The sequence below is a fragment of the Balaenoptera musculus genome, chromosome 20 (assembly GCF_009873245.2).
Source record: "Balaenoptera musculus isolate JJ_BM4_2016_0621 chromosome 20, mBalMus1.pri.v3, whole genome shotgun sequence".
Taxonomy (NCBI): Eukaryota; Metazoa; Chordata; class Mammalia; order Artiodactyla; family Balaenopteridae; genus Balaenoptera; species Balaenoptera musculus.
In genome coordinates this window covers 23,468,262-23,703,992 of record NC_045804.1, presented here as the reverse complement: position 1 = coordinate 23,703,992, position 235,731 = coordinate 23,468,262, and the positions used below count along the sequence as shown (strand labels likewise).

Here is a 235,731-nt window from a genome sequence, read left to right as displayed (position 1 = left end):
TTTTGCCTATGGATGTCCCATTGCTCCCGCACATTTGTTGAAAAGGCTCCTGATTCTGCTTTGTATCTTACCCTATCCATTCCTCCTACAGCAGTCAGAATGATTTTTTAAAAAAATGTGTATCAGATGATATGATGCCCTACTCAAAATCTTCCAATCGCTTCCCACCAAAACATAATCTTGCTGTTCTCCAACCGCAGTTTCTAGCGCTCAATGCCCACTATAATACTGGCCCTTGGGTAATCACCAGAGTTGCTGCCTCACTTCATGCAGGTCTATTCTACTGCCACCTCCTTTAACCTTTAGTTTACTGCTTCAATCTTCCTTCCGCCCTTGCCCTGCTTTTTCTTAACAGCATTGGCATACTATGATATATTTCATATTAATTTGCTCATTTATTTATTGTTTGTCCCCATTCCCAACCCCATAACCAGCTCCAACAAAGTTTACTGCTATACCCCAGACCCTGAAACAATGCCTGCCACACAGAAGGTACTCGATAAAAAATCTGCTTGACAGACTGCAAAGAATGAGTAAATGTAAAACGAGGGCGACTGTCTACTTTCAGGTCAGGCGCTCGTTCAGACTCAATGAAAAGTGTGAGCGCCACCTCTCGGGAAGCAAATTTGCTCGAGAAAAAAGACAGTCACAGAATCTTAAGGAAAAAAAAAAAAAGATGGCGGTAGCCAACCAGAAGAGCCGGAAAAAACAGTACCGGAAGTTGAACTTTGGAAATTGCTCCCTAGAATGACACCCAACTGTCAGGAGGAAGCGTAGGCGAGTGGTGTTCTGCAAAATGCGCCCTCCCGCAGCCGATCTGGGCAGAAGCGTTCCGCGCGGGCGGGTGCCGGGAACCACGAGGGGCGGGGTCGCGTTTCCGGTGCCGGTGGCAGCAGAAGGAGTTGAAGCCCAAGTAGCTGGATTGGTGAGAAGGGTTCGGGGTACTGAGAGGAAAGGGTGAGGAAGGGGATCCGGGGAGGGGGAGGTGAAGAGATCGGATGAGTTCCGCTCTGAGACGTGGCCAGGGTGATCGGGTGGGAGGGAAGCGCCAGTCGACAGTTGCAAACGTGTCAGCTCACGTCCCACGCCACGTGGACTCACCTTTGTCCGTGGCTGCTTTTCCCATTAGTCCGCGACCGTAGGGGTTGTGCCTTATTTGTTTCTGTCTAGTGCAGTGCTGGGCTCTGAATGAATGACAGGTGTGTGTCAGGTGGATGTGGAGGATACTTACAGGGACTGTTTGTCGCTCTTTAGCTCCATTTTCTCCTGGGGAATCTATGCTTGTCTCCAGCTTCCACTGGGAGTTCTCCGCCAGTTCTTGGGCTTTGTCTCTTTTTCTTGGAGGTGTAGGGTGATTATCATTTAAGACATTTTCTTTGCTCTTATTCAGTGCTAGGCCCTGTGGCTAGGTACCAGGGACAGACACAGAAGTAATCCATCCGTGTATACAGGCGGCAGGCCAGTGGAGAGACAGATAAACAGAAAATTCAAACATATTGTTAAGGTGCTGAAATAAGAGGTAAGCTAAAGTACAGGAAGATGGAGCCAGGAGGTGGTGCTGTTATCCACAGAGGGATTGACTTTCAAGGTGAAGGGACTCCTTTCTCATCTTATGGAGACAGAGCAGGTCCTGAGCCCGATCTTTTTCTCTGTAAAAGGATCTCTGGAATAGATACTTTCTAGGCTTCCTTCCAGCATGATGTCGCATATCAGATATTACTCATGGCAATAGTTCTCCCGCAGTCCACCATTTACTGGTTAGTCAGAATATTCATTACATCTCATGATATAGCATAAGTTGCATAGCGTTGGGAAATCTGGATTTTGGTCCTCATTCGGGTGCTCTAGATCTGTTTCCTCATTTGTAAAAGAAGGGGATTGTAATGAAATAATCTGTAAAACCCCTTCTAGTTCTAATACCATGACTGTGGCAGTAGGTCAAACCATATTTTAGACTGCCCGGTACCAGACATCACTTTCACATTATCACTGTAGTGTCCCTCATCTGGATAATTGAGAGATAGTGTCTTTTTTTTTTTTTTTTTTTTTTTTTCATCCCCTGCCTTAGTTCTGCCACAGTATTGGGTACACAGTAGATGCTTATGTTAGTTCAAAAACTGGCTCCTGTACACAGAAGGAAAGGAGAGACTGAAGAAAGGCAGACCACTCCAGATTGGTAGGTGACAGGTGTAATGAGCAACGGAGCTTGAGGCCTGTCTTGGGTGGTTGCAAGACAAATAGATCTCTGCTCTCGCCCACCAGAATTTTAAAAGTATACGTAGAGGCCTTAACTAGGTACAGTCACATGTTCAGTTCAGATGGTCTCAACAACACCTTACTCTCTCAAGGCTGTGTCCTTCGAACAGCCCCTACTGTGGGGATAGTAGGCAGAGTGTACATTCCAAGGACAGGGGTGGGGGTGAGGAGCCTCCAGTTTCTGGGTTCAGCTGGAGGGTCAGCTGATAGTTATGACCTCCTCCAGTCCTCCACCGCTTGTGACTGGCTCTTACAGTCTCACCCCCTCTCCTTCTGCAGGGTCAGAAGTGTGCTTGACAGGTCAGCAAGGGGTTCTGCCGGCATGGGGGTGGCTCATTTGGCAGCTGTCTGACTGCAGTGGAGGCAGATGCCACAGCAACAGTATAGAGGCACATCCAAGAGAAAACATGGATTAAGATGATTCCCAAAATAAGTAACAGTTTTCTCTATGAAGAGCCCCATAATCTGAACCACTGATTTCCTGCGTCCCCTTATGAGGCAGTAATAATGTCAAGGCTCTTCTGTTTTGGAGGACAGCTTTTCTCATGAAAGATATTTCAGTGATTGGTAAAGAAAGGCTTTGCAGGCTGTCATTTAAGGCTTGCTGGGTGAAGTTAGTAAGGGCTTCTCTGTATGCTATAATGTCCTCCAGGCCAATGGAGGGGACAAAGATGGTGGCTAAATGATTGTACCAGTAGAAAACGGAATGTGCCCATCTGGCCTGGAGGAGAGGGAGGTTGGTGGCTTTAGGAACTTGACCCGGTTGTACATACCATACATATTGGCCGGGGCAGGCAGCACTGTTAAGCGTGAGGAGGTGGACTGGGGGCAGGATATGCCAGACCAGAAACCCCACCTTCTCCCCTCTTTCAAAGGTGCGTGTTTCATTCCAGCTGTAGCACATTTCAACAGTCTGGCTTGCAGTAGGACAGCAGGATCCCAGTGGAGATTGAGTAAGTCTCCCTTACCCAGAGGTGTGAATTCACCCCTCCCGGTGAGACATCCCATTGCAAATTCCAGTAGATAACTCCTTTCCCAGGTATGATGGGGCTTGGTGTTCTCAGCAGCACAGCACATTGATCCACAGAGAAAGTTGGGGTAGTGGCTGTTTCCCAAGACTTCCTTACTTGTATGGCATTGGGTGTCTTGTCAGGGGTCCCCAGTCTGGTATTTGGGGCCGTAGGTTCTACTGGTTGATCATTCAAATGTATCAAAATCTGGGACAGTACTTTAGTCCACCTGGCCAAGGTGGTTTTACGTTTTAGTAATTTAATCTGCTGCTTTACTATTCCATTTTTCCTTTCTGCCAGTCCTCCTGCCTGTGGGTTATAGGGGAGATGGAACTTCCATTTGATGTCATATTCTTTTGCCCAGTCATGACCTTTGAAATATAACCCCCGATCACTGTCTATTCAACAAAGGTATCCATACATGGTCTTAGCTTCTCTAATCCCCTGATAGTGGCAGCCTGGTTTGTGAGGCAACAGGGGACAGCTTAGGTTGGGCCAGATGCAGTGTCCACACAAACCAGAGCATATTTAGAACCCTCACTAGGAGGGAGGGGGCCAGTATAATCAATTGGCCAATTTCACATCAGTTGGGAGCTCTGGTGGGTGGCCCCAGACTCCTTTGGCAGTTGCCTTGGGTGTTGTTTAGAACACACAGGACATGCTATTACTGCATTAACTGAGTCACTGTATTTCAAAGGCAGTCCAGCATCCTTGGCAATATGTCATCCCCCTGGGCACTTCAGTGTTCCCTCTGCCTATGCACCCAAGGGTCAGTTGCCAGGACTCATTTCTGGCCTAGGGCATCAGCTTCCTGATTGCCAGAGGATGTCAGTGCCTCATGAGCCAGGGTGTGGAAGACAGTGAGGAGTGCCTCAGACTCTTGCAGGTGAACCCAAATGTCTTTTTACATATCCAGACCCCACAAGGCTTATTTATGATCATTCACCCCTTGTCTTTGCATTGTCTAAGCCATAGGGTCAATCCCTTTAGAACAGCCCACCTGTCAGTGGAAAGCATTAATGGCCAGGGCTCACCAACCCACTGGAGGCTGCAGTTTGTTCCTCTTTCCAGGCATGTGTATACCAGGCATCAGTGGGAATTTCCCACACTCCCTCTCTACAGGCCGACACAGGAACAGGGCCAGGACATTTGGAGGATCTACATTCTCTACAGGGCCTAGGAGCACCCACATTTCTAGACAGCGGGCCGGTGGTAGGGTACTCCTCTGCTGCAAATAGACGTGTCGTTTAGTCAGTGTGGGGGGTTTGAGCCATGGCAGAGGTGGGTAGATGGAACATATTCTGAACAACCCCTTCAAAGGAAGGGAAGTTCTTACCATGATGTGCTGTTCCTTTGTGAGAGGCTGTACCCGGAGGAATGCTGTGTACACTGCTAGAAGCTGTTACTCTGCGGGGGTGTATTGGGTTTCTGCCCCCTTCCAGGGACCAAAAATCCTAGGGGTACTCTCTTTCTGTTGTCTCTCCCACAGTGCCCAACCCAGATCTTCTGGAGTCAGAGACACATCTAACTCAAATGGTAGTCTGGCTTGGGAGATGCCCAGAACTTTAATTTGCTTCACTAATATTTTTGCCATCTGAAAGGCGGCTTGCTGCTCTAATCCCCAGTCCCACGTATGCCCTCTCATTACCAGGTGGTATAAGGGATGGAGGCACTGTGCCAGATGGGGAATAAAAGTCCTCCAAAACCCCCAAATTCCTACCAAGGCTTGCACCTCTTTCACATTCTTAGGGGTTGGGTAGACTTGTACATTATCAATGACAACTTCTGGGACAACTTGAATCTTACCCAAACGAAGGACGGCCAGAAACTTTACTGTGGTGCCTGGGCCTTGAATTTTCTGTGGATTCACTGCCCATCCTCTCCCTCACAGATGTTCCAGCAAAGCCTGCAGAGTGTCCTGCAGCAGGGGCAAGTCTTCACATGTGAACATTATATCATCAATGTAATGGGCCCGTTTTACTGAAGTGGGGAAGGGGAACAGGCGCAGGTCTTGGGCTATCATCCCATGACATGTGGTGAGGCTGTGCAGATAGCCGTGAGGAAGTCCTTGAAACGTCCATTACTGCCCCTCTCACATGAAGGCAAATTGATCTTAGGTATCAGAAACCTAGGCTTGTTGAAGTTTTTCCATAAAAGTCCTTGAATATGAAGCACTTTTGCAGGAACAGTTTTGCAAAACCATCAGAGTACGACAATGACTGTAAATGAAAAAAGACTTTAAAATGGCCATGGTTAAAGATCTGATGAGAGTTCGTTATAATACAGTTGACAAGGGAATTTGATTGTTTTTGTGACATACATTTTAAAATTATAACTAATAACATCATACCAGGACACATCAGATTTTAGGAATTTCATACAAATATAGCCCAAAGAAAGTTTAACATCACTTCTTTTTTTTTTTACATTAATTAATTAATTTATTTATATTTCTTTTTGGCTGCGTTGGGTCTTCGTTGCTGCACGCGGGCTCTCCCTAGTTGTGGCGAGCGGGGGCCACCCTACCCTGCGGTGAGCGAGTCTCTCACTGTGGTGGCCCCTCCCGTTGCAGAGCACAGGCTCCAGGTGCGCAGGCCTCAGCAGTCGTGGCACGCGGGCTCAGCAGTTGTGGCTCACGGGCTCTAGATCGCAGGCTCCGTAGTTGTGGTGCACAGGCCCAGCCGCTCCGCAGCATGTGGGATCCTCCTGGACTAGGGCTCGAACCCGTGTGCCTTGCATTGGCAGGCGGACTCCCAACCACTGCGCCACCAGGGAAGTCCCTAACATCACTTCTTATTTGACAGTGTTTGCCATATAATTTAATATATCAAATAGGCTAATTAGTTTAACCTATTTTATAAGTAAAGAGAATACGTCTTTTGAGATGTTCCAGGGGCCCTCTGGAAAATCCCAAAGTTAGTTCTAGGTCAGCATAACTTTATTTAGAATTAGATTTTGGGGGAGCTTGTCAAAAATACCAAAAGGTTTTAAAACACTAGATTAAATAGGATCTTAGCTCACTGTGAAACAATACTTAGTTATCTATTTAACTTAAGTGACAAAGACTCCAAAGGCAAATACAGAAAGTTACATAATTATAAAAAAAACTTAGCTCTTTTAATAGAGAAGATTCAGTTTTCTTAAGTAATTGAAGATGTGATAAAGACAACATGAAGCACAAGAAATTATTTGGGTAAAACCACAGAATCTTTTTTTCTGGGCAGGTTACTCAAAAGGTAAAGAAAAACCTCTTACAGTCCCATAAGGAACAGACCAATAGTCCAACAAAACTTTGTCCTTTGAGCAGATGAAAGAAAATTGTTTCAGCTTTATATAAGTACACTATTGATATCAAAGCTTATTTTTCTTTAGGCCAACTAAATAGAGCTCTTTTACAAATTAATTTTGACAATACTCTCTGGAGATAGAAAAACATCACCTATATATAACAAATCCATAGACATACGAACATACTGACAGACACAAACAGAGAATCCATAACTTTCTCTCTAGAACTTTAGCCATGAATCAAGTATCCACTCACATGGCTGAAGCCTTTTACTAATATTTGTGGAGAAGATTTTTAAAATTTGGGAATTCCCTGGTGGTCCAGTAGTTAGGACTCCACACTTCCACTGCAGGGGGAATGGGTTTGATCCCTGGTTGGGGAACTAAGATCCCTCAAGCCGCGCAGCATGGCCAAAAAAAAAAAAATTTACTTGCCCTTGATGAATAATCTTAGGGAAACTGTGGACTAGATTTTGTGTGGGGGTGCTCCTATAGCAGTCAGTGTTTTCACCACTGCCCCCCCCCTTTTTTTCCCCCCCCCCCTTTTTCTTTGGTCTGTGGGCAGTGTTTTAGTTATTTCCTGTGGTGTTTACATTTCAAAGACATGGTAAGATTTATAACTTCAAGGAACAGAGAAAGAATGCAAGTTTTCTCTTAAGAGTTTTGGGGTGTATTTCTCTATTATCAGAAGTCTAGGGTAATTACTATTTAAAGTTTTTCTTGGGGGCTTCCCTGGTGGCGCAGTGGTTAAGAATCCGCCTGCCAATGCAGGGGACACAGGTTCAAGCCCTGGTCCAGGAAGATCCCACATGCCGCGGAGCAACTAAGCCTGTGCGCCACAACTATTGAGCCTGCGCTCTAGAGCCCGTGAGCCACAACTACTGAGCCCGTGTGCCACAACTACTGAAGCCCGCGTGCCTAGGGCCTGTGCTCTGCAACAAGAGAAGCCACCGCAATGAGAAACCCCTGCACCACAACAAAGAGTAGCCCCCACTCGCTGTAACTAGAGAAAGCCCGCACGCAGCAACTAAGACCCAATGCAACCAAAAATAAATAAATAAAAATAAAATTTAAAAAAAATTGTTAAGTTTTTCTTTGTATTAGGCGTTGTACAGCATGGGGCACTTCATCTGTTTCATTGTCAGTCACCACAACAGCCTCCCCTTTGTGCTCCTCACTTTCCCAGGGATTCTGTCTCTTAGCGTCCTAATCAAGCTTTGTCACAGCACTTGGACATTAATCTGCAGCAGCTTGTGCTCTCCTAGCTTTGCCATATGACAAGCTAAGATCTCCAACTTACAATCCTGCTCTCTCATCTTGTCTGCCAGCCCCAAGGCTGGCAGAGCAGTGGACACCTGCACGTTCTTCTCTAACTTCAGCTCTTCTTCCAACTGTCTAACTCGAGCTTCAGCCTCTAGTTGTGCATCTGTGGCCAGTGGCCTGCCCTCAGTAGAGGCCAGCCCACTGTGGCAGCCATTCATTTCCCTTCTTTGCCGCTCTGTGTAGTTTCTCTAACAAATGCACTAAAGCAGCCGGTGTTCTTGGGGCATCCTTGTTTTCATGTGGTGGTCCACAAGTATCAAACATACAGGCCACCCTCCCCACATAGAGGTCGATGTTCAGCTTGGGATTTCCCCCAGGGATGCCTCTTTCCCAAGGCACATCTCTTCAGTCTCCTGGCTGGCTCACAAATTGTTAGTCCACACACTGGCCCCTGTACAGAGAGGACCAGGAGAGACCAAAGAGGTAGACCACTCCAGGTGGGAAGGTAGCAGTTTTAAAAAGTAAGGGAACATACATATGAGGCTTGTCTTGGCTGGCTGCATTGTACCCACCCACCAGAATCTTAAAGTTTATATAGTTTATATAGTTTATATAAACTTATATAGTTTAACTGGGTTCAGTCACATGTTCAGTCCAGATGGTCTCAACAACACCTTACTCTCTCAAGGCTGTGTCCTTGTAACGGCTCCTACTGTGGGAACAGTGTACAGAGTGTATATTCCAGGGACAGGAAAGGGGTGAGGAGCCTCCGATTGCCTGAGTCCAGATCGAGGGTGAACTGGCGGTCATGCCCTCTTGACATGACTTAATAGAAGCTTATTAAATCAAATGAAATAGAAATTATAGGCCCTGCTTTTGGACCCTTCCCCACTCTGGGATATTAGTTCATAGATGAGGGGACTGAGGAGGAATTAGGTTTTACTAGAGAGTCCTGGAGTTGCAGATTTAAACCAGCTTTATGGAGGTAATCCTCTTGAGAACAATAATGATGTAGGCAGGATATTCAGTGTTGTTTCATCCCTCCACCTGTCTATCCCCAGGACCATGGCCAATAGCGAGCGCACCTTCATTGCCATCAAGCCTGATGGAGTCCAGCGTGGCCTTGTGGGAGAGATCATCAAGCGTTTTGAGCAGAAGGGATTCCGCCTTGTTGCCATGAAATTCATGCAGGTAAGTGGACTTCATTCTTGCTATTTCTATTATTTCATAGAAATAGGAGAACGTCGTATGTCAGCCTCTCTGTTTCTCCCTTCAGCTTGTTTTAGACGTCTCCATTTAGGGTGAACACAAATGTCCTAAAACCCAGAAACGCCTCAGTGGCAGCTCCGCTGAGTCTTGGAGCAAAAAAGTTATTTGCGACTTTCAGAAGTAGCCTCCCTTTTCTCTTGGCAATGCAGGGTTCCACGTATTACTGCAGCACTGTGATTTCTGACTCAAAGCCTTGGGCATGTTTGAGCTCCTGTTCATGAGCTTCCTGAGCAGATAATTTTAGAGACCACCCCCCCTCCCCTCCCCACTGTCCCACCGTTTGAGGCAGGTTGTTTTTCAGCAAGGAAGTCTTTCTATCATTGTTTAACACCTGCCTACTGTCTAGCATATATTAGGTGCCATCAGGGCATGTAGGGGAAAGTTGTGATTTTGCCCTTGGGGCGGCCCACCTGAAACAGCAGAGGGCAGACACACTTGCAAGATACCTACAAAACAATATTTCAAAAAATGCAAAGGATTGATTGACCAAGAACCCGTCTTCAAACAGACCTGGGAAATAAGAATTTAAATTCTCAAAGCAAATACATTAGGGGATCATCTTTTTTTCCTATTAAGAGTCAACTTTAATGAATGAATCAGAAAAAAAAGAGGGGGGGTCATGCAGCTTGTGGGATCTTAGTTCCCTGACCAGGGATCGAACCTGGGCCCTGGCAGTAAAAGCGCCAAGTTCTAACCACTGGGTCGCCAGGGAATTTTAAATTTAGTTTGATTTGCATTTTAGTTCCTGTGTGATGTTTTAGAAAAACTGTGTTAATATAAAATGGAGAAGACTGATGTTAATGCTGAGGGGAGAGTGTGATACAATGATTAGAGCCAGGTATTGGACAAGCAGTGCTTTCCAGAGAGTGTATATTAAATTAGGTTTTTTTTTTTATTTTTTTATTTTTTTATTTTATTTTATTTTTTTTTAAAATTTTATTTATTTATTTATGGCTGTGTTGGGTCCTCGTTTCCGCGCGAGGGCTTCCTCTAGTTGTGGCAAGCGGGGGCCACTCTTCATCGCAGTGCGCGGGCCTCTCACTATTGCGGCCTCTCTTGTTGCGGAGCACAGGCTCCAGACGCGCAGGCTCAGTAATTGTGGCTCACGGGCCCAGTTGCTCCGCGGCATGTGGGATCTTCCCAGACCAGGGCTCGAACCCGTGTGCCCTGCATTGGCAGGCAGATTCGCAACCACTGCACCACCAGGGAAGCCCCAGGTTTTTTTTTTTAAATACAACTTTATTGGAGTATAATTGCTTCACAATACCGTGTTAGTTTCTGTTGCACAACAAAGCGAATCAGCCATATGCATACACATGTCCCCATATCCCCTCCCTCTTGAGCCTCCCTCCCATCCTCCCTATGCCACCCCTCTAGGTCATCGCAAAGCACTAAGCCTATCTCCCTGTGCTATGCTGCTGCTTCCCACCAGCCAACTATTTTACATTCGGTACTGTATACATGTCAATGCTATTCTCACTTCGCCCCAGCTTCGACCTCCCACCCCTTGTCATCAAGTCCATTCTCTATGTCTACCTCTTTATTCCTGCCTTGCAACTAGGTTCATCAGTTTTGAAGATAAAGTGAAATCAAAGTATTGTTGATCGGATATTTACCACGTGCTGGGCACATGTGTTTTTTCATCTAGTTCTCGTGACAACCCAGAGAGGTACTTATTCCTTTTCCCGTGGTTGTTAGTGATAGGAAGCTGAGGCTTGGGGAAGTTAAGTAACGTGTGGTTATCTAGTCAGTGATGCAGCTGGGATTTTAACCCAGGTCTCTCTGACCCCTAAGTGCATACATTTTGTCCTTTACACTGAGTTTCCTATCACGGGCATGGACTTGGTGAAGAATGGGAGGAGGGGTAGCTGCCATGAGCCTACACGGTTATTTATTTATTTATTTAAAATTTTTTTCTTTTTTTTAAAAAATAGATTTAATTAATTAATTAATTAATTATTTTGGCGGCATTGGGTCTTCATTGCTGTGCGCGGGCTTTCTCTAGTTGCCGCGAGCGGGGGCTACTCTTCGTTGCGGTGTGAGGGCTTCTCATTGCGGTGGCTTCTCTTGTTGCGGAGCACAGGCTCTAGGCGCACAGGCTTCAGTAGTTGTGGTGCACGGGCTTAGTTGCTCCGTGGCATGTGGGATCTTCCTGGACCGGGGCTCGAACCCGTGTCCCCTGAATTGGCAGGCGGGCTCGTAACCACTACTCCACCAGGGAAGCCCCTATAGGGTTATTTAAATGTGGAGGAAGATGAGGGAAGACTTGAGCCCCCTCCCCATTTGCCCCCCCCCCAAAAAAAAAACCCTGTGACCTGTTTTGCAGAGTAAAGATAATCAGAACCAATTAATACAATTAAAAGAGTGTTCTGGTAAGGGAAGGTAATCAGTGTGTTAAGGAGACTACCACTACAAGTCTTCCATTTGGATTGAAAGGGATAGGTCAGGGTGAACACTAACATGGAGTGAGACGTGGTTGTGTAATTTTACTTTGGCAAGTGACAATCAACTGGGGGCTGAATGATAGGATGTTCAGGATGTGCTTTTCAGCAGCAAATCCCCACATTTGTGTGTATCACTGAAGTGTGCAGTATGCTGTATGATGCGGTACCACAGAACTGGGAAAGCTAAGGGTCCTCATTAGACCCTTAAAAGCTTGTATATGGTGGGGAAGAGGGAACACAGCTGAGTCGAGTTGGCATTGCTAAGCAGATCGTTTGCGCTCTACCTAACTTGATTTGTCCCCAGATACCAGCCTTGCAATGTGAAAGATTCTAATTCATTCTTCAGTAAAATTACTTATTGCTAGATGTCATGTACTTTTGGGTGGTTTGCAAATACCTGTGGTAATTGCATGGTCACCACACTGGGCCTTTATTCTCTGAATAAATATGAAGAGAAATGGCCTGGTTCAGTTTGCTTCTCATCCAATGCTGAGACCACCGCCCTGTAACATTTTAGTTGAGGCTTGCTTGGAAGTGGAAATTTATTGTATTGTCAGTTTTCCTGTGTAAAATACCATGGCTGGATTCAATTCTAATGTTCCGTAATTTTATGCTGATCAGTCAAGGACAGTAGGGGGAAAATTGGTACAAAGCTGAAGCACTTTTAGTCCCTGTCACTTCTTCCCTTTGGTAAAGTCAAGAGGGAACTGGGTTATAATAGAACAAGTGAGCTGAGAGCTCACGTTTTAAACAGCAGGATGGGTAAGTGGGAAATAACTAAATTGCTGGTTCTTAGATAGTTTGGGGATCAATTCTCTTCTCTATCTTGTGGGATAGGCTTCTGAAGACCTTCTCAAGGAGCACTATATTGACCTGAAGGACCGTCCATTCTTTGCTGGCCTGGTGAAATACATGCACTCAGGGCCAGTGGTTGCCATGGTGAGTGTAACATGTGTGGGATGTTGATGTGAATGACTCAGTTGGGAGTGAAGAGTGAATATTGTGATTCTTGCTTCTAATGCCAGGTCCTCATTGATGCAGAGGATTCTGAGGCTAGGGCATTGGACACTTAGGGTATGAGTCAGCTCTCTGGCTCACCAAAGACAAAATACATTTGCTTGCTGAACTGAAGACTCACATCTGGGAGAAATCAGGAGAGATATGCCTGATTGTAAGCTCCTGGAGGTGAGGGAGACTGTGTCTTGTTTATTGCAGTGATTCTTCTCTTAGTATGTATTGATTGTCATCTTTGTGCCAGGCTCTTTTAGACACTGGGGATACAATCATGAATGAGACAAAATAGGTAACTGTTTTCATAGCTTTCCTTGCCTACGTATCCTGAAAAGGGAGGATGGGCAGATAGTAAAGAAACCAAAAAACATATATATATCAACTAATGATTAGTGATATGCACAGAAATGAAATAGGATTATGTGATAACAAGTGAGTGCTTTAGACTGGGTGGTCAAGAAACGTGATTTTCAAGCTGAGATCTGGATGAGAAGGAGCCGACCATGTACAAATTCACAGTGAAGAGCATTCTCAACCATGAAAATAGCATGTGCAAAGGACCTGGGGTGGGGGACTTTTTGAGGTACAGAAAGACGCTTGGAGTAACTGAAGCCTGGTGGGTGAAAGGGAAGGTTTTGGATGAGATTAATTCATAGGCACAGGCAGAGGCCAGGTTATGTAGGGCTGTCTCGGCCCTGTACTTCCTGAGTGCTGGGAAGCTGTGGGAGGTTTCTACACTTGGTTTTTAGAAAGGCCACTCTGTGTCAAGAATGGATTGTAGAAAGGCAAGAGGAGGGCAGGGAGACCAATATTCCCAGTGCTGGAACACTTAGATGCCCCATAAATATTTGTTCAATGAATGAATGTCATTTTAAGGGGGGGGGGCTTTTTCTTTTTCTTTTTTTTTTGGAATAAATAGTTTTCAGATTTTCTGCTGAGACTGGTTTTCTTCCTTGACCATATCTTCTTTTGTCCTTGGAGGTCTGGGAGGGGCTGAATATTGTGAAGACAGGTCGAGTGATGCTTGGGGAGACCAACCCTGCAGACTCCAAGCCTGGGACCATCCGTGGGGACTTCTGCATCCAAGTTGGCAGGTGAGAGTCGGTGCATTTTACTCTTTTCTAAAATCCAAGTTAGGTGCCACAAGAATTTGGGTTTCTGAAGCTGAGGGTAGACATGATACCATATACAGAGCAATTTGTAATCAGCGTTTATTGTTTTCCTCCTTCTTAATTGGTATTTGGCTTTGCAGGCCCTCTGCCTTTGATCATCAACATCACTATGGTTGTGCCTTTGTTGTGAGAGTAGAACCTGGTACAATGCGCTTTGCTGGCCAGAGTCCTCCCTGAGGCTCCCACTGCTTGCATCAGTGTTGCTCGGAGGGCTGGATGTGGAGAGGGCATTCTTTATCCTTACATTAATGGCAGTCATGGGTTTTTTCTTTTGACATGGAATAATGTACATGGAGCTTTGGATTTTTCTGCTCTGGTGGCTGTAGGCTTTCTGGCAATGGAAATGAGGGGAGCTTCTGGGCAGTTTAATCCTTCTGACCTTGGTAATGTGGCCATCTCTTTTCCCATCCAGGAACATTATCCATGGCAGTGATTCTGTGGAGAGTGCAGAGAAGGAGATTGCCTTGTGGTTTCACCCTGAGGAACTGGTGAATTACAAGAGCTGTGCTCAGAACTGGATCTACGAGTGACATGGAAGCAGACCACAGTGCTTGTCCCACCCCCGTTCCCCTCCCTCTCATGGGCAGGGGCCAGGTCATAGCAAATCTAGTTATTTCTGAGAACTTGCTTTTCATCTGGAGGGAAGCTCTTGGAGCTGTGGGTGCTCCCTGTACAGTGTTACGTGCTGTCTATCATCAGATTGAAATGTTTCATCTCAAGGAAGGAGTCACTGAGTAAGGCACTTTGTATTGTTGTATTGCTTTGTATTCTTTTTTCTTTTTCATGTATTCTGGCTAACCTAAGCTAATAGAGAGTGTAAATACTATATAAATTATATTGGCCTGAGAGATCACACATACACACACATTCTTTGCCTGTCCCTCTCTTCCCCCTGCATTCCACCCACTCTTGGCATTGAGCCAGTCAACAGCTATCTGTCAGGGATCTGCTAGGTTGCCAAGACTGTCCTATGCATCGAAGATTCCCTGGAAATAAAAGATACCCTTCCTGCTCTTGAGAAGCTCTCAGGGATTCAGTGGTTGGGGGAGTGTGAGAAGTTGTAACTACTCCAAAGCAAAAAAGCTATGTGGATAGTGGGCCTGGATTTCTGGGATGACCTCAAAAGAAGCAGAAGATATCTTGTAAGTAGTTTTGACTTGTTAGGATATTGATTTGGTTGCTTTAATAGAGACAAGATGGAAATTTACTTATCATTTACTTAAAAGTTCAAACTGGAGATCTGATGTAGATCACTGTGACTATAGTTAACAATACTGTACTATATATTTGAAATTTGCTAAGAGGGTAGATCTGTGTTCTCATCACAAGAAAGAGAGAGAGAGAGGGAGGGGAAGGGAGGGAGGGAAGGAAGGAAGGAAGAGAGAGAAAGAAAGGTAGATAGAAAGAAGGAAAGGAAATAGTAACTGTAGGAAGCCATTGTTATGTTAATTAGCTTGATTGTATTAGCTTGCAGCTAGATACAGCCACAGGACTAAGTTCTGGCCAAAGAGGCACAAAAAAGTGAAGGTGGTAAATTCAAGGTTGTACCCTGAAAAGGAAGGGATAATCATACTTCCCTTCCCAACTTGCTGGAAGGCGGATGTTGGGGTGGTAACCATCTTGGATTGGTTGGAGGGAACTGAATCTCTGGACCATCTCAAGGATCAGAGCCTTACCACCATCACCACTTCTATGTACCGTACGTACCTGCTTAGATGTTTTTCACCCAGTTTTAATGAGATGTAATTGACAAATAAAATTGTAAGATATTTAAAATGTACAACATGATGATTTGCTATAAGTATACATTGTGAAAGGATTTCTCCCATGGGGGGCCACCTTTTGTTCGGGCAGCTGAGGAATAGATGCATTTCTGTTTCATACAAAGAATGGGGAGTGAAATAGAGTACCAGGACTTTGGGGGAATGAATATGTGTGTAGCAAGGCAGGAGGGTCATGAAACTGCACAGCTCATCTCAGGACTTAATGAAGCTCAGGTTCTTTATGTCTTGGCACAGAAGGAATTCAGCAAGAGACAGAGTGATAGGTAAGAAGTATATTTATTAATATAGGACACTTGGGAAGGATACAAGTGGGCAGGCAAGGGGGCTCTTCCCTGAGAACTAAGTGGGCTATGTTTTTATAATCAAAGGAAAAGTGGGAAGGGGAGAAGACCACCTTCTTCCTCTTCCTTTGTAAAGATGTTGCAGGAAAATGGGGTGCGAGAGAATGGTCATGTCCCAGGTCTTGGGCGAGTTCCTGGGACAGGCTGCTAGGTGAGGGTACTTGGCTTTGCGCAGGAAAGAATTCAAGAGCAAGCCATAGTGAAGTGAAAGAGGTTGACTGAGAGAGATACACATTCTGTTACTGAACTTGTGTTCGTGTGCCTGATGCACAGTGAGGCCGGACAATACCTAAATGCTGGAGTTTGGAGCAGAGAAAGGCTTATTGCGGGGCCATGCAAGGAGACGGGTGGCTCATGCCCCTGAAACCCCCAACTCCCCAGAGGGTTTCAGCAAAGCATTTTTAAAGGCCAGGTTGGTGGGGGGGGGGGGGGGGGGGGGGGGGGGGTGGGGGGGGGGGGGGGGGGGGGGGGGGGTGTGTGTGTCACAGGGTATGTGATCAGCTTGTGCACAGTTCTCTAGTTGGTTGATGGTGAAGTAACAGGGTGGTGTCCCAGGGGTTAACATAATCAGTCCTTAGGCTCCAGGAGGCCTGGGGGCTATGTGTTCATGGTCATCAAATAGTTAATATCTTCCATTTGGTGGGGGTTTTCACATCTGTAAAACAACTCAGGAAATGTGCATCAGGTACTATTATCTGGGTACTTCAGAGAGGAGCTAGAGCAGAGGATATGGGGGAAGGGTCTGCCCCAGAAGGCCCCACAGGGTCCTGCTCGGTTACAATTCCATAGACAGAATGCAGTCTGTGTCAGAAGGCAGAGCAGGCCCGAGGTGCAGGGGTGGTTAGTTTTCATGGGCTGGGTAATTCCATAGGCTAACGAGTGGGAGGAATATTCTAACTACCTTGGAGAAGGCTCAGGGGTTTCCAGGATTTGGGCCACCGCCCACTCTTTGGCCTTTATGGTTGCCCTTGGAACTGTCATGGTGCCAGTGGCTGTGTCATTTAGCAGGCTGATGTAGTACAGTGAGCGTATAATGAGGCGCAAGTTCTACTGGAAGTTGAATCTTCCACCATCTTGGGCCTAGTCGGTTCTAACCAGTTCTTGTTGTACCCAGTTTTTCTCAAGGGCTGTGTCATTCTTTAAGGATTGTGTCCTGCCCCCTTCCCTCTTCATTTATACCTTCCCCAGTTAAGGACAGTCTTCCCAGGAAGGAAGGGAGAGGTGAAAGACAGAGGGCTGCTGTTGGCTGTACCGCAAGGTAGTGACCAGACCAAGGGGCCACCAGCTCTGTGGAGAAATATCCAGTGAAATTCCCACTCTTTCCCACAATTGACGTTTGCTAACCCTGAAGAGGAAGCCCAAATAAAAGTGTACTGCAGATTGAGGCCCAAGGGAACACTGGGTGTCCTCGCTCCAGAATGAAGACTGCTAGTGTACTGTGGTTTAATGCTCTGCAACTAGAAGTTTGGAAAGCCAGCAAGGTGTAATAGAGGCCTGGACTGTCACAGCATCTAACACAGGTTATCAGTGCAATGCCAGGACCACTAGGGTGATGACACATGATTCCCGTAGTCAGCTCACCGCCCAGAGGAGAGAGACACTGGGTCTCTGCCCATCTCAGGCTGTAAGCACTGCTGGAGGGGTGGGGGTGGGGGAGAGTGTACACTTACTGAGAGGAGGGGCTTGCTGGCTCCTCCAGGGAAGCTGGGCACCACCAAAGGGTGGCTAGTGGTTTGTCAGGCAGAGAAGAGATAGGGATTGTCTGCAAATGTATGACAGGCCTGATTTCTATGAGAGAATCTAGAATTTTGTCAAGGGTGTGTCTCAGGCTGAACTGGCCACACAATGATGCTGGGGGCAGAGATCATCATCTCAGGGTGGGAACAGGGCAGCTTAATTGGGCTGGGAAGGTGGGTGGGGAGACAGGCAGGAGGGAGCAGGGCATGGGGTATTTTGCTAAATTAGCCTTGGATGCCATCCTCCAGGCAGGGGGAGTCATCAAAGCAGGGCCGAGGGTCAGATGGTGTTTGAGGAGGGTGCTGAGGGAGGCTCCTTGCGGGGAGAAGTGAGGTTGACGCGCATTGGGAGGCCGCCAGTTCGGCCTGGGAGGGAGGTGGAGGGCTTGAAGCAGGGCTCAAGCAGAGCGAAGGGAAGGGGAAACTGGATTTCACAGGTAGGATAAGGACTTGTGCTAGACGGGGAGGAGAGAAAGCAGCTCTGGGTGCTCGGTGAATGGGGAAAAGCAGATGGTACTGGCCGGGGTACTGACTCACGACCAGGAGAGGTTTGCGTGCGCGCGTGCGCGCGTGTGAGGAGGTACTGAAGACAGGAGTTAGATTGAACCCGCGCAGTTCTACTTCTGGCACATCCAGGTGGGGTAGAAATCACTTCCTGCCCCTGGAGCCCTCGCTGCCTCATTCTGCAAACCCGGGGCGTGGACAGAGTCGTCCGGAAGCGTCCGGCCTCGCGGGTTGGGCGGTGGGCCGTCGGGGGTGTGGCCGCCGCCGGCCCCGCCTCCGCGGGCTCCCTGCGGCGGTGGTCGCTCAGCTCTCGGCTCGGATCTCGGCTCAAGCCCGCATCGCCGCCCGCGACCGCCTGCTTACCGGTAAGCCGGCGGCCCAGATCCCTTCCCGCCCTCGGGCCCCCTCGGTCCCGCAGGCCGGGCGCTCCCCCGGGACCCCTGCCGAGTGTCCTCCGCGGGCACCCGGGGACGGCTGAGGGGCGGTGGCCCGGCGCGGGCAGGGCTGAGGCGTCCCGCAGGCCGCGTGTCCCCGCGGTAGCGGCGGGCGGGCGCGGGAGCCACGTGGCCTCCGGGCCGGGGTCCGGGCCCCCTCGCGGCCTGTGTGAACGCGGCCGCGACGCCCTGACCGCACCTGCCGCCCGCAGGACCATGGCCCACGCGGAGCGCACCTTCATCGCCATCAAGCCCGACGGCGTGCAGCGCGGCCTGATGGGCGAGATCATCAAGCGCTTCGAGCAGAAGGGATTCCGCCTTGTGGCCATGAAGTTCCTTCAGGTGACGCGCCCTGCTCCCCTACCCCCGCGGCGGCGAGGTCGCGGGTGGTTTTCCTTCCCCGCAGCGCCGATCCGCGTGTCTTTTCCTAGTCGGAGTCCCCCTTGGCTGATTTCGGACCCGCGAATACCCCATTGCTTTGGGCCTCCAACCCGCACCCCCCCCCCAACCCAGGGCGCCACGGGCCCGCTTGACCCTTCCCCGAGGCCCGGGGGGACAGACGCCCTTGGAAGGTTAAGCGGAGGTGACGTGACTCAGGCTCCGGGGCTGCTTCCTTCCCGCGGCTGCGACGGGCAGTGGGCCTCAGGGGGGCAGCAGGGAGTGGAGGAGGTCTGCGCCCCGGGCCCACGCAGGTCCACCCAGGCACAGGATGGAGGCTGGAATCCTTTTGTGCTTCAGCTTGCAACTCTGAGATGATTGAGGTCTTAGGTGGGGTGTGCCTTACTCTGCCCTTTCTCTGCAGGCTCCCTTTGGCATAGGGCAGTAACTTTATCTTCCACATTAAATTTGGGGTACAGATCTGGACCTTAGGGGATAAGTACCTAAGAACTGAAATTTAAACCAAGCTTTCTCAGTTAACGTCTGAAATGTTTAAAAGGGCATTGGGAATGGGCCAGAGGGTTTGATATGACCTCAGTCTGGCATATTTCCTTTGATTGCAGCCAACACTTAACTCCCTAACCACCTCTTTCTAAGGATTATAACATCCGTCAGGTCATTGACATGAGGGTGTCTTCATGATCAGAACAATCTTTCCGCTAAGATAGCATCAGTTTCATGGTTTGGATGGTTTTTTTTTTTTTTTTTTTTAAATACACACGTTATGAATGTGAGCTAAAATACACACCCAGACTTTTAGAGAACCTACCATGTACTGGGCGGGGGGGGGGGGGGGGTTTCTGAGGATGGGATAGAGCCGTATTTGAGCCTTTCTAGTTTACTTCCTAATTGGTACCTCCTCTTCAATGCAGGCCTCTGAGGAACTCCTGACGAGCAGCACTACATTGACGCTGAAAGACCGCCCATTCTTCCCAGGCTGGTGAAGTACATGAACTCAGGGCCGATTGTGGCCATGGTACGTGCTTGTGGTGGAGGAGAGGGGAACCAAGGAAAGTAACGGCTTATAGGTAACTGGGTTTGCTCAAGTGTCTTCATGTTCCTTTTTAGACATCTTCCGCAGATACTTCCAAATTCCTTGTTTTACAAGGCAGCCTGCTGGAGTGAGTTAGTTTACAGAGCAACTGGGAACTTGGGAGGAAAAAGGAAGCGAGAATCAGAACTTCAAGAGTTCTCTGTGATCCTGTGCTAGAAATGAACTGGTCTATTTCTTCCTGTGGCATTAATGTCCAATTGGAAATGAAGTGAATAGAGGTAGAGGGTGTAATAGGGAGTTAATAAAATTGTTGGGAAAGAAGCCCTACTTCCTGTTCCCTGAGGGTGACCTTTTCTTCTTTCTGCTTTTCGCTGGAATACATTTTCCCCTTTCATGTCAGTCTTTGCCATGTCTTGCTCTAACAGTCTTCTGCGATGCCCTTCCCACTGATCCTGTTCCAGTCTGGTCACTTTTCTTTACCCTTTCACCACTATTTTTTTAGAGTTTGTGGCTGCATAAGGATTCTTCAGTCTTGTTTTTTTTTTTTTTTTTAATTAATTAATTTATTTATTTTTGGCTGTGTTGGGTCTTCGTTTCTGTGTGCGGGCTTTCTCCAGTTGCGGCGAGCGGGGGCCACTCTTCATCGCGGTGCGCTGGCCTCTCACTGTCGCGGCCTCTCCCGTTGCGGAGCACAGGCTCCAGACGTGCAGGCTCAGTAGTTGTGGCTCCCGGGCTTAGTTGCTCCACGGCATGTGGGATCTTCCCAGACCAGGGCTCGAACCCGTGTCCCCTGCATTGGCAGGCAGATTCTTAACCACTGCGCCACCAGGGAAGCCCTTCAGTCTTGTTAATCTGTGTCTCAGCCAGAGTGGGAAGCCCCCAAGTTGGGCAGACTTTTTCTCTGTATCCTAGCAATACACTTGGGATGGAGTATTTTATATCGAACCCTACTACTACTGGGGTTGGCTGATAATCATGTCACTGATTGGTCTTACTGATATGTGCTGTTAGGTAGGGGTAAATGTTTGTTTTTAATGGTCCTGAATGGCAGAGCTGATGAAATTCCTTTTCCCTACTGTCAAGGTCTGGGAGGGCCTGAATGTAGTGAAGACAGGGAGAGTGATGCTTGGGGAGACCAACCCAGCGGATTCTAAGCCGGGCACCATTCGTGGCGACTTCTGCATTCAAGTTGGCAGGTAAGCTCCAAGGGACACTAACGACTTTTCCTCAAAGCCACTTAACTTGGGTTTAAAACAAACATTTTTGGCATATTCCAATTTTAGAAAAATTTGAACGTTTAAATTAGGTGGTAATTATCACTGGATGAACGCTTTCTTTTTTTTTTTAACATCTTTATTGAAGTATAATTGCTTTGAACGCTTTCTTAAATGGTTACTTCTCTAGGCTACTTAAAATTTTAGCCAAGGCATTGCACAAGGGAGCTGCCTGTGGTAGGTCCTTTGTGATAGCAGAAAGTATGGAGAGTGGGGCAAGGAAGGGGTCTAGCCTTGGCTCTGCCCTTTGTATCCAAGGGTGTGTCACTTTTAGCCTTTTTGGTTCGCTCACTCATCAGAATCTCTACAAAAAGTTTTATAGTTATGAGACTCAAATGGAATTAAGGGATTTTCAATAAGCGTGAATGTTTTGATTGGACTTTGCAAATTAGTGTTGTAAGAAAATACAGCAGAAATGGCCGTGATAATGAATACGTCACATCTAGTTTGGGTTTTGGTCTGGGTATTCCTGTATTTTTCAAAATTTGAGAAGTAATGTTTTGTGGCAATCTTGGGTACAAGCACTGTTTTGAAAATTTAGAAGCATAATAAAGTTGAAACCAAGTGATTGCTTTTGGATTAAGTACATTCTATAGTTTTATAGTTGCTTTTAAGAGGAGATACTTGGGGGTGGTCAGCTGCTTCAAGGAGCAACTGGCTGAAAAGGTCTTCAGTGACTGTCCTTTGCTTTATCCATTAAACAGACTTTTGTACTTTAAAATGTGGTAACTAGAAATTGTTCTCCTTCTTAGGAACATCATTCATGGCAGTGATTCAGTAAAAGTGCTGGAGAAAAGAAATCAGCCTGTGGTTTAAGCCTGAAGAACTGGTTGAGTAACAAGTCTTGTGCTTTTGACTGGATATATGAATAAGAGGTGGACGGAGCATCAGTCCCCTCTGGCACCACCTGATGTGTCCCTGGGCACAGCTCTTCATTCCACTAACTTGGAAGCGTAGGATGGATTGTTTCTTTCCTAAAGTATATCTACCAATAAAGCCTTTGAAAAACGGTGGTGCAGCCTCTGGTGATTGATTACTGGTTACTAGCTGGAAGACGTGACTTGGTTCCCTGGCTATCGTAGTGTTATCCAGAACAAATTAATCCTGCTTGTTATGGAAAAATGATTTAATCCTTCTCAGCACCTGGTATACTTCCAGACTCTAGGAGGGAAAGCAGTGAGGCTGAAGAGGACAAGTGTGGGCACTGGTTGCGTATCTGAGGACAACTAATAAGGAAATAATGAACATAATAAGATCCCAAACCACTTTAGCTGATGTAGAAATGCACATTTCTGTAAAAGAATTTGTTGAAACTTGGTAGATGAAACATAGACTAGTCAAGTTGTCAGATTTACATTCTTGTTGATTGCAAATTGGGCAAGTTACGTACGAGGAAATGGAAGCCTAAGGACACCTGTAAGGTGATGATGATACCATGGCATGCAGATTAAATGAACAATGCATGTAAAGCAGGTTAACCTAGTGCCAGTGCCCATAGCTGGTACACAAATATTCCCTGCAACCCTACCCTCCCTTCTTATTCTCTACCCTGGGATGCGATATTTATCATGCCTATTTCCTGGGCTAGTAGTAAGTGGTTACAAAATCCATATTGCCTGTTAATTTTGCTGGATTGGTACAGTTGTAAAATGATGCCAAAGAGCACCTATCAATATAAATTATAACTGTCACCTGGAGTCTGCCTTAAAAACGAGATTATAGAAATATGTGCATTTATGAATACCTGTTTTCTTAGGAAACTGGTGAAAGCTTTTTATGCCACTTCCATATAAACGACTCAACATTACGTTTTTTTTTTTTTTTTTTTTTGGCCACATGGCTTTGCAGGATCTCAGTTCCCCCACCAGGGATTGAACCCGGGCCACAGCAGTGAAAGCCCAGAATCCTAACCACTAGGCCACCAGGGAACGCCCTCAACATTACGTTTTTTTATGCACATTGCTATACTATAAGACAATGACAAACACATCAACAGCTTGGTACAAAGTGTCAGGATTCTAATTTCAAGTCAACGATTGACAAGAAATTTAACATTTTCTAAATTATTTTTTCGTTTCAAATGAATCTCATGTTTATATATGCTACATGCTTTCACTACATTAAGTGGCAGTTTATTGAAATTAGATCCTGGGGCAGGCCTGGGGTCTGCATTTTAGTGTGGAGGTGCCCACCCCGGATCCACATGCACAGTGGCTAAGGTACCTGTAATCAGCAGCAGCAGTTATTATGTATAGGCTTACTCTGTGCCAGGGATGTTCTAAGAACTTCACATACATGAATTCATTTAATGTTCACAACTCTTCGGAAGTTGGTACTAGTATCCTATTTTATAATAGGAAACTGAGTCAAGTTACAGAGCTTAACAAGTGAAGGAGTCAAGTTCCAATGCAAGCAGCTGGCTTTAGACTCTGCTCTTGGCCACTGTGCTTTACTGCCTTTATATAGTTTTCCAAGTGACATGATAAAGTCATGAGTTTGGAGGGTGATGAAGTCAAATTTGGAGTGGTGAGAGCTGAGAGGAAGAATATGAATGTTAGGACTTAATTTGGTAGAACTGAATGAGGAAGGGTAGGCTATGGTGAGGACAAAAGCACTGCCTCTGGAGTAAGGTTGGGTTTTGGACCTAATCCTATATACCAGTTGGGTGTGTGAAAGTGGACAACTAATTCAGAACCTTTTATGCTTTCGTAAAACTGTATTTTAAACATATAATAAATGCATTTTTAAAAATGCATTACTTTTTATATAATTATTTGTTGTTAATAGGCAAGCCCTGCTTTGGCCTGCTTGTGAGGCTTGGAATTTTTTTTTTTTTTTAAAGAGAGCGGTTGCTTGAGGATAAACAGCTAGTTTTTTTTTTTAATTAATTAATTAATTTATGGCTGTGTTGGGTCTTCGTTTCTGTGCGAGGGCTTTCTCTAGTTGTGGCAAGCGGGGGCCACTCTTCATCGCGGTGCGTGGGCCTCTCACTATCGCGGCCTCTCGTTGCGGAGCACAGGCTCCAGACGCGCAGGCTCAGTAATTGTGGCTCACGGGCCTAGTTGCTCCGCGGCATGTGGGATCTTCCCAGACCAGGGCTCGAACCCGTGTCCCCTGCATTGGCAGGCAGATTCTCAACCACTGCGCCACCAGGGAAGCTCAAGGCTTGGAATTCTTAACAGGCCAAAAAGGGATGTTAACCTAGCCTCAGTAAGAGTGCAGAAAGGAAATAGTTGCTGTTTTCCCCGTCTCACAAGGCTGGATAAACAACACGGTGCTAAAGTTACTTGTTTTGGGGAAACATTTGTTCCTCTTAAAACATGGGCATAAAGCACTTTAGGAAACTAGTTTCCCAAGAGGCACATAACGGTTTAAAGAAGAATGTATATGTCAAAGCTCGGGATAGTAATTGAGGCCAACCTGGGAATTCCAATTTACTAGGGCAACTGTTTTCAAGCCATTTAAGGTAGGAAGCAGGGCAGAAATTAGGTTCTGTTTTTCTTGGAATGTGTTATATTTTTCTAAAGTGATGAAATTAACTCCTAAAAATACCCAATCCATCTCATTGCTATCTAACATCCATAAAATTCTCTACAAACTGCTTATGCAGTAAAAGTTGAATAATTTCCCACAGAGTCAACTGTTGATAAAGGAGGGTGTCTGCGTTCCCTCTTAATGTAAACAGCAAGAGCAAGCTGGGATAATTGATTTACATCCTATGAACCTTGTTGCTGAGGTTAATGGAGCTGGAAAAAAAAAAAAAGTCTCCTAGCAATCATGCCAACCCTGAAACACCATGTTCTGACTAAAGTGATTTAATTTCCCCACAAGGGGTCCGCACTCACCCCTCCTGTGGTTTTTGCCTATTCCCGCCAAGTGAGATCCTGGCTCAAATGCAACTATGGCATATATAGTCCCATATATATATATCTCCACCCATATTCTCTTCCTCTCGTCAGCCAGCAGTAAATTCTTCCTCACTTGTGCTGGCTTACCTTATGAGAGTACAGGTTCTGTGAGGGAGGAACTGATCTGACTTTCCCAGGGGCCTTCGACTGCTTATAGAAGGCACTCAAGGGACTTCCCTGGCCGTCCAATGGTTAAGACTCCATGCTTCCACTGAAGGGGGTGCAGGTTCAATCCCTGGTTGGGGAACTAGGATCCTGCATGCTGCGTGGCGCGGCCAAAAAAATAAATAAATAAGAAAAAGGCGGCACTCAATATTTTGAATAAAAAAGGAAATCCCTCAAATACCAAAGCATATTAAAGAATTGCTCATATACAACTTAACTTTATCGTTTTATTTTGTGTAAAAAAGGGCAAATTTAGTGAATTATTTTCATCTTGTACACAAAGTTATAATTTTAATGCTTTTCACATCCATGCTGAAAATTTGCAATTTGGTAAAAATGAAAGGAACATAAATTTCTCCAAAGGAATTTTTCACGCCATTATATACACTTTACGAGAAAGTTTCAAACACTTTCTCAATGATCACAAGTTACCAAGAAAATAAAAGATTAAATTTGTACAGATATTGATCTATTTATCAAATACATACAGAAATGATGTAAAAACCTTATGCAGTTTACTTTGACCTCTGTCCTCAAAAGATTTGCCCAGGGACAGATACTTTTCTTTTGTATAAATGACTGTGGCTTTATTTAAAATATGAAAATCAAAGGAAGAAACCCAGTTTAATCACAGTATTTTTAAAATCCCTTCCCAATAGTAAAGGATCATTACCAAATATATAGCACCATAATACAAATATTGATGGGAGAGGGTATTCACATCACACAAAATTAATAATAATAAAAACAAACAAACACTGAAAACCCGTGTTAGTATCCGTAGAATAAGAAGTTGATAACAGCTTTAGCTTTCCTCATACACAGCAAGGAAAAGGTTAAAGAGTTTAAACTACCAAAAATCCCCAAATAATCCTAACAGGAAAAAAACAAAAGAAACCCAAGGTCAGCAGTACATTTGAACCGTAGAAGAGAATGGGGCTACTGAGTTGTACACTTGGAGTTGTGGCTAAGACATAAATCTCCTCTGCATCAACTCATTTTCTGTTCATCGGCAGCAGGGAGTTAGAGTCTGAACAATGAAGAGGGCTTCAGATTATGTTTATTCGGTAGGAAGTCCTTACCAACATTTAACGTTGGTCATGGGATTAAGACACGAAACACTTCATAAATAGGTGGGAAATCTGAAAACACTCAGAGCCTGGCTTTGCTGTAGAACTGGAAGCTTATAAAACCTGGCTACAAATGAGCATTTCACAGAACTAATTACCAGGCTCCAAATCAAATCCCTCCTGGTTTATTCAGTTCCCTATAGAGCCCCTAAGCCCAGGGTACTGTTAGAGCACACGATACAACTGGCTTCTTGTGTCCATATCATGGAATCGGAGTCCTGGGTTTAATTCACTAAGCCTGAGAATAAAGATTGTTGTAACCCTTGCTTTTTGTAAGTCTTCCAGGCTTTAAGTTTATAGGAAGATTCTTAAAAGTTAAAGATTTGGGAAGTGTGAGGATGTCACATTTACAGTAGGTCCCTCTCAGTAATGCTGTTTAAGATAAATATCCAGTAATTTAACAGCTGAATTCACATATATCTGACACATGAGAATCAACTTGGCGTTGATATGATCTGCATTTATGCCCCTAAAGAGTCAGTATTAAGAAATGTTGACATGCGATTCCATACATTCTTACACTATAAAGTAACAAATTTTACTTCCAGTAGCAACTACAAAACCTTATGATATTAACCCCTCTTGCATAGAATGAGGTAAACCTGTGCATATTACCAATGCTATTATTCCCAAAAGTAGAGCAATATTTTAGAAAATAAATTGCTGGTTTTTAATGTTCTATGCATTTTAAAATTCAAACAAAAAAATCTTACCTAAAATGGTCTCCTGGGGCTTTCCATTAACATTTTTTAAAGCATTCCATAGGCTGAAGGACTGTAGAGGTTAATCATTTTGATTAATTTCTAATTAGCCCTACCTATATTCCAGAGGAGATGGTCAATATTACCACTCTGAAGAGGCCAGGCTAAGACCCAGAAGCACTTCTAGAACAGATGCAAGTAATTCCTGAGAGTTTAGTTTATGAACCTCACTGGTAAATGCTAAAGCTCTCTCATTCAGTCACAACTCAGAAAGTCAAAAAATGCAGAGAGCAAACCTTTCACCAATTTACCCTTATATCCTTTTTTCAAAGGAAGCCATGTGAATTTTAAAATAGGGAATGTTCAAAATGGTCCAAATCCGTTATTATTGTTAAAATTAATTCTGAATAGAGTTAAGAAATTCATACTAATTTTATATTTATATATATATATATATATATATATAATATATTATTATATATGGAATTTTAAGAAAATTAAATTCTCTTTCAAATTAGTTTTCTAACAAATCCAGGATAGTAAAAAGCAGAGCTGGAATGATTTTGAAATCTAAACTTATCTTGGCTTTAAACAACTGTTAATTTGATTCTCCTGGTAATACAGAACATGTGTTTTGGGGTGTGGTTATACCAAGTATTATCTCACAGACGGAGAGAAATGGCAGAGAACTGATGAGAATCCCTTTTGTGGGGTATTTTTTAGTAAGGAAAATAAAATAAACTTAGGACAATATTGCATTTTCCCCAACCCCTCACAATGTAGACTGAGATCTTGTATATCTTGTCAACATTCCAGTTTAAACACTTTAGTGTTAGAATAATTTTACTCATTTTTTAATTAAAAGAGAACATATAAAGTATCCAGAGTTCTTCCAGTTTCATACAGAACTCCAAAGAAATTTTCACAGAATGAAAAACATTTCTGTACAAATATTTAAAATGGCTGCAATAAATGCCAACAAGCAGAATTAATTACCCTTCTGTGATCTATGTGGTGATGCGCTCTCCATGGGGCGGGGATGGGGGGGATGTTCAGTTTGCATATTCTGCAGCAGAGGAAGCTGGAGATGTGACTGGCCTAACTTCCAAAATCCCAAAATCTCCCAACAGGTACCAAAAAGGTTCATTTGTAATGGACAGTTCATTTGCATTTACACTATATCCTTCTTAAATCATTTCCTTCAATCCTGCTACCTAAACTTTAATCTTACCAAAAAAGTTAGAATTTCAGTTCTTGTTAACATGCACATAAATCCAAACTTGGAAAATATTACAAATTCTTTCAAAAGCTTCAAATACAACACAAAAATTGTCCATCTTTATAAATTGAAAAATTTCCCCCCACAGCTAAAATAGTTTCCCTACCCACTTGAAAAATCTGGAACTGAATTTTCTATGTTTAGGCAAAATGTCCCAGTAGAATAGCCCCGCTGTACAGCTGGATTGATTATAAATCAGTCCTGTGTAAAATTCTTTCCCTCCACCCTCAGTTTCTGAGCAAACCTCAGGGCTCTTGTTTGATGTAGAAGTTGGCAGAGCCATTGCTTTCCTGATCAGATGCTCCTTGGAGGAAATTATAATCCTCTCCATCCATCAACTCCTCCTTCAGCTGCAATGTAGTCACTGCAAGAAATAAATGTACAAGATGTTATTAAGTCCTTTCTAGAATATTCAGATTGCTTCATGTTCCACCAGCTTCACAGTTAATAAGACTTCTTCATGTCTTCAATAACTCTTAAAACTAACCCCCCGAAGGAAGAGCATTTAATTAATTTTAATTTTCAAAGTATATTCGTAGTTAAGAAGAGTTCCAAAAACGGAACAATACTGCAAACTGGACACTGCACAAATGGACACTGTCAATGAAATGTTGAAGGTAATACTGATCACTAATTTGACTAGAATGATTAGAATTTTTCTCATGATTAAGTACTCACTTTATGTCAATGTCTACAAGAAACAGCATATTTCTTGGATAGTGCTGAATAATAAGTAACACAACAAATGACTTTAATATGTTATTATCTCCAAGGAGTAATCTAAAGACTCCCTTCATAAAAAGATATAAATCTGATAATATTAAATACCTGTATTAAACTAAAATCAAGAAAAACTTAAGTAATCATTTTAAGGTAAAATAAAAATTGATTGACATCAGCAACGTGAAAATCCTTGGTATAAAAAACAGCTAACTTTGGGGAATTCTCCTGGTGGTCCAGTGGTTAGGACTCTGCACTTTCAATGCCGAGGGCACGGGTTCAATCCCAGATCGGGGAACTAAGATCCTGCAAGCTGTGCAGTGCGGGCAAAAAAGAAAACAAAAACAAAAACAGCTAACATTACCAATGGGATCACTTAACAGTAGTACTACCTGTCTGAGTTCTTATCTGAAGACTTCTTTTTTAATGAAAACAAACAACAGTATAGGCAGTCCTCAATTTATGAACAGGTCATGTTCCAATAGGTCTTTATTTTTATGGACAACTGTTTTTCAGTTTCCAGTATTTTCAGTGGGGTTTAGGTTTCTTGGTAGCCACTGGAGTCATGCTAGTCATAATTTTTAGTGACAGGAGGGCTCCTCTTAATGCATGGACAAGCAAGAAGAAAAAGAGGAATGTTTTCTTTGCTGGTCCCAGCACTGGTCTTAGGCAAAAGTTCAGGCTGTTTAATTCTGAGATTTTCCTATCTCTTTTTAAAAACATCTCTTAAGTTACCTCAATGCAGTTAGCCAGTAATTTCAGGCTGCCCTAAATCCTTTCCCTGAAGCCCACCCTCTACTTCCTATAGAACACCTCCCTTCAAAAAAATTACTTTCCTACTTTTTAAATGAAAATGATCTCAGCTAGGTGTTAAACAAACACTAGTCTTAGTAACTGCCAACCTCTCAGAGATGTATTCGAGTTTCTTAAAAAGTTACTGTTTAACCAAAATTGAGTTGGTAAAGTTTCAAATAATTTCAAGAACAGGTGACCTTTTATGCTTATATTCTCACTGGAATCTAATCCCATGGTGAGTAATGCTAACTTTCTTCTTCAATTTCTTCAGCACAGAGATCTGTTAAGTCAGAGGTCACAAACTGGGCTTTTCCCTCCCTCACCTCTGCCCTGTGGTTCTTTTAAATTGACTGAATATTCTGAAACAGGAGATTCCATATAAAACCATGAAAAGTAGGGAGACTTGGTAACATAAGACTAGCATTCCTGAAGGGCTATTAACAGTGGGAACCGATGTAGCCTAAGGCCTCCCTCTGCACAACTTGTGACTCTCAGGCTGGCTGCTCAGCCACTGAGTAACCACCTGTCTGCTTCCTGCAGGGACTGTCTCCAAAGGGAAGGTGAAATTTTTTTGTTTCTTTTTTTAATGGCTCTTTTCATAACAATTGGAGTGGGTGAAGATATATATGGAATGTAAATTGGGAACTGCTTATACAGGGGGAAAAAGGTCAATTTATGAGAAGAATTAGGACTCAAAGAGTATTTAGATGAGTAGTAAGCCAACTAAGTTTCATGAAACAGTAACACCATGTGGAACAATATTAAAATGGCTACTTTTAAAGTCAAATAGTGATAGAAAAATACTTCGTGTCTTGATTTTAGTTACAAAAGATTAGTTTCAAAAATAATGGTCTTTGACATCTTATTTAATAATTTAATGAATAATCTTTTGGGGCTTCCCTGGTGGCGCAGTGGTTAAGAATCCGCCTGCCAATGCCTGGGACACGAGTTCGAGCCCAGGTCCGGGAAGATCCCACATGCCACGGAGCAACTAAGCCCATGCGCCACAACTACTGAGCCTGTGCTCTAGAGCCTGTGAGCCAGCAACTACTGAGCCCGCGTGACTAGAGCCTATGCTCCGCTACAAGAGAAGCCACCGCAATGAGAAGCCCGCGTGGCAGCAACGAAGACCCAACACAGCCAAAATAAATAAAAATTAAAAAAAAAAAAAAAAGAATAATCTTTTGAAATAACGCTAATTCATTTTACTTTGGTACTTGTTTTGGTAATGGTGTTAAAAAATTTAATAGCCCAAGACTGAAAAGTGAATACACTATGCCTACAATAATAGCAAAACACATACCAATACAGACTGCTGAAAGGTAAAGCAAACAGGACTGTGCTTGCTTTCTTTAAAAATCCTTTAAAAAAATTAGTTAATATGATAAACATGCTTTTATGGAGGATATCAAACATATACCAGTTATCCTTCAAATCAAACCAACATGCATTGTTAAGGACATTTGAACAATACCATGAAAATAAACACATGGAAAAGGAAAAAAACCCCAAATTTCATTAAAGGTGCAGTACCCACAATAAAAGGTTGATTAAAACAATATCTTGTTATATGATGATCAGATGGCTAAATGAATGAGAAAAGAATTACTGTGCTTCAAGACCAAACATGTTCCATTCAAACAGATGCTTTTTGTTTTAAATGTAAGAAAAGTAAATTGAAATTCTAAAGCACATCCTGAAACCATTTGCACTTATTATTAACAACAAAGTTCTGGATTATGCTTCTACTCATGTTAAAATATGGAAACAATGTTCTTAAAAAAAAGTAACTCAAGATAAAGGTGAAACAGTCACTCAGATGTGTAATGTTCTAATGCAAAGTTTCAGTGTTTTCAAGGAACCTAAAATAAAGCCTGTCTGGTATCTTCACACTAATCATTTCTCCTTTACAGGCCTTATTCTCAGTGAATGATGGATGAAATAAAATAGATCCTGTGGCTGATGTCACTTTCTACACAAATGCATTTTCTTGGCTCTGTTTTTAAAAAGAAGTACTTTGCTGACTTTAATCACTAACATTTCAGAAGACAATCTAACAGAAATCACATTCTCCTAGTTAGAAGTCCATAAATAATAAATTCCCCTCAATAGCTAAACAAACCGTAGCTTTCAGAGAGTTAAGACAGCAACATAGTCCCTACATAGTTTCACCATAGTAAAATCACACTAAATCCCACAAGATGTGCCCCTAGCTCAGAAGACACACACAATAGACACTAGTGGAAAGGGAAGTCACTTAGGAGGCCTTGTAGGTTCCATCCTGTATGCCTACTCCAAGTTCCTGGGTTTTGCCAATCCTAAAAGTCAAGTTCTCTCACAAAACATGACACACGCCTTCAAAATCAGTCTAATGTTTAAAGAAAATACATCTAAAATGCAATAAAAATTCAAACATATTCAGAGCTCACAATATCTATAGTTAATTACTTAGGTTACAGAAAATTTTCATAATAACAAGTACAAAAAGAAAAAAGTTACAAAGACAAGAAAAGAAGTTGAAAGGCTCTTTAGACATTTGAAGGTATTTCCATAAAAGAGCAGATAAACTTGTATTTTCAGTCCTAATCCATTTCTTATACAAAAGAGGTATAGTAATTTTCTCTAGATATAAAGATATGAGTGATCTTCAGAGAAACAGACTAGGAAGGATCAAGATCACCTAATACACTGTTTAAGAAGGCAAAAGCTAAAGAACACATTTTAAAATGGGAAAAAAAAGGCTGATGACAACTTCAGGTGCAAAAATATTAGCAAACAGAGGAATGAGAAGAAAATAGAGCTAGGTGCTAGGAACCATCATGGTTTTCAACATATAAAAGGCATTTTAAAGACTGCAGATTAGGTAAACAATTGTTTAAAAGCAATAGTTAGGATATGGCATAACATATGCCAAGGTAGATACAAACTTCAGCTTTGGGCTATTTGATCTGTACTCATGTCTAAGATTCACCATATGCAAGTGAAGCCTCTGACATTCTACGGTAACATGTTTGTTCTTAGCAATTACAAAGGGCAGTCTTCCTTATACTCTACCAGCTTAGCCTAACCAATTCAATTCAAATTAAATGTCATTTACTTACTTAATCACTGTACATATATAAACATGAAATTAGAGAAATAAATTTCACTCTAATTCAATACCAAAATTATACAGGTATTATATTTCCAAATCCATGTTATTCAACTAAGATTGTGGTAAATGTTCCTACCAGAACCAAAATCACACAGGAATACAAAACACATCCTGTCTACTGAATGAGGCGCTATGGAATGCTATGAACAAAGCCTCATTTTTGGATCTGATTAATCAGATTGCTCCCTTATGGCATATTTCTCCCTCAGGTCAAGTCACGTAGAATTCTGCAATGCAACGTGTTCAACCATTTTAACGAAACCATGAAACAGTACAAGTTGTCTCACAATTCCATAAACTGAAATCACAGCTTTACCCGAATTTGAAGCTCAAAAGTGGCTTGTAACAAAATAAAAATCCTTCCCTGATTACTCATTTTAGTGAAGTGACTACCAAAGACTAATGAAAATGAATTTTTTAGTTGAAAGAAAAAGAAAAATTTAATGTCAGCATCTGTCATGTCAGACCATGCTTCTGTCTCCCACCACCCTAACCCAGACTTTGACCCTCTGCAGTACCTGAGGTGCTGATGTGACCAATTACCTGTTTTGAGGCTGGGATTGAACTCTCGGCTAGTGCGGGGAGGTGGGAAGGCCTCCGGGGCAGTCTGTGCTGGAAGGGTTCGATATGGAGGAGGAGTCAACTCTTCGCCACCAGAGAAGCTCCTCCGTACCCCACCTGTCATGGGCAGGCTCGACAAACTGACAGGCTTCTTCCCAAATGGCATCTTCCTCTCTAAATATCAAGTTAAACTAAAGTAAGCTTTTACTTACATGTGTGGTAAGAAAACTGCATCATAACTAGGAAAGGTTGTGCTGCATAGGATACTCTGAAAAGAGAACCAACTATGCAAGGTTTGTATTTCTGAAAACAAGGTGTGTGTGTGTGTGTGTGTGTGTGTGCACACGCGTGTTGGGGAGTGGATGATGGGGGAGATTATTTCTAGTCTCTCAGAGTCTGGTAATCCTGGTTCCTGACTCTCTAATCAATTTAAAACAAAGCCAAATGAACTACAGAGAGCATCGAGTGTGGAGAATAGCTGACTAATTACCTTCCAAAAAATTTTAGTTTGAGGGGGACTGACAATCCAATGGCAGAGAGGTTTTTTTTTTTTTTTTAAATGATGTTACCTGAAGAGAGCTTTATACTTTTTTTTTGAAGGTACTTTTCAGTCCATTATCTCTCTTAAGTCTTTTTTTTTTTTTAAACTTGGGGTTTGTTTGTTTGTTTGTTTGTTTATTTATTTATGGCTGTATTGGGTCTTCGTTTCTGTGCGAGGGCTTTCTCTAGTTGCGGCAAGTGGGGGCCACTCTTCATCGCGGTGTGCGGGCCTCTCATTATCGCGGCTTCTCTTGTTGTGGAGCACAGGCTCCAGACATGCAGGCTCAGTGATTGTGGCTCACGGGCCTAGTTGCTCCGCGGCATGTGGGATCTTCCCAGACCAGGGCTCGAACCCATGTCCCCTGCATTAGCAGGCAGGTTCTCAACCACTGCACCACCAGGGAAGCCCAGCAGAGAGGGTTTTAAAACCCTACTTGTAGGCATTTCACTGCCCATGTAAGCCCAAACAAACACTGTCCTTCAGGGAGAAATCAAACAGTTTAATTAATGAATTATACGAGTGGCAGGATTTTACTGATATGAAATGTGCTCCCCTAACTTTTGGTTTATAATTCACTCTTTTAGAAAACAATTATAATTCTTATTCTGAAAAGCAGTTCTAAAATTTAAATGTTTGTTGCCTGCAAGTTCTTCAGCAATCTAATTTCTTTTGAAACACCCTTTGGTTACGGTTTCATAAGCACACATAAGCTTTCAAAGACTTACACAATGCTTTTACCAACAACAAAAAAATAAGCTTTGCAAATACTGAACAACCAAGCATACTGCATTAATTTGATTGAAAGCTGAAGGATACTTACATATCTTTGTGACTATAAATTATATCTGTTTTCTTCCAGAGTTTACAAATGACTCAGGCAAGAGCAATCAGAAATTATCCTTTGCAAAATCAGAACTAAAAGACAAATCTAAGTTAGACAGTATTCTTATGTAAAATGATCTGGAAACCAAGCTCCTATGAGTACACATTCAACTCTCAACTGCCAAACCAAAATCACTTGCAGCATTCATTTAGACGAAAAAGTCTAATGTACTACACACTTGGAGGTAAAAATGCAAGGAGAATCTCCAACTCTCTACTACTTACAATAGCCCCTGAAGATGGTACAGAAATTAGTGCTGGTTCTCCTGCTCTAGAATTACTAAGCCTTGAGGAAAAGAAGGCTTTTCAGATTGGACAGATCATGCGCACACAACAGTCTATATGATTCCCTCGACAGAACATCACCCTTATTTTTCAGAAGCACTAGTTAATAGTTATCCCTTTGCAGCATGAACACAGCTAATTAAAAAATAGGCTAGAACCCGCGCACCACAACGAAGAGTAGTCCCCTGCTCGCCGCAACTAGAGAAAGCCAATCAACTGTCTAGTTCTGTAAAAAATAAGCCCTACCAATGAACACACTGATGGATGATTTTAGGTACAAAAAGACCAAAGAGCCATAAGATGAAACAACAGAGCCAGAATATAATAATCTGTAGACAAACTTAAAAACAAATAAAAGGTTTTGTGGCCTATCTGACTGATATAAATCTGCATGCAATGGATGACTTAGGTTCCTGGACCCCAACTTCTTTCTTATTTTGGTAAGTAAAGTTTTGTGGAAAAATTTCTAATAAATTATTTGCTGAGTAATGTGAAAAAATAAAAGGAACAGTGTCCTTACAATGAAGACTGCTTCTTCATTCACAAAGCACTACAATTCCTTATCCTCAATTCCAAAATTCAAAGTTTTTTTTGGCAAAACTTTGGCAACAAAATCAGACCTCACTTGGTGATACTATTTATAATCTTTATTTGGCCCATTAAATGTAACTATTTATACATATTTTGCTTCAAAAAATGCTGCAGAGTCTGCAAGGGGAGTTACATAATATATGCTACACACTCTGTACTTCTTTTCTAAAATCCAAAAAATTCTAAATTCCAAAACACATTTGGTCTCTAGGATTTCTAATAAGGGACTGTGAGTCCCTAGTTCTTTTCTTTTCTATGTCCAAAGGACAACTTAAAGGCATTAGAGGGACTTGCCTGGTGGCGCAGTGGTTAAGAATCCACCTGCCAATGCAGGGGCCATGGGTTCGATCCACGGTCCGGGAAGATCCCGCATGCCGCGTAGCAAGTAAGCCCGTGCGCCACAACTACTGAGCCTGCGCTCTAGAGCCCACAAGCCACAACTACTGAGCCCGCGTGCCACAACTACTGAAGCCTGCGTGCCTAGAGCCTGTGATCCACAACAAGAGAAGCCGCCGCAGTGAGAAGCCCGCGCACCGCAACGAAGAGTAGTCCCCTGCTCATCGCAACTAGAGAAAGCCCGCGCATAGCAATGAAGACCCGATGCAGCCAAAAATAAATAAAATAAATAAATAAATAAAAATAAAGGCATTAGAGATGATGTCATAATATTGAGTTATCAAAATGTTAAAGAACAAATTACATTTTTAGCTAAATTCATTTCTTCAGCTAATCCAGAAATCTGATAATGTTAAATGTCACTAAAAACTGGGATAGTGATATCATCACTTCATTAATTTCACATTTCTTCCCATGTCCCTAGCCCATTAATTCAAAATAATTAAGCCCCATAAACCATAAACAAATCATGTAAGTGTCACACTGAGGAGGTATGTGAACTGTGTATATGATGCTCAGAAATTCGTCCTAAAAGATATATGTATAAAGTCACTGAGTAATAAAAAGCATACTTAAATTCGACACATTGCAAAGAAAATTCTGAAACCTCATAATAATAATAAATAAAAAGTGAAAAGACAAGCCAAAGCAGCCTGTCTTAGAGAAAGCTCAGTGATCACGTCTGCTATGGTTAGTCCACTGACATGAAGTTACTACGTGACTTCTTGCTAATCAGTTCCAGATAAGTGGGAAATCACTTTGATCTACCTGGTCTGGCAATGTTCTCTAGAGTTCTTTTAGGTGACTATCAAACATGGTAAGCAGCCAGTCAGCAAAAAAATTCTTGGTCTGTGGGAGGCTTATGTCCCATAATATAAAAGAGAGGGTAAGAGACAGGCCTGATGGTTATCTCTATTGTGAAGCTGACTTGGGTTTCATGTGGGGAGGAAACTAAAGCACCACTGCAGTGGCTGCTAGAAGTCCCCACTGAAAAAACAATAAACATCAACTATAATCAAACGTGTGAAGGTATATTTGATTCTTCATGCTGTTTCAGTCTCTTGGTTGTTAATGAGACAGATTAGCACTTACTTGAACATATGGCAAGTCAGTTGGAAAAATCTGTTTTAGTTTTAATCCTCTAATGTACTTTTTACTTTTAAAAAAATCTTTAAGTAAAAATAATCTTATCTCAGAATGAAATAGTCCATGACAGGTTTCATGAAGAGAAAAATCTGTAGTTTTCTATGGGGTGGGGGAGGGAGATTTTAAAAGAATCAGAGCTATCAATATATTTTTATATTATTTTGGCAATTAATGTCAGTAATCATTCATTGTAAGGTAAAATATAATATAGACAGCATATTGAAAAAGATTTTCTTAAGCCTGATTGTGTTAGCTATCAACTTGAATTTTTTTTTTTTTAACTTGAATTTCTTACAAGTATCATTCTAGAAAGAGAGTTTTGGTTTATAAGAAGGATGGGTTTATTAGTCTCCAAGTCTATTGTAAGCATCAAGCATCTGCTTTTACAGTTTTTTTAATAAAAAATTTTAAAAAAAAGGATTAATTTTCAGAAGGTTTACATATTACTTCAAGAATCATTCACAGACTATTCTTTACCATATATCAAATATTATGGTAATAATTTTTCCTGTCAATCAAAGATAAGTGCTTCTCATTATTGAAAAGGTTTGCCTTTTATGGCATACTGCACCTTTAAGCATAATACAGAATGCACAGTTATCAGCTCTCACAAGGGATACCATTTCTGTGCAACAATACCAAGACCCCAGTTGGCTGACAAGTTAGGAAATGTATATAAACACCACGTGGTGACCCACTTTTCTTATGTCCTTTGTATTGCTGGGACTTAGCCTTTTTCTTCTGTTTTGATGAACCTGATTGGCTTTCTCTTGATGCTGGAAAATAAAAGAGAAAATTGATACCAAATAATTGCTTACAACTCTAGATACAACTTAGATGAACTATCTTCACCAAAACCATGACGTTTATACAAGTACATGATGCTTTGAAAATAAGGGTACTTGTTCCTGCAAAACCATGAAGCTCAATACCAGACAGATTCCATTATTTATTCAATAAGCACTTATTATATAGCAATACATTTTAGCCTGTAACTTTAAACTCATTAAAGGAAGTCTAGCTTAATTTGGTGAGTGCTCTTAATGTTGTGTTTCTATAGTCATTAAGCAACTGACTATTGAGTTCACACTGCCATGGTACACATGGTCTGATTCTGTGATATTGTTGTTGAGTCTTAAGATCTTACCTGGCAACCAATCAGACATAGGTATATTCTTGTCCTGTGAGCTCACAAGATGATTTATGTGAGATAGTCCTCGGAGAATTGCTGATTTTTACAAAAGGACACCTTTTCTGTATACCAACTTACACTGTGATGCTGGAGGCTGTAGTTGATATCCAGTTAATTGACACCACCCTACAGGATAGAGGTCAGGGGACTCACAGTCTACCCACTGATCATATTCTTCTTCCCATCCATCAAAATGTATCCTCAAGAGACGATGAATAATTCGAGTTACTGTGGCTACACATATTAATCGTGGCTCCATGAGATCTACTGCTTCTAATTTCATTCCTACACGAAATCCGTGATTTGGAACATCCTAACATGGAGAAGCAAAATATTAACACTGGTAAAAAGAAGAATGTATAACTCTACTAACACTAAGAAAGACAAAAGAGAAGTAACATAACCAATTAACAATTTAGACCAAAAAAATCCCAAATAATTAATTACTGAAACATATGAAGGTGAAGCATATAAGAACTAGTTAGGAAATGTATTCATTCCTATTTTACTCAGATTAAAAATGAAACAAAGTTTGGAAACAAGCTTCAATGCCTATGTAAAGGAAATACATACATTGTTTTACTAATATATATATGTTTATATTAATCTCCACTAAGAAATTCTAACATAAGGCAAAGACATTTAGATCAACAATGATTTGCATTTGGAAGCATCAAAAAAAATCCACATAAGTATTATGCTATCTTTTAAATTTACCTTATTAAATAGTTTTACTGGTGCTGCAATGGAGCCAGTTTCCCTGAGGTAGTCAAACCATTTAAAAGGAAGTTTTGTGTAACCTGAAAAACACAACTGGTTTAACTAGGAGTTCACCTAAAATTAGTGTAATATTAAAATGTAGACATAAAGTAATTCAGAGCACACTACAATCTCAAGTGCTAATGCTGTACAGTACAATAGTTCCTCCCTGTTATACGGATTTTCTTCTTTTTCTAGGCAGAAACAGGTGCACCCATTTATTCTAATGCCAAAGTAACTCTCCTCTCCTCAGTGTATAAGAACTACAGACTTTTGCTTTTCAATCCTAGGCTTAGAACAGTCTAATATTTAATATTTTTTCAGTAATATTTTTCTTTCTTTGTAAGAAAGAATACTGGCTGGGCAAATACTATTTTTATAGTCTTCTGTTTTGGCTTTTCTCCTTAAGAGAAAAATCCAAGGCTCAGATATGGAAATTAGGAAAGTCCCTGGTTAAGCCATATGAGCTATTTAAGGGTATGTAATCTTTTAAAAAGTCACATGGTAATCATTTTTATCTTTTAATTTTTTTTGGCCACACCACTTGGCTTGTGGGATCTTACTTCCCCCACCAGGGATCGAACCAGGGCCTCGGCAGTGAAAGCCCCGAGTCCTAACCACTGGACCGCCAGGGAATCCCCTCATATGGTAATCTAAAGATGAAAACTTGCTTTCTCTCAAAGGCTGAAGTATCTATTTTTTTAAAAAGTTCATGTATGCAGTAGCTCTTTGAGCCTACATCAACATCTCAACAGGGCTTGAGAATACCAATTCTTATTATAAAATGTACAGATGCTTAGGGAAAATTCTACACCAATGTAATTTATTAAAGCTACCTAGGATACAGTTACTTATATTTTCAGAGCACCCCCCAGCTCTTGTTATGTACGCAGGTTTATATATACATATACACACATACTATATTTTCATACAGCAAGAAATCTAGGGCTGTGGTAAATGTTGTAAACAGGTACCATGTAAAAGGAAAGCAAGGATGAAAATCCAGTGTATATATTAGGAAGAAGTACCTCTGGGTGGAGTAAGTTCAATCATGTTAATTTCACAGAAACCAACAGGGAAAATAGAAGGGGAGGTTGCATGATAACAGAACCAGTCAGATCCGTCTGCTGCTTCTGAGCCATCGATCCCAATCATCAGGAATCCATCAGCCAGCACCTTTTAAATTAACAGAATTCCAAGTATTTAAAATTAGGTAACAACAATGTTCACTGCAGCCCTATTTACAATAGCCAGGACATGGAAGCAACCTAAATGTCCACTGACAGATGAATGGATAAAGAAGTTGTGGCACATATATACAATGGAATATTACTCAGCCATAAAAAGGAACAAAACTGAGTTATTTGTAGTGAGGTGGATGGACCTAGAGTCTGTCATACATAATGAAGTAAGTCAGAGAAAGGAAAACAAATACCGGATGCTAACGCACATATATGGAAAAAAATGGTACTGATGAACCTAGTGGCAGGGCAGGAATAAAGATGCAGGCGTAGAGAACGGACTTCAGGACACGGAGGTGGGGGGAAGGGGAAGCTGGGACGAAGTGAGAGAGTAGCAGTGACATATATACACTACCAAATGTAAAATGGATGGCTAGTGGGAAGCACAGGGAGATCAGCTCGATGCTTTGTGACCACCTAGAGGGGTGGGATAGGGAGGGTAGGAGGGAGGCTCAAGAGGGAGGGGATATGGGGATATATGTATACATATAGCTGATTCACTTTGTTGTACAGCAGAAACACAACATTGTAAAGCAATTATACTCCAATAAAGATGTAAAAAAAAAAATTAGGTACCACTATTTTAAAAATGATCCTTTAAGTGACATTCTAAAAGAAAGGAAAATCTATTACATAAAGATCTCTTAAAAGTGAAAAATGTTTATTTATCTTAAATAACTGAAATTATAATGAAAAAAATCTGTGTAAGTTCTAGTGTGTTCCAGAAATAACAGCATGGTTACACAGAAGTGATTTCAGAGGTCTAGGGAAAACAGTACCTCTGCCAATGGCCAAGGCTGTCTGCTGCTGTGGCGTGATGAAAGTGGGCTGAGTGCTCTTTTACGATTTAACTATCTAGTCTCAGCTAAGCTTTAAATCTTACTCAGTAATAACTTTATTTCCTTCTGATTTATCACATAGAGAAGTTCTTCTAAACCTTTTCCACCTTCCTCAAGCTCCAGCTTTACCTCTCATGCTCTGGATGATCGTGCTCCTCTATCACAGAAACTACGTGAGGGGCCTCACAGTCCATCCTTTGCACCTCAAATTGTTGTAAGTAGTAGTCCTTTCTTTGCCCCTCAAGACAAACTTCTCCATCTTGACCCATTGTCACTGGTACCTTGCTCCTAAAACACCATCTCTTATACTCTAATGTCTCCCAATTCCCATTACATTAAAAATATTTTATTTTGAAACAGTTCACACTTACAGAAAAGATACAAGAATAGCACAATGAATTCCTATATACTCTTCACCCAGAGACTCAATTCAAGTTATATACTATGTAACTCCTTGAAGTCTGACTTCTGTCCTGACCCTACTAAACTGCTAAACTCACCGATGACCTCCTAGTTTGTCAAATCCAGTGCCTTTTTTCCAACACTTCAGCCTCCCTTGCAGTATCCCATACCAGTTGACTACTCAATTTTTTGAAACATTTATTCCCATACTCTCATTACATACAGTCTACTGATCCATCTTCTCACCTGTGTTCATTCGTTCACATTATTTTGGTGGCCACCCTTTCACTTCCAACTCTTGTTTCTGATTTTAGCCCTTTTGTTTTCATGATGGCACCCACTCTTCAATGGTTGACTTTTATGCCAACAATTTCTCAAGTTTTATCATGAGTTTGTCACCCTCCCAGTGTCTCAGTCCTGCATTTTACCTGCATGCTGAACATATTCTCTGAGAGTTAGTACCGGGCATCAAACCAACAACTTCCTTCTCCTGCTCCTTTCAAAGGCAATCAATCACTGGGTCCCCACAGCTCTCCCTAAACATTCAGTCCCTTTATCCTTGCCATTAACTAACTCTCTCTCCATTATGTTGTTTGATATCATTGCTTTCAGCCTTCCTCTATGGACATCTCCCCTCTTACACAGTTAAACTTTCCTTTGGTATGACCTCTGTTCATTCCAGAAACCTTTACCAACTTAACCTGTTCATAAAGAAAACTCAAACAGCCTGACCAAGCATTAAAGACTGCATAATCTAATTCCACATCATCTTTTTGTCTTTGCCTGCAGGTTCCTTTCTCCTAGTTATTTCTACTATATTGGATATGTACACTAACTTTCTCTTCAACCTTATCAGCTCTAAGACCTCTGGAAAGGACTACCTCCACTCACATGGGATTTCTCCCTTTCTAAATACAGCTGACTGGATCAGGGGTTAGTATGCAACCTTCAGAGGACCAGGCCAAAGGCTGGGCTCAGTTGTTTAGATTCTCTCTCAGTAATTAGAATTAACAGACACAGAGATAGTAGTCAAGCCATCGGTCGGAGCTGGCACTGAAAGGTTGTGATACAGACAGGGACAGGGGCTACCATGTGCAGACTGAGTGAGCAGGACACCAACAGAGAAAGAGTGAAAGAAGAGTGGTGCAGACAGAGCACAGGTGGACTAAAGAGGCCCCCGAGAGGTGGAGGATGACACTAAGCTTATGCCTTCCCAGGTCACATCCCTGTGTCCCTGCATGTCTGTGAGCGTGCCCACTGCAACCTTAGAGTAACTTTCCTAGAGCCCACTTGAGCGGGCTGTTCCTTATAAACAAAAAGCCTGGTCCAGAATATTCAAAGCAACTTGTTTGATGTGTACTGTGTGTGAACCACTCTCCATTTCCTAAATGTGGCCTGTACTTTCCACTCTTGATGCTTTTGTGCATATTCACTTTCCATGGCACAATTTCCTCCTGCATCTCTGCTTGGCAGAGTTTTTCCCATCTTTCGAGACAAAGTTTTCAAATGTCCTCTCTTCCATAAAGCTTTCCCTGATTCCTCTGAGAAGAAGTGACCTCTTCTTTATTTGAATTCCAACAGTACTTGTACCTTTCTTAGATCATAGTTGATCTTGTATGTTAAACTTATTTTCATACATCTTATCTTGTTCTACAAGACTGTAAGCTTCTTAAAGTCCAAACCAAACCTAGCATGGCCAAGAATTCATAAAGTATTTTCTGAGTGAAGCTGGGTATTCTACTCGCTGGACACTTATCTTCCTTTCACATAGAGTATGGCACAATGGTGCTGGTTCCCAAACCTGGCTGATTTTCAGAATTACCGAGAGAACTTTTTATTTTCTTTCTTTTTTAAACAAATACAGATATCTGGGCAATAATTCTTGTGATTCTGATTGAGTAGGTCTGGAGTAGGTCATGGAAATCTATGCTTTAAATAGTACCAGGTGGTTTGGATCACTAGTCAGGTGAAGAAGAAGAACAAGGGTTTGGAGCCTGTCTGGTCTAGCTGTGTGACCTGAACACAAGTGTTTGGGACATGGCAGCCATCACAACTGTTTTTTTTTTTTTTTATCACAACTGTTTTTAATTCTTCTGGCTTAAGGCTTAAAACTGTGTTGAAATGCAAATCACAATTTAGTTACACCTTTATGTAAGCAGATTCTGGATCAATGGTTCTTAACCTTGGTTGTACCTGAGAATCACCTGGGGACTTAAAAAAAAAAAAAACAACCAATGCTAGGGCCCCAAACCAGACTGATTAAATCAGAATGGGGGAGCGGGGTCGGGGAAGAGGCCTAGTCAATGGTATTTTTTTTTGTTCCCCATGAGATTCTGATGCCTGAGAACTGAGAATCACTCTTCTACATCTTTTTATAAAAACAGTTACAGAAAAAAAACAAAAACAAAAACAAACAGTTTCAGAAGAGAAGAAAAAAGAGAAAAGAAGAAGTAAAGTACTACTAAAACGGAAAAAAAAAAAGCACACAAAGGAAACGTAGGAAACTGAAGATAAACTTGGCCTTGTTACAAATTCTGTGCTGGACAAGCTTTGACCAGGAAGTAAGTTAAATAAATATTCCTCCTCTAACTTAAGGATATACTTCCATAAAATAAAGGTAGCAGACTCAAGATAACAATCTCGACAAGAAGATATATGAAAAGAAAAGCTCCTAAGAGAATTCAAATTTATTTTGAAATTACTAGTAACGTTCTCCCCAGTGAAGATGCAGATGCACACATTTTATGTCAAAATGAATGTTAGGGGCCTCCTTCTCCTATTACCTTAAACCTAGTTCCTATAACTGCATTTCTATATTTTAAAACCTATTTTCTTACCTTTCTAATGGTCGCAACACATATTGTGGAAAGATTTAATGGGTCTATAGCTTCCAATTTCATTCCTTCTTTGAACCATTCCCCACTCTGGTCTACTTCTTTTACCTGAAGAATTACATGAAAGTACATCTACTGTCACAAGTGTTATCAGTTAATAATTAAAATAATACCAAGTTGAAATAGTTTACCAGATGAAAATACCAAGTGTCTTCTCCTACCTACCTAATATTATAACTCAAACTTCCATTAGGGAATAGAGAGAATTCAGGCAAATAGAACTGCAGAATGATTATAATCAACAGTTGTGACATATATGGATTACAAGGTCTTAATCCTTTTAGGTGAACATATGTAATTATGATTTCCATAATATTAGGAAAAAACCCACAACCCTCTTTCAAACCTAATTTACAAATGAGGGTTCTTATAAAAACTTCTTACCTTAGCAAATAAATGTGGTGGTGTATCAAAATGTCCATCCTGTTTCTTTGTAATATCTACAAGGAAAAGTTACATACTAATCTGTCAGCATTTGTGAGAAGACCAAAAACCACGTTTCTTTGAAGGTTTCAAACTCACAAGGTATGTATACTCTAAAACATGGCAAAAATACATGCCTTCTACATTTATGGCGAATAATATTCTTTAAAAGTCTTTCTCTCTTTAGAGTACATGTGCTGTTAAATACATTCAGCCAATCAGAATGCTGGAAATTCCCTAGTTAGGGAATTACAACTTTAGAAAGTACGTTTTAATGTGTTTAGTATTAAGTCTAACCACATTTAATTTCACTATTTCAACTAAAATTGAATGGAAAGGGAAAGGTTATCTTTAGTTCTTTCAAACAGGCTGGATAAAAAAGTGTAAGAAAACAAATGTAGTTGTGACCAAAAGTGCATTATTTTTTACTTGAGCACAAGTGGAAGGAATATAAAGGAATTGTTAGGACATTAATATCCTGGTGTGAAACCTTCCTAATTAAGGTAGAATAAGCAGCCCTGGCAACTAGTTTTGATCTCTGCTATTCTGCAGAGAAAAATAACCAAGTAGTACAATTTAGCCTCAATGATATTTTCAACAGGAGTTCTTGTGACAGGTGCTTACCAGATCTTTTGAATCGATGGCCTATGCTTCGAGACCAACCGATATGATGGATTAATGGGCTGTGCATATGGCACCAGAAGTCATCTGTTCTATCTTCACTCTCTTCATACACTAGTCTTAATCTTCCTCCAATTACACTTTCCACCACTGCCACTCGTGTTCGACACAAATGCCTCTTGTCAACCACTTCTACTCTCATGCAAGGTTTGAAAGGATACTGCATGCTCTCTGAAACCTTGAAACAAAATCAGAACTCTTGGGAATTCATGACAAAGGTCTACAAATAATTTTAGTATTGTACTATAAAAATACCGAGTGCACTCGATAGTTAACATTAGGTCATCTGACTCACTAATTGAAACAATTCCTTAAAAAACTTCGAAGTTACTCCATTTTTTAGAGTTCTCATTTGCCACTTCAGTCCTTTCTAAGATCCTGCCTTTACCTTTTGTGAGAAATCGGGAGGAAGTGTTTTGGCACCAGTAAGTCGTTTCACTAGAAAAGCTTTCCAGTTTGTATACTTATGCTGAATAGCTAAAACAAAAGAAATAACCAGTTACACTTTAGCAAAGAATAGAATTGCTTCATAAGCTGTTTGTTAAAAAAAAAATAGTAACAAATTTCCCTGCAATTAAAGTTCTCAAGAAGAGTAACAAAAATAGGGAAAATAAGCATGCCTTGCTAGCAAATAAGTTACTTGAAACCAAAAAATATTATTTTAATTTCTATGTCACTTTAATGTTACTAAGTATAAAACTGCATTAAAGTGCAAATACTTACGCTACAGTAAGGGTAAAGAAGCTACTCACTTCTAGGAGGGACAAGAGGTTTTCCACTGGCTGCACACCAACCAACTGGATGGATATCAGAACCACATATATTGCACCAGAAGTCCAGACCAGAGTCATTTTCAAATCCTTCATATCTTAAAAGGGCATTGTAGCCTGAAACCAACAAAGCAATTGCCGCATAATAAGAAAACCAAATGAAATAAAACAGGATATAGCTGCTGGTAGTGGCTGTCAAATGTCAGTGAGCATCTGAAACAGATTCATGTGCAGGGCTTGTGAACAGACAGATAGCTGGGCCCCACACCCCAGAGATCCAGATTTAGTAGATCTTGGGTGAGCCTGAGAATCTGCATTTATAACAAGTTCCCAGAGGCTGCTGTCACTAATGGTATAGATGAAACTTTGAGAACTATCTGAACAATGTAATTAGTTTAACTGTTTTCAGAGCATGGCCTACTCCTCTGAATATATTTCAACTTGACCCATAGTTTCTTAAATTCTAGAAAAGAAATTCTCAGTGAAAAGAAGGGTGGGAAAGTTCTATTAGAATGTGTAATTTTGGAAATAAAGAAGACTGTGGTAAGTTAGTATAACCTTGTTAAGTCACAGAAATCCAGTTAAAGTATATTTCAAAGAAACTGCTTTATCCAAGTGATCAGGTGACCAAATTATTTTTGGATAATTTGGATGTGGCTCCTTTAAGAGCCTAAACTTTTCTGTCTTGTTTATTTGGAAATAAGATTTGAAAATGCGAGGTAAAAAAGTTCAATAAACACAAATAAAAGTATGTGAAATCACTTAAAATCTATATGTACTAAACAAATCGGAAGAATTATTTCCTGAAAAGAACAAATAGTATATGATATATATTGTTTATAATTTAATAAACCTTGTATTGATAATAGATTAAGGTTTAATTTAAGGCCTTGAGTGGAATAAAAAAGGCCCAATAAACTTGTATTTCAGGCTGGGAGCTAAGTTCAGTCAGCATTTTCATGTGTTAATATTTATGATGAAAACTTATAGCAGTAAACTTTTAGTTTTAAAATTCAATAATTCACAGAACAACTCATGACTCTGCTAACTGTTGCTGATTCTGGGTTCATGATCAATATCAGGCTCATTTCTAAAATGTCATTAAAGGGGCTTAAAATGAGACATAAGTTGCAATTAGATAAAACAGAAATGTAAAACCAGATGGAAGATAGAAATAATTCTTGGATATTAAATACATTGATCTTTAGAGCCATTTAAATGCAACGGATTTAAACATCAAGCAAAAAAAATATATACTGCTGTTTTCAATTAAGGTGTAGAGAATAATACAAGCATTTAGAGAATGCTTATATAGCTGGGGAAATGTTTCAAGGAAAAGGTGGGAACTGAACTGGGTTAAATACGGTAAGTGAGAGAGTGAGAGTGAGTAAAGGCATGGAGGTGACACAGAACATGCTGTATGAGAGAGGAGGAAAACTAATCTCACCAGAACAGATCATTTATGTTGGGGAACAAGAAAAAATCTGGCCAGTGGTGTATGGTGAAACTCATCAATAGCTGTAAATGCTGACCATCCTGATCCTTTAAGGACAAAGAAGCCATTAAAGACAGAAAAATGGAATTGAGATCATTTTTAGGTAAATTAAGTCTATCAGCAGTACATAGGGAGCAATACGCAGGGTGTCTGGGGGAGAATGGCTGGACATAAGCCAAGAAAGAGTAGGAGGAGTAAGATACCTCGTCCAGTAATCTCAGGACAACTTTTATCATCTGAGTGGTTGCTCCCCCTCTGAAGTACTACAGTGTCCTACTACACTACATCACTCACTAAGCACCTTGTGTTAAAATGTATTCAATATTTAGCAGATGTGAGCTCGCTGAAAAAACCAAATCTTATACATCTGCATGTCACCTGCCCACGGTGTCTAACACAGCAGACACCTAATGCATTTACTTCATGAGCAACAATGTAATAAGGGCTGGGGTACTTGGAAGAGGTGGGAATGAAGAAAAAGGTAGTACGCAAAACAGATGAAATTTCATCACTAGTTTACTTCTCATATTATGGACCATATCACTTTTTTTTAGTACTTTGACTTTTTTGTTACTTTCCAAAGCATCTCCCTCTATCAGGGGTTGGTAAACTATATATGGCCCACAGATCTGGCCTACTGCCTGATGTTTTTTAGTTTGCCATCTAAGAATGGTTTTTACATTTTTAAATAGCTGAAAAAAAAAATCAGAGATAAAATAATATTTTATGGGGCTTCCCTGGTGGCGCAGTGGTTGAGAGTCTGCCTGCCAATGCAGGGGACACGGGTTCGAACCCGGATCTGGGAAGATCCCACATGCCGCGGAGCGGCTGGGCCCGTGAGCCACAATTACTGAGCCTGCGCGTCTGGAGCCTGTGCTCCGCAACGAGAGGCCGCGATAGTGAGAGGCCCGCGCACTGCAATGAAGAGTGGCCCCCTGCTTGCCACAACTGGAGAAAACCCTCGCACAGAAACGAAGACCCAACACAGCCATAAAAATAAATAAATTTAAAATAATAATAATAATAATATTTTATGACAAGTAACAATAAATAAAGTTTTACTGGAACACAGTCATGCCTATTCATTTATGTACTGCTTCGGCTGCCTCTATGCTATGATGGTAGAGTTAAATGGTTATGACAGAGACTGCATTGCTCACAAAGCTGAAAATATTTACTGTCTGGTCTTTTACAGAAAAAAATTTGCTAACCTCTGCCCTACATCATACTTATTTGACAATACTTGAAAATTTACAAATATGCTTTCTTATAAGTTAAAAATATAACTGACATTTTTAAAGTAAATTATTACACATGCTTTTCACCTGCTAATTTTACAATCCCAGCAATCCAGAAGACTTTGGTAGGTAGGCTGCAGTCTGTATTGGGAACTTCTACTCTCACATTTTCTGAGATATCACCCCAGCAGGTCCCCATAGGTGCCTGTCATATAAAAATTATTAAATTATCATCTTATTAAATAAAGCCTAAAACACATCATTCAAAATTAAGCACTACTATCAATCATGGAAACATTAAACTAAAAATACCGTTTAATTCATTCATTTTTCTCTAAAAATATAACGGTTATTCCCTGTGTCACAGAATTCTACTTGGAAAAAGCCGATGTCAGGGACAAGCTCAAGATGAAGAGAATTCACATATATTAGAATAGATCCATGTCGAGTTCAAAATTCAATACTGCCCTAAAACAAGACTTGAGCAGCAATTTTTGTAAAATCCAAATTACAAACTTGATAGTAGGTTTCAAAGGAAAAAGCTGATTTAAGAAATTCATTATTTTTAATATGAACTGAATGAATGTACTTTACCTTAACCTCTAATTTTAAAAGATCTGGTCAAAGAGCAGAAAGAAGGATACTTCCAATCAGCAATGTGGTTTCAGTAACATAAACAAAACTTAGTTATCTATATTTTCAACTTCAGTTAAATTCATAGAATAGAAATATAGTCTGCTACAACTGACCTGTGGCAAAAGCACCAGATAAAGTTATTAAAAAGGTGGAGTTGAAGAGTTTTTGGAGAATCGTACCATGGTAAATTGTTAAATAATTTATTATTTCAAAATTTCTCACGCAGGAATTAACATAAACAAAGAGAAAACTTCCAGTGTTAGATCTGGTAATAAATAGCCTCCACACAAATGGTTAAGATGGGGACTCAGAAAACCTATTAAATGAATACCATGAAGGGATTTTCCAAAATTTAATGTTTCCAAATTACAATTTCCATTATATTTTAATCCTTAAATTTGAGGCAGTTTACAATTATTTGGAATTTAGCAATGGTTAACTAAACCAAATAAATGAATATAGGAATTTAAATGCTGATAATACCAAACAGTTTCTGCGGTCCTTGATAATCAGTTCCTCGTTAAATACAATTTAGAACCTTGATCACAGAAAAAAGGATTAGGTAAGGTTATAAAAGACCTGATAATATGAACAAATCAGGAAAAGACAAAATAGCTTCAAAGCTAAAAGATGACTAAACAAAGATATCCAAGAGTCACACAAACTAGTCCATCTGAACACTGGGCAAATGTCTTCCATGCAAGGCTGCTCATACTTGGGTGGATGCTAACCCAACAGGATTAGCTTGAAACAGTACTCAACCCTTATGCTCTCAATAGTTTAAGGAATTTCTGAAGGAGAGGAAGAAAATGTCAAACAACACTGAACTAGGGTAAGTCTAGAAACCAAACACAGAATCAACTTATGGCTATTTTTTAAAGTAGCAAGCAATGAATATACTTCTATCACTTGGAGACAGTGGCCTATCTCAACTATTTGTAATTCTGGAAGGATACACATAACTATCTTCCTGAGCTGTGCAAAAAAATAATACATCGATTATGACTACCTCTTTTTGCTTTTTTTAAATTGAAAGAATGGACTCTTCAGGTTCTGCTATCTCCCCCTATATCATTCTAGACTGTAGGGCCATCCCTATTGCCAGCAGATATGATTAGAAAAGGAGAGGCTGGAAAGAAGATAGGTAACAGATTAAGCTACCATATATTAACACAAAGACCATGTGTTAATTTCTGTGAGGATGAACCAGTTAGAGCAGACAGATGATGCAGTGAAATGTATGCATTACATTAAGGTCGGATATCCATTCCTCTTTGTTTGGCTGCCAAATCTTGTGGAATGGGCTTTATTTTTCACTGAGAAGGAAGACGCGTGGTTATGCTGACAAGTTGTGTGTTAGGTGGGCACACTGCTAAATGAATTTGGCATACAGGACTGACTCCCCTTTGAGCTAGATGTGACTATGTCATACCGACTTTTTTTTTTAAGTCTTAACAATTGTTTGGAGAAAATAACTTCTGGTCACATTTTACTAAAGAGAATGTGTCAATATGCTCACTTAGAAAATAAAGTTAATGCTCACTTTAGTGGGGGATGTTATGTTTTGCTCCCTACAGTCTGGATTGGTATAGGAGAAAGTAGCAGAAAGTGACATTTGTTCTTGCCTGTAAGGTTGTGGTTCTGCTAGGCCCTCTTAAACCAATCCATATGGCTCACTCTAAGAAAAAAAATGAAGAAACAAAAACAAAAACAAAAAAGAGCACCATAGTCATCGCATAGCATGTGCTCAATGTGTTGAAATAATAAAGTCATTTCATAGATATATCTGCCCTTTTGTTTAAAATGAATATTCTTAAGTGTGGAAGACTAAATGACCCAGGGCTTGAGAGCCATCTTCATCCAAGTCATCTGTCTTCTCTTGCTGGCAGGAGGGATACCTCTGAAAGTCTGGATTGGCATAGCATGAACTAGCAGAACCATAATTTACAGGTAACAACAAATTTACCTTCCAGACTCAGGACGAGAGGTCCACCTCAGGCTCCTCCCAAACCAGGAAGATCTGCTTCACCACTTCCTGCTCCAGGGCCACTCGTGAGGGCTATCTGGGAGCGACTCTCCTTCCCTGCAAGGTACGCTGTCATCAGGTCCTGCAGGACATGGCCAAATCCAAATGTTGAGGGCTCCCCAACACAAATGTATGATAACCTCCACCTGACTGTCTATCTGTAAGAAAGTAATTGGGTGGGATTCTTACTTTTCTGTGCTTTAAGAATATTCCCAGATAGTCCAACAGCTCAGATGGCTAGTATTTAGACTCTCGGAGGGCTGACACACTGTACAGGTGATGTTTTATGGGAGAAATACAGATTTCCCTCCATAGAGCTGACAACCTACAACTTTTGATAATCACAATCTTCAGCAGTGACAAAGAATTTAAGTGGGCAGAAGTTAGGCTTCAAGTTGCACGTAGGTAACTATTATTGATCCTAATAATGATATGGCAAATATACAAAAAGCCACCATTAAAATACTTTGACTAATAGGCATTATGATGACTAAAATGAACCTAGTAGAGAAAGACAGACTATTCTTTGGCCAAAAAGGGGAGAAAACATTATAGGAAATTAACTAGAAAGAAATTACAACTCCTAAGTATTATTTGCTAGAACTGATAGGAAGTAGAAACAGAAAAAAAAATTGTTCCCTCTTTCCCCAGAAAGTCCACTCACCTTTTGATTTGATAACAGAATCTATTGGGTTGGCCAAAAAGTTCATTCAGTTTTTCCATAAGATGGCTCTAGTAGCCCTTAGCTGTCTTTAACTTCATTTGAAACAATTTTGTTAGACTGTATTGTGACAGCTGTTGTATCAGTGTGCACTTAAAAAAAAAAAACTTATCAAAACTGGTGAATTTTTGTGTAGCCATTTTAATACTGAAGATGGAAGAAAAAAAGCAAAATTTTCAGCGTATCATGTTTTATTATTTCAAGAAAGGTAAAAACGCAACTAAAACGCAAAAAAAGATTTGTGCAGTGTATGGAGAAGGTGCTGTGACTGATGGAACGTGTCAGTGGTTTGCGAAGTTTTGTGCTGGAGATTTCTTGCTGGATGATGCTCCACGGTCAGGTAGACCAGTTGAAGTTGACAGCGATCAAACTGAGACATTAATTGAGAATAATCAACGCTATACCACGCGGGAGATAGTCAACATACTCAAAATATCCAAATCAAGCGTTGAAAATCATTTGTACCAGCTTGGTTATGTTAATCGCTTTGGTGTTTGGGTTCCACATAAGTTAAGTGGAAAAAACCTTCTTAACCGTATTTCCGCATGGGATTCTCTACTGAAATGTAATGAAAACGTTACATTTTTAAAACAAATTGTGATGGGTGATGAAAAGTGGATACTGTACAATAATGTGGAATGGAAGAGATTGTGGGGCAAGCGAAATGAACCACCACCAACCACACCAAAGGCCGGTCTTCATCCAGAGAAGGTGATGCCGTGTACATGGTGGGATTGGAAGGGAGTCCTCTATTACGAGCTCCTTCCGGAAAGCCAAAAGGTTAATTCCAACAAGTACTGCTCCCAATTAGACCAACTGGAAGCAGCACTTTGCATCGGCAAAGCGTCTGGAATTAGTCAACAGAAAATGCATAATCTTCCATCAGGATAATGCAAGACCACGTGTTTCTTTGATGACCAGGCAAAAACTGTTACAGCTTGGCTGGGAAGTTCTGATTCATCCGCTGTATTCACCAGACATTGCACCTTTGGATTTCTACTTACTTCGGTCTTTACAAAATTCTCTTAATGGAAAAAATTTCAATTCCCTGGAAGACTAAAAGGTACCTGGAACAGTTCTTTGCTCAAAAAGATAAAGCTTTGGGAAGATGGAATTATGAAGTTGCCTGAAAAAATGGCAGAAGGTAGTGGAACAAAACAGTGAATACGTTGTTCAATAAAGTTCTTGGTGAAAATGAAAAATGTGTCTTCTTATTTTTACTTAAAAACCGAAGGAACTTTTTGGCCATCCCAATACTTTTTGGAGTGGTGCTAGCAGGGGGATAGGGAGTACAAGGAAAGTTCAAAAGTAAAATGGGATGCTTGGGGTGAAAGTAAGATTAAGAATGAGGGAATGCTAGTGTATGTAAAAAGAGACAGGAAGCAGTGGTTACTAATTTGAAAGGCATAAAACAGCCCATAATTTAAAAAAAACGTATCAAATGAAAATAATCTAGATTATTTAGGTCTTCCTTAAAACAGGTGATTTTTATTATATCAGAGTCCACTGCTTTCCTGAAGAGAATCTATTTTGTGGCAACACTCATAATAGCTAAACTGGATGGAGTACTAACAAGTACCAGAAACTAATTTAAGTTTTATTTCCATTAGAAAGAAGTTTTGCAATCTAGGATGACATACTGAAGATTCCAACTTTAGTTAAAATGGATGTGAAATCACATTTATTTTCAATTTTCAATGGGGTTACGTATGCATGGTTAATTTAAGGCTAGGGAAAAAAACAAAGAATAATTTTATTTGAAAGAGATTATTTTAGTAATAAATACAGACCTGAAAAATAAATCATGAGTTTTACTATAAGCTACTGTTACCGCACATACGCAAACAAAAAGGCTTTTGTTTTTGTCCTTAAAATCCAAAAATATAATTGTAATACGTGTTGCAAAGAAATATGGATAACCTTATCCCCTTCAAAACAGCTGGCATACAAGTCTGGTACCAAAGAGAGGATTAGAAAACATCATGTAAGCAATACAAGGTGGTATCTGTGGAGGAAGGATGAAACAGTAAACTCAGCTTTAAAGTTATGGCACGCATGTGTGCAAAGGACCTTTTTAAAAAATACCTAACTACAACTATTTTCAAGGGAGAAAAAAGTAGAATGATTACATTTCTGGTTTTGGCAATGACAGCATCAACAAGACACCAGAGTATATAGCCAGGTACCAAACAAAAGAAATCTGAAGTCTGTAAATATATAACTAAAGGAATATGATTTTAGCTTTTTATGATTCATGTACATTTGATATCAGCACATTTTGGCCTGTGCTGTAATGCTTAGGAAAGACATATTCTACTTGATTTTTTTTTTGGCCACGCCATGTGGCTTGTGGGATCTCAGTTCTCTGACCAGGGATTGAACCCGGGCCAAGGCAGTGAAAGCCCGGAATTCTAATCACTAGGCCACCATGGAACTCTCTGTACTTGATTTTATAAGGCAAATAATGGGGAACAGGAGTGCTTCTATTTAAAAGACTATAATATTAAAAAAATTAAGAATGCTTTAAAGCTAAATGTTCTGCATACACAGAACAACTCTCTTGGGTTCAAACATAAATTGTCAATAGGAGAAAACAGTCTGTGAATTTCATTAACATAGAGAACCTAACTGGCATGTGATACTGCAGTAGTATTTTGGAGATTGTTCCACAGTTAGTAAAGATAAGGCTAAAAGCTGCTTTTAGAAGCTGTGAAATAAAAAAATGTAGGTATTAGTCTCTGGCCCTGCTCCTGGCACAGAGGTCTTAACAGCCTTTGTAATTTTCTAAGTGATAAGAGTACTAGAGGTATCTTTTGTTTTAATATTTGATCTTTGACCCTAATTCCAAGACACAGACCTCCTAAATCCTTTGGAATTTCTTGGGTGATAAGAGTGTCTTTTGTTCTAATGAGGCAACTCTTTGTGGGCCCCTAGATAGCTTCAGGATGGGAGCTGGTCACCACATAGATCAAACTATGATTAGAGGGCTTCCTTGGTGGCACAGTGGTTAAGAATCCGCCTGCCAATGCAAGGGACACGGGTTCAAGCCCTGGTCTGGGAAGATCCCACATGCCTCGGAGCAACTAAGCCCGTGCGCCACAACTACTGAGCCTGCGCTCTAGAGCCCGCGAGCCACAACTACTGAAGCCCGCGCTCCACAACAAGAGAAGCCACTGCAGTGAGAAGCCCGCGCACCGCAACCAAGAGTAGCCCCCACTCGCCACAACTAGAGAAAGCCTGCGCACAGCAACAAAGACACAATGCAGCCAAAAATAAAAGTAAATAAAATAAATAAATTTATTAAAAAAAACCAAAACTATGATTAGAAGCTTGGAACTTTCAGCCCCATCACCCATCCTCCAGGAAAGGGAGAGGGGTTAGAGACTGAGTTAATGACCCATTATGCCTATGTGATGAAGCCTCCATCAAAATCCCAACACACAGGATTTGCAGAGCTTCTGGGTTGGTGGATAAGTAAAGGTGCTAGGAGAGTGGTGCACCGCGGAGGGCATGGAAACTCTGTGCCCCTTCTCATATACCTTGCCCTACACATCTCTTCATCTGACTATTATCTCTTTTATTATATCCTTAATAATGAAACAGTAAACCTAAGTGTTTCCCTGAATTCTGTGAGCCATTCTAGCAAATTATCAAACCCAAGGAAGGGGCATGGGAACTCTGATTTACAGCTATCTGTCAGAAGTAGAGGTGACAATGTGGGATTTGCAACTGGTGTCTGAAGTGGGGGCAGTCTTGTGTGACTGAGTCCGTAAGTGTGGGATCTGATGCTAACTCCAGACAGACAGTGTCAGAATTGAACTAAACTGTAGGACACCCAAGCTGGTGTCAGAGAAATGTTTGATGTGCGGAAACCCACACATCTGGTATCAGCAGCACTGTGTGGTAGAGTTGTGTAGGTAAAGGGGGAGCACAGGAGGGTTTTCCTATAGGGGCTTAATTCAAAACTATGTTAAAAACCGAACAAATAAGAAAAACTGCATGAGAAAAAGCAGGTTAAAGCCCAAAGTTGAAAATTTCAATCCAGCTACTGAAAAATGTAGCAAGAGTTTCTTCACTTATAATAAGAGATGGAGTAGATGAGCTAGATGATTTTTAAGATAACTTACAGCTTTGTGACCATATGATTTAGGATTAATTAAAAATGATATTACCTAACACCTGAAACCAACACAAGATTGTAAATAAACTATACTCCAATAAAAAATTTTTAAAAAATGGTATTAACCTAATTCAGTGGTTTCCAACCTCAGAGACTGTCAAAGAAGGGAAAGCCAAGGGTCAGGGGCCAAGGCTCTAGCCATACCACCCTACTCTTGCCAGACCAATCAGTATAACTTCCCCTTATGCTAGCTATGTTTAATAGGGAAAGGCGGAATTGTAATGCTTTAAAAAAAAGGTCTGAAAACTACCACCTAGATGAAATGAAAGTTGCATCAGATATATAGCAATCATAATATACAGGTTTCTAAGTAGATATATTTAATGACAACTGGGCTCCATTTACACTGATAATTATAAAAAATGTCAAACACTGTTGTAATTGAGTGATTCAGTATAAACCATTATGCACAATTACAGCAATATTCAAAGAGAATATTGTCCTATGATATACTTTGCAGAAACTTCCCAGAAATTTAAAGACAGACCATGGAAAAGAGGAATTCTACTGAAATTCTATGGTTTAAGAACTAATCACTATCATTTTTAAGTGCTGGAAAATATATTTACCTGGGGCCCCTACCGCAGAAGAGGTTGAGTTACCTTAAAGAAGCAAGGCAGTCAAAGCTGTGACACCACCCCCACCCCCAAATCCTGGTTCAACCAGAACAGCTCTGTTTACATGTACACATTGAATTTTTTTTTTTTTTTGGCGGTGCCGGTGCCACGCAATCTAAGTTCCCCAATCAGGGATGGAACCTGGGTCCCAGCAGTGAAAGCGTTGAGTCCTAACCACTGGACTGCTAGGGAATTCCCACAGATTGAATGTGTTAAAAAATTATGTTTGAAAAAAGAATCCCCTAGGAGCAGGGAAAGGCTCCCAACCTGCGCTCAAGTTGGAGACAATGCAGGTGTAGAGTGCGGAGGAAGAGGCCCCACAGATGCACCAGTGTTAAAGCAGGCATCAAGTGTTAGAAGATTAGAAGACTGATGATTCAAGGCAGGACCTTGTGCTTGCAGCTGCTCCTGGCAATAGGTTTTCTAAAGCTAAAGCCAGTAATTCTCCTTGGAGACCCCAAAAACCATCTAAGGGGGAAAACCATGAAGAGTCAACTCTAAAGGACAAAAATCAAGTACAGCACAAAGTCTGACCTCCTAAACCAAATGACTTCAAATAAAAATGCTGGTTAAGGCAACAAAGCAAACTCATTTTGTACTAAAATATACTAAGACATTACCAGTATAAAATGTTTCCTATTTGGTAAGGAGAAGGCAGTAAAGGAAGATGAGTGGAGCAGGAAGGCACTGGGTGACAGATACCTTGCTTCTGAATGAGAAACAGGAGGTCCCACAGTATCATTACTAATCATACAGCTAAGGCTAGCTGCTCTATTCTATATGATAGAACACTTTAATCTTAAAAAAGCAAAGTCGAAAAAAATCAATTTCATTATAATAGAGATTTTCTTGCAAAGAACTTTAACATAGTATTACTATTCAAAGATACGGACATGAAATAAAATATTATACTTTTGGGACTTTGAAATGTTACTTTTAAAAATATCCTGACTACTTATATAAAATAGGTGAACGTGGTTTATGATACTAAAACCTAAAAAAACAAAATATTAAAATAAAGATAGGAAAAGAGATAAAGGATACTCAGAAGGAGACAACAGACAAATGTTCCAGGAATCTGGGATGAAAGAGTTATTATAACTGAGAACTTAATCTAATTCTTATCTTCCTAGTACCAAAAAGAACTATCTCAAGAGAGGAGAGTTAAAGACTTGCTTTGTAGTTCTCATGAAAGCTGCTGTTGCCATGTATTTAATATATCTCATAAATGTGACACTACTATCAACACTACAATAAAATATATCAGCTACTGTATACTAAGGTAAAGTATCTAAGATTCCACTTAGGCTGATTCAGATGGTCAGCATGCCACCGACTAAGGGCTTAACACCTGTACTTTTAAGAAAGAAAACTTAGCAAATGAATGAATTTGGCTTTAATTCATATTTCTACCACTGAATTAATATGTTTGGCCTTGATCAACATCCTTTATTGGACATGAATGAATTAAAATTCATTTGGATTTCCACAGCAAGAACTCAAGCTCAGTTTTGTTCACATGCTATTATTTAACAGTAAAGCTCTAAGTTAACAATATGTTAAGTGTACGCAAAATTTCATTCATTAACTTTCTAAATTCTCTTTCCTTCTTATACATGATCAGTAGCAGATAGAATCTTTAAATATAAATTAAACTTACAGTGAGGTTAAAAAAAGTATTGAAGAGAATTAATCACAGATAACTGAATCAAAAGGAATGAAATCAAAAGGAAAGAATTTATCATTAGATACATTTTAAACATAACTCTCAATTACTTCAGATGTTCTGTGACACTACTTGTTAAAAAGAACATCTCGCAAAAGATCATTTCAGCCCACGATACTGTATTACTAATAGTTCCTTCTTTGTTTTTGTGGTTTTACATTTGAGACAAAACAAAACTAGAAGATCTTTCCTTTTCTCAATTATTAGGTCAAATCACAAAAATTTAGGTAACATATACGATGGATGGTTTCTATGAGGTTGAACCATATGACTACCAATATACAACTATCTTTGATACACAAAACCAGCAATTTTATATGGTTCAACTTAATATGAAAATTGGACGAGACTAGTGCCTTTCCCCATTTAAAACAATTTCAACTTGCAATGTCTTTATAGGAACCTTTTACTTATAAAACTTAGAGAAGTTATGTAATTATTCATAGTACTATAATTAATAAAAAAAGAAACATTTCCATTACAACGTATAAAATAAAGACCTTCTAAGGATAAGACGCTTAAATGCTACTGTGCCTTCAGATTTAAACAATGACTAAGCATTTCAATATAAACTGAGAAATTCCATACTCACATGTTTAAAGCAGGTAACTGGAGCTGCTATAAAGCTATTGCTATTGATGTAGTTACCCCAGCTGAAACCTTCCATGGAGACTGCTACTGAAATAAAATAAATTTAGATATATTACAGTTCTAAAATTTGTAAGAAGGCTATTGTGAAATGACACAAATTTATCACCTCTAAAGAAAGTTTTTTTCTATAAAGACAGAACTTCTCTAAATAAACATGAACTTTAGCATATATCATATTTGCAAACAAATAGCAGTTTAACTCTTCTATACACAATATATGCTTCTTGGGAAGTGAGGCAAGAGCTCTCCAGTTATAAGAAACAAAGCACAGCGGAGAGCAGATACCTTCAGGATAACAAATGCTGTTCTGGCTGCTCTTGTGCTTTATTCCCACGCAGCTGTTACCCGTGCACTTCAATGAGATTTCTATCCAGTATCCACCACCTAATAGCACCATAACTTGTGAACACTATTCTATTCTAGAATAATTTACTGAAACCAAAACCTCTATCAGGAAGCCCAGTGTCACAATGTGCAAATACAGTAGAGAAATACCTTAGTTAACAGAATCCAAAATTAAAATGTTATTAATTAAAACTAGATGAATCAGTACCAAATATTTCACCTCCACTACATTCACCCATATTACCTGATTTAGTCTTTGCTTGATTTTGCAAGGTAGCTTGATACTGAGCATATGCAGCTAGTTTAGCAACTAAAGGTTGTTTCTGAAGAACTTTTGCTTTCTTTGTTGGAGGCTTACCCTAAAACAAGAAGAGTTAAGTAAATAGGATTCTTTCTCATCCCCCCACCCTCAAATCTGAAAACTAACTTGATTGCATACTACTCATTCTGCTTAAGTAAACATCGAGGGTTTAGAAAATTATTAAAGCAGAGGAAACATACAAGGAATTTTAACATGAGAAATGTTTTCTGGAGTTCTGCTACAATGTAGATACCTAATATGGGTAGCAGAGCTGGCACAGACTAAAATAGCAATATGCAAATTAATATGTTAATAAAAAATCATATCCCATAAGATGTTAAAATATAGGCTGTGGTGGATAATTCATTCCTTCTTGTACTAGATAAAACCAGTGGTTATTCACTCATGCAGGTTGCCAAGCATTGCTATTCATATAAGAAAAGATAATTTAATGTTTAAAGAGCAAGTGACTGAGGTTTATACCTTTAGTGCTAACGCAAAAGATCAATGACAAAATGATCATGGGCCAAATTCAGTGTGACAAACTGCCATCCATTTGGGTACAGACCATTGCTCAGGATCTTTAGGTACTGTCTATCTGAAATATAGAAATACATCTAAGTGATGTATTTCCTTAATCTGGGGAATTTAAATAATCCTTTCAGCGCTATGCAATGATCACAATAAGGTAAAGAAGAATATGAAAAATGTGATCATTCAAATAAAATATATTACAAAAATCAGTTATGTGATGCCTTTAAAAAGTTGTTTATATGCTACAATAGTAATAACTTAGTCAAATGCTCAAATCTCCAGTCATTTTGTAGGCACTGACGTACATTTACAGAAAGATGATTTTCTTTTTGTATTATGAATTTTTCCAAAAAGTTAGTTGGATTAACCAAATACACTTGGTCAAGGTATCAAATGGGTTGCAATCAAAAATACAAACCAAAGATGATGGAAAAATAAAACCAAAGGGTAAATCATTCCCCCTCCCAGCACTGAAAGTTTCTACTTTGATGTTAACTCCAAAGAAAACCAGGGGGAAAAATGGCTTCAATTCATGTATATAAAAAGAGGTTTATTACATTTATACTTATTTAGAAAAAAGACACAAACAATTCATAGTTTATTTTGGATAGTATGCCTTCTCTATTTATAACAGTTACTCAATTTTATAGAATGAACATATTTCTTAAAAATGTGGGGTATAAAATGATAACTGGCCAATTGGGCAAAGGTGGAGTGCAGCGAATCACAATCAAATGACAGATAAACAGTGAAAGCCATAGAAATAACAGATATAAAGAATAAGAAGGTTTCTGTACCGTTACCTGAAGTCTGGCCAAAATGCTTGCCTTCTTGGAGTTTGACGAGTAACTTCTTGAACATGAAACACTGCAGAAACGCTTTGTTTTAGAGTAAAAAGCATCTCGCACACCAACCATCCCACACATTTCACAGGTAGCTAATTAACAAGAACAATGGTGTTATGATCATATAATAAAACCAACTTTCATCTAACAGTTTAATAATTTCTTCAATTATCTAAAGGTTTTAATTTTAAAAATTTCTTTAAAGCAGATAGAAAATTTCTTCTATCTGTTACATAAATGATATAAAAACCTAATAAAAGCTAGGGGAAAGACTGGAATGATACCACAGCTACAGGCTCCAGAAGGTCTGACAATAGCTTAAGGTCTGAAAAGGCTTTAGAAAGGGTCAAAAGACACACAAACAAATATAAGTTAGATTCAACTAACATTTCCTTAGTGCTCACCTTGTGCCAGACATTATAAGCTCTGATGTTTGAAAGGATTATAAACAAAAGATAAAAAAAAGTGCAACACAACTGAAGATTAATACAAAGTGCACCACAGGTCTTTAAAATACTGTAAAGACTGAAACATAAAAATGGCCAACTCAGAAAAATGCTAAAGGCAATATGAGGATTCTCTCAAGTTATATTCAGGAGACGAGAGAAACAGGATAGGTTCAAAGCTTGAGGTACATGCACTATTATTAACTGATAATAGAGGGCAACAAAACTCTAACCACTATTGGGTCTCTTTTGTAAATTAGCATAATGGACAATAATTTGAAAGGCAGATTAGAAGAACAGGGTAATAAGAAGTGAAGCTCAAAAAAGATACATAGGTTGTGGGATTGCTGAATTACACAATAGTTCTATTTTTAAATTTTTGAGGAATCACCATACTGTTTTCAATAATGGCTTTACCAACTTACATTACCACCAAGAGTTTATAAGACTTCCCTCTCTCCACATCCTCCTCAACATTTGTTATCTCTTGTCTTTTTGATACTAGCCATCCTAACAGGTATGAGGTGATATCTCATTGTGGTTTTGATCTTCATTTCCCTGATGATTAGTGATGTTGAGCACATTTTCATGTATCTATTGGCCATTTGCATGTTTTCTTTGGAAAAATGTCTATTCAGGTCCTTCGTCCATTTTTAAATTGGATTATTTGCTTTTTTGGCTATTGAGTTGTATGAGTCCTTTATATATTTTGGATATTAACCCCTTATCAAATATATGGTTTACAAATATTTTCTCCCACTCTGTAGGTTACCTTTTCAATTTACTGTTTCCTTTGCTGAGCAGAACCTCTTTAGTTTAATGTAACCTCACTGCTTATTTTAGCTTTTGTTGCCTGTGCTTTTGGTGTCTTATCCAAGAAACCACTGCTAGGACCAACGTCAAGGAGCTTCTTTCTTATGTTTTCTTCTAGGAGTTTTACAGTTTCAGGTCTTACATTTAAATCTTTAATCCATTTTCAAGTTAATTTTTGTGAGTGGTATAAGATAGGGGTCCAGTTTTTCTTTTGCATGTGGATATCAAATTTCTCAACACCATTTACTGAAAAGACTGTCCTTTCCCCATTGTGTGTTCTTGTTGCCCTTATCAAAAATTAGTTGACTGCAACTCAGTATCTCAAAGAGATATCTGCCCCCCCCCATGTTCATTGTAGCATTATTCACAATAGCCAAGTTATGGAAACACACTAAATGTCTTTTGATGGATGAGTGGATAAAAAAAAAAAATGTGGTATATATATAGATAGATAGATAGATAGATAGATACACAGATAGATATGGTATCCATATATATGGAATATTATTCATTAAATTGGAATATTATTCATTATAATTGAGTATTATTCAGCCATAAAAAGAAGGAAATATTGTCATTTCTGACAACATGGACGAAACTGGAGGGGATTATGCTAAGTGAAATAAGCCAGAAAGAGAAAGACAAATAGTGTACGGTATCACTTATATGTGGAATCTTAAAAAAAAAAAGCCCATTTCATAGAACGGTGGTTGCCAGGGGTACAAATTTTCAGTTATAAAAAGAGTAAGTTGTGAGGATCTAATGTGCAGCATGGTGACTATAGTTAATAACACTACTGTACTGTATACTTGGAAGTTGCTGAGAGTGGATCTTGTGCTCACACCGCACGCGCACACACACACACACACACACACACACACACTCAGTTAACTTTGTGAGGTGACAGATGTGTTAATTATCTTGATCTTGGTAATCATTCCACCGTATCCATGTATATCAAATCACCACATTTATAGACATTTATACATTTAAACATATACAATTATATTTGTCAATTATTCCTCAGTAAAGTTGGGGGAAAAAAGATAACATAGCAAACAACTGCTTGAGTGGGTTCAAATCTCCATCTAACCAGTTATAACTGGAGGAACTTACAGTTTAACCAGTAAGTTCTCATAACAAATTATGAGAAATCATGGAAAAAATGTAAGAAGCCGAGGATAAGAGATAAACAAAGGGTGTCTAAGGGAAAAAAAGCCTGAATGATTTTCTGTTGTAAAAATTCTAGAACAGATTATTTAAAAGGTTTGTGGATCATCTAGGTAAAAAAAAAAGCGATCCCAAGGGGACAGTATATCTTTGCCAAGAACTGAACATGTCAAACTAGAATTCCCATGACCAGGATGTAAGCTCCACCAGGGAGTTTATTCTATATTGTTCCTATTTGTATCTGTAAAACAGAGTCTGGCACATATAAAGCTCCCTTTTGTGATAAGATTACCAGACTGGTATATCATAACTAAACCACGACAAGATGTATATTAACAGGAGTTAACACATTTGATAAAATCTCTCATGTAGCTTTGTCAGTAAGGATTGAGAAATTCAAGCTGAAGTAGAAAACACCTAGGTAGGTTTTAACTGGTTGGATGACCACACCTAGTGAGTCATGATAAGTGAAGTTAAGTTCTTTGATATGATCTGCAGGACTCTGTACCAGGCCCTTAGATGCTCAACGTTTTAATCAAAAGACTAGAATATAGGGCTTCCCTGGTGGTGCAGTGGTTAAGAATCCACCTGTCAATGCAGGGGACACGGGTTCAAGCCCTGGTCTGGGAAGATCCCACTTGCCGCGGAGCAACTAAACCCGTGCGCCACAACTACTGAGCCTGTGCTCTAGAGCCCGCGAACCACAACTACTGAGCCCGAGTGCCACAACTACTGAAGCCCCCGTGCCTAGAGCCCGTGCTCCACAACAAGAGAAGCCACCCAATGAGAAGCCCACGCACCACAATGAAGAGTAGCCCCTGCTCGCCGCAACTAGAGAAAAGCCCACGCGCAGCAGCAAAGACCCAACACAGGCAAAAAAAAAAAAAAGAAAAAAAGCACCAATGTCATTAAAGGCCAAAGGAAACTAATTAAAAAAAAAAAAAAAGACTAGAATATGACTTACAGGGCATTATTATCAAATCTGCAAATGACGATCAGATGACACTGCATTCAACATTAGATGAAAGAATTAGGAATAAAATATTTCTAAGACCAAAATTTAGTAAGAAAAAGGTTACATGGAGAGTTTTAAAGTCTTAACACCTTGGGTTTAAAAAATCAACAGCAAAAGCGCAAGATTGATTTAAATTGGTCTAGTTCATGTGGTTTCAGTTATTTGCAAATTCAGTATTAGTTTTAAAAAAGTTAAAGCAATTTTGGTGGCCTGAATGGAAACACAGTGTCCTAAAAAAAGGAGATAAAAGCTGAACTACCTTCTGTCCTAATCACACAGGGTGACCAACTATTTGCCTGAGGTCCTTTTCCAGGATGTGGGACATTTAATCCTAAAACCAGGACAGTCTCAGGCAAATCAGGACAAGTTGTCACCCTACTACCACATAATCTGAAGTATTCCCAGAAGAAAGTGAGCAGGATACTGATGAATTAAATTACTGCTGCTATGAGAAATGACTGAAACAATTAGGTTTACTTAGTGTGTCCTAGAGACACACTAGAAATAAGGGTTGTAGTGTGATGGGAAGAGATGTCTTTGTAACAGGGATTAGAATCATTCTGTGTACCTTTAAAAATCAAAATTAAGACCAAAAGACAAAAGTTAGAGCAAGGATAATTTTGGTTCAATATAAAGGATATTCTGGTAATTAGAGATACCCTATCGCCAAAGTGTTAAAACAGAAAACTTATAAGGAATTGTTAAAGAGAAGGGAGACTTAACCTTGAAAGTCTCTTTCAACTCTGTAAGTCTATTATCTTACACACTTCCAATTACATAGGGATTTATTATTTAATTATGGAATTTAAGTCCCATTAAGTTTCTCAGCTGCCTTTTGTTTTCATTTTTTTCTACTTGTTTTCTACCAGCAGGTGGTAGGTATGCAAAATAAAGAGATCTAACACAAACCCAGTGATCTTATCTAGAACTATAAGTTTCAGACTGTGTTTCTTCAAACTGTTCTTTAAAAATTCTAAGGGAAATGATAGGAGAAATGGAATCAAAACATACCCTCAAATATAAAGGTGTGTAACAGGTGAAGGCTGTTCACCTGAGCTGAAGTATATACTCCATACTCACCCATGCCAGATTTACCATCTGGGTATGTGTACACTTGGCCATTGTTTTTGATAATTGGCAGATTAGAAGGTAAAGGAGCAACTTCCTCTTCACTCTCCTCAGAGCTGGAGCTGCTACTCGTGTCCTCACTGCAGCTATCATAACCGTCAAACATCCCGAAAGAGTCTCTTCTTTTCCTTTCGGATCGTGAAGAATGTTCAGTCTTAAAAGTAGAAGAAATCAGTAACACATGACACAGCACTCATGTACACTACCTAAAAGACCTTAGTTCAAATTGTGATAAATGAGATTTGAAAAATGAAAATCTAGCCCTGAGAATTGATAATTTTATTTTATAATGAAAAGCTAAATGTTTGTGTCAAGTGGAGCCCTCCACTTCCATGAGGCATAAATCTATTAGCTACCATGTTAGCTAAAAGGAGTAACAATGATGGAAAAAACACTAAATGGGAATCGGAAGATCATCAGGTAATTCAAGTTTTGCCATAAACTAGATATATCACTTCTCTATAAAATGCGATTAGATCAGATGATTTCTTTTTTTAAAACAACTGTGGTGAAATACACATAACAAATACCTATTTCAAAAATTATACAAGACAGCATTTCTACATGTAACACTATTTCATTTTTTTAACATACATAATTAGAAAAAAACCCAACCATCTCCAGCTAAACACTATTTCCTTTTCAAAAGAAAAAGCACAAAGATACTATATATCAGGTTCAGCAAATGCTACTCATATGTTCCTCCAAAAATGTTCCCTCACTCAAGCCACCAAAAAACCCCCAAACTAATACCTACCACCACTCCAACTTTTCCTGAAATCAATTCCAAAACTTCAAGTTCAGTGAGAAGAAAGTTAAAAGAAAGCAGGAAAAAACAAAGAGAAAAAAAGAAATGGAATATTTGAAATGAAAAAAAATCAAACCATCACTAAACATACAGTGAATTACAAGTAGAGTGAAAACTATCAACCAAAAAATCTTTAGAGTTTGGTACCTATCTTATTCTTTTGCTTCAGTTATAATTTTTTTGGTATCATCTTCCACCTTATGCACAATTTCTTCTCTGGCTAGTTTAACATCTTAACATGACCAATAACAAAGCTGAAATCTGTTGTCCAAAGTTTGACAAGATAAAACCATCCAAATGCATATCTTAGTTTTATTGAATAAACTATCATTTTCAGATATGCTTGTATTAAAAGTTTGCTTTGAGATGGGGAACTGATTTTCACTTGTATCCGGTGTAACTATGAAAGCAATAAAACTAGTTTCTTAATCCACACATGGAAATATTATATACTCAAATGAATACTGTCTTCTAAGAAGTCCCCTTGGGAGGCTCTACAAATGTTCTACTAATATTGCCACAACTTCTAACTTTTTTTTTTACTATTCTTCTTTCAGAACTCTCTTTTAGACCCAATTTAAAAAAGAAAAGCCAACTGAGGTCACTTTAGAATATTCATCCCTCCCCTACTATTGGTTTCCCCAGCCTGATTATTTAGCAGATTTGGTTCTGAATAGCTTTTAGTTATTTCTATAAATTACATGTATCTTCAAAGAATCAAAATCTGCTACCACCAGGAGATTTCAAAAGAATAAAGACTCTGAAGGCAATTCAAAAGGAAAAGTCTAACAATATTTTGAACTGGTAAGGTGGCAGGGAATAGGATAATCCTTGTTTAGATAAAGTATGGTACTAGCAACACAGAATTCTGACAGACCCAGGTTTGAGACTCAGCTTTGTCATTTATTAGCCGTGAACTTGGGCAAGTGATGAGTTTCTTTCTCTTATTCATTCAACATTCAACAACAATTTATTGAGCATTTGTGTGTCTCACAGTAAGACAGGTTAAGAGCGATCAATGGTTCTCATAAGGTTATAGTCTACTGGTGGGAGAAATCCAAGCAAGATCATGTGATAATAGAGTAACAAGGCAAGTGCAGTCAACTGAGATTCAGTGGTGAGGAAAGACCCTGAGGACAAAAAAGGCAGCCACTTGAATATCTGGTGCTGGAAGGAAAGGGCAAGACAAAGGCTTTTGGGCTGGAACATACTTGGTGCATTGAAAGCCAATGTGGCTGGTGTCCAGTGTGAGAGGTGTGGGAGGTGAGGCTGGAGGAGGACGCAGCGGCCAGATGACCAGGGCCCTTGAAGTCTAGGTTAAAGTTTGATCTGTTTTTTTCCTGAGGGCAACATAAAGACACTATGAAATACGTATCACAATGCCTGGAATATACATTTAGTAAACACTGGCTAGAATTCTAAATTCTAATAAATTCATACACCTTAACTCCATACAGAGATGATCTTTAACATCCAGAGCTTTCATATAAGTTTGTCGTCCACTTTATAGTCAGCTTGGTTAGCAGCTAACATATTTACTGACCCTGAAGTGTCAACACAGAATATCTTATTCTGACTCAACTTGTTAGAGAATATAAACTTAAAATTTCAGGGACCCAATGATTACAAACATTTTGGTTTCAATAAGTATAGGCTGTTAACATTTTTAAAAAAGTATTATGGTCAAATACATTTGGGAAATTTTCCTTACTTCAAAGCCCTCTTCGAGCCCTTAAGATGCTTGTGAACATTACAATAATTTAAGAGGTATATATAGTATGCAGTGTTTTCCAAAGCATCTTTAAGGACTAATGTTCTAGAGAAATGCTCTCTATATCAGACCAAAACCCCTGAGGGGGCTGCAACTTCAATATAAGTTGTAAAATGGGTGGGAAAAAAACTGAGTACATGTAGGGAGTTCCCTGGTGGCCTAAGTGTTAGGATTCCAGGCTTTCACTGTGGTGGCCCGGGTTCAATCCCTGGTTGGGCAATTGAGATCCCACAAGCTGCACAGCTCAGGAACCTACAAAGGAGCCTTTTTGTCCATGCTCTGGGTGGAGAGGCTTCTCTGGGATTTTGCAACCAAAGACCTGAGGTTATAACTTATCCTACCCTAGATGGTCAGAAAATTCCCATGTCAAGAAATTAAAGTGGTTCTAGGATACCAGTGCCCCCTGACACCGAGCAAAAGCAATCCTAAATCATTTCAGAAATAATCACCTACAATTCGGGCCTTTCAGCATTTCCACAGATTTTTATCAAATATCAGTACACAATCAAATATCAAACACACAATAAGTGGTCCACCGCAAGTGTCAGCAGAAATAGATTAGATATCCCAAATAGTTAGGCACTGGAATTGCCAGAGACAGAATATAAAATAACCATACAAAAACTAAGAAGAGATAAAAAATGTTATTGAAAAATGAACAGAGAATACAAAGCAATCAGAAAGAACCAAATGTAATTTCTGTAAATGAAAAATACAACTGCTGTAATTTAAAAAAAAAAACACAAAAAAACCCTAAATGTATTAGACATGCCTAAAAAATAATTGGGGAAATGGAAGATAAACATTAAGAAAGAACCCAAAACAGCAAAGAAGAACAGAAACATGGAAACTAAGAGGTTAAAAGAGCACTGAATGTAAAGATCTAATAATAAATGTCAATAAGAATTCTCAAAGGAGATGGACTTCCCTGGTGGTACAGTGGTTAAGAATCCGCCTGCCAATGCAGGGGACACGGGTTCGAGCCCTGATCTGGGAAGATCCCACATGCCGGGGAGAAACTAAGCCTGTGCGCCACAACTACTGAGCCTGTGCTCTAGAGCCCGCGAGCCACAACTACTGAGCCTGCATGCCACAACTACTGAAGCCCTCATGCCTAGAGCCCGTGCTCCGCAACAAGAGAAGCCACCGCAATGAGAAGCCCACACACGGCAACGAAGAGTAGCCCTTGCTCGCTGCAACTGGAGAAGCCCGCATGCAGCAACAAAGCCCCAACACAGCCAAAAATAAATAATAAATAAATAAATTTATATATATAAAAAAAAATTCTCAAAGGAGAGACTATGGAGAATGGAAAAAGGTAAAGCTGAATGAGATACTGGCTGAAAATTTTGAAGAAATAACAAAAACATGAATTCACAGATAGAACTACAATGTATGTTAAGCACTACAATATATGTTAAGCACAACAGAAAGATATCCACATCTAAACAGATCACAGTAAAAGTGCAGGAGACCAGAGAGAAGATTTCAAAAGTCACCAATCACAACAGTGAATCTCACTAGTCAACAAGCCCAATATAGGCACATTTAGTCCCATCAGCTGCTTAGTAACTAACCATTAAATATGAATAAACAGGCAAGGATTACCAGTCATTTGTGAAAGGCCTCTTAAAAATGTGAAAGACCAGGAACTTCCCTGGTGGTCCAGTGGTTAAGACTCCTCGCTCCCAAGGCAGGGTGCCTGGGTTCAAGCCCTGGTCAATCCCTGGTCGGGGAACTAAGATCCCACATACTGCAACTAAGCACTTGTGCTGCAACTATTGAGCCTGCGCATCTCAATGAAGAGCCCATGTGCCGCAATGAAGACCCAGCACAGCCAAATTAATTAGTTAATTATTTTGAAAATTAAAAAAATTAATTAATTAAAAAAATGTGAAAGACCAAAACAAATCTTCAGAAAAAAAGAATCTACAGGAAATAGAAGTAATGCAGGGAGCAAAAGAAAACTTCAAAAAAAAAATAATTCTTCAGAGAAATATAATAATAGGATGCTATCAGTGAACAAGACAGATCTTGGAATTTAAAAACCAGAAGAGGCAAAACAATAAATTAATACATGGATAGTAAAATCAAGGAAATCTTTCAAAAAGCATGTGTGTATGTGTATACATGAGACAAATAGGTAGATAATAAAAGAGACAAGATAAAAGTTAAATATAGAAGATACAAAATCCAAAGAATAGAGATACTGAAGAAAGAAAACAGATAGGAACAAAGAAGAAAATACAACAACAAGAATTCCAGGATCAAAAGACAGAGTTCCTATACTGAAGGAACCACGTAAGCCCAGCTTAATGACTTAAAAAACCCCCAAACTATACCAAGGTACATCCTTATAAAAATTACAGAACTTTGCCATACTAAAAGCTTCAAGAAAAACACTATATCACACAAAAAGAGAAGGGAATTAGGATATCAGTGGGTTTCTCAATGACAAGATTAACAAAAGTAATGCCTTCAAACTTCTAAAGGAAAAAAATTCTTATCAGAAAAGCTATACTCGAAGCTCCAAGTGAAAATCAACTAACTAAAAAACAAACAAACAAACAAACAAAAGAAGAAAAAAAAGAAAGCAACAGCCAGTTCTTTGAGAAGATCAATAAGACTGATTAGAGACAAGCCAAAAAGAGAAAAGACAAAATTTCCAGTATCATGGATGAGAGGCAGCATCACTACAGATTCTGCAGATATTAAGAGGAGAGTAAGAATATTACCAACAACTTTATGTTAATAAATTTGACAACTTAGAGGAAATGAACAAATTCTTTGAAAGACATAAAACCAAATCTCACATATAAACATATTACCTGAACAGGTAAATAACTATAATAACCTGAATAGGTAAAGAAACTAAATGTGTAGTTACAAACCTTCACACAAAGAAAACTCCAGCCCAAATGGCCTCACTGGAGAATTCTACGTAAGAAATACTACTGATTCTACACCAACTCTTCCAGGAAACTGAAGAGGATGAAATAGTTTCCAACTCATTCTATTAGGCCAGCATTACTCTGATCCCAAAACCAGACAAAGCTATTACAAGAAAACTACAGAGCAATATTACTCATGAATATAGGATGCAAATATTTTAAACTAAATTTTAGCAGACTGAATCAAACACTATATAAAAAGAATAATATAGGATGGCCAAGTGGGTTTATCCCAGGAAGGCAAAGCTAATTCAACATTTGAAAATCAATAAATTCACCATATTAATAGACTAAAAAACAGAAGTCATATGATTATCTCAAGAGATACAGAAAAAGCATTTGACAGACTCTGAGACCTATTCCTGATTTAAAAAACCCCTCAGCAAACTAGGAATAGAAGAGAACTTCCTCATCTGATAAAGAACATTCAGGAAAATCCTAAACTTAGCATGAAATTTAATGGGGACTTCCCTGGCGGTCCAGTGGTTAAGACTCCATGCTTCCACTGCAGGGGGCACGGGTTCGATCCCTGGTCGGGGAACTAGGATCCTGTATGCTGTGTGGCGCAGCCAAAAAAAAAAAAAGAAATTTAATGATGAAAATCTGGATGTTTTCCCATTAAGACTGGGAGTATATATATTTGCTTTTACCATTTTAATTCAATATTGTACTAGAAATTCTAGCCAGTGCAATAAGAAAAAAGAAGCACAGAAATAAAGAAATAAAAGAATCCAGATTGTAAAGAAGTAAATTTAACTAATCTTTATTCCCAGACATCACGATTGTAGAAAATCTGATGGAATATACAGTAAGTGTTGGGCTAATAAGTGTTTAGCAAGGATGCAGGACAAAATATCAGTACAGAAAAATCAGCTGTATTTCTATATACTAGCAACAAAACTCCAGAAATTGAAATTTTTGGAGTTCACTTTCTGGAAATAAAAAAAACATCACTTACAATAGCATCAAAAAATATGAAATAATTGGGGATAAATCTGGCAAAAGATGTGCAAGACCAATACCATGAAAACTACTAAATGTTCCTGAAAGAGTTAAAGAAAGATCTAAATAAATGGAAAGATGTACTGTGTTCACGGATTAGAAGAATAAATATTGTTAAAATGCCAATTCTTCCCAAGCTGATTTATAGATCCAACACAATTCTAATCAAGGGACTTCCCTGGTGGTCCAGTGGTTAAGAATCTGTGCTTCCACTTCAGGGGGCAGGGGTTCGATCCCCGGCTGGGGAACTAAGATTCTACATGTTACATGGAGTGGCCAAACAAACCAACCCCAAAAAACACAACGTAATCAAAACACAGAAGATTTTGGGGTAGAAACTGACAAGCTGAATCAAAAATTCATATGGAACTGCAAGGGCCTAGAATAGCCAAAACAAATTTGAGAAGAACAAAGTTGAAAGACTTAAGCTTCCTGAATCCAAGACGTATGCTGAAGCTACTCTAATCAAGGCAGTGGAATTTTGACATAAAAGACCGACAAACAGATCAAAAGAAATAGAGCCATACATATATGGTCAATTGATTTTTTTCACAACTGTGAAAAGGCAATTCAGTGGAGAAAACATAGTCTTCTCAACAAAAGGTGCTGGAACAAGCAGATAACCATATGCAAAAAAAAAAAAAAAAGACAGTGATCTATACATTATATCATAAACAAAAAGTAACTCAAAATGGATCACAGGGAATTCCCTGGTGGTCCAGTGGTTAACACTTGGCGATTTCACTGCTGTGGCCTGGGTTCAATCCCTGGTCAGGGAACTAAGATCCCACAAGCCACACGGCGTGGCCAAAAACAAAAACAAAATGGATCACAGACCTAAAAGTAAGAGGTAAAACTAAAAACTTCCGGAAAAAAAATTGGAAAAAAAATTCAAGATGTTAGGTTAGGTATAAAAAGTTTTTGGATATGACATCAAAAGTATGACCGATTAAAGGAAAAATTGATAACTAAACTTAATCAAAATTTAGAACTTCTGGTCTTTGAAAGACACTATTAAGAGAATAAAACAAGCCACAGACTGGAAAACGATATTTGCAAATCATATACTTGATAAAGGATTTGTATCCAGGACATATAAAGAACCGTCAAAACTCAGTAACTTAAACAACATAATTAAAAAAAAAAAAAAACAGGCAAAGATCTAAAGAGAATTCACAGAGAAGCTACATGGACGGCAAATAAGGACATGAATACATGTTCAACATCATTGGTCATTAGGAAAATACAAATTAAAATCACAAGATGTTCTTATGCATCTATTAGAATGGCCAAACAACCCACAACCCTCTATGGTCTGTGCAGCAAATGGAACTCTCATATACCGAAGATGGGAGTGTAAAATGGTACAAGCACTTTGGAGAACACGCAGTTTTAAATACAGTGTTAAATAAGACGTGTTAAATATACACTACCTACGACCCATTCCACTCCTGGGTATTTATCTAAGAAAAATGAAAGCTTAAGTCCATACAAAGACATATATATGAATGATCATAATAGCTCAAAACTGGAAATACCCAAATGTCCATCAAAAAGTAAATGAATAAACAAATTGTGGTACATCCATACAATGATTCCATTTTGCTACTTGGCAATAAAAAGGAATTAATTTTTGACACACACAACAGCGATAATCTCACAATAATTATGCTGAGCGAAAACCATACCAAAAAAAAAAAAAAAACACAACCTGTATGATTTCATTTATATAAAACTTTAGAAAATGCAAACTAATGTATAGTGACAGAAAACACATCAGTAAGTTACCTGGGGAAGGGATGGGCCAGGGGTGGGAAAGAGATTATAAAGGATCATGAAGAAACTTCTGGGGATTATGGACACCTTCTGTATCTTGACTGTGGTGATGGTTTCATGAGTGTTATTATTTGTCAAAACTTATTAAATTGTACACTTTGAAGATGGCTAGTTTTAATCTCGTGTCAATTTTACTTCAAGGAAGTTGTTAAAAAAAATCTATATCCTGTCAATCTATCAGCCAAGTATAATGGCTGGATAAAGATATTTTCAGATATGACAAGTCTCAAAAAACTTAGATCCCATGTTCACTTTTACTCAGGAGATGTGCTTCATTATAATATCAAAGTAACGAAGAAAGAGAAAGATCCAACAGAGGACAGAGGTAAAGGGAATTCCCAAGACAATGATAAAAGAGATGTCCTCAGATGACAGCTGTACAGGAGGCCTACAAAATAACCAGACTATACTGGAGGACGATGGATGATGGCAGCTCCAGGATAAAAATAAAACTTTGTGTTTGACAGTTTGTTGGAGGATTTAGGAAAAAGGCAATAGACACTTTTAATAGTGTTAAATGATTAAACGAAAAAAAATGAGACAACTGTTAACTCCAGGAAAAGAAGTTATATCAAAAAGGAACAAAGGAAGTTCCCTGGTGGCCTAGTGGTTAGGATTCCGGGCTTTCACTACCGTGGCCCGGGTTCAATCCAGTGACTGGGCTGAGCAGCAGTAAACATAATCATATAAACACTAATGATTTAACTTATGAAGTGGATAGGTATAAAGATATGGTGATTCCTCATTTCCCCATGAGATTAAAAATAACAAGAAGTGAGTTTTTTGATCAACTTGAATAAAAAGTTTGGAGGATGGAGATAAAAAGGGCAAATGTCAACTTATATTTATTGCCTGAGTTATAAATTTTTTCCATAAAGCTTAATTTATTAAACTTAAATGACTAAATGACTACACTTTATTATAAGATTATGTCCTCCCTTCTTTAAGAATGGTACCAATAGATGGCTATTTTTGCAAAATTTTCATCTTTACTTACAAATGATTTATAATGTATAGTTCCAATAGATTTACAGAAAACTTGAAAATACAGCACAGATTTCCCATATTATACCCCAGTTTCCCCTATTAACATCTTACATTAGTATTGTACATTTGTTAATTAATGAACTAAAATTGATATAACTGTCATTTAACTAAGTCTATATATACTTTATTCAAATTTCCTTCATTTTTACCCTATGTTCTTCTTCTGTTCCAAGATCCCACACTACATTTAGTTGTTAGGTTTACTTAAGCTCCTCTGGGCTGTGAAAATTTCTCAGATTTTCCTGGTTTCTGGTGACCTTGACTATTGAGGAGTACTAGTCAGGTATTTTGTTGAATGTCGCTTCTATTGAATTTGTCTCATATCCTCATGATTAGATCTGGGGACACATCCTGTCAACATAACTTATCCCTGTTGATGTTGACCTTGATTACTTGCCAGAAGAATTCTTTTTTAATAAATTTATTTATTTATTTATGGCTGTGTTGGGTCTTCATCGCTGCACGTGGGCCTTCTCTAGTTGCGGCGAGCGGGGTCTACTCTTCGTTGCAGTGCACGGGCTTCTCATTGCAGTGGCTTCTCTTGTTGTGGAGCATGGGCTCTAGGTGCTCAGGCTTTAGTAGTTGCAGCACTCGGGCTCAGTAGTTGTGGCGCATGGGCTTAGTTTCTCCGCGGCATGTTGGATCTTCCCGGACCAGGGATTGAACCTGCGCCTCCTGCATCGGCAGACTGATTCTTAACCACTGCACCACCAGGGAAGTCCCACTTGCCTGAAGAATTATTTGGCAGTTCTTTCTACTACAAAATTACTCTTCACCCCTCTCCATACCGTACTCTTTGGAAGAAAGTAACTATTTGAAGCCCACGCTCAAGGAGTGGGGAATTAAGCACCCCCTCTTTTCTTAAAAAAATAAATTTATTAAAAAAAATAAAGTGGCACTCAAACAAATTAATTAAATAAAGTAGCACTCTTCACCCCATTATTTCTCATTTCAGTATCCTGTTTGTTTCTTTCAGAGAATTTATTATGAATTTGAATTATTTTAAGATTTTTGTGTGCACTTAATTTTTTGCCTATCTTCTCTGAACTGTAAGTATTTCTGTCTTGTTCACAATATTCTCAGAGATCAGCATTGCAGGACTCAAATATTTGTTGTCTCTCAACTGGGGGCAGTGGATATTAGCCCCCTGGTAGATATTTGGCAATATCCCTGAAGAGGACTGGAGGAAAAGAGTCACATTCCTTTGCATTAACATGACAGGAGAGTCCAAAACGTTGTTTAGTGCCACTGTTGAGAAACCCTGATTTAAACTGAGGCTTCATGTTTTTGGTTATAAGTGACAGAAACCTAATTAAACTGTGGTTCCTAATTTGATGAACAAACTGAATTTGGTAGAGGGTAAGCAGAAACCATTTTATTCTCTCATTATTATCCCTGAATATTTGAGGATCCCTCTCTATTCCTCAGACAAAATCTTAGTCAAAGCCTTTAGCTTTTTTCCCTGGTATTATGATCTCTTTATCATTCATTTCTTAAATTTGCCATCTTACAGTTCTAAGAGCAGAGTTCCTAGTTTAAAAAATCCCAAATAATGGGTATGCTGTCTTCACCTGGGTTAAGTGCATGCCTAGGGGTATTCAACCAGAGGGTCAGGGGCATAAAAGAACAGAGCAGCTCCAAAGACAATTATGTGGATGAATGGAATGAAAATTTCCAAGAGAGAAAAATAGGGGGTCAGGTCAACTCAGTATCACACACACACAAACACACACACACACACAAATGATATTGGTTTAAAGGCTGAGAAAGAAGATTTCTGATGGGCAAGAGGAGGAAGGATTTTTTTAAGCAGAGAAAACAGCATAGGTGAAAGCACATCAGCAAGAGGCCATTAAGCACCCCCTCTTTGAGGGTGGACTATCTACACAAATTATTTGGAGTTCTTTCACATAGATTTCCTCTCCTCTAAAAATGTCCCCTTTTTGGGTTTGCAGTTTTCTCATCATTAGATTCACACTGTATATTCCCAGTTGAAATACTACATAACTCATGCTACTCAGGGTAGTAAACCCAGATTATATGATGTTCATCTGCCCCTTATTGGTGATGATAAGACTTGGTCTAGCTGTGGGATCTGGTTCTCCACTGGAGTTTTACTGTTTTCCCTCTTTTAATAAGCAACCTATGGAAGACATTTCAAGACCATGGAAATATACTGCTCATCGAAATTTCACTCCAGATTTAGCATCCAATGATTCTTGCCCAATCTTTTACTATGATTTTCCAATCCCAGAATTCCTTCCATATTCATCAGTTGCATTCTTCTGTCAGGAAGATCCATCTTTTTTCTCTTATGGGTATTAACTCTTGGATTCCAACTTTTCAATGGTTTGTAATTCTTTATTGTCCTTTGTTATTTGGGGGCTCAAATCATGACAGATTCAGCCAGTGGGAACCCATTCAAGCTGACTCCTGTGTCATTCTGACATGCCCCTATCATTTTTGAATGATTTTTTGCTTTCTGGCATAACAAGACATTCTAGGCTTATCTCACTTTCCTGTCTCAGCTCTGGAATCAACCATTTCTCCAAAGAGCCTTGGTTTCTTTTACGAGGAATGTTAGAAATAAAGATCTAGGTGGTCCATGTGTTCATTGCTACTGGGCTATCTCCTTGCTTCTGGAGCCCTTCAGTGCATGTGAGTTGGAATATATATGTACACATGTATGTGACATATGTCTTACGTATATACAATGTATTTTCAAAATCATGAGTTCACACTTACACCTCCAATTAGAATCCATCACCACAGGGCTTTTCCTTACCTTCCCACATCCATATTTGTCTCTCCCTTCTTCTATTGAAAACCCTGGCTTCCAACAAAATTAACATTTATTCATTTGCTCCATCCTTTTATATATTTAAATAGTTTCAGAGCATAACATCCATACTGCTACAAAAATGAACTTTTGGGCTTCCCTGGTGGCGCAGTGGTTGAGAATCTGCCTGCCAATGCAGAGGACACGGGTTCGAGCCCTGGTCTGGGAAGATCCCACATGCCGCGGAGCGACTAGGCCCGTGAGCCACAATTGCTGAGCCTGCGCGTCTGGAGCCTGTGCTCCGCAGCCAGAGAGGCTGCGATAGTGAGAGGCCCGCGCACTGCCATGAAGAGTGGCCCCCACTTGCCACAACTAGAGAAAGCCCTCGCACAGAAACGAGGACCCAACACAGCCATAAATAAATAAATAAAATTAAAAAAATAAAATAAAATAAAAATGAACTTTTGAGTTCAGAATTTCTTTGTAGTCCCTTCTCCTCAAACTGAGGAACAGAGTACTGAGTTTTAGAGTTACTTGGATTAGCTATTTCTCCCTCCTTCAATTGTCAGTTTGAAATAAGTCCGTTTTGGTTTGCTTTTGGTTTTAGTCTCCCTTGACATCCTTATTGAGTTAATTTCATTTTTGGGGACTATCAAAAAAATCACCCTGCTTTCAAATATAAAGAGCTATACAAAAAGGTAGAACTTGGAGAAATATTTCCTTCCCTTTCCTCGCCACTGTCTCCTGTAGGTGGGTAACCAACTTTATTGCTTTCTGGTTCATCTTTCTTATGTGCGTATATTTTAAAAAGGTAAACAGGTATATTTACGCTTCCTTATTTCCTCTTCTTTCTTACACAAAAGGCCACACACGAAATTCCTCTGTCCTTTAACTTAGAAATACATCCTGGAAAACACTTCGTTTCAGGGCACAGACATCTTCCTCATTCCTTTTTAAGCTGCACAGTTCTCCACTGTGCGCATGTTTATTCAATCAATTTCATTTGGACACAATAGTTTTCAATGTTTTGCAATAACAAATATTGCTGCAATGAACATATATACATGTATATATACATATACACATATATGTATATAAATTGCTTGAGGTATAACTTCAGGGTATATTCTCAGAAGTGTGACTGCTGGGTAGAATGGTGAATGTATATGTAATTTTGTTAGATATTGCCAAATTCCCCTCCACGGAAATTTTACCATTTTGTATTTGCTCCAGCAATACTGGGAGGTTTTTATTTTTTATTTTTTGCCATATAATATGCTGGATGAAAACGGTATGTCACTGTAGTCTTTTTTCCCTTTTTTTTTAAAAAAAACTTTTTACTTGGAAATAACTCCAAATTTACAGAAAAGTTGGAAAAACAGTACAAAGAAATCCTGTGTATTCTACTCAGATTCACCAATTACTAAAAAATCACTCCATTTGTTTTATTCTTCTCTCAAAATATATAGATGTTTTTCTGAACCATTTGAGAGTGAGTTGCGTACAATTTTTTTTGTTTGTTTTGGCAGCAGCATGCAGGATCCTAATTCCCTAACCAGGGATCAAACCCATGCCCCCTGCAGTGGAAGTGTGGAGTCTTAACCACTGGACCACCAGGGAAGTCCCATACATGTCTTTTTATTCCAAACTACTTCAGTGTGCATTTCCTGAGAATATAAACATTCTCTCATCACTATAGCACAGTTATTAGTTTCAGGGAATTTAACATTAATACTTTGCCCTAATTTACCATCCATATTTCAATGGACCCAATGTCCTTTATAGAATTTCTTCCCTCCAGTCCAGCATCACATGTTGTATTTGTTTCCTTTAATCTAGAAGATTGTTTTTGGAGAATGTAGGCCTCCTCTCCTCTTTTTAATGGGATGCTTTTCATTTGGGGTTCATCTGAAGTTTCCTCATTTTCAGGTTATATATCCCCATAATACTACGTAAGTGATATATCCTTCTCAAGAGTATTACATCCAGAGGCACAAGATACATATCTGCCCCTCAGTGGTGATGTTCATTTTGATCACCCTGCCAAGGTGTTGTCCAGTTTTTCCAGTATACTTACCATATTTCTCCTTGCAACTAATAAGCAATCTTGGGGACACATTTAAAACAAACAAATACAGTTGCTCATTGAAATTCCACCCCCCTCATCCCTAAATTAGGCATCCAATAACTCCTGCAGAACCAAACATTATTATGATGTCTGCAAAATGATTTTCTAGTGCTACTACTCTCTTACCAGTCAGCAGGAAACTCTCATCATCCCCTTTATATATCTACCTACCTACTCATTATCGGTATGAGTTCACTAATTCCTATTTCCCCGCCCCGCCCCCGTAGTTCATAATTCATTACTGTCTTTAATTATTTGGGGGTTCAAATTATCCCAGATTTGGCTACTAGGATCCCCTTGAACTGATTCCCATGTCATTTTGACCTGCCCACATCAATTTTTGAGCAATACCTTACTTTCTGGAATATCAAGACATTCTAGGATCATTTTAAACCTACACTGCTCCAGCTCCAAAATCAACCTTTTCTCCAAGGAGCTCTCATCCTTTTTAGTGGGGATTGGTATTAAAAACCAGTATAGTTCTACACTAAGCCATTTTTGTACCTTTCTGTATATGTGTGTGGACTTGTCTGTTCTTATCTCTTGCCCTTTTCTCTTTAGTGTTTTTAATCTTTTAAATGTTTTTTCAAAACTCTTTGTATTTAGGAATTTACCCTAAATTTACCTCTGTTATATATGGCAAATTTTGATTTTATGGAGTTTTTTGATATACAATAAAAGAAAAATTTTTTAATGTAGTAAAATTTACCAGTATTTTCTTTCATTGTACCTTGAGTCACAGAAAAATTTCCCTTATATCATGGTATAGAAAAATTCACCCACATTTTGTTATTTGTATAGTTTTTTGATATTTACATTTCTGATCCATTTAGTTTATTCTTATGTATGGTATAAACAATGGCCCTAATATTATATTTTCCCAACTATCTAGTTGTACCAACGCTTTTTACCAAAATGTCCCTTTTGTCACAGTGCTTTGAAATACCACTTTATGTTTTAGATTTCCATATGTAGTTGTGTCCATATCTAAACGTTACACTATTTTATTGGTCTGTCTATTCATGTGCCAATAGCTTCCTTTTTAAATTATAGAGCCTTCCTAGTATATTTTGAAATCTGGTAGGCCTAGACACCCTCCCCCAATATTTTCCCTTTAATGTTTTGATATTCTTGCATATTTTATTTTTCCAAATGAACTTCAGTATTAACTAGCTTAGCTCTATACCAAAAAATTGTTGGGTATTTTTATTAAGGTCTCATTAGATTTACTAAGTTTGGAATCTTCATCATGTTGAGATGTCTTAACTGAGAACAAGAAACGTTTTATAGTTTGCATCATATAGGCTTTTGAACGATTCTTGTTAAAAGGAAATCCTTATGAATTTAAGTATTTTATTTATTTTTCGTGGCTAATGTAAATGCAATTTTCCCTTTTGTTATATTGTTGAATTGACTGAGTAAACTAAGATTTATTATTTTATATCCTGCAATCTTGCTAAATTATTTTGAAAGTTTTATCATTGATTTTCTAGGGCTTTCCAGATACACTATCATGTCACTTGCCAAGAAACTTTTCTTTCCCACTAAGCTTATAATTTTCTTTTTCCTAACTGTATTGGTTCATACTTCCAGTACAATGTTAAATAGTGGAGACAATGGGCACCCTTTCTTTCTGATCTCAGTGTTTCCCTATTAAGATGCTAGTTTTAGGATTAAGATGTTTTGATGTATGTATGTATGTGAGTGTGCATGTGTATTTACGAAAATCATGTTAAGGAAGGATCTATCCATTCCTGTTTTCTTAAAAGTTTTTATTAGGAATAGGTGTTGAATTTGTCACAGACTTTCCCAACATCTAAAAAGAGAATATGACTGTTCTCCTTAGAGCTATTAATATGGTAAATTATATCAACAGAGTTCCAAATACCGAATCATTCTTGTACTCCTACTATAAAGCTCACTTCATCACAATGTATTTGAATATAGTGTTAAGAGATTGCACAATATTTAGGATTTTGCACTGATATTCATAAATGTCTAATTTTCATTTTTTTGCACCATCTTTATCAGGTTCAGAAGTCGGTATTAGTCTTGCTTCTTAAAAATAATTAGAAAGTTTTCCTTCATTTTCTATGGTCTGAAATGATTTGTGTAGCATTGGGATTACATGCTATCTAAAGGTTTTGCAGAATCCCTTGTGAAATCACTCAGGCCTGGTGTTTTGCGGGATAGCTCCTTGATAATTTCCATAAAAGAAATAGAGAAATTTATCTAAGTTTTTAAGAAACTCTCTAGTGAGGTCAATTTTCTCAAACTGTATTTTCCTAATAATCCATTTCATCTAGGTTTACAAATTTATTTGCATAGTGTGCGCAAAATAGTTGTGTACGATTTTCTCAATTTCTTCTGTATCAAGTTATTTCCTTCTTGTTATTTCTTATTTTGTATGTTTGTGCATTCTCCTTTCCCCCTTGATTAAACTAGCTAGTGGTTTACGTACTTTGTGAATTTCCCCACAAAGGTCCAGGATTGACTCATCAATTTTATGTATAGTTTTTCTGTTCTTTAATTCATTAATTTCTACTTTTATCTATTATTCCCTTTTTTGTGTTTTGCTTTGCTCTTTTTTGTTTCTGAGTTGGGAATTATATATTTTCAGTCTTCTATTTTTACTATGCTAAAGTAAGCAGATTAGGCCCAAGGTGGAGTTGCTCACGCTAAGACCCAAGTCAGAAAGCCAAAATTTAGTGGTTAGGTTTCTACACCCAGCTCTTCCAGAAAAGATAAGCCTAAGTCAACCTATCAGCACAAGTTACTTGACCCAGCTCCAAGACTTCCTTTTGCTCCATTAAGGCCAGTAACCCCATTTTAACCAATCAGCAAATGCCCAGTATAACTTCTTTGTTCCTCCTGCTCACTTTGGTCTATCAAAATCTCTTGGCCTTCTGCAGCTCTTCAGAGTTCCTTTCTATCTGCTAGACTGGATGTTGCCCAATGTATCAATTGCTGATAAAGCCAATAAAATCTTTTAGAATTTACTTTTGAATTTTCCTTTAACAGCTGATAATTTAAGAGTACGAATTTTCCTCTGCTCACTGCTTTAAATGTATTCCACAGATTCTGGTATGTATGTAGCATTTTCATTATTATTATTTATAAATTTATTTATTTATTTACTTTTGGCTGCTTTGGTTCTTTGTTGCCGTGTGCGGCTTTCTCTAGTTGCAGCGAGCAGGGGCTACTCTTCGTTGCAATGAGCGGGGCGTTCATGCCGTGGCTTCTCTTGTTGTGGAGCATGGGCTCTAGGCACGTGGCCTTCAGTAGTTGTGGCTCACGGGCTCTAGAGCGCATGCTCAGTAGTTGTGGCACACGGGCTTAGTTGCTCCTCGGCATGTGGGATCTTCCTGAAGTAGGGCTCAAACCCATGTCCCCTGCATTGACAGGCGGATTCTTAACCACTGCGCCACCAGGGAAGCCCCATTATTATTACTTTTTAGAAACTCTGTAATTTGTTTGCATTCCCCATCTATCCACGAGTTAATTTTTTTTAATTGAGGCATAATTTTGAATGCGTATCAAAGATGCTAAACTTTTCAAGTTCAATCAAGATGCTGAACTTTTCTATCACTCTACAAAGCTCCCTCATGTCCTTTCACAGTCAGTTCTTCTCCTCCTCCCAGTTTTAGCACAATTGCTTAATTTTGCATATATTTAAGATTTCACATAAATGGAATAAAACTATATGGACATTTTGAGATTTATGCATGTTATTGCATGTATGATGGTTCAACGCTTCTTACTGCTGAGTGATACTGAACTTTATCAATGTATTAGTCTATCCATTCTCCACCCAGACTTGAATACTATGAATAAAACTGCTATGAACTTTTTTGCACAAGGCTTTCTAACAAATAATAGAAGGTTTGTAAATTTCAAGATGGAAGCGCCCTTTTGCTTTTTGGTTTTGCTTTTGTTTTCTTGAATGGAACCTACTGATGTTTTCCTAATTTAGCAACAATTTTTAATGAATATTCTGTGTTTGAAATATAGTCTCTACTAGGATGTAGTAATGGATATACCTGATGATCTGCCTTATTATGTGGTTTAGATCTTTTATAACCTTATTTTTTGTCTACAACACCTATCTTGTGCTAAGAGTATTAAAGTCTCCAATTTTTAGTGCTTTTCACTACTTGCATTTTTTATAGCTTCTGATTTACACAGATGGTTGCTGTTATTTGGTTCATACATATAACTATTGTATCTTTGTTGTGAATTGTGGTTGTAGCATTATGAACTGTCCTCTTTTGTCTTTTTCAATGCTTTTTGGTTTGACTTCTACTTTGTTATCAGCATTGCCAATCCTGTTTTCTTATTATTTGTTTGCCAGGTATATCTTTGTTCATTCTTTTCCTATTACTGTTTTAAGGGCCTTTTGTACGTTATAAAGTGGATTTTGCTTTTCTAAGCCAATTTGAAAATATTTTTAATTGGCGATGCGCCACTATTTCTTGCTGTGTATGTTGCTTTTGAGAAACCCAATACCATTCTAATTCTCTGGCCCTTGTAAGTCACTTCATCTTTTTACCCTGGAGGCCCTGAGAATTTTTCTGAATCTTTAAAGTTGTATAGCTTTACTGGAATATATCTTGGAGTTTATCTTCTGGTATGAACTTTTCATATATTCAAAATTTAAGATTCAGATCTTTTATTTCCAGAAAGTTTTCTTGATTATGCGTTTAAATGTTATGCTTTTATTCCTCTGCCTTCTTGAGAGACATCAATTACACGTGAGACTTTTTGGACCCACCTTTCACTAAAACGGTCATTTTCATTCTCTTGGTTTTCTTGTTATTCTTCTCTGTCTTTTATCACATTTGCATTTGACTCTATTGTTTGTTGGGAAACTTGTAACTTAGTCTTCATTTCTGATATGATTTTTTTCCCTCTACTTTCTCGGTTTAATCTAATCTGACTTTATTTCATCCTGTTTTTTGTCCCTTTCTGTTCTGTGTTATATTTCTGAGTGAAGGTTTTTACCCTTATCACCAAATATGGTTTGAAGATGTTTTATTTCATTTTGAGTATTATTGTGTCAATTTTCTTCTGCCTCACTTTTTTCTTTTTTTGGGGAGAAGGAGAGATATTCATCAGCTGATATGCTTTGATTCACACTGTTTCTTCTCAGAGAAGTTCTGTATGGATGTGACCCATTCTTTTCTATTTCTATTCATTTCATGGTCAGAGTTTCTAGTTAAAGAACATCCTCTTTCTTTTTCTGAAAGATTATTTTTTCCTCTTCCTTCTTTCTCTTTATCCATGACTTCAAGTCTCCATGTCTTCACTCCTTCCCTATGAAGCACTGGTAATTTCAGCTTACCAATTCTGGTATTGCTTGCTTTCAAGCTCTTCTCTGTGGCTGGAACTGTGAACTATCAGATTTCAAACCTGTGTTCAGTATTTTGGAACTTAAGTGATGAATTTCTCTCTTTTGGAAGTGGTATTTTTGTGCTTCATCTAAGCCTTCCATGTCCCTAAACTCTTTCAACAAACCTGTTAAGACTTCCCTTTCCCACTCTTCACATGGGCAGGAGGAGCTCTTGGAATCTGATTTCTCTGCTTATAGGTAATTTGAAGGTTGTGGTAATCTGTTTCTTAATGCTGAAGGCAGGGGTGGTGTGTGATTTATACATGCTTTTTTATTGGTTTATAGGTAGGTGGGCGGGAAAATTGCATCAGGCTTCTGCCACTGTTCTCCAGACTTAGAAGCCTATACATACACGTTTAAGTAGTATATTAGAATATATTATCTTAGAAATACTGCTTTTGCCATTTTCTGAAACACTTCACCTGTCACACATTAGATTCACTTTTTGTATCACTTGACAGTTTTCCAGAGTAAGTCTTGTTCATTTTCATCTAATTCAGTTTAGAAACACATTTTCTCTACAGGAGTTTATTTGTAAATTCCGCAGTGATCGTATGAAATACTTTTGCTACTTATTTGTAAAAAGCCTGTTAAGATTAGTAATACAACTAATATAAGTCATACAACTTATAGGATGCTTAATATGTGCTAGGGACATTCTAAGCACTTAATATGTAGCAATGCATTGAATCCTTACAAATATTACTCCCTTTTTACAGATGAGGAAGTAGAGGTTCAAACGGATTAAGTAGTTTGCCCAAGGTCATACATATAAAATGAACACTAGCAATATGAATCAAGGGAATAATCTTAAATCTATGTTCAATTTTAACCTCCTTTCTCTTTCTTTCTTAATTATGGTTCTATCAGCTAACTTCTGTAAGCACAGAAAACGAATATCAAATAAAACTGTTTCAGGTAATGTGCCATTCTGAACACACTGCTCTTTAAAATAAAACTGAAAAATCATGTTAGGTGACTACTCAAGGCTTTGAATATAAGGTGATGGGATGACTGCAGGTGGTGAAACCTTGCCTAATATTAGGGCATATATGGTGACTCCTCAACTAGCACAGAGGAAGTCAAAATATAATACCTAAAATTCATACATCAGGTAATGGAAGTCTAATATTTAGATTTATGGAGATGGATATTAGATCAAAAAGATAAAAGAATTAAAAGTAGTTGTCTTGGGCTTCCCTGGTGGCGCAGTGGTTGGGAATCTGCCTGCCAATGCAGGAGACACGGGTTCGAGCCCTGGTCTGGGAGGATCCCACGTGCCGCAGAGCAACTGGGCCCGTGAGCCGCAATTACTGAGCCTGCGCGTCTGGAGCCTGTGCTCCGCAACAAGAGGGGCCGCGGTAGTGAGAGGCCCGCGCACCGCGATGAAGAGTGGCCCCCGCTTGCCACAACTAGAGAAAGCCCTCGCACAGAAACGAAGACCCAACACAGCCATAAATAAATAAAAAAAAAAAAAATTAAAAAAAAAAAAAAAAAAAAAAAAGTAGTTGTCTTAGGACTTCCCTAGCAGTCTAGTGGTTAAGACTCCATGCTTCCGCTGCAGGGGGCATGGATTTGATCCCTGGTCGGGGAACTAAGATCCCACATGCCGTGAGGCATGGCCAAAGAAAAAAAAAAAAGCTGAACTGGGAAGAGAAAAAAAAGATTGTCTCATGAAAGCTGAACTGGGAAGAGAAAAAAAAGATTGCTGCAAGGGATCCTTTTTGGGGGTACACTTTTATTATTGTTTACATGATACTATCAAGTGCATGCATTAGTTTTATAAAAATAAAAGTTAATTTTTATAAAGTATAAACTACCTCTAAAAAATTCAATAATTGGTAAAAATTGAGAGACTGATGATATCTGGCATTGGCAAATTTATGTATGGGAGAAAAAGCACTCATATACACTTGGTAGGAAGGCAAATGTATGCCATCTTTTTGGAAGGCAATTTGTATTACTTATGAAAACTTAAAAAAAAATGAGCATGCCTTTGACCAGGGAATTCCACTTTTAGGAATCTGTCCTTCAGAAATACTCACAGGCCACAAGAATCCATGTGGAAGGATATTTCTTGCAGCAATAATGTAATAGTGAAAAACTGAAGGCAATCTAACCATCAGTAGGGGGTGATTTACTACAGGTACAATACTGAGTGAAAAAAAGTAAATTGCCAAATACGAATAATATGACTCATTTTTTATTAAAAGAAACAATATATGCTGGTATATGCACAGATTGATATATCTGTTTGTTTATGTATGCATTTAGAAAGATCCTGGAAGGAATAGCTAAACTGTTAACACTGTGAGAATGGGACGGGAGGATAATTTTAACTTTTCTGTATTTTTCATTTTCTTTTTCTTTAAACAGCAAATATGTAACACTTCTATAATGAAAAATAAAACAAAAAAGAGGTTTTTAGAGTGACAAAATGTAGGAAGAAGTCATAAATTGCAGTAGAACTTCATTTTCCTACCGTGACTGTAACCCTGATGAACCTTCCTCCTCATAAAATCTACAAAGGAATTAAAAAGTATAACCATTAACTTATTTGTATAATCACCCACAGGTTGCAATAAAAGTGTAAACCTCTCCAGGAGAAATTTTACAGAAAATATTTGAGATTCTAAATGCAAGCACATATAAATATGCAACCAAGTACTAATAGCATAATTTCAACATGAATAAACTAATCAAAAGTTAACCAATTCTCCATTATCCGCACTAACAGGGTACAGTGACCCATATAATTATCAAAGTTTTATATTTAGTCATGGAATGTAAGTTTTCTAGAACCTTAAGTTTGAAAGTTGTATGTGTGAACTGACAAAGTTCAAAATAAGAATTAACAGATACCCTATGATGACTGGACTCAGTAAGAGCTACTTAGCTCTCGCTGGTTTCCTCCTCATATCACTATCAGTATACAATTCACTGGGCTAAACAGAAGGGCCTTCGTGCTTTCTAAGCTTACTATTAGGAGAAAAATAAATGGTAAGGATTTGGGATTGTTGGATATTTGTTTCCCACAAGTTCAACGTGAAAGAGTTAAGTCCATGTCAATGATACAGTCATCTAAACTGAAAGCAATAATACCCTGAGTATCCCACCTAGAGAAAGTGAAAATTACCCAGAGAAGGACAGGAGAGGACAATGTTCTACATAACAATACTCTAAGATTTAAAGCAACAGTGAGCAAAGGGAAGCTATCTTTGATATATAAAAAATACAAATTTCTATCTCTTTGGGTTCAAGTTCTGGTTCTATTACTTAGGACTTTGGATGTAACAATTATTTGGGTCTCAGTTTCCCTTTCTTCTAAATAAGGAAAACACCACTTACCACACAGGAAGGATGTTTGAAAAATAAAATAATTCACATGAATGTGCTTTCAGTTCTTCAGAAGAAAGTTATGAATCCTTAAGTATGAATCTGAAAAGCTAATTAAAAATAAGATGACCTTGTCAAAATTAAGTCTGAAATGCAGTAACCTAGAGGGTCTTTAAGATCGTTCATTATCAGCTATCAATTCTACTCCAAATAACTGAATTCATACTAAGGCTGGGCTGAAGTGTAAATGTAATTTAAGTAATCAAACAAGAGCATTTATAATGTTAATGTAGCAAAAATAAGTTAAATAGGTTATTCAGCATCATCTTGATTTGATATACCTAAAAATACTGATGTAAAATGATGACATTCTCTTGGTGTTTATCTTTTAAAAATATATTTGGAGCTGGTTGCTCAAAAGATACACAATCAGTAACAATAAACACTATAGGGTATTAATAATGGAACAATTGAAATAGAGTTAGACACACATGTGCACACAAGGGGGTTATTTCTCTGGTGTATAAAATAATCTGAAACTAGCTAATTAAAGTTTTGAAGACTAATAGTAAAGTAATAGATGGTATTATCCAACATCTACTGAGCAATATATACAAATCATTATGCTAAGCACCAGAAATACAAAAAAGTGTTAAACTTAATATGCGTGTCCTAAAACTAGACTATAAACTACGGCCAAGTAGTTGAGACAACAAGAAATTACAAAATTGGGGGCTTCTCTGGTGGCGCAGTGGTTGAGAGTCTGCCTGCCAGTGCAGGGGACACGGGTTCGAGCCCTGGTCTGGGAAGAGCCCACGTGCCGCGGAGCAGCTGGGCCCGTGAGCCACAATTACTGAGCCTGCGCGTCTGGAGCCTGTGCTCCGCAACAAGAGAGGCCGCGATAGTGAGAGGCCTGCGCACCGCGATGAGGAGTGGTCCCCACTTGCCGCACTAGAGAAAGCCCTCGCACAGAAACGAAGACCCAACACAGCCATAAATAAATAGATAAATAAATAAATAAATAAATAAATAATTTAAAAAACCAGCAGGTACAAAAAAAAATAAGGATGAAGAAATTACTAAATTAATTAATGCGTATTGTATACAACTAGTTCTACAATATAAGTAAGAATTAGATAATACAGTGAAAAGGGAAATAAGAAAAAGGGATTCTGGATAGATATCTTAACATTTTATCATTTATAGCAGCTCACATTTTCTTATACAGTGGTCATCACGTCTGACTGGAGGTTTACGGAAACCTTGGGAGTAAGGCACGGCTGATCCCTGGCCCTTATTTGAGATGAGGAAAATGAAGCCTGAAGAGATTAGGCAACTTGCGTTAAGATCACAGGTCAGGAGGTGGCAGAGGCAGAGCCTGGCCAGTTTGCCAACTTTGTCCGTAGCTCATTTCTACTACATTACATTTTAAGTTATCAATACTAAAGTGAGAACTAGAAGGGAGCTCAGAAATCTTCTCATGCAGTATTGCTCTAACCAATCTGATAAAAACCTTTCTGAAGAAGGCTCCACCACAGACCTACTGAATGATAACCCACAAGAGAGAGGTTTTGTATTTTTATAAGATCCCCAAGAGGTGATTGTGGTGATCAGCTAAGCTTGGAAAACACTGTTCTACTATCTGTATGTCCAGTGTGGCAGACATGTGGCTATTTATATTTACACCTGATTAAATCAGATTGAAAATTGGGTTCCTCGGCCACACCAGTTACCTTTTAAGTGCTCAACAGCCACATGTGGCTAGTGGCCACCATACAGATGGCACAGATATAGGACAGTTCCATCACTGCAGAAAGTTCTATTGGATAATGTTAATTCTAGACCAACCTTTCCACTCTAAGGATGAGAAAACTGAGGCACAGAATCTTGTCCAACAGGGCATATGAAGTTACTCAGTGGCAGAATTGAAATGCTAACCTAATCTGCCAGTGTCCCTCATACTGTATCACTTCATCCCCATAAATTTAGGGTTTATTCAAGTGGGAATTATTTTCTTTCCACCCTTCCTTGTGGGTTGCAGTAAAGTAAGAAGAGAAATTTTAAATTTGTGGGAAAAAAATCCTAAAAAAACAAAGGTTTATTTAAAATAAATGACTAAATCAAACAATCTGCAATTTTTGTACAAAATTAAAAGTAGCCCTGGACAGTTAAGAATACTAGTATTAGGAGGCATATCTTAGTTTAACTATTGTTAACTCCTTCCTCTTTTACCATCCTGATGTTTTTATCTTTCTTTTGGATCTGAAACTCTGAAACTAATGATAATTGGCTTACCTTAACATTATAAATGTGAAAAAGTTAAATCTTACTTAGCAAACATTTTAAAGATGAAAAATTGAGAAACAAGGAGCAACCAAAAGAATAGTGACTTGTCTAATTTTAGGATGTGGTCACTCAAATCACTGAGAACTCATGGCTTTCAGTAATCCAGTGGTTTAGTATTTATAACATTAATAGGTTGTTTTCACTTCTAAGCTATAGTTTAACCTTCCTTTGACTACTATGTTAAACACAATTTAAATAGTTTTAATTTCTGATGAAACTGAGGGTTTGAAGCCTCTGAACATCTAAGAAAAGGTTTAGACACTAATTAAATCAACATATAACCAGCCATAAAAATATACAGTAGTGTCTTCTTTAAAAATAAAACCAGTCATTCCTGTCTAGTATGTTTAGAATGCAAACGTCTCCAAAGTTAGTCAGCTTAAGTCATGACAGTTCATGTTTAAAGTGAACAGGAACTTGGGAATTTCACGTTAATAAAAACTTTCAAGACAGAATTATGCAGCTCCATTAACTTTTATCAGTTATCTAGTATTCATTCCCATGTTAACTTTCAGTGACTAGATTTAGAGAAAATATCATATGTCAAAGTGTGTACAAAATTAAAAACTGGACAGTTAAAAAACATGGTTCAACATAAGATACTTATCAACAGATACTTATTCAAGACAGTTTTTGCCATAATTTGCAAGGCACCCAGAAGCGTGGAGTATGGGGTTCTACATAAGTAGAAGCTACTTGTTATTCAGAGAAGGAGGTGGTGCAAAAAAAGACAGCTATTTTCCTTCTAAACACTCATCGGTGTAGAGGTAAAGAAATGAAAAAAAATACAGTGTAAGCACATTAGAGCAGAGCAACAGTCTCCAAATCACAAAAGGGGGAGAGAAAACAATTTCTGTGCTCTAACATTTTAAACAGGCAACTGGGAGTTTAAAGTAAAATTCACTCTCTGGCTTTTATACCAGATTCGTTACTTCTACATTTTATCTGTTATGTCTTGACTCCCACTTCACCATATTAGGAAGAGGAAAACATGTGCCCCCAAGATTCCTATGCCAATAAAACTTCTCTTGGAAGCAGCATAGCTCACCAAATGAAGGAGAATATTAGAAAAATGCTAAGTGACAATAGTAGAACTGAACTATCTAAACCATCAAGTTATAACTACTGATGCATACTAATATAAGAAGCATGAAAAATATTGCAAACTCTAGGAAAATATTAAAGTGTTGCAAAAATTTCATATCTCATTAAAAATTGGAAAAGAAAAAGAGAAAGTATTGTGAAGGAGGGGCCCCAAGCAGGAAGCCCAGCTTGAAAGAAAAACATAGGTCAAAAGGAGGAGGTGGTGGGGAGTGCAGTTCTTCTGATCATCCCTCTACCAGGAGATGCTTCTAACAGCTTTGGTACTATGTCCAAGAGGCAATTTAGGCATCCCTTAGGGAAAGTGATTTAGGCAACAAGAAATGTGCTTTGAGATAGGATGCTGAAATTTCTAACTTTAAAAAGATTCACTAGTGAGAGAAAACAGCCATGAAATCCCCAGATCCCATTTCCCAAACTTCTGTAGAAAAATATCAACCATTCTCAGACACAGAAGCCAGCACATTTGAACTGACCCAGCAAAGTTTTCAGCCGGCCCTCACTATCTCTCAAGCCCTCCTTCCCCCACTTCCCTGTTCTTTCCTGGCACACAAAATATAGGCCAATGAGCAGTGGGTGGGTGAGGAGAATGTGAGAGAAAATTTGAGAAGTAGAAAGGGAATCCACTTAGTAAGAACATGAATGAGTCTAAAGAGTCTAATAAGGGTAGGCAAACAACAAACAGAACTGAACGGCGAGGGCTTTCCATGGCAGCAGCGAGCGCTCAGTGTTTGCAGGGGTTTAGGCAGAGGCCAGGCTACCTACCACTTGTCAGAGAGGCTGCACAGGGGACGGCTGCTTTGGGTGACCTCTAATGTCTCTTCCGACTCTGAAATGTTAGGATTCTTATTTCACAAAAGAGAACGCAACGGTCATAAAAGCCCACCGACTTAGAACCCTTTTAAATAGGCGGCCTAGGCGCCTGCTTCCCAAACACCACTCCCACCTCTCCCATCCCACACGTGCCCACCCCGCCCCCTTTCAATTTTTCCACCTCCACGTGCGAAACGCCTCGTGGCACCTGCCCCACAGCGGAGAGGCGCCTTCCCCTGCAAAGCACCAAAACTCTGCCCCCTTGGGAGAAGTGAGGACTCCACTCCCCGATTCTTGGGCGGTCAAAAAAGGAAGTCTCAAATCCAGCCTTTCTCTCTCCCCCAGCCAGAGCTGAAGGGGGACGGGGGGCCGGAACGAAGAGAACTTTCTTCTAAAATTTTTCTTCCAAAAAGTAAAGAGAATAGAGAGAACCCTGATAAGTCCGGGGGTGGGGGGAGGGGAATCCCCGAATCGTTTAACGGCCGGTAGTGGGAGGGGGGCTCCGGAGGTGGAGGGGGCGTGGGATGGAGAAGCAGGCCTGGGAGCGGGGTCAGGGGGCTGCAGGGGTTCCTGGGGTCGGGGGCTGCCGGCGTCCCCCCCACCTGGCACACAAAGCAGCTGCCGCGCTCGGCTCTCACCAGATCCTTTGTGTTTTCCATCAGGGCCTCATGGGTAGGGGTTGTCCGTGCTCCCCGGGCCCGCGGCGCCCCCTCCCGAGCTGGGGGCAGGCGCCTCTCCCCGGGACTACGGCGACTACAGGGGGGGCCCCGACTGGGCCCAGACCGGTGGCGGCGGCGGCAGCCCCCGGATTTCCCCCCTTTAACTCGGGTGGCCCCAGGATATCAACAACATTAGCATAGCCCTCCCTCCCCAGCGCGCCTGCGCCGTGACCCGCGCCCCGATTGGCCCACTTCCCTACATACCCTCCGCTCTGTCTTCCAGCGTGGGACCCTCTGCAGGCTCCGTACTCCAAGGGCCGTACCAAGACAAAGGGGTGGAAAAGGCGATTGGGCTCGTGTAAGTCGAGTGGTTAAAAAGTTAGGAAGAAGAGTAGCAGTTTTAGCCTGTCATCTCAGTTTATACCCTGGCTTTCTTGCGCTCCTTTCAATCAATTGCAGCTGCGAAGTTGTGTTGGAAAAAAATTTCCACTCCAGTCACGCCGCTTCCCCCTCCACCCGGAAGATTGGTTCTCTCGGAGGAACTCCCATACGGGGAGGGGCTCGTGAGGGGATGGGCGTTACACGGGGGGGGGGGGGGGGGGGGGGGAGAGAAAACAGTGCTGGTCACGTGCTCACAGGGCGGTGCAGCCTCCTTCCGGCCCCCTGCGGCCTCAGCCACTGCGGAAAGCGAGGGGCCTCGGCGCACGCGCAGTGAGAATCCACGTGAGCGCCTGCGTTCCTTCTCAAACCGAGCGATGCCGCCGGAACGGAGGAGCCGAGTGAGACCGGACCGGAGAGCCGGAGCGAGACCAGACCGGAAAACCCGAATGAGGCCGGACGATAGAGCCGGAGCGGGGCCGGGTGGGCCGTTCCGAAAGGCTGCTCCTTCATCTCAGCGGAAATCGCCGGCCCGGCCGCGCGCGGCGGCCGCCGTAGTCGCGGCGGAGGAGGAGAGACGGCTCCGGCAGCGGAACCGCCAGACGTTGGAGGAGGACAAGCCGGCCGTGGAGCGGTGCCTGGAGGAGCTGATCTTCGGCGACGTCGAGGACGACGAGGACGCGCTGCTGCGGCGTCTGCGGGGCCCGCGGGTGAGGGAGGCCGCGGCGTGCGGGCTGGGTGCTCGATGGGCGGTGTGCCTCCGGGGGCGGAGCCTGGGCGACCTGTGGCGCAGGGGAGCGTTCAGGTGGGAGGGAACCGGGAATGCAGGCGCCGAGGGGTGCCAGACGGAAAGTCCCGGGAGGGCGGAGACCGCGCCTTTCTCCGCCCCCGAGGGAGCTGCTGCGCCTGGTATGCAGCAGGCGCTCAACACATATTCGTTTAGCTAACTAATCGTGAGCATCTTTCGATTAGTTGCAGTGGCTCAGTTCCACTGTCTTCTCCCCAGACTCCGTTTTTTCTCTCTTGGTCATTCAGTCGCCTGCCTCAATACTTTGCTGTGATTCAGGGGTTCCACTTCGTTTGTGAAATCAGAATTCGTGGGCACAGGCCTGGTAGTCTGTTTTAACAACCACATCGAGTGGTTGATAAGCCAGCTTTTGAGAGTGACAGTGTATTCGTCTATTAAAGTAGTATTTGTGAGCCAGTTTGGCGCCAGATACTTTTCCTGGCAGTGAAAACCCTGCATGATTGATTGATTATAATTTTTTGCATGCTTTTTGCTTTTTTTTTTTTTTTTAATTCTATACCTGTCTTTTCTTCCAATATAGGGAGTCCCAGGCAGTTTCTAGGCACTGGAGGAGAAACAGCAGTGGACGAAAACTAACAAAAATCCCTGCCTCCTTGGAGCTTGGATACTTAGTGGCAGAGGCAGAAGATAAAATTCAAGTTATGTCAGTGAAGTGCTGAAGGAAAAAAAAAAATAAAGGCGTTCAAGAAAGGGAGATAAGCGTGTGTCGAGCGGGCCTGTGAAATTTTACATAGGGTAGTCAAGCAAAGCCTTACTGAGAATTACTCAGTTTGATAAACGAATGCAGACCTAGCAAGTATCAGTTGATTGCCAGAATCTCCTTTGGGTGCTTATGGGAGAGGTTGCAGAATCTAGTTGGGGGATAGAGAAATACTACTGGAAAAATGCTGAACTGTGTGACAGTTTCCCATTCGGGAAAAGAAACAGTTTAAGTGAGGTGGGGTTTGTTGGGCTTTGAAGGATCATAGGCCAATAATAGAGCAAGTAGAAATCATTTGGACATTTCTATCATGTGGTTTTGGGAAAGCTCAAGCTCACTTCAGGTGAAATTCTGTGGTCTAGATTTAGATTTGTTTGGATAGTATAAAGTTTCTTGAGATAGGGGGTCAAGAACAGTTAAGAAAAGTGGAGAAGTATGTTTATGAATATGAAATATGACTTAATTATGACATTCAGTCATGTTATTTTATCTTTGGTGTCTGCCTTTGGTCCTGTGATTTCTGTAGTTCTGTGATTTTCCCTGCTCCTTTATTCATCTGTCAACTTACCTTTTTTACTTGTCTTACTTGGTCTTTTCCTTTCAGCAAGTTGACTCTTTGACTATTCCATCTTACCTCACGTGTCCAGCGGGTGGTGCCATTCTCTATTCTCCTCATTTTCTGTTCGATCTCCAGCATTTGCTGTGGTAGCATTCTGTCCCATAATTTGATCAGAGGGCCATAAAAACAAAGCATTCTACAAGCCACCATTCTGCAAAGTCTGCCACCATGGGGCATGAAAGACTCAGTGCTTGTGGGCATTTTGTCTTTTCTAGGTTCAAGTACAAGAAGACTCAGGTGACTCTGAAGTGGAGAATGAAGCAAAAGATAACTTTCCACTTCAAAAGAAGCCAGTTTGGTTGGATGAAGAAGATGAAGATGAGGAGATGTAGGTTGCCTAATTTTTATTCTGGAGTCCCTCTGGATTCTTCAAAAGTTACTTTGCAGGTTTTAAGAAAGTTCTCTTTCTGAATATGTGATTACGTGAAGACTTGAAAAATACTGGAAAGTATAGCAAAGATCATTCATAATCCCATCAGCGAGGGAGAACCACTGTTAACATGTTGGCATACCTCTCTCCCTCTTTCTTCTGTGCTGTATAGAAAAGCTAAAAGAGCACAGTGTTTGGGGTCAGACCTGAGTTTACCTCCTAGTTTGGCCAGTTCCTAACTGACCATTGGCAAGTTTGGAACCTACCTTTTCTCATGTGTAAAATGGAGATAATAGTAACTATATCAGAAGGCTCTTGAGATTAAATAGTGTATGTAGAGCTCTTAACACAATGCCTGAAATTGAGAAAAGACCAAAAAAAGTTAACCATCATGTGCAATATGTACTTTAAGATGAGAATATATTGTATTGCAAATATTTCTCCCCAATTAAAAAAAAAACCTTTATAAACATTTTAAAATGGATGTATTATAGTCCATTATATGATTTAACCATAATTTACATAGCTATCATTGGATAGTTTTCCTTTTAATAGATTGATGTTGAGATGAGCATCTTTACGCATAAATCTTTTTCTACTTAAAATTATTTAAGAAAGATTCTTTGAGGTAGACTAATTTAATCAAAGAGCAGACATTTTTAAGTTTCTTGATAAATACTGCCAGGCTGACCCTGAGGTTCTGCCAATTTACCTTTTCATTGAAAGGTGTCCGTTTCACTCCATTTTAAAAGCAATGATTTCTCTGGACTTCCCTGGCGGTCCAGTGGTTAAGACTTTGCCTTCCAGTGCAGGGGGTGCGGGTTCAATCCCTGGTGGGGGAGCTAAGATCCCACATGCCTCGCGGCCAAAAACCCACAACATAAAACAGAAGCAATATTGTAACAAATTCAATAAAGACTTTAAAAATGGTCCACATCAAAAAAATATTAAAAAAAAATAAAAGCAATGATTTCTCTTTTTTCAGACATTGTCAGTTTAGGGTGACAATTTAGGGTAGGAAATATCTAACTTGTGTTGAGAAAACTTTTTTTTATTAGTCATTGGTTTTTCTTAAAAGTAGTCTCTATTATGTCTTTGCGTATTTGTCTACTGGAGACTCTTTCATTTTTTTTTTAATTTTTATTTATTTTATTTTTTTTGGCTGTGTTGGGTCTTCGTTTCTGTGCGAGGGCTTTCTCTAGTTGCGGCAAGCGGGGGCCACTCTTCATCGCGGTGCGCGGGCCTCTCACTATCGCGGCCTCTCTTGTTGCGGAGCACAGGCTCCAGACGCGCAGGCTCAGCAGTTGTGGCGCACGGGCTTAGTTGCTCCACGGCATGTGGGATCTTCCCAGACCAGGGCTCGAACCCGTGTCCCCTGCGTTGGCAGGCAGATTCTCAACCACTGCGCCACCAGGGAAGCCCGACTCTTTCATTTTGTTTTTTTATTTTTAAAATAAAAATTGTATATAAGGTGTACAACATGATAATTTGCTATATATATATACATGGTGAAGTTATTACTACAGTCAAGTGAACTAATTAGCATTTCCATTTCTTCAGATGGTTACCATTTTTATTTGTGGCGAGAGCACCTGAAATCTACTCCCTTAGCTAATTTCCAGTGTACAATACTGTCATTAACTGCAGTCATGCTGCGTAATTGCAGCTTTGTACCCTTTGACCAACATCTCCTTTTTTCCTCTACCTTCTCACCCCTGGTAACCATCATTCTGCTCTTCGCTTCTACGTATTCTACTTTTTTCAGATTCCACATATAAGTGAGATTATGCAGTATTTTTCTTTGATGTCTGTTTTATTTCACTTAGCTTGACGTCCTTCAGGGTCATCCATGTTGTTGCAAATGGCAGATGAGACTGTTTATTAATGATTTTAGTACATCAGCTCCTTACATATTGAGAATTTCAAACCTTTATATGTCAAATTTATTGCACATTATTTTCTAGCTTTTTGTTTGCCTTTAAGTTTGTTTTAATGTTGTCTGATGCACAGAATATTTTAATGTTTATGGAGTGAAGTCTTTGACTCTTTTCCTTTTTTTTTTTGCTGTTGTTTTTAGTAAAAAGTTCTTCAGAGAGAGAAATATTTGCCTATATTTTTCCTTCATAGTATTTTAAGGTTTGGGTTTTTGTTTTTGTTTTTTTTTTTTTGTATTTAACTCTGATTTACCTGGAATTTATTTTGGTGAATGGCATAAGCTGTGTCTAGTAAGTAATTATGAATTTGAAATAGCTCTTCAAAGGGTAAACTAGATGATCCGAAATATTGGAGATTCCTTTTTGTTTCGGGAAGAATGGAGAATGTACATTGGAGATGTTCCACATCTTATAAATCTTGACCTATATTGTTTGCTCAAAATACTAAAGGCAGCAACTATTTATGTTGATTCTTTAAGTTGTTGAAAGCATGCTGTTTTCTGTTTTTTTTATAGGGTTGACATGATGAACAATCGTTTTCGGAAAGATATGATGAAAAATGCCAGTGAAAATAAACTTTCAAAAGATCAGCTTCAAAAGAGACTTAAGGAAGAGTAAGTGTCCTTTTTCATGGGTTTGCCAAGATGTATTTATAACCAGTATTTTATTTTGATTTGCTCAGTTTTTGGCTTCTTTGGTAGTCAGATTTCCATTTTGAATTGGAAGAGCATTGTTCTTGGAAGACATGATTAAGTTTTAGTATGGGGGCCTGAGAAGGAATACAAGTACAAAAAATTTTGGAAAAAACTTGTAATCCCGCCATTTAAATATAATCAATGATGTTATTGGTTTTTTTTTTTAACAACTTTATTGCAGTATAAATGCTTTATAATGGTGTGTTAGTTTCTGCTGTATAACAAAGTGAATCAGTTACACATATACATACATCCCCATATCTCCTCCCTCTTGCGTCTCCCTCCCACCCTCCCTATCCCACCCCTCTAGGTGGACATAAAGCACCGAGCTGATCTCCCTGTGCTATGCGGCTGCTTCCCACTAGCTATCTATTTTACATTTGGTAGTGTGTATATGTCCATGCCACTCTCTCACTTCGTGCCAGCTTACCCTTCCCCCTCCCCGTGTCCTCAAGTCCATTCTCTATGTCTGTGTCTTTATTCCTGTCTTGCCCCTACGTTCTTCAGAACCTTTTTTCTTTTTTTAGATTCCATATATATGTGTTAGCATACGGTATTTGTTTTTCTTTTTCTGACTTAACTTCACTCTGTATGACAGTCTCTAGGTCTATCCACATCTCTGCAAATGGCACAATTTTGTTCCTTTTTATGTGTATTAGCTATTTTAAAGTCCTTGTGTGCTAATTCTGTCAGGTCTGTCATTTCTGTTTCTGTTGACTGCTTTTTCTTCTGGTTATGGTTCACGTTTTTCTGCTTCTCTGTATATCTAGTAATTTTGATTGGATTCTGGGCAGTGTGAATGTTGTTCAGTGTCTGGATTTTGTTTTTTGCTTTTAATGTGTGTTGAACTTTGTCTTGGCAGGCAGTTAATTGACTTGGAAATCACTTTGATCCTTTCAGGATTTGTTTTTAGCTTTCTTCTACAGTAGCATTTATTATAGGCTGGTTTAGCCCCATTATTAAGGTATGACCTTCCTGGGATCTCTCCTGAATGCCCTGAGTGTTCAGTAAGGACCCTTCCTCTGACTGGTTGAACTCAAATGTCTGAGCTTTGGTTCTGTGCAACTTACAGCCCCCTAGTAGTTCTTTGCTTGACCTCATGGAGTTTCATCCTACGAGCATGCAGTTTAGTATTCAGAAGAAGTGTCTGTGGACCCCTGTGCAGATTTCTGGAGCTCTTTCTCTTCCTCTTCTACAGTTGACTGCCCCTCAAATTCCTGTTGTTTCAGCCTCTTTCAAGTCTGATCTTTTTCTCCTTGTCTCTGTGTCAGGGTCTTATAAAAATGCCTTGAGGGGAAAATCCCAGTAATGGCATTGCTCACCTTGTTACTTTCCTTCTCTTAGAGATCATAGTCCTATGTTGCCTGTTGTCCAATTTCTGAAAATAGCTTCACATATTTTGTCCAGTTTTCTAGTTACTTATGGCTAGTGGGCTTAGTTTGGTGGACTTGTCTATGATTCTGCATTAAACAGAATGATTCTTTTCAGGCTTCCAAATACCAGCCCTTCAGAATATAACTGTCATGCTTCTCCTGAAGCTTAATTTTTCCAGGATGAAATGCTCCCATTTTATTCAAAGGATATATGATGAAGTTTTGTTTATTTTACCAATCTGGTCGTTTTCTTACAGACATGTTCTAGTATTCTTTTGTGTACTCTGTGTACTATAGCATTGATTTATAACCACAAAGAGATTTCTATTTCTTTACTTAGTCACCAAATCTGGTGTGTTGATATGTGCAACTAAGACAACTATGTAACTAGATGTAAATAAGTAACAACAAATATGTATCCAGGTGATTAGAAGTTCATGAAAGTTACCAATTTAGGGCTATCCTGTGTGAGTAGCCCTTCTGTTCTGAAAGATGATAACTTCTTTGGAAGAGATTCTATTCATGCTCTGACCTATATTCTTTAAATGTATTAAGCTCTATATAAATACAGTGGTCACTACAAAATTTTATTTTTTACATTTTTGCTTAGATTCCAGCATGCCATGGGGGGAGTACCTGCCTGGGCAGAGACCAGTAAGCGGAAAACATCTTCAGATGGTGAGTGTTGACACCTCTGTTTAAGTTGGTAAATAGATTCCTATTTCTGTTCTGTTATTATTTGAGGTTTCTCACGAGGCTTGTTAAAACCTGGTGTTTGAAATATGTCTTTTTTTGTTTTTTTTTAATGTCTGGTTTTGAAGTCTACCATTTCTCTGAAGGAAGCTCTTTTACAATAGTGTAGACATATTTAGTAGCATATTCTTTACTTGTAGAGACAATAATGGATGAATTTTATGATGTTTTTCCTCAACAGAACTATGTTACATTATGGCATAGATTAAGTAAAAAAATAAGTAGTAGTGTTATTTCTTCATTCAGAGCCCCTTCCAAAGACATGAGCAGCTGATCTAGCTATCCACTAGGAAATGGAATGTCTTTCTAAGGAGCACATGTCAGGTTAGGCCCAGATGATTTTTCACTTTCTAAAAACCTATTTTTCAACTCCAGATTTTAAGTTTGACTTGTACCAAAACTGTTTTCTGCTGTTTAGATCTTTGAGTTTAGATATTATATGGATGGTTTGGCCAAGATCTGATTTGAGTTCTTGGAGTTATAAATTTTAGACTTGGAATTGACTTTTGAAATCCTTGAGGAACTTTAGAGTATATCCTCCCATTGTAATACAGGAGCTCCTTTCTTAGCATCTTTGGTATCTGATGAACCTCTGTTCGATTTTCATCATCACCTCTCCCTCCCTTCTCCCCACCCATGTCAGTCTTCATGGTATCCACGTATAGGGAGCCCTTACAAGGAGCCAGTTTTATATAATTCTGTTAGAAAACTCAATCTGTTATTAAGTAGAAACTTACCTTCTGGTTTCCAACCAGATACTTTTAGAGGTTGAAGGACTCTTAGTGATGTAGCCCGACTTTATCTGCTGCAAGAAACTTCTCTACAACATCGGTTAGATGATAATTTAGCCTCTGCTTAAATATTTCAAATAATGTTGTGCTCCTTATTAGACTATTTCTTCCTTTTTTCTTTAAGAACTAATTGTAATTTTTTTTAACTATTGAAATTTAGCCTCCCTATACTCTGTAGTCCTACCTTTTGAAGAGATATAATCTTATCTCTCATTCATATAAAACTCTTCTGTTATTTGAGAAATGTATTTCTGGGTTTTTTTTTTTAATATGTTAATCATCTTGTCCTGTCACTTTTTTTTTTTTTTTTTTTTTGGCCACCCCACGCAGCATGTGGGATCCTAGTTCCCAGGCCAGGGATCGAACCCATGCCCACTGCATTGGGAGTGTGGAGTCTTAACCACTGGACCACCAGGGAAGTCCCATCCTGTCACTTTTTTTTACATGGCATAATTATAAACCTCAGTCATCAGTTTACCTTCCTGGATGAAATATAATTTTATTATCCATTTTAGAATATTGCATTCGTAGAACTACAGCAGTTTAGATCCATGTAATTATAGATTAGGTTTATGCTGACACTGAAGCAGAAAATCTCCCAGATCCCAGTGGCTTAATCCAGTAGAATTTTTTTTTTTTCCCATGAGTACAATTGAGGTGGTGAGAAGGTGATGCTCTACTTAAGGGACCCAAGTTTATAGAGGTTCTGCCATCTTCAGGCTGGGTCTTCCAGTGTTGCCTAAGATATTGGCCACCAGTTGACTTATAGGAGAAGAGAGAGAAGGCTCACCAAGGGAAGTTTTTAATTGGCCTGTCCTGGAAGTGGTACGTGATACTTTCACCTACATTTTATTGGCCGCTCAGTCATGAGGCCACACTAACTGCATGCAATACCAGGAAATATAGTTTGTCTTTGTGCCCAGGAGAAAAAGGAAATGAATTAGGTCAACAGTCAGCCAATCTGTTACTATCTGGGATATCCAAGTCTAATACCTTAATTGTACAGATGATGGGAGTAAAGTTCAAAAAGATAGAAGTGACTTGTCCAAGGTATACTTATTGGCAGAGTGGTGACTACAACCCAGCTTCACAGTTATCTCCAACAGATTATTTGTTTTTATCTGTAAATACTAGATTATCTTTTTTTTTTTTCCTGAATTACCTTTTTTTTTTTTTCCCCCCCCTGGCCCACTGGCATGCAGGTTCCCTGACCAGGGATTGAACCTGTGCCCCCTACAGTGGAAGCACGGAGTCTTAACCACTGGACCACCAGGGAAGTCCCTAGATTGAGTATCTTTAAAAGAGAAGTACTCCCTCCTTTAAACATAGCTATAATGCTATTATCATACACCTTCAGAAATCAATAGTAATTCCTTAATATTACGGAGTTTTACTGTTGCTGTTTTGTCAATTTATTCACCACCACCCCCGCCCCTCCGCCCCCTGCCACAGTTTTCCAGTTTTTTTAGCTTGCTTTGTATTCTGCTTGGTCTTCATAGGTGCTGTTGAACCTGGCTACCTGTCTTTTCTAAGTTTTGGAAATTCTTGCCTGTTTTCTCTTCACATATTGTTTTTGTTCCATTCTTTCTTTCCTTCTGGGATACCAATTACATGTATGTTAAAAAATTTTTTTAAAACATTCTGTGTTCTTTTCTGATGAGATTAGGTGCATTCAGGGTGGTATGGCTGTAGACTGTGTTCTTTTCTGTATTTTCTGTCTTTTTGCTTTCTGTACTTTAGTCTGGATATTTTTTTCTGATCCTTTTTCCAGACCACTAATTCTCTCTTCACGTAATTTTGATATCCTGTGAAAACCATCCACTGGGGTGTTAGTTTTAATTACTGTTTTTCAGTTCTAGAATTTCCATTTGGTTCTTTTTTTTTAATAGTCTAGTTCTCTGGCTTAATTCTGAGTCTTGCCTTTCATTATCTCTAATACGTTAAACATAAATTAAAATTTTTTTTTATTATTATTATTTTTCCTTCCAGTTTTACTGAGATATAATTGACATACAGCACTGTATAAGTTTAAGGTGCACAGTATAATGATTTGACTTACATATGCCATGAAATGATGACCACAGTAAGTTCAGTGAATGTCCATCATCTCATATAGATAAAAAATTAAAGAAGTAGAAAATAAGTATTTTTCCTTGTGGTGAGAAGTCTTAGGATTTACTGTCAACACCTTTCATATATAACATACAGCAGAGTTATATTTATCACGTTGTACATTATATCCCTAGTACTTATTTATCTTATAACTGGAAGTTTGTGCCTTTTGACTGTCTTCATCCAATTCCCCTCACGTTACCCTCCATCTCTGGTGACCACAGACCTGATCTCTTTTTCTATGAGTTTTAAATGTAATATTTAAAAATTTTATGTCTGATAACTTCATTATCTAGATCTCCTGTGAGGATTGTTTGTTTTTCTTTAGGTTTTCAGTTAAGTTATCTTACCTTGTCATTATTTACCTGGTTATATGTCGTTGAGTGGTGGGCATTGTATATGAGAAATAGTATTGATTAACTAGAGGTCTAGGACAATGGTATCTCTTTCCAGAGAATTTATGTATTTGTTTTTGGGTAGGTGGTTGGGCAATGGGCACTAGCAATCCTAGAACATCTTATTCTAGTCAGAGAGTGTGAGGATTCAAAGCCGGGTTTCAGTTCCTGGGAGATTTTCTCATAATTCTTTGATTTTACCTTTAATTTTATGTATAGCCTTTTGTGGCAACAATCCAGAGCCTGGTGGCTTACCAGACCCCTTAGGAACCTTAGAGGGCTTTTGGTGCTAGTTTTTGCTCTCTTAACCCTACAAGTGTTTTATTAAACACTCTGCTTAGCTTCTCAGCTTTCTTTACTAGAATCGTCAGTCATCTCCAGGGGAAAAGCAGCCCTATTACCTCTCTTGGAAATTCTGATACACAGTTTGCTGGCATTGTTCTTTCAGTCAGCTACAAGTTCTAGTTCTTTTTCCTGTGAGTTGTTAAGCTAGATCTGCTGTTCATCCTGTTGCCCATCTTGCCACTGTTACAAGTTTCTCTTTTTAAATTAAATGCTGACCCCGTTTCATCTTTATTTCATTTCATGTTGTTTTAGTCACTGTAGTGAATGTGTCTTTCGTTCCAGAGTCAGGCTTTGATTTTAACCATATACATTGAGGTCTTGTCATCTTCTTTCTCTCCTTCAAATTTATTTTGCTGTTTTACTTTTACCATTTGCAGCTTAAATAAAATGATTGAGGTTGGGAGACTGGGAGGGGAGTTGAAGTTTGAAATATAGATGTTTGGGATAGGTAATGGCCATCTCACTGATTCTAAAGATCAGCCTATGGATTTGTTTGACTTAGATGAAAGTGAAGAGGATGAAGATGATTTGTTGCAAAGGACTGGGAATTTCATATCCACATCAACCTCTCTTCCTAAAGGAATCTTAAAGGTGAGAATCAGTAAAATTGGGTCAATGCAACTAATTACCTCTGAAATCCAATATACTTCCCAGTTACAAATGTATGGATTCCTGTTATCTGTGGGATTAAATGTGCTTGCTGTCATTTTGCCTTGGTAAATATTTGTGTTAGGTTTTTTACGTTTTGCAAAAACAAGATTAAATTATGTTCCCAGGAATTTTTTAGGAATGTTATTTGATTCCTCCTTTTGCATTTCTTGTTCCTTCTGTTGGCACCAGCCTTGTTCATGCTGCTCTCATCTCTCGCCCAGTGCAAAGCAACAGCTTTGTGGCTAGACTCTCCACTACCACTTTCCTTCTTCCTAAGCCGTTCTTCCTATAGTAGCCTGAGGGATCTTTTAAAAATAAAATATCATGTCCTGTCACTTTTCATTGCTCTTTGAAAATATCTGAATTCCTTACCGTAGTCTACCCTGCCCTTCACAGGATCTGGCTTTTGCCTATGTCTTCAACTTCATCTGATGCCTTTTCCTCTTATTCCTTACTCAGGCCACACAGGCCTCCTTTCTGTTTCTTGCACATGCCAAGTTCTTTCTTGCCCCTGAACCTTTGCTCTTGCTCATCCCTCCATGTGTTCTTTAAGCACTGCCAGTGGCCAACTCATTCTTTTCTGCTCACATGACGCCCTAGAAATGTCTTTCCTCGCCATCTTACCTAAAGTGGCACCTTTCTGCTCACATGATGCCCTAGAAATGTCTTTCCTTGCCATCCTATCTGAAGTGGCTTACTCTAGTTACTGTCTAACTCATCACTGTGTCTCACTTGTTCATTGTGGTAACCAAGTGCCTACCCAGCACTTGCTTCAGTTAAATATATGTCAAATGAACAGTTCTCTCTTTGACATAATTTTCCCCATTATAAAATGGTAGCATGTGAATTTAGATGGGGAGAGGGGACCTTATTATGGTAAATTATTAGACAGAGTGATTCTGTCTCTCCCAACCCGGTGCAGATAATTCATTTAGCTCCTCATAGGGTGAATTCACCTCCATTGAAAATGCAGTCACCACAAAAATTTATCTTCAGGGGTTACAAAGAAGACATCATATGATACTGTGTTTTTTATGTAATTGCATTTTTAATGTAGAGGAGGCCCCCGAAAAATGGATTCTTGTATGGTAAAGCACTGTACTAGAATACTAGTTGGTAGCAGAGCTGTCTGTGGTCTTCTGGTTACTCTTCCAATGCGCTTTCTTCTGCATTGTAAACTACTTTATAATGTCTTCATGCTTTAAAGAAAATAATGTTAACCCATTCGAATTGATAAAATTCCAGCTTTATTTTTCTGTAGATGAAGCACTGCCAGCATGCTAATGCTGAACGTCCTACTACTGCTCGGATCTCGTCTGTGCAGTTCCATCCTCGTGCACAGGTTGTGATGGTCGCTGGACTAGATAATGCTGTATCGCTATTTCAGGTATGCATTTTTAAATGAAGACTTGTAGGGACTTCCCTGGTGGCACAGCGGTTAAGAATCCGCCTGCCGATGCAGGGGACACAGGTTTGATCCCTGGTCCCGGAAGATCCTACATGCTGCAGAGCAGCTAAGCCCATGCACCACAACTACTGAGCCTGCACTCTAGAGCCTGTGAGCCACAACTACTGAGCCCACGTGCCACAACTACTGAAACCCATGTGCCTAGAGCCCGTGCTCCACAACAAGAGAAGCCACCACAATGAGAAGCCTGTGCACTGCAATGAAAAGTAGCCTCCGCTCGCTGCAACTAGAGAAAACCTGTGTGCAGCAACGAAGACCCACCGCAGCCAAAAATAAATAAAATTAATAAATTTTTAAAAAAAAGACTTGCAGTGAAAAATGTTTACAATCAGCATACATGGTCTGTGGAAATAATCAAAAGGAATATTTTGTACTTCCTTATAGGTTGATGGAAAAACAAATCCTAAAATTCAGAGCATCTATTTGGAAAAGTTTCCAATCTTTAAAGCTTGTTTTAGTGCTAATGGAGAAAAGGTTTTAGCCACGAGTACTCACAGCAAGGTTCTTTATGTCTATGATATGCTGGCTGGAAAGCTAATTCCTGTGCATCAAGTAAGAGGTAAGGTTTCTAATGAACATATAGCTGACATGCACCCCCCTCCCCCCCAGCCATAGTTGAGTTTGTTTAACAGTATTTACAACCACTTTTTTCCCTCCCCATAGTATTATTAAAAATAAGGGTTTCTTTGGTTTTAGTATTTGGAAAATGTCATGTTGTTGAGATAACATGTTTGAATGAAAAAAGTGGACTGACTTTTTACTGAGTACCTATGGGAAGAAGATCATAATTTGCAAATATATATTCCCCTAGACCAGAAAAGCAGTTGCAAACACTTGGCTGTAAATTAGCAGTTGCTGCAGCAGAAAGAACATGAGCCTGGGAGCTAAAAGACCTGGGTTCTATTTCCTTGGACAAATTATTTCACTTCTCTGATCTGAAATTTGGATGCCCTCCAGTTCTTCTGCTGTTTGTTATAATACAATTTTGGTTTACATTTAAAGGAAATAAAGCACTGCTTTTGGAATTCATAATGTATTTTGAAGAATGAACTACTTGAAAAATACATCTTTTTTATTAGATGAAAATTTATCTTTCCTCTGCCTTATCTATTCTTCTGCATTCTCCTACTCCCATTACCTCAAAAATATAGTGACACCTTCATGAATACTTTGGGAACTAAAGTCCTTGTAATGAAGTTGGTTGGGTTAACATTATAAATCTTGAGAGGTGTTGTTGTCATATGCTACAGCTTGCTGGCAGTTTCCCTGTTAAATTGCACATCTGTGGGGCTGTAAAGGTTACAGGTTGCTCTGTACAGCCTTTTTTCTGCTAGTAGTTAAAAGTGAGTAAGGCCAACTTTAGAAACATTTATGATGTTTATTTTCAGTGTTTCCAGTCTTGTCTTTCCTGTGTTCCTGACACTTTCAGTGATCCTTTCCAAGGGGGTTTTTAATTTATCTATTTATGCTTTAAATCAGTGCTTCTCAAACATTAATGTGCATATGAATCACCTGGGGATCTTGTTAAAATGCAGACTCTGATTCTGTTGTTCTGAGGCGGGCCTGATTCTGCATTTCTAACAAGTTCTCAGATGCTGCTGATGCTGCTGGTCCATGGGCTTCCCTTTGAGTTGGAAAACGTTGAAGTGTCTCCCCATATTGAAACAGAAAGCAACATGTAGTAGTTTTTATTCTTAAATGTCATTCCACTAATCAAAAGGAATGTGCTCTGGTCCTTCCTTGCCGTGCATCCTCTTGGGAAAAGCAAACCAGGGGTGGCTGAGATCCAGTAGTTAGTGATGTGTACTGTGGATCTGCTGGTGTGGAGGGCTGTGTATCTGATCACCGGATTCTTCTAAGACATGGTATTTATCTTTGCCTTTTAATAGTTTTCCTTCTCTTTCCTCAATAAGCGTAACTTGGTAGTAATGATAATTATAATAGTAATGGTAAATCAAATGTATTTCTTCTTGTGTTATGTTATTGAATATAATTCTTAGTCTCGTGATTATAAAACAGTATTAATAACTCGAAATTAATTAAGGACAGTAGAACAAGGGGGAAAATTGCTGACAAGTTAGGATGTGCAAGCCTTACGTGTATGTGAGCTCTTGGTTCTTGCAAATGCAAGTCTGAAAAATGAAGAATTCAGAATTGATGCATTCTGAAGAATTCCGCTTTGAGGGTTCCTTCCACTAACCTGTCAGGGCTTGTAAAGTGGGGTCTGTGGATTCTCAAAATTCAGGGGTCTGTGAAGCTGGATAGGAAAAACATTCCATCTTTATTTTCACTAATCTCTAACTGAAATTTAGCATTTCCTTCAGTTACAAAAGTTTCAAACAACTGTTGTTTTGAGAAGGGTATCATACACTTCAGACTGGCACACAGAAAAGTTAAGAACCACAGATTACTATTTCAAAGTCCAGAAGCAGTTTCAGTTGCATCATTTAGAAGGACAGTTCTTATATCTATATCTGTCCATCTGTGCCGGGTCTTAGTTGTGGCATGCGGGATCTTTGTTGCCGCCTGCGAGATCTTCATTGCGGCATGCGGGAATCTTTTAGTCGTGGCACGCGGACTCTTATTTGTGGCACGCGGACTCTTATTTGTGGCATGCGGAATCTAGTTCCCTGACCAGGGATTGAACCCGGGCTGCCTGCATTGGGAGCACCGAGTCTTAACCACTGGACCACCAGGGAAGTCCCTAGAAGGACGGTTCTTTTTTTTTTTTTTTTTTAAGATTTATTTATTTAATTTTATTTTTGGCTGCATCGGGTCTTAGTTGCGGCACACGGGATCTTCGTTGAGGCATGTGGGATCTTCTCTTGCGGCGTGCAGGCTTCTCTCTAGTTGTGGTGTGTGGGGTTTCTCTCTCTAGTTGTGGTGCGTGGTGCATGGGCTCCAGAGCGCGTGGGCTCTGTAGTTTGCAGATTCAGGCTCTCTAGTTGAGGCGCGTGAGCTCAGTAGTTGCGGCGCGTGGGCTTAGTTGCCCCGAGGCATGTGGGATCTTAGTTCCCTGACCAGGAATCTAACCCCTGTCCCCTGCATTGCAAGGTGGATTCTTTACCACAGGACCACCAGGGAAGTCCCAGAAGGGCAGTTCTTAAGGGAGCTGTCTTGTTCTACGAAAACACAAAGAATTTGACCATTTGGGAATCAAATTAGTTTGTCAGGCAGCCATTTTGATTTATAGGCATATGGTCATTGCTGAGCCTTAGTTTTCTCTTTCTGTAAACTCAAGGGTTCTAAAATATTAAAAGAACTTTTTAGAAGATTGTAACTAAGCACCACCTGCCACTTGGTAAATGCTCAGTCATTGGTAACTGCTGTCATTGTTAAGAACAGCATATAATCTGTCTGATCACAGTCAGTTCACTTCCCATCCTATGGAATTTGGCTCTATTCTAATTAAATTGGCCATTCTTTTTCTTACCTATAAGTTGCTCAGCAGTTGACCTAAAAATCTCATTCCTGGGACTTCCTGGCGGTCCAGTGGTTAAGACTCCGTGCTTCCAATGCAGGGGGCGTGGGTTCAATCCATGGTCTGGGAACTAAGATCCCACATGCTGTGTGGGGTGGCCAAAAAAAAAAAAAAAAAAAAAATCTCATTCCCTAATCTATAGAAACATTTATACCTGACATCTTTAAAGCTCTATATCTTTTATCTCAAGGCCATGTTATAAATTTTGTCTGGCTTCTGTTTTGAAAGGTCTAGCTTTTATAAAAAGCAATTATAATATTGATATTAGCACTTATTATCACTATTCTTTTGTGAAGTCAAAAGTAAAATGCTATATACATATAACTGGTGTACAGTACACTGTAAGGTTTGGATAAAAATATGGTGATCTTTCTTATTTTTCCAATTAATTGATAAAGTAACTGTTTGTCCTTATTTGTTGGAAGTCTAGTATTTCCTTCTTGAAGACAGCCCCCTTTCCTGAATTACCGCCAAACAACAGGCTTACTCAGGCCAAAAACATAAGGTCTTTCACTGCAGGCAGAGAGCAGTGGACTGTGTAAAGAGTCCTCTGGCATTTTGCCTCTGTTGCTGCCATCCTGGGTCTGTGTTCACACTGGTGCCACACAGTATGAGGGAAGTTTGTTTACTGTTGCCCTTGTGACACCTGTGCAGTCTGCAGTCCTCCAGGACTGTGGTGGTGCCCAGCTGTAGGCTCCAAGGTGAGCACTTTGAGTTCTGTCTTGCATTCCCACTGTGCTCTTAGGATTGGGTCTGGAGGGGTTTCCAGAACTAACCTCCCTTCTCTGCTTCATCATGTAATGATATTTTCCCTATGTTTGGAGCTGTTTCTTTCCGTATGCTGTAGTCAGTATATAATGTTTGCCCAAAATTTGGGATGAATATTATCCTTAGTAGGACTAGAGTCATTGTGAAGAAGATGGTCATCCCTAGCAGAAGTAACCCTAGTGACTGGAAATATGTGTCTGGATTGATTCCAGTCAAGGAAGCTAGGATGTAGTCTCTTGGGTGGGGCTAGAGTGGGAGGCCCAGTTTTGTAGTATTGTGAACCATCTAGACAAAGACTGTTACTAGCACAGAGATGGTCTGTGGGACCTTCAACTATCATTTTCCTGGTGGGGGGAACAAGAACTCTTCACTGGATTTTTCTAAATTCTTTTTTCTGATTAATATTCTAACTTAGCGATATGTTCACATGGTACAAAAGTCCAATACGTACAAATGAGTGGATAGTGAAAATTCTCTTCTGCTCTGTCACCCTGGAAGCGTAGCTAGTTATTCTTATGTATCCTTTCTATTAGGCAACTTGTTAATGGGTAAGTTGGCTCTATAAGCAATTTAATATCAGAAGGGTCTCCTGCATAGTCAGTATGAGCCTTTTAAGCATGGGAAAGGAACATGTCCCATTGTAAATAAGTAAATGGACATCTGGTCTATATACTTAGCTCATGTGATTTGGTTACATGAGTCTTGGGAAGCTAATCAACTCTTGGATACACTACTGACACATGGTTTTGGTTTGTTTTTTCTTTTTGATCCACAAAGTTAAGAATTAGACTCCCATTCATCATGGGCTGTTTAGTAGGTGGCTGGCAACTAGCTTCTGCACGTTACTGCGTTTTAGCCGTCTCTGTGGCAATGTATTTTCCTTCTGGTGATGAACGTTTTGACAGAGAAGTATAATTTATCCTTTTAGTTACTTACAGGTATTACTGTTTACATTTGGAAAATTAGTCGATAACTTTACTGGTTGGAGAGCTGGCTCTCAGGCCTGTAATTAGAATGGTGAATGTTAACCCAGACAAAGAACAGAAGTTTGCTGAGCATTTTGTAGTGACCTTATATTTCAGTCATACTCAATGATGCATGGGGTCAGACTTATTCAGAGTCTGAGCCCACGTTTTATTTAAGGCACTTAAAAAGTAAGAAACTCTCAATTGTCAGTGAAAGCTTTACTGCAAACCATTAATCCTTATTGATTCATCTCCTTTCTTAGGTTTGAAGGAGAAGATAGTGAGGAGCTTCGAAGTCTCCCCAGATGGGTCCTTTTTGCTTATAAATGGTGTTGCTGGATATTTTCACTTGCTCTCAATGAAGGTGAACCATTATTAGCTGTTGCTTGTTCTTCTAGGATAAGACATTAGTGTAGGGATGGTCTTGAACCATAACTCATGGTGTCCTTAAATCTGCATCTCAAGTAGAGGAACATATTGAGACTTGGGAAGAAGTTGTGGGCAGTGGAAAGAATTTTTTTTTGAGGGTAGGGAAAAACAAAGTTGAGTAGGTGCTACAAAATAGAGAACTAGGTTGCTTTTATTCTGCACATTGTGATTCTTCTTTGCAGCGCCTAACAATTTGATAAATAATATTTATTGTTCTTCCAGACTAAAGAGCTAATTGGTAGTATGAAAATTAATGGAAGGATTGCAGCATCCACATTCTCTTCAGATAGTAAGAAAGTATATGCATCTTCAGGTAAGTTAAGTTAATGACAAGATGATCCGAAGCTTCTTTGAAGCTTTGGATGTGTTTAAATATCAACTTTAAGCAAAACTGAGTTTGATTTTAGACTTTTTTGTATTAGTAAGAAAATCATTTTTATTTTTACAATTCATTTTTCATTGCTGTTTGCCTTCTCATTTACTAACTAGTAATGGTGAAGGGTTAACCACTTAACATGCACTGTTTGGGGAAAAGATGGGAAGAAAATGCATTTTATTTAATTAATTAATTAATTAATTAATTTTTGACTATGTTGGGTCTTCGTTGCCGTGTGGGCTTTCTCTAGTTGCGGCGAGCGGGGTCTGCTCTTCATTGCGGTGCGTGGGCTTCTCATTGCAGTGGCTTCTCTTGTTGCAGAGCACGGGCTCTAGGTGCGTGGGCTTCAGTAGTTGTGGCATGCGAGCTCAGTAGTTGTGGCTCGCGGGCTCTAGAGCACAGGCTCAGTAGTTTTTGGTGCACAGGCTTAGTTGCTCTGCGGCATGTGGGATCCTCCCGGACCAGGGATCGAACCCATGTCTCCTGCGTTGTCAGGCGGATTCTTAACCACTGCGCCACCAGGGAAGTCCCCAGAAAATGCATTTTAAAAGATGATTTATTCTGAGACTTTCTTACTTTCTTTTTGAAAGTTACTTAGAATTATCACTTCTTTTCTTTTAGCCTCTTTTGACTTGGATAATGTTTGGAATTTTATTCATTATTGACTGAAAACAATTCTGATCTCATCTGACATTTCTGTAGTACTACCGACCAACCCTTTATCATTCCTGACAGTCTCTAATCTTGTGCTTTTCTGCTGGCCTTTCTGACTGTCCTGTGACTCTTACTCCTTTTCCTAAAGGATCTTAGGGACCATCACAAGCTCAGCGTAGCTCATGCTGTTTGGTAGTGGGAGGCATTAGAGTGGTTCTGCCAGTGAGTAGTATTCTTCAATCTATTCAAAAACTTTTTTTAAAAACAGGATTAAGTTTAGCATTAACTTTAATTTTTGTTTTGGTTTTGGCCCAGAATCAAACTTTCACAAGGTTGAGTTACTTACATTTGTATGTTTTTAATCCAATAATATAAGAATGTCAGCAGCATATATAGTCCCTATTAATTAATATGCTAGGTTTTATGAGGGGTAAGGAATAAATATTGGTTCAGAGAAATAATGTTCCTAATGAAATGGCCTTTGGATCCTGGGAGAGTCAGAGTTGGGGAGAAGAGTTGAAGGGTCAGCACGGGTACTGAGATTTGGTTATATGAATTGGATATAGATGTTAAATATTTACAAATTAGGTTAGTACCATGGAGGTCTAATTTACCATAAGAAGAAAGGTCCTAAAATCAGAGAAGGAGTAATCAAAAGTTGAGCCTTGGTAAGTTAGGGGTTACCTATATTTTGATTGGTGTTCTCCCCCCTCCCCTTCCTCCTTTCCTTCTTCTGTAAGGAGTGATTTGTGTGATTGGCATCATATTGTTCTTATTTATTGTTTTATATATATAAAGAATATTTTGATAGAAGGAGTGTTGAAGAAAGAATTTACCTTTTATCTTTTCAGCTGAGCCAGTTTTTTCTTTTTGTTTTTCTTGGATTAATTTTTGCTTCTTAAGTCAACATCAACTTATGACCATGTAATACACTTGCTTTCTAGATGGTCTTCCTGCCCTTGATCCCTTCCATTCCCACTTTAGTCTGTTGCTAGCTAGGCTGATCTTTAAAGCCCTTCCTTTATTGTACCATTACCCTACAGACAGACATAAAGTTTTAAAAATTTGAGCCTATTAAATTTTTTCTGAATACATATTTTACTTCTACCTAACCTAAACCCTTATGCCAGCCTGGGAAGTTTTGTTTCTTAATGAAATAGTTGAAACAGTGAGATACTGAATTCTCATTGGAAGGATAATAGTATAGAAGGGTGACCGTTAGAGCAATATCCACAGAAAAGAAAGAGATGAAATACATGAGTGAGGAGCCACCTTTGAGATGGGTATAGGGTCATTATACACGTCTATAACGGGTGTGAGGAAGAGGGTGATCATCAATATTGCGTGTATAGGAGAGAGAAAAAAGAAGGAGGACTGATTTTGGCAATTAGATGGCCATTTCTATCATGAAAATATTTGTGTTCTCATCAGATTTAATATCCTTTATCTTTCACACATTCTCCCTTCTCTAAACTATTTGTGCTTATTACTCACAATAAATTATCCATACTTCCTTAGTTAAATTATAAATTCCTTTTGGTCTGGATCAGTTCATTCTTAATTTCCTCCTCTGTTGTCAACTTCATCATCAGTTTGATATCTAAATCACCTAGCCTTACATGTTAGGTCCTCTGATACCTCTTGATAGATGTTGGAAAACCTTTGCTGGTGGGTTTTTTGTTTTTTCAAATTTTGCGCCAATAATTTATCTGAGTGAAATGCAGAAACTTTTTCTAAAGTTCAACTCAAGCCAGGAGTTTGTGATTTTCACTCTAAACCTAAAGATATTGTTTATTAATGACTAATGAGGATGTAGTTTTCTATATATGGAAATGTATAGAAGAAACATTTTTAGGCCAGTTTTCTAGACTTAGGGCAATTATAGTATATAGTAGGTCTTTATTTGTAGTATCTTGTACTATTAAAGAGGGACTAAGAATGGTCAGTTCACTTGCCTTTCAAGTTTAAAACAAAATTAACCAAACCCATTTTTTGGCTGTTTCATTCAGGGGATGGAGACGTTTATGTTTGGGATGTGAACTCTAGGAAGTGCCTTAACAGATTTGTTGATGAAGGCAGTTTATATGGATTAAGCATTGCCACATCTAGGAATGGACAGTATGTGGCTTGTGGGTAAGTAAACTGAGGTTCTGATAACCTTTAATCACCTTTTGCTAATGAGAAAATATTAAAGAATTGAGGGGCTTCCCTGGTGGCGCAGTGGTTAAGAATCCGCCTGCCAATGCAGGGGACACGGGTTCGAGCCCTGGTCTGGGAAGATCCACATGCCGTGGAACAACTAAGCCCGTGCACCACAACTACTGAGCCTGTGCTCTAGAGCCCACGAGCCACAACTACTGAGCCTGCGCTCTAGAGCCCACGAGCCACAACTACTGAAGCCCGTGTGCCTAGAGCCCCTGCTCCTCAACAAGAGAAGCCACCGCAAGGAGAAGCCCGCGCACTGCAACGAAGAGTAGCTCCCGCTTGCCGCAACCAGAGAAAGCCCATGCGCAGCAATGAAGACCCAACATAGCCAAAAATAAAATAAATAAATTTATAAAAAGAAAAAAAAAAAAGAATTGAATATACTAGATGGTGCCTAGTAGTTCTGTTTATAAACTAGTAATATGAAATTGATAAACCCAGGTCTTACATTTTATTGTCTTAATAATATTTGTTAATATTTGTGTTTAATAATATTAATGGCAGTTTTTTCAGCTCTTTAGCAAGAAAATACTGGACTACCTTATTATGTTATGGTATGTTTTCTTACGTTTGAAATATTTGTTTGATTTAAGTCTTAAAGATACTTAAAGCATTTTTGCCTTTAGCTAGCTAGGTGGTATAAACCAAAAACATGTTTTTTGGGAACACTGTTGTTAGTATTATAGAGACTTTGAAAATATTATCTAGAACATGTTATTGTGTCATTGCTGAAAAAAATGGTTATTACACTGGGGAAAAGATGGCATTATTGTCCTACTTGATTTTAAAGATGCAGGGTGGGAGGAGGGGGTATTGGATACTTACCTGTAATTCTAAACGATTTTACGTACCAAATCACTAATCAGCACCTGTAATTTTAGAACTTCCAGAAGTCAATTTTTATGACTTTCTTAGACTAAACACAATTGATCCATAAAGAGATTTCAAATTCTCCCTTGGTGGGAGGTCCAGTGGGTCTTGCTGTCATAGCATACTCACCACTTTTTCTTCACTTCACTACCTCCTTCAAAGGTTAAAATTGGGGAAACTGCTTATAAATATCCCTACCACCATTTGGAAATTGGTCAGCAGCTACCTTGGGTCCTGGGAAGAAAGGAAAGTGGAACCAGGCTGTGGAGCTTGGAGGCCAGGCTGACATCACGTGGGTCTGCCATAGGCAGTAGGGTAGCCTGAGCCCAGCATTGCTAGAGCACTGTGCACTATGGCAGCAGTTCATGATTAGCAGGTCTTCTGAGACTAAAGCTCCTTTAGAATGAAGACTGGTATTTAAATTAATTATAAATAATTTTAAGCAGACCTGCTTTTGCCGTCATGTGGGACAAGAATAACTGCACAAACATAACCTTCACTCGAATCTGTGAAGTTAATCTTTTTCTAGTCCTTGCCTCTCTTTTTTGTATCACTTTTTATTAATCCCCTTTGAAGGGCCCAAAGAGGAAGGAATCTAATATTAGTCGTTTAAACTCATTTGATTTTAATTGCCTTTCAGTGTAATTGAATTCTGATGTGCTTGGTCAAAGACCATTATTAGGTTTTTATTGTTAAACCTGGAAAGAAAGGCCTTAACCCTTGTTAGAGGAATTTCCCATGTTATCAGACAGTCGGGGAAGAGTTGGTGGTGGAATCAGGGCAGAGGTAGGAGAAACTGAACTCACTTGACTGGTTGGCTGACTGCTCCTTCCCTTCCTCCCACCTCCCTCTCTTTCCCCTCTCCATGTACTGGTGTGAAATTTCTCTATCCTGGCCTTTGCTGCTGGGAATTAACTCCTCCCTTGATCTCAAAATTCATCTGATAGTGTCTATTAACTCTTCTCAGTGTCCTGGCATAAAGTGGATGCTTTTGATTTACAGCTTTGCTCTGATAGGGAAATAGGGAAACTAAGAATGTTGTAAATAGAGAGGTCTTTTAGTTTACAGTTTCTTTTTTAATGGCTTTGGTTAATATAAGGATTGCTGCATATTTTTAGAAAGTTTTCACATTAATTTGTACAACATCAGTGTTAGGACATACTTGGGAAATCATTAGGGACTAACCCTTCCTGATAGGTGGGGGGGGCTGATGCTCTGAAGCGTTCTGTAAGACACAACTGAAATCATTGATAAGGAGGGATCTTGAAGCCTGCAGTCTTACTTTTCCAGGTGCAGTGCCCTTCTCGCTCTACTGGGTAGAATCTTAGTTAAGTTGTACCTTTGCTGCATCTTCTGTGTATGCAGTAGTGTGTTTTGTGACTTCCTATCTAGTCTAGAAGTCAGTCAGTAAAAAAAAAAAGAAATATTTGAATGCTGGCTGTGTATTACAAAGCACTGTATATTAAAGAATGGGAAGGAGTTGAGACCTGGCATATTCTCTCCTTTGCATGTGACAGCTCTTTGAATACAGACTTCAGAAGATAGCTCACTAAATTCAGGTGGCCCCATAAGGTGACTTGGAGAATCCCCTTTATCTTGTTGCTGTTGCTTTATTTTCTCTGCTTTACAGTGAAGAAGTTAGGAGCGTCTTGTGCTGCAGTCATGGAACATCACTGGCTTGGGCTCCTGCCTTGACTGGGGGTGTGCAACCTATAAACCACTTTGGGCTCTTTGTATTTTGAGAACTGTTGGTCAAAGCCATAAAAATACCTGTTTTTATATTTTCTAATCAAAGTTCTATCAGGTGGTTAGATACTTGTTGACTTTAGTCTTCATTACCTTCTTAAAAATACACAAATTAAGATTGTCTTTTTACTAGTTTCCATCTAAATAGTTTCAAACTGTGCTCTGAATAATAATTACAATAAAAAGATTTATAATATTAATAGCAAATTTTTTCAGCACTTAGTATCTGCCAAGCACTGTTTTTATATATAGCTGTATATGTGTATTGTGTGTGTATATATATATATATATATATATATATAAGCTACGTATGTATGTATGTGTGTATGTAAATATATGTATAGATATTTTTTCATATATAATCTAACTTAATTCTCATTTCCTACTCCATGATATTGGTACTATGATCCCTGCTTTACAGGTGGGGAAGCTGAGGCACTGTGAGTTAAGTAACTTGGTTAGTGTCAGACAGTAAGTGGCAGACCCAAGATTACAAATAGTCTGGCTCCAAAGCCTGAGCTTTTAACCTTTAAAAATTTTTTTTGTTTGTTTTCTTTTTAAAAATTTTATTGAAATACAGTTGATCTACAGTGGTGTGTTTATTTCTGCTGTACAGTAAACTGACTCAGTTATACATATATATTCTTTTTCATATTCTTTCCCATTATGGTTTATCCAAGGATATTGACTGTAGCTCCCTTTGCTATGCAGTAGGACCTTGTTGTTTATCCATCCTGTATCTAATAGTTTGCCTCTGCTAGTCCCACACTCCCACCCCTCCCCACCCCCCCAGCCACAGGTCTGTTCTCTATGTCTGTGAGTCTGTTTCTGTTTTGTAGATATGTTCATTTGTGTCATATTTTAGATTCCACATATATAAGTGATATAATATGGTATTTGTCTTTCTCTTTCTGACATACTTTACTTAATATAATCTCTGGGCCCATCCATGTTGCTGCAAATGGCATTATTTTATTCTTTTTTATGGCTGTAATATTTCATTGAATATAAATATATACCACATCCGTATCCATTCATCTGTCGACGGACATTTAGGTTGCTTCTGTGTCTTGCTTATTGTACATAGAGCTGCTCATAGCATAGGGGTGCATGTATCTTTTTGAATTACAGTTTTGTCTGGATTGTTTTATTTTATTGAAGTATAGTTGATGTACAATATTATGTAAGTTACAGATGTACAGTATAGTGATTCACAGTTTTAAAGTTTATACTCCATTTATAGTTATTAGAATATCGGCTATATTTCCTGTGTTGTACAATATATCCTTGTAGCTTATTTTATACATAATAGTTTGTACCTCTTAAACCCCTACCCCTATATTGCCCCTAGCCGCTTCCCTCACCCCACTGGTAACCACTAGTTTGTTCTCTATATCTGTGTCTGTTTCTTTTTTGTTACATTTACGAGTTTGTTGTATTTTTTAGATTCCACATATAAGTGTCATACAGTATTTGTCTCTCTCTGACTTACTTCACTTAGCTTAATGTCCTCCAAGTCCATCCATGTTGTTGCAAATGGCAACATTGTTTTTTATGGTTGAGTTCTACTGCCTTTTTTTTTTTTTTTTAAATATTATTTATAGTCATTTTTATAGTTATATTTTATATCTTTATTTCCATCTCCAGCTACCATCTTTTTTTTTTTTTAATTAATTAATTAATTAATTTATTTTTGGCTGTGTTGGGTCTTCGTTTCTGTGCGAGGGCTTTCTCTAGTTGCGGTGAGCGGGGGCCACTCTTCATCGCGGTGCGCGGACCTCTCACTGTCGCGGCCTCTCTTGTTGAGGAGCACAGGCTCCAGACGCACAGGCTCAGTAATTGTGGCTCACGGGCCTAGTCGCTCCGCGGCATGTGGGATCTTCCCAGACCAGGGCTCGAACCTGTGTCCCCTGCATTGGCAGGCAGATTCTCAACCACTGCGCCACCAGGGAAGCCCTCTACTGCCTTTTTAAAGGTACATCTCTGTGTGTTGATGTGTTTAAATATAAAATGGTACAGTCACTAGGAGTTTTGCAAATTAAGGAGTCTTACAAGAAATAAAGAACATTTAGTCCAGTTTGTCTTGAGAATGAATCCTTTTGTGCCATCTATATAATCCCTTTGGAAAATCAGCTTCAAACATTCTGTGCTTCAGCTTTTATATAGCTTTATCTTTTATCTTTTAAAATGTCTAAATATACCTTGGATTGCTATTTTTCCTACTTAAATCTGAGTTTTAAAGCCTTAGCTTAAAACTTTGCTGCAGGATTTTTGTGATTTCAGTAATCTACCTGGATTGGGAGAATGTGGAAACTAGTCTTCTGTAACTTAAAGCTAACAAAAGTTTCTCTTTCATCTTTGTATCTAAGATATTTTCAGTATTAGTTTATTCTGATGATGATTGTCCCTTTTCTGTTATCTTTCCATTTGTTTGTATATCTGTTTTTAATTTCTTGCTGGTGTCTTTGTCTAATTCTGCACGTCCATCACAGTAACTTCTAGCCACATGCGCTATTTAATTTTAAATTAATTAAAATTTAAAAAAATCTAGTTCCTTGATGACACTGGCCACATTTTATGTATTCAGTAGCCACATGTGTCTAGTGGCTATCATATTGAGCAGCACAGCTATAGAGTATTTCCGTAATCACAGAAAGGTATACTGAGTAGTGCCAGTCTAATCCAGTCATTTTATTGATAAGGAAACTGAGGTCTAAGAGTTAGGTAATTTAAGTGTTGTTACTCATCAGACTAGTTACTGGCAGAGCTGGATCTGGAACTCATGTTGTCTAGTTTCCAGTTCTGTGTTCTTTCCACACTGTCACCCCCAAGTATTTTTTATTTTATTTTAAAAGAATACTAAATAATTTAGGGCTATAGAAAAGTATGAAATTTGTTATGATTTAGGGCCTGGAATTAATAGTTCTTTAATTTTAGTGCTCTCATGTAACATATAAAATGGGTTTCATTTTGCTTCATCTAGAGATTGTTCAGGACATGTATGCTTTATAATGCAAGGAAAACCTGTTTTATTCAAGGATACGTTTTTGCTTCAGTTTCCTCATTCATAAAAACGTTTATTGAGCATTGAGCTGGGGATTGTGAGATAGAACTATGCATCATCACCTTCTCATAGTTTATGATCTTATGTGAAGACATGCATACATGTATCTCTATTTACAAGGCGAGACGTCTTAAGGGCTGCAGTTGAGATACAGTGTTTTAATTTTAAGAATGTTAGAAATGGTGAAGGCTGTTATTGTTGAACGTCTGTCTGGAAAAAGTTTTGGGGGATATTGGCACTTGAGCTGGCCATTTTGAGGGCCAGGTGGGGTTCAGAGAAAGGCATTGCAGATAGTGGAAAGGATGAGAAAATTCAGGTTTGTGTTCTGAGAGAAGTCTGGATGGGATGACTCTTAAGGGGGGTTAGGCTACAAAGGTAAGCAGTCAGGGGATAACTTGTAGAAAGGTCTTTTATGCTGTGTCGAAGAATATGGACATTATATTAAGTGGAAAGAGAAACCATTAAGGGTTTTTAAGCAGAGGAGAATCATGATGATATTTGAATTTTAGAGTTTGAAGTAGATAATTTGCATGACAGCCTTTAGAAGGGGAATAGAGGTGCAGGTAGATGAGCCTTGAGGTCATTGCAATAATCCAGGCATTAAGTAGTAAGGGTGGGAATGGGAATAGGGAGATAGGTAAACAATGCTTGTAACATACGTCATAACTGCTTAGAAAATTGGGATGGGAGAGAAGCAGTGACATTATCAGGCTCCAGGCCAAGACAGCCAGAAGAGTGGAGTTGTCCATAGAATGAGGGTGGAGGAGGGAGGCGTGCCAGAGATAGGCATGTCACGGGGCTGTTCCACAAGCAGTTAGAAGTGAGTGGAATTAAAGACACTGATGGTCCATGGGGGTAAATGAGATGAGAGAGACACTAGAGGTAGGTTGATGTGGTTAATTGCCATCATTCCTGTTGGGGAAGATTTTTGTGTACCAGGACACTTCGTGGTTGCTGATCTGCTAATGGATTGGCTTCTTGATTCAAGAACCTGCTTCTAGTCCAATCAGCTGTGGTTGAGGGTGGAAAGATAACAGTCATGTCTGTTTCTTTAGTTTGGAGTTCAGGGTGAGCTCCTTTCTCCCTTTGGTCCTGTTCTTCCACTTATGATACCCGGTTTTAGTTGTTGTTCTTTGTTTTTTTAACCTAATATCTCCCTTTTCCATCTCACGTCTTACCTACCTCTTCCACAAAGCTCACTGGAGCAACTTCACCTCATATTGATTTTTCCCTTCTTTGAGGGTCTAGATCACGTAAAGAGCTCAGCTTATGTTCTCTTGTATTTCTGGGTATTTCTTGCAGGCGTATTTTTTCTGGGGTTAAATTCCTTCTGATATTCTGTGTTCCCGTGACAGTTTGCATATTGCTGGTTATATAGATATCATTCAATAAATAACCACTCTCAGTAGCATATTAGAATCATTTATCAATATATTTTAGCACAAATACCACTGTAAGTTTCCATATATCAAAATGATTAACTTGTACCATTTTTGTTCCACACATCTAAGCAACATAGGCTATATTTAAGGGTACTCTGATGTTCATGATGATAAGATTTGATCTAAAATTGATATTTAGAAGAGAGCTGTATGGATTATAACTTTTCGTCTTTAATTAAGATGGATTTAGGCATAAATTAGTTTTCAGCAAGAAAAGAGATTTAGTATAAAATAAGTACAGTAAATAGATATTTTGATCCAAGTCAAAAATATAAATAAGGAAAATATAAATTTTGTCTTAGGTTGTTGTAACAAAGTACCGTAGACTGGTGGCTTATAATCAACAGAAACTTATTTCTTATATTTCTGGAGACTGGAAGTCTGAAATCAGGTTGCCAGCATGCTTGGGTCTTTGGTGAGGGCCTTCTTCCCAGGTTGCAATAGGCTGGATTCTTGCTGTGACCTCACAGGGTGAAAAGAGAGTGAGAGAGCCTCTGGGGTCACTTTTATAAAGTCCCTAATCCCATTCATGACCTAATTACCTCCCAAAGGCTCACCTCCTAATACCATTACATTTCGGATTAAGATTTCAACATAAGAATTTTAGTGGGACACAGATGTTCAGTCCATAACAAAATTATATAAACCCAGGATATATATTGTTTCTCCTGAGTGGTTAATATGGACTATATAGAGTTAGCTGTCCTTAAATTAAGGTGTTCTTAGTGTATATGAAACCGTATATGTAAGCAGTTTGAAGACTTTAAAGCACTAAATCTAACATACTATTTGTGTGTTGGCTATAATTTCAAGCTATGGAATCTTGTATGTGAACTGAATTTGTCTTGTTTATGCTCTGTGCCTGGTTCACTGTAGGCAGTAAGTTTAAGTGAGAATGTTTGACTATAAGAATGAGAGAACACTTAGTGGAATACATGTGTGTCGCCCTTGTTTGAGGCTTAATTTCTTGCATCTTTCAGGTTGATGTTGCATTTGCTAATTAAGTTTGAATTAAGTATCTATGAATTACAAGTACCTTATTCTTATTCCTTATAAATGATGCCCATAACATTAGGTTGTCTGAACACTGAGGGCAAAGAAGTTTACTGAAAGTTCTTGTCTGTGGACGATTCTGTTAAAGCCATTAAGATTTACTTTTTATGAATATTGGGTATAATTCATTGCTGGTAAATGTTTCAGTAAACTTGGAGTGGATGATCATTTCCATAACTCTGGACTGTAGATATTCCTGGTAGAGCAAAAGATTAATATGCTTGCTGTTACAGCTGTTGTTCAGCACTGTTTTGGAAGTTCTCATAAATAGAATAGAATAAAAAAGGAAAGGAGGAGACCTATTTAAATAGGGGAAGGACAGCTCTCATTCGCATATTAGGATGTTAGGTTGGCCATAAATACCATGAGAGTGGCAGTCTTAGTCTCTTTTGTTCACCTTTGCATCCCAGGCACTTAAATAGTGCCTGGCATAGAGTTGAAATTCAGTAAATACTTATTGAAGGAATGAATAATGAAGATTTCACGCTTTGTAGGATTTTCTAGCTAGGCTAGTAATTAAAAAGCTGCCGGAGTTAAGGAGAGTTCAGTAAGACTACAGTAGAACTGATAGACTGTGTCTAGCTTTTGCCTTGGGATGAACTCTCCAGCCCATGGTCCCTGTGTAACACAATACGATTCCTGTAAATATCAGTTTGGGGGGTTAAATCTTTATTCATTTAGGTTGTGAAAACTCTTTTGCTTGTTTTTAATCTGTTGTATTCCTTCTTCTCTTTGCAGTTCTAATTGTGGAGTGGTAAACATATACAATCAAGATTCTTGTCTCCAAGAAGCAAACCCAAAGCCAATAAAAGCTATAATGAACTTGGTTACAGGTGTTACTTCTCTGACCTTCAATCCTACTACAGAAATCTTGGCAATTGCTTCAGAAAAAATGAAAGAAGCAGTCAGATTGGTAATATTTCTTTACCCTTTCCTTTTAGCATTGATAATTTTAAAATTTAAAGTTGAAAACATGGAAAGATAATAGGAAAGTGTTGGATTATTTTAAAAAGAGTAGCCTCTTTTGATGTAGAAATTCCTTATATTGTAGCTTTTGGGTGTGATTATAGAAATGACTAACAATAGCCACCAAATTTGTATTATGTCAGTCCTTTTGGGAAAGCCATGCTGTCCATTCCTAGCGTTTCTTGAGTGGTAGTCTTCATTTTCAGAAGTTTCTTTCAGCATATACATGAAGGAATATGTTTAAAGCAAACACTTCATTCCTCTATAGTTTTCTTTTTTTAATTAATTAATTAATTTATTTATTCATTCATTTATTTCTGGCTGTGTTGGGTCCTTGTTGCTGTGCATGGTCTTTCTCTAGTTGCGGTGTGCAGGCTTTTCATTGAGGTGGCGTCTCTTGTTGTGGAGCACAGACTCTAGGTGTGCGGGCTTCAGTAGTTATGGCACACAGGCTCAGTAGTTGTGGCTCGTGAGCTCTAGAGCGCAGCCTCAGACGTTGTGGCGCACGGGCTTAGTTGCTCCACGGCATGTGGGACCTTCCCGGACCAGGGTTCGAACCCGTGTCCCCTGCATTGGCTGGCGGATTCTTTTTTTAAAAAAAACTTTGGGTTTGTTTGTTTGTTTGTTTATTTATTTATGGCTGTGTTGGCTCTTCGTTTCTGTGCTAGGGCTTTCTCTAGTTGTGGCAAGTGGGGGCCACTCTTCATCGCGGTGCGCGGGCCTCTCATTATCGCGGCCTCTCTTGTTGCGGAGCACAGGCTCCAGACGCGCAGGCTCAGTAATTGTGGCTCACGGGCCTAGTTGCTCCGCGGCATGTGGGATCTTCCCAGACCAGGACTCGAACCCATGTCCCCTGAATTGGCAGGCAGACTCTCAACCACTGCGCCACCAGGGAAGCCCGGCAGGCGGATTCTTAACCACTTCACCACCGGGGAAATCCCTAGTTTTCTTTCTTCATCTACATTTTTAAGGCCTGGTGTCATAAGGGAGTGGAGGCAGTTCTTAAGTTTTGAAAATAAATTGTGTAAAATGATTGCAATTTAAATAGCTGGATAGTTACTTGTGAAGATATCTCTGTGCCAGGGGTCCCCAGGACTTCCGCCAGGTTTGGTGAATAGAATAGTAAATAAAAGGACTCACAGGACTCAGAATATGGTAATACTCATGGCTAAGAATAATTACAGGGAAAGGGTGCAAAGCAAAATCAGCAAAAGGAAAAGGTGCAAAGCAAAATCAGCAAAAGGAAAAGGTGCATAGGGTGAAGCCTGGAAGAAACAGGCACAGGCTTCCAAGAGTCCTCTCCTAGTGCAAGTTACATAGGACACATTTAATACAAGTCCTCTCCCAGTGCAGGTCACATAGGACATGTTTAATACAAGTCCTCTCCCAGTGCAAGACACATAGGGCACGTTTAATACAAGTCCTCTCCCAGTGCAAGTCACATAGGACACATTTAATTCCTCCAACAGCAAGTTGTGACAACATGTGTTAAGTGTTTTCTGCCAGAGAAGCTCATTAGAGACTCAGTGCCCAAGGTTTTTATTGGGGGTTGATGATGTAGGTACCCTCTGCCTAGGAGGTACCCAAAGTCAAGGCTCCCAGAAGTAAAGGCAAGTGTTCAGCATAAACCACATTAGACAAATCATTTAGGCACAGTGAGCTGTCCTTATCATTTAGGGAAAGTTTCCCATGTGTGTAGGGACCTGTATGCCAGTCAAGTTTCCAGACACCATCTAAGAGCCACTTGCAAGCGGGCCTTTCTAAGGATAGCAGCCTCAGGCCAGTGTTGACTCTTTTCTGCCCAACCTCAGAGTTCAGCTTAAATGTCACTCCATCTGTATGAAGTTTCCTACCCTTCAGGCAGAACCAATTTCTTCATTCATTCAACAGTTACTTGCTGTGGGCCAGGTATACAGATGGCATAGAACTTTGAATGGCAGCATTACACTCTGCTATTTTATGTGTATACCATAAGCACTTTACAGAGATTCTTATTTTTATCTTGCTTACTCAGCAAATAAACCTTGCACACTTCATCAGCTTTGTTTAATAGTGTATAGTTTACAAAGATTTATAAAGAATTCTACAAAAATATTTTGAGCCAAATAACAGTCCTCAGAGGATTGGCTCACCCAAAGTCAACAGCTAGTAAAGGGCAGTGAACTGTGATGCTAGATTCCATATTCTTTCTAACATTTTAATGGTTTTCTAACTAAATTCCTCAGAGCCCTAGAATGTGTATAGGACTTCAGATGGTAAGTAGGGCAAGTAGGAGGCTAAGCTCCTCCCTGTATTATATAGAGCAGCTTCAGTATTACTTGTGGTATGTATTGGCATTCTGCATAAGATTTTCTTTGAGGGAAGAAAGAGTTCTGCTGGAAAAAGTGTTTGGAAAATATAGCATTGCGTTTTATTGCCTCTTGAATGAATCATTTGATAAATGAGAGGATCCTAATTCAAGTCAGCTTTAAAATCTCCGCTCCTGTGATGGTAGTGGTGGACTAGTACATATTAACCTTTTATCATTTTAATGGTAGTAAGTTATTTTAGAAAACCATGGGATCTATCTCTGTTGACATAATGTATTCTGCAAGATGCCTAGTAGTTGGTTCTGCCTAGTTTGCTTCAGTGATCATGGCAGCATTTATGGTGTTTTACTGTGGCAAAATCACACAAGGAATTCATTAGTAACAGCCAACTCCCGTTTTTTAAATGGTAGTCAACCATAATATCTAATGGAAAGAAGCCAGGCATAGCTTCAGAATGCCTCAGTGGAACATTGGTAGTGTCATTAAATGCAATCTCTTATAATGATCCAAACAGTTCTGTTATTCCAGCACAAAGCAGTGAATATAAATCTAAGCCATTGCACCAGTAAGAGACTCAGAAGTTAAATTGTTATTACATCTACAATCTTGGATGTTGTAGAAGTTGTGGAACTCCTTATCCATTAAATTAAGGATGAGAGACCTTTTATTTGTTGAATTTTGGTATCTGCACCCTTAAATGTAATACAGAAATTATGTTGGAGATAAAGGGAACTTTCTGAATTAAAGAAGTTGGGTTTTTATGGGACTTTTTCTTATTAGTTCAATTACAGCTTTTAATACAGGGGTCATAAAGAGAGGTTAGCGCACAGCTTAGTTCTAACCAGGTGGGGATCATTGGTCTGAGGGAAGATGTACTAAAAACGCTGGGGAATAGTTACAGTTGAGTCTTTTAGGAGGGCATAAACATGTTTTTTGCCCCTGATATCCAAGTCAGTAGGGGAGATAAAATTTAAAATTAAATTGTCCATAAGTTGGTATTTATCCTCCATCAGGAAGAACACATCAGCTTGTCATGTGAAGCCATGGCCGCTGTGTACGGTGGTGTAAGTTATTTGTTGCACAAGGCACCACATCTAAAGAGACTCCATTTACATCATAAACTTCGTGTTTGTATTTACTGCAGTATTTCTGATAATTTTGGTAACAGAATTGTTCTGTTTATTTAGCTAGAAAAATACACAGCTACCTTCTGGTAAAAATGAACTTTAAAAAATTGCTTTGTGTCTTGTGCCCCAGTGTTTGTGAACTTCTTAGCTTTAATGGGTCAAGACCACTTCTAATGCCTTTGCATTGATGCCAGGCTGTGCAGGCAGAGCCTGCTTCCCAGAGAAGTTGAAAATAATTGAAAATGGCTTGGCGATTCACTGTAAACTTTACTTTCTTGACAAAAAATGGTCAGTAGGCATTTATCGGGGGAGTAGGGCCTAGTGACTGACTGAAATCAGTGTAATAGACAGGTGTATCTAACAGTGGGTTTTACCTGGTACTTGTCTATGAAAATCACCTTGATTGGGTGGTTTAAAGTCTCATCTAAAAGTGTGAAGGATGATAGACTACCATGATTAATAGCTGAATGATAATTCTGTATGTGAGTATGAAGGTGGTGTATTTCTTGGAAGAGCTACAGAATGTGTGAAAATGAGAGTTTGTTAAAATCCTAGTCTGCTTAAGGTAACGGCTTCTGTGCTTAGGTTTTATTTATCCACAAATTGGACGAGGACTTGTCTTGCCTAGCTTGGATTTGGGCCTGTTTTCCCCCAAGTAGACTTTCCTGGAGAAAGAGACCTGGCCTTGAGGTGAGCTTTTGGCTCTTTCTCAATCAGAACACAGTTTCACTTGATGAACTAGGTTTTCATGGTTTAGCCCTCCTCAAGGAGAGATTGCAAAAGACAAAGAATATACCACAAAATTGAGAAATAAAAGTGAAAAAAAGGGAGTTATATGATATTGGAAGATTTGATATGACTTTGTCTTGTATTCAAACTCTTCATAATGTTTGAAGTATCTGTTCCTTGTGATTAAATTTTAGTATCCTTTACTGTGGTTATTAAGTTAGAGCATTAATGGGCTCTACTGTTGACTTTTCACTTTATTCATTCACTTATTCGTTTGACCCTCTCAGGCACCATGCTAGATGCTGCATTTTAATGCAGCATCAAGAAAGCACTTTCTTCTCTTCCTTCCCTTCCTTCTCAGTTAATAGCTCATTGAGAATCAAATTTTAATTTTGGAACACTTTGCCGTATTAAGAGAACTGTACTTGATGTGTGCTACAATCAAAATGAACTTTTTGTTCCAGCAAAATGACAGAATGAAGACCAAAATTTAAGAAAGATGAGCTCCCAGTTGTTGTAGTTTAATAAAGCTTTTTATTATTTCCTGCAGGTCCACCTTCCTTCCTGTACAGTATTTTCAAACTTCCCAGTTGTTAAAAAGAAGAATATTTCTCTTGTTCATACTATGGATTTTTCTCCCAGAAGTGGTTATTTTGCCTTGGGGAATGAAAAGGGCAAGGCCCTGCTGTATAGGTAGGTATTATTTATGTTTAGAAGTCAGAAAGAAGTCTCAGCTTCTTTTCAAAATGTGAAGATAAATTTGTTACATTCTCAAGTCTATAATTATGTATAATTTATTAGATCTGTAATTTATTAATTATAATTATGAATTATTAACTGATAAATTATAGAGTGTTTATAGTCAACTCCCATCGTCATATCTAAAAATAGTGTGCATTTTTCTACCATAAGATTTTTCTAGCAGAAAATTTACTTGGGGAATTTTTGGAGGAGAGGGGGAAGCTATATTTTGAAAATGTCAAATTGAGGAAGAGTTGCCACTTTAATAATACTGCCACTTTCTTGGTGCCTTATGTTTAGATTAGCCTTTGTTGACTTGACAATGCTCTATTTATTCCACTAGATTTAAGTGATTTTTTTTTTTTTAAGACGTATTTCTTTTCCTGCAGCTGTAAGCTGTAAATAAGGATGTTAACTACAAAGATACCAAAAGTCTGTGCTCTGTCCAGGTTGTTTTCTGTGCTCAACCTACTTGGCTATAAAGCAAGAACAAATAAAATCTAATTACATTGTTGCTAGAAGATACAGGTGACAAGGTAGCTCTGGGGGAGAACCTGTGACTTAAAAATAATAGCCGCCTTTCCTTGCTCCCATGTGTTGGCAGTGAATGTTGCATAGAACCCTGTGTTTATGTTTGTATGCTTCAGGGAAGGCCTGCTTTCAAAGAAACTGAAATCTGGGGTGAAGAAGAGGAGGACTACAAATTGGTTTTGAAAAGAGAACATAGCAAACAATAATATGGCTTATAGTTTTACTTACTTTGAAAGGAAAATGGTTGGGTGGTACTGGGAAAATTGATAATTCCATCATTCTCATTTCAGGTCATTTTTGGAGTGGTTCTTTCAGTTTGGATTTTATAAAAGGGTGCAGATTCTTACTGCACTTAGGAATTCTCTTCCAAAGCTTTGGTTTATTATAACTGATTTTTTTCTTTTCTTAAGCCCCAAAGCCCATTAGAGTTTTCACCAGAGCATTGGTCTCTAGTGAGACTGTTTCTAGCATGTGGGTTGGACTGACAGCATTTCTGTTGGATGTGGCTGATCAGGTATTTCATAGACCCTGATGTAATGCTTTGGAGCAAGCTGATGGCTTTTATCTAAAATCTGAGGTATTAGCATTAGGATACTTCAGAATGTCAGCTTGAGGAGTAACCTAGCTGCCTATTGAGAGTGATTATGATTACATTTCCGCACCTGAAGTCTTCCTAAGTGCCATTCTGTGATCTGATTGACAGTATCCTGGGTAATCACAAAATTGTTTTGATGATTTGTCTTTTACTTTTTCAGGTTGCATCATTACTCAGACTTTTAAAGAGATTATTTGAAGTAAGAAAATCTTTCATTTTTTTTTCATGCTACAAAGTTTTAAGGTTACACCCATTGCTGTCAATTGGCAGAGGGACCATATTAACTGATTTTTGTTTCTTTGCCTCTGGGTTGCTCTATCTTCAGTTAAGGGAGTGGGATGGATATAGATCAGGAAGAGCCTAGTTGGACTTGAACCTTCCTTGGGAATTTTTTATCGCAAATCACAACAGTCTGGCTCTGTTCTTCTGAGGGCAGATCTTTAATATTGTGTCCATAATGGTCATCAAAATTATAATTACTGAATATTTAATCTACAAAGGAGAAGAGACTTAACTGAGAGAGATAAGTATCTCCACATATAATTATAGCTTCCGTAAGCTCAAACCCTTTTATTTTGTATGTTTCTTGAGAGATTATAAGTGGCTTGCCTTGTAGCTAGTTAATGGTTGGTCATTAGTTTTGCTGCCATATATAGTATATATATTTGGCATATGCATATATGTACCCATATACGCCATATATGTATTTCTTTTTCTTCCAGTTTCATTGAGATATAATTGGCATACAGCGCTGTATAAGTTTCAGGTGTACAGCATAATGATTTGACTCACATACGTCATGAAATGATGACCACAATAAGTTTAGTGAACATCTGTCATCTCGTCTAGATAAAAATTAAAGAAATAGAGAAAAACTTTTTTCTGTGTGGTGAGAAGTCCTCGAGTTTACTCTCTTAACCACTTTCCTGTATAACACACTGCAGTGTTCGTTATATTTATCATGTTGTACATCCCATCCGTAGTACTTATTTATCTTATAACTGGACGTTTGTACCTTTTGACTTCCAGATACAAGATTTGTGCCTTCCTCTAATTGCTGCTTGGTATTTAAAACAGTAGGACATGCTTCTCTTCCCATGGCTTGATTTTTCACCTGAGATATGGTGGTGGTTCTGAGGTGGAGCTGCAACCGGCCTGTTCATCACAATTGACTAATTTGGTCTTCTCTGAGATTCATAAATGTTGAGGAGAGACTCTGGGAGTGCATATAGACTTAATTAGGGGAAAGAATTTTTGAAGGTGGCGGAATTTTGAGCAAAACGTTAGCCAGGAGGAGAAAGCAGTCCAGCCGCCTTGCCTGCCAAAACAGCACTGCCAGTGCATGTTGTTTGTTGGTGACCAGTGACTGTAAATCAAGTATATAATTTCTTCTGTTCTTTCCTCAGATCCAGTTGAGCCACAAGAGAAACCCATCCTGATAAATCTTCTCAGAAACTTTCCAGAATGAGTGATAATATAAGGATAATGATATATTGAGCCAGCTGTGCTTATTTAAGTTACCAGAAATGTTTTAATAAACCCATAGTAACTTCTGTTTGAAACTAAGTGTATGTGGTTCTTCCCTCTCCACCTACACACACGCTAATTTGGGTGCATTTCTTTTAAGACCCAACATGAGAGATTGGAAACACCTGTCCGTAGCCAAAAATAATACAGGTAGTTAGTCTCCTGTTTCACAGTTAACCCTGATTAGTATTTCCCCCTTTCCCAGCATAGATCTCTCTGTGCTTCTGGGTATCAGCTAACAGAGGTTCTGATGAGCCATGGAGGTCAGTCCACATTTATGAGAACCATGGGATCTAATGGTATAAATTTTGAACCTTCAGGTTTTCCTAGAAAGGTAGCTGTGGAAGCGAAAAGACTTTTCTGGGCTTAGTACTTCAAATGATTGTCACTGTTACTTTGTGGGGAGGGGGGCATATGAAAACCTGGTATGCTTGTCCTACTAATTACTAGCCACTCCCCTTCCTGGAAATGTTCATGATACCAACTTAAAAGTTTAGTTGAGGTTCCAAGTTTGTCAGTTGATTGCGTAATTCTTTAATCATAATATAACCTTGCTTAAGTCCCTATGTTTCTTAGGAAAAACTGACATTGTATTATGTATTTCACCCCACCTCCTTTCTAAAATGTGGAAAAGAAATGGCAGGTTAGAAAAGGAAGTTACTCCAATGACAAAAAATGGTTCTGGCTCTGCCCAGAGAAGTAATAGATCCCACTTAACTGTACAAACAAACAGGCCAGTGCAGGGTATCTTCAGTGTCTTCAAGGGCCTTCCAGGTCTATGGGTGATGACCTCGAGCAGCCCGCTGGATTGTGTTAACATATCCCAGCATCTTTCTAAAAGAACATTTTCTATTAAGATGGGCTATTGCTGTACAATTGTGGAGACCCTTCCTACGTGGCCTCCTTTTTCAGCATCTTCTGTTGTAAATAATACTAAGGCTAAAAATTTCAGAGTCCTAGATCCAGTAGGCTTATTAATATTATTTCTCTTTTGAGTTGCTAGAGGGCAGCATTAAATTATGTGAGTAATTGAAGGCAAGGCTTTTGTAGCTTTTTGTCATCACCTTATCTTTAGCTTCAGCTCAATCATTGTTTCAGAAATGGACGCTAAGTGTTATATGTGCTTATTTTGCATATGGTTTTCAGAGTGTGAAAGACTTATAGGAATTTATCGTTCTAGAAAAAAATAATGGAAGCAGAGTTTACATTTATTTTATTTTATTTTATTTATTTATTTTTGGCTGCATTGGGTCTTCGTTGCTGTGCACAGCCTTTCTCTAGTTGTGGCGAGTGGGGGCTACTCTTCCTTGCGGTGGCTTGTCTTGTTGCGGAGCACGGGCTTCAGTAGTTGTGGCACGTGGGCTCAGTAGTTGTGGTTTGCAGGCTCTAGAGCGCAGACTCAGTAGTTGTGGCACACAGGCTTAGTTGCTCCACAGCATGTGGGATCTTCCCAGACCAGGGCTTGAACCCGTGTCTCCTGCTTTGGCAGGCGGATTCTCAACCACTGCGCCATCAGGGAAGCCCCCAGAGTTTAAGTTTTAATTCTACTTTGTTAACATATCTAGGTCATATTTATACTCTACTAGGGGCAGAATAAAGAATTCCCAGTTTTAATTTTTTTACTCTCTTGATGGGGATTAGAGGATTTGAGTCAAGCTCAAATCCTTCTTGTAACCAGTGCCAAGCTAACTCTTCACGGAGATAAGAGCCACAGTCATGAACTTATTTACCCACTTCTCTATTGGCAGTTGCTAAGATAGCATGAATGTGGCTTATATCTGTTTTAGGGGGGACTCTCAAGCTGTGAGGTGATACTTTGTCATCTAGAGCCACATGGGATTTATTTGGAGTAATGAATTGACCTTTAGTGTATTCAACTCATCTCTCGCCCAATCCCTGCTAATATTCAATGAACTGAATAATTATTAGCCTCTTGAAAAATGTCTTCAGTTGTGAGAAGTCTCTTGCTTTACTAGATGTTAAGTGTGGTGTGTTTCTGGTGAGGGTATATAACCCTTTCTAAGCCTGTGCAGAGTGAAGTGACCAGCTACAGGGTTTGTGACCAGCATTTCTGCACTTCACCTTGGGGATGGGATGGAAGCAAGCAAATGCCTATGAAATGAAGTGCTTGCTCACACCTGTAATCAGCTCTCAAGCTACTCGGGAGTCCACTTAAATGCATCTCCAGATTCCTCACACAAGAAGCAAAAAGCATTGGCTATTCTGTTCTAATCTGGAGGAAATGGAGACTGGGGCAAGAGGTGTGGGGAGAAGGAAGAATGGAGTGTAAACAGCATTTTGCAGCCCCTGGCACCTTACTTGTGCTCACATCAGTATATATGTATACCTCATGACATTTTCATTGTTCCTCTGTAAGGAAAGTAGTATTTTCTATAAACATGGAAGTAAATTGAGGTTCAGAGAGGTTGAACATTGCAGTCCTAAAACCATCAGCGGTCCTCAAAGGGTAGTGTGTCCATACTCTTAACAGTATGAAATACAGCCCATTAGGTTGTGGGTAGGAAATGCTAGAACTTCCATGTCATGCAAAAAGTATCTTTGTTACATAACATATACTATAGATCATTTAGGTAATTTATAAATAAATAGGTTTGATTGAATTGAAGGTATATACTCAAGGATTTTCTATGAAAGGGCCACTGATTTAGATGCCCAACACACTGCCATACCAAACTTGACATATCCAAAGCTGAACACATTTCCACACCCTTCCTGTCACTGTTTCCCAGACCTGTTTTTGTATTCCCTATTATGTTAACAGCTGCTGCATTAACTGCGTCACTTAAGCTAGGTACCTAAGACTGACTTTAAACCTGAGGTTTTTCGCTACTCCTTCCGCCACCACAAAGACTAGTTTCTCTCAAAATGTCTTTTATTTTTTTTATCCTACTGCCACTTCACCGACTCTCATCAGCTCTCACCTGTTAATACCCTAACTTCACACTTTCAGTTGGATCTCCACATTGCAGCCAGAGATTTTTTTAAAACGTTTATTATGGAAAACTTCAAATGTATACAAAAGAAGAGAGATTAGTATAATACACCCTCTTCTATGCATCACCCAGCTTCAACAATGATCAGCTCCTGGGAATTTTATCTATATCCCCACCCACAAACTCTGGTTATTTTGAAGCAAACCCAAGATGTATCGTTTCATCTTTAAATATGTAAGTATGTATAAAGATGTGTTGTAAAAATATAAATCTCAACATGCTACTCTTGCTTAAAATCCTTCAACAGCTCTTCTCTCCCAAACTGTTTAGTTTCCCCGTCTATGGAAAGGGCATAAAAGTTGACTTGCTTTGTAGGACTAGTTATTAGATTCAGAACAGCACCTGGTCCAGAACGTGGTCTCAGTGAATGTTAGCTGCCATCATTAGAATCATCATGACCACAGTGAGGTTCAAGCTGACATTCAAGCTCCTATGCTCGTAGAAAGACCCCTTATTTCAGCCTGTTTCCCTCTCTCCAGCTCTCACCACTCCAGAAATCTTGAGCTACTGGAGATTTCCCTGAATAAACTTAGCTGTTTTTCTCCTACGTGCCTTTGTTCTTGCTGATGCTTCCTCATTGCCTTTACTTTTTCTGCCTTTCAAACTCTGCACATCTAACAAGACTGAGATGGACTTCTATTATAGTACCTATACCCTTTGTTGCATTTTTTTTTTAAATACAGTCTTTCAACAGAAGGTTTGAAGTGACTTTCCAAGACACACAGTAAAGAGGGAAAATATAAGTGAATCAGAGCCTGGGAAAATGAATAAGATGGGGGAAATTAGAACCCAAATATGTAGGCCATATATGGTTACTAAAGTTGAACTGTATTTTTTTATCCAATTTTTGACCTAAGCAATACTCATATATTTTTTGGGAAAAATATATTTCAAGAAAAAGTGAAAGTCCTCTTTCCCTTCCTATCCAACGGAACCTCTATTAACAGTTTGATGTATATTTTGCTAGTAGTTTTTTTGGGGGGGGGGATATTGAGTCAATTATATGTTCAGATGCAAGAAAACCTGACAAATAGTGGCTTAAATCATAAGGACATTTAATGTTTATGAAGTCTAGAGGTGGCAGGCTGGCTTCAGAATCCATTTGGTGGCTCAGCAATGCCCTATCTTTGGTCAGTGTGTCTGTGGTTCTCTTTGCCTGTTTCTCATGGCTGCAAAATGGCTGCTGTACCTGAAGTCTCACATCCTCACACAACCCAAGAGCATTCCAAGCTGGAAGGAAGGGAACAAGGAGAAAATAGTTGCTTCCCTGGCAGGGCTTTTCTTTTTCTTTTTTCCAGTTTTATTGAAAAGTAATTGACATACGTCACTCTATATTTAAGGCATACAGCCATGATGGTTTAACTTACATATATTGTGAAATGATCACCATGATAGGTTCAGCTAACATTCATCTCATGTAGTACAATAAAAAGAAAAGAAAGAAGAAAAGGATAAAGGAAAAAAAATTTTGTGATGAGAACTCTTGGGATTTACTCTTTTTTATAAAACACAACATGATTATATTTTAATATACAACCAAAATACAAATCACCATAGTAAGTTGATGGCAATAAAATATGGTATTTCATTTGCATTGCATGACAGATGGTTACCATCCTCAGTCATAACTGAGTTCTTAGAAACCAGTAACAAAGACATTGATGTACCAAGGGAAATGAAAAAACAAAAAACAGAAGAAAATGAAATAACACAAGTGACTAGTAAGGATTAAGTATATATGAAGATGACTGAGCTGAACAATAAGAAGAAAAGCAATTTCTTTGTAATATCATATTACCAAAGATTAAAAATCTAACATTTGTACAGCTTTAGGAAACAGACCCACATAAACATGGGGCAAGATTGATGAGGTCCCATCTATATAGTAGGGGGGAATCTAGTTTGGACTCAAACTATAAATTTTGGATATCCTTAGTCCTAGCAGTTCCAATTCATTGGAATTATTTCAACAAATTAGTTGGATAAATTTACAATTTATATAAAAACCATGTTTACTGCATAGAAAATTTGTAGCTAGTATATAGATTCCCCCCCAAATGACTTGCATATTAATTTGTTTATCAATACACCCAAAGGGATTTGCACAAAATCCCATTAATAGTAGATAACATAGATGGAGGTGGCAGAGGGATTTACTCTCTTATCGTCTTTCCTATATGCCACACACAACAGTGTTCGCTATAGTCATCGTGTTGTACATTATGTACAGTACACCCTAGTACTTATGTATCTTACAACTGGAAGTTTGTATCTTTTGCCCACCTTCCTCCAATTCCCTCTCTCCTCCCACCCCCACTTCTGGTAACCACAGTCTGATCTCTTTTACTGTGAGTTTGGTTATTATTATTTTTAGATTCCCTATATAAGTGAGATCATATAATATTTGTCTTCGTCTGACTTATTTGACTTAGCATAATGCCTTCAAGGTCCATTTTATTGCAAGTGGTAGGATTTCCTCATTTTTTTATGGTGGAATAACATTCTCTTGTATGTGTATATGTGTGTGTGTGTGTGTGTGTGTGTGTGTATTTGTGTGTATATATATATATATATATGTGTATACCACAACTTCTTTATCCATTCACCCATTAGTGGACACGTAGGTTGTTTCCATGTCTTGGCTATTGTAAATAATGCTGCCATAAACACACAGATATCTTTTTGAGTCAGTGTTTTTGTTACCTTTGGATATGTTCCCAGAAGTGATATTGCTGGGTCATACATGATAGTTCTATTTTTCATTTTTTGAGGCTCCTCCATACTGTTTTCCATAGAGGCAACACCAATTTACATTCCCGCCAACGGTGTACAAGGGTGCCCTTTTCTCCACATCCTCGCCAAGGGCTTTTCTTTTTGATCAAAGGAGAAAGTCTTTGATAGAAGTCTCCCTGCAGACTTTCCCTCATGTTTCCTTGGCAGAATAGGGTCACAAGCCCACCTCTAGACCAATCACTGTCTAAGAGGACCGATTTTTCTATAAAACCAATCATGCTTCATCCCAGGGGCTGGCAGTGAGACCTGTTGCCCCAGATAGCACATTGCTATCTGCCTGTTGCTTGAAAAAATTCTGGGCATTCTGTTTGCAAGGAGGGAGGGGGAAGAGGGAATGACTGTTGGGAGAAAACCAACAGTGCTTGCCGCAGATACATGCATGCATGTTTTTAAATTTTTTGTTTTATATTTTTAACAGCAATGGGCCCAAGTTGCAGTATTCTCCAACTCACTATTTGCACTTAATTTTCACTTACCCAGCTGATATGGCAGTGCATATGGATTTACCTCCTTTGTAACTACTGCATAGTATCTCTGACTGAGGAACATATGGGTAGTTTTCTGTCTTTTACTGTTGTAAACTAAACAATGCTGCAATTAACTGTCTTATAAAGGCTCTTTGTACACATATGTATTTCTCCAGGGGAGATACCTGGAAATAGAATTGCTAGATAAAGACATTAAAATTTTTGATTTAAAAGTTTGATAAAAACTGCTCTCCAAAAAGTCTATGCCAATGACATTTCCACTGACGGGGATGAGCATTTCCCTTTCCTTCTTTCTCTTTGACAGCTAAACGGTGATAAAATTTCACCACTGGATATTATTGTTCATAACCTAATGAGGGAAAACGATACCTATTATTATCTTACTTTGCCTATGCTATCATTCTGATTCCATTAAGAGAAAAACCAACAAAGTTCTATGATCCACATTGTCCATAACAGAAGTTAATACTAGTCCCTCAGGGAAAGCAGTCTTCCTCCTCCCCTCAACCCGTCCTTGACATGCATTTGTTAATATATTTCTGTCCTGCTAGTATTTTATTAATCTCTGTATCTCCAGCATCTAGTTCAGTGCTTGCTTCATATATTAGATATGTAATTTTATGAGTTCAAGAAAATCTGACTTGATTACAGAGAGAACAAGAGGTAAATATGGACCGATAATGACTAAAAGCACATTTTCTGCATCTCAAATCAAGATGCAAGGGTTTACCAAGGATTTTTGTGCCACTTTCTGATGTGAGAAGCCATCTTGGAGGTATAACATGAATATAGAAATGAAACTTCTGAGGTATTTTGATGGTTTATACAGACAGCAGGTCAGTATACTTGGAATTGGGACTATTTTGGAGGTTAAGTTGTAAAAAAGAGCTTAAGAGAGAACGCTGAGGCATAAGGAGAGATGAACTGCCGATAGCCAGAGGCAAAGCTCAAGTCAATAGTTTTAAAAATAGGTAATGAGTTGAAAATGAACTGTGAAACTTTGAGTCAGCCAGCAGTGGGCAAATGCATTATCTCACAGACAGCTGAGCGTGACAGAATTCCCTCTTTGTAGGTCCTGCCTCCCTTCAGAAAGCATGTATGGACTTGTGAAAGGAAATCAAATTCTCAGAAGATGAAATACTGTTATATTTATATGCCTCTGTTCTACCTCAGACTCTTGCTCCCTCTTCCTGTTGCCTTCACCTGAATTTTCAGATCATCCATTCATCCATCCACGCACTGAACATCAGGTGAGCTCCTGTGTACGTCAGGTACTATGTCGTTCATGCTGGATTCCCAGCAGTCATAGACAGATACAGGCCTTCCTCTCACGAAGGGAAAATCACACATTAGACAGGTAATTGCAAGTTCAACAAGTGTAACTGGAAGGGAAGGGCAGAGTGCTTTGGGATCATGGAGCAGGGAAGCTCGACCTGGTCCGAAGGGTCCTGGAAGGCTCTCTGAGGAAGCCAGGTTTAAATTGAGTTTGAAAGAGTGAGTAGGAGTTAGCCCAGTCCCTCCATGTCACTGCACCCCGTTTCTGTCTAAGGCCTTAGCCTCTACCATGCTGTATGGAATCTCTCATCCTATTGGGAAGACTCCCTGTGCATTCTCTGACTGCTTCTCTTTATTTGGAACCCTGGGTTCTCCCTGAAGCTCCTGGGTCTCCAGTGGACCTTTCTCTCCTCTTTGATGGATCTGCCCATCCGCCTCGTTCCCCCTCTCAGTTTGGGGAGAGAGAATGCTACAGCTTCTCTTTTTTCTTAGACAATGCCCTAATAAAGGGATGGTGAAATCATTTTGTCTTATTTCCAAGTTTTGGATAACTTTTCTTATCATGAGGCAGTTTAGCACTGGGTCAAGCACAGAGTAAATTCTTGATATATGTCATATTAATGCTATTACTATTTTAAAAAGACTCTGACAGTACATTGCCCATAAAAAGGACATCATAAGTAATGAGTCCCTTCCTCCATCCAAGGGCCCCATGGCCCAGGCAGAGCAGAGAAGATAGGACTGTAGGAATCAAGTTTGGTAGGGACTTTAGAGGTCATCTGGTCTTGACAGTGGAGTGATTTATCCAAGGGCACACAACTTGTCAGTGTTGGAGCTAGACTTAGGATCCAAGTTTTGATACTCCAACCCAAGTGTCCTGACTTGTACTTTTCTACTACAGTACCCCATGCTCTTCACTCTCCTTGGGGATGCTCATCGGGGCTCGCTGTCTCTTTTCACCGAAAGACCTTGAGTCTGTGCTCTCAGAAGGCTCCTCTTGTCTCCTCTGCAAAAAGCAGACTGTCCTGTGCAACCTTGGAAACTCCCAGGACCTCTCTTCTGTGCAGGGAGCACCTCTGGCTGTCGTGCAGGGAGCACCTCTGGCTGTCTCACAGGGAAGGGGGTGGGGTAGGAGAGGATACAACGCCCCCTCCTGCTATTTCCAAGTCTGTCTTGTCTTGAGGGTTTGAAGGACATATTCCTGAATCTCCCTACATTCCTCAGTCTTCACTTGGAGGTGTCCTTGAAGCATCCCTTCTGCTTTGCCTGGGGAGACATTGCATTATAGATGGCATTTGGTACCTACTGTGTGTCTTCCTGTTGTACAGTTGTAAGGACACAGGGTCCTTTTAGTTATGCTGTATGTACTCCAGGGGGCAGTACAGCATCACAGTTAAGAGCATAGAACCCAGAGTCAATCTACTTGCTTTAGACTGTCAGCCCTAACTTGGGCAAATTATTTACACTCTCCAAGTCTCAGTTTCTTCACCTGTAAAAGAGGGTCAATAATAGAGGCCACTCCAGAGGCTTGATGGAGAATTAAGAAGTACTGCAGCATATAAAACGTGTGGCCTGTTGCCTGGCATATGGCAAGCATTCAGTAAATGCCAGCTGTTATTATTGTCTCATCAGCCTGGGGAGGTAGGCAGGGCAGTTTTTATTAACCCTTTTATGCCCCTGGGAAGGCTGAGTTTCAGAAATGTTAAATGACTTGGTCTGAGGTCACAAATCCAGTAAATGACAGTCAGGACCCCAGGTGTCCTGACTCTGAGTCCAGTGCTCCTTCTGTTCTCAGAGTGGCCTCTGGAATGAGTGGTATTTCCCTTGGGGACCTGCCTGACTTTCATGTCTGTGAATTCTCTCTCCTTCCTGCTGCTCCTCCTCTTACCAAAATTCTGCCTGGTGCTTTCTCCGGAAACCCAAGGGCCAAACTTCTGCCTGTCGCTCAGAGGCTCTGGGATGCAGGTCTCTCTCAGGAGGACCAGGAAAGGCACTCAGAGGCTGTGAGGCTGGTGGGTTCATCCATGCGGTGTGAGCTCTGAACCTTCAGCTGGGTGTTCACCTAGATGTCTACTGAGTGGAATTACTTCGAGTCCCTCCAACTTGAAATAAGACCTATCATATGTTTATGCATTTGAAAACTGCAGAATCACTTAATTCTTTCTTTTTAAAAACACTTGTTTTTTAAAATAAATTTATTTTATTTTATTTATTTTTATTTTTGGCTGCGTTGGGTCTTCGTTGCTGCGTGCGGGCTTTCTCTAGTTGCAGCAAGCGGGAGCTACTCTTCCTTGCGGCGTGCGGGCTTCTCATTGCGGTGGCTTCTCTGTTGGGAGCACGGGCTCTAGGTGCGCGTGCTTCAGTAGTTGTGGCACACGGGCTCAGTAGTTGTGGCTCGCGGCCTCTAGAGCACAGGCTCAGTAGTTGTGGCCCACGGGCTTAGTTGCTCCGCGGCATGTGGGATCTTCCTGGATCAGGGCTCGAACCCATGTCCCCTGCATTGGCAGGCGGACTCCCAATCACTGCGCCACCAGGGAAGCCCAGAATCATTTAATTCTTATAACAAGTATTGTAATATGATATTGCTGAAAAGATACTAATGTGTTTTTACACTGTTACTCTTTCTACAAAAGATTATTTCTCATCCAAGGCCTCTGGGCTTCTTGCTTTTATATATCAGCAAGAATATTCTAGTTTGTTCAATTAAAGCACTGGGTTTCATTCTTCTTTGATGTCCAACGAATTGTCAGGGTAGATGCTAGTGCTTCCCTATTCTCTTACCTCTGGAGTAGTAATTTCTGAAGTGAAAGCTCTTTTACTTGTTGGCTAGGTAACTCTGGGTAGCTTACTAAACCTCTCTGAGCCTTCGTTGCCACATCTGAAATGATAATTATCTGACAGAGATTATAAAGGGTTCAGTGAGATGATAAGTATAAAGGACTTAATATAGCACTCTCCCTGACATTTGTGAGGTGCTTGATCAGCCTGAGTTTGTCTTTACCTTGTGTTTCTATAGTCTTTCAGTCTTATCCATCTGTAGTCACGTTTGTTATTTCGTTTTCTTCTGACCCTGTAAAGCACATGGGACCAGCATTTGAAATATGGATAGATATGGCTAAATTGCTTTACAAAACCCTTATCAGTTTATACTCCCATCACCCCTGTGTGAAAATCCCCAATTTACTATCTTTACCTAAGCATATCACACATTTTTAATTGAAAAATAAAGCACAGATACCAAAACTCACACATGACAAATCTATGGCTTACCAAATTATTTATTATAAGGCAAACACCACCCAGGTCAAGAAATAGAACTTTGCCATCCACCCCGGGAACCCCTCCACATGCCTTGTCCCTATCCAGTGCCCTCTCTTCCTATAAATAACCACTCTCCTGACTTTTATAATAATCACGTCTTTGCTTTTTTAGTTTTATTATGCAAATGTATGTCCTGAAAGAGTATTGTTTAGTCTTGCCCATTAAAAAAATGTGATATTTCTTTTAAGTCTCTTTTAATTGGTAAATTCTTCCTCCATCCTTTTTTTTTTTTTTCCTTTACAATTTCTCTGTTGAAGAATTCAAACCATCTGACTTGTAGAGTTCCCCACAGTCTGGGCTTTGCTGGATTGCATTCTCATGGTGCAGTTAGGCATACTCCTCAGTCCTCTATTTCTTATAAATTGGCAGGTAGATCAGAGGCTGGATCAGAGCTCAGGGTCAATCTCTTTGGCAAAACTACAGGTGGTCTTAGGCATGACTATAGAAGGTGAATAATGTCTGGTGGTCTTTTTTATGCTTAATTCCGTTAGGGGTTGTAGAATAGCGATATTCTATCATTTCCTTTTATTTATTAGTTGGAATACTTTAATAAAGAGATATCCTCACTTGTTATTTGGTTCCCCAGTGGTGCGGTCATATAGGAAAGGCAGGATAAGTGCTGGGTTATTTCCTTTTAACTCACTAGTGGTTTTGGTTTTTTTTTTGAAGTATAGTTTATTTACAATATTGTGTTAGTTTCTGGTAGAGTTGTACAATATTGTGTTAGTTTCTGGTGTACAGCAAAGTAAATCAGTATTTTTGCAGATTATATTCCATTATAGGTTGTTACAAGATAATGGATATAATTCCCTGTGCTATACAGTGTATCCTTGTTGCTTATTTATTTTATATTTAGTAGTTTGTATCTGTTAACCCCATTACTCACCGGTTTTCAAGATGATGAATTAGTTTTCTATCATCCTCTGAGGGTGACCAACCTTTTTATTTTTAATATTAATATCATTACAAATCTATGGATTTAAATATGTTTGATGGGTTTTAATCTGCTGCAGTTATTGTCACTGAAGCTCAAGTTGTCCCATCTTTGGCCAGTGGAAGCTTCTTCAGGTTTGTCCCTGAGTCCTTTGCCATGACTCTAGTGGTTTTCATACAGCTTCCTCACTATTTAGTATGACAAAATGTTCCATGCTCATCTTGCATATTTCCTGCCCCAGGCCTGGAACAAGCCATTTCTTTGAGGTCACTGGTTTCTTTGAATGAGAAATTATGTTTCGAGACTACACACTCTGGTTGCTAGTGATAATCAGTCACTACTGAAGTTGGTTATTATTTCCAGACCTGTTCAGTAGACAGAACTGGAGGTGAGGTGGGTAATTTATTGCATGTTGGTAGCACTTGTCTGTGTCTTTGTTGGATGAGGTCATCCAGAGGACATGACTGCTGGTTGACCCGTGAGCTGGACCTGAGCAGTTGGAGGCTCCTCACTGCTGCCCCCTCGCCCCCTCTCCCCGTGCTTGGAACGTGCGTTCCGCCTGCCTTCTCCGCACTAGAAGCTGCCTCAAGGAAGCAGCCTTGACAGTAAGGTGTTGCTGAGACCAACTGGACTGAATACCGTGACTGAACCCAGCTAAGTCCTCTAAATAAACTTTAAGATTCTGGTGAGCAGTGCAGAGATCTCTTTTTGTGGCACCCAAGACAAGCCTTGTAGGTAAGTTCCCTGCTCATTAAACCTGCCACCTCGCAATCTGGAGGGTCTGCCTCTTTCTTCTATCTCTGCTTGCACTCTGTGGGGGGCAGGGGGTGGGGGGAGTTTCAAATTTCACCCAGGGGAACTCCTGAGGTTGCGAAACAACAGTCTTTTACACTTGAAGGTCAGTTTTACTAGATGTAAAGTCTCTGGCTCATACTTTCTTTCTTTGAGTATCTTGAATATGTTACTCTATTTCCTTTTGGCATATAGTGTTGCTGTTGAAAAGTCTGATAATAATTTGAATTTCTTTCATTTATTAAATCATATGCTCATATTTTCTAGATTGATAAAGGAATTTTTCTTTTTCTTTAAAAGCCCAGTAATTTTTCTAGAATGTTTTGGTGCTGGTCATTCCGGGTTTGTATTCTCAGGTTAAGGGTCTACTCTTTCAATATGAAGTTTCAAATCTTTTTTTATTTCAGGAAAGTTCTCTTGAATCATAGTTTTTTGTGCCTGTTCTAGTCCCTTGTTCTGGTTTTTTTCTTTAGGGACTTTATTATCATGATCTTCTTTGGCTATCTTCAATATTTGTCAGTTTCTCCTGAATCCTTTTTATCTCTTCTTCATTTCTTTTTATTTTAATTTTTTCCCTGTTTTTCACCTTCTGTTTCTCTTAAGAAACATGTTGTGCTTATATGACCTTGTGTTTCTTCTAGACCAGTCTTTATTTCAGAAATGATTTTTATCTTTTCTTTTCAGGTCTCTCCTGAATTCTGTCCTCTCACTTCTGACTTTTTCTGATTTATAATGTTCTTTTATGTCTTGTAGTTTAAAAAATGTGTTTGAGCTTGATTTGAACAGTCACAGTTTTATTTTGTTTTATGGACCTGTCTTTCCGGTGTGCAGTTTCTCCTACATGTGGGACCCAGTCCTAGCAGTAAGCCCTGTCTTTACCACAGACCCTTACACTCACGCAGTATTGGAGACGGCTAAACCCTTCCCGTTTTTGGCTGCTGCTTTCCAACTGGCCCTCCATGTTTCCTAGTGAATACCTGTGGGCTGCTTCAGGGTTCTGCTGTTCTCAGATGCTGCCCTGTGGCTTCTCTTTACTTCTTCCTACATGGATGCTGATGGTGCTCAGGTCTTGTGGTTGTTGGTGGTTTGTCCTCACTCATTTGTATTTTGGGGTTTATGAGTATACCTTGTCACATTGTGACCATTTTAGTCCTTTATTGGTTTTGTTATCTAGTTGCTCTTTTTTTTTTTTTAATTTGGAGATATGAGAAATTATGATCCCACTGCTGTCATCTTCCCAGAATTTTTTTATAATAAATTAAAAATTTTTGTGTTATATGCTGAAATTAGGCCTAATATATAAGTATACATAAATAGATATAAAATATATAATATTTAAAATAATTATATACTATATAATAATAACATATAATATATAATTGTATAATATATGTATATTTGTTCATTCTACCACTACGACTAAATGTAATAGAGAGAAAACAATTACCCCAAACCCTCAATACATTAGCTGCTTTGTGTTCTTCCTCTTGTCTGTCGGATTTATTGTTTCATATCATATTTCACTCAGATTTAAAAATATTTGTCAAAGCAATACTGTGCGTGGTTGAGAAATCAAGTGGTAGGAAAATGTTTACAATGAAAAAACAGTCCCTTCCTCATCCCTCCTACCCCTCAGTCCTACTTCTTAGAGGCTGCAATTTTGAATCCCTTTAGCCCTTTCTTCTGGTTGCTTCTGGTTGCTTCTGTATCTCTAAGTAATATCATGCTACTATTTCATGGTCTGTCATCTTTAGACATTTTCTGTTTACTCCCTGCTGTAACAAATAAGGATTTTTGTCTATTGCACCAGTCTCCCCTCCCCTATTCAACCCTCCCAATATGGTAATTTAGTTATTTTCAGTTACATGGTGTTTCCATTAGTATGACTAAGTAAATATTACTAACAAGAAAAAGAAGTAATGTACTTTGATTACATTTAATTTATTGTATTGCCTTCCTTTATATCCATCTCCTTCACCCCCACCTCAAGCTGTGCCATTAGATCAGGTGTTTGTTTTCTGGAACCCTTTGTTCTGCCCCATCTGGACTCTGAGATTCTCCTTGACTGCTCTCTTGGCTGTTATCCTTCGTTTTCTGGTCCTTCATCTTCCATTTTCTTGGTTTAGTTCTTTGTTTTGCTGTGGCACATTCTCAAATAACCTCCTAAAATAAGGTGTATTGGAGACAAATTTCTTAAGAACTTGTGTGTATGAAAATATCAGCTTGAGTCTGAAAATTAACGCCCTTAGAATTCTGAGGCGGGACTTCCCTGGTGGCGCAGCATCTGCCTGCCAATGCAGGGGACACAGGTTCGAGCCCTGGTCCAGGAAGACCCCACATGCCGCAGAGCAACTAAGCCCGTGTGCCACAACTACTGAGCCTGTGCTCTAGAGCCCGCGAGCCACTATGCTGAGCCCGCGTGCCACAGCTACTGAAGCCCGTGCACCTAGAGCCCGTGCTTCGCAACAAGAGAAGCCACTGCAATGAGAAGCCTGCACACCGCAATGAAGAGTAGCCCATGCTCACCGCAACTAGAGAAAGCCCGTGCACAGCAACGAAGACCCAATGCAGCCAAATATAAATAAAACAAACAAACAAACAAAGAATTCTGAGGCATTGTTCTTCTGACATACATTGTTACTGTTGAGAAATCTGGTAATATTCTAATTCAATTTACTTTCAAGGTAACTTAAAAAAAACTTTTCCTTTGGAAGCTTTTAGAATCTATTTTTTTTTAAACTGAAGTATAGTTGATTTCCAATGTTATGTCAGTTTCTGGTGTACAGCAAAGTATTCATATATATATGTGTGTATATATATACATATATATATACATATATTCTTTGTCAGATATAATCTATTTTTTATTCTTGGTAAAGCAGGACTTTATAGTGATGTGCCTAGGTATGTGGCTTTTTGCATCCCTTGTTCTGGGTGCTTGGAACTTTCTGTCTGGAAACATTAACTCTGGGAGTTATCTTGAACTACTGCATTGATAATTTCATCCCCTCTAGTTTCTGTTGCCTCTTTCCAAAACTCCTAAGTCAATGGTTAGATTTTGGACTTCTTGAGCACTTGCTAGGTTCAGAAATCCTGCTGGTTGCTTGGGATAGTGAGAAATATGAGGTGCTTCCTGCCCTTAAGGGTCTCACTGAAGGCATAAACCTTTGGCGAGGAATTTATGATCAGAAGGACCTTCCTGGAAGAAATATTAATAGGAAGACCCAAACAGCTCAACAGATGCTCTCATCGGTTATTTCATTTGATCTTCATAAAAACATTAGGAGTTATTATCTGCATCTTCCTTTTGCTTAGTATCCTTCAGGTACTAAGGATCAGAGAGGTAAGTTCAAGGTCACAAGCCAGTAAGTGGCAGAGATTTGGATATTGACTCCTAATTCTACAGCTGCATCACCCCTGGTACATTTCAGCTCTTTCTGATGACACCTTTTCAACTTTGGAGTCTTGACCAGTGGAAATAGATGTCCTTGGCTGTTCTTAAGATCTGATCAATCATTTGATATGGGAAGATTTCTGATCCCATTCCTCAAGAAGCAGTAGGTCAGAGCATGTCTCTTTTTTTTTTTTTTTATTTTTTTATTTATTATTTTATGGCTGTGTTGGGTCTTCGTTTCTGTGCGAGGGCTTTCTTTAGTTGCGGCAAGTGGGGGCCACTCTTCATCGCGGTGCGCGGGCCTCTCACTATCGCGGCCTCTCCTGCTGCGGAGCACAGGCTCCAGACGCACAGGCTCAGTAGTTGTGGCTCACGGGCCCAGTTGCTCCGCGGCATGTGGGATCTTCCCAGACCAGGGCTCGAACCCGCGTCCCCTGCATTAGCAGGCAGATTCTCAACCACTGCACCACCAGGGAAGCCCCCAGAGCATGTCTCTTTAAAATAACTTCCAGATATTTTCACAGTGGGAAAGGATCAATTTTTAGTGATTCTGAAGTTCCCACTTGGATTCTATTCTCAAGCTCTCAGAAAGCTCACTTCTTCCTGGGCCTTATCGTTAATTTTTCCATCCTTGTTGAGGAGGGATACCTTACCACCGCCATCCAGCCTGTGGGACACACTGAACTTGAGGGAGGATCCTCTGACCTGTGATTTTTGTGATTGGTGACCAATTATTGCAAACCCTGGGGAGCCTGAGGGAGGTGGGGAGCGGGTGACAGCTCTGCTAAGAAAGATGAGACTAATTTGCTAATTTCTTTGTCCCTTGATTATTGCATGTGTATATGATAATTGCAAAAAATATTTACTTTCCCCAAAGTTGCTCAGCTCAGGGTTTGGGGCTGTCTAATTTATCAGTGTTGGTGGTATATGTCACGTTTGTCCATTTCAGGTAACAGGGGAAGAAAAGGAAGAAAAAAAAAGAAGACAACCAACCTATTGTGGGCTCTTACCAGGTCACTAGTTTTATAGCAACATGCTTTTAAAAGAACTCACATGAGCGAGTTGTGTCACTCTCTAATCCAGGAATGTTTAATTCCTGTGTGATGAAAAAGTCTCTGGCCTGACAGGAAAATATCCAGAGAGGAGCAGAAGGAGAGGGGGAAGTTCTTTTTCTCTATTTTCCAGCATGGCTCCTTTTGATTTAAGAAAGCCCTCCTGTCCTCAACAGCTCTTTCCTGCTCATAGCCCCATGTAGATCGCAGGTAGACTGCATTTGCCCCATGCCCTCTTTAAACTTCACCTCTTCTGTGAACCTCCTGGACTCCTGGTTAAATTCTTCTTCACTGTTGCCATTCTATCTTAAACACCCACCTGCCTTATCTTAAGGTATATGTCCTATCATAGGATACTTGTCTGTTTACCTAGCTATTTCTCCCCTGACCATGGGCTTCTTGAGAGATGCTATCTTTTTTTTTTAAACTTCTGTACCCCTCAGCACCCAAACAGTGGTCCTGTGATAAAGAACATGAGTGCGTCAGTTTTTTGTTTTGTTTTCTTTTGTTTTGGGGGAGAACAGTAATGTGAGAATGTGACAATTATCTACATGATTCAAGATTACCAGAAAGCAGGAATGGAAAGTGTTTAGATTTTTCTCTGAAGTCACCACTATAAAGATATGTAGACTTTCTTGAGAAGGAATATCTTCCAGGTTTTAGAGAGAAGACTAAGTTTGAGGCCCCACTTAGCTGTTTTAAGTAAGTGGTATCTGAGAGGTTAGGTAATATTTCTGAGTTTGGGGTTTTTTTCCCTGTAAAACACCCAACAGGGTCATTATGAGGTCCAAATGGGCTTGTGGTGACCATAAGGCACTCGATCTTGTTACTTCCAGCAAGTCTGCGGGCTCATTTTAAAGCTTCTATCCTCACATTCACCTTCCTTAGATCTGTTTCCTCTGCCCTCTGTTCAAAGGGTCACTGTGGTCAGCAGAAGATGTCTTCAGAGACTGATAAATACTGTCCCTTCTCTCTCATCCAGAGGAGAAAGAAATGATGCTTTCCAGTCTCAGAATTTCAGCCCAGTGGGCACTCTCCCTGGCAAGCACCCACCTCAATCCATTCACTCATCCAGTAAATATTTTCTGTTCTCCCCCCCAAAACAAAACCCAAAACTGATGCACTCATGCTCTTTGTCACAAGGCTTTTAATTGTAAATTTAGTTTTATATGTAATTTTAATTGTAAGTTGTAAATTTAACAATTTACAATTGTTTTCATTATAGAAGCCTGCCCTGCAGGGATGATGGAAAGAACCAGAGGGAGAACAGATGTGTGACCTCATGGGGCACAAAGATTCACACCAGGAGAGCCAAATTCAGTCATCAGGTGCAGGTGCTAGATGAGGGGCTGAGATGGGGGCTCTGGGCAATGCATGAGAAGCCGATGGAAGCGGGGACGGAATGGACACTGAGAGCAAGGTCACAAGCCAGCCAAACCCTCCCATGCCGACCTGCCGGACTGCGAGTGGGGCTGTGGGTCAGTGCCGGAGGGAAGGTCACCTCCACGCCAGCTCAAGAGCCTTTGCCCATTTCATTTACACTGAATCTAGAGCTGGGCCTGGCATTTTCTAGGACAGAGAGGACGTGGTCAGGGTTCAGAGCACAGTCAGGGGTGCAGTTATAGTATTCGTATTGGGCCTAATGACTCAGGTGGGGTTTGTGTGAGAGGTTATGGAACCTGGCCTTTGTCTGGCAGGGGACACGGGGGAAGTCCGAGGCCAGTGCTCTCTTTGTATCTCTCAAGGCCTTGGGTACAGTGCTGGGCACACAGTGAGTGCTACGTTTACCGGCCATTCAGTTCCCCAGACCCCAGAATCAATCTTGGCACCTCCTTCCTTCACCCTCTGGTTGATGATATCGCTGTAATAGCTCATAACTCTGCCCGTTGTTCTCCCCCTGTAGTTACCACCCTAGTTCAAGGTAACGTCACCTTCTTCCTGGAGTTTGGTGATAGCCTCCCATCTGCTCTCCTCTTATTCCCTGGAGCGTGCATGTTCTCCTGCTGCCACTACTCCCAGCCTGTTCTCTACACTGTAGCCAGGGATCCTCTCAAAATGCACATCTGATCTTGTCCCAGAGGTCCCCCCACCCCCTGCCCCCTGCCACCCCATTCTTTTGATCTCATCTCTAATATCACTTTCTTCAACTAGGTCAGGTCTTTCTGTTATTTGCTCTTAAAGCATCATGTACTGTTCCTTCCAAGCCCTTATCATGGTTTTCATTATACATGTTTTAAATGCATGTGATTAATTTCTTTCTCCTCCACTAGAATTTAAATTCTGCAAGGAGGACAGTGTCTATTTTTTGCTCATCTATGATCGTGTTTCCCAAGCAACCAACACAGTCTATGACTAGGTGATTGTTAAATAAATAAATAAAAGTATAAATATATTTTAGTGAATGAGGGGATTAACAAATAAATGGGTGGATGATGTGACAGGGAGTCATGACTCAAGGCAGGCTGCTGTGCAGGGATCAAATGGAAAACAGAACAAGACTGAACAGTAGGCTGAGACCTCTTGCCTACTGCAAGAAGATGGAGACTCATTTTTGAAATACTTACTTAAAAACATGTTTCATCATTTTCACTACATCCATTTATGCTTCCCTAAATGGATGTAGTGAACTAAAAGTGGGAATCATATAATGTAATCTGACACACAGAAATGAAGCAAATTGGTTTCTATCAAAGCAAAGATAAACAGACTAGAAATTATAACATTCATGGATCTTTTAGAACTGAGAGGAGGGGAGAGTGGAGTAGGAAGGGCAAATATGTCAAGTGAGCTTGTACAGTCTGACGTGAACTTCCTTCAGCCACTTGGTGCTTGAATGATTTTGGCTTTGGGCTAAAGGCACTTGCCTCACTGTGCTGCTCTCTTCAGAAACCACCTCTTCCTCTACTCGTGCATCTGCAGAGTTAATTGCCTTCAGGGACAGTTGAGTTGACCACACTTGACAGATGGGACCACTGAAGCTAAGTGAGCTCAATCACTAGACCAGAGGCGACAAATACACGCTTTCTCCGTAGCCCAAACCCCTCCTTCATCTGGCGCATGTGCATCACTCCATGGTGAAAACCACTCTTAGCTCTGGCCTGGATTCCATCATTTCTCACCATAGCTGGTGGAGACAAACATTTATCCCCCAACCCCCCTCTGTGTGTCGGTGCCCAAATGACCAGTCTAGCCCCCAGTCCCTGTTTCTCATCTCCTTTGAGCCAGTGCTTTAGGAGCAGGGTGGAGAGGGGTGGGAGAGTGGAGGTGAAGGGCTGCAGGGAGAGGGTCAGAATGTGTCAACGAGTACTGATGGTGTGGTGGAAAGATTCCAGGATTTGGAGTCAGATGGACCTAGGTCCAGATCACAGCTGATGTTGTAGCAATTTACTAAACCTTTCTGAGCTTTCGCTTTCTCATCTGTGAAACGAGTTTAATAAGATCTGCCTTTTACGATTGCTGTAAGCATTGAATATGTAAGTGGCCAGCACAGACACTGTGCAAACAGTTGGGACCCATCAGGGTTTGCCATTTTCCTTTTTTCCTTTAGGCAGTAGCATGGTGCAGAGGATGAGTGCGAGTTTTGTAGCTAGACAGACCTGGGTGAGATCCTGGCTTGGCCATGGACTAGCTGAGTGGTCCTGCACAGGTAACTTAACCTCTCAGAGCCTCCCTTTCCTCTACTATAAACTGGGGATAGCAGGTGTGGGAGGACCCTCCTCTTAGGTTGATGTTTCCCTAAGATAATGTATGCACAGTGCCTGATGCAGAGTTGGGGGGAATTCATCACATGCAAATTTCCTCTTCCAGTTTCCCTTGTGCATTAATGGAGTGATTCATGGTTATTTGCCCATCTAGGGGTGATTGAGTCTTACAAGACTCTCTCTCTGAAGGAAATGTGAGCCTAGGAATAACCTCGCAGAATATTAACTGGTCCGTCTGCTTTCACAGCCTGTCTGCACAAAGGGCTGTTTGTGGGTCCGCTGGCATTGGTATGCCAATCATGTACCAAAATCACACATCTGTACAGGGCAGAACTTCTGCCCTGGACGGACTCACCTCTGTCTGAGCCCCGCAACTTCCAGGACATCCTGATGACGAAACTCCCCTTCTGTTCTTTCAGGAAGTATAGCTCCTTTCATTTCATTTATAAATGGCCATTAAAAGGAAACCAAACCTTCACATCCCAAGCTAATTCCGAGGGTGTTTTTCTACATTTGTTCACAGAAGAAGTAAAATGTTCCCTTTCTAGAGGTGTTCTTAGCACCAAAATTTCTGGAAACATGGGAAGGGCACTGCTAGTTCTCCAGAAGCTCCCAAAGCATCCATTTTCATTACCTTTATGTGAAAGGCAGAGAGAGGGGAAAGGGTTTCTACCAAATTTCTGCCTGCCCCAAACTGCATTTAAATGAATCCTGGGCTTTGGAGTCAGGCCCACCTGCATTTGGATTCTGGCTCTGCCATTTACTTACCTTGAACAGGCGTCTTAATCTTTGTGAACCTCATTTTTCTCATCTGTGGAATGGGGGAGGGAGGAGAGTTACTCCCTCATAAAGTTGTTAGGAGGATTAAATGCTATAATGTAAGTTCAGCATCAAGCATGAAACAGTGTAGCCACTTGGCAATGTTCCCCTCTCCTTCCCCTCATTTTCCTTAAAGTCTGTTCTAAAGGTGAGCTAATTAGGTACCATAATACTAAGCTCCCTCAAATAGGGAATGACTCTAGGTGGCCACCTAGCCTAGATGGCTATCTGAGTCTAGTTATAGCAGGTCACCAGGTCACTTCTGGGTAGGATTCTCAGGGCCTTGGGACCTGTTTGACCAAGCAAAGCAAGGGACGTAGGAAAGTTGTGATTGCATATTCCCGGACACAGGTCCCAAGGCACCCTCTCACCTGCTCACTAGGCCACACCTTATACCCATCCTTTCTCACCACAGTCATTTTGCTGTTGTGGCCACTCGGGGTGAGCCTGAACAGGTAACATGGTCTGGGCACCGAGGGCTTCTGGGTGTGGGGCTGGCTGATTTCTGACTGGCTGAGGTGCATAATGATCAGTCAAATGATGCTTTCTTCAGGCTATTTCATCTCCACCGCCCCCTCCACCCAGGCCATTTTGTCTGCCCTTCCCTTTTCAAGGTGGATTAGTGGGAAAAACGAGAGTCTTAGCGTCAGACCACACATTCAGGCTCAGCACCTTCATGTGTGATTTCTGAATTATTTAACCTTTCTGAGTCTCAGTTTCCTCATCTGCAAAATATGGAGATTATGCTTGTCTCAGCATTTTCTGTGGAATCGTGGTTTGGGAGGGTGCTACCAGTGTCACATGCACAAAAATTTATGTGATCAGATAAGTGTGGGCAACATTAGGTCAAACACAGATAAAGACTCTTTTTTACTATGACATTTTTTACATTTTTTTACTATGACATCTCTTCATTAATGTGAATCTTCAAGGGGGTGGGTATGATATTCATATTTCCAAATTTATTGTACCGCCTTTTTCTTACAAACAGAATATCCCCTTAGACATGAAAGGTGATGTAGTATAGTGGGAAAGGACACAGACTTGGGAGCCAGATTACCTGAGTACAAGCCCCCGCTTTGCCACTTACTAGTTGTATTAGTTGTTTACTGCTGTGTAACAAAGCACCACAAATCCAGTGGCTGAAAACAATGCACATTTATTTTCTCACAGTTCCTGTGGATCAGGGATCCAGGAGAACTTAGCTGGGTCATTGGTTTAGTGTACCTCACAAGGCTGCAATCAAGGTGTTGGACCAGGGTTGGGGTCTCAGCTGAAGTCTCTGCTGGAGAAGGATGTGCTTCCAAGCCCCCCTGGTTGTTGGCAGGACTGAGTTCCCTGTGGGCTGATGGCTGGAGGCTGCTGTCAGTTTCTTGCTGTGTGGGCCTCTCCAACATGGCAGCCTGCTTCCTCCAATCCAGCAAGGGAGCAAGTCTGCGGACAAGACAGAAGTCACAATCTTATACAGCCTAATCGTGGAAGTGACAGCCTGTGACTTTTGCCATATTCTCTTGGTTAGAAGCAGTCACTTGCCCAGCCACATTCAAGGGAAGAGACCATGCAAAGGCATGAATACCTGGAGGCAGGGATCATCGGGGGCTATCTGAGAGTCTGCTGGTCACACTAGTTTTGTGCCTTTGGGCAAGAACTTAACCCTGTGCCTTGGTCTTATCATCTGTACAATTGGGATGACAATGATTATGTCTTCTTTATAAAGTTGTGATTAAATGAGTTAACATATAGAAAAAAATATCTGGCAAATAGCTGGTACTGCCGCTATATATTTGCTTTTATCATTACCAAGACCAGTGTCTGGCACATAGAGAAAACACAGTAAACATTGGTTGAATGAATGAATCAAGGATGGACTTATATTACATGGAACACACTTTGGGAAAGGCTGTGTCTTTCGGAATGCTGCAAGGGTTAGAGGAAACGAGCTATGTGAAGCACCTGGCACAGTTCCTGGAATATGCTAGGTCCCCAAGTGATGTTAGTTCTCCTTTCCACTTCCAGGTTTGTATGTCCAGTCTGAGATTTAAAACTCCAGAGAGGTCCAGTTTCTCTCGCTGCTCACCTCCTCCCTCTCCCGCTCCTATACAAATAATAATTTTCTTGGAACAGCAACTGGTGTGGTGCCATGAACAGTTAAATGCTTCACAGGGGCTCTGGATGAGGCTGGCAATGACGATTAAGTATGCTTGAGGGGCCCAAGCAACAATGGAAATGAGGTGAATAGGGGAAAAAGATCTAAAGGTCTAAAGAAGTGGAAAAAAGGGGACAGAAAGGACTACTTTGAAGAGCAATTCTATTTTATCTAAATGTACCTAAGAGTTTGAGGTGTTTTAATACTCACTCTTAAAATATTTTTTTATTGATGTATAGTTGATTTACAATATTATATTAGCCTCAGATATAAAATATAGTGATTCAATATTTTTACAGACTATACTCCATTTATAGTTATAAAATATTGACTATATTCCCTGTGCTGTGCAATATGTCCTTGTAGCTTATTTATTTATTTATTTATTTATTTTATTATTATTATTTTTTAAATTTATTTATTTATTTTTGGGTGTGTTGGGTCTTCGTTTCTGTGCGAGGGCTTTCTCCAGTTGTGGCAAGCGGGGGCCACTCTTCATCGCGGTGCGCGGGCCTCTCACTATCGTGGCCTCTCTTGTTGCGGAGCACAGGCTCCAGACGCGCAGGCTCAGCAGCTGTGGCTCACGGGCCTAGTTGCTCCGCGGCATGTGGGATCTTCCCAGACCAGGGCTCGAACCCGTGTCCCCTGCATTGGCAGGCAGACTCTCAACCACTGCGCCACCAGGGAAGCCCTATTTATTTATTTTTTAAAATTATTTATTTATTTTTGGCTGTGTTGGTTCTTCGTTTCTGTGTGAGGGCTTTCTCTAGTTGTGGCAAGCGGGGGCCACTCCTCATCACGGTGCGCGGGCCTCTCACTATCGCGGCCTCTCTTGTTGCGGAGAACAGGCTCCAGACACGCAGGCTCAGTAGCTGTGGCTCATGGGCTGAGTTCCTCTGCGGCATGTGGGATCTTCCCAGACCAGGGCTCGAACCCATGTCCCCTGCATTGGCAGGCAGATTCTCAACCACTGTGCCACCAGGGAAGCCCCTATTTTTAGTTTTTTAAGGAACCTCCATACTGTTCTCCATAATGGCTGCATCAATTTACATTCCCACCAACAGTGCAAGATGGTTCCCTTTTCTCCACACCCTCTCCAGCATTTGTTGTTTGTAGATTTTCTGATGATGCCCGTTCTAACTGGTGTGAGGTGGTACCTCATTGTAGTTTTGATTTGCATTTCTCTAATGATTAGTGATGTTGAGCAGCTTTTCATGTGCTTCTTGGCAATATGTATGTCTTCTTTGGAGAAATGTCTATTTAGGTCTTCTGCCCAGTTTTGGATTGGGTTGTTTGTTTCTTTAATATTGAGCTGCCTGGGCTGTTTATATATTCTGGAGATTAATGCTTTGTCCATTGATTAGTTTGCAAATATTTTCTCCCATTCTGAGGGTTGTCTTTTCATCTTTTTATGGTTTCCTTTGCTGTGCAAAAGCTTTTAAGTTTCATTAGGTCCAATCTGTTTATTTTTGTTTTTATTTCCATTACTCTAGGAGGTGGATCAAAAAAAATCTTGCTGTGATTGATGTCAAAGAGTGTTCTTCCTATGTTTTCCTCTAAGAGTTTTATACTGTCCAGTCTTACATTTAGGTCTCAAATCCATTTTGAGTTTATTTTTCTGTATGGTGTTAGGGAGTGTTCTAATTTCATTCTTTTACATGTAGTTGTCCAGTTTTCCCAGCACCACTTATTGAAGAGACTGTCTTTTCTCCATTGTATATCCTTACCTCCTTTGTCATAGATTAGTTGACCATAGGTGCGTGGGTTTATCTCTGGGTTTTCTATCCTGTTCCATTGATCTATATTTCTGTTTTTGTGACAGTACCATATTGTCTTGATTACTGTAGCTTTGTAGTATAGTCTGAAGTAAGGGAGCCTGATTCCTCCAGGCCCGTTTTTTTCCCTCAAGACTGCTTTGCCTATTCAGGGTCTCTTGTGTCTGCATACAAATTTTAACATTTTTTTGTTCTAGTTCTGTAAAAAATGCCATTGGTAATTTGATAGGGATTGCACTGAATCTGTAGATTGCTTCGGGTAGTATAGTCATTTTCACAATGTTGATTCTTCCAATCCAAGAACATGGTATATCTCTCCATCTGTTGGTATCATCTTTAATTTCTTTCATCAGTGTCTTATAGTTTTCTGCACACAGGTCTTTTGTCTCCCTAGGTAAGTTTATTCCTAGGTATTTTATTCCTTTTGTTGCAATGGTAAATGGGAGTGTTTCCTTAATTTCACTTTCAGATTTTTCATCATTAGTATATAGGAATGCAAGAGATTTCTGTGCATTAATTTTGTATCCTGCAACTTTACCAAATTCATTGATTAGCTCTAGTAGTGTTCTGGTGGCATTTTAAGGATTCTCTATATATAGTATCATGTCATCTGCAAACAGTGACAGTTTTACTTCTTCTTTTCCAACTTGTATTCCTTTTATTTCTTTTTCTTCTCTGATTGCCATGGCTAGGACTTCCAAAACTATGTTGAATAATAGTGGTGAGAGTGGACATCCTTGTCTTGTTCCTGATCTTAGAGGAAATGCTTTCAGTTTTTCACCATTGACAATGATGTTTGCTCTGGGTTTGTCATATATGGCCTTTATTATATTGAGGTAGGTTCCCTCTATGCCCACTTTCTGGAGAGTTTTTATCATAAATGGGTGTTGAATTTTGTCAAAAGCTTTCTCTGCGTCTATTGAGATGATCATATGGTTTTTATTCTTCAGTTTGTTAATATGGTGTATCACATTGATTGATTTGCGTATATTGAAGAATCCTTGCATCCCTGGGATAAATCCCACTTGATCGTGGTGTATGATCCTTTTCATGTGTTGTTGGATTCTGTTTGCTAGTATTTTGTTGAGGATTTTTGCATCTATATTCATCAGTGATATTGGTCTGTAATTTTCTTTTTTTGTAGTATCTTTGTCTGGTTTTGGTATCAGGGTGATGGTGGCCTCATAGAATGAGTTTGGGAGTGTTCCTTCGTCTGCAATTGTTTGGAAGAGTTTGAGAAGGATGGGTGTTAGCTCTTCTCTAAATGTTTGATAGAATTCACCTGTGAAGCCATCTGGTCCTGGACTTTTGTTTGTTGGAAGAGTTTTAATCACAGTTTCAATTTCATTACTTGTGATTGGTCTGTTCATATTTTCTATTTCTTCCTGGTTCAGTCTTGGAAGGTTATACCTTTCTAAGAATTTGTCCATTTCTTCCAGGTTGTCCATTTTGTTGGCATAGAATTGCTTGTAGTAGTCTCTTAGGATGCTTTGTATTTCTGTGGTGTCTGTTGTAACTTCTCCTTTTTCATTTCTAATTTTATTGATTTGAGTCCTCTCCCTTTTTTTCTTGATGAGTCTGATTAATGGTTTATCAATTTTGTTTATCTTCTCAAAGAACCAGCTTTTAGTTTTATTGATCTTTGCTATTGTTTTCTTTGTTTCTATTTCATTTATTTCTGCTCTGATCTTTATGATTTCTTTCCTTCTGCTAACTTTGGGTTTTGTTTGTTCTTCTTTCTCTAGCTCCTTTAGGTGTAAGGTTAGATTGTTTATTTGAGATTTTTCTTGTTTCTTGAGGTAGGCTTGTATAGCTATAAACTTCCCTCTTAGAACTGCTTTTGCTGCATCCCATAGGTTTTGGATCGTGGTGTTTTCATTGTCATTTGTCTCTTGGTATTTTCTAATTTCCTCTTTGATTTCTTCAGTGTTCTCTTGGTTATTTAGTAACGTATTGTTTAGCCTCCATGTGTTTTTTTTTTTACCTTTTTTTCCCTGTAATTCATTTCTAATCTCATAGCATTGTGGCCAGAAAAGATGCTTGATATGATTTCAATTTTCTTAAATTTACTGAGGCTTGATTTGTGACCCAAGATGTGATCTATCCTGGAGAATGTTCCGTGTGCACTTGAGAAGAAAGTGTAATCTGCTGTTTTTGGATGGAATGTCCTATAAATATCAATTAAATCTATCTGGTCTATTGTGTCATTTAAAGCTTCTGTTTCCTTATTTATTTTCACTTTGGATGATCTGTCCATTGGTTTAAGTGAGGTGTTAAAGTCCCCCGCTATTATTGTGTTACTGTCGATTTCCTCTTCTTTAGCTGTTAGCAGTTGCCTTATGTATTGAGGTGCTCCTATGCTGGGTGCATATATATTTATAATTGTTATATCTTCTTCATGGATTGATCCCTTGATCATTATGTAGTGTCCTTCCTTGTCTCTTGTAACATTCTTTATTTTAAAGTCTATTTTATCTGATATGAGTATTGCTACCCCAGCTTTCTTTTGATTTCCATTTGCATGGAATATATTTTTCCATCCCCTCACTTTCAGTCTGTATGTGTCCCTAGGTCTGAATTGGGTCTCTTGTACACAGCATATATATGGGCCTTGTTTAAGCATCCATTCAGCAAACCTGTGTCTTTTGGTGGGAGCATTTAATCCATTCACGTTTAAGGTAATTATCGATATGTATGTTCCTATGACCATTTTCTTAATTGTTTTGAGTTTGTTTTTGTAGGTCCTTTTCTTCTCTTGTGTTTCCCACTTAGAGAAGTTCCTTTAGCATTTGTTGTAGAGCTGGTTTGGTGGTGCTGAATTCTCTTAGCTTTTGCTTGTCTGTAAAGCTTTTGATTTCTCCATCGAATCTGAATGAGATCCTTGCTGGCTAGAGTAATTTTGATTGTAGGTTCTTCCCTTTCATCACTTTAAGTATATCATGCCACTCCCTTCTGGCTTGTGAGTTTTTGCTGAGAAATCAGCTGTTAATCTTATGGGAGTTCCCTTGTATGTTATTTGTCGTTTTTCCCTTGCTGCTTTCAATAATTTTTCTTTGTCTTTAATTTTTGCCAATTTGATTACTATGTGTCTCGGTGTGTTTCTCCTTGGGTTTATCCTGTATGGGACTCTCTGCGCTTCCTGGACTTGGGTGGCTATTTCCTTTCCCATGTTAGGGAATTTTTCGACTATAATCTCTTCACATATTTTCTCGGGTCCTTTCTCTCTCTCTTCTCCTTCTGGGACCCCTATAATGCGAATGTTGTTGCATTTAATGTTGTCCCAGAGGTCTCTTAGGCTGTCTTCATTTCTTTTCATTCTTTTTTCTTTATTCTGTTCTGCAGCAGTGAACTCCACCATTCTGTCTTCCAGGTTACTTATCCCTTCTGCCTCAGTTATTCTGCTATTGATTCCTTCTAGTGTAGTTTTCATTTCAGTTATTGTATTATTCATCTCTGTTTGTTTGCTCTTTAATTCGTCTAGGTCTTTGTTAAACATTTCTTGCATCTTCTCGATCTTTGCCTCCATTCTTTTTCCGAGGTCCTGGATCATCTTCACTATCATTATTCTGAATTCTTTTTCTGTAAGGTTGCCTGTCTCCAGTTCATTTAGTTGTTTTTCTGGGGTTTTCTCTTGTTCCTTCATTTGGTACATAGCCCTCTGTCTTTTCATCTTGTCTATTTTTCTGTAAATGTGGTTTCTGTTCCACAGGCTGCAGGATTGTAGTTCTTCTTGCTTCTGCTGTCTGCCCTCTGGTGGATGAGTCTATCTAAGAGGCTTGTGTAAGTTTCCTGATGGGAGGGACTGGTGGTGGGTAGAGCTGACTGTTGCTCTGGTGGGCAGAGTTCAGTAAAACTTTAATCCGCTTGACTGTTGATGGGTGGGGCTGGGTTCCCCCCCTGTTTTTTGTTTGGCCTGAGGCAACCCAACACTGGAGCCTACCTGGGCTCTTTGGTGGGGCTAATGACAGACTGTGGGAGGACTCATGCCAAGGAGTACTTCCCAGAACTTCTGCTGCCAGTGTCCTTGTCCCCACGGTGAGCCACAGCCACCCCCTGCCTCTGCAGGAGACCCTCCAACACTAGCAGGTAGGCCTGGTTCAGTCTCCCCTGGGTTCACTGCTCCTTACCCCGGGTCCCGATGCGCACACTACTTTGTGTGTGTCCTCCAAGAGTGGAGTCTCTGTTTCCCCCAGTCCTGTCAAAGTCCTGCAATCAATTCCCACTAGGCTTCGAAGTCTGTTTCTCTAGGAATTCCTCCTCCCATTGCCAGACCCCCAGGTTGGGAAGCCTGACGTGGGGCTCAGAACCTTTACTCCAGTGGGTGGACTTATGTGGTCTAATTGTTCTCCAGTCTGTGCGTCACCCACCCAGCAGTTATGGGATTTGATTTTACTGTGATTACGCCCCTCCTACCATCTCATTGTGGCTTCTCCTTTGTCTTTGGATGTGGGGTATCTTTTTGGTGTGTTCCAGTGTCTTCCTGTCAATGATTGTCCAGCAGCTAGTTGTGATTCTGGTGTTCTCATGAGAGGGAGTGAGAGCACATCCTTCTACTCCGCTATCTTGGTTCCACTCTGCAGCTTTCTTTTGATTTCCATTTGCATGGAATATGTTTTTCCATCCCCTCATTTTCAGTCCGTATGTGTCCCTGGGTCTGAAGTGGGTCTCTTGTAGACAGCATATATATGGGTCTTATTTTTGTATCCATTTAGCCAGTCTATGTCTTTTGGTTGGAGCATTTAATCCATTTACATTTAAGGTAATTATTGATATGCATGTTCCTATTACCATTTTCTTAACTGTTTTGGGTTTGTTATTGTAGGTCTTTTCCTTCTCTTGTGTTTCCTGCCTAGAGAAGTTCCTTTAGCATTTGTGGTAAAGGTGGTTTGGTGGTGCTGAATTCTCTTAGCTTTTGCTTGTCTGTAAAGGTTTTAATTTCTCTGTCGAATCTGAATGAGATCCTTGCTGGGTAGAGTAATCTTAGTTGTAGGTTTTTCCCTTTCATCACTTTAAATATGTCCTGCCACTCCCTCTGGCTTGCAGAGTTTCTGCTGAAAGATCAGCTGTTAACCTTATGGGGATTCCCTTGTATGTTATTTGTTGTTTTTCCTTTGCTGCTTTTAATATTTTTTCATTGTATTTAATTTTTGATAGTGTGATTAATATGTGTCTTGGCATATTTCTCCTTGGATTTATCCTCTATGGGACTCTCTGTGCTTTCTGGACTTGATTGACTACTTCCTTTCCCATATTAGGGACGTTTTCACCTATAATCTCTTCAAATATTTTCTCAGTGTCTTTCTTTTCCTCTTCTTCTTCTGGCATCCCTATAATTCAAATGTGGGTGCTTTAGTGTTGTCCCAGAGGTCTCTGAGACTGTCCTCAATTATTTTCATTCCTTTTTCTTTATTCTGCTCTGTGATAGTTATTTCCACTATTTTATCTTTCAGGTCTCTTATCCGTTCTTCTGCCTCAGTTATTGTGCTCTTGATTCCTTCCAGAGAATTTTTAATTTCATTTATTGTGTTGTTCATCATTGTTTGTTTGCTCTTTAGTTCTTCTAGGTCCTTGTTAAACGTTTCTTGTATTTTCTCCATTCTGTTTCCATGGTTTTGGATCATCTTTACTATCATCACTGTGAATTCTTTTTCAGGTAGACTGCCTATTACCTCTTCATTTGTTTCATCTAGTGGGTTTTTACCTTGCTCCTTCATCTGCTGTTTGTTTCTCTGTCTTCTCATTTTTCTTACCTTACTGTGTTTGGGGTCTCCTTTTCGCAGGCTACAGGTTCATATTACCAGTTGTTTTTTGGTGTCTGCCCCTAGTGGCTAAGGGTGGTTCAGTGCCTTGTGTAGGCTTTTCTGGTGGAGGGGACTGGTGCCTGTGTTCTGGTGGACAAGTCTGGATTTTGTCTTTCTGGTTGGCTGGACCACATCCAGTGGTGTTTTGTGGTGTCTGTGGCCTTACTATGATTTTAGGCATCCTCTCTGCTAATGGGTGAGGTTGTGTTCCTGTCTTGCTAGTTGTTTGGCATAGGGTGTCTGGCACTGTAGCTTGCTGGTCATTGAGTGGAGCTGGGTCTTAGTGCTGAGATGGAAATCTCTGGGAGAGGTTTCACCATTTGATATTGCGTGGAGCTGGGAGGTCTCTGGTGGACCAATGTCCTGAACTCGGCTCTCCCACCTCAGAGGCACAGGCCTGACACCAGTCTGGAGCATGAAGACCCTGTCAGCCACACGACTCAGAAGAGAAGGGAGGGAGAAAGAAAGAAAGAGAGAAAGAGAGAAAGAAAGAAAGAAAGAAAGAAAGAAAGAAAGAAAGAAAGAAAGAAAGAAAGAAAGAAAGAAAGAAAGAAAGAAAGAAAGAAAGAAAGAAAGAAAGAAAGAAAGAAAGAAAGAAAGAAAGAGAAAAGAAAATAATTAAAAATAAAAATAAAAAATAATTATTAAAAATAAAAAATTAAAAAAGTAATAAAAGAAAGAAGAGAGCATCCAAACCAAAAAACAAACCACCAATGATAACAAGTGTTACAAACTATACTAAAAAAAGATTAAAATTGGGCAGACAGAACCCTAGGACAAATGGTAAAAGCAAAGCTATACAGACAAAATCACACAAAGAAGCATACACATACACAGTCACAAAAAGAGAAATAGGAAAAGAAAAATCAATATCAAGAAAAAAATGAAGAGAACAACCAAATCAATAAGCAAATTTACCACTGATAATAACTCTAATTACTAACTAAGATAAACCATAAAATCAGAAACAAATTAGTTGCAGAAAGGAAACCCTAAGTCTACAGTTGCTCCCAAAGTCCACTGCCTCAATTTTGGGATGATTCATTGTCTATTCAGGTATTCCAGAGATGCAGGGTACATCAAGTTGATTGTGGAGATTTAATCCACAGCTCCTGAGGCTGCTGGGAGAAATTTCTCTTTCTCTTATTTGTTCGCACAGCTCCTGTGTTTCACCTTGGATTTGGCCCTGCCTCTGCGTGTAGGTTGACTGAGGGCGTCTGTCCTTTGCTCAGACAGGACAGGGTTAAAGTAGTAGCTGATTGGGGGCGCTGGCTCACTCAGGCCGGGGGGAGGGAGGGGTACGGAATGAGGGGAGAGCCTGCAGCAGCAGAGGCCAGTGTGATGTTGCAATAGCCTGTGGTGTGCTGTGTGTTCTCCCGGGAAAGTTGTCCCTGGATCGCAGGACGCTGGCTGTGGCCGGCTGCACAGGCTCCCGGGAGGGGAGGAGTGGATAGTGACCTGTGCTTGCACACAGGCTTCTTGGCGGCTGCAGCAGCAGCCTTAGCGTTTTATGCCTGTCTCTGGTGTCCGTGCTGATAGCCACAGCTCGCGCCTGTCTCTGGAGCTCGTTTAGGCGGTGCTCTGAATCCCCTCTCCTCGCGCACCGCAAAACAATGGTCTCTTGCCTCTTAGGCAGGTCCAGACTTTTTCCCGGACTCCCTCCCGGCTAGCTGTGGTGCACTAGCCCCCTTCACGCAGCCAACCCCAGTCCTCTCCCTGGGATCTGACCTCCGAAGCCTGAGCCTCAACTCCCAGCCCCCACCTGCCCCGTTGGGTAAGCAGACAAGCCTCTCAGGCTGGTGAGTGCTGGTCGGCACTGATCCTCTGTGCAGGAATCTCTCCACTTTGCCCTCTGCACCACTGTTGCTGTGCTCTCCTCTGCGGCTCCGCAGCTTCCCCCCTGCCACACCCCGTCTCTGCCAGTGAAGGGTCTTCCTAGTGTGTGGAAACTTTTCCTCCTTCACAGCTCCCTCCCAGAGGGGTAGGTCCTGTCCCTATTCTTTTGTCTCTGTTTTTTCTTTCTTCTTTTGCCCTACCCAGGTACATGGGGAGTTTCCTGCCTTTTGGGAAGTCTGAGGTCTTCTGCCAGCGTTCAGTAGCTGTTCTGTAGGAGTTGTTCCACATGTAGATGTATTTCTGATGTATTTGTGGGGAAGAAGGTGATTTCCACATCTTACTCGTCTGCCATCTTGAAGGTCTCTCCCAGCTCTTCTTTCTCAAGATATTTGGCTATTCTGGATCTTTCGTGTTTGTGTACAAATTTTAAAATTTCTTGTTCTAGTTCAGTGTAAAACGCCACTGGTATTTTGATAGTGATTTCCTTGAATCTGTAGATTACGTTGGGTAGTATGGTCATTTTAACAATATTAAGTCTTCCAATCTATGAACACAGTATATCTTTCCATCTGTTTGTGTTGTTTTCAATTTCTTTCATCACTGTCCTATAGGTTTCCTTACCGGTCTTTTACCTCCTTAGATAGGTTTATTCCTAGATATTTTATTCTTTTTGATAGAAATACCACAGATTTCTGTATATTAGTTTTGTATCAGAACTTCCCTGGTGGTGCAATGGTTAAGAATCCGCCTGCCAATACAGGGGACACAGGTTCGACCCCTCGTCTGGGAAGATTCCACATGCCACAGATCAACAAAGCCTGTGTGCCACAACTACTGAGCCTGCACTCTAGAGCCCGTGAGCCACAACTGCTGAGCCTGTGTGCCACAACTACTGAAGCCCGTGTCCCTATAGCCTGTGCTCTGCAACAAAAGAAGCTACCACAATGAGGAACCCGCACACCACAATGAAGAGTAGCCCCTGCTTGCCGCAGTTAGAGAAAGCCCCTGCACAGCAATGAAGACCCAACTCAGCCAAAAATAAATAAATAAATAAATAAATTTCTAAAAAAAAATTTTGTATCCTGCAACTTTACCAAATTCATTGATGAGCTCTAGTAGCTTTCTGGTGGCATCTTTAAGATTTTTAATATAGTATCAAGTCATCTGCAAACAGTGACAGTTTTACTTCTTTATTTCCCAATTTAGGTTCTTTTAATTTATTTTTCTTGTCTGATTGCTGTGGCTACAACTGTCAATACTATGTTGAATAAAAGTTGTGAGAGTAGACATCCTTGTCTTGTTCCTGATCTTAAAGGAAATGCTTTCAGCTTTTCACTGTTGAATATGATGTTAGCTGTGGGTTTGTCATATATGGCCTTTATTATGTTGAGGTATGTTCCCTCTATACCCACTTTCTGGAGAGTTTTTATTATAAATGGATGTTGAATTTTGTCAGAAACTTTTTCTGCATCAATTGAGATGATCATGTGGTTTTTATTCTTCAATTTGTAAATGTGGTGTACCACATTGATTGATCTGTACATATTGAAAAATCCTTGCATCCCTGGGATAAATCCTATGTGATCATGGTGTATGATCATTTTAATGTATTGTTGGATTCTATCTGCTAGTATTTGTTAAGGATTTTTGCATCTGTGTTCATCAGTGATATTGACCTGTAAGTTTCTTTTTTGTGTGTGTGATTTCTTTGTCTGGTTTTGGTATCAGGGTGATGCCAGCCTCATAGAATGAGTTCAGAAGCATTCCTTCCTCTGAAATTTTTGGAATAGTTTGAGAAGGACAGGTGTTAACTCTTCTCTAAATGTTTGGTAGAATTTAACTGTGAAGCCATCTTGTCCTGGACTTTGTTGGGAGATTTTTTTTTATTACTAATTCAGCTTCATTACTGGTAATTGGTCTGTTCATGTTTTCTATTTCTTCCTGGTTCAGTCTTGGGAGATTGTACATATTTAAGAATTTGTCCATTTCTTGTAGGTTGTTCATTTTATTGGCATATAGTTGTTCATAGTAATCTCTTATTATCTTTGTATTTCAGTGGTTTCAGTTGTAACTTTTCCTGTTTCATTCTTGATTTTATTGATTTGGGCCCTCTCTCTTTTTTCTTGACTAGTCTGGCTAAAGGTTTATAAATTTTGTTTATCTTTTCAAAGAACCAGCTTTTAGTTTCATTGATCTATTATTTTTTTAGTCTCTATTTCATTTATTTATGCTCTGATCTTTATTATTTCTTTTCTCCTACTAACGTTGAGTTTTTTTGTTTGTTTGTTTATTTTCCTGTTCTTCTTCTTCTTTTCCTAGTTGCTTTAGGCGTAAGGTTAGGTTGTTTAGTTGAGATTGTTCTGGTTTCCTAAGGTAGGCTTGTATCACTATAAACTTCCTTCTTAGAACTTCTTTTGCTGCATCCCATAGATTTTGGATTGTTGTTTTCATTTTCATTTTCATTTGTCATCAGGTTCTTTTTTAAGAAAATTTCTTCTTTGATTTCTTCAATGATCAATTGGTTGTTTATTTTCTTAATTAATTAGTTAATTTAATTTTGAACAGAGAAAGGTTTATTGCAGGATCATGCAAGGAGATGGGTGGCTCAGGCCCCAAAAAATCTCTGAGCTCCCCTAAAGGGTTTCAGCAAAGCGTTCTTAAAAGCCAGGTGAGGGAGGGGGGTTGCAGGGTATGTGATCAGCTCATGCACAATTCTCTGACTCACTGATGGTGAGGCAACAGGGTGGTGTCACAGGGGTTAACATTATCAGTCCTTAGGCTCCAGGAGGCCTGGGACTATGTGCTCATGGTCATCAAGTAGTTAACATCTTCCATTTGGTTGAGGGTATTCACATCTGTAAAACAATTCAGGTAATGTGCATCAAATACTGTTATCTAGGTACTTCAGAGAGGAGCTAAAGCAGACATTAGTTGTTTAGTAGCGTGTTGTTTAACTTCCACGGGTTTGTGTTTTTTTGCAGGTTTTTGTCTTGTAGTTGATTTCTAGTCTCATAATGTTGTTGTTGGAAAAAATGCTTGATATGATTTCAATTTTCTTAAATTTACTGAGGCTTAAGTTGTGACCTAACATGTGATCTATCCTGGATAATGTTCCATGGCAGTTGAAAAGAATGTGTATTCTGCTGTTTTGGGGTGAAATGTTCTATATATATCTATTAAGTGCATCTGGTCTAAAGTGTTGTTTAAGGCCAGTGTTTCCTTATTGATTTTCAGCCCTGATGATCTGTCCATTGATGTAAGTGGGGTGTTAATGTCCCCTACTATTATTGTGTTACTGTCATTTTCTCCCTTTATGTCTGTTATTATTTGCTTTATGCATTTAGGTAGTTCTATGTTGGGTCATATATGTTTACCATTTTTATATCTTCTTCTTGAATTGATTCCTTGATCATTATGTAGTGTCCTTCTTTGCCTCTTGTAAATAGTTTTTGTTTTAAAGTCTATCTTGTCTTATGTAAGTATTGCTATCCTGGCTTTCTTTTGATTTCCATTTACATGGACTACCTGTTTCCATCCCCTCACTAGCAGTCTCTATGTGTCTTTATATCTGAAGTGAGTCTGTTGTAGACAGCATATATATGGGTCTTGTTTTTGTATCCATTCAGCCACTCTATGTCTTTTGATTGGAGCATGTAGTCCATTTTCATTTAAAGTAATTATGGATAGGTGTGTACTCATCGCCATTTTGTTAATTGTTTTGGGGTTGTTTTTGTAGTTCTTTTTGTCCCTTTCTTCTTTTGTTCTCTTTCCTTGTGATCTGATGATTATCTTTAGTGTTATGTCTGGATTTCTTTTTCTTTTTTTGTGTGCATGAATCTATTATAGATCTTTGGTTTGTGATTACCATGAGGATTATATATAGCAATCTATCTATCTATATGTATGCATGATTATTTTAAGTTGCTGATCTCTTAATTTCAAACACATTTTAACAATCCTGCATTTTTACTCCCTTCCCCTCATGACTACTGTTTTGACATCATATTTTACATCTATTTGTTTTGTGTATCCCTTAATTGCTTATTGTGGGTATAGATGATTTTACTACTTTTGTCTTTAAACTTTGTCTTTTAGCTTTTACTACCTTTACTGTATATTTGCCTTTTCCAGTGAGCTTTTTCCTTTCATAATTTTCATGTTCTCTGTCACCTCATTTTGCTTAATTTGCTGTTTCTATTTCTATGTATCTTGTAGGTTGGTTATGTTTCCTGACCTTGTGAAGTGATCTTTTGTAGGAGACATCCTATGCATCTCAGCAGCACACACCTCTCTGGTCATCAGAGCTATATGCCATAGAGGTGCCCTATATGTGGGCTGTGTGGGTCCTACTGTTGTGGCGGACTGACTACTGTGGGTGGTCTGGTAAGCATGGTGGGCCCCCAGTTCAGTTGGTTTCCAGGGCCTGCCTTATGCAGAGGCTGCCAGTTGCTGGTTGGTGGGGCTGCATGATAAGGCAGCTGGCTGTGGAACTCTGTGGTGTCCCAGGTCTAGTGCTGGTCCACTGATGGGTAGGGGCAGGCTCTGTGGTGGGTGGTTGCACGGCTGGGGTTCTTGGATCTAGTGTTGCCCTGCTGGTGGGTGGGTCCAGTTCCTGATATGGCTGGCTGTGGGTTCTGGTGGGTTCTGTACCTGGTGCTGGCCTGCTGGTGAGTGGGGCTGGATCCTGGGGCAGCTGACTGAGGGGTCCATTGTGTCTTGGATCTAGTGTTTGCCTGCTGGTGGGTTGGACCAGTGTCTCCCAGTGTCCCTTGGCTGGTTTTGGTCTACTGGTGGGTGGGGCCAAGGCTCAGCCTGTCTTGGGGCGAGTGCTGGCTCACTGATGTGCAGAGCGAGGTCCTGGGGTCTTTAGCAGTAGGGGCCTTGGGTCCTAAAGCTTGTGTTGGTCCACTAGTGTGTGGGGTCAGGTCCCAAGGTGGCTGGCTATGGGGCCCAAGGTATCTTAGAGCTGGTGTTGGCTGCTGGTGGGCGGGGCCGGGGCCCAGCTCTTCCTGGGGCTGGTGTCTGCCTGCTGGTGGGTGAGGCTGGTCCTGAGACTACAGCGGGCTCACTGGTGGGTGGGGCTGGGGCTCAGGGTTTTCTGAGCCTGGTGTCTGCCCAGTGGGGGGTGGAGCTGGGTCCCTGGTGTCTCTGACTGCAGGGCCCTAGGGGACCCAGTTCTAGTGCCTGTGCACTGGTGGGAGACCAGGTCCTGGGCCGTCTGGTGGGCAGAGCTGTGTCCAGGGGTGGCTGTGGGCTCAGGGGGTCTTATGGCAGCCTGGCTGCTGGTGGATGGGGCTGTGTCTCTGCCCAGTTAGTTGCTTGGCCTGAAGCATCCTATGCTTTTAAGCTGGTGGGCAGGGTCAGGGCTGGGTCTTGAGGCTCATAAGCTAGAGGGAGGATTCCAAAATGGCACTTGCCAGTTCCAGTGTCCATGTGGTAGAATGAGCTCTCAAAAATAGCTGCTGCCCATGTCTTTGTCCTCAAGGTGAGCTGCAGTTGCCTCTTGCCTCTTCCGGAGACTCTCCAAGATCAGCAGGTGGGTCTGATCCAGGATCCTTTCAAATTACTGCTTCTTCCCTGGGTCCTGGAGTGTGTGAGATTTTGTGTGGGCCCTTTAAGAGTGGAGTCTCTACTTCCTACAGTCCTCTAGCTCTCCCAAAAGTAAAACCTGCTGGCCTTCAAAGCCAAATGTTCTGGGGGCTCGTCTTCCTGGCACAGGACCCCTGGACTGGGGAGCCTGATGTGGGGCTTGGACCTTTTACTCCTTGGGGAGAACCTGTGCAATTGTAATTATTCTCCTGTTTGTGGGTTGCCCACCCATGGTATGGTCTTGACTATACTACAACGCCACCCCTCCTACGCATCTTGTTATGCTTCCTTCTTTATATCTCTAGTTGTAGAAGATATTTTCTATTTTAAGATAGAAAGATGTCTTGTAAGACTCGAGGAGGCCCAGTAGAAAGAGTCTGAGAACTTTTCTTCAAAACTAAAGCTGGTCTTTTTCATAAATTGTTGGTCTGTAAATAGTTGTAATTTTGGTGCCACAGGAGAATGTGAGCTCAGGGTCTTCCTGCTCTGCCATCTTGGGAACTCTAAATATTCACTCCTTTTTTTAAAAAAATATCTTTCTTGGATTATAATTGCTTTACAATGTTGTGTTAGTTTCTGCTGTACAGCCAAGTGAATCAACTATATGTATACCTATATCCCCTCCCTCGTGAGCCTCCCTCCCACCCTCCCTATCCCACCCCTCTAGGTGGTCACAAAGCACCGAGCTGATCTCCCTGTGCTATGCAGCAGCTTCCCAGTAGCCATCCATTTTACATTTGGTAGTGTATATATGTCAGTGCTACTCTACTCAATTCGTCCCACCCTCCCTTTCTCCCCCTGTGTCCACAAGTCTGTTCTCTACATCTGCGTCTCTATTCCTGCACTGCCACTAGGTTCATCAGTACCATTTTTCTAAGATTCCACATATATGGATTAACCTATTTGTTTTTCTCTTTCTGACTTACTTCATTCTGTATGACAGAGTCTGGGTCCATCCACATCACTACAAATGACTCAAGCTCGTTTCTTTTTATGGCTAATTTGTATACATTGTATACATGTACCACATTTTCTTTATCCATTCATCTGTCGGTGGACATTTAGGTTTCTTCCATGTCCTGGCTATTGTAAATAGTGCTGCAGTGAACATTGGGATACATGTATCTTTCTGAATTATGGTTTTCTCAGGGTATATAAGCATTCACTCTTAAAATCTTAAAAACACTGTCTTACATTTTTCTCTCCATCTTAGCTGCTCTTGTCTTTTTTTTTTTTTTAATATTTATTAATTTGGCTGCACTGGGTCTTAGTTGCAGCATGTGGGCTCTTTAGTTGTGACACGAGGGATCTTTTTTTTAGTTGCAGCATGTGGGATCTTTAGTTGTGGCACGAGAACTCTTAGTTGTGGCATGTGGGATCTAGTTCCCTGATCAGGGATCGAACCTGGGCCCCCTGCATTGGGAGCGTGGAGTCTTAGCCACTGGACCACCAGGGAAGTCCCCATCTTAGCTGCTCTTATTCACTTTATTCAAGTAAGTATTCCTTCCCAGTCATCTTCTCTGCAAATGTCTGCACAGCATCTACTTGTGAATGAATTAAAGTTGATTTGTTTTGCAACTTTCATGATACCTCTTGAGTTAATAAAAACAACCCAATGCTCTAAATTTGCAAAGTGTGTTCACACACATTTCCCATTTGAAGCTTGCAACAACCTGGTGAGGTGGATATTGCTATTTTCCTCATTTTGTGATGGAGAAAAAACCAGGGGCTACTGAAATGGAGATACCTCATGCAGATGTCAGCATCAGAGCCTATAACACAGCATCCAACTCCAAGCCAAGGCATTCCTTCTGCTCTGTCATCCACAGGCAGTTGGTATTAATGGGAGGTTATTCATAAATTGTAGGAAACAGACTGAGGTCTGTATATAGCGATGTCACATGTTGGTTGTTACTGGAGGGACAATGAGCAGCTTTAGCTTTGAGGATGAGTTCTCAAACTCTTTCTACTGGGCCTCCTTGAGCCTTACAAGACATCTTTCTATCCTAAACAGTGTGGAAGCCAGGCAGGGGAAGGGGAGAGGCTGCCTGGAATGGCTCCCTGGCTTGTCAGGAAGGCTCTCTGACCTCTGTTGGCTGCTGTCTTCTGCAGAGCAGGTGAGGCACATTGCTGTGATGCCAGCCACTGGACGGCATGTCAAGGGAATCAGGACACTCCTACTCCCTCCGTGTCCAGAAAAGGGCAAAAGTAACAACCTCTGAACACACCCCCTTTGCTCTCTGGGCGAGGCCAGTCTTGAGCACAGTGTTCTCTTGGAGACAGGCTGGATTCAGGGACCTGGTGGGACCACTCCCCCATGTCTCTATTGCTTTAGTCCAGTGGTTCTCAACTAGGAGTGATCTTACCCCACTTTCTACCCCCTGGGGACATTTGGCAATGTCTGGAGACTGGGTTGCTACAACTTGGAGGAGAGGAGGGGTTATTACTGGCCTCTAGTGGGTAGAGGTCAGGGATGCTGCTTAACCCCTACAGTACACAGGGCAGCCCGCACAGCAAAGAATCGACCACCTAAACTGTCAGTAGTGCTGAGGTTGAGAAATCCTGCTTAGACCTACTTTTTTAGGACTGGGGGTCCAGGTAGAAGAAGAAGGCCGCTGTGTGGTTGTCTTTGCCACTTCCTTAGGGTATTCTTTTTTTTCCCCCCCCCCTCAGGGTATTCTTTAGGGATGGGTTCAGACTGCTAAGTGGGTACTTGTATCCAGGGCACCCCATCACTCCCCACTTATCTAGCCCTCTCTTGTCTGTTTTAATTCAGCTTGAAACAGTACTGTTTGACAGGGTGGAAATGTTTTCCCCATAGTTCCTATGCCTGGCCAGCTTTTGGCTGTGGCCTTGATGGCTCTGGTTGGAAATTCATGTGCTACTGTTTGGAGAGATTCATATTTTCTACAGCAACATAACCTATTTTACCTTTATCGTAATTGTTTTGGAATAAGAAGTAATCATCCAGGACTGACCAGCTTGCTTTAATAAGCGCTCCTTTCTCACTCCTGGCAAATTGCTTTGAGAATTGAACAAAGCTCGGCTCAATCATGCAGGATATCCATCCCAAAGGATGCTGAGGAAGTAAATCTCTGTTATACCAGCCCAAGTCATGCCTCTTCCTCCTTCTTCCCCGGGATAAAATGGTGAGCGTGTGCTTCATTCTGCATGCCCCTCGTCTTGGAGTGGTTGCTTTAAGCCTGGGGCTTGACCAGGGCATTTGCGATGCTCGCGGGACTGTATAGGAAACTTGTAGCAATAGACTGTTCTGTTAAAAAGGATTTTGTCCTTGGGGCTGATATCAGAGTTGGCACTTTCCACGTGGCTGTTGAAGTTAATTTATGGCTGTTGTTCCCTGATACAGCTTCTGTGGATTGTTAAATAGGTATTGTGTGAAAAAGTAGTCAAGTGCGTTTGGAGAACCTATATTCTTTAAGGCAGGACTTCTCAAGGTCTTTAAATTGTTAACAAGCTGTGGGGATTGTTAAGAGGAGGATATAGCGTGTTGTAGTCCCCAAATTTATTTGGTCTCAGAAATCTATTTTATGGAGCATCTCCCATGATAAGTGACCAGCAGAATAGATTTTGGAACATTGGAAAGGGGAAGGATTAGATCTCCTCTCCTCCTTTTCTCCTCCCGTCCCCTCCTCTTCTCTCCATCTCCCCCACCTCCCGCACACTCAGTTGGAGGGGGGATATGCTTTCAGGAAATGTAATGAGTTTTTTCCTTGTCCTGAGCTCCCTCAGATAGTTATGATCCAAGATCATTGTTCTGGAGAAATCCTCCTTTCATTCATGTAAACGGGGTTTTGCAAGGCAAATGGAAACCCATAGGCTCTCTCACCTCAGGGACTTCAAATGTGCTGGGCCCTCTCCTTGTAGGGAATAATCACCATCCCCTTCCCCAAGCCAGCTCCTGCTTGCTCATCTTTCAGGGCTCAGCTTAAACATCACGTCCTTGGAAAAGCTCTTCCTGACCCTCTGCCCAGGGGGTATCCACATCTTACGGGCTCAGCTACTTACTAGCTGCATGAACTCCTTGGTTCAGTTGTCAAGATAAGATCGAGATGTGTTAATGATCTTTATCTTGGTAATCATTTCACAATGTATATGTATATCAAATCATCAAATTTTAAATATATATAATTATATTTGTCAATTATTTATTTATTCCTCAGTGAAGTTGGGAAAAATTTTTAAAATAAGAAAGATCAAGAGATAGCCTATACTAGTGGGAAGCAGCCGCATAGCACAGGGAGATCAACTCGATGCTTTGTGACGACATAGAGGGGTGGGATAGGGAGGGTGGGAAGGAGACTCAAGAGGGAGGAGATATGGGGATATATGTATACATATAGCTGATTCACTTTGTTATACAGCTGAAATTAACACAACATTGTAAATCAATTATTCTCCAATAAAGATGCGAAAAAATAAAAGAGATAGCCTATACATATCATTTTTGTGTGTACTTGGCATTTGTATTTGAGATCCAAGAAGAGGATATTATTTGGTGTTTGTAGGCTGGGAGTGGTTGACAAACCCAGTCCATAAGAAGTGATCTTACTGGGGGCATAGCGGGGGTCCTCACAGCGTCCTGTGCTGGTGTAGCTGTCTCCACGGCAGCCTCTGCCTCTGGCCCACGGCGCAGGGAAAGAACACTGCAATGGGAGTCAGGAGCCCAGGGTTCCAGGATGAATTTTCAATACCCTTTCAAGGCCTGAGGTCTGTGATTATGCAAATGATTGAACTGTAATACACTGATCTCCTGCGTGATTATTTCCCTTCCATCTCCCCACAAACATTACTATGGAGACTGCTGCCAACTTGGCTGTTGGCAATTATGTGATTGGGAGTCAAAATATATAGGTACAGTACAAGCTAACATCCCTGTAGCACCCTAAGGCTCATGAATCGAGTGTCAAAGCAGCCTCGTGAGCCACTGTCTCTGGATGTTGCTGAAACCACAGTCCTATTCATCCCCTTATTCCTTCAACGGATACTGATTGAGTTTGACCTTGAGCCAGGCTCCATCCATGCTGGGCACGGGAGATTCAAAAATGAGCAAGACAGGGTCCTCACCGCCAAGGGCATCATCCTCCGTTTCTCTAAACCAGAAGCTCCAACCTCTCCCCCACTGCATCTCCAATCTGCAGCCGGATACAACCACACCTCCTGAATCCATCACCTTCCATAACTGCTGCCATTCTTCCAGTTCATCCTCGTTGCCTCTTGAGTCAGTGGTCCAGACCCTTCCTTTATAGGTGAAGAAATTTAGGGGGCTCTTTCTCCTTCTCTCCACAGGTCCTTACCTTGGCTTGTAGAGGAAGGAACTTTGCTATCATGGCTCTCTGCTCAGGGAAGTGCTGCAGGGTAAGCTTATTCCTTTCTCTACCCTTTTTTTTTTTGTCATGCTGCATGGCTTATGGGATCCTAGTTCCGTGACCAGGTATCGAACCTGGGTCTCGGCAGTGAAAGCACTTAGTCCTAACCACTGGACTTCCAGGGAATTCCCTGTACCCTCTTACTTGTTTGTCCTCCTCTAAATCGGAGGACTGTTTTAGTCATGTTTTACTGGTGGGCGGGGTTCCTGGTGTCTCCACTCTTTTTGACCTGTTTGCCCCAGGATTCAAAGAGCTCTGTTCTCAGCCCATTCCTGACTATATGGGATGTCTTCATGGTCCTGTGGGGTTCTAAGGTCTAAATTTGGGGAAAGCCTCAGTCTAATTTGTGTTTTTCCTTCCAGCTTTGTCAGAGGGCTCTTCCTTTTGGGGGCTATTGGGTGCAAAACTGGCCACAGATAAATTCAATACTCTTAATTCTTTTGGTGGCTGGTTAGCTGAAGGGGAAGAGGCAGAAGTGTCAGTGCTCTCACTCCCATGCTACCCCAGACCTCTAAACTTAGAGGCAGAGAGGATAAGAGGCTCTCTCAAGGTCCTGGGGGCTCTCGGCAGATGTGGGACTTGAGCTGTGGTCTCCTGACTCTTGGTTCAGTGCTGTTTCATCTATGTCTCTCTCTCCTCAAAATGTGGAGCTCACCAGTGGTGCTCTGCTTATGGAAAAGAGAATGTGATGATTAAAAAATGGGCTCTGAACCCAGAGAGACCTGGGCGTCCGAATTTCTAATCTCCCCTTATGTCTCAGTTCCCTCATCTGGAAACAGGGTAATATATAATGGCACCTTCCTCATTGTGTTGTGATGGGTGTGAAATGAGATAATCCATGTAAAGTGCACAGAATAAGGGCCTGGCACAGGATAATTGCTCAATAAATGTTACCTGTTTTATTTCATACCAAACAAAACAATAAAAAGACTTCAAGGCAGAGAAATCTATGCCAAGAAAAGGAAAAATAGAATCCAGCTGATAATAAAGAACCAACAGAGGTGTTTTCTGATGAACAGTGAGTGTATCAGCTAAGTTGTCAAGGAGCAGGAAGTCCCATCTGGAATTCACTTGGGTATTGTAACTGTTCCCTCCTGGCTGTGTAGCCCAGGCTGAATGCTCTCAGTACAGATGGCTGTCCATATCTGCTCAACAAATGGCAAATCAAAAATATTTGAAAAAAGAATTCCAGAAAGTTCCGAAAACCAAACTTGAATTTGCCGCTGCCTGGTAACTATTCACATAACATTTACCTTGTCTCGATATTTACAACTGTTTATATAACATTCACATTATATTAGGTATTATAAGTAATCTAGAAATGATTTAAATATATGGGAGGATATATGTACCTTATATGCAAATACTATGCCATTTTACATGAGGGACTTGAGCATCCGAGGATTTTGGTACCTGCAGGAAAGGGGTGAGGGATTTGGGCCCTGGAACCAATCCCCTGTGCATACCAAAGGACAACTGTACATACATCTAGAACACCACAGGCACTAATATCTATAAATAGGGAGGAAGCAAACATGAGAGCTCATTAAGTTCTTACTGACTGCTGAAAAGTAAATTAGAAAAAATAAACAGAGCTGACCATTTGCGTAAACCTCAACCTTTTTGATGTTTTTCAATTAGCAGAGCCATTTTCATGTGAAAAATTAATAGCTGTCATGTGCCACCTGGCTATAGAAACAAGTGACAAATTTGCTTTAATGACCGCTGTCACATCTCTGGATTTAGCTAGGCATGACTAGTAACAGGCCATCTGGGGTGGGAGGAGGCAAAAGGAGGGGCCTGATCTTCTGGGAACACTGCTTATGTGCCAGACACTGCGCTAGGGTCAGGACTCACACCATCCCTTGAATTTTCTCCATGGTCCGGTGAGCTGTTATCCTCATTTATAGATGAGGTTCAGAGAGGTGAAGGAACTTCCCCAAGGTCACACAGTAGATGTGCAGGGAGGTCTGATTCTAGTCTGTGTCTTTTCCACTAAGCCACATTCTGCAGAAGGAGGACGATTTGGCAGGAAGGCAGAAGGTGTTTGGTAAGCTCTGGCAGGCAGCCTGAAGCTGGGGTGGGCCTGGAATGAAGTGATGGGGGTTGAAGTGGGCAGAGTTCAGCTGCAGGATCCCTGACATAGGAGATACAGCAGACTTCAGAGATATTGCAGTTTGGTTCCAGACCACTGAAATAAAGGGAATATCACAGTAAAGTGAGTCATATGAATTTTTTGTTCCCCAGTGCATCGAAAAGTTATGTTTACATTATACTGTCATCTATTAAGTGTGCAGTAGCGTTATGTCTAAAAAAAAACAATGTAGACATCTTAATTAAAAATACTTTATTCCTGGGAATTCCCTGGTGGTCCAGTGGTTAGGACTCGCGCTTTCACTGCTGGGGGCCCGGGTTCAGTCCCTGGTCTGGGAACTAAGATACTGCAAGCCACGTGGTGCAGGCCAAACAAAACAAAACAAAACAACAAAAAACAAAAAAAAAATACTCTATTGCTAAAAATGTTAATCATCATATGACAACGCAGGGTTGCCACAAACCCTTCAGTTTATAAAAAACGCAGTATGTGTGAAGCACAATAAAGCGAAGTGCAGTAAAACGAGGTGTGCCTGTACTTAGGATTCTGTTGGTCTGGAGGTCTTTCTCTGAATAATAGAACCTCTGCCACCAAACAGGGGTTCCTGCCTCTGGGAGAGGGGCAGAAAGAGCAAGGCCGAAGGCAGGGGGGATGTCTGTTGGAGGAGGGACCTGACTTAACAGGTGTTTGGTAAACATTCAGTAAAGACTATCAAGCAGTTTATGAGAACAACACATTAGGGCCAAGGCCCACCTCTAATGCTGGGGCAACCCCATGAGGGTGGGGTAGCAGCAAGGAAGGCTTGGTTTCCAATTTCCATCTGGAGCCGCCTTCAGTCTGCGAGTGAGAGGGGCACAAAGCCTGCACATGGGGGTAGAACAACACCCATGACAACAGCTTTCACTGATTGCAGGACAGGCCCTTTTATACGGAATCTTTAATCCTGAAACCACATCAGGAGAAAGACACTATCTCTTTTCATAGGTGAGGAAGCAGAAGTTCAGAGAAGTGAGGCAACTTGCTTAAGGGCACAGGTGCCAGCTGGCAGAGTAGAGAAGCAAACCCAAAGACCTGTGTGTGTTCCCCTCCCCCTCTCCACACTGCTTCCCTGCCATTCCTACTCAAAACAGATGATTACTTTCTCCCTCCTCCATTCTTCTTGCCCCAATGTGCAGAAACAGCAGTGACCTTGGCTCTGGTTTCCTGGGCATTCTAGGCTCTTGTCTGGGCTCTGATTTCCTAGAGTGCCGAGAACATCTTGGCTGTAGGGACAAATCTGCTGCTTGCAGATTTCTTGCAGCCACAAGAAGAGGAGCCCATGGCTCCTCTCAGGAGTTTTGCTGATTGATTTGAACTTGACTTTGAACCTGGTTGTAGATAGAATTAAGTATTTTCATAGGTCTCTCTTTCCATTTGGTTTCCTCTTCCGTTTCTAATTACTAAAGTTCGTAATTATTCCATTTGCTCTTTTGTAGTTTGGGGACTGTTATTTTTTGTTGTTGCTGTATTTTTTCAGCAACGTGAATATTGTTCTATGTACACCCCGTCAGCTTCCTGGAAGCTGCACTCCTCTTCCGGACGTTTCTAGAGAGACAGTTTGTTTCCGTTCTGGTCTTGCTGGCTGACTATTAAAAGTTTATTATCTCTGTCTCTGTCTCTGCCCATCTCTTCTTACAGCATTCTCTGTCTACAAATTTATTCATCCATCGATTAAGCCATTTATCTACCTAACTATCCCTTATTCCTCCGTGCATGCCATGGCTCTGAATTAGGAAAGATTAAGATGCTTGGCTAAGGGATGTAGACTGCTCATGCTTTCCCATAGTCATGGAAACCAAAGAGAGTTAAAACAAAAAGGGAGAATTCAGTTAATCTCAAACCTTGTCTGAATTTATAGCTTCTCTTTCTTCCCCTAAAATGTTCTCTCTTCTTGTCTGTGTTGGAGACAGAGAAGAAGGAAAATCAGACTTATGAAAATCAGACTGGGGGTTTTGACCCCACAACTAGACCTCCAATCTAGAGGGCAGGTTTATAAGGTCGAAGAAAGGAGGGTGGGCGCCCAAGGCTCCTGAGATAAGGTATCAGGCGCAGGGGTCGCTGTGATGGCTGCTGCTCACCATCACTCCTGGTTGCCACAGGTGACGGCTTGGGAACCACTGCTCATCCTTGATCAGCTTGTTCCTGGTCTTTCGCGTTGTTACTGGATATTCATTCCTGACTCCAATAAGCAGTCTTGGAGTGGGAAGGTCCTGGAACCCTCTCCAGGAGCTGATCTGCCTCTCTTCATGGCCCAGCAGGAGAAGGCAGAACAAGATGCTGGTGCCCCAGGATCTTCAGTTTCTCTGCTTCCCGCTATGCTCCCAGAATATTCTGGGTTGATTTCAAATCCTGACTTCACCACAAATTTACTGTGTTATGTTGGGCAAATTACTTAACCTCCCCACTTAAGCCTCAGTTTCCATATTTGTAAGATGTAGAGATAGTGCTAGTGATTACTATGGGTTGGCTAGTGATGCTCTGGATTGGCCTGCTCATTCTTCAGTCCTCCCTCCTTCTGGGCTGCCTTCTTGTACTTCAGAGCCTGGAAAGCTAAAATCTACATTTTCCGGATGCCCTTGCAGCCAGGGTTAGGGATACAATGGAGGGTCTGCTAATTAAAGACCCTTGTGCGGGATTTGGTAGGCCACGTGAGGAGGAGGCACAGAACTTCTTCCTGGTCCTTCTGCTGATAAGCAAGGGTGCAGGAATGAGAGGCTTTGCAACAGTGCTCCAGTGTTGGTCCCCGCCTCCTGGGGTGAGTGGTAGTTATGGGGACAGCAGTGGGGGTCAAGGAGCCTTGACTCTGGTTTCTGAAGGCTGGCTCACAGCGATGGGGCTGTGCTGGGGACTCAGTAGTTCTAGTGTCAGCCTCAGGTGACCATCTCCCAGAGTTGGCCAGTCTTATTATTCTGGATATCAGTCCTGGGCGCCTAGATGAGAACCTGCTCTTCGAGCCCTTCCAATGACTTTGCAGCGCCTAATTTCCTTCATGACGTCGCTTCCTGCTTAAAAGACCCAGAGTTGTTCCAGTTTATTTTTATTTCAATCTTTAGACAATCATTTTGTTGGGATAACTGAAGGCCAGAAGACATCTGTATTTGAAGGACTATTTTAGCACAAAACAAATTATTAACCAAAAAAAAAAAAAAAAAAACTACCATTTTCCCTCCTCCTAAGCTTCTTGGCAGGCAGTCAGTTCTAAAATTCTAAAGTTTAATGTGCTGTCAGGTATTGCCTAAGATAAAAATCTATATTGTCAGGCAGAAAAATTCTGCCCAGGGCTTTAGTTGCTTAGCCAAGGTGATGATGTATCTGAAAAGTTGAGTTTCAGAAAGAAAGGAAAAAAGAGAAATCCCACTCCCTTACCTCCCCACACACACACATACTGGAAAACAGACCTTCCTCCAACTCATCCAAAGGTTCTTCAGCCATGCCAACTCCAGGACTCCTGTACTCGTGGGAGGGCAACACCACCTCGAAAGCACAGAAGAACTTCAGGCTTTGCTTCTGAAGTGGTGTCACAATATCTTCATTTTCCCTTTCTTCAAGGTTAGAAAGATCCTGAAGCTGTTAGGATTTTGAATTAAAGGCTAGACTTCAAAATATTCTGTTGTTAGAAATAAAAAGTAAACTCCAGCAATCCCAGGTAATAGTTTAGGTATGCTATAGCTTCAAAATCAAGTGAGACTTGCAAATGAATGACTAGATATGGACAACTATTTTTTATTATATACCACACAAATACTGGAGAAAATTATGGACACCACCATCCAAGTCATTGAGATTATCACTAATTCTAGGCGGCAGGCCAATGCTCAGACACTTCCATGTGGAAGCCTCTCACATCTCCTCCCCATAGCCCTGTTCTATTCTTCTCTCTAAAGTCTAGGAGTTCAATGTTGAAAGGAGTCTGGTTAGTCACAGAAAATCTACAGAGTTTACCCTGATGATCGATCCTTTTTGACCACCCATTGAAACCAAAGTAGTAATTTGCCAATTCTTGGCATCTGGAGCTGTTTAGGGCAAGCGTACTATGTTGAACCGCCTTATGTCTGGTGCCGAGACGACCCTAAAGACATAAAAGACCTAAAAATATCACAAGCCTACACAGAGACTTATTTTGGATATACCTGAGATTTATCAATACCAATTTCATAGAGTGGTTGTGAAGATTAAGTAGGACATTTTAAGCAATGAGTTCACAGTGAGCCCTAAGTAAATGTTATTTATTATTTTTAAGTCAGTACTTTTCTGCATCATTTCCAGGGCCCCTGATTAACCGGAAGGTTCCCTAACCTCTGGTGGTGAAAGTGATGATGAAAGCAACCAAGAAAGCCCAGCAGAAGCCTATTATGGGGCTGGGGGTAAGCAAAGGAAGTGAACTGTTTTAGTCGTTTCATCCTGTAGCTCCTGCTTGAGAATATGACCTGAAGAGGAGATAAGATGGACCTGCCACTGAATTAGGACCTTAATCTGTAGCACCCCTTCCCCAAGTTACTAACCCCTGTTAGAAGAGGGAATAGTATACCTCTATAAATGTAAATAAAGCAACCAAAAGAATTAGAGGTTCATCTGCATTAGCAAGCTTCTTTGAGAGTGCAAATATTTCCAGTCTTAACTCTCTAAATAACTTACATATTACTGTGGATTTTTTACATCACTAGTTCTTTCTTTCTTTTTTTTTTAAATTAATTAATTTATTTATTTATTTATTTATTTTTGGCTGTGTTGGGTCTTCGTTTCTCTGAGGGCTTTCTCTAGTTGCGGCAAGCGGGGGCCACTCTTCATCGCGGTGTGCGGGTCTCTCACTATCGTAGCCTCTCTTGTTGTGGAGCACAGGCTCCAGACGCGCAGGCTCAGTAGTTGTGGCTCACGGGCCTAGCTGGTCCGCGGCATGCGGGATCTTCCCAGACCAGGGCTCGAACCCGTGTCCCCTGCATTAGCAGGCAGATTCTCAACCACTGCGCCACCAGGGAAGCCCTACTGTGGATTTTTTACATCACCAGTTCTTTCTTAAATGTCTATTTCCATTTTGAACAGGGTGTAGTATAGAAATATAGTCATAAAAATTCAAATAATACAAATAAAGTCAAAGCATTGTTAATTCTTTATTGATGTGTTTGTGCATCTTCCTCCGTCACTAGTTTATGAGCTCCTTAAGTGCTTGAAGGAACCGTATACTATTCTTTCCTTGTTACCAGAAACAAGCATAGATCTTGGCATATAATAGAGGAGTGATGGTCTGTTGACTGAGTGAATGAATGAGTACGTAAGAAAATGAAATTACTTCCTCCAACTGAAGCTGCCTGCTGGGAAGGAGAAATGAAGACTAATTTTTAAATGTGGAGTGTCGCAACATTTAAAACAGGGAGGCTAGGCCCTGTACGGTGAGTCATAATGGAGCTGTCCTGGACAATTAGGAAGCTTCAGAAGGGCTCTGAGCCCCTGGGTAGTAGAGACAGTTGACTTCTGGGATAACCTGGCCACAGTTCTTGCTGGCAAACATTTCCCTTCGTGCTACTGAGAAAAACTCAGATACATTAGGCCTTTCCTTCATTTTATTTGAAGATGTTACTCTCTTGTCTGTATTTATAAAAAATACAGGGGAAAAAAGATAAGAAGTATGTACACCTGCTAATGAATAAAAGAAGACATAATTGGAACTTCCCTGCTGGTGCAGTGGTTAAGACTCCGTGCTCCCAATGCAGGGGGCCCGGGTTCGATCCCTGGTCAGGGAACTAGGTCTCACGTGCATGCTGCAACTAAGAGTTCGCACGCCACAGTTAAGGAGCCTGCGAGCCACAACTAAAGGAGCCTGCCTGCTGCAACTGGGGAGCCCACGTGCCGCAACTGGGGAGCCCTTGTGGCGCAACTAAGGAGCCCGCCTGCTGCAACTAAGACCCGGTGCAACCAAATAAATAAATAAATAAAATTTAAAGAGAACGCATAATTAAAGTAGGTAACAATTTCGGGGGTGTGGGTAGTAAACTAAGGCTCTGCATTAAATAAAGAAATCTAATACGAATGCCCTTTCCTCTCAACTCTATAGTGACTTGTAGAACATTTTCTTCATTACTCTATCAGTGACGGGCTTTATGCTGTGAAAATCTCAGAACCTAAGCTTATGGAATGGTCTTAATGTCCAACGTAAGAAAAGAACTCATTACTCACAACTGATACCAAGTAACTGTCTCATAATCTTTCCAGGACCATCCGTAATATCTGAGTGGTTATGTGAAATGGTCGCAGGGTCCGCAAATTAAAGAATGTCTGACATGAAATCATTTCAATCCCAGGGAGTACAGCCAGGATTGAAGAGGGTGTTAAACAGGGTACAGAAGTGGGAGGTAGTGCACCTGGAGTCACATCTGAGGAGAGTTCTCAGATTCAATAAAGGTGAAATCAGTGAGTAAAGAAACAGGGGTGAGAATAGGCAGCAAGGTCAGTGGGAAGTAGCCAGAGCAGGAAGCCAATCAGAGAAGACACACAATTCTACAGTGAAAGATCTGGGAAATCGAAGCCTCACTCACTTATTCAGAGGAATTGAAAAGGTCCTTGAAAAAGGAATGGTGGCTGAATCGAGGCACATAATGAAATGTTAATTCTGGGGAAGTAAAATTGGATGGCATGTTAATATGGAATAAGGTTTCTACAATGCATTAAAGAATATTTTAACCATTTTCTGGAATCTGAAGGGAGTACTGAATAGGCAGTTTGAGAGTGATGATGATGATGAAGCCTCCTTTATGTACATCTGACAAAAGTTTGTCAAGCTCGGGACTTCCCTGGTGGCACAGTGGTTAAGAGTCCACCTGCCACTGCAGGGGACACGGGTTCGATCCCTGGTCCGGGAAGATCCCACATGCTGCAGAGCAACTAAGCCCGTGTGCCACAACTACTGAGCCTGTGCTCTAGAGCCCGTGAGCCACAACTACTGAAGCCCGCGTGCCTAGAACCCGTGCCCCGCAACAAGAGAAGCCATCGGGATGAGAAGCCCACGCACCGCAATGAAGAGCAACCCCCGCTCGCCGCAACTAGACAAAGCCGGCGCGCAGCAACAAGACCCAACGCAGCCAAAATTAATTTAATTAATTAATTTAAAAAAGAATTTGTCAATCTCACAGATTTAAAATCCACATAAAAGTAAATATAAGGAAGACTCTTGTGAAGATTTCTTAAATTAAGGGGCAGCATAAACTGACATGGTGTTTAACATCAGTTAAGTGTGGGTTTGGCCTCTAGTTTCCACATTTACTGTCATGAACCTTAAGTAAGTCACTTAACCATCCTGAGTTCGAGTTTCTTCATCTAAAAAAAAGAAAGAACGAACTGGGGAACTGGGGGATCAGTGGAGCAGTGCATCTGAGGGCATTCTGTACACCACAGTGCTGTACAAACACTGGCCTTTCCACCAACCCCCCCCCCCCCACCGGGATCTTAGTTCCCGGGCCAGGGATTGAACCCGGGCCCTCAGCAGTGAAACTGCAGAGTCCTAACCACTGGACCCCCCAGGGAATTCCCGATGGCCTATTAGTTTTAAATTCAGCACTTCATCCCAGTAGAGCGAGGAATTCCACATTTGGACCCACCTTCACTGGAGATGCCTGAAAAAGCTGCTTCTGGTCGCATGCCTTTTGGGCCCTGTGGGCATCCCTTGCTGACTAAACCTTGATGATGGCATAGAACCCAGGACCGGCCACTGCTGCATTTGGGACGACTCGGACCGAATACTGAAGGCCAAACTGGGAGAAGACTGTGAACAGAGGATGCTGTAGGGTAGTCCCATGCTAAGTAAGTGCAGGCAATTTCACGCCCAGGAAGCCAAACCGCCCGTTCCCTTCTATTCCCCCAGCCCTTCGCCGCAGGCAACTGTGGTGAGCCTGCAACTCCAAACACCTCTCATTTCAGGAACAGGTTTCCCTCTGAAATCCTAAGCTTCGAGAAGCATGAGGAGGCAATGCCATCTGCTGGGAACTATCTCTCAAAAATCTGTGGGGGCGAGCTGACTGCTCAGGTCGGCTCTAGAACTAAGATTCCTCTCAGCGCAGACCACAGGCAGATGAGGTGCTGAAGCAGTACCCCGGGGCGCCCAGTTACTGGGGCGCGAGGTGGCTTCCTCCAGCCCTCCCTCCGCCCCGGCTCGGCTCACTTGCAAGGCCTCGGCCGTGGGTCCAGAGCTCAGCTCCCACACCAGCAAGGTTTTGTCACCCACGATGGGAACCACAAAAGGTACCAAAGACACCATCTTACCGTTACCGCTCGTGCGCGGCTCGGGGCGCAAACGGACTGCGCCTGCGCACGCGCGCACGCGCCCTCGCTGTTTACCAACGGAAGCCTGAGGGGCGGAGCCAGCTTGGTGGGAGTGGGACGAGGGCGGTGCTCGGGCCTCTCCCTCGCCCCTCCCACTCCGGGATTGTCTCTGCCTCTTGTTCCCCTTCTGCAACCCCCGCGCACAGAAGTCTTGGAGTTTAGCGCTTCTATTCAAATGTATTTTTAGCGTAGAGTCCAAAGTGTGAGTTTACAGGATCGAATGGTGCAGACATCTTTAAAGCAGCTGGCTTCATCTTCAAACTCCCACAGAGGACTAGAGTACTCAATAGTTAGCGCTAACTATACACTGAACTTTAAAAATTTAGATTTCCCGCCTCTGTGTGAGAAATGACCACCAAAGATGCAATCCTTCGACTTGAGTGTTTTCATGAGTCTTAAATATGCAAATCAAGGTAGAACTCATTAAAGCCATCAACAGTCTAGTATGAAACTCTTAAAAAGCTGGTTTCTAGCCCATTTTCCTAAAGTACCCCCAAATCACCGAGCACATTTCTCCATCCCCACCACGACTTTCTCCACCTCAATATATCAGACCCTTAGCCCCACCCATTACCTACTTCTGAGCTCTTTTACTTCAAAAATTGTTGACTTTGGAGGAATTACTTGGATCTTGATACTGTTTCAAACCAATAACTATAGATTTATTATCCATATCATTATCCATTGCATTCATTGTATGTATCCATTTATTCATTGTATCCATTATCTGTGTATGGAGAAGATCCATAATCTTCTCCAGAGCGATTAGGAACACCTCATGAACAATATTTACAGACTTATCATCCTTTTTCTAGTACCTAGCACACTCATACTCCATTGGGTACTCAAATATACTTGGGATTAATCCGTTGTGGAGCACGGGCTCTAGGCAAGCGGGCTTCAGTAGTTGCAGCACGAGGGCTCAGTAGCTGTGGCTCGCAGACTCTAGAGCACAGGCTCACTAGTTGTGGCACACAGCCTTAGTTGCTCCGCGGCATGTGGGATCTTCCTGGACCAGGGCTCGAACCCATGTCCCCTGCATGGGCAGGCGGATTCTTAACTACTGCGCCACCAGGGAAGTCTGGAAGGCGGATTCTTTGCCACTGGACCATCAGGGAAGTCCCAGGATCAGCCTTTTAAAGAAGCATCCCAGAGAGGTTTGAGTGTAGAGGTCCACAGACCATATTTTGAGAAATGGTATTTCCCTATGGACACCTTTCCTCTGGCAGCTCTTTTGAATGGCAGCTATGTTCTCTCCGATGCTGCACTGCCTGCAGTCTACCCAGCTTTCATTCCAGTGAGAACATTCCAGAGACCAACTAAGGATCAACTCCAGGTGTTTCTCCAGTCACCTCTGGGGCTGACTGCATGTCACCAGCAACCAGTACCTCACCTGCTGCCCAACTACAGTGACACCTTCCAGATTTGTGACTCAGCTAGCTCTCCACCATGTTATTCTATGTGGACACCACCCCCCTTTTACAAAGCCTTGGACACCCATAAGCCTACAAAAAAAAAAAGGAGTAGGGCTCCAGGACTTCTCCAAGTACTGGTGGTGCCTCCTCACCATACCTGTATACGGACGCATGTTGGATAGTGTTGGTTGGCTCTTGACACCCATTTCTACCCCCTTCTCTGCAGGTGCTAGAGGCCTGGGAACCATATTTCACAGATCCCCTCGACAGCAGGGTTCTGCCAATAAAATGTACTTGTGTGAAATTTGGAAGGTGGAAAGCAGATGGAAATCATTTTTTCCTCCTCTGCAGCACACTCCATATTCCCCATCTAGTCACCACCCTTGGGGCTTTGGGGCTGCAATGACCTCATCAGTGGTTTCCCAAAGTTTCCTGACTTCTGAGTGGCAGCAGCAGTTTTGAGTCTATGGAAAGCAGCTGTGGTAAAGTAACCTGAAGGCTAGTGCTACAATGTCCCCCATCCCCAACTTTCACCACCATTAGCCCCCTCAATGATAAGCACCAACTGTTTGGATATAATCTTTCTCTCTTTCTGGCTTTTTTTTTTTTTTGGCTTGAAATATCTAGAGTGCTTTCTATTTTCTTGTCTATGGTAGTTTTAAAATATGTCCGCAAATTCTTTGACTCTTCTTTCTTCAAAAGGTGGAGTCTAAATCCCCTCCCCTTGAATGTGAGCTGGAACGAGTGACTGACTTCTAACCATGCTATGTGGCAGAAGTGGTGTTATGTGCCTTCTGAGGCCAGGCCATAAGAGGAATAACCTCTGTCTCTCTCTTGGACAGCTCCCTCTGGAGGAAGCCAGCCATCATGTAGTGAGGACATTCAATCAAGTAGCAGGTGGACAGACAGGCCCATGCAGGGAGGAAAGGAGGCCTCCCTCTAACAACCAGCACCACCCTGGCAGCCAGGTAAGGGAGTGAACCACCTTGGAAGTGGACCCTGCAGCCTCAGTCCAGCCATCAGATGACTGCAGCCCTGGCTGATATCTTGAGGACCTCGTGAGAGACCCAGAGCCAGAACTGCCCAAGCTATTCCCCTAAAGGCTTGACTCAGAAATTGTGAGGAATAAATGTGTATTGTTGTTTTGAGCCACTATTTTGGTGTGATCTGTTACATACCACCAGATAATCAATACACTGTCTGATTCAGGGGTTGAACCAGACAGACTTGAGACTCTCAGTATTTTGAACTGGCATATTAATGAATGATGCCCTCGTAACGGTTGGGGACTTCGGTCATGGGCTCCAAGTCGTTTCCTCTACCACAATACTTTTTTTTTTTTTTTCAATAAGTATACCACAGCTCTAATACTGTTGGACTTTATTTTTAAAAGATGTAAATGACTAATCCTATCCCAGGGTTTCATTTGGGAACACAGTTTCTTTTTTCTTTTCCTTTTTTTTTTTTCACACACACACACTGCATATTATTTTTACAAGAGATAAATAGACTGACACCAAGCATTGTACATGGATGACCACAACAAAAGCAACAATGATTGCAATTACCAAACATGAAACACACTCATACTATGTCATAATATTGACATTCAGTGCAGTAATCCTCCACTGTAACAGCTCCTTTACTTTGCAGTGAAAATTGATTTGTATATTCTTTGCCTCTGAGTCCTTGTGGGATTTTTTTTTTTTAATGTCTGAAACATTTATATTAACATATTTCCATACATATTTCCATACAAATACAAATATAAGATTTTTAGAAATTTCATATAATGTCTGAAACCTTTATATTAACATATTTCCATACATATTTCCATACAAATACAAATATAAGATTTTTAGAAATTTCATGTAATGTCTGAAACATTTATATTAACATATTTCCATACAAATAACCCAATGAAAGTTTAGTATTAGTTGTTTTGTTTGTTTGTTTGTTTATACTGCAGGTTCTTAGTCATCAATTTTATACACATCAGTGTGTACATGTCAATCCCAATCGCCCAATTCAGCACACCACCATCCCCACCCCACCGCAGTTTTCCCCCCTTGGTGTCCATATGTCTGTTCTCTACATCTGTGTCTCAACTTCTGCCCTGCAAACCGGCTCATCTGTACCATTTTTCTAGGTTCCACATCTACCACAATACTTACCATGCCAACAACCCACAGATTTTCCTGGGCACGAAATTCCTCAACCCCCTACTGTGCAAATATACAGTAGGCTTTTATTGTTCGGGGGGGGGGGAACTTATAAGCAGAACAATAACAGGGTGCACTCAATCCCTCAAGCTTTCAGAGAAGGGGATTAGACCAGACTTAGCTGGATTGTGTGTCCCATGACCAGAGTTCCCGTAGAGGAGGAGCCAGCCTGGAGTGCGTCACAGTTACAGGGATGGTGAGGCAGGGAACGTCTATACTACTAACAGTGGCAACTGCTTGGTGACAGAAATGGTCGCAGTAGGAGGGGGAGCCTATTTGTTCCATTGAGCTCGCTGGTACCTGCTGAGCTAGCTTTTTACTGAGCTACTGAAAGGGGAAAGGAATGAGTGCCCAGGACTATCCGAATTATTTCTCATCACCTTCTGGATTCCCAACACCTCACTGATCTCCATTCCCAGGTTACATTTGGACCTTATCATCATCTGGAATTTGTCGTAAAAAATCTTAAATGTACAATCTTTCATTCTCTGAACATAAGCTCTTGTCCTTCCAGTTCTCACTCATGTGTATCCAGCGTACATGCTCTTCAGTTGCATCAAAACCCCTGGTCTGGTGCCCCATTTTCTCCCAGTTCCTACTTGGTCTAAACACCCAAGTTGACCTCTCGGCCTCTCTACTTTTAGGCCACCATCAAAGTACTCTTTATAAAACTCAAGCTTGGTCATGTCTCTTCTCTATTTAAAACATTGTAGTTTGTGCTCTGTTTGGTCAAGGCCATGCGCCTTGACCAGGCCCTTTGGGATCGGGTCTCTGCTCGCCCGCACAGCCTCACCTACTGCCCTTTCCTCCTTGTGCTTCATGCTTGGCAACACCAGACTGCACACGCTTCAAGCCCACCCAAGGTTTCATGCTTCTTGCCTCTGTACTGTCCTCCGTCTAGAATGCCTTTCCTTCATCTCGTCCTCCCAAGAAACTTCTGTTTGGCTTTCTTCTTCTTCCCCTCCTCTAAGCCATCCCTCACATTTACTCCTTTCCAGCCAACCAAGAGCTGAACCACTTCTTGGTACACTGCCATTGTCATGTCAACACACTGTCTTCTATGTATAATATATCTTCAGGTGTCTGTGCCTCCTCTCAGTCTTAAGGCCCCACAAGACAAGGGACTTTGTCCTCATCCACTCTTTCCCCAGCACCAGCCACAGTGTCTGGCATATAATCCAGGCCCAGATCAAGTTCTACCTTTTTCATGGACCCTCCCTAGTTTCCTAACCTTCCCTCCTCTGAATCCTACAATTTTCTTCCCTGTATCATTTTTGCCCTAATCATGTATTGTCTCATTTCATTATCTTTTAAAAAGTGGCTAAATTCTCTGACAGATTTCATCGGAATCAGAATTTGCATTCATTTAGTAGCTGTTGGCCTTGTATCTCCCTCTCCCCTTCTATCTCGCAGGTCTCAGTAAGGAGTTGGGCTCTGAGCTAGTTTGTCCATCATAAGATGGTGACAGAGGCAGCCCCAGGCGGCCATGTGTTGTACCACCTGACCCTGGGCACCCCTCCTGCTTCTGGGCCACAGCCAGGGATGACTCCCTGATCCAAGGAGAGACAGCTCACTCACAGGCTGGCCAGGTGAAGTCTCTGGCTCTGGCAAAAACACTGCCCAATCTCGGTCAAGCTGGGCCAAGCAGAATCTTACTCTTGGCAATTTTAATTTAGAAATATGGTAGGGTAGCATTTGAGACTAATAAAAAATTGTGCAAATCTGAGGTAGTATGATACAAAAAATATTATCTAAGCCTCATTTATGTACCAACTTTGAAATAATGGAAATATCCCAAACTAGGAACCTGGAGCTACCTGGAATCCTGGTCCACACTTTGGGAAGCCCAGCAGTACAAGGATCTCTACCCCTGGTTTCTCGTCAGCTCCCTGTCTTTGTGACCACCTCTCTTACTGAAATCAGACCCCCACTCATTACAGAGTTTGAGCGGGCATGGGGACTTTCCATTCTTGTGACCTAATAGTGTAACCAAAGTGCCTAGTACTGTACCTGGTCCATAGCAGGTGCTCAATAAACAGCTGCCTCCTTCTCCTCATTATTATCATTGTTATCAACTCTTTGGTGGCAAACACAGCTTATACTTCTCTGCATCCCTGTTGGAGTCTAACAGTTCTGGGCTCCAACCTTAACTCACACTTTTGGACGTGGGGCCTTGGGTCCTTGAGCAGGTTACCTACATTCTTTAAATCCTGTTTCCTATCTGTCAAATGAGGATAACAAGATATGCTTCCACGGACTGTTGGGCTAAATAAGACCATAAGATGCCTAACCCAGGGCTTGGCACCAAGCAAGCAAGTGGTAAGTGTTAGCTGCTGCTGCTTCCTATAGTTAGTAGTATTAGTCATGCGCCTTAAACACAGTAAATACTTGTTGGCTCACTGAAGTCACCGCCCAGAGAAAAACACTTGTTTTTCATTCTCAGTAAGAACCTTTGGGAGGTGACTTGGGCAGGCACTGAGAGAACAGATGTCTCTCATGCAGCATCAGCAAACTCATAACTCAGAACTGATGGGCCGTTCACTTTGCTTGGAACCCCACCCAACTGGCAGAACCTGCTGGGCTATCTCCCAGGCCCACTGATCCTCTGGGGGACCGTGTGCTATCACCCCATGGCTTGCACAGTTCTTCACCTCATATTACTAAACCACCAGCACTGTCTGTGGTCATTTTGGTAGATTATCAAATCTTGTTCATTCAGAATTTCTTTTACTCATTAATGTATTTAACTCTCACTGACTTAAGAAATGTGATTAATGACTTTCTTGGCAGGAGTGGAAGAGCCTTTGCACCTTCCGCAGGTGGCACTGTCACTATATAAGCACTTGGAATCATGCAGCCCTGGGCCTGTGCTGGGTGAGGCAGGAGGTGGGTAGGTTTGGGGCTGGGCTGAGCTGGAGGGAGCCGAGCAGCACACAGCTGACCCTCAGTGGGGTCAGGAGAGGCCAGGGCCTGAGGAGGGCCGTCTTGGGCAATGGCTGCTCTCACACATTCTTCTTTACCCTGTCTTTCTGGTACCTCCCTGCTAGTTATCCAAGGGTTGGGATTTCTTTTTAAAGAAAAAAAACAACCCAATGGGAATTTTCCACCAGCTTGAAATGGTGGAGAACCCCCTACCAAGACAGGGTACACATTTGTACATGAGTTTGAGAACTTGGGAGAAAAGTCAGGCCTTGGCTCCACAGTGGAGGGAGGCCCGGTGATCCAAATATTCTGGCAACCACAATGACCGTACGAGAGGGGCCAGAAGTAGATGGTCCTCTATGGGCAGGAGGTCAAGCATGTTGTAAATAACTGGTACTTGATGACCCAGGAGAGAGAGCACCAGAATAAATTGTTATTTGATTTAATGATCTATGCCCCTTGAGGATGGTATGTTTTCCAGTTCCCAGGGACTGATGATACTGGGGAAACGAGGGAGGGAAGTCCCTCTTCATCCTTCTACTCATCCTCCTTTGCCCACATTTCCTCTTGTGGAAGTACTGGCTACCATGAGGGATTCTAGTTTCAGCTCTGCTTCTTCTTGCAGGCCCTTGTTAGTGGTGTATAAATATTCAACTATTTACATTTTAATTCCTTACCACATGGTTAGACTTGGCTATGAATTTATACATTTTACTATGAGAAAAATAAGTATTTTGCAAGCAATGCTGAGAAGCCAATATTAGAAAATAAAATTTGCAGGTGGCTTGAGGCAGAACAGGGCTCACTCTGTGGCTGTCTCGTGTGCTGACTCACTTTCCTCACCCGCCCCTTCATCAACCCAATATGCAGCCAGAAGCTTCTCTGCTGGGGCTTTGATGACTTCCCTGGGGTACGAAGAATAATGCCAAGGCTTTTACTTTGGAAAGGAACAATTATAGTTTTCATTATTTCCTCATTTTAGAGGAGAATTTTAAATTGTCCCCTATCATTTACCCTGCATCCTTATAGAATATCCCATCCTCATCAGAAGACTCCCTGTCGTGTAGCTTCTGTGCCATGTTTTCCTTGCGTGTGGCGTTGAGAGGCCTATACATATCCCTAAGCCAAAGTGGCTGCCTTCTCCCGAAAAAGCCCTCCTGGAACTCAGAAAGGGAAATATTAATTCAGCATCTCCCCTGCTTTCTCTGGCCACAGTACTATATCCCCCTCAAATTTACCTGACTCTCACTTTCCCCTGAGCTTCTCTTACGCAGCAGAAAGCGAAAAAAGCCCCTTAGAGGAAAACACACACCGTTAGTGTTACATGTCATTTTTCATCTCTCTCACAATGTGTTATCTCTGGTCTTATTAGGACTAAATGGGTACCGCAGTCCATAATCACAATGAGCAAAATCACCACAGACCCGGGATCTTGAAAATCATCCCATGCATGCTGGCTTTCCAGAAGTTCTCCGTGTCTGTCCAAAATGGCCGCCCCCCCCCCCCCCGTGTCTCTGGGGAGACCTTTGCATGTGGCTTAGCGTGGAGTATAGGCAGGATTTTCAGCCCCGTTCACCTTTCTTGGCCCTTGGCCAAGAGCCCTCGTGCAGAGAAAACACTGCACAGCGGCGCTGGGCAGAAACACGTTACTCTCTAGATGCGCTTCACACCAGTCTGCTTCGGACTTAGTCGCACATGCAGCATTTGCTGGGGGGGTGGCTGTGGGGAGAAGGTGCTTTTATTTTCCTGGCTGCTCTATCCTATCCTATAAGTTGAATCACACCAAGTAAACACCTGAACCCAACTAGCAAAGTTATCTATAGCTCTCTGACTTTCATATTGCAGGCTGTCACTGAGGTGTCAGTGAATTGTGAAATCAGTTTAAAGGCCATGACCAGCAGGGAAACACAAAATACTCTTTTTGAATACAAATAGAATAGAAAAAACTCAGAGTGCACAATAAGTTAGTTTCAGAAACTACTTATGCCCATATAGTATGTGTATACTGAATTGTGACATAAAACGGAGCTCACAGCCCAAGCACAGTGTGATCAGTAGAGAAGTCCTCAGTGGAAAGGGACCCTCTTCTTTTTGATAATCACTACCAGTATGACCATGGGGCAAGATATTTTCCCTTTCTCTTTCTCCATTTCCTTATTATAAAAGGAAGAGACAAACTGCTGTCTAAAAGTTTCTCCCGGTTAAAATTCTATGAGGTTTGGATAAAGGGAATAGAGAGTAGCGGCCTGAAAAACAGTAGGGTGAGAAGGGAAGTGTTCTTGCCACTTTACAGAAGGGACTCATAGGTTCTACCTTTCGTCAGCTTTGAGTGAGGCCAGCCCCTAAATCCCCAACCATGTGGCCCTCCCTACCGCAGAGCCTCCTAGAAGGCCTCTGGCCTGGCCTGATGCCTAGGAACCAGGCACCAGGCCAGCAGGAACAGGTACAACCAAAACCTCTCCCCATCCACCCTCTTTCCTTAAAGGACTAGTGAAAGCAGATGAATCTGTGCCAGTCCTGTTCTAAGTCAGCTTGGGCTGGGAAGCTAATTCTGCTGATAAATAAATTAGGGTAAACCATTAGGGTAATTAAACATTCTTCCTGCCTTTGGTGAGGAAATTGAAATAGATGAGTTCTAAGTTCTCCTCTAGTTGTAAAATTCTGCTTTAAAAGACCAATATTTATCTTCTGCTTCTTTTTTTATCTTCCCCTTTTGCAATTCTATGAGAATAAATCTGTTCTGAAAGAAAACATGATCATGATTATCCATTACAATTATTTCCAAATCTTTATTCATTCCTTTTTACTTTAAATCTTATCTACTCAGTGAGATGATAACTTTTTTAAGGAAAGGAATTCTACCCTGTTTAATAATCCTTTGACTCTTCCACAGTACCTTAGGGTCTTGCATGCAGCTGGCGATATATTTTATTGACTGTTTTAGATAACGTTCAACAGATAATTCCTAATAAAAATTCTTAGAAGTAGGAAAAGAAAATAAAAGTATCTAGCAGAAACCTAAGCATTGCTTTAAAGTCAAGAACAAGAGTAGGATGTCCATCATTACTGCTACTATCGATCATTGTGGAGGAGGTCTTAATCAGTACGGTAAGAAAAACGAAGTATTGGAAAGGAAGAGACAAACATATTTGCATATGAAATGAGGGACCTAAAAAGACCAAAAGAATCAACCGAAATTTTATTGGAAGTAACATGAGTAAGATGGCTACATACAAAATCAAGAGATCAACATAGAAGCCTCAATAGCTTTCCCATATAACACAAATAACTCACTAAAAAACAGAAGAAACATCCCATTTACTATATCAATAAAAATGCATAAAGTACCTAGGAATAAACTTAACCAAAAATTTGTAAGACCTCTGTGATGAAAATATTAAAACTTTTCTGAAGGACATTAAGAAGAAGTACTTACATGGCATGAGATACCATCCTCCTAGAATGTTGTAAAGAGGTCATTTCTCCTCAAATTAACCTACAAATTCACTGCAATCCATTTATATCCAGAATAATTTTAAAATAAAACCTGGCCAGCTGACATTTGGTAGAGAATATATGTAAGAATAGTTATGAAATGCATGAAAAAGAAGGTCAAAGAGTAGGAACTTGCCCTACCAGATATAAAATATGTTATAGAGCAACTGGAATTAAGCAGTGTGATATTGGTACTGGTACAGGACAAGATAACTGGATCACAGAACAGAGTCCAGATGAAGATAGTATATTAGACCAGGGAAGAAAGAATAAACCATTCAGTGAAAGATTTGAAAACAATTAGATCTTCATGTAGGGGGGAAAAGTTAGATCCCCTACCTCAACCACACTAAAAAACAAATACAACAAATTCTAGACGGATTATAAAAGTACTTGAAGAAAATTTTAGAGATTATTTGTACGTCATGAGGTGACAAAGGCCTGGCTAACAAAATCCACCCCACATGAGCCATGAGGAGAGGACGGGCAGATATGGTGGCAGACTGTCAACACACCTGCTACTCTGAACAGCCCTTGTCCCCTTTTTCCCTGGACTGTTTGTCTTCTTCTTGTTGACTTATAAAACTCTTGGGAGTTCCCTGGTGGTCCAGTGGTTAGGGCTTGGCGCTTTCACTGCTGCGGCCCGAGTTTCAATCCCTGGTCAGGGAACTAAGATCCCGCAAGCTGCACAGCATGGCCAAACCCCGCCACCCGCAAACAAACAAACAAACAAAAAACTCTTTACAGTAAAGAAATACTGGCTTTCATTGAATTCCAGTGTTTCGAATCTTTCCAGTGTTTTTGTCTCTAAGGAGACAAGACAAAAGAGTGGAGTGGGGAGCACAAGCTTTGCAGTCGGGTGAAACTGGCTTCTGCTTTTGGTTTGGCCACTGGGGCCTTACATTGATCTCCTTCATCTATGAAGGAGGGATAGTAATATCCTCACAGGACTGTGGGCATTAAATCAGACAATATATGGATAACTCTTCATCTTACGCTTGGCATGAATCAGTGCTAAGCTGGTGTCACAGACAAGATGGTGGAATATATCAAAGGCTCTGCTTGTGGCATCAGGCTCTGAAGGCTCTTTCCCACAATAAGATTATAAAAATATTGCTTTTATTTTCTTCTAATACCTTTATGTGGTCTTTTTTCACATTTATGGAAATATGTTTATTTAAGATGAAAAATGGGGATCTGCTATTCTTTACCCCCCAAATAGTTAGGCAGCTATTCTATCACCATTTATTCATTTTCTCCCACTGACTGGAATATTAAAACATGACATTTCAAAAGTCTTAAGAACACATGGTCTATTGCTGGACTCGATGCTACTTCAAATAAATATTCGGTTGCATGATTCCTCACTGTGGAATGGACATAACGCCTCATCTCTCTTCCGTTGAACACCAGTAGTGTCTACCATAGGAAGAACACTGTATGGCCCCTGTCCTCAAAGAGCTTATCATATAAGTGGGGAGAGGAAATAACGGTTAGGACTCCTCGCTTTCACTGCCGAGGGTACAGGTGCAATCCCTACTTGGGGAACTAAGATCCCACAGGCCAAAACAAAAGAAAACAAATTCAAGGTTAAACTACATAGAAGTTAGAAACAATAAAAAGGGGACTTTATGAAGAAAGATATCTGAACTTGAGTTGGCTTTTGAGAGATTCATAGGACTTCCACAGGCAAAGCAAAATCAAGGAAATTTAGATGGGCAAAGGCACAGACAAAAGTAGGAATGGGTGTGGTGTAACTAGCGTATAGGGAGGAGCTGCTTTGGCTGCAATGGAGGGCTGCCATAACAAGAGAAAAGGTAAATAAAGCAGGTTGGACTGGTAGGGTAGAATCAAGGTTGCCAGCTTATTAAAATCACTCTTTTAATGTTAGCAACTGCCTGTTGGGAAAAGTAACAAACCATTATGTAACTGACCAAAAGGTAAACAGGCTAGCTCCAGGAATAGGCTACTATAAATATGACATACTTTAGGGTAGCCTGCGGCAGGATTTTACTTGCAGTGTTTTAATGGAACCTATCTACACAATTCCTAATACACTGGAGAAGAAAGCTGCTAAGTAAACCTAAGGAATTGACGAGATCATACTTTTATCTTTTAGGCATGTCCTTTTAGCCCTCCCAGGGTGACTGATAGCTCCCTGAGTATGGAGATCGTATACCTCTCATCACTTCAGCCAACAAGGAAAGAAATCAACAGTAGACTGAGAGTGACAGGTGAGTACATCAAATCAGCATAGTTTTTTGACTTGAAGAAATTTTACTATCATGTCAACTCTGGCCTTCTTATAAATTAACTTGTCAAAATAGTCCAATGGCTTGTTATCATGGATCCAATTCCGTAGAGATCTCCTGGCAGTGGAGTTCCTTTAAAAATCCGGTGGGGACTTCCCTGGGGGCACAATGCTTGAGAATCCGCCTGCCAGTGCAGGGGACACGGGTTCGATCCTTGGTCTGGGAAGGTCCCACATGCTGCGGAGCAACTAAGTCCGTGCGCCACAACTCCTGAGCCCGCGCGTCTAGAGCCCGTACTCCACAACAAGAGAAGCCACCGCAATGAGAAGCCCACACACCGCAATGAAGACCCAACGCACCGAAAAAAAGAAAAAAAAAAAATCCTGGGGATATAATTTTCAGTAAAAGAACAAATTGTATCTCAGTCCTCATGACTAAAGAGAAGTATCAAGTAGTAGTAGGTGGAAAGGTGGCTTTCATTCTCAGTTTGTGGGTTCTGAATCTGAAAGAATTATTGTCCTTACCTCAATGAGACAGAGAATTGTAACCAAAATCGTCACTACTACAGTTACAGATATTGCCAAGATGAGTTTGTTGTTACAGCCATATCCTGGAACTTCTTTTGTGAGCTAAAAAAATAAATAACAATTTTTTAAAAACAAGGAGATACAAGGGATGAAAGCTAACTCTTCTTAAACCTATTCTAAACAATAGCTAACTATTCTTAAACTACTATAAAACCCAATCCTTTCAGGCGAGTAGCTTCTATAAGAACAAGCTAAATTTAATGTTATTAATCTTATCATTAGCCTTTTCTTCTACAATTTATTTATCTACAATTTAGTTGTCTTGTGTTATGTCCTCTTCTCGTCTACCCTAGGAATAGTGGCACACTCTCTAAATGAGCCAAGTGGGAGATCACTGTCTTAGCCAGTTTCACGGCTGAAGATACGATACAGACTAGGAGCCCGTGGTATTCCTGCCTGGGCACGTTCATGGCATGTCCTAAACTGAGTAAAAGTCCAGGTCCCATGTTTCAGGGGTTCTCCTCACCTCACTTGACTCCTGCTCTTTCTGCTCACTCTGGGCTTCTGTGCTCTCACTGACAGAGTTGTCACTTTTCCACTGGTCCGTATCCCATTCCGCTTTGGACACCTTTACTTCCTTCTGCTTGCTGAGAAGCTTCATCAGGAGGCCTGTTCTAGAGATGAGGTTGGCACAGGCCAGCTGCACGTGGGTCTCCGAGCAGTCTATTTTCAGAGTCTGGATAACATGAGAAATGAGCCTTCGCATGTCATTGTTGGGGATGAGGGACCGTAGCTGCTGCTTTAGCTGAGTTTCAACTTGATCACCCGGGGATGTGAACCCTAGGAAAGTGAAGCCTGTGGGCTTAGAGGATAATTCAGTGCCCGTGTTGTGCTACTCCCATTGTGTTTCGTTGGTGTGTTGAACAGTTGGCATACTGTTGTCTGCAGCAACAGTAGAATGTGCAGTGGAGACGTTCCTATGGGTAGTGTTTCCAGGGCTGGTTCCTCCTGGCAGAATAGAGTTTCCTGTAGAAATAATTTTTTCAGAAACATTTTGTGCAGTATTGTTTTCTGAAGTAGTGTTTTCTATGGAAGGGTCTGAAAGAGAAAATAATTCTGGAAAAGGATTTTCCTGAGAAGTCACTTCTCGTGAAGATGAAACAGCCTCTCGTGGAGGGGAATTTATGAAACTCCTCCCTACAGAGAACGGAGGGCTTGCAAGCATCATTCTATTGGGTGAACTTTTCTTTCTGAACTTTCGACTCCTTTTGACGTTGGGTTTTCTGTGGACCCGATCAGTCTATTTATCTCTTGTAAAAATAAAATACAGTGTGTGTGTGTGGGAAAAAAACAAAAACAAACAAAAAAAAAACAGTAGAATGTGCAGTGGAGACGTTCCTATGGGTAGTGTTTCCAGGGCCGGTTCCTCCTGGGAGAGTAGAGTTTCCTGAAGAAATAATTTCTTCAGAAACATTTTGTGCAGTATTGTTTTCTCAAGTAGTGTTTTCTGTAGAAGGGTCTGAAAGAGAAAATAATTCTGGAAACGGATTTTCCTGAGAAGTCTCTTCTCCTGAAGATGAAACAGCCTCTCGTGGAGGTTACTAAATAACCAAGAGATCAGTGAAGAAATCAAGGAGGAAATCAAAAAATACCTAGAGACAAATGACAATGAAAACACGACAGTCCAAAACCTATGGGATGCAGCAAAAGCAGTTTTAAGACAGAAGTTTATAGTTATACAAGGCTACCTAAAGAAACAAGAAAAACCTCAAGTAAACAATCTAACCGTACACCTAAAGGAACTAGAGAAAGAAGAACAAACAAAACCCAAAGTTAGCAGAAGGAAAGAAATCATAAAGATCAGAGCGGAAATACATGAAATAGAAACAAAGAAAACAATAGCAAAGATCAATAAAACTAAAAGCTGGTTTTTTGAGAAGATAAACAAAATTGATAAGCCATTAGCCAGACTCATCAAGAAAAAGATGGAGAGGACTCAAATCAATAAAAGTAGAAATGAAAAAGGAGAAGTTACCACAGACATCGCAGAAATACAAAGCATCCTAAGAGACTACTACAAGCAACTCTATGCCAATAAAATGGACAACCTGGAAGAAATGGACAAATTCTTAGAAAGGTATAACCTTCCAAGACTGAACCAGGAAGAAAGAGAAAATATGAACAGACCAATCACAAGTAATGAAATTGAAACTGTGATTAAAAGTCTTCCAACAAACAAAAGTCCAGGACCAGATGGCTTCACAGGTGAATTCTATCAAACATTCAGAGAAGAGGTAACACCCATCCTTCTCAAACTCTTCCAAGTAATTGCAGACGAAGGAACACTCCCAAACTCATTCTATGAGGCCACCATCACCCTGATACCAAAACCAGACAAAGATACTACAAAAAAAGAAAATTACAGACTAATATCACTGATGAATATAGATGCAAAAATCCTCAACAAAATACTAGCAAACAGAATCTAACAACACATTAAAAGGATCATACACCACGATCAAGTGGGATTTATCCCAGGGATGCAAGGATTCTTCAATATACGCAAATCAATCAATGTGATACACCATATTAACAAATTGAAGAATACAAAACATATGATCATCTCAATAGATGCAGAAAAAGCTTTTGACAAAATTCAACACCCATTTATGATAAAAACTCTCCAGAAAGTGGGCATAGAGGGAACCTACCTCAACATAATAAAGGCCATATACGACAAACCCACGGCAAACATCATTCTCAATGGTGAAAAACTGGAAGCATTTCCTCTAAGATCAGGAACGAGACAAGGATGTCCACTCTCACCACTATTATTCAACATAGTTTTGGAAGTCCTAGCCACGGCAATCAGAGAAGAAACAGAAATAAAAGGAATACAAATTGGAAAAGAAGAAGTAAAACTGTCACTGTTTGCAGATGGCATGATATTATACATAAGGAATCCTAAAGATGCCACCAGAAAACTACTAGAGCTAATCAATAAATTTGGTAAAGTTGCAGGATACAAAATTAATGCACAGAAATCTCTTGCATTCCTATACACTAATGATGAACAATCTGAAAGAGAAATTATGGAAACACTCCCATTTACCATTGCAACAAAAAGAATAAAATACCTAGGAATAAACCTACCTAGGGAGACAAAAGACCTGTATGCAGAAAACTGTAAGACACTGATGAATGAAATTAAAGATGATACCAACAGATGGAGAGATATACCATGTTCTTGGATTGGAAGAATCAATATTGTGAAAATGACTATACTACCCAAAGCAATCTACAGATTCAATGCAATCCCTATCAAATTACCAATGGCATTTTTTACGGAACTAGAACAAATCATCTTAAAATTTTTATGGAGACACAAAAGACCCCGAATAGCCAAAGCAGTCTTGAGGGAAAAAAACAGAGCTGGAGGAATCAGACTCCCTGACTTCAGACTATACTACAAAGCTACAGTCATCAAGACAATATGGTACTGTCACAAAAACAGAAACATAGATCAATGGAACAAGATAGAAAGCCCAGAGATAAACCCACGCACCTATGGTCAACTCATCTATGACAAGGGAGGCAAAGATATACAATGGAGAAAAGACAGTCTCTTCAATAAGTAGTGCTGGGAAAACTGGACAGCTACATGTAAAAGAATGAAATTAGAACACTCCCTAACACCATACACAAAAATGAACTCAAAATGGATTCGAGACCTAAATGTAAGACCGGACACTATAAAACTCTTGGAGGAAAACACAGGAAGAACACTCTTTGACATAAATCACAGCAAGATCTTTTTTGATCCACCTCCTAGAATAATGGAAATAAAAACAAAAATTAACAAATGGGACCTAATGAAACTTCAAAGCTTTTGCACAGCAAAGGAAACCATAAACAAGACGAAAAGACAACCCTCAGAACGGGAGAAGATATTTGCAAACGAATAAACGGACAAAGGATTAATCTCCAAAATATATAAACAGCTCATTCAGCTCAATATTAAAGACACAAACAACCCAATCCAAATATGGGCAGAAGACCTAAATAGACATTTCTCCAAAGAAGACATACAGATGGCCAAGAAGCACATGAAAAGATGCTCAACATCACTAATTATTAGAGAAATGCAAATCAAAGCTACAATGAGGTATCACCTCACACCAGTTAGAATGGGCATCATCAGAAAATCTACAAACAGCAAATGCTGGAGAGGGTGTGGAGAAAGGGGAACCCTCTTGCACTGTTGGTGGGAATGTAAATTGATACAGCCACTATGGAGAACAGTATGGAGGTTCCTTAAAAAACTAAAAATAGATTTACCATATGATCCAGCAATCCCACTACTGGGCGTATACCCAGAGAAAACCGTAATTCAAAAAGACACATGCACCCCAATGTTCATTGCCGAACTATTTACAGTAGCCAGGACATGGAAGCAACCTAAATGCCCATCGACAGACGAATGGTTAAAGAAGATGTGGTACATATATACAATGGAATATTACTCAGCCATAAAAAGGAAAGAAATTGAGTCATTTGTTGAGACGTGGATGGATCTAGAGACTGTCATACAGAGTGAAGTAAGTCAGAAAGAGAAAAACAAATATTGTATATTAATGCATGTATGTGGAACCTAGAAAAGTGGTACAGATGAGCCGGTTTGCAGGGCAGAAGTTGAGACACAGATGTAGAGAACAGAGATATGGACACCAAGGGGGGAAAACTGTGGTGGGGTGGGCATGGTGGTGTGCTGAATTGGACGATTGGGATTGACATGTATACGCTGATTTGTATAAAACTGATGACTAATAAGAACCTGCAGGATAAAAAAACAAACAAACAAAACAACTAATACTAAACTTTCATTGGGTTATCTGTATGGAAATATGTTAATATAAATGTTTCAGACATTATGGGAAATTTCTAAAAATCTTATATGTTCTGGTATCATGTTATAAGTCATAATTCTAGTTATTACTTTAAAATGTATATCTCAGAAAAAACTAAATTTCATTGTCAATTGCACTATTATGAACTTTCATCAAATCTTTATCCGTGGTCATTTTTAAGTCTTTTGTCAGTTACAGACAGTTCTGGGTGTACTCCGATGCTTTTGCAAATATGTTCCTATAAAAGGGTTTCATCTTGAAGGAATTCATAGAAAAGACTCTGACAAGTACAGGTTTCTGGGAACTGTACTGCTGAACTGAATGAATAAGCATTTTCAGAACTCTAATGGAAAGCTGATGAACTCATAAAAGTGCTAACAAAAGATCAAGATGAAAAAAAAAATTAATTACATGGCACTGAGTGAACTGATGAGGATGAGTATAATTTTTGTGACTTTCTGTTTGAATTAAAAAGAAAAAATTCCACAAGGACTCAGAGGTAAAGAATATAGAAATCAATTTTCACTGCAAAGTAAAGGAGCTGTTACAGTGGAGGATTACTGGACTGAATGTCAATATTATGACATAGTATGAGTGTGTTTCGTGTTTGGCAATTGCAATCATTGTTGCTTTTGTTGTGGTCATCCATTTACAATGCTTGGTGTCAGTCTATTTATCTCTTGTAAAAATAAAATACAGTGTGTGTGTGTGTGAAAAAAAAAAAGAAAAGAAATTGTCTAGGATAATGTTGAAAGGACAAAGAGTCATCTTAAAGCTGCTACTAGTAGCTAAGTTGTGAATACTTGAACATCAGTAAGAAAAAGTTATTATCATTATATAAGAAATTGAGTCTGTGCCTGTGAATAATATTCAAAGAGAGAAAAGTTAAAAATAAAGTATATAAGAGCTACTTTTACTACAACTAAAGGACATATCATAGGACATTTATTTTAATGAACTTTGAGTGAGTACTGAAAAAAAAAGAAAAAAAGGTCTTACCTAAAACCACAATCAGCAGTTTCTGGAATGCATCTGTCATAGCCTTCTGAATAGCAAGCTTCTGGGTTACCTTCCTTTTCATAAGGAATGATAATGACCCTAAATCCAACCAAAACAGATGAATTTAAAATGCCTATCTGAATAACTGATTTCTAGGTTATGTGTTTAAAACTAAAAATGCATCTGTCATTCTTAGATCATTATCTTAGTGATTAAGGGCAGGCACAACACTGGGGTATGGTTGAATGTCTCTGTTGTAGGTATACCCTGGCATGGCACATTTTTACTGCTCAGATCTATTCTGGAAGTTCCTAAAATACTCGATGGGAAATGCAAACCAAGAACGTGGCACAAATCTCATGTTACTCACAGATTTCAAATGGACAAGCTGAGGCTACACTGCTACAGACCCTGCTCTCCTGTGCGTAAGGGCTGGATTCATACAGTGAGATAGACTTGGTGGTGGTGCAGATGATCTGGCCTCTCCTCAACCATCACCCACTCAGGTGGATGGTGGAGCCTCCTCCACTCCATTCGCGAACAGCCCTGCCTCTGACGTAAAACCCTAAGCCCAAGTGCCATGGATTCTAGGAAAAAACTCAGTACCAGTCGGAATCCCCTTTCTAGGGACCTACATTTACTTTTTCCGCTCAGGCCCCTCTATAGGAGGCAAAGGACTGAACATTTACACAAGAGTTTATTTCAATCTTTAGACAATGATTTTGTTGGGATAACTGAAGGCCAGAAGACATCTGTATTTGAGGGACTATTTTAGCACAAAACAAATTATTAACCAAAAAAAAAAAAAAAAAACTAACTAATTTTCCCTCCTCCTAAGCTTCTTGGCAGGCAGTCAGTTCTAAAATTCTAAAGTTTAAGGTGCTGTCAGGTATTGCCTAAGATAAAAACCTATATTGTCAGGCAGAAAAATTCTGCCCAGGGCTTTAGTTGCTTAGCCAAGGTGATGATGTATCTAAAAGTTGAGTTTCAGAAAGAAAGGAAAAAAGAGAAATCCCACTCCCTCACCTCCCCACACACACACATACTGGAAAACAGACCTTCCTCCAACTTATCCAAAGGTTCCTCAGCCATGCCAACTCCAGGACTCCTGCACTCGTGGGAGGGCAACACCACCTCTAAAGCACAGAAGAACTTCAGGCTTTGCTTCTGAAGTGGTGTCACAATATCTTCATTTTCCCTTTTCTTCAAGGTTAGAAAGATCCTGAAGCTGTTAGGATTTTGAATTAAAGGCTAGACTTCAAAATATTCTGATGTTAGAGATAAAAACTAAACTCCAGCAATCTCAGGTAATAGTTTAGGTATGCTATAGCTTCAAAGTCAAGTGAGACTTGCAAATGAATGACTAGATATAGACAACACTTTTTTATTATATACCATACAAATACTCGAGAAAATTATGGATACCACCATCCAAGTCATTGAGATTATCACTAATTCTAGGTGGCAGGCCAATGCTCAGATACTTCCATGTGGAAGCCTCTCACATCTCCTCCCCATAGCCCTGCTCTATGCTTCTCTCTAAAGTCTAGGAGTTCAATGTTGAAAGGAGTCTGGTTAGTCAAAGAAAATCTACAGAGTTTACCCTGATGATCCTTTTTGACCACCCATTGAAACCAAAGTAGTAATTTGCCAATTCTTGGCATCTGGAGCTGTTCAGGGCAAGCGTATTATGTCGAACCGCCTTATGTCTGGTGCCGAGACAACCCTATAGACATAAAAGACCTAAAAATATCACAACCCTACACAGAGACTTATTTTGAATATACCTGAGATTTATCAATACCAATTTCACAGAGTGGTTGTGAAGATTAAGTAGGACATTTTAAGCAATGAGTTCAAAGTGAACCCTAAATAAATGTTATTTATTATTTTTAAGTCAGTACTTTTCTGCATCATTTCCAGGGCCCCTGATTAACCGGAAGGTTCCCTGACCTCTGGTGGTGAAAGTGATGATGAAAGCAACAAAGGAAGCCCAGCAGAAGCCTATTACGGGGCTGGGGGTAAGCAAAGGAAGTGAACTGTTTTAGTCATCTCATCCTGTAGCTCCTGCTTGAGAATATGACCTGAAGAGGAGATAAAGATAGACCTGCTACTGAATTAGGACCTTAATCTGTAGCACCCCCTCCCCAAGTTACTAACCCCTGTTAGAAGAGGGAATACGTATACCTCTATAAATGTAAATAAAGCAACCAAAAGAATTAGAGGTTCATCTGCATTAACAAGCTTCTTTGAGAGTGCAAATATTTCCAGTCTTAACTCTCTAAGTAACTTACATATTACTGTGGATTTTTTACATCACTAGTTCTTTCTTAAATGTCTATTTCCATTTCGAACAGGGTGTAGTATAGAAATACAGTCATAAAAATTCAAATAATACAAATAAAGTCAAAGCATTGTTAATTCTTTTTTGATGTGTTTGTGCATCTTCCTCCGTCACTAGTTTATGAGCTCCTTAAGTGCTTGAAGGAACCATATATTATTCTTTCCTTGTTACCAGAAACAAGCATAGATCTTGGCATATAATAGAGGAGTGATGGTCTGTTGACTGAGTGAATGAATGAGTACATAAGAAAATGAAATTACTTTCTCAACTGAAGCTGCCTGCTGGGAAGGAGAAACGAAGACTAATTTTTAAATGTGGAGTGTCGCAACATTTAAAACAGGGAGGCTAGGCCCTGTACGGTGAGTCATAATGGAGCTGTCCTGGACAATTAGGAAGCTTCAGAAGGGCTCTGAGCCCCTGGGTAGTAGAGACAGTTGACATCTGGGATAACCTTGCCACAGTTCTTGCTGGCAAACATTTCCCTTTGTGCTACTGAGAAAAACTCAGATACATTAGGCCTTTCCTTCATTTTATTTGAAGATGTTATTCTCTTGTCTGTATTTATAAAAAATACAGAGGAAAAAAGATAAGAAGTATGTATACCTGCTAATGAATAAAAGAAGACATAATTGGAACTTCCCTGCTGGTGCAGTGGTTAAGACTCTGTGCTCCCAATGCAGGGGGCTCGGGTTCGATCCCTGGTCAGGGACCTAGGTCTCACGTGTATGCTGCAACTAAGAGTTTGCATGCCACAGTTAAGGAGCCTGCGAGCCACAACTAAAGAGCCTGCGAGCCACAACTAAAGGAGCCTGCCTGCTGCAACTGGGGAGCTCACCTGCCGCAACTAAGGAGCCCACCTGCTGCAACTAAGACCCGATGCAACCAAATAAATAAATAAATAAAATTTAAAGAGAACGCATAATTAAAGTAGGTAACAATTTCGGGGGTGTGGGTAGTAAACTAAGACTCTGCATTAAATAAAGAAATCTAATACGAATGCCCTTTCCTCTCAACTCTATAGTGACTTGTAGAACATTTTCTTCATTACTCTATCAGTGACGGGCTTTATGCTGTGAAAATCTCAGAACCTAAGCTTATGGAATGGTCTTAACGTCCAATGTGAGAAAGGAACTCATTACTGACAACTGATACCAAGTAACTGTCTCATAATCTTTCCAGGATCATGCGTAATATCTCAGTGGTTATGTGAAATGGGAAGTAAAATTGGATGGCATGTTAATATGGAATAAGGTTTCTACAATGCATTAAAGAATATTTTAACCATTTTCTGGACTCTGAAGGGAGTTCTGAATAGGCAGTTTGAGAGTGATGATGATGATGAAGCCTCCTTTATGTTACATCTGACAAAAGTTTGTCAAGCTCGGGACTTCCCGGGTGGCACAGTGGTTAAGAGTCCGCCAGCCAATGCAGGGCACACGGGTTCGATCCCTGGTCCGGGAAGATCCCACATGCCGCAGAGCAACTAAGCCCGTGTGCCACAACTACTGAGCCTGTGCTCTAGAGCCCGTGAGCCACAACTACTGAAGCCCGCGTGCCTAGAACCCGTGCTCCGCAACAAGAGAAGCCATCGCGATGAGAAGCCCACGCACCGCAATGAAGAGCAACCCCCGCTCGCCGCAACTAGACAAAGCCGGCGCGCAGCAACAAGACCCAACGCAGACAAAAATAAATTAATTAATTAATTTAAAAAAGAATTTGTCAATCTCACAGATTTAAAATCCACATAAAAGTAAATATAAGGAAGACTCTTGTGAAGATTTCTTAAATTAAGGAGCAGCATAAAATGACATGGTGTTTAACATCAGTTAAGTGTGGGTTTGGCCTCTAGTTTCCACATTTACTGTCATGAACCTTAAGTAAGTCACTTAACCATCCTGAGTTCGAGTTTCTTCATCTAAAAAAAAAAAAGAAAGAACTGGGGAACTGGGGGATCAGTGGAGCAGTGCATCTGAGAGCATTCTGTACACCACAGTGCTGTACAAACGCTGGCCTTCCCCCCTCCCCCACCCCGGGATCTTAGTTCCCGGACCAGGGATTGAACCCGGGCCCTCAGCAGTGAAAGTGCAGAGTCCTAACCACTGGTCCGCCAGGGAATTCCCGATGGCCTATTAGTTTTAAATTCAGCACTTCATCCCAGTAGAGCAAGGAATTTCACATTTGGACCCACCTTCACTGGAGATGCCTGAAAAAGCTGCTTCTGGTCGCATGCCTTTTGGGCTCTGTGGGCATCCCTTGCTGAATAAACCTTGATGATGGCATAGAACACAGAACCGGCCACTGCTGCGTTTGGGACGACTCGGACCGAATACTGAAGGCCAAACTGGGAGAAGACTGTGAACAGAGAATGCTGTAGGGTGGTCCCATGCTAAGTAAGTGCAGGCAATTTCACGCCCAGGAAGCCAAACCGCCCGTTCCCTTCTATTCCCCCAGCCCTTCGCCGCAGGCAACTGCGGTGATCCTGCAACTCCAAACACTTCTCATTTCAACAACAAGTTTCCCTCTGAAAACCTAAGCTTCGAGAAGCATTAGGAGGCAATGCCGGCTGTTGGGAACTATCTCTCAAAAATCTGTGGGGGCGAGCTGACTGCTCAGGTCGGCTCTAGAACTAAGATTCCTCTCAGCGCAGACCACAGGCAGATGAGGTGCTGAAGCAGTACCCCGGGGCGCCCAGTTACTGGGGCGCGAGGTGGCTTCCTCCAGCCCTCCCTCCGCCCCGGCTCGGCTCACTTACAAGGCCTCGGCCGTGGGTCCAGAGCTCAGCTCCCACACCAGCAAGGTTTTGTCACCACGATGGGAACCACAAAAGTTACCAACGGCACCATCCGACCGTTACCGCTCGTGCGCGGCTCGGTGCGCAAGCGGACTGCACCTGCGCTCGCGCGCCTGCGGACGGGCGTCTGCGCAACGCGTGTGCGGTCGCACGCCTACGAAGGGACATATGCGCACGCGCGATAGCGAAAGGGCTTGTGCGCCCGCGCGCCTGCGCACGAACATCTGCGCAAGCGCGTCTGCGGACGGGCGTCTGTGCACCGCGTCTACGGACCACGTCTGCTTACGCGCGCCTACGCACCGCGTCTCCGCACGCGCGCCAGCGCAGACGTAGTGCGCAGGCGCTGTGCGCAGGCGCGCGTGCGCAGATATTGTGCTCAGGAGCGCGTGCGCAGACGCGGTGCGAGGCACGAGCGCGCAGACGCCCGTGCGCAGGCGGGAGTGCGCAGACACCCGTGCGCAGGCGCGCGGGCGCAGGCGCCGTCCGCTTGCGCACCGAGCCGCGCACGAGAGGTAACGGTGGGGTCGTGCCGTTGGTAAATTTTGTGGTTCCCATCGTGGGTGACAAAATCTTGCTGGTGTGGGAGCTGAGCTCTGGACCCACGGCCGAGGCCTTGTAAGTGAGTCGAGCCGGGGCGGAGGGAGGGCTGGAGGAAGCCACCTCGCGCCTCAGTAACTGGGCGCCCCGGGGTACTGCTTCAGCACCTCATCTGCCTGTGGTCTCCGCTGAGAGGAATCTTAGTTCTAGAGTCGACCTGAGCAGTCAGCTCGCCCCCACAGATTTTTGAGAGATAGTTCCCAGCAGATGGCATTGCCTCCTCATGCTTCTCGAAGCTTAGGTTTTCAGAGGGAAACTTGTTGCTGAAATGAGAAGTGTTTGGAGTTGCAAGCTCACCGCAGTTGCCTGCGGCGAAGGGCTGGGGGAATGGAAGGGAACGGGCGGTTTGGCTTCCTGGGCGTGAAATTGCCTGCACTTACTTAGTATGGGATCACCCTACAGCATTCTCTGTTCACAGTCTTCTCCCAGTTTGGCCTTCTGTATTTGGTCCGAGTCGTCCCAAATGCAGCAGTGGCCGGTCCTGGGTTCTATGCCATCATCAAAGTTTAGTCAGCAAGGGATGCCCACAGAGCCCAAAAGGCATGCGACCAGAAGCAGCTTTTTCAGGCATCTCCAGTGAAGGTGGGTCCAAATGTGGAATTCCTTGCTCTACTGGGATGAAGTGCTGAATTTAAAACTAATAGGCCATCGGGAATTCCCTGGCGGACCAGTGGTTAGGACTCTGCACTTTCACTGCTGAGGGCTGGGGTTCAATCCCTGCTCCGTGAACTAAGATCCCGGGGTGGGGGGGCGGGAAAGGCCAGCGTTTGTACAGCACTGTAGTGTACAGAATGCTCTCAGATGCACTGCTCCACTGATCCCCCGGTTCCCCAGTTCTTTCTTTCTTTTTTTAGATGAAGAAACTCGAAGTCAGGATGGTTAAGTGACTTACTTAAGGTTCATGACAGTAAATGTGGAAACTAGAGGCCAAACCCAAACTTAACTGATGTTAAACCCCATGTCAGTTTATGCTGCCCCTTAATATAAGGAATCTTCACAAGAGTCTTCCTTATATTTACTTTTATGTGGATTTTAAATCTGTGAGGTTGACAAATTGTTTTTTAAATTAATTAATTAATTTATTTTTGGCTGCGTTGGGTCTTGTTGCTGCGCGCCGGCTTTGTCTAGTTGCGGCGAGCGGGGGTTGCTCTTCATTGCGGTGCGTGGGCTTCTCATCCCGATGGCTTCTCTTGTTGCGGGGCACGGGTTCTAGGCACGCGGGCTTCAGTAGTTGTGGCTCACGGGTTCTAGAGCACAGGCTCAGTAGTTGTGGCACACGGGCTTAGTTGCTCTGCAGCATGTGGGATCTTCCCGGACCAGGGATCGAACCCGTGTCCCCTGCAGTGGCAGGTGGACTCTTAACCACTGTGCCACCAGGGAAGTCCCGAGCTTGACAAACTTTTGTCAGATGTACATAAAGGAGGCTTCATCATCATCATCACTCTCAAACTGCCTATTCAGTACTCCCTTCAGATTCCAGAAAATGGTTAAAATATTCTTTAATGCATTGTAGAAACCTTATTCCATATTAACATGCCATCCAATTTTACTTCCCCAGAATTAACATTTCATTATGTGCCTCGATTCAGCCACCATTCCTTTTTCAAGGACCTTTTCAATTCCTCTGAATAAGTGAGTGAGGCTTCGATTTCCCAGATCTTTCACTGTATAATTGTGTGTCTTCTCTGATTGGCTTCCTGCTCTGGCTACTTCCCACTGACCTTGCTGCCTATTCTCACCCCTGTTTCTTTACTCACTGATTTCAAGTTTATTGAATCTGAGAACTCTCCTCAGATGTGACTCCAGGTGCACTACCTCCCACTTCTGTACCCTGTTTAACACCCTCTTCAATCCTGGCTGTACTCCCTGGGATTGAAATGATTTCATGTCAGACATTCTTTAATTTGCGGACCCTGCGACCATTTCACATAACCACTCAGATATTACGGATGGTCCTGGAAAGATTATGAGACAGTTACTTGGTATCAGTTGTGAGTAATGAGTTCTTTTCTTATGTTGGACATTAAGACCATTCCATAAGCTTAGGTTCTGAGATTTTCACAGCATAAAGCCCGTCACTGATAGAGTAATGAAGAAAATGTTCTACAAGTCACTATAGAGTTGAGAGGAAAGGGCATTCGTATTAGATTTCTTTATTTAATGCAGAGCCTTAGTTTACTACCCACACCCCCGAAATTGTTACCTACTTTAATTATGCGTTCTCTTTAAATTTTATTTATTTATTTATTTGGTTGCACCGGGTCTTAGTTGCAGCAGGCGGGCTCCTTAGTTGCGGCTCAAGGGCTCCCCAGTTGCGGCACGTGGGCTCCCCAGTTGCAGCAGGCAGGCTCCTTTAGTTGTGGCTCGCAGGCTCCTTAACTGTGGCGTGCGAACTCTTAGTTGCAGCATGCACGTGAGACCTAGTTCCCTGACCAGGGATCGAACCCGGGCCCCCTGCATTGGGAGCACGGAGTCTTAACCACTGCACCAGCAGGGAAGTTCCAATTATGTCTTCTTTTATTCATTAGCAGGTATACATACTTCTTATCTTTTTTCCCCTGTATTTTTTATAAATACAGACAAGAGAATAACATCTTCAAATAAAATGAAGGAAAGGCCTAATGTATCTGAGTTTTTCTCAGTAGCACGAAGGGAAATGTTTGCCAGCAAGAACTGTGGCCAGGTTATCCCAGATGTCAACTGTCTCTACTACCCAGGGGCTCAGAGCCCTTCTGAAGCTTCCTAATTGTCCAGGACAGCTCCATTATGACTCACCGTACAGGGCCTAGCCTCCCTGTTTTAAATGTTGCGACACTCCACATTTAAAAATTAGTCTTCATTTCTCCTTCCCAGCAGGCAGCTTCAGTTGGAGGAAGTAATTTCATTTTCTTATGTACTCATTCATTCACTCAGTCAACAGACCATCACTCCTCTATTATATGCCAAGATCTATGCTTGTTTCTGGTAACAAGGAAAGAATAGTATACGGTTCCTTCAAGCACTTAAGGAGCTCATAAACTAGTGACGGAGGAAGATGCACAAACACATCAATAAAGAATTAACAATGCTTTGACTTTATTTGTATTATTTGAATTTTTATGACTATATTTCTATACTACACCCTGTTCAAAATGGAAATAGACATTTAAGAAAGAACTAGTGATGTAAAAAATCCACAGTAATATGTAAGTTATTTAGAGAGTTAAGACTGGAAATATTTGCACTCTCAAAGAAGCTTGTTAGAGAGAGGAAACGGTAGCAGAAGAGTAGGATGCGGAGATCACCTTCCTCCCCACAGATACATCAGAAATACATCTACACGTGGAACTGCTCCTATAGAACACCCACTGAACGCTGGCAGAAGACCTCAGACCTCCCAAAAGGCAAGATACTCCCCACGTACCTGGGTAGGGCAAAAGAAAAAAGAAATAACAGGGACAAAAGAATAGGGAAGGGACCTGCACCAGTGGGAGGGAGCTGTGAAGGAGGAGAGGTTTCCACACACTGGGAAGCCCCTTCGCAGGCGGAGACTGTGGGTGGCGGAGGGGGAAACCTTCGGAGCCACGGAGGAGAGCGCAGCCACAGGGGTGCGGAGGGCAAAGCGGAGAGATTCCCGCACAGAGGATCTGTGCCGACCAGCACTCACCAGCCCGAGAGGCTTGTCTGCTCACCCGCCGGGGTGGGCGGGGCTGGGAGCTGAGGCTCGGGCTTCAGAGGTCGGATCGCAGGGAGAGGACTGGGGTTGGCGGTGTGAACACAGCCTGAAGGGGTTAGTGCACCACGGCTAGCCGGGAGGGAGTCCGGGAAAAGGTCTGGAGCTGCCGAACAGGCAAAAGACTTTTTCTTGCCTCTTTGTTTCCTGGTGCGTGAGGAGAGAGGATTAGGAGCGCCGCTTTAAGGAGCTCCACAGACGGGCGCGAGCCGCGGCTATCAGCGCGGACCCCAGAGACGGGCATGGGACGCTAAGGCTGCTGCTGCAGCCACCAAGAAGCCTGTGTGCAAGCACAGGTCACTATCCACTCCTCCCCTCCCGGGAGCCTGTGCAGCCCGCCACTGCCAGCCCGCCCAATCATTGTCTAAAGATTGAAATAAACTCTTGTGTAAATGTTCAGTCCTTTGCCTCCTACAGAAGGGCCTGAGCGGAAAAAGTAAATGTAGATCCCTAGAAAGGGGATTCCCATTGGTACTTGAGTTTTTTCCTAGAATCCAATGATCTAAGAATGACAGATGCATTTTTAGTTTTAAACACATAACCTAGAAATCAGTTATTCAGATAGGCATTTTAAATTCATCTGTTTTGGTTGGATTTAGGGTCATTATCATTCCTTATGAAAAGGAAGGGAACCCAGAAGCTTGCTATCCACAAGGCTATGACAGATGCATTCCAGAAATGTGTTTAGGTAAGACCTTTTTGATTGTCCTTGAAGTGATTCAGTTTCAGTGAGCAAATAAACTTATTTGAAAAGTTGATTGGATGAAAATAATGGTTATCTAAAACATTACGTATTCTTTCATTCACCAGATGCTTTCACAGCAGCAGTCTTAAATTTGTTCTTTGTGGCATTTATGAGAAAAACGACAGCAACTATTATTGTCCCCGGTGTTTAGATGTAGAATGACTTGCCTCAGTTCATACAGAAAGTGTTTGATCCAGTTCTTCCTCAATTGCTTGCTTATCATACAGAATAGTGTAGTGATTATAAGCCTTGGACACCTGTGTTTGAGTCCTAACTTTGTCTCTTAGAATTTTTTGTTGTTGTTGTTGCAATTTTAGATTTTCCTAGCCGGAGACATTTGAAGGTATTTAATGTCTCTAAGCTGCAATTTCTTTATCTGCAAATAGGGTTAGTAATTCAGCTTATCACCTAATGGGGGATATTGTAAGAGTAAATGAGATGATGAATGTCAAAAGCTTAGAACTATGCCTGAAACATAGTAAGGAGACAAAATATATTGACTATTATTATTATCATTGTTGTTTTCTTGTTGAAGAGTTTATTAGATTATGTTTTTGGAATCCATTTAATTTCAGTTTTCATTTCTGATATATTGGGTGAATATGATTCTTATATAATAATCGGCTACGTTTTTGTGAGCCTTGAAAGTGGTCATGCTACTGAATAGCATTGACTGTGTTCCCTATCGAGTTAGTTATACAGCGGTGAGAATGTGACAGGCTGTGCCCAAAGGAAACTTTATGATTAGTAGATTCCCGGAACAGAATTGCTCCGCTGCTTCACAGCCCTGCAGGCTTAGAGACTGAGAAATCCTAGCTAAGTTGTCAGAGACCTTATTTGCTTGTAAGAGTTGACCCTGGATTGGTCTTGGCCTTCCAGCCTGAGCAGTCCTTCCAGTGAAGTTTGACTTCCCTGGTCATCAGGCAGAATCTCCATCAGCTGTCAACTCTGGGTAACAACCTCTAAGAACCAAACTAAATGTCTGGGTTGTTTGTCCCTAATATGCAAAGGTATTCCTATATGTACTCAAAACTCCTTAGACCAAAAAGCCTGGTGGCTCTAGCTTGCCTTGAGGAAAGCTGTATTGTCCAAAAGGTACATGGGCCAGTTTCTGCCAGTAGAGTGTTCAAATGCCCTCTCTCTCTGTCTCTGTCTCCAAAGCTTTGTTCATCGTATCTGGTAGAATTTTGGTCCCAAGGAGTAGGCACTTGCCTTGCTTCTAATATGAAGTATCTATTGTAGTCCAGTGGTACCTATCCCAGGTTTGAATTCACTTTGACCCCCACCTAATGCCTTCCTATTTAATTGTATTGTGATTGAACATTTTTGTTTCCACAGCTTTTAATTCCTATGTCATTATTCCTTAGTTCTTATTTCTAAGATCATAAAGGTTTTTGAACCAAAGTTGACACTTCTCATATATTTTTTCACAAATAATTATGATAAAAACTGAAGTGTCAGATGAGGGCACTTCTAGGAAAATGCTCTTATTTTCTGCTTTTAGAAATCAAAAGAATGTCTAAGTATTGGGTGCTACCATTGTATACAGGAAGTTTTAGAACAAGAAAACTTCTGAATTGATCCTTGTTAACTTTATTTCAGAAAGTGGTAAAATAGCTGTGGCATATAGACCCTGTGAAGAGGTCACAGATGCTAGAACCGAAGAGGAACAACAGGATTTAATTCAAGTATGTGGAGATAAAAACTCAAGGGGCTACACAGCCAGTGTAGCCATAATTCAAAACAACCAGCAGGATTTGGAAGACTTTGGCATGTCTACTCAGCTCTGTCAACCTTCGGAAAATGTGAAACTCTGAAACTGCTTTTGAGGCAGGGAATTTCTAGGACTTCTCCAAGTCCCGAGCCTTGTCTCTGGCCCCTTATTTGAAGTTTGGAGAGCAGGATTGAGGGCCATCAGTGTACGTCTACAGTTGTGGACACAGGAGAAGACACAGGCCTTTTAGAACTCCCCTCAAATAGAATTGCAGGGATTTGGGAACAAAGTAACTATGGCCTTAAGTGTGATTATGCTACAGTGTTTAAAAACTATTCATGCCTTTCAAGTAAGGTATATTACCCAGATCTCAGCATCTCATATATATCTGGTGTTAAATATTTTGCGGAAGAACCTTTCTGTAAATCAATTATATGGATGCCTCGAATTAGGGATTAAGTTGTCAACGTAATTTCTAAAAGAAAACATTAATGTACTGCATATAGGATTTTTGTTAAAAAGGAGCAAAAAATGTGTTTCATGTCATTGAGAGCTTAATTTGGGGCTAGATTTCTGATTATTTAACTCACCCCAATGTTGCAAAGTTTGTTTTGAAGGGAAGAAAGTAGAGAAAGAAAAGGTGGTTTTGTTCTGAAAAATGTAAAAATTTTGAAAGTTTTTCCTGTACAAAATAATTAATTTAATTCAATTTAAATCAGTCAAGGAAACTTCAAACGTTTCCATGTTTGGGCTTTAAGAAGTCTAGCTTCCTGTGAAATGTGAGAGGAAAGGATTCCTTATTGATACTAAAGATTTCGGAAAGCTGATTATAACAACAGATCCATTCCTAAATGAGGCCAATCTTGGAATCAGTTCCATTTAGAAACCATTATGTGCTAGGCACTGGAAATAAGATGAAGCTCCTTCTCTCTTGGAGTTTAGGTGTTAAAGGTGTACCAGACAATTAAAAAGGACTAAAATTAAATAGATTATGAAAAGGACTGTGAAGAAAGTAAACTGGATGCTAGTTACAGTATTTCAAGAAAATTACTTACCATGCTGACTTTAACATTCTAAGTGTCTTCTCCATGTGTGCACACAGGGTAGACCTCTGAAAAGCGACACTGTAGTTTTTTCTAGATTAACGGCTCTGTTGAGACAAGGTGGGATGGGGGAAGTTTTCCCATGCTAATGTAAAGGCCCGTACACTTGGTTTTAGACTCTCTTTCCCAGAATGAATTGCTCACCTGCCCCAAAGCCCTCCTACAGAAGTTCTGGAGTCATCACTGATTCAGTGGTAACCCCTAATAATAGAGTGGTGAATTAATAATGAGACGTGAATACTGAGAGTTTGGAGGAAATGGCAACATTTTAGAGTAACTGTAAGGTGTGTTCCCTTCCCGCCACCCTAACTGGTGCTCATTTTGCAGGTCAGCTACTTTTCTTGTCAGCCGTGTGGCCAAAGGGAGGAAGAATGCCTCTCAGACTTGAGCTTTGAGGAGGAAGAGTTCACATTGCCAGAACTGGACTAGCACTTTTGAATTTCCCAGAATGCCAGGTCCTGTGGTTTCCTTGGGAAGCTCTGCATCCTTCCCAACCCCCCGCCACCCCTGGGCCGCTGGAGTTTGGGGCCACTCGGGTCTGCAGCCCAAATCCCGCCTCCTTGTTTGGGGCCAGGGAGGGCAGGGAGGGCTTGGGAAGAGGGCCCGTCAGGAGGTAATTGTCGCTTTTGCAAGGGGAAGAATGGCTTGCGCCCTGGGGACTCTGGGAAAAAGGCCCACTCTGGTGGCGCGCATTGGATCTCCCCAGGAACCTAATAATGGTGGTGGCGGAACTAAACACGTCATAAATAACGGGTGGGACGTTAGGCGGGGGAGGGGCACGCGGTTGCTGACGTGAGCCCTCGCGTCGGCGCTGGCATAGCAGTTCAGCTCGGACGCAGGATGTGGCTCCAGCTCCTCAGTGGCCTGGGTCACTGCGCCTGGGAGCCGCCGCGTGTTATGTCCCGGCTGCGCCTTTGGTTGCCACGGCTCTTCCTCACGTGGCAACAACTGTGGCTAGTAGTCCTGGCATTTCAGCCTCCGGAGTGGGCCCTGGGCCCCGTCCAGGTGACACCCAACCCCGCGCGGCTGACCGAGGCTTGGTCTTCATACGCCTCAGACCCCCCTCCCAAATTGCCCCATGCCCTTACACCCCTGGCAGAAGCCGGGGGCTTTAATTATTTGACGTCCTCGTCTCCAGTCCAGATGTTGGCCCCGCCTCATCAGGAGTTGACTGAGACTGAGGTTCCATACCCGGACACGGATTCGGTTGGAGAGCTGCCTACAGGGCCAGATCAGTTTGCTGTTCCACATCAGGATCTGAATAACAAGCAAACCCAACATCAAAAGCTCCCAGAGGAAGTTCCAGTGCTGGATTGGAATCAGAATCAGGCCTTGGTTCTGCCTTCTCGACACAAAAGTAAGAGTAAAAACGTAGGTCTAGATCAGGCTGAAGGTCACCAATCATTCGAAATACTTGTTCCACCTCTAGGTAGTAAGAGCTCAAAACCAGTGAAGTTTATTGTTTCACCCCCAAACCTGAAGAAAGATCTAGTTCAGCATCAACGGCTTGCCAAATTTGTTGGAACTACAGGCCAGTTTGAAAAAAAAATTCAGGGTCTAGAACAACAGTTGCAGGGTGATTATTTAGATCCCAGTATGGATGCCTTTTATCCTGAGGAGAGGCTACCTACAGATTTTCTGGGGAGCCCAGATGAACCTCCAGAGCCCCCTGAGGAAGCTGAAATTTCTCCATCCCAGCAGGAGGCCCAAGCTCGTCATCCAGAGCGCACTGAGGAGGCTGAATCTTTACCCCAGCAAGAGGCCCCTGCTCAGCATCCACAGACCCCTGAGGAGGTTGAATCTTTTTCACCCCAGGCAGAGGCCCAGGCTCAGCATCCAGAGCCCACTGAAGAGGTAGAACCACCTCCACTTCATCAGGAGGCTCCATCTCAGCCTTCAGAGGCCCCTGAGGAACTAGAAACTTCAAGTCCTCAGGAGGCCCTAGCCCAGCCTTTGGAGACACTTAAGGAGGTTGTAGTTCAACCAGTAGCACATCATGGGGTAAATGAAGCTCAGCAGTCAAATTTGTACCATGTCACTGTTAAACCTCTGGATCTGGCACTTACCATAACTCCACAGGTCACTAAAGAGGTTGAACCTTCTCCAGTCCAGCAGGAGACGCCATCTCAGCCTCCAGAGAGCCCTGAGGAGGTTGAACCTCCGCCAGTCCAGCCGCGGGCCCCATCTCAGCCTCCAGAGCTCCCTGAGGAGGTTGAACCTTCTCTACTCCATCAAGAGGCCCCAAGTGAGACTCCAGGGTTCCCTACTGAGTATGTACTTCAAATTCCAGTGAGTGATGAGGTAGCATCTCTACCTGGCGTTCAGCGTCACGCTCATTCAAACTTGCCCAGTGGTACACTTCAACCTCTGGATTTGGGACTTACCATCACTCCAGAGCCCACTACGGAAGCTGAACTTCCTACAGCTCAGCAGGAGGCCCTGGCTCCACCTCTTGAGCATCCTGAGGAGAGAGAATCTTCTCCAACCCAACAAGAGACCTTAGCTAAGCCTCCAGAGCCTCCTGGAGAGGTTGAGCCTTCACGTGAGCGGGAGCAACCAGCTCCGCCTCCAGAGCCTTCTTCAGGGGAGGTGGAACCTTCTCCAACTCAACAGGAACAGCCAGCTCAACCTCCAGAGCATCTCGAAATGACAGTTTCACCTCCAAGTCACCATCATGCTGAGCATTCAAACTTCTCCAGTGTCGCTGTCAAACCTGCAGATGTGGAGCTTACCATAACAAAAGAACCCACGCCAGAGGTGGGACCTTCTCCAAATCAGCAGAAGCCTTCAGCTCAGGCCTCAGGGCCCCTTACTAATGCAGAATTTTCTACAACCCAGCATGAGGCCCCCACGCTGCCTTCACAGCCACCTGAGGAGGTTGAACCTTTGCCAGTTCAACAGGAGGCTTCAGCCCAATCTCCAGAAGCCGGTCCACATAACAAACCTTCAGTACAAGAGGAGACCCCAGCTCAGTATCCAGAGCATCCTGGAGAAGAAGTTACACCTGCCACAACCCAGCAGGAGACTCCAGATCAGCATCCACAGGCTCCTGAGGTTGTACCTTCTCCACCTCAGCAGGAAGCCAGAGCTCAGCATCCACAGTCTCCTGGTGAGGTTGAATCCTCTCCAACTCAGTCTCCAGAGCTCTCTAATGTGACTGTAGTTTTCTCTCCGGAGCATCATGTGACAACAGTTTCTCCTCTAGGTCAGGATCAAGCTCAGCTTCTGCAGCGGCCCGATGTCACTGTTAAACCTGTGGGTCTTGCACTTATCGTAACTCCAGCGTTCACTAATGAGGTTGAAACTTCTCCACCCCAACAAGAAACCTCGGCTCAGTCTACAGTGTCCCCTGAGCAGTTGGAACCTTTGTCAGTCCAGCAAGAGGTTTCAGATCAGCATCCAACCCCCACTGAAAATGTTGAACCTTTTCCAGTTCAGCAGGGAGCCCCAACTCAACCAACATACCCCGAGGTGACATTTCCAAATCCAGAGCATGTTCAGGCTCAGCATCCAACCTTGACTGAGGTCACAATTCAACCTTTGGACCTTGAACTGACCATAAGGCCCGAACCCACTAAGGAGGATGAACCTTCTCCAACCATGCAGGAGACCTTAACCCAGCCTCCAGAACCACCTAAGGAGGTTTTTGTAGCTCAGCCTCCAGTATATCAGAACCCAATAGTTCCAGCACCAGATCAGGATCACACTGAGCCTCCAACATCACCCAGTGTCAGAGTTCAACCTTTAGACCAGGGGCTTACCACAACTCCAGAACCTACTACAGAGTCTGAACATTCTACAGCCCTGCAGCAGACTACAGCTCCCCCTCCAAAACACCCTGAGGTGACACTTGCACAGCCAAACCTGACTCAAGTCACAGTTCCACCTGGGGACCTGGGAGTTAACATATCTCAGCAACCAAGGCCATCTGAGACAGTTCCTTCGACTCAGTATTCGGTACCCACTGGTCTTCCTGGTGTAAAATATACCCCAGGAAAGAAGCAGCCAGAACAGAATGCCACCACAAACATCAGCATATGTGAGCTCTGTACCTGCAAAAATGAGACACTGTCGTGTGTCGTTCTCAGCCCAAAGCAGAAGCTCCACAGAGTGCCTGAGCCAGAGCCTAACGCCTACAACGGCACCTTCACCATCATGTAAGAATCGCCTTTCCTCATTTGTTCTCTGCATCCTGCCTGACATGGCAGCCTTTCTTCAGGTCTTCCTGGGTCCTCCTTATCTCCCCAGCCCACATTGACTGACTTTCTGTTTCCACCTTTTGTTTGTCAATGATTCCTTGTCTTCATTCTCCTTCTTACTATTTTTCCCTCTCCTCCAGTCTTTTACTTTTAATTGCCCTTATTTTTTCCTTCTCCATTTTTTTACCCCATTCTTTAATTCCTTAACATCTACTCTTCTCCCCTCTTTACTCCATCCTCTTTACAGCGACATGTCCCTCTCCCCATCTCATTGGTGGTAATACAACAAAGTGGTTAAGAGTAGAGATTCCGGAGCCAGACTACCTGGGTTTGAACCCAGGTCTGTCATTTATTAGCTATATGACTCAATTTCCTCATCTGTAAAATGGGGATTATGGTAGTCATCCTCTCATAGGATGACTCCTATGACTCCTAAATCTCCCAATGACTCCAATCTCATTGGGAGATTTAGATGAGTTAATATAGGTAAAGGTCTTCTATCAGTGCCTAGCATATATTTTAGTGTTAGCTATTATTATTATTCAATCCCTCAGTTATATCTAGAACTCATCTTTGTCCCCTGGCTTTCTATATGTAGCACCCATTTTGTGCCCAACCCAGGGCTAAGTACTGTGGGAGCCACAGAAGTCTATGGCATTGTCTCCAGAACATGACAATGACAAGTGGGGAGAAAGGGGATATGCCTTAAAAGGGAGGTAATATATAATTAAGTATTCAGAGAAATACAGATAGGTGCTGTAATTCACCAGAACCTGTAATCACAGGGGTGTGGAGGTCACGGAATGCTGCATGGATAAGCTAAATCTTTAGCTGGGACTTAAAGATTGGCTGTGATTTGTCAGAAAAATAATAGACAGTACAGTCTAGGCAAAGGTGTGACTGCAGGGATGACCAGAATTTAATAGATTAGTCTGGCTGTAAAGAATTGGGTTAGGCAACAATGAAAGATAGGATTATGAAAAACCTTGGCTATCGGCAATGGGGGTTTGAAAGTTACGCTCTGAGATATGGGGAGCCATGCAAGTTTTCAAGCAAGAGAGACAAATGATTAAAACAAGAGGCTGATTTTAGATTTCATATGTAGAGCGATCTAGAGAGGAACGCTTGATTCAGGGAGTCCAAATAGAATGCTTTAGCAAAATCTAGGAGTAAAGTGAGAAGGGGCCAAATTAGAGTGGTTGTGATGGAAGTAGAAAGAAAATCCTGAGAGTACTACAGAGGAAAAACTGACAAGATGTAGTTATTGACTAGAGTTGGGGGATTGTAGTACAGGAAAGAGACAAATCACATGTGTTGATGGGCAGAATGATGGTGGTATAACAGGTGGAAATCCAGCAGTTGGCAAGCAGAGTCAGTTTGAGGGAGATGAGTTCAGTCTTAGGCATCTTCTATTGGTGAGCATAAAGCAACCAGAAGGCTCTGTTTGAGTGGAAACGTCCCTCAGGCAGATGGGCAGACAGGTATCCGTTTTGACTTATTTCTGACTCGCGTGAAAAATGTGCATATAAACTGCACAGTTACATTGTTGCTGAGGGAAGAGGACAAAGCTAAAGCTAAAGATTCAAAGTCATCCACTGAGTTAGTGGTTCAAACTGAACCTCAGGCGTTTAACAGCTTCTCTTAAACATGTCTAATTCATGGATACATTCTCACTGCTTAAAAAAAGAAATGTCACAGAAGTATATAGGATAAAATGTGAAAATTCCACCCCACCTTCCCTACCACCAATAAGGTAACTTCTGTTACTGTTTTGATGTGTGTCCTTCCTTCCGAGCTCTTTCCTTTGCATTTTGTTCCCCTAATGAGGTAATAACTTTACTCCTTGCTCAGTAACTCGTGCTTTTCCCTATGCAATATGCTTAAGAGATATTTTCGTATTAGTCCCTCTAATTTCTAATTGCCCGTATCCTTCTAACACCTGGACAGATTCTGAGGGCACTGAGCCAAAGCTTTGGTGTTCCCAGCATAGGATTTCTTTATATTCATTTGCTGATATTGATAAATGTTTGCCATTTTTCTCATTGATTTGTAGGAGTCATTTTAGACACATAAGTGATTTTGGAAAAAAAGTAATTGGCATTATGTATCCAAGAAATTGGACAGATAGGAAGTTCAGGTTCTGAGGAGATGCCTCATTGTTTGTGCCAGTGGCCTCACAGTATGTTTTTATTAATTGTGCACACCGGGAAGCTGATAAGCTGTGGGAATTAGAAAGCTGGTCTTTTCTGCATTTGAATATTCCCCACACGGTGGCCATGATTCTTTTCCTTATTCTCTACATTCTTTTCCTACCTATTCAAGGATATGAACTGTGTTTCTTCACAGAAATTTCCAAGGAAACTCTATTTCTTACATTGATGAAAGTATATGGAAGGCATACCGCTGGACTGAGAAGCTGTGAGTATACTCTCCCCAAATATGAATACAAAAAGTTAACTGCATTGTAAGATCCTTCTTGGTCCAGAATTTTGAGGTCAATACCTGTGAGAAAAGGTATTTCCCCTTCCATATCCCAAAGCAACCTGATGATTGAAATTCTGTGTTTATTTTAAAAATTAAATTTGGCAGGACCTCTTTAAAATCAGTAAGAGACAATTTAAACTTACTTTCCATTATACAAGTAATACATGATTATATTCTCAATAGATAACAATGAAATAACAGGTATAGTGAAAACCCTCCTTGTGCCCTAATCCCCCACCCACTACTTTGAGTTTAGTATTAATCCTTGCAGACTCTTTTCCATACGTTTGAGTACATACATACTTACAGATAGCAAAATAGGTTTGTGTGTTTTTCTCACCTTTTTTTACGTAAGTAACATCCTGCAACTTGATTCCTTCATTTCATGATATGTCTTAGATTTCTTTCCTTCCCAGTACATAGAGGGTTACCCCATTCATTTAAACTCCTGCATAGTATTCCATAGTATGAATGTATCACAGTTTAATAATGCCCCTATTGAAGGATGTTTAGATTATGTCCAGTTGTCTTGTTACTTGCATTGCTGCAATGAATATCCTTGTACATGCATTTTTGTGAGCCTGGTCATTTATTTCTATAGAATAGTTATCTAGAAATGGGATTGTTGGGGTGAAGGCTATTTAGATATAAAATTTTAATTGCCTTCGAAAAAGTTGTGCCAGCTTATACTCCAGTCATCCTGCTGTGTTGACATTCATTTCCCCACACCCTACCAACACTGGATATTCTCCCTTTTTTTTGCTAATCTGACGGGTGAATAAAAGGGGTCCCATCTGAATTTGCATTTTTCGTATTACTTGTGAACTTCAATATCTTTATATGTTTACTGAACATTTGTATTTCATCTCTGAATTGTCTGTCCTTTGCCCATTTTTCTGTTACTATTTTTTTTATTGATTTGTAGAAAAAGTCAGTTTAGATCCATAAGTGATTTTGGAAAAAAACATTCAAAGTAATTTTTCATGACAGTCTGTGGTCATATCCTTAGTTCAATTTGAATAGACAAGTCATAAATGACTTCTGAATTAATAATAAAAGACATAACATTCAATCTAAAAACAGGTATTATGACCACCCTTAAAGAGATGCCCCCTTAGTCGGATATCTTATTGGTAAGGAAAAAAATGCTAGAACCAGGCAATTTGTTTTAATTTACACATTTCGTAAATAGTATATGTAGTTTATATTTCCCGTGATAGTATCTAACTTGGAGATTTTATTTCCCAAACTTGTAAGAAAAATGAAAGTCATTTGGCACAAGAAATAGATAACTTAATTTCCTCTGGGAGTGGAGGGGGGTGGTAGACTGAGGGACAGAGGTAAGAGAAAAAGTTTGAATTGTGTGCTACATATTTTTGGAATTTTGAGATGTGAGTATATATGACATATATTTTTTTTTTTGCTTTTTTTTTTTTTTAAAGTACTCGAACTGTGATTTTTCTTTTAATTTATTTTAATTTATTTATTTTTGGCTGTGTTGGGTCTTCATTTCTGTGCGAGGGCTTTCTCTAGTTGCGGCAAGCGGGGGCCACTCTTCATCGCGGTGCGCGGGCCTCCCACTATCCTGGCCTCTCTTCTTGCGGAGCACAGGCTCCAGACGCACAGGCTCAGTAGTTGTGGCTCACGGGCCCAGTTGCTCTGCGGCATGTGGGATCTTCCCAGACCAGGGCTCGAACCCGTGTCCCCTGCACTAGCAGGCAGATTCTCAACCACTGCGCCGCCAGGGAAGCCCTATATGACATATTTTTAAAAAATAAATTGAAATTAAAAAATTAATTTTTAAAAAGCATGTGTTTGGGAGGCGATACACTATAACATGAGTCTGGTAAGGTTTGAAGATTTCTAAGTCAGCTTGAGGTTTCTACCTTATAAGCAGAGGTTCCTAACTTGAGGTCAGTGTTTCCCCAAAGCAGAATTTCTTTATACCTCCTGCTCCCCCGTGTATACCTCTTTGGCAAGCTACAGAAGCTTATGTTCTTGGGATAATGTTTTATAATGTATAATAAGTCAAACTATATAGAAAAACAAAGGAAACCAACTATATTGAAATAGTTTTCAGAATATTTTTAAAATTAGTGAAACAGTAATAAATATGCTTCTCTTAACACATTAAATAACAAGATATAGTGGTAGGTCTAATAAATATTATAACTCCAGGGTAGTGATGAGAATAAATGATATTTCGAGGTATCTGCAGCATATACGTGATATGAAATGACCTGTGATTTCTGTTGGGGACCAAATTAACTATACTGCTGATCTACTGTGGTTTGTTGCCTACATTCATAATGGAAGGAAGTGCTGATTTTAGTTAGAGATTTGTGAAAACTGAGATGTAATTTTATTTCCCATCCAAGTTTGGCACTCTGGATTCAGTCCTCTCTATTCACAGACCTCTGCCCTAAAAGGATGATCCACAAGTCGAAATTGCATGCACACTTTTGCGTGTGTTCAAGAAAGTGCAGTTTTTTAGGGAAAAGAACCATTGCTTTTATGAAATTCCCAAAGGATTCTTGTCTCAAAAGATTGAGTCACAAATGTAGGGGAGAAGAAAGACATTTCTTTTCCTGTACTTATCCTCATGAGTGACGATAAATGGATAATTTGTTTTAAGTAAAAGTATCTGATAGTTGATAACTTGTCACTTTCTGAATTCATTCAATAAGTATTTTTTGAGTATCTACTCTATGCCAGGAACTGTTTTACATGCTAGGGTTACAGGCCCAAGAATGAAACAGCCCAAGTATCCCAGTTCTCAGGGGGTTGACAAATATATAAAAATAAGTATATAAGTATAATAAATAGATAGGTATAATTTCAAGCATTGCTAAGTACTTTGGAGAGAAAGAAAGCAGGGGAAGGAGAGTAAATCAGTTCCAGAAAGGCCTCTTGTTTGCATTATATATATAGTTAACTCAATCAAACAAACAAACCCTGAGCCCTCTCAATTTCCTAGAAGTTACAGAGGTGGAGAGAAGGATAATTGTCAATAATACAGAATCAAGAATGAATGTGAAATTCAGAAGATTGCCGTAGACCAGAACCCTGGTCAGAAGTTAGACATGGATCTTTCTTAAATGTTACTTCATGCCTGGTTTTGATGTTTTCATGGTGTGAGAAAGTTTTAGATCTGGCTTTAACTCTGATTCCCCATAGTTTTAAAATTTTTTCTTCAGTCAAAATGAATATTTGGAGTTGTACAGATTAACGTATTTTATTTCAGTTATTCAGTTATTGCTTATTTGAAGCTCCTTTTTGGGTAATTTTTTGGTGACTGACTCATTCTCAGTCTAAACTTTACTTCTAGGCTGAATTTACCGTTGTTATTTTTAAAATTTCTACTATCCTGTCATCCAAACAACTTCACAGAAAGAAACCCCATTAATTTGAAATACATACTGTTTGGTTACCCCCTGTCCTACCATGATATTCAAACTCTAACCTGTCTGATATGGGCATCAGCCAATCAGAGAAGACAGTGCCATAAGGAGTGGAGGATCAGCCCCATGTCTTTGCTGTACTTCCTGAATCCTTGTCAGCGTTCAAAGTTATAATCAGTATATGTGAGTTCCACTTTTGTGTAGCTTTTTTTCATATACCATCATTTCCTGTGACGTTTGTATGTCATTTATGGTATATACATACAGTTTGGTTATGCGATATGGGGAGGTAGAGTTTTTTCCTACCTTTGAAGGTATGAAAAGGGTTACCATAAATGTCGTTGGACATATTGATTTGGTTTTTTTCTTTTTGGATCATTTCCATGGAAATATGAAACCACTACTTAGAGGTGAGAAAACAATCAATCTTAGCACCATCTGTTGACCATTCCCCCTAACATGTCTTCTGACAATCACTGCGATTCCTTCTAACATGGTGAATTTCCAATTGAGGTCAGGGTCTTTGAAGCATGCTCAGGGCTCCAAGAGTTCTTTGTGGGAATTGAAGTCTTTTGTGTTTTTGTTTTAGTGATCTTTTAAAAATGTGTGTGACTATATTCTGTATAATATGAACCACCTTCATAACTGAGTTGCAGAGTTTCCAGGTAGTAATATTTTAATTCTCATAAGCTATGAGTAAAGAATTAAGTTATGAGCTGGAATTAAGCTATGAGATGGAATTAATATAAATATGTGACCAAGAGACACTGTGAGTGAAAAGCAGAAGGTTTTAAATGCAGAACTCAGTTTAAATAGTTTCACAAGGCAACATAGCCTGTGCTCAGATCCCCAAGGCTCCTGAAGGATGTACCACTGTTAATATCACCTGCAAGGAAGGGGATTCTTCCAGGCAAGAGAAACCTACCTTTGACGTCTTATAGAGTTTCTTCTGTACTGACTCTCTCTACTACTCCCTCACTCCACTCTTGGGATCCTGGCTATGTGCCTTCCTGCTTATCAGCTATAAGAAACAGGTGCAAAACACCACCCCCTCCTCCCCGCAGCATGTTCCTAGTCTTTATCGTGAGACCAGCGGAAGCAAAGGGCTTAACATTCCTCTGGCAGACCCAGGCGTCAGGCTTGACTGTGAATCGTTCCTGCTCCCTTCATTCTGCATTCTGGAGAAGTCATTGGCTGGATCTCTCAGTTTCCTAATTTATTTTTTAACTGTCATTTCTGCTTCTCATATACTGAGATTTTTTATTATTGCTAACACTTTTCATTCGTATATTCTTGAGTTGATTGATGGATGCACTATCTGCTTACATCTGTCTGAGGGTAATAATTGTGCTATCCTAAGGTCCTCTTGTGCTTTGTTAACTCTGATTCATTGGCTATAAGCTCTTATGTTTGTTTTTGTTTTCTGTCCTTAATGGAGTTGGCTTTCTCACATTGTCTGGTCCTTCCTGAGAGTAATTCATCTTTGTAGTTGAGATTCTACTGCGTTTGTTTCCCAGCTTTAGGGGAGAAGTGAAATGAGCTGTTGGGGCTTATTACTCCCAATGGGTTCCCCTGAGAATAAGGCAGAGGTGGAAGGTGACTTCTGGTGGCTAGTCAGGGAGTGCACACCTTTCTTCCAGGGTTCTGGGACCTTGCCCCCTTTCTAACACCAATTGCTCCTGCCTAGAGGAAGACACCTTTTGCTGCCTGGATCAAGGAGGAAAGATGTGGGGTTGATGTGTGCTGTAGGCTTCTCCTACCGCACTATTCCAACTGATCACCCTGTAGGTAGCTCCAGGACGTTTCTGGTAGGGGAGCATTTGTGGAGCTGCTCCCACACATTGAGCTAAGGTTGTGATTCTTAAGTTATATCTTTTCTGTCATTCTTAGGGATTTTGGTGGAAGTTGAAGGGGTGGAGACTTGACATGTTTCAATCTGCCAACTTGAAATAGCACAACTTCTTAGGAAACAATTTTCTATCCCTATTACATCCTAGACCAACTCAGGCAAATATGTTATCAGGATACAAATACAAGAATGTTCAAAGCAGTATTGGTTTTTTTGTTTGTTTGTTTTAAAATTTTATTTATTTATTTATTTATGTATTTATTTCTGGCTGAGTTGGGTCTTCGTTTCTGTGTGAGGGCTTTCTCCAGTTGCGGCAAGCGGGGGCCACGCTTCATCGCGGTGCGCGGGCCTCTCACTATCGCGGCCTCTCCCGTTGCGGAGCACAGGCTGCAGACGCGCAGACTCAGTAATTGTGACTCACGGGCCCAGTCGCTCCGTGGCATGTGGGATCCTCCCAGACCAGGGCTCGAACCTGCGTCCCCTGCATTGGCAGGCAGACTTCCAACCACTGCGCCACCAGGGAAGCCCAGCAGTATTGTTTTTAATAAATAAAAACTAAAAAATCTCAGTATACACCAACAGTTGAATGAATAAAGTGTGGTATAATCATACTTAGAAGTCATACACTTCATCAGAAACATAATGCAAGCCACATAACTAATCTTAAATTTTCTGGTAGCCACTTAAAAACAAAAGTAAAATGAAACAGATGAAACAAATGTTAATATCTTTTACTTAACCCTTATTTACAAAATATTTTCATTTTAACATGTAATCATTATATACATTATTAATAAGATATTCTATGTTTTTTTCATACTAAGTATTTAAAAATATCCAAAGTGTTATCATATCTACATGTAATCAATATAAAAATTAATGAGAGAATCTACATTATTTTCCCATACTAACTCTTTGAAATCACAATTTGGTTGCTAAATTTTATTACAAACACTTGATCGGTATTGAGATTTCATAAAATTTACAGTCAAAAATGTAGTATCACATATGCAAATTGTTGCTGACATAAACATATTCCAATAATTACATTGAGTATCAGTTTTTAAATTTTTAATTTTAAAATAATTGAAATTAATTAAATTAAAAATTCAACTCAGTCACATTAGCCACTTTCAAATAGTCAGAAGCCTCATGTAGTTGGACATGCAACACTACATACTACAGGCAAAAATAAAATAATTTTACAAAATAATGTTGAATGAAAGAAGCAATGTGGAAAATAATACATATAATATGATTCCACTTATATAAAGTTCAAGAAGAAGCAAGACTAAACTGTGTTGTTTATGGCTGATAGAGAAAAGGCAAAACTACATTTAAAAAGCAAGGAAATTATTATTAAAGTCAGGATAGTGGTTCCCTCTAGGAAGTCAGAGAGAGGGTCGTGATTGGAAAAGGGCACACGGGGTCTTCTGGGATGCTGGCAGGATTCTTTCCTGACGTGAATGGTATTACGTGGGGGTCTGTTTTGTAATTATTAAACAGTTGAACAGTTGTTCAATTGAATTATTGAACAGTTATGTATATTTTATGCACATTTTAGTTTTCAAAAAATGTTTAATGGGGGAAAAAATCAGATGGCTTCATTTGCCCTGATACAGTTGTGTGTGGGACTTCCCAATAAGGTTTGGGGAAAGAGAGGAGGGAAGGGCAGCTCTGCAACGTTGGTGCCACCCAGAGCTGGGTTCTAACAGAGACTTCGTGATCTAGAGAGTAGGCATTAACTATATGATTTGGTGGGAAGAGTGGGTGGGGCGTGGGTGTGTGTGTGTGTGTGTGCGCACGCGTGCACATGCGTGATGGAGAGAGATGGACAGAAAGGAGGACGTGAAAAGAAGGTTTAAATGCAAACAGAGCAGAAATCACCATCCCTAAATTAAATAAGAATTAGGTTGTTTAGGTGGCACCATTACCCAGCTTTCCTCCACATATACGAGTTAGTCCTATGTGGTATATAGTTGTAGTTATTTTGCAGTTTGATCCAGAAATAACCTTTTCATTTTTCAGAGTTCTCAGTGAAAATTATTTGACTGAATTACATAAGGACTCCTTTGAAGGCTTGCTATCCCTCCGATATTTGTAAGTTAATCGTATTTCTTTATGAGTTCTTATGTATAAAGTAGATTATCTCTAAAATAATTAAGGGGTTCAAGTTAGATAATCTCTTCAGTTTCTCCTAGCAATAAAATTCTACAATTCTTTAAGTCTGTGTAGGGTCCCAGCCCATCACTAGCACTATATATCTCCTATTCATTTTTAATTTTTTCATTATACAGACAAGGTATAGATAGAAAAATACACTTTAGTTGTAGAGGAAAAGTGGTAATGAGGTCTGAGCAATTATAGACTCCCATATGAACCTTGTTATATAAGTGTTCATATACTCTCCATCTGTATTTATATTTTGTTTATGACCTATGGATCAAATCTGGCCCACAGTCCGTTTTTATACAGCCCATAAGTTAAAAGTGATTTTTAAAGGGCTGTAAATGGGAAAAAAAAGAAACAAAGAAAAACATGTGACAGAGACTGTATGTGGCCTGCAAAGCCTAAAATATTGACTTATCTGGTCTTTACAGAAAAGGTTTGAAAAAGTTGGTTTAGTGAAATGAGAGGAATTAAAGTTACCCTCAAATTGTCCCCTACAGGACAAGAAAATATAGAACACTTACATTAATATGAATGCCATTGACTCATAACCTTGATAATTTAATCTAAATTAAATTAACATTTAAATATTAAATATTTAAGTAGATGAAGTATGTAAACAGTATTGTCAAGGGACTTCCCTGGTGGTCTAGTGGTTAAGACTTTGCCTTCCAATGCAGGGGGTGCGGGTTCGATCCCTGGTCAGGGAGCTAAGATCCCACATGCCTCATGGCCAAAAAACCAAAACATAAAAAAAAAGAAGCAATATTGTAACAACTCCAATAAAGACTTTAAAAGTGGTCCACATCAAAAAAAAAAAAACCTTAAAAATAAAATCAGTATTGTCAAGAACACATTAAGTTACCAAAAGAACAAACTGTTGTTAAGGATTTCGATGCAGGAATTGTGATACCAATATTAAGAATGTTTAAGATGATGGTTAAGTGGTATATTTAGAAATGTTTACACTAAATAAGCATATCAGAAATGCCCCTAACAAAAATCTCTCCAGCCTTTTTTTTTTCTGCTTTTTGTTTGTTTGTTTGTTTTGTTTTTTGGGCCACGCCACACGACTTGCGGGATCTTAGTTCCCTGACCAGGGATTGAACCCAGGTCCCCAGCAGTGGAAGCGCCGAGTCCTAACCCCTGGGCCGCCAGGGAATTCCCTCTCCAGCTTCTTTATCAAAGAGGAAATGCTTGCCTCGTATTTCCTTTATTTAGGGATAAGGAGATAACTGTGTTTTTTGCTATAAAAGCTCAGTTTTTGTCCTTTGTCCATGGCATCCAAAGCTGTGTATGTCATTAATCCTTATTAAGCCAATTAATGATCCTCTTTAGCAAATAGATTCTTCTTGCAAATATAAAAGGCTTAAGGGAAGTGGGTATAAAGAGCCTCACATGACCCTAAAAATAGTTCTTTTAATTATCAAACCTTCCAAGCCTTAAGGGGCAATCACCTTTATATTAGTCTCTTCTCTGCCATCTGGGCTCCAAACCTTACACAGTTTGGAGAAAAACAAATAAGATAACTGCACAGTGGAATAGGCCCTTCATTACTTCTACTATGTAATACTTTATAATCTGATTATTTCAGGTTAGCGTAAGTACTCTCATTCTTTAAAAAAAAAAAAAAGCCAATCAATAAAAAAGCGAAAAAAGAATATGCTAATCAGCACTATGCCTAGTGTTGTAAACACGAAGATGGGTAAGACAGGACTCCTTTTAGCAACTCATGATCTCACAGGGAAAATAAGCATATAAGCTCAAACCATAATGACAAAGTGCTGTGGAGGCACCATGAAGTAATAAAACTACATTTCTTTTAAA

At 40.7% G+C, this 235,731-nt stretch overlaps 4 protein-coding genes, 1 long non-coding RNA gene and 3 pseudogenes across 17 annotated transcripts in view; 4 read left to right on the top strand and 4 right to left on the bottom strand.

The window, feature by feature from the left end:
- The first annotated feature begins 812 nt into the window (after positions 1-812).
- On the top strand, positions 813-14,439 carry NME1 (NME/NM23 nucleoside diphosphate kinase 1). Of its 2 annotated transcripts, XM_036837433.1 has the most exons (6): positions 865-925; positions 3,132-3,209; positions 8,879-9,008; positions 12,368-12,469; positions 13,523-13,635; positions 14,126-14,439. In XM_036837433.1, exons 3-6 carry the CDS (start codon positions 8,883-8,885, stop codon positions 14,241-14,243), a joined length of 459 nt encoding a protein of 152 aa, XP_036693328.1. In that variant the 5' UTR covers positions 865-925; positions 3,132-3,209; positions 8,879-8,882; the 3' UTR covers positions 14,244-14,439. The 2 variants fall into 2 exon arrangements, with proteins under 2 accessions (XP_036693327.1, XP_036693328.1); XM_036837432.1 differs by lacking the exon at positions 3,132-3,209 and having other exon boundaries at positions 813-925.
- A 3,833-nt stretch (positions 14,440-18,272) lies between these two features.
- Positions 18,273-22,225, top strand: LOC118886975 (annotated as a pseudogene).
- Positions 22,226-27,604: 5,379 nt separating this feature from the next.
- Positions 27,605-95,018, bottom strand: MBTD1 (mbt domain containing 1). 12 transcript variants are annotated; one of them, XM_036835706.1, is made up of 17 exons: positions 94,791-95,017; positions 93,820-93,883; positions 66,513-66,714; positions 61,941-62,080; positions 60,553-60,667; positions 59,905-59,990; positions 49,494-49,611; positions 46,656-46,790; positions 46,292-46,380; positions 45,847-46,081; positions 45,184-45,239; positions 44,743-44,847; positions 40,452-40,599; positions 39,382-39,464; positions 38,743-38,977; positions 38,171-38,248; positions 27,605-28,765 (listed from the first exon to the last, which is right to left on the bottom strand). In XM_036835706.1, exons 3-17 carry the CDS (start codon positions 66,664-66,666, stop codon positions 28,647-28,649), a joined length of 1,896 nt encoding a protein of 631 aa, XP_036691601.1. In that variant the 5' UTR covers positions 66,667-66,714; positions 93,820-93,883; positions 94,791-95,017; the 3' UTR covers positions 27,605-28,646. The 12 variants fall into 12 exon arrangements, 11 of the variants coding, with proteins under 11 accessions (XP_036691601.1, XP_036691600.1, XP_036691604.1 ...); XM_036835705.1 differs by lacking the exon at positions 94,791-95,017 and adding an exon at positions 94,506-94,722; XM_036835709.1 differs by lacking the exons at positions 93,820-93,883; positions 94,791-95,017 and adding exons at positions 68,900-68,906; positions 73,706-73,710.
- Positions 95,019-95,132: 114 nt separating this feature from the next.
- On the top strand, positions 95,133-133,531 carry UTP18 (UTP18 small subunit processome component). The gene is made up of 14 exons (XM_036835712.1): positions 95,133-95,614; positions 97,247-97,359; positions 99,851-99,949; positions 102,014-102,081; positions 106,302-106,390; positions 107,712-107,837; positions 108,303-108,477; positions 113,396-113,496; positions 113,784-113,874; positions 116,601-116,724; positions 125,710-125,884; positions 130,653-130,795; positions 132,130-132,168; positions 133,376-133,531. Exons 1-13 carry the CDS (start codon positions 95,282-95,284, stop codon positions 132,152-132,154), a joined length of 1,662 nt encoding a protein of 553 aa, XP_036691607.1. The 5' UTR covers positions 95,133-95,281; the 3' UTR covers positions 132,155-132,168; positions 133,376-133,531.
- A 49,799-nt stretch (positions 133,532-183,330) lies between these two features.
- Positions 183,331-187,992, bottom strand: LOC118886553 (annotated as a pseudogene).
- A 3,531-nt stretch (positions 187,993-191,523) lies between these two features.
- LOC118886554 lies at positions 191,524-197,295 on the bottom strand. Its single transcript, XR_005017765.1, has 3 exons — positions 195,855-197,295; positions 195,631-195,773; positions 191,524-195,521 (listed from the first exon to the last, which is right to left on the bottom strand). It is a non-coding gene; the product is annotated as an uncharacterized LOC118886554 (long non-coding RNA).
- A 4,977-nt stretch (positions 197,296-202,272) lies between these two features.
- LOC118886552 lies at positions 202,273-212,098 on the bottom strand (annotated as a pseudogene).
- A 307-nt stretch (positions 212,099-212,405) lies between these two features.
- Positions 212,406-235,731, top strand: part of LOC118886551 (leucine-rich repeat-containing protein 37A-like) — a 94,467-nt gene continuing 71,141 nt past the window's right edge. The window contains exons 1-8 of the mRNA XM_036836481.1: positions 212,406-212,546; positions 215,827-215,911; positions 216,840-216,928; positions 218,588-218,673; positions 220,946-221,159; positions 221,232-223,959; positions 226,348-226,419; positions 233,764-233,835. Of these exons, the coding sequence (XP_036692376.1) occupies positions 216,919-216,928; positions 218,588-218,673; positions 220,946-221,159; positions 221,232-223,959; positions 226,348-226,419; positions 233,764-233,835 (3,182 nt within the window). The 5' untranslated portion in view covers positions 212,406-212,546; positions 215,827-215,911; positions 216,840-216,918. The remainder of the gene's footprint in view (positions 212,547-215,826; positions 215,912-216,839; positions 216,929-218,587; positions 218,674-220,945; positions 221,160-221,231; positions 223,960-226,347; positions 226,420-233,763; positions 233,836-235,731) is intronic.

What these genes read in the sequence shown, in the direction of transcription:
- MBTD1 (XM_036835700.1), bottom strand. Translation starts at nt 94,526, where the DNA reads ATGGAAAACACAAAGGATCTG. An exon ending in CTCCCGATTTCTCACAAAAG is followed by an intron (nt 46,082 to 46,291) that starts GTAAAGGCAGGA and finishes TTTTGTTTCAAG; the next exon opens with GTTTCAGAGAGCATGCAGTA. An exon ending in CCATCGATTCAAAAGATCTG is followed by an intron (nt 45,240 to 45,846) that starts GTAAGCACCTGT and finishes TTTTCCTTGTAG; the next exon opens with ATATTACAAAGAAACAGGAT.
- UTP18 (XM_036835712.1), top strand. Translation starts at nt 95,282, where the DNA reads ATGCCGCCGGAACGGAGGAGCCGAGTGAGACCGGACCGGAGAGCCGGA. An exon ending in GGCGTCTGCGGGGCCCGCGG is followed by an intron (nt 95,615 to 97,246) that starts GTGAGGGAGGCC and finishes TGTCTTTTCTAG; the next exon opens with GTTCAAGTACAAGAAGACTC. An exon ending in GCGGAAAACATCTTCAGATG is followed by an intron (nt 102,082 to 106,301) that starts GTGAGTGTTGAC and finishes TGTTTGACTTAG; the next exon opens with ATGAAAGTGAAGAGGATGAA.
- NME1 (XM_036837432.1), top strand. Translation starts at nt 8,883, where the DNA reads ATGGCCAATAGCGAGCGCACCTTCATTGCCATCAAGCCTGATGGAGTC. An exon ending in CAGGGCCAGTGGTTGCCATG is followed by an intron (nt 12,470 to 13,522) that starts GTGAGTGTAACA and finishes TTGTCCTTGGAG; the next exon opens with GTCTGGGAGGGGCTGAATAT. An exon ending in TTCTGCATCCAAGTTGGCAG is followed by an intron (nt 13,636 to 14,125) that starts GTGAGAGTCGGT and finishes TTTCCCATCCAG; the next exon opens with GAACATTATCCATGGCAGTG.